The 288,358-nt window shown below is 42.8% G+C and overlaps 8 protein-coding genes across 20 annotated transcripts in view; 5 read left to right on the forward strand and 3 right to left on the reverse strand.

The window, feature by feature from the left end:
* Positions 1 to 20,140: 20,140 nt before the first annotated feature.
* Positions 20,141 to 146,498, reverse strand: brf1b (BRF1 RNA polymerase III transcription initiation factor subunit b). The gene is made up of 19 exons (XM_024420566.1): positions 146,229 to 146,498; positions 145,579 to 145,787; positions 125,245 to 125,325; positions 118,670 to 118,843; positions 114,196 to 114,227; positions 112,105 to 112,177; positions 95,835 to 95,984; positions 92,493 to 92,586; positions 91,555 to 91,681; positions 91,116 to 91,155; positions 90,717 to 90,812; positions 90,041 to 90,346; positions 58,701 to 58,762; positions 58,082 to 58,163; positions 57,378 to 57,430; positions 55,665 to 55,942; positions 39,683 to 39,734; positions 23,065 to 23,260; positions 20,141 to 22,512 (listed from the first exon to the last, which is right to left on the reverse strand). The coding sequence occupies exons 2-19, from the start codon at positions 145,760 to 145,762 to the stop codon at positions 22,475 to 22,477; spliced, it is 2,118 nt and encodes a 705-aa protein (XP_024276334.1). The 5' UTR covers positions 145,763 to 145,787; positions 146,229 to 146,498; the 3' UTR covers positions 20,141 to 22,474.
* On the forward strand, positions 104,511 to 109,032 carry btbd6b (BTB (POZ) domain containing 6b). 3 transcript variants are annotated; one of them, XM_024420569.2, is made up of 5 exons: positions 104,511 to 104,705; positions 106,123 to 106,417; positions 106,563 to 106,653; positions 106,964 to 107,082; positions 107,529 to 109,032. In XM_024420569.2, the coding sequence occupies exons 2-5, from the start codon at positions 106,212 to 106,214 to the stop codon at positions 108,559 to 108,561; spliced, it is 1,449 nt and encodes a 482-aa protein (XP_024276337.1). In that variant the 5' UTR covers positions 104,511 to 104,705; positions 106,123 to 106,211; the 3' UTR covers positions 108,562 to 109,032. The 3 variants fall into 3 exon arrangements, with proteins under 3 accessions (XP_024276337.1, XP_024276336.1, XP_024276335.1); XM_024420568.2 differs by lacking the exon at positions 104,511 to 104,705 and adding an exon at positions 104,732 to 105,872; XM_024420567.1 differs by lacking the exon at positions 104,511 to 104,705 and having other exon boundaries at positions 105,879 to 106,417.
* LOC112250430 lies at positions 126,150 to 141,620 on the forward strand. 3 transcript variants are annotated; one of them, XM_024420564.2, is made up of 20 exons: positions 126,152 to 126,371; positions 126,497 to 126,555; positions 126,632 to 126,718; positions 126,951 to 127,078; positions 127,425 to 127,568; positions 127,852 to 127,929; positions 128,032 to 128,202; positions 128,428 to 128,524; positions 130,421 to 130,644; positions 132,258 to 132,447; positions 132,589 to 132,797; positions 132,903 to 133,020; positions 133,131 to 133,336; positions 136,404 to 136,521; positions 136,603 to 136,772; positions 137,039 to 137,136; positions 137,382 to 137,497; positions 137,582 to 137,685; positions 140,914 to 141,078; positions 141,330 to 141,620. In XM_024420564.2, exons 1-19 carry the CDS (start codon positions 126,340 to 126,342, stop codon positions 141,016 to 141,018), a joined length of 2,454 nt encoding a protein of 817 aa, XP_024276332.1. In that variant the 5' UTR covers positions 126,152 to 126,339; the 3' UTR covers positions 141,019 to 141,078; positions 141,330 to 141,620. The 3 variants fall into 3 exon arrangements, with proteins under 3 accessions (XP_024276330.1, XP_024276332.1, XP_024276331.1); XM_024420563.2 differs by having other exon boundaries at positions 126,154 to 126,371; positions 141,242 to 141,620; XM_024420562.2 differs by lacking the exons at positions 140,914 to 141,078; positions 141,330 to 141,620 and having other exon boundaries at positions 126,150 to 126,371; positions 137,582 to 138,782.
* Positions 146,499 to 146,717: 219 nt separating the features above from the next.
* Positions 146,718 to 160,816, forward strand: xrcc3 (X-ray repair complementing defective repair in Chinese hamster cells 3). Of its 2 annotated transcripts, none has more exons than XM_024420571.1 (7): positions 146,718 to 146,936; positions 156,010 to 156,147; positions 157,860 to 158,072; positions 158,342 to 158,496; positions 158,818 to 159,030; positions 159,427 to 159,473; positions 159,762 to 160,816. In XM_024420571.1, the coding sequence occupies exons 1-7, from the start codon at positions 146,864 to 146,866 to the stop codon at positions 160,054 to 160,056; spliced, it is 1,134 nt and encodes a 377-aa protein (XP_024276339.1). In that variant the 5' UTR covers positions 146,718 to 146,863; the 3' UTR covers positions 160,057 to 160,816. The 2 variants fall into 2 exon arrangements, with proteins under 2 accessions (XP_024276339.1, XP_024276340.1); XM_024420572.1 differs by having other exon boundaries at positions 146,718 to 146,866.
* A 7,780-nt stretch (positions 160,817 to 168,596) lies between these two features.
* On the forward strand, positions 168,597 to 187,753 carry LOC112250434 (kinesin light chain 1). 2 transcript variants are annotated; one of them, XM_024420573.2, is made up of 15 exons: positions 168,597 to 169,005; positions 174,874 to 174,934; positions 175,639 to 175,918; positions 176,938 to 177,177; positions 178,199 to 178,274; positions 178,641 to 178,869; positions 179,718 to 179,805; positions 180,013 to 180,114; positions 180,354 to 180,527; positions 180,875 to 180,974; positions 181,220 to 181,266; positions 181,425 to 181,504; positions 182,352 to 182,460; positions 184,880 to 185,044; positions 186,613 to 187,753. In XM_024420573.2, the coding sequence occupies exons 3-15, from the start codon at positions 175,640 to 175,642 to the stop codon at positions 186,724 to 186,726; spliced, it is 1,803 nt and encodes a 600-aa protein (XP_024276341.1). In that variant the 5' UTR covers positions 168,597 to 169,005; positions 174,874 to 174,934; position 175,639; the 3' UTR covers positions 186,727 to 187,753. The 2 variants fall into 2 exon arrangements, with proteins under 2 accessions (XP_024276341.1, XP_024276342.1); XM_024420574.2 differs by having other exon boundaries at positions 168,598 to 169,005; positions 181,437 to 181,504.
* Positions 187,754 to 199,686: 11,933 nt separating this feature from the next.
* On the reverse strand, positions 199,687 to 213,675 carry LOC112250435 (zinc finger protein 239). 2 transcript variants are annotated; one of them, XM_024420576.2, is made up of 3 exons: positions 213,534 to 213,675; positions 201,918 to 202,783; positions 199,687 to 201,364 (listed from the first exon to the last, which is right to left on the reverse strand). In XM_024420576.2, exons 2-3 carry the CDS (start codon positions 202,144 to 202,146, stop codon positions 200,484 to 200,486), a joined length of 1,110 nt encoding a protein of 369 aa, XP_024276344.1. In that variant the 5' UTR covers positions 202,147 to 202,783; positions 213,534 to 213,675; the 3' UTR covers positions 199,687 to 200,483. The 2 variants fall into 2 exon arrangements, with proteins under 2 accessions (XP_024276344.1, XP_024276343.1); XM_024420575.2 differs by having other exon boundaries at positions 199,687 to 201,367.
* A 9,327-nt stretch (positions 213,676 to 223,002) lies between these two features.
* Positions 223,003 to 239,066, forward strand: serpina10a (serpin peptidase inhibitor, clade A (alpha-1 antiproteinase, antitrypsin), member 10a). The gene is made up of 6 exons (XM_024420583.2): positions 223,003 to 223,142; positions 225,538 to 225,849; positions 226,128 to 226,409; positions 226,898 to 227,171; positions 231,882 to 232,029; positions 237,968 to 239,066. The coding sequence occupies exons 2-6, from the start codon at positions 225,561 to 225,563 to the stop codon at positions 238,151 to 238,153; spliced, it is 1,179 nt and encodes a 392-aa protein (XP_024276351.1). The 5' UTR covers positions 223,003 to 223,142; positions 225,538 to 225,560; the 3' UTR covers positions 238,154 to 239,066.
* ppp4r4 (protein phosphatase 4, regulatory subunit 4) overlaps positions 238,792 to 288,358 on the reverse strand; it is a 124,041-nt gene continuing 74,474 nt past the window's right edge. For 4 of the 6 annotated variants that reach the window (XM_024420580.2, XM_024420578.2, XM_024420577.2 and 1 more), the window contains 18 exons: positions 286,921 to 287,042; positions 285,400 to 285,522; positions 278,409 to 278,572; positions 273,303 to 273,422; positions 265,031 to 265,108; positions 257,474 to 257,557; positions 256,444 to 256,626; positions 255,750 to 255,855; positions 255,280 to 255,427; positions 254,366 to 254,510; positions 252,459 to 252,497; positions 251,871 to 251,942; positions 250,365 to 250,428; positions 248,532 to 248,612; positions 248,046 to 248,136; positions 247,297 to 247,355; positions 244,407 to 244,620; positions 238,792 to 239,466 (listed from right to left, as the gene is read on the reverse strand). In XM_024420580.2, coding sequence (XP_024276348.1) covers positions 239,421 to 239,466; positions 244,407 to 244,620; positions 247,297 to 247,355; positions 248,046 to 248,136; positions 248,532 to 248,612; positions 250,365 to 250,428; positions 251,871 to 251,942; positions 252,459 to 252,497; positions 254,366 to 254,510; positions 255,280 to 255,427; positions 255,750 to 255,855; positions 256,444 to 256,626; positions 257,474 to 257,557; positions 265,031 to 265,108; positions 273,303 to 273,422; positions 278,409 to 278,572; positions 285,400 to 285,522; positions 286,921 to 287,042 — 1,939 coding nt within the window. In that variant the 3' untranslated portion in view covers positions 238,792 to 239,420. Of the gene's footprint in view, positions 239,467 to 244,402; positions 244,621 to 247,296; positions 247,356 to 248,045; positions 248,137 to 248,531; positions 248,613 to 250,364; positions 250,429 to 251,870; positions 251,943 to 252,458; positions 252,498 to 254,365; positions 254,511 to 255,279; positions 255,428 to 255,749; positions 255,856 to 256,443; positions 256,627 to 257,473; positions 257,558 to 265,030; positions 265,109 to 273,302; positions 273,423 to 278,408; positions 278,573 to 285,399; positions 285,523 to 286,920; positions 287,043 to 288,358 lie in introns of those variants that run through there. The other 2 variants (XM_024420581.2, XM_024420582.2) reach the window with 2 other exon arrangements.

Genomic DNA, 288,358 nt, shown 5'->3' on the forward strand with positions numbered 1-288,358 from the left:
TCAGGTTGTACAACTGATGTACAACGTATTTGACACGATGGTTCTGATACAAGTGATACTTTTGTGATACAATGGAAAGTTTGTTTGCACAGAAAAGTTCACAGCCATTGTGCTTATTTTTGTGCCAAAAAACTAAATTGTATCACAACTGTTGTGCCAAATGTAGCATGGGTGGTCACATATAGTGATTCTCTACACATAGTCATATTATCTGTTGATAAGCAACTGCTTGCTAAGGTTAGGGTTAGGTTTAGAACAAGTGTTAGGGTAAGAGTTAAGGTTATGTTTAGTAGATAGTTAGTTGAAATGTTACTAATCTACAGTACAGATGTTAGAACATCTACAGGACTATCCAAATAAAATGTTACTGATCTACAGTACAGATGTTAGAGCCTCTACAGTACAGATGTTGGAGCATCTACTGTACAGATGTTAGAGCATCTACAGTACAGATGTTAGAGCATCTACAGTACAGATGTTAGAGCATCTACAGTACAGATGTTAGAGCCTCTACAGTACAGATGTTAGAGCATCTACAGTACAGATGTTAGAGCCTCTACAGTACAGATGTTAGAGCATCTACAGTACAGATGTTAGAGCATCTACAGTACAGATGTTAGAGCCTCTACAGTACAGATGTTAGAGCATCTACAGTACAGATGTTAGAGCCTCTACAGTACAGATGTTAGAGCATCTACAGTACAGATGTTAGAGCATCTACAGTACAGATGGATAATCCAAATAAAATGTTACCGCATGGGCAACACTTTTGACAACTCCACATGGACTACTCTTCTGACCACCCCGCCACTCTCCAGTGCCAAAATTGTTTTTTGACGTGTTCACAAAGTTAATATGGTCAATGAAAGAATCCCGTTCCCTAAAGTTTGCTATCCGACCTACGCAGCAACGACACTGCAAATGTCTGCTTCTCGAACTGCATTACCGCCACCTGTCCTCCTCTTCCCTCTCAGATTTGATCTATTTTTCTCCCCTCTCCGTTTGATCATACTCGTAACTGATCCCTTTGTTTGAGGTGCCCCTTGTAGTGCTGTATCACATTAGACTCCTTCAAAGCGTGTGCCGACCTCTTTAGCTAAGGGTTTTTGTGTGGCGGTTGAAAGATTTTGTGTGTCTGCATTATTGACCAGACCACATGGTGGGTGTAGGGTGAAGTTGCCCCTAGATGCTGATCTTGGGTTAGTTTAGCATTTTCCTCCCTAAGGGTTCAGGCTAGGATTTGGGGAGGGGAAGCTGATCCTAGATTTGTACCAAGCGGAAACTTCACCCCCAAGTGACCTGGTGCTAGTGGTAGGGTATCTGTTGAAAAAGATTGAGATGATAGTCACTTTCTACACATACTGTAAATATGTGTGCTTGTTGTGACTGCGTGTGCTTATGGAGGTAGGGGATGAGTGTATTTCTTTTTAGCAGGCCTTCCTCTACAAGGCTGTGACCCTTCTCCCAAGGCTTCCCCTGTTCTTTTCAATATTTTCCTGTTAAACTCTTACACTTCTGTAGACAAATGTGATTCCTATATGTTTTTTTGTGTGTGTTTTTGTTAAGTGTCCACATTCATAATTACTCATACATGTTCTCGTTGTAATTTGCAATCAGGAAATAGGTACAGTATAACTATAGCATTTTTTAGTCAAGGCCTTAATGTTCAACGATTCAATCGTATCGTACAAAATTGTGAAAGACTAATTAGCTAATTCACAGACGAATAAGAGTGGAAACCAGCGCACACACACACACACACACACACACACACACACACACACACACAGACGGCAAAACACTTTTGTGAATCCTACTAAACAGACTCCTACCCCTTACAAAAAACTCATCCCTGAATCCCAGAGTGGCTTTTGACTCGGAAAAGGAACTTTAACTCTGTTAACCGTGAGGCACTGCAGAGAGTCGTCATGAGATCTGGCTGCCTTTCAAAATGTGTTAACATCCTCTGCATGGCAGTATGAAGGCTGTCATCCTCTCCGGTGGTTAAAGCACAAAGCCAATCGAGGACCTAGATTAAATCAGTTCAGCGTTAACCCGCTATATGTTTTTATTTAGGCGATATGTCGGAGGTGTAACTATGTTGGAGCTGTTTGTGTGGTCATTTTTACGAAGCCACACATCCCACTCGCTATAGAAGTTCAGAACAAGAAAGTGTTCAAATTGAAAATCATGAAATTAAAAATGAGGTTTTCAATCAGCCTAATCAACATGTAGATTACATCACACATTCCAGCATGGGATTTATACTAATCCAACTGTGCAGCCAATAGCAATGTCCATGATAGGTATAACACCGGGAGCTGCTTGTGGATTTGACGGCTGTAACGCAGTTCCACCTCAGACACATCAAAACAACAGCTATATAGGAGTCAGCTAGCATGGATCTGATTGAATCTAGCCTGAGGTAAGGACCGGAGTAAAGCAAAGCTGCATCATTGCACCAACCCTCTTCTTCAAACCAACATCATAGTCCTGCAGTAAACCAACTACTTCAGTAAAGAAGTCACAATTATGAAACATCAACTTCGATGGGCAGGTCACCCTGTGAGTATGAACAATTCAAGGCTTCCTAAACAGGTCTTCTACTCCCAGCTCAGAGATGGATCCAGCACCCTTGGAGGTCAGAAAAAGCATTTCCATGACCTTAAAGCACAGCTCAAGAAACAGGGAAGAGTGGGTTATGTTGAGCCATTTTTTACATTCAGGATCACTACGTCAAGGTGAATATATCTACATATATTTCAGGATATTGTCTCTTTGCAAAACTTACACTGGGTATGGGGTAAATTGAGCATAGGGACAGGGTAAGTTGAGTCGCCTTGGTAAGTGGGTGATGCTGTCCTGTGACAGTGGGTGATGATGCTGGTAGGTCAAAGTTTAATTCATGAAATGGGGGTGTGGTATATTGTACATCTTAAAATGTATGCCTACATTCAGATATATACAGTACCTTCGGAAAGTATTCAGATTTGACTTTTTAAAATTGATAAGGGAAAACATTTGAATCAATCTACACACAATACCCCATAATGACAAAGCAAAAATAGGTTTTTATAAATGTTTGCTAATTTATAAACAAATAAAAAAACTGATATAAAATATACATAAGTATTCAGACCCATTACAAGTTTGGCACACCTGTATTTTGAGAGTTTCTCCCATTCTTCTCTGCAGATCCTCTCAAGCTCAGGTTGGATGGGGAGCATTGCTGCACAGCTATTTTCAGGTGTCTTCAGAGAAGTTTGTTTGGGTTCTAGTCAGTGCTCTGGCTGGGCCACTCAAGGACATTCAGAGACCTGTCCCGAAGCCACTCCTACGTTGTCTTGGCTGTGTGCTTAGGGTCGTTGTCCTATTGAAAGGTGAACCTTTGCCCCAGTCTGAGGTCCTGAGTGCTCTGTAGCAGATTTTCATCAAGGATCTTTCTGTACTTTTCCCCATTCATCTTTCCTACGATGCTGGTACCTGCCACTAAAAAACATCCCATCCAGCATGATGCTGCCACCACTATGCTTCACTGTAGGAATGGTGCCAGGTTTCCTCCAGGCGTTACGCTTGGCATTCAGGCCAAATAGTTCAATCTTGGTTTCATTAGACCAGAATATCTTGTTTCTCATGGTATGAGAGTCTTTAGGTGCCTTTTGGCAAACTCCAAGCGGGCTATCGTGTGCCTTTTACTGAGGAGTGGCTTCCGTCTGGCCACTCTACCACAAAGGCCTGATTGGTGGAGTGCTGCAGAGATGGTTGTCCTTGAACCTTCAATGCTGCAGACATTTGTTGGTACCCTTCCCCAGATCTGTGCCTTGACACAATCCTGTCCAGGAGCTCTACAGACAATTCCTTCAACCTCATGGCTTGGTTTTTGCTCTGACAAGCTCTGTCAACTGAGGGACCTTATATAGACAGGTGTGTGCTTTTCCAAATCATGTCCAACCAATTGAATTTACAACAAGTGGACTCCAATCAAGTTGTGGAAACATCTCAAGGAGGATCAATGGAAACAGGATGCACCTGAGCTCAATTTCGAGTCTCATAGCAAAGGGTCTGAACACTTACGTAAATAAGGTATTTCTGTTTTATGTTTTTAATATATTTGCTAACATTCTAAAAACCTGTGATACAGGTGAAACAGATCAGGGTGAGACAGGTGTGAATACCTCCTGAAGGCACTGTAGATCGCTCTGTTCAATATCACTTACCCTTCCATTTCTTGATTAGTTGTCTGGGACAGAGATGTTGTTTCGATGTGCCAATTCGAAGGTACTAAGCCCATGAAACTGGTCCGGGAGACTCTTGATACGTTTATCAAGCTCAGACTCCATGTCATCAGACAAGACCTTGTGTGCCTCTGTTACTCTCTCATAGCCTTTCTTTCACACAGGTACATGTTCGTTATCCTTTGTGTACGTCTTCAGTGTCATTCAGACATTTTTTAAATCTCTTGCTGCTGCTCAAATGGACTTCTTCCATTCTCTCACTTCCTTGGCTGCTCTCGTAAGAACCTCAATGGGGGCTAGACCCTTACTTGTTTTACATTTGTATACACGGGGAATGATTGTCTTCTCTGTAACAATAAAAATTCACTATCTTGAGTTTATATGCATGACACATTGAAAAAAATTCTACTATATTAGCCCACATACATACAGTGCCTTCACAGCATTTGAATATAGTATTCATACTCCTTGACCTTTTCCCCATTGTGTTGTGCTACAAAGTGGGATTAAAATGGATTAGATTGTCATTTTTTGTAAACGAGCTACACAAAATACTCTAATGTCAAAGTGGAAGAAAAATGTGAAGATTTATTTGTAATGAATGGAAAATAAAACGCAATATATTTTCATTAGATAAGTATTCAACCCCGAGTCAATACATGTTAGAATCACCTTTTGGCAGCAATTACAGCTGTGAGTCTATCTGGGTAAGTCTTTCTAAGAGCTTTGCACACCTGGATAATACAATATTTGCACATTATATATATTTTTATTATTCAAGCTCTGTCACGTTGGTTGTTGATCATTGCTATACAGACATTTTCAAGTCTTGACATACATGTTCAAGACAATTTTATTCAAAAGTGTAACTAGGCCACTCAGGAACATTCAATGTCGTCTTGGTAAATTAAATACATTTAAAAAAAAATCCAGTGTATATTTGGCCTTGTGTTTTAGGTTGTTGTCCTGCTGAAAGGTGAATGTGTCTGTCTTGAAATTCACTGCTCAACTAAGGGACCTTACAGATAATTGTGTGTGGGGTACAGAAATGGGATAGTCATTAAAAAATCATGTTAAACACTATTGCACACAGACTTAGTCCATGCAACTTATTATCTGACTTGTTAAGCACATTTTTACTCTTGAACTCCTGAACATTTCAGCTTTTAATTTTTCAGAATTTGTAAACAAATCTAAAAACATTATTATGCTTTGACATTATGGAGTATTGTGTGTACATCAGTGACACAACATCTAAATGTAACCCATTTTAAATTCAGGTTGTAAAACAACAAAACATGGAAAAAGGGTGTGAATAATTTCTGAAGGGACTGTAGCTACAAGGATGCACTTTCATGCTCGATTTAGGACCTCATATTGTAGCTTATAGAGTCCCCAACTGATGTATAAAACAATCTTTAAATTATCTACTTTGGTTTAGATACAAGCATTATGAAATACAAATTCATTTTACTTTTTGAAAATCATTTTTTTGGACCTAACATGCTTACCACATTTTCCATGTGTTTTTTTCCTTCAGACTCCGTTAAATTATGACTTCTTACAAAATATTTTGTGTATGGTTTCCTAGAAACAAGGGGTGGCTCAACTTACCCTACTCCTCCCTATGGATCCAAACAACTGGGTAATCCATTCTCTTGACAGATCCTCATGGAAGACCAAAATCACTAATGGAACACAACTCTTCGAGGCCGAAATAAGATAACGCTAGCCGGGAAAAGAGCACGCCGCAAAGGACAAACACCGGTGCCAACAACAAGCCCTGGCCACAAGATGTAACATCCCTGCCCCCACTGTGACGAAATGTGCAGGTCATGCATGGATTGGCCTATTCAGCCATCATTGGAACCGTGGCCAGCCACACCATAACCCGGACCTGTGATAGCTGGAGGGAAATCATACTCGACTACGAGGGATCCCAAAGGAAGGAAGGTTTGTGTAGCTGCATTGGTAGCCTCTTGGACCAGGATGTCTTGCTCCCAGGCAGACTAAATAACTTTTTTGCCCGCTTTGAGGACAATACAGTGCCACTGACACGGCCTGCAACGGAATCATGCGGTCTCTCCTTCACTGCAGCCGAAGTGAGTAAGACATTTAAACGTGTTAACCCTCGCAAGGCTGCAGGCCCAGACGGCATCCCCAGCCGCGCCCTCAGAGCATGCGCAGACCAGCTGGCCGGTGTGTTTACGGACATATTCAACCAATCCCTATACCAGTCTGCTGTTCCCACATGCTTCAAGATGGCCACCATTGTTCCTGTTCCCAAGAAAGCTAAGGTAACTGAGCTAAACGACTACCGGTATTGTGTGTGTGTGGGTGTATGTATGCCGTTTAGTACTGCTTATAGCACTCACATCCGTCATCATGAAGTGCTTTGAGAGACTAGTCAAGGACCATATCACCTCCACCCTACCTGACACCCTTGACCCACTCCAATTTGCTTACCGCCCAAATAGGTCCACAGACGATGCAATCTCAACCACACTGCACACTGCCCTAACCCATCTGGACAAGAGGAATACCTATGTGAGAATGCTGTTCATCGACTACAGCTCGGCATTCAACACCATAGTACCCTCCAAGCTGGTCATCAAGCTCGAGACCCTGGGTCTCGACCCCGCCCTGTGCAACTGGGTACTGGACTTCCTGACGGGCCGCCCCCAGGTGGTGAGGGTAGGCAACAACATCTCCTCCCCGCTGATCCTCAACACTGGGGCCCCACAAGGGTGCGTTCTGAGCCCCCTCCTGTACTCCCTGTTCACCCACGACTGCGTGGCCATGCACGCCTCCAACTCAATCATCAAGTTTGCGGACGACACAACAGTGGTAGGCTTGATTACCAACAACGACAGAGACGGCCTACAGGGAGGAGGTGAGGGCCCTCGGAGTGTGGTGTCAGGAAAATAACCTCACACTCAACGTCAACAAAACTAAGGAGATGATTGTGGACTTCAGGAAACAGCAGAGGGAACACCCCCCATCCACATCGATGGAACAGTAGTGGAGAGGGTAGCAAGTTTTAAGTTCCTCGGCATACACATCACAGACAAACTGAATTGGTCCACTCACACAGACAGCATCGTGAGGAAGGCGCAGCAGCGCCTCTTCAACCTCAGGAGGCTGAAGAAATTCGGCTTGTCACCAAAAGCACTCACTAACTTCTACAGATGCACAATCGAGAGCATCCTGGCGGGCTGTATCACCGCCTGGTATGGCAACTGCACCGCCCTCAACCGTAAGGCTCTCCAGAGGGTAGTGAGGTCTGCATCACCGGGGGCAAACTACCTGCCCTCCAGGACACCTACACCACCCGATGCTACAGGAAGGCCATAAAGATCATCAAGGACATCAACCACCCGAGCCACTGCCTGTTCACCCCGCTGTCATCCAGAAGGCGAGGTCAGTACAGGTGCATCAAAGCTGGGACCGAGAGACTGAAAAACAGCTTCTATCTCAAGGCCATCAGACTGTTAAACAGCCACCACTAACATTGAGTGGCTACTGCCAACACACTGTCAATGACACTGACTCTACTCCAGCCACTTTAATCATGGGAATTGATGGGAAATTATGTAAATATATCACTAGCCACTTTAAACAATGCTACCTTATATAATGTTACTTACCCTACATTGTTCATCTCATATGCATACGTTGATACTGTACTCTATATCATCGACTGCATCCTTATGTAATACATGTATCACTAGCCACTTTAACTATGCCACTTGGTTTACATACTTATCTCATATGTATATACTGTACTCGATATCATCTACTGTATCTTGCCTATGCTGCTCTGTACCATCACTCATTCATATATCCTTATGTACATATTCTTTATCCCCCTACACTGTGTATAAGACAGTAGTTTTTTTTTTGGAATTGTTAGTTAGATTACTTGCTCGTTATTACTGCATTGTCGGAACTAGAAGCACAAGCATTTCGCTACACTCGCATTAACATCTGCTAACCATGTGTATGTGACAAATAAAATTTGATTTGATTTGATTTGATTTGATACTTGGCTCTATGGCCTACAGGGAATGTGAGAGAAAGAAAGATGGAGGGAGACAGAGAGAACGAGAAGGAAGAGAAAGACCGATACACACCGAGGAAAAGAGAGAAAAGGCAGTGACAGCCATAGAAAGAGAAGGGGGAAAGAGCAAGGTAGAGATACAGTACAGTAGACACAGGAAAAGAGTGATTGTCTCCTCTGCCCTACGTATCAGTATGTGCAGTGGGGCTCGAGAGCTGTCCTCCCTCATCGATCACCCTCATTTCAGATTTCAGGGAGGTGAGGATGAGGCACAGTCCAATTCAAGGTCAGGCCATGTGTATCTGCTCCACATGTGCATGCATTGTGTGTGTGTGGGTGTATGTATGCTTGCATGTGTTTAGTACTGCTTATTCTAAGCAGTACTAAACACATGTGGGATTGTGTGCACATGGCAGTAGTCAGTGTAAACATCTATATTCTGTGGGTGCGTGCTTACAAGTGTGCATGCATATACACGTGTACAACCAGCTCCTGCCTCCCCCGCCCCCCACTCCACTCGGCATAAGTATAGTAGCTGAACTCCTGCTATCAGCTCATGCAGCCATCTCTTGCCATTATGTAATGACGTCAACAAGAAAATGTCTAACTAACCCAAGATAGATCAGAGCCTGTCGTTTTTCAATGGGAGCCAACTAATCATAGTGGGCAGAACAAGCAAGGAGGTGGGCAGAGCCAAGCTGGAGCTAGTGAGATCCTATTGGTGCGTTCATCCATTTATTTGCAAATTTCTGTTAAGGAATGCCTATGCTGTGAAGTGTGCATGTGCAATAACTAAATTCGACTTTGCACCCCTTCTACATTTAAAAAAAACTTTAGCAAAGGGTAAAGTCTACAAAACGCAGTTCACTCTGTTACAGATTCTAGTTTTGGAAACAGAAAACTGTATAGAGATCAAATGTTTCATCAATGAGAAAATCAGCAGAATGTCGGCCATTTCTCTCCATCTTCTCCCACGACTGGCCACTGGGCTTCCTCTCATCACCATATTTGGTAGTGAGTGGAAATGCCGACCGGATGCTTCACATTTATATATCCGGTGAAATATCTGGCTCATTGTTCTATCTGTGATGTCAAGCTTGCATGGGGTCAGCGCCGATACACACATTGTGGGAGAAGTTAGCTGTCAAAGTAATTTCAGACCCATGCTCCGTGTTTATGAAAAACATCTTATTCATCTTAGCAATGCCGCTGCCCTGGGGAAGACTGTGCTCCAGATGGCACCCTATTCCCTAGTGCACTACAGTCGTGGCCAAAAGTTTGGAGAATGACACAAATATTAATTTCCACAAAGTTTGCTGCTTCAATGTCTTTAGATATTTTTGTCAGATGTTACTATGGAATACTGAAGTATAATTACAAGCATTTCATAAGTGTCAAAGACTTTTATTGACAATTACATTGTCACGTCTACTCAAGGTGGGTGGAATCAGGCGCAGAGAGCAGATAGCGATATGAAAGTTTATTCTCCGGTGAACAAGAAACACGATCAACCCAAATACACACAGGGTGAACAATCCAACACAGGATAAAAGACGAACCGGAGAAAATAAGAACACAAGACACACCGACAGACATAGATGACAAAATAAACAATCCCGCACAAAACAAGGGCGGGACAACCTACTATATATACACAGACACTAATTAACTAAACAACACACAGGTGAAACCAATCAGACAAAACCAACAGATACACGAAAAGGGATCGGTAGTGGCTAGTAGGACGGTGACGACGACCGCCGAGCACCGCCCGAACGTGCAGGAGAGCCAACCTCGGCGGAAGTCGTGACAGTACCCCCCCCTGACGCGCGGCTCCTGCAGCGCGCCGCCACCGTCCTCGAGGACGACCTGGAGGACGGGGTGCTGGGCGATCCGGGTGGAGGCGGTGGAAATCTATCAGGAGAGAAGGGTCCAAAATGTCCCTCACCGGAACCCAGCATCTCTCCTCCGGGCCGTACCCCTCCCAGTCCACGAGGTACTGTAGGCCCCCCACCCGGCGTCTCGAATCCAGAATGACTCGAACTGTGTATGCCGGGGACCCCTCGATGTCCAGAGGGGGCGGAGGGACCTCAAGCACCTCACCTTCTTGCAGGGGACCAGCCACCACGGCCTGAGGAGAGACACATGAAACGAGGGGTTAATACGGTAATACCTAGGAAGTTGTAACCTGTAACACACCTCGTTTATTCTCCTCAGGACTTTGAACGGCGCCACACACTGCGGCCCCAGCTTCCGACAGGGCAGGCGGAGGGACAGGTTTTGGGTCGAGAGCCAGACCCTATCCCCCGGTGCAAACACGGGGGTCTCACTGCGGTGCTGGTCAGCGCTCCTCTTCTGCCGTTCTCCCGCTAACCGTAATGAGTCCTGAACGGCTTTCCAGGTGTCCTTGGAGCGCTGTACCCATTCCTCCACCGCAGGAGCCTCGGTCTGACTCTGATGCCATGGAGCCAGGACCGGCTGGTAACCTAACACACACTCAAAAGGAGACAAGTTAGTAGAGGAGTGGCGTAAGGAGTTCTGGGCTAGTTCGGCCAATGGAACATACCTTGCCCACTCACCAGGCCAGTCCCGACAATAGGACCGCAGAAACCTGCCCACATCCTGGTTTACGCGCTCCACCTGCCCATTACTCTCGGGGTGAAAACCTGAGGTTAAGCTAACCGAGACCCCCAGTCTCTCCATAAACGCCCTCCACACTCTGGACGTGAATTGGGGACCCCGATCAGAGACGATGTCCTCAGGCACCCCATAGTGCCGGAAGACATGGGTAAACAAAGCCGTCTGCAGGGCCGTAGGGAGACCGGGCAACGGAATGAGGCGACAGGACTTAGAAAACCGATCCACAACGACCAGGATCGTAGTACTTCCTTGGGACGGGGGAAGGTCGGTAAGAAAATCCACCGATAAGTGTGTCCACGGCCGTTGTGGAACGGGGAGGGGTTGTAATTTCCCTCTAGCCAGGTGTCGAGGAGCCTTGCTCTGAGCACACACTGAGCAGGAGGAGACATAAAATCTCACGTCTTTAGCCAGTGTGGGCCACCAGTATCTCCCTCTCAGACTCTGCACTGTCCTCTTGATACCAGGATGACCCGAGGAGGGAAGAGTATGAGCCCACCGAATCAGCTTGTCCCGGACCACCCTCGGCACGTACTTGGTCCCTACTGGACAGTTAGGAGGAGCCGGCTCTGACCGTGAGGCTCTCTCTATCTCAGCGTCCACCTCCCATACCACCGGTGCCACGAGACATGACGGTGGAATGATGGGAGTTGGCTCAACTGACCGTTCCTCGGTATCATAGAGGCGAGACAGTGCGTCAGCTTTGGTGTTTTGGGAGCCTGGCCGATATGTGAGGGTAAACTGGAACCTAGTAAAAAACATGGCCCATCTAGCCTGTCGTGGATTTAGTCTCTTAGCTGCCCGGATGTACTCGAGATTACGATGGTCAGTCCAGATGAGAAAAGGGTATTTAGCCCCCCAGTCAAGCCAATGTCTCCCCACCTTCAGAGCCTTGACTACAGCTAATAACTCCCGGTCCCCCACATCATAGTTTCGCTCCACTGGGCTGAGTTTGCTCGAAAAGAAAGCACACGGGCGGAGCTTGGATGGCACGCCCGAGCGTTGGGACAGCACGGCTCCAACTCCAGCCTCGGACGCATCCACCTCCACTATGAACGCTAAAGAGGGGGTCCAGATGCGCCAATACAGGCGCATTGGTGAACAGCTCCCTCAGACGACTGAAAGCTCTGTCCCTCCATCGATGGGAGAGGAGACGCTGCCTGCTGACCAGCGCACCGGTCCTCCCTTCAGCAGGGAGGTGATGGGAGCAGCCACCTGACCAAAACCCCGGATAAACCTCCGGTAGTAATTGGCAAACAACTAAACAACACACAGGTGAAACCAATCAGACAAAACCAACAGATACACGAAAAGGGATCGGTAGTGGCTAGTAGGACGGTGACGACGACCGCCGAGCACCGCCCGAACGTGCAGAAGAGCCAACCTCGGCGGAAGTCGTGACATACATGAAGTTGATGCAAAGAGTCAATATTTGCAGTGTTGACCCTTCTTTTTCAAGACCTCTGCGATCCGCCCTGGCATGCTGTCAATTAACTTCTGGGCCACATCCTGACTGATGGTAGCCCATTCTTGCATAATCAATGTTGGAGTTTGTCAGAATTTGTGGGGTTTTGATTTTCCATCCTCCTCTTGAGGGTTGACCACAAGTTCTCAATGGGATCTTCTCACAAGTCTTGGGAGTTTCCTGGCCATGGACCCAAAATATCGATGTTTTCTTCCCCGAGCCACTTAGTTATCACTTTTGCCTTATGGCAAGGTGCTCCATCATGCTGGAAAAAGCATTGTTTGTCACCAAACAGTTCCTGGATGGTTGGGAGAAGTTGCTCTCGGAAGATGTGTTGGTACCATTCTATATTCATGGCTGTGTTCTTAGGCAAAATTGTGAGTGAGCCCACTCCCTTTGCTGAGAAGCAACCCCACCCATGAATGGTCTCAGGATGCTTTACTGTTGGCATGACACAGGACTGATGGTAGCACTCACCTTGTCTTCTCCAGACAAGCTTTCTTCCGCATGCCCCAAACAATCGGAAAGGGGATTCATCAGAGAAAGTGACTTTACCTCAGTCCTCAGCAGTCCAATCCCTGTACCTTTTGCAGAATATCAGTCTGTCCCCGATGTTTTTCCTGGAGAGAAGTGGCTTCTTTGCTGCCCTTCTTGACACCAGGCCATCCTCCAAAAGTCTTCGCCTCACTGTGCGTGCAGATGCACTCACACCTGCCTGCTGCCATTCCTGAGCATGCTCTGTACTGGTGGTTGCCCGATCCCGCAGCTGAATCAACTTTAGGAGACGGTCCTGGCACTTGCTGGACTTTCTTGGGCGCACTGAATCCTTCTTCACAATAATTGAACAGCTCTCCTTGAAGTTCTTGATGATCTGATAAATGGTTGAATTAGGTGCAATCTTACAGGCAGCAATATCCTTGCCTGTGAAGCACTTTTTGTGCAAAGCAATGATGACGGCACGTGTTTCCTTGCAGGTAACCATGATTGACAGAGGAAGAATCATGATTCCAAGCACCACCCTTCTTTTAAAGCTTCCAGTCTGTTATTCGAACTCAATCAGCATGACAGAGTGATCTCCAGCCTTGTCCTCGTCAACACTCACACCTGTGTTAACAAGAGAATCACTGACATGTCAGCTGGTCCTTTTGTGGCAGGGCTGAAATGCAGTAGAAATGTTTTTTGGGGATTCAGTTCATTTTCATGGCAAAGAGGGATTTTGCAATTAATTGCAATTCATCTGATCACGCTTCATAACATTCTGGAGTATATGCAAATTGCCATCATACAAAATGAGGAGGCAAACTTTGTGAAAATGTATATTTGTGTCATTCTCAAAACTTTTGGCCATGACTGTACTTTTGACCAGAGCCCTAGTGTACTACTAAGGAATAGAGTGCCAATTGGAATGCTGCCTTTGACTTGAGTGAAATGGATTATCTCTGCCTCTGTAATCATTGTAACACGCCTTGGTAGTTTTGTGGAGTGGATATGTGTTTGTATAAATAAATGCTAAAATGTGTATTTATTTTTAGAATGTTATATTCAAAGTTTTCCCACAATAAACATCCAGTCACATTGTACAATTCAAGATAACATTAAAGATGGGCTACTTGGCTTCAGCACCCAGAGAAACAACTGTGTTTTCCTGTTTGGGCTACAGTTGATCATGCCAGATTGTGCAATTGGGGCGTGCTGTGACTCACCTGAATCAGTCTTGGAACCCCCAGGGTGTCTGTGCACATCTTTGGTCAAGCCCAGCACTAACACACCAGACACAGACACCCTGGGGGTTCCAAGACTGATTCATGAGTTTCAGCCTCTTTCTCCTCCACCTCTCTTAGGCTCTCCCTTCTTTTTCTCTCGCCCCTCTTTCTTCCTGTGTCTACTGTACCGTAGCTCCACCTTGCTCTCTCTCCCTTCTCTTTGAATCAGTGCTCTTATAAGCTGTGTTCCAGCACCTCCTGATGAACAAATTAAGCACTGGTGCATACCCTAGGGGTCCTCCAGTGATGGATTGGGAAATGTGTAATGTAGCATCCAGGTATAATGTGTTTGGATGCAGTGTATTGTAAGACTTGTTATGAGCATACATGACATTGTTATAATGCCTTTATAGTCACCTTATAACAATCCGGGCTAAATAGCATCATTGTCGGATGAGACAGTTGAAAATGTTGTCCGTAGAGAGACATAACATATTATAAGCCTAATAAGACATACAGTTAACACCAACATTAAAATCAAGAAAACACCAACATAAAGAGTCTTAACAAGACATTGAGCCACCACGAGCCAGAACAGCTTCAATGCACCTTGGTATTGATTCTACACGTGTCTGGAACTCTATTGGAGAGATGTGACACCATTCTTCCATGAGAAATTCCATCATTTTGTGTTTTGTTGATGGTGGTGGAAAACGCTGTCACAGGCGACGCTCCAGAATCTCCCATAAGTGTTCAATTGGGATCTGGTGACTGGCACACACGCATGCACGCATGCACGCACGCAACACACACACACACACACACACACACACACACACACACACACACACACCATTAAACCCCCTATGCTCCTTTGAGATCCCTCTGTCAAAGTCACTGAGATCTCTTCTTTTAGCCATGGTAGCCAAGATAATGTAATATAACTCTGCCAGACAAATAAACATTTGGACACCTTGTAACGATTTCGTTCTAATCCAAGTCAAGGTCATGCTTTTAAATATTCAGAGTATATGATACTGCTGCAAATTCACAAGAGTAAGAGTTTTAAGAAACACCACATACTTACTCCAAGGTGGCATAGCAGTTCAGACGTCTTTTGTCCTCGTCTTGTCGTGTCCTGTATATATATATATATATTTACAACTTTTTTCACATACATTTTATTTTTATTTTCCATCAACTCATCTTCAAAACACTCTCCTGCAACCCGCCTCACCAATTTATATTTATAAAAAAGTATTATTTACCTCAAATCTGTAATCCTCTAAGAAGCTAGCCAGAAACTCCAAGAAGCTAGCCTGAAACTAGCCAGAAGCTAATCCAGAAGCTAATCAGAAGCTAGTTCAGAAGCTAGTTAGCTTCTTTACTGGCAAATCGTTAGTATTCAGCTAACCACGGTTTGTGGTCATCAGCTATCCTTTAGCTCGAAAATCTATCGCCAGTTCTGTACGGCGCAGTGTGGCTCGGAACATACCGGACCAATTTTTCTCTCCATGTCCCTGGATTTCGACTGCTCTCTGGACATTCATACCCGGATCTCACAGCTAGCTAGCTGCTATCCGTGTGACTATCGGCCTTCGTCGATTCCGGAGCAAACATCAATTATTCCGGAGCTAGCCAGCTCCGTCAATCACTCCTGAGTTCCATCAATCACTCCCGGGCTGCAGTCACCTATCCGGACCCGTTTTACTGCCTACGCGGAGCCCCACCGGGCCTTCACAACTGGACTGCCGACGTTATCTACCCGAAGGAGATCCGGCTGGCTCCTCCGTCGCGACGTTACCTGATGCCCATCTGCGGCCTGCTAACCGTTAGCTGTCTTACCGGCTGCTATCTGAATAGACAATCGGACAATTTATTTATTTTTATTATTATTATGTTTTCTTCTTGGGCCTCTATAACTATATCTATTGTTTTTTTATTTTTGTTGTTGTTGTGTGATTTGGATTAATCCCCTCTACCACACGGAACCCCACTAATCTACTGACGGAACGCAAGAGGTGGCTAACAACAGACCTCCATCCTATGCTAGCTTGCTACCGATGGCCTGGCTAGCTGTCTAAATCGCCGTGACCCCCAACCAACCCCTCCACTCACTGGACCCTTTTGATCACTCGACTAAGCATGCCTCTCCTTAATGTCAATATGTCTTGTCCATTGCTGTTCTGGTTAGTGTTTATTGGCTTATTTCACTGTAGAGCCTCTAGTCCTGCTCACTATACCTTATCCAACCTATTAGTTCCACCACCCACACATGCAATGACATCTCCTGGTTTCAATGATGTTTCTAGAGACAATATCTCTCTCTTCATCACTCAATACCTAGGTTTACCTCCACTGTATTCACATACTACCATACCTTTGTCTGTACATTATACCTTGATGCTATTTTCCCGCCCCCAGAAACCTCCTTTTACTCTATGTTCCAGACGTTCTAGACGACCAATTCTCATAGCTTTTAGACGTACCCTTATTCTACTCCTCCTATGTTCCTCTGGCGATGTAGAGGTGAATCCAGGCCCTGCAGTGCCTAGCTCCACTCCTATTCCCCAGGCGCTCTCTTTTGACGACTTCTGTAACCGTAATAGCCTTGGTTTCATGCATGTTAACATTAGAAGCCTCCTCCCTAAGTTTGTTCTATTCACTGCTTTAGCACACTCTGCCAACCCGGATGTTCTAGCTGTCTGAATCCTGGCTTAGGAAGACCACCAAAAATTCAGAAATTTTAATTCCAAACTACAACATTTTCAGACAAGATAGAACTGCCAAAGGGGGCGGTGTTGCAATCTACTGCAAAGATAGTCTGCAGAGTTCTGTCCTACTATCCAGGTCTGTACCCAAACAATTTGAACTTCTACTTTTAAAAATCCACCTCTCTAAAAACAAGTCTCTCACCGTTGCCGCCTGCTATAGACCACCCTCTGGCCCCAGCTGTGCTCTGGACACCATATGTGAACTGATTGCCCCCCATCTATCTTCAGAGTTCGTGCTGCTAGGCGACCTAAACTGGAACATGCTTAACACCCCAGCCATCCTACAATCTAAACTTGATGCCCTCAATCTCACACAAATTATCAATGAACCTACCAGGTACCTCCCCAAAGCCTTAAACACGGGCACCCTCATAGATATCATCCTAACCAACTTCCCCTCTAAATACACCTCTGCTGTCTTCAACCAAGATCTCAGCGATCACTGCCTCATTGCCTGCATCTGTAATGGGTCAGCGGTCAAACGACCTCCACTCATCACTGTAAAAACGCTCCCTGAAACACTTCTGCGAGCAGGCCTTTCTAATCGACCTGGCCAGGGTATCCTGGAAGGATATTGATCTCATGCCGTCAGTAGAGGATGCCTGGATATTTTTTTTTAAAATGCCTTCCTAACCATCTTAAATAAACATGCCCCATTCAAGAAATTCAGAACCAGGAACAGATATAGCACTTGGTTCTCCCCAGACCTGACTGCCCTTAACCAACACAAAAACATCCTATGGCGTTCTGCATTAGCATCGAACAGCCCCTGTGATATGCAGCTGTTCAGGGAAGCTAGAAACCATTATACACAGGCAGTTAGAAAAGCCAAGGCTAGCTTTTTCAAGCAGAAATTTGCTTCCTGCAACACTAACTCAAAAAAGTTCTGGGACACTGTAAAGTCCATGGAGAATAAGAACACCTCCTCCCAGCTGCCCACTGCACTGAAGATAGGAAACACTGTCACCACTGATAAATCCACCATAATTGAGAATTTCAATAAGCATTTTTCTACGGCTGGCCATACTTTCCACCTGGCTACTCCTACCCCGGTCAACAGCACTGCACCCCCAACAGCAACTCGCCCAAGCCTTCCCCATTTCTCCTTCTCCCAAATCCATTCAGCTGATGTTCTGAAAGAGCTGCAAAATCTGGACCCCTACAAATCAGCCGGCTAGACAATCTGGACCTTTTCTTTCTAAAATTATCTGCTGAAATTGTTGCCACCCCTATTACTAGCCTGTTCAACCTCTCTTTCGTGTCGTCTGAGATTCCCAAAGATTGGAAAGCAGCTGCGGTCATCCCCCTCTTGAAAGGGGGGGACACTCTTGACCCAAACTGCTACAGACCTATATCTATCCTACCGTGCCTTTCTAAGGTCTTTGAAAGCCAAGTCAACAAACAGATTACCGACCATTTCGAATCTCACCATACCTTCTCTGCTATGCAATCTGGTTTCAGAGCTGGTCATGGGTGCACCTCAGCCACGCTCAAGGTCCTAAACGATATCTTAACCGCCATCGATAAGAAACATTACTGTGCAGCCGTATTCATTGATCTGGCCAAGGCTTTCGACTCTGTCAATCACCACATCCTCATCGGCAGACTCGACAGCCTTGGTTTCTCAAATGATTCCCTCGCCTGGTTCACCAACTACTTCTCTGATAGAGTTCAGTGTGTCAAATCGGAGGGTCTGCTGTCCGGACCTCTGGCAGTCTCTATGGGGGTGCCACAGGGTTCAATTCTTGGACCGACTCTCTTCTCTGTATACATCAATGAGGTCGCTCTTGCTGCTGGTGAGTCTCTGATCCACCTCTACGCAGACGACACCATTCTGTATACTTCCGGCCCTTCTTTGGACACTGTGTTAACAACCCTCCAGGCAAGCTTCAATGCCATACAACTCTCCTTCCGTGGCCTCCAATTGCTCTTAAATACAAGTAAAACTAAATGCATGCTCTTCAACCGATCGCTACCTGCACCTACCCGCCTGTCCAACATCACTACTCTGGACGGCTCTGACTTAGAATATGTGGACAACTACAAATACTTAGGTGTCTGGTTAGACTAGACTGTAAACTCTCTTTCCAGACCCATATCAAACATCTCCAATCCAAAGTTAAATCTAGAATTGGCTTCCTATTTCGCAAACAAAGCATCCTTCACTCATGCTGCCAAACATACCCTTGTAAAACTGACCATCCTACCAATCCTCGACTTTGGCGATGTCATTTACAAAATAGCCTCCAATACCCTACTCAACAAATTGGATGCAGTCTATCACAGTGCAATCCGTTTTGTCACCAAAGCCCCATATACTACCCACCATTGCGACCTGTACGCTCTCGTTGGCTGGCCCTCGCTTCATACTCGTCGCCAAACCCACTGGCTCCATGTCATCTACAAGACCCTGCTAGGTAAAGTCCCCCCTTATCTCAGCTCGCTGGTCACCATAGCATCTCTCTCGTATATCTCTCTAGTCACCCCCAAAACCAATTCTTTCTTTGGCCGCCTCTCCTTCCAGTTCTCTGCTGCCAATGACTGGAACGAACTACAAAAATCTCTGAAACTGGAAACACTTATCTCCCTCACTAGCTTTAAGCACCAACTGTCAGAGCAGCTCACAGATTACTGCACCTGTACATAGCCCACCTATAATTTAGCCCAAACAACTACCTCTTTCCCAACTGTATTTAATTTTTAATTTATTTATTTTTTTGCTCCTTTGCACCCCATTATTTTTATTTCTACTTTGCACATTCTTCCATTGCAAAACTACCATTCCAGTGTTTTACTTGCTATATTGTATTTACTTTGCCACCATGGCCTTTTTTGCCATTACCTCCCTTCTCACCTCATTTGCTCACATTGTATATAGACTTGTTTATACTGTATTATTGACTGTATGTTTGTTTTACTCCATGTGTAACTCTGTGTCGTTGTATCTGTCGAACTGCTTTGCTTTATCTTGGCCAGGTCGCAATTGTAAATGAGAACTTGTTCTCAACTTGCCTACCTGGTTAAATAAAGGTAAAATAAAATAAATAAAATAAACATTAAAATGTCAGTGTCAGTTCATTATTTCTTAACACCTACTCCTATCTTTCTCTATTTCACCCTTTCTTCCCACCAATTCCACTCTTTCTTTCCACCTGTCCTCGCTTTCTCTATTGATTCAAGCCTCCTTCCCACCCAGTGGAGTCCCCCCCCCCCCAGTGAGATACATAGCTGATGCGATCATATCATCGAATTAAAAAAATACACACTAACTGAAATTAGTTTATTCACTGATAAAAATGGAATGTGTGTGATTGTGTTGTTGTGAGGAACTATTGTTCCTTAACTAGGGCCGGGATTCAATGCAAGGCACGTTATTGTGTACCACAGTACACTATACCACAGTACACTGTAACTGACTTTAAACAGTAATTTACGATTGAGCTGCCATAAGCACTGTGAATGCTATCTCTGCGAACATCAAGGAAAATGCCTTTAAAAGGCACATTGTCGGATGTATAGCGATGTGCGCTATAACACACCTTGGATTGAATCCAGGCCTAGATTTACTTGGAATGCTGTTAGGAAATGTTCTGTTCAAAAGCTGGTGGACTTGACGTGTAGAATATCAAAATACAGAACACCAGGATCTACCATCCTTTTCAGTTTACCAGTGAATTCATATAAAATCATAAAATGACAGAATTTTGTCAAAAAACATACTGTAAGTAAATGTACAAAAACACAAAAGCAGGCTAATATTTCATCTGAAATGGCCATTTGAGGCGAAACAACATATATAAACATACAAACAGACTACCCAACAAGGATTGATATTTACATTCATACATAGTTGTAGTTCTTCATATTTGCTTTTGAAAAGTATGCACAAGATAAAATAGCTAAAATACAATGACATTTCTACAAACAAACAAAAGCATTTCAGTAAACTTTCTTTTCTTTTTTTCCTTCCTTTTTACAATGATATACAGAGCTCTACCAAGAGATAGCTGCCTTGGAGTGCTTGTACTATTCTAGGTTTCATGGATACATCAGGCCTCACTTTGTCAAAGCATAAAAGTGCCGCTAGTGTGGAAAGTGACCGTATTACTCCTAATAATCGTAGCAGCATTTTATTTTTTAATCTTTCATTATCAAAACAACCTGGAAAAAAACTGGCAACGAGCAGCGCTTATACACGATGCACACAATTTATTTTAAGTGATACGGTTTGTTATGACAACAGCGGCACTTCTTTGCTTTTTCAAAATACCACCCACTGAGTTTTGCATTAGGTACATATTTTACAAAATGGATGCCAGTTCATTTCATTATTTAAAAAACTGCATTTGTGAATACCAGCATTTGATGACGATCATAAAGGGAGATTCTACAGAGATCAAAGGACGGGCGTAAACAAGGATGGACGTAAGCACAGTATCAATTCCCTTTCAACCACATGACAGTCGGTAATAAACAACAAGATAAATACGTCCAAATGTTAATTTCAATGACTGGAATTGAAAAGGGACTGACCAACTCGGGTGTTTATTGAAATAATGGTGAGGGGCATGTTGTGCCCATTGTGCTACTCAGTGCCCATAGATCCATTGAATAGCCCTGCCAGCTGAAGCCAACGTCCCGTTTTGACAATTATAGCACCGCTACGAAAGGCGAGCAAGGTTGAGTGGATACACTCCGGTATGCCCTTTCCCTGACCGTTTCCCAAATGGCATTCCCTATATAGTGCACTACTTTTGACCATAGTGCATTATGTAGGGAATAATAGGATGCCATTTGGGACGCAGGCCCTCTCTACAGAGCATAATGCAATGCGGCAATAACAAAAGGCCCATTGCAGTACCAGTGAACTGGCACGACCTAGCTGTTCTCGCCGACTGCTCATTGAGTGGACAGACGGGTCAGTGTGAACTCTGTAACAATAGAAAAGTAGGTGACCGAGGATTGTGGATATTTGTGAAAAATATTTTTCAAAAGGAAAGGAAAAAAAGCACAGGATCAGCGTCCCCCCCCCAAATTCTAACCTTCATTACTGGCAAAACTGATTCAAGATCAGCATCTAGAGGAAATTTCACCCTACACTTCAAGATGGCTAAAGCGGTATAGCCACATTGTAGCCATTGAAGATAATGTGAAGCCATTCACTGAAGCCAGTCACTTGCAATCTGCATATACCCTGCACTGCTTTAACTTCACTGCTTCGCATATATATGTATCATTTGCTAATGCACTCCAGAGTTCCCAACCCCAAAATGGTACCCCTGTCATTCTAGAAGACAGGGGATGGCCAACCCTCCTCATAGAGAGCGACTGGTTGTGCAGGAACACACCTGATTCTACTAACCAACTCCTGATCATGACATTGATTGGCTGAATCAGGTGTGTTTGAGCAAGGCTGGAATAAAAGCTCTCCCCACACCCAGCCACACTCCATGTTCACCTTAGCAGTTTATCTGAACAGTGGATGTCCTTTTCCTCTCCTCCCTTCCTCTGGCGACTGTCCCCCGCTCAAAGAGGTCAATGGTGAGACAACTACTTTGGGGAATCCGCAGTATTTGATGAAAGAAGAGGAAAAATCGAGCCTAGAAAACCTCTTCCTCTTCAGCCTCACAGCCGTACTCTAAGAGAAAAAGAGAAAGGGAGTGAAATGCTAGTGTGCAGGTCCATTGGGTTAGCATTTCAATCAGCACCATCACAAGCTCACAGCGCTAGGATTATGTTGCCTGGGGTATGCCTTCAGGGCTGACGCAATTTATTTTACCTTTATTTAACCAGGCAAGTCAGTTAAGAACAAATTCAAATTTTCAATGACGGCCTAGGAACAGTGGGTTAACTTGCCTGTTCAGGGGCTGAATGACAGATTTGTACCGTGTCAGCTCGGGGGTTTGAACTTGCAACCTTCCGGTTACTAGTCCAACGCTCTAACCACTAGGCTACCCTGCTGTCTGCAATTTTTAACAACATTGATGAAAATAAGCCATAACACCTACGATTCACACGCGTTGAAAAGAGCTTGCAATGAATTGTTACTTACCTATTGTGCCATGGATACGTTCTATAGTCAAGTCTGTATTGACATGCTATGACTCGCTTGTGTGTGTGTGTGTGTTGGTGGTGTGTGGATGTTTTTGTACTGTAATGTGTGTGTGATCTGCATTGCATGTTCTCTCACCGTTTCCTCCCAGGAGCTGCAACGCACTGACACAGGGCTCCTCCACTTCTTCCTCCTCTTCATCCTCTGCCACTTCATCATAGGCCACCGGGCCACTCTCCACCATAGTGGGTCCTGGAGGGGCCGGGTTGGGGGTAGGCGGGTTGGACAAGTTGGGCAGAACAGGGGTTGCAGCCGGGGTCAGGTTAGGGGTCACCTGGAAAAGGAACGTGTTTATGTTAAGCAATACTGTCATCTGCTTATGGCCATTGGATACCACTTCTGCCACCGAAATGTCGCTAAATCATGTCTCTAGCAAAAATTGAAAATATTAATTAAATGAGGGAGTGAGTTAGAGAGAGCAAATGGAGACAAAGAGGGAAGAAAAAGGGGAAAAAAGAGCAACAGAGAGTGAGGGATAAATCAGGGATCGCATATCCCAGCAGGCATTTTTGTAGGAGTGAAGGGAAGCAACGCCGGGAGGTGCGAGAGGCCTAATTAATCATCATGTACTGGAAAAGAGGAGGCTATTTGAACTAATTATAGCATGGCCCTCTCTTATTTCTCTCGCTCTCTCTTTCAGTTGCTGCCTCTTTCCTTCTCTCTCATGCTAGGGCATAATGAGGACCATCTCCAGGCGGTGACAGTCAAGTCATGACCACCAGTAGGAGACCTGATGGCAGATGGTCAGGGAGAACAAGTTGACTAGCCTCAAGCCCCTACAAGGCTCTGACCAAGGGTCTTCAGCACTGTTCACAGGCAGGCTTGTTGAAGCCTGGGCCAGTGGGGCCTGGGCCAGTGGGAGGGATTGACAGAGTGGAGACTGGGAAAGTGTGAAGCCATGTTGGCCTTAACTAGTGGGTTCACCAACAAGAGGAGAGACAGCACTATGGTTGGGCCAGGGCAGGGAGGATCCCGATTGAAACTGCAGCAGAGCCATGTATACTGAACAAACATATACAGTTGAAGTTGGGAGTTTACATACACCTTAGCCAAATACATTTAAACTCAGTTTTTCACAATTCCTGACATTTAATCCTAGTAAAAATTCCCTGTTTTAGGTCAGTTAGGATCACCGCTTCATTTTAAGAATGTGAAATGTCAGAATAATAGGGTCAGAAGTTTATATACACTCAATTAGTATTTGGTAGCGTTGCCTTTAAATTGTTTAACTTGGGTCAAATGTTTTGGGTAGCCTTCCACAAGCTTCCCACAATAAGTTGGGTGAATTCTGGCCCATTCCTCCTGACAGAGCTGGTGTAACTGAGTCAGGTTTGTAGGCCTCCTTGCTCGCACGCACTTTTCCAGTTCTGCCCACAAATTTTCTATAGGATTGAGGTCAGGATTTTGTGCTGGCCACTCCAATACCTTGATTTTGTTGTCCTTAAGCCATTTTGCCACAACTTTGGAAGTATGCTTGGGGTCATTGTCCATTTGGAAGACCCATTTGCGACCAAGATTTAACTGACTGATGTCTTGAGATGTTGCTTCAATATATCCACATCATTTTCCTGCCTCATGATGCTATCTATTTTGTGAAGTGCACCAGTCCCTCCTGCAGCAAAGCACCCCGACAACATGATGCTGCCACCCCCGCGCCTCACGGTTGGGATGGTGTTCTTCGGCTTGCAAGCCTCCCCCTTTTTCCTCCAAACATAACGATGGTCATTATGGCCAAACAGTTCTATTTTTGTTTCACCAGAACAGAGGACATTTCTCCAAAAAGTACAACCTTTGTCCCCATGTGCAGTTGCAAACCGTAGTCTGGCTTTTTTATGGTGGTTTTGGAGCAGTGGCTTCTTCCTTGATGAGCGGCCTTTCAGGTTATGTCGATATAGGACTCATTTTACTGTGGATATAGATACTTTTGTACCTGTTTCCTCCAGCATCTTCACAAGGTCCTTTGCTGTTGTTCTGGGATTGATTTGCGCTTTTCGCACCAAACTACCTTCATCTCTAGGAGACAGAACGTGTCTCCTTCCTGAGCGGTATGGCGGCTGTGTGGTCCCATGGTGTTTATACTTGCGTGTTATTGTTTGTACAGATGAACGTGGTACCTTCAGGCGTTTGGAAATATCTCCCAAGGATGAACCATACTTGCGGAGGTCTACACTTTGTTTCTGAGGTCTTGGCTGATTTATTTTGATTTTCCCATGATGTCAAGCAAAGAGGCACTGAGTTTGAAGGTAGGCCTTGAAATAGATCCACAGGTACACCTCCAATTGACTCAAATTATGTCAATTAGCCTAACAGAAGTTTCTAACGTCATGACATCATTTCTGGAATTTTCCAAGCTGTTTAAAGGCACAGTCAACATAGTATATGTAAACTTCTGACCCACTGGAATTGTGATACAGTGAAATAATCTGTCTGTAAACAATTGTTGGAAAAACTACTTGGGTCATGCACAAAGTAGATGTCCTAACCGACTTGCCAAAACTATAGTTTGTTAACAAGGAATTTGTGGAGTGGTTGAAAAACGAGTTTTAATGACTCCAACCTAAGTGTATGTAAACTTCCGACGTCACATGTTTCATACGCACAAAAAGGTTATTTCTCTCAAATGTTGTGCTCAAGTTTGTTTACATCCCCGTTAGTGAGCATTTCTCCTTTGCCAAGATAATCCATCCACTTGACAGGTGTGGCATATCAAGAAGCTGATTAAACAGCATGATCATTACACAGGTGCACCTTGTACTAAGGACAGTTTTGTCACACAACACAACACAATGCCACAGATGTCTCAAGTTTTGAGGGAGCATGCTGACTGCAGGAATATCCACCAGAGCTGTTGCCAGAGAATTGAATGTTAATTTCTCTACTGTAAGACGTTTAAGAGAATTTGGCAGTAATTCCAACCGGCCTCATAACCGCAGACCATGTGTAACCACGACAGCCTAGGACTTCCACATCCGGCTTCTTCACCTGCAGGATTGTCTGAGACCAGCCTTCCCGGAGAGCTGAATAAACTGTGGGTTTGCACAACCAACGAATTTCTGCACAAACTGTCATAAACAGGGTCTTGACCCTGTGTGCTAGTCGTCCTCACCAGGGTCTTGACTCGACTGCAGTTCGGCATCATAACCAACTTCAGTGGGCAAATACTCACCTTCGCTGGCCACTGACAAGCTGGAGAAATGTGCTCTTCAAAGATGAATTCTGGTTTCAACTGTATCAGAAAGATGGCAGACAGCATGTATGGCATCTTGTGGGCAAGCAGTTTGCTAATGTCAACGTTGTGAACAGTCTGCCCCATGGTGGCGGTGGGGTTATGGTATGGGCAGGCACAAGTTACAGACAACGAACACAATTGCATTTTATCGATGGCAATGCATGAAGCAAATGGTGGTCACACCAGATACTGATTGGTTTTCTGAACCATGCCCCTACCTTTTTTTAAAGGTATCTGTGACCAACAGATGCATATCTGTATTCCCAGTCATGTGAAATCCATAGATTAGGGCCTAATTGACTGATTTCCTTACATTAACTGTTACTTAGTGAAATTGCTGCATGTTGTGTTTATATTTTTCTTCAGTGTAGAAGAGAGCTTCAGGACGCTCAAGTCATACACAAATGCAAACATAAGCACAGACATCAATCTTCACCCAGTGCCGGGGTTTGGTCTAGTTGTAGCGCTACCGCACCTGAAGCACGTGCCTCTGGAGGCAGGTTAGTGCACCTGGACCACGTGCCCCTGGAGGCAGGTTAGTGCACCTGGGCCACGTGTCCCTGGAGGCTGGTTAGTGCACCTGGACCACGTGCCCCTGGAGGCAGGTTAGTGCACCTGGACCACATGCCCCTGGAGGCAGGTTAGTGCACCTGGACCACGTGCCCCTGGAGGCTGGTTAGTGCACCTGGACCGCATGCCCCTGGAGGCAGGTTAGTGCACCTGGACCACGTGCCCCTGGAAGCAGGTTCCACCACTCACTTTCTGTACTGTATCTCTCTCATATATCTCTCCATTTACATTTCTCTCACTGTCAATAAAACATGTACAAATTCCTAATAAATATATGTAAAAAAAAAAAGACAACATAAAAGTGAACCTTACAAAGTGAACCTCTATGGTTACTCTTTCGAAAGATGCCCCTTTGACGTGTCTTGTAAACGTCTCACTCCTCTCTCTTTCTCCTTTCCTGAATGCAGGCTTTACTTCCATTCTGAACACTATGCTCCAGCCAATTAGTGGACTTTTTCATTGGTTCCCTGGAGGTAGCATTGGGTTGCCTGGCAACGGGCAGATGACCCCCACAAGGTTCTTGTGTGAGGTCCTTTCTACTGCTGATTGGTGAGCTGTGAAGTCTCATTCAGTTGTCAGAGCACTGAGGGAGCCCAGAGTAGACCACTAACATGCCAACTCCTGTGATAATCAACATTTAGCCCCATGCTAATACCTTATTAACCAAATGCTTACCGAACTTGAGTTACGTGCTAATACAATGTCGACTGCTGACCCTAAGTTGAACAAGAGCTAACCTAATGAGTACAGTGGACTGTATCAAAACAAAACAATGGTAAGTAGTCACTTACAAAACAGGGTATGGAGCGATCTGAAGTGTAAGATTGAAGGTGCTATTTGGTTTAGGGGTCAAGGGAAATCAATGATGATCAAGGCCCTATTCAAATAAGTATTAAAAAATACAGACCTGCCAACTTCAGACATTTTTATGAGTACCTCCTCAGCACGGTGGCGGTACTCCCAGCCCCGGACCCCATGACGCGCACGTTTAGCTTAATAATGATGTTGGCAGAAAACTGCCTCAGTAGTGATGGGTTCTGACTTCTAAACTTGAAAATATGAAATATCCTTATTCAGGGAGAAGGGAATGCAGAACGTTTACATTCTGTCAGAACATGTTATTGTTAGACATCATGTATCTTATGGAAAGAAGAAGAGCCACAGTCTGGTACAAGTCAACAGGACAGCCATCAGTGAGTTGGGGAGGAGTGAGGAATTTGGCCGAGGTCAGCTCAGATGAAGTGAGAAGGAATCACCAAAGTCCAGTCTAGCAACAGAGATCTATTGGCTGTCCAGATGTGTAAGGAGGAGACTCAGCATAGGAGGAAGGTTTAAATACCAGTGCTTGTGTAAATATGTCTTTTGCAGCTGTGTGACCCAGTGGGTGAATAAACTTGGTTTAAGCTTTACTAGACATCTGAGTTTTTACTCGGTTTATTTAGAACCTAACAGTTGGCACTGCGAGCAGGGTTCACCACGATTTACAGTTGAACTACAGAGTCAAAATCAGTGACAGTTCCTACATCTGTTACCACTCATTCTAACATCTTGGGGAGATGAGAATCGTAGGCTGAACAATTATAGGACATGGACCTAGAAAGCCTGAGTTTATTCAATAGGCCCATTGTGTAACGACTGGTTGTAAATATATGGTGTAGTGTAGGTGTTACATCTGCTCCTCCATGCCCTCTACTTCTCATCCTGTGTCTCCCTAACCTGCCGCCACTCCCCCAGTGCTGTCTGTCTGTCTATGGGTGTATGTGATTGTGTGAGTGGAGACTGGTGTGCTGGAGTCAGAGCGGATCCCCACCAGCTGCAACCTGTTCCATAATCAAGACCTCTACAAATATTTAGCCCTGCCACTTCCATGCTGCCAGATCGTAGCCTCTGCTCAGTCAGTCTGCGTTTCAAGCCATTTGTTCCTGCATAGATCTTATCCTGTTGTGCCTATTTTTCCCTAGCCTGACCCTGATTTTCTCTCCACTACTGTTTCTGCCCGCACTGACTGGTCCCTGTCTCCAGTCCCCTCGTCTCGTCAGTCCTGCTTCCCTGCCCTGCACCCACTCCGGACCTGCTTATCCTGCCCCTACTCCCCTTGCCCCAGCCTCAGTTCCTGGTTCCCTACGACCTGCCTGAGCTTTCCCTGGCCTGCACCCCCCCTGCTTTTCAATAAATACCTTAGTTACCTTATCCCTGTCTCCTCGTCTGAGTCTGCAATTGGGTTCACCTGCTCCACCCCGCCTAACAGTTGGTTCCTTTAAAGATAGGTCACGAGTGGAGATTTTCCTCTGCGAGATCCATGTATATATATGGTGTAGGGTAGGTTCTATAAGGCTAGGTCCCGAGTGGATCTAGTTCTCTGCGAGATCCATGAGTGACACTACAGTGTAGGTTCCGTGTAGGATAGATCCCTAGAAGTATTCCCCTGCGAGATCGGTAAGAGGGAGGAAAGTCCCAGCTGCAGTGGCCATGAGGCAGTAGAGTGTATGTGGATAGTGATAAAACGTTGCCTATCAGTTCTGGAGGAGAGCCTCATCCATGGTTAGAAAAGGAAAAAGATATTCAAACGTTGTTTGAACATGATTTGAGTGTATTAGCAGTAAGGAGAGAGGTTGTTTTATGCCATATTGGGGTGGGGAACTGTGACAGATTATGTGGAAATAAGAAGACAACTGTGAATAATGTGTTACATGTGTTGTCATCAACAATGATATTTGAATAAGACATTAGGTCACCTGTATTCTCCAGTAGTAAATTGTCAGAAGCTTCACTATCAGGTCCAGTAACCAAATGATTAGATACAAATACCGTAACTACTCTCCGGGATTGTATGCAAGGTCCTTTCTGACCTTTTCCTGAATCCTGACGCTGGCCATAGAGGGTGCAAGAACCTGGAGGCAGTTGGACTTTACACCTCCAGCACATCACTGGACTTTTGTCTTGGATCTTGGGCACAAACAGCTGAGACTGGGTTTAATCTCGTGAGACATTTTATTTCCTCTTATTCTGAAATAAATGTATAGAATTGACGAAAGGGGGGAGGGGTCACAAGAAATTAGATTGGAGTTAATATTGAAAGTGTTAAGAGTTTTAAAGAATAAATTCTGTCAAGCGACAGCATTGGGGTTGCCAAACCTGAAAGGAATTTTTAAAATGTTTGTTCATGAACATGTAGGGCATTGTGGTGTGGTGGTTAAGGAAACTCATGGGGAAAAGAGAGACCAATCAATTGTTAAACTTGGTTGAGAGATAAATGTCACCGTGTCTAAGGGTAGTATATGCTAAATAAGAGTACATAAACGTTGGGGTGGATTAAAACAAACAATTGGAGGGAGGACAATGGACTCATGTTTTGATTGTAATGAAAACTTTTGGGTTGCTGATTAAGATGTATACTTTCTCTTCCAGAAGAGGAGGGGCTGTCATCATATCTCCCTTTGGAATGTTTCCTGAGACTGTTGTCTTGGGAGAGCAGTTGTAATGAACACGAGGGGAGACAGAGCTTGTTTCAAGCGCAGGGAGCAGCAGGTGTTTATTGCAAAGGACCACCGGAGGAGGCTGGGTCCTGGGGCAGGCAGAAGGTCATACACAGGGGGTCCAAAAGGGCAACAGTACAGACATGGAAAAGGCTAGTAATGTAGTCCGGGAGATCAGGCAATAGGTAGATAACAGGAAATTCGATAGACTAAAGTACAGGCAGGGCGTTAGTGAGGCAGGTAAAAAATATCATACACGGGAGGAGTAAATTACAGGAAAAACAGAGCTCAGAAAGACGTGTGTCACAAAACAAACAATACCTCACAGTGATGGGGTGCAAAGAACTGAACTAAATAGTGTGTGATAATAACATACAGGTGTGTGAACAGGTGATTAGAATTCAGGTGACTGGGATCTGGAGAGTGAGCTGCGTTCAGGGCATCTAGGTGTGAGGGTTTGAGTTGGAAGTAGCAGTTAGTGAAAATCTGCAGTTTTAATAAGTATAAATGTATCCGGATTCAGCCATAACGGGAGCTCCCAGATAAGTAAGACCTGGTCATGTGTTTGTTTTTTCCCTACAGTTTACCACACACACCAGCACGCACACACAACTCACGGGTTATGAATATTTGTTAGTGGTGTTAATACCGTGTTTGATTTATTGTGTGGGGTCTTTTTAATTTGGTTTTAAACTGGGTACGCAGAATGATGGAAATGTTTGACATGTTGTGAAGTGGTTCCTGAATTACAGGGAAAGAAAATAAAAATAAAATACTTAATGGTGTTAAGTTACCTTTGTCCTGACTTTCTGGTGAGGCCTGATCAACCTCAATAGAAATGATCAAGACAATAGGTGAGATTTAAGCATAATATGAATGAGGGACACTTGTCTCTAGTCTATTTTACCATTACCTTATGGGATACAAACTCTTGATAAATTGACCAACAGTGTGAACCAGGCCCGTGTGCTTGGGAAAAGCTGATTAATTTCCCAGATATTGAAATCAGGACATTATCATGGGCCATCAACTGTGACAGGCATGAGTTACCTATGTGCTGTTGGGAACTGTAACGCTACCTGTAACGCTACCTGTAACACTACCTGTATCGCTACCTGTATCGCTACTGTAACACTACATGTAATGCTACCTGTAACGCAACATGTAACGCTACCTGTAACGCTACCTGTATCGCTACCTGTATCGCTACCTGTAACATTACCTGTAACGCTACATGTAACGCTACCTGTAACGCTACCTGTAACGCTACCTGTAACGCTACCTGTAACGCTACATGTAACGCTACCTGTAACGCTACATGTAACGGTACCTGTAACGCTACCTGTAACGCTACCTGTAACGCTACCTGAAAAAGAACATGAAGACACGCTAAAAGGATGAGTCCAGAGAGAAACGGGGGGTGGTTAACCATGCCAATAATTGTTTATTTGGGGTATCAGGTTGATTATGGAGGCCTGCACAATGCAAAATGTATAGTAATTTAGACTAAGAGTGCATTGAGATACCGATCTGTCATTAACATGCCACTCGTGACAGTAAAACAGGGACAAACGGGGGCTGTAATGAGAAAAGTTAATATGGGTAAAATATGGTCCGGTTTGTAAATGTACATTCTAACCGTGACAATGTGTCCTAAGTTGAGGGGCTTGAATTCAAGTGATGGACTCAACATAGAGCACTAAGGACTGTAATTCTAAATTTGGGTTGGATAATTTATCAAATGTTTTAATTATGATTAGAAGATAAAGAGAGAGAGAGTGAGCACTGCCCCTCAGCTGTGAGGAGAGCACAAAGTGAGGGGAGGGTGCACTGCTTGAATTTATTGAGGGTTTTAATTACTTTAAACCTTATCTTTTAGTGTCCTCCGAAAGGGAGGTTATTAGAGAACCCACTAGATGATAGCTTGGGCCAACCATGAGGGGGTACTGGATAGTAGGGATTTCGTTTTACAATATCATCAGAATCATAATGTTAAAGCGCATCAATACATGTGGATTGCTGGATGATACCGTACAACTAATTACGTACAAGGCTCATAGTCTGTGTCTTGCTTTGTCACCCAAGGATGAGGATGAAGGAGACTTGCATGGAGACTAGCATCCCATGGGCATAGAACAGAATGGATGGACGGCTCTCTCCCCAATCTCATCCGCATCAAGGGTGGTGTGAAATTATTAACATGTATTTTTGTCTCTTCCCTGTTCAAGTCAATATGTTTCTAGATGTCGTGGAACATAAGAGTGATCATTGTTCCAGAAGAGGGATTGTTTGGAAATTGACTAATTGACTTGAGAATGTTTTAGTATGTTTATAACTATAGAAGTGGATTAGTAGTAGTGACTAATGTGTTATGGGTTAGATGAAATGATTTATGTGCAAATGTATTTTTAGCAGGAGGCAAGGTACGTACAAATCAAATCTTATTTGCCACATGTGCCGAATACAACAAGTGTAGACTTTACCGTGAAATGCTTACTTACAAACCCTTAATCAACAGTGCAGTTCAAGAAGAAAATATTTACCAAGTAAGCTAAAATAAAAAGTAATAATAAAAAGTAACACAATAAGAATAACGAGGCTATATACAGGGGGCACCGGTCCCGAGCCAGTGTGCAGGGGTACAGGCTAGCTGAGGTAATCTGTACATGTAGGTGGGGGCGAAGTGACTATGCATAGGTAACAAACAAACAGCGAGTAGCCGCAGTGTACAAGAGGGGGGGGGGTCAATGTAAATTGTCCGGTGGTAGATTTTTAAAAATTGTTCAGCAGTCTAATGGCTTGGGGGTAGAAGCTGTTGAGGAGCCTTTTGGTCCTAGACTTGGCACTCCGGAACCGCTTGATGTGCGGTAGCAGAGAAAACAGTCTATAACAGTTTATGGGCTTTCCTCTGACACCGCCTATTCTATAGGTCCTGGATGGCAGGAAGCTTGGCCTCAGTGATGTATTGGGCAGTTTGCACTACCCTCTGTAGCGCCTTACGGTCAGATGGCGAGCAGTTGCGATACCAGGCCTGTGTTGAACGAGCATTTGTAAAAGGGGTGTTAATTATAGTCTGGCAGGACCGACATCAATGTATTCTGTGGAGTCCCAAAAATCAAGACATTAACGTTACAGGGAATTGGGAGAGCGGGATGGAACGTGACTGGAGCGGGATGGAATGTGTCTAGGGTGGAGATCTGTGTGGCTCATAAATTAAGGAAGGGGTTAGTAGAGTCTGGGGAACAATACCACTCCGCTGTGCAGAGTGATACCATGGAATAGCTCGTAGAACAGGAAGGACAGCTAACTGTGCACAATATAGAGACAACTATGAAGTTAAATCGTTACGTCACACATACCCATATTATTGTGGCAGAGATACTGTTGTCATTTCAGACACTATTGTTAACTTTCAATGATGAGTTTGTCAAAGAAGGTATCGACCGTAGCAGAACACAGGTCATTGAAAATGTTGGGTGCTAGGGAACCGGGTATGAGTTGGGAGACAGGTAGGGAGTATCTGAAAGGGTTAGTCCTAGATCTATCAGTGAACCACAAAGACAATAGGAGAGCAGGAGACAGATTCCATGCAATAGCTATTCTCACGGCAGTCGCTGTAGATAAAGTAACTGAAGGAGCGGCAGTATGGCGAAGGATATTATAGTAACAGCATGGAATTGGACTACGGCTCAAATGAGGGATTTTGAAGTATGCGTCATGGGCAGTGTTAGTAGTAGCAGGGGTTACCTTAGTAGCATTGTTGGGATATCATCTTCTGAGGGAATTGATGTGAAACGTATATACAGTGCTGATTTACCTCAAGATGAGGTAAAGTTGATTAAGGCCACCACACGTGTATATCGGGTGGCCATTCAGGAGGAAGGAGATGGGAGAGAAGTGAAATTGACATGGCTTGGGAACACCTTTTTGAAACCTGTGGCCGGACAGGGGAAGACTGGGTGAAAGCATGAGGAGGTTTTTTAGAACCTTCATTTTTGTGGAACCCAGCAGAAAAAGTATCCCGAAGGCATAGAGTCAGGTGAAAAGAGAATGGGAATCGTTATGTTATCAAACTGGTTTTTCTTTGCATTTACAGTTGAAGTCGGAAGTTTACATACACCTTAGCCAAATACATTTAAACCCTTTCTTAGGTCAGTTAGGATCACCGCTTCACTTTAAGAATGTGAAATGTCAGAATAATAGTAGAGAATACTTTATTTAAGCTTTAATTTATTTCATCACATTCCCAGTGGGTCAGAAGTTTACATACACTCAATTAGTACTTGGTAGCATTGCCTTTAAATGGTTTAACTTGGGTCAAACGTTTCAGGTAGCCTTCCACAAGCTTCCCACAATAAGTTGGGTGAATATTGGCCCATTCCTCCTGACAGATCTGGTGTAACTGAGTCAGGTTTGTAGGCCTCCTTGCTCGCACGCACTTTTCCAGTTCTGCCCACAAATTTTCTATAGGATTGAAGTCAGGACTTTGTGCTGGCCACTCCAATACCTTGACTTTGTTGTCCTTAAGCCATTTTGCCACAACTTTGGAAGTATGCTTGGGGTCATTGTCCATTTGGAAGACCCATTTGCGACCAAGCTTTAACTTCCTGACTGATGTCTAGAGATGTTGCTTCAATATATCCACATAATTTTCCTACCTCATGATGCCATCTATTTTGTGAAGTGCACCAGTCCCTCCTGCAGCAAAGCACCCCAACAACACGATGCTGCCACCCCTGTGCCTCATCGTTGGGATGGTGTTCTTCTGCTTGCAAGCCTCCATCTTTTTCATCCAAACATAACGATGGTCATTATGGCCAAATAGTTATATTTCTGTTTCATCAGACCAGAGAACATTTCTCCAAAAAGTACGATCTTTGTCCCCATGTGCAGTTGCAAACCGTAGTCTGGCTTTTTTATGGCGGTTTTGGAGCAGTGGCTTCTTCCTTGCTGAGCGGCCTTTCAGATTATTTCGATATAGGACTCATATTACTGTGGATATAGATACTTTTGTATCTGCATCCTCCAGCATCTTCACAAGGTCCTTTGCTGTTGTTCTGGGATTGATTTGGAGACAGAAAGCGTCTCCTTCCTGAGCGGTATGACGGCTGCATGGTGGGAGGAAATAGAGACAGTCAAAAGCTCCAGCTGAAATGCCATTATCAGTTGTCCGACGAGACAGGGAAATAAGAGTGTGCATAGTGTGATTACAGATCAGAGGCCATACGTCTCGGAGATGATAATCATGTTTTGTTTCTTTTTCGTGTGAATTTTTACCCCCTTTTTCTCCCCAATTTCATGGTATCCAATTGTTTTAGTAGCTACTATCTTGTCTCATCGCTACAACTCCCGTACAGGCTCGGGAGAGACGAAGGTTGAAAGTCATGCGTCCACAACCCAACCAAGCCGCACTGCTTCTTAACACAGCGCGCATCCAACCCGGAAGCCAGTCGCACCAATGTGTCGGAGGAAACACCATGCACCTGGCAACCTTGGTTAGCGCGTACTGCGCCCGGCCCGCCACAGGAGTCGCTGGTAGGATATCCCTACCGGCCAAACCCTCCCTAACCCGGACGACGCTAGGCCAATTTTGCGTCACCCCACGGACCTCCCGGTCGCAGCCGGTTACGACAGAGCCTGGGCGCGAACCCAGATTCTCTGGTGGCACAGCTGGGTCTGCAGTACAGCGCCCTTAACCACTGCGCCACCCGGGAGGCCCATGTTTTGTTTCTTGTACATGTTTTATTTTTTTTGTTCATTTCTAAGTAATTTCCAAGTTTATATAATGTTAAACAGTATGAAATTATTGTTCAAAAGGGGGGACTGATGGGTTCTGACTTCTAAACTTGAAAATATGAAATATCCTTATTCATGTCACTGAGGAAGAGAGGGGTATGCAGAAAGTTTACAGTCTGTCAGAACATGTTATTGTTAGACATCAGGTATCCTATGGAAAGGAGAAAAGCCACAGTCTGGTAGAAGTCAACAGGACAACCATGAGTTGGGGAGGAGAGAGGAATTTGGTTGAGGTCAGCTCAAATGAAGTGAGAAAGAACAGGAATCACTAAAGTCCTGTCTAGCAACAGAGATCTATCTATTGGCTGTCCAGATGTGTAAGGAGACACAGCATAGGAGGAAGGTGTAAATACCAGTGCGTGTGTAAATATGTCTTTGTCTTATGCAGCTGTGTGACCCAGTTGTGGTTTGAGATTTACTAGTCGTTCGTGAGTTTTTTCTGTTTATTTAGAACCTAAGAGTAGGAATGGTAGGATATAGACTGCTATGGGTACTTGGTAATTGGCTGGTCTTTAGAAACTACCTAAAAATATATTTTCAATCAGGGCTCTCCCTAGCATTTTCTGACAAGGTGGTGCTGATAAAGGTCAAAGGTCGTGACTCCCTCAGGAAGTTGGAGCATTTAGCATTTTTAAAAACCTGTAACTGCCATTTCCTGAAACCTAGTGTCTTAAATTAAATCAAACAATATAGCCATAACAGTAGTCTAGTGTTTGATCCAGAATTAAATTGAGGTGGTCTCAATGACACCTTTACATGATTTTAGGTCAAATGTAGGGGAAATTATTATTCCAACGCAGGGGTGTCAAACTAATTTTGCCTTGGGGGGCCACATTCGGTCTTCAACGAGGTCCGGAGGGCCGCACTGAATTAAAAAAAATATTTCCTAGCTGTCAATTTTTAAAAATTATTCCTAGCTTTCATTCAGGTGATTATGAGCGAGCTGGACACAGTCAACAAACTGTTAGAATGTAGGTCCATTATATTTTCTACACAGTTTCGATTTGGTTTTAGTTATTTTGAAGTACAGTGTATATATACAGTACCAGTCAAAATTCGGGACACACCTACTCATTTAAGGGTTTTTCTTTATTTGTACTATTTTCTACATTTTAGATTCTTCAAAGAAGCCACCCTTTGCCTTGATGACAGCTTTGCACACTCGTTGCATTCTACCAGCTTCACCTGGAATGCTTTCCCAACAGTTTTGAAGGAGTTCCCACCTACGCTGAGCACTTGTTGGCTGCTTTTCCTTCACTCTGTGGTCAAGCTCATCCCAAACTATCTCAATTGGGTTGAGGTCAGGTGATTTTGGAGACCAGGTCATCTGATGCAGCACTCCATCACTCTCCTTCTTGGTCAAATAGCCCTTACACATCCTGGAGGTGTGTTGGGTCATTGTCTTGATGAAAAACAAATGATAGTTCGACTAAGCGCAAACCAGATGGGATGGCGTATCGCTGCAGAATGCTGATTAAGTGTGCCTTCAATTCTAAATCACAGACAGTGTCGCCAGCAAAGCACCCCCACACCATCGCACCTCCTCCTCCATGCTTAATCTACTCTCCGTCTCACAAAGACACGGCAGTTGGAACCAAAACTCTCAAGTTTTGACTCATCAGACCAAAGGACAGATTTCCACCGGTCTAATGTCCATTGCTTGTGTTCCTTGGCCCAAGCAAGTCTCTCCTTCTTATTGGTGTCCTTTAGTAGTTGTTTCCTTGAATAAATTTGGCAATGAAGGCCTGATTCACACAGTCTCCTCTGAATAGTTGATGTTGATGTGTCTGTTACTTGAACTATGTGAAGCATTTATTTGGGCTGCAATTTCTGGGGCTGGTAACTCCAATGAACTTATCCTCTGCAGCAGAGGTAATTCTGGGTATTTCTTTCCTGTGTCGGTCCTCATCAGAGCCAGTTTCATCATAGCGCTTGATGGTTTTTGAGACTGCACTTTCAAAGTTCTTGATGTTCCGGATTGACTGACCTTCATGTCTTAAAGTAATGATGGAGTGTCGTTTCTCTTTGCTTATTTGAGCTGTTCTTGCCATAATATGGACTTGGTCTTTCACCAAATAGGGCTATCTTCTGTATACCACCCCTACCTTGTCACAACACAACTGATTGGCTTAAACGCATTGAGGAAAGAAATTCCAGAAAATTACTTTTTTACAAAGAACACATGTTCATTTAAATGCATTCAAATCAAATCAAATCAAATGTTATTGGTCACATACACATGGTTAGCAGATGTTATTGCGAGTGGAGCAAAATGCTTACGCTTCTAGATCCAACAGTGCAGCAGTATCTAACAGGTAATATCTAACAATTCCACAACAAAAACTAATATCTAACAAATTTCAAAACAAAACCTAATACACACAATCTAGTAAATGTAACCTTTATTTAACTAGGCAAGTCAGTTAAGAACAAATTCTTATTTACATTGACGGCCTACGTAAAGGAATGGGATAAGAATATATAAGTATAAAATATATGGACGAGCAGTGACAGAGCGGTTAAGATGCAATAGATAGTAAAGAATAGATAATGAAGGATACAGTATACAGTATATACATATGAGATGAATAATGTGAGATATGTAAACATTATTGAAGTGGCATTATTAAAGTGACTAGTGTTCCATTTATTAAAGTGGCCAATGGAATCAAGTCTGTAGGTAGGCAGCCGCCTCTCTGTGCTGGTGGTGGCTGTTTAACAATCTGATGGCCTTGAGAGAGAAGCTGTTTTTCAATCAATCTCTCCAGCTTTGATGCACCTGTACTGACCTCGCCTTCTGGATGGTAGCGGGGTGAACAGGTAGTGGCTCGGGTGGTTAATGCCTTGATGATCTTCTTTGCCTTCCTGTGACATCGGGTGTTGTAGGTGTCCTGGAGCGTAGGTAGTTTGCCCCCAGTGATGCGTTGTGCAGACCGCACAACCCTCTTGAGAGCCCTGCGGTTGTGGCCGGTGCAGTAGCAGTACCAGCGAGTGATACAGCCTGACAGGATGCTCTCAATTGTGCAACTGTAAAAGTTCCTGAGGGTTTTCAGTGACAAGACACATTTTTTCAGCCTCCTGAAGTTGAAGAGGCGCTGTTGTGCTTTCTTCATCACACTCTGTGTATGTGGACCATTTCAGTTTGTTGGTGATATGTACACCAAGGAACTTAACACTTTCCACCTTCTCCACTGCTGTCCCATCGAGGTGAATAGAGTAGTGAATAGAGTAGTTTTTTAACCAGAGTACTTTGACCTTAAATTGCGGGCATGGTATGCAAAATGTTTGCAGGTTGGCAGGTCTGAAAATGGTCATCCTAATTTTTCCAAGTCGCATTAAATACAGTTTATTTTACAGCTCAGTTTAAGGTCGTATTTACGTTGTATTTACTAGGAAACTACGTGGTAACAATGGATACTTTCTGGTACTTACCTCACATCATTTATAACTACCTGGTACCAAATGGTACAAACTACGCTCATGTAAATGAATCTCAAAGAAACTAAATTGTAATTTGTATGCAATTATTATATAACTGTAATTTCAAAGTAACTATCTGTTAAATACCGGGCTGTAAAATAAAGGATTACTGAATTTAGATTTTGTTGTGTGTGGTGGGGCTCACCTGTGAAGCGGCTCTCTTCTTCTTGGTTGCAGAGGATATAAGTGGACGGAGTCTGAAAGAGAGAAGAACGTCTAAACCATCAGAATTGAAAAAGAGAGCACATGCATGAGTAACCTTAGCTAACACTCAATGAAAAAACAGAATGCTACACAAGAATTTACCAAACTAGCACACCTCCTACATTCTAGGACTCCTGCATCTCAGTGTAAGAGGCAGTCACTACAGTCCCTGGTTCGATTCCAGGCTGTATCACATCCGGCCGTGATTGGGAGTCCCATAGGGTGGCGCACAATTGGCCCAGCGTCGTCCGGGGTAGGCCGTCATTGTAAATAAGAATTTGTTCTGAACTGACTTGCCTAGTTATATAAAGATACAAAAATTATAATCATTTTCTACATTATAATTGAACGCAAAAGACTCACCAACCTCTCCTCCAATAAAAAAAAACGAGTTTTCTGGAAATAAACTATTTATTACAGCAAATTAACAACCCCGCCCACCCTTCAACCTACTTGCCGTTTTGACTTTCAAACCTGTGCATTTGAAACATTTCAGTCCAAGACCTTCCCCGCTGGGGTTCAAGAAACCCTCTGGCATTGATGAAACGCTGGGGCTAAATTGGCTAGAAATCAGCTTTTAACATCAAACGCTACTATTTAAAGCTAATGCTATTTAAGGCTTATATCAAAAAGCGCTCTCTTACAAAGTTAATTAGTCTTAAGGGGGAAGTGGGGGAAATGAGGGATTCTGGAAGGTTGGATAGAAAGTGACCTTGAGGTGTTTCGGTGTGGAGAAGGAGAATGCGGTGGTACTGTATTTCTCTAAGGTAGGCTACGTCTGTAAGGCTGTTTTATGGCACCTGTTAGTTGGGGAGTTTCCTCTAACTCAGGCAGCCGGCCACATTGGGACGCATGAACATGGATGAAATCATACATGCATTCATCAATTGTCTGCTTTTGTCCGTCAAATGACAGCCCAAGTCAACTATTTTCATACAAGTTGCATAAATAAAAGACGGACCAATTTGTGCATTTTCTATCTGACAATCATCTCTGTTGTCCATCAGATATCAACAGATGACTCCGGTTGAAAAAGGAATAGCTCAATATGGAATGTTCAGACACAAAATGTAAATGTGGCCACAGCCTAAATAAGACACCACTGACTACTCCATCCATCAGTGTCATTGTAATATTGCCTTTCTAGAAGGCAGGTGTAGCATGTTAAAAAGGAAAAGCAGCAAGAAATATTTTAACAAAACACAAAAGTGCCCTAGCCACACCAAACCCTGACATATACACAACTAAGTCGCTCAAACATAACTCATATACCCTGACAAATTAATTCATTAAATATAGTTTACACACAAACAAATGCAAATACAAACTCCCTCCCTTCCTACCACCCTCCCTCCACCGTGACACACATACACAACACTTCCTCCCTCCCTCCCTCCCTGCATGGAAGAGAGAATTTCCCCCATCTCCTCTTCCACCCCCCTTGTAGAGAAATAGGGGGTCTCCCTGAGGACTCAGTGGGAGTGCTTTCCTCTTCGATAAGGGAAAGTGCCACTAATTAATCTGATTAGGGAAAGGGAGGAGGCAAGAAAAGGGGTGTGGGAGGGATAGCGTTTCTCGTTTGCCAAGCAGGGCTCTCTCTCCCTTTGTCGAGCCTCATTAAGAGAGGCTGTAAGCATTAGCCATCTGCGTAGTTTGACGGCACATGCTTCTAGAAATACAGTGGGTTGAACCTCCGTCTTCCATTGAAAGCAGTGGCTAGCGGTGCGCTAGTAGTTTGATTCTAGGCTAGCAGACGTTGAATCAAACTGCTGCTTTAGCCACAACAGTTTTCAGTATTCAGTGTGTTTGTTAGTGTTTTTATAACTCAAATGTTCCAAATTCAATCTCACTGCCACATAGAAAGACCTATTAAAAATGGGTGGAATATAAAGAAGAAGCATGTCATTTTCAGCCATCACATGTCTACGTCCTCCCCACAACGACCACAATAACCTTCCTCGGCGTGCCAGCGAGTTCACCAGTGCCACACTATCATTAGGACTGCTGTGCGCCCTTACTGGAGAAACACAACCATCCCTGGGGTGGGTATGGCGAGCGCAGCAAACCGTAACACAACCGTGTAGAGTGAGTCAATAGCCTTGGACAGAGAGCTCTCTTTCGCCCAGCTGTGACTAATACACTTACAGCATGGGCCAGATAATAGCAATGTAGCCCGCGGGTCCTGAGTTTCGCGCTTGCACGCTTCCTAAAGTTAAATACAGTCGATGCATATATAGCTATATAATCCTGTCATAGGCGGATCATGGTGTGCTGTGCAGCCAGCTAACCAGCAGACATACAGAAATATTCTGGATGCAAGCATGAAACGGAATTGAGGTGTGAGGAATCTTAGTCATATGCACACAGTGTGAATACAGTCACACAGCTGATAGGCGGATCAAAGAGCGTAAGGTTGATTGAACTCAAGGTCGAAAGATCAGGTTTGTTTTTTTGTTATTGTATACCACAGCATTGTTGAATACTTTATTCTGATGTGCTTGTAAGGCATTCTAGAGTGTGCATTATTTTCAGATAAATGGACAGTTGGAAAAGTTATTGTACATCAATTGTTTTTGTTCCAGCAATAGGTGCCTTATTAACGTTTTAAATCAATGCACCAAGCGGACCTTACTTGTTACAAAGTGACAAAAAACGAAATCAACAACCACACATACAGAAATGTCTGGTTGCGAAGGTGAAATTGAATTGAGGTGTGAGGAATCTTAGTCACATGCAGTGCATATACAATAAAACAGCTACTCGGTTGGGTTGATTGAACACAAAGGTCAAAAGGTCAGCTTGTTGTGTGTAGAAGCGCTTTTGATTTTTGTTATCATGCCAGTTAGTATTCTGACCTTCCATTTTGGTCCAAAAGTAATGGAAGGGAATCAATAGCAATTCTACAGAGCACACTGCACACTGGGCCTTAATGCTGTCTGTGAGGGCAACTATGCAACCGCAGACAGACCCGAGCAAAAGCATCTGCCAATTCAATCAGGTATTATATGGTTTTCAAATTCAATTCTCAAAATGCATCAGGGTATTTTCCTAGAACGAGTTGCCACTTGCCGATGCAATAACGAGCATCCATTTGAAGGAAACACATGTGCGTATTACACACACACACTAGCACGCGACACAGAGTGGTAGGTAGCCTAGTTAGGGTGGCAGGTAGCCTAGCGGTTAGAGCGTTGGGCCATTAACCGGAAGATGGCTAGAATCCCCAAGCTGATGTGTCCCTGAGCAAGACACTTAAACCTAATTGCTCCAGGGTCACTGTTGATAATAGCAGACCCTGGCTGTGACCCCACTCTCTGAGGGTGTTCCAGGGGGAGTTGGGATATGCAAAAAACAAATTTCCAATTCAAACATGTGTATTAATACACACTTGTACATGAGTTAAATGTGTTTCCATCGCAAAAAAACGGTTGCGATAAACAGCAAACTTGCCCAATCTGTTTTTGGTGCTTGCTTTCTAGACAACAGTGGACAGGGTAGGTGGACAGGGTAGGTCATATGATGAGATATGGATAAGGTCAATATAATTTCTATTTGATAATTGGCAGCCAAGCATTGATCATCATGTCACCAGCATTCAAATAATAACATATCATCAATACTTATAGAAAATCCCCATCCATCACTTAACCACCATAAAGTTTATCATAACTTATACTGAGTGTACAAAACATTAAGGATACCTGCTCTTTCCATGACATAGACTGACCAGGTGAATCCAGGTGAAAGCTATGATCCTTTATTGATGTCACTTGTAAATCCACTTCAATCAGTGTAGATGAAGGGGAGGCGACAGGTTAAAGAAGGATTTTTAAGCCTCAAGACAATTGAGACATGGATTGTGTATATGTGCCATTCAGAGGGTGAATTGGCAAGACAAGAGAGTTAAGTGCCTTTGAATGGGGTATGGTAGTACGTGCCAGGCGCACCGGTTTGCATCAAGAACTGTAACGCTGCTGGGCTTTTCATGCTCAACAGTTTCCCATGTGTATCAAGAATGGTCCACCACCCAAAGGACATCCATTCCCTGTGGAATGCTGTCGACATGAAATGAGGCTGTTCTGAGGGCAAAGGGGGTACAAAAAGATCCCACCATGTTGAACTAACAAATTGTCTGTCGACATTTATGAAATTGTACCGACACTTCATGTTTCCATCACACCTGTCATGATGTTTTTTTTAATGCATTGCATGACTTTACTTGCATAAAAACTGTGAATGGAAAAGTGGTTAATGCTAGTGTGGCATCCTAAAATCAGGACCATTTCCACCCTAGAGTCTTCACCAATATGGTAGTTAATTACATGAATGGGGCTCCGATTAAAAAAGACTGACTGCGCTGTTGAACTCCACAGACATTCTCTGAGGAGCAGCTATACTGTTTAGTCATGTAACAGTTATATCAAAATGGTTTCTGTGGGCAACTATAAGCACATTTGTAGAACTTTTGCTACTCGTCTCCCTTTAAAAAATGTTTTTACTTAACTGGCCTTTTCTCACTAGCCTGGGAGGGGACGGCTTGGGGACGGATACATGTCCTCGTATGATATGAGCTCCCAGATGGTCCTTGGGGACTGATTTGACACTGTGTGAGGCTAACGCAGAGTGACACCCATTCTGTTGGGGGTGGTGAAATGTGACCGGGGGGCACGCACTGAGGTGCTACGGCTGCTATGACGGCCTTGCAGTCTGGGGGCCCTCTGGTTTGGACTGGTGTGTGTGCGTGTGTGTCTTGGATCTGCCCGTCTGTCTCTCTGTTTTTGTGTGCCTTTCCCATTTCACATGCATGCTTTCATGTCTGTGTGTGTGTGCTCAAGAATGTGTGTGTGTGTGAAGGGTGTGTGGGAGCAAAGTGGATGTGACTATTGCATATGTGAGGGGGTCAATTGTGTGTGAGCAAGTGTGTGATTGGGGGGAGGGTCTGTGAGCACTTGTATGATGAGGGTGAGGGTGCAAGGCGACTGTCGAGGGTTTTAGAATGCGTGTGAATATGTGATCAGAATGTGGCCGTGAGGAGTGTAAGTGTGTGAGTGTGTGTGAGTGATCGGAAGGTGTGGTCCCGAAACAGTTAAGATATGTGCATGTGGGTTTAAGTGTGTGTGAATGACATTCTGAGCCTAGGGGTAGATTTTGGACCTGGGTGTGGATTTTGACGATGAGGTAGATTATGTGGCATTAGTTGACAGTGGCTTACTGAAGTGGAGTGAGAGACACAACGGAACCACTCACTGAAGCCCCCACAGGGGCGGAAACTTCAAAGTTTGGCACGAGACACACAGCTGTCAGACACACCCCTCCCACCCTCCCTCCCCAAGCACAAGTCAAAGAGTCTGCGGGGGCAGGGGTCAAAACTCTCACTTTAGTGTTGGGGTCAATTCCAATCTAAGTACATTCCAGTCCTTTCAGGAATAGCCCCATTCCACTGTGACGTCAGCATAAACAACATGCTGTCTGAGAAAGGTGAACGGTTGCTAGCCTGAAAAGCAATGACTCTTGGAAAATGCCAAAAGTGAGCTATTGTGTGCCATATTTATTGCTTTGAATTGAGAAACAGACGCCTCACAAGCCCTTAACTGGCAGCTTCATTAAATAATACCCGCAAAACACCAGTCTCAACATCAACGGTATTAGAGGTGACTCCGGGATGCTGGCCTTCTAGGCAGAGTTCCTCCGTCTAGTTTCTGTGTTCTTTTGCCCATCTTAATCTTTTCTATTTATTGACCAGTCTGAGATATGGCTTTTTCTTTGCAACTCTGCCTAGAAGGCCAGCATCCCGGAGTCGCCTCTTCATTGTTGACGTTGAGAGTGGTGTTTTGCGGGTAACATTTACTTCAGTTTCTTGGCAATTTCTCGCATGGAATAGCCTTCATTTCTCAGAACAAGAATAGACTGACGAGTTTCAGAAGAAAGGGGGCGGCAGGTAGCCTAGTGGTTAGAGTGTTGGCCTGTAATCAAACCCACAAATGCTGATGCTCCAGATACTCAACTAGTCTAAAGAATGCCAGTTTTATTTCTTTTTTAATCAGCAAAACTGTTTTCAGCTGTGCTAACATAATTGCAAAGGGTTTTCTAATGATCAATTAGCCTTTTAAAATTATAATCTTGGATTAGCTATCACAACGTGCCATTGGAACGCAGGAGTGATGGTTGCCTATAATGGGCCTCTGTATGCCTATGTAGATATTCCATTAAAAATCACCCGTTTCCAGCTACAATACTTGTTTACAACATTAACAATGTCTACACAGTATTTCTGATCAATTTGATGCTATTTTAATGGCAAAAAAATTTGCTTTTCTTTCAAAAACAAGGAAATGTCTAAGTGACCCCAAACTTTTGAACGGTAGTGTATAATAATTTAGAAATAATAAATAGTTGTGATATATATTTTGCTTTCATCCGAGTTTAGTTGTGCAGTTGAGGGGCTCCCGAGTGGCACAGCGGTCTAAGACACTGCATCTCAGTGCTAGAGGCGTCACTACAGACCCTGGTTCGATTCCAGGCTGCATCACAACCGGCTATGAATGGGAGTCCCATAGGGCGGTCCACAATTGGCCGAGTGTCATCCGGGGTAGGCCGTCATTGTAAATAAGAATTTGTTCTTAAATGACTTGCCTAGTTAAATAAAAAAATATTAATAATATTTGCGATGATGACACAAACATTATGTTAAGCAGGACATTCATAGGCTAATGTAACAAAATATATAAATATAATATAAATTTATTTAATTTGACCATGGGAAAAAAGATACTACATAAATACTGTACTACAGGTTAAATTGAATTGAGCCTCGACTTTCATTTCATCATATTTGAAACCAAGATTGAGGAACATCTTTTGTGGTAAAAGGGGGAGATGGGACCGCTTGTGTGAAACTGTGGTCACACAAAAGGGGAAAGGAATCTTCCAGTAGAATTGGCTGGCATAGGGACCACGCCCAAATGTGCCCAAATGCCCGCCCTGTGCACCACAGATGCCCTCTCAGCCTTTAGTCAGATGGTCAATACAAGCTCTAATGGAGCGAGTACACCAAAGACAGATCTGCCAGTTAATTATATCATTAATTCCTAGGCTTCTCCAAGCTCCCCCTTGTACCCCCCCTCTGAGATGGGGGGCTAGGCAGGGTTGGATGGGTATTCCCATCTGTTTAAAATTGGTATTTTATTTGTACTGATATTTATCAGTTATGTCTGTCTGAGATGTGGGTCGGTTAGGGTATTACCAAGATTCAGGACTTAGACTGAAGTAACATAAGTAACACAAGTACTGTCTTTTTTTAAAGCAAATCTGAGCTCAGATCAATAATGGCAACATGGAAACTTCATCACAGTTATCAATTGGGGGCAGCAGGTAGCCTAGTGGTTAGAGCCTTTTGGGCCAGTAACCAAAAGGTTGCTGGATTGAATCCCTGAGCTGACAACACAAAAATCTGTTGTTCTGCCCCTGAAAAAGTCAGTTACCCCACTGTTCCCCGGTAGGCTGTCATTGTAAATAAGAACTTGTTCTTAACTGACTTGCCTAGTTAAATAAAATAAAAATAAAAATATCAATGAGAGAAATGTAACGCTTCTACAGTTAAGAGATACATATTAGAGGGCTTTGCAGCAAGCATTTAAATGACAGCCATTGGACTTGACTGTAAAATGTGTGGTGGTGCTATTAGAACATCTCTCCCCGCCATCGGTTCAGAGCGAGAGCTTTTTCCAGGCAGGCCCATATGTCACCACGTCAATAATGCTTGTCAATTCAATCTGACAGCAGGGGAAGGGAAGCCATATTTCACTGGAGCCAATATCGCACAGCAGATGTGTGGATATAAATATATTTGAAGGGAGTGTGCACTCGACCATACCACAGTGGGTGGTGGTAGTAGCAGTGATCACCCACAATGTGACTAGCTTAGGACTGGTCCTTGCTGTCCAGCTGGTGTGGGTACCAGTATGAAGGGGCCACACCCTGATTATTTCCCCCCATTGCCTTCCTGCAAAGGGGTGAGCACAGATGGAACACGAGTATTGCCAGGTCCCTCACTATCTGGTGGGTGGAGGCGGACGACCTGTGGGGCGTGGGCCCAACGGGCTAGCAGGAGCCTCGGAGCTCCACCACTGTGTCTGAGCGTCTGGAAAAACGCTCCTGCGGCACGGCCATTCAGAGCCAATATGTAGAGCGCTGGCTAAAGCCACCTAGTGCGAGGCAGAATGGAGGCAGACGGCCAGGGACAGCCTGGAGGATAGTGCTATAGGCTGGAACATGCCAGAAGTGAGGCCTTCTGGCATGTTCCAGCGCACTGCTGCTTTCACACTCCACTATCAGCACTGAAGAGCGAGGTTATGGATTCTAACCTTTTTTCAGGGGGGCTGGCTCAGGGAACATGAAGCCATCCCTTTCCCCAAGGATAAAGCCATTAAAGATGGAGTACAATATCTCCAATCCAAGAGCCGATACGGGCTACCCCGGAAGAATACAGATGCAATCCGACCAGGGGCCGTGAGTTTGCATCAGCAGTTTTTCCCCTGCACACGTGATTTCACCTCCTCTGGCTGACCAGCTGGCCTTATCACGCTTCCTGCAGACACACTCTGGAGGGCACAGAGGGTCTCGGGGATAGGAATGAGATGGGGAATCTTCGGAATGGAGGAAGAAAGAAGTGACTATTATCTGATGCTCCCACTGAGCAGGTCAGCAGCGGGGAGAGATTTAGTTACACCCCCCACCCCACCCCCCACTGTATCTCACTGTTGTGACGGCACTCTCCCCCATCTCTGCACACCCAATTTCACAGTTGGTATTCTCCAACTGTAAATGGGACTGCCTGTGGGGGGCTTTCTTCCACAACCCCCAACACACAGACGCGCTCCCCCTCTACATTTTTCTAACTCGCAATAACATTCACAAATAGTATTGCGAACAGACCGCTTGGTTGGATCAGGTCAGGTTTGTTATCCACTAGGGAAATGTTCACCATGCCCTTCCCTGCAAAACATTGATCATCTGAGATTTATTTGTATTTTTATTATTGTCACATACACCAGATAAGTGCAGTGAAATGTGTTGTTTTACAGGGTCTAGATCATGGGAGATTTTATGACCACTGCGACTACACTGCCAGTCAGTAATATCAAATGGCTGTTCTTGAATTGCATTTAGTCTCATGTTCTCATTCTATACATGAATCTCCACCCCTAACAAAACAATAGGGTAAGAGGTGGAGTTTCTTTATTATAATCCTGCACTGAATATTTACTCTAACAGTGGTCAGAACGCCTGTTCAGCCCAGGCCTATCTAGTAGGACTACAGCTGAGAGCTGTGCCCATGGCAACCCGGTGAGTGGGAGGGAGTTCCCACGGAGACAGCTTGAGACACAAGAAATGTCTGCATCACCTTCCCTTGACGCAGAGAAGCAGATGGAGAAAGAGGGCCGGCACAGAAATGTGTGTGGATCACCACATAGATAGATTTGCAGCACCAAGGCTCCGTGATTTATCTTCACCAGTTGCCCTGAGCAGTTCAACCTCTGAGTCTATGAGGATTCATGACTTCCCTCAAATGGTTAACAACCTGCTTGTTGTTGTGAATGATTGTTCTTGTGAAAGGGACTTAATGTAATTTACCATTGGTAAATAAGAGCAAACGTATCAAATGTAATAATGATTATATTGCCTATCACATTAACAAATGTAGCCAATTGAATGGCTGATTGTCTACACTATAAAGAGTACACACTAATACATGAATTAAAACATAATAAACATCAATGAATCAATAAACATGAACTAATGCACACCATACATAAGGTGAAAAAGATATTTCCTTCATACGTTAGATATAAGTGTTAACATTTAGCATGGAAGGCAAAATTGACAAAATTACATCCACTGAAATAGCATCCCCTCAAAGAGCTCCTAGCCAATGAGATTGTATGGTCCAAGCCACCTTTGCCACATTGGGCGCTTCCCAAATAACACCCTATTCCCTACATAGTGCACTACTTTGGACCAGAGCCCAATCAGTACCATAGGGGTACTATTACCTATTCATACTAGGCGGTGTCTGAGGAAGGCCTCAAATAATTGCCAAAGACTCTATCCACCCCAGTCATGGACTGTTCTCTCTGCTACCGTCCAGCAGGCGGTACCAGAGCATCAGGTCTCGGACCATCAGGCTCCAAGACAGCTTCTACCCTCAAGAAATAAGACTCTTGAACAGCTAAACAATGGCTGCCCACCCTCACTCACGGACTATCTGCACCGACTCTATGCACACCAACAGGTGTATACCCATACATTCACAAACACCGACACTGACACGCTTGCACACAAACGTTGCTGCTATAATTGTTATTCATTTATTTATATTATCTATCCTGCTACCAGTGATGTTTTTACCCCTGCTTACATGTACATATCATATCTACCTCTACTCCAGGATCCCTGCATATCAAAATTATGGTGCTGGCACTGACCCTGTATATAGCTTACATTCTCATATTTGTATTATTCGTTTTTTAAAACTTTATATTATTTAATCTTAACTTGATATTGAATAATGCATTTTTGGGAAAGAGCTTGCAAGTAAGAGTCTCACTGTTCTGTTTTACACCTGCTGTGTCCTGTGCACTTTGATTTGAGTTGGGACACAGCCATTGTTCCTAACAGCAGGAAGTGGTTTTCGAGCTCAAACATCAAGGTGCCCTCCAGACTGCCTGACCACAAGCTACAGATAAATCACTGCCCTCAACAATGTGGAACAATAGTGGGTGAGCCATCTATGACCTCTGTTACCATTCACTTTACAGAGAGGTCAGATGTCAGTGCAGCTGAGGGAAGTTCCTTTGAAGAAGGACTTCCACCCGGCAATCAGTCTCCACTGCTAATCTTTAAGAGAAGACTCTGACTAGCTGCTGTTTCGCACAATTGCACAGACGGACAAGGGGTGCCAGTGGGGGAGACAGTGACTGTCTGGCTAAGAAGACGCTGGGATTCTTCCACACACAAATAAGTGGCTGCCCCTGACAAGAGAGGCACTGCGAGAGTGGAGCGTGGGCAGAGATTTACTGACATAAGAAATGCATCTGCGAGCTTGAGCCATCCCTCAGACTGTTTGAGAACAGGAAGAATGCCAGGCGTTCCGGAAAATACATCTCAGGAAAAGAGCTCTCTGGTGCATTAAACAGACTAAACATTACAGAGTCTGCTATGTGATCTGTATAGTCCATAGGAAAGAGAAGCCCACACAACCAGACATCCAGGTCCTGTTCTGCACACGTCACTCTGCAAGTCCTTTCCTGCCTACGGGTGGAGACAGGGTCTGCTCGCGTGCCTTCCCTCCGCTCCCCACAGGCATGGCTCAGGGAGACACTGATAGGCCAGATCCTGCCCTCTGGGGAAATCGTCTGTCAACAACTCCAGTGTTTACCAATGCAGGGATACTGGGGATGTGGCACGACATGACAGAGGTGCTGTGGAGAGTTGACGAATCAATCTGTCGGTTGGGGGCTGTGCTTGAGGGCATGGAAGGGGGTGGGGGTCTAGGGGAGCCTACCAGGGGGTCTGGCTGTATGGTGCATCATCCACACACAGCCACAGCACATTCCACACCCAGGTGCCTCCATAACAGGTCCCCTCAACAGCAACCGGATGGGCATCTGAGGGCTTTGGCATGAACCAGAGCATCAGTGTCATCTGTTGGTTTGCAGAGGTAGCCTTTCGCACGGGTGCTGGGAGTGGGTTAGCAGGCAAAGGGGGAGGGGGAGTCACAGCAGAGGGAAAAGTAGCAGCCGGATGGAAATGATGACATTTCAAGAGGAAATTGGAGATAGTTTGAGGGGGAGAAGGCGAGAGGCAATCTCTCAGAGACGAACCCTGCAAAACACATCAGGGTGCTCCAGATCCTGGGCTGCTATTTCTGGCCAGCGTGAGACGAGACAGCCTGTGCTTCTTGCTCCAAACTTTGACCTTTGTGAGGTCAATAAAGACACACCTGACCCCAAGGTTGACATTATTGTATTGTATCGAAAACTAGTCAGGAGAAAAAAGGTCGCCGGGAGGCTGGAATTACGAGCCCTTTCAAATGCAGAACAGCTCTGTGTGTCTGCTGAAGTTTCCTGCTGTGTCACTGGTCCCGAATGCTACCAGTAAAACGAAAGTCATATCAAGGTCAAGTAAAGGGTACGGTTGAGAGGCTCCTGCGGGACTCCCTGAAAAGAGATCAGCACACAGACTTTTCTGCCACCGTTCGTTACAATTTACACTTAAAACAACCAACCTTGACTAGTCAGGGATTGCAGCTTTCATAAAGAGAAAGGGATGGGGCGGGAGGGAGGAGTTGATGAGGGACAAAGAACTACAGGGTAATTAGTTTTGACCTCTCTGGAAGAGCGCTTTTCCATCTTTGTTAGTTTGGTGGGCGCGGAGGGGGCTTTCGTCTGGCAGCTGGTGGAGGACTTGTAGTGAAAGGGAGGGGTGAGACTTCTCGTGATCTGTGGCTGTGGGAAAGTTTCAGTGTTCAGAGTGTGTCTGAATGCGAGACAGAAAATTAATTCTAAGAGTCTCTGCTCTGTGAGTGAGAGAGCACCATAGATAGCTGAGCACGTTCAGACTCGGACAGTTAGCTCCAGTTCTGTCAGTGAGAAAAGAGTTTCAGCCTTGTAATGGGGGAAATATATGTTTAATTACTGTATTGGACTGATTCTGCTGTTGTGTTTGTTGATGTCTCTGTTGATGTGTCCTGTATATCTTGCCGGGCCATTAATGCAGATGACAACTACTTCTCAATTAATTTACCTGGTTCAAATGAGAAGGGAAAAAAAAACATGCATCAGATACTGTTCCAAGTTTGTGTCTAAGAAAGTATTTCAATTCAGTGACAAAGTTCTCCGCTCTGAGTGGGAGGGGGAGGCTAGGATGATATTATCAACAACACTAGCTGTGCGTCATCCGAGGATAAGGAGTCTGGGGGGTTGTGTAAGCGCGGCGGCGCACTAACCAACAGGATCACAGCGAACAATGGATTTACTGTCAGGCTCCCTTCTCCCTTTCCACTCCTTTCCTCTAAGGGCTTTTAAAACACAACACACGCTCTGAGGTACCAGGTATAACAGCCAGATCCAAGAGCAGGCTAAGCCACCTGAATCCCACAAGCTCGACTCGCACCGCGGTTCCTCATACAAATGGGAGGCAGCAACAACTTTAAAGAGAGCAATCTTGCCTCCGACTAATGTAAGATGCATCACAATGACAAGCACTGAGCATTTTATGTGACAACAAACTGAAATGTGTTGTACGGGGATACCAAGTCGCATACCAAGTGCTAGCTTTCAAACATTCAAGAGAAACACTTAGAGAAATTCACTCTGTTCCCTCAGTCTCAGATATCTGGCTGTGATTCAATACTAGATGCTGATATAAAGTTGAGGGAGTATTAAAAATGCACACATTCTTATTTGAATCCAATGAGGAAACACGTACGAAACAGAAACAAAACGTAGCCATTTCTCACTGACGGGAATAGAAGGTGCTTTATGAACAGAAGTGAGGCTGGCATACCTTATAGTTCAGGGTGCTGGCCAAGCTAGGCAAAACCAGGCCAGCTAAAGTGCACACAGGGAAACTAATCCTACCCCCCTCTCATCATCCCAACAGACAGAGTTCCAGATGCTTTCCCATAATCCAGCAGGAGGCTCAGATCCGCTGCTGTAGCACTGGAACTAAAACTCGAGTTCTTTGTCAGATTTTTGGCCTTTCTAGGGAGTTTTTCCTAGCCACTGTGCTTCTACACCTGCTTGGTGGTTTTAGGCTGGGTTTCTGTACAGCACTTTGAGATATCAGCTGATGTAAGAAGGGCTATATAAATACATTTGATTTGGTCCACGTCGTCTACTCCCCACCTCCCCCCACGTAGGCTGATCACATTCTGAGAACTGGTGGTCTGTTCGGTTGAAGCCCAGAGCCTCAGCAACTTCAAGGTTGCAGTGATGGGACACAAGTGCATCAATGAGTCAATAAGACTGTAAGGCTTTGTGCTCAAACAATAGGAGAAGACGTGCAACCTTAAATATGACGAATGAAAGGCTGGACCCTACTTAGTTGAAACATGATGTCTAGGTCTTCAACGTTCATAAAAAATCCTACCGTAATGCTTGTATCTAATTCATTAACACACTGAATAGCCAGAAGTGACACGATTCCATCAAATGAGCTCTACTTCCATGGACACATAACATTCATAACTGATGGCAGTCAATCCATTGTTAGTGGGAGAAAATTGAATATAAACCCAGCATCTGCCTTTTGATGAAGAATCGAGGCCTGAAGGGATAGCTCCAATCTGTTGGAGTTGACCAGAGACTAGATAGTACCGACCCCGGCACCTGAGCCTGATGAAGGGGGAGTAGGGTAGGTGATGGGGGCTTTATAATTCTACCGGCAGTCTACTCATCAGCTCTCCAACAGTGCCTCACATCTCATTTTCATTACCAATTCAGAATTCATTACCAAAATGTTAATTATCATTAATGTGGCCGTGGCATGATCTAGAAATTATTGGCAAAATGAGAAATGGTCTGCCGTGGCGTGTCAGTAACAGAAGTCGTGATCTCATGCTCCGTCTGCTCTGCATTCATTACATCTCTCACAAGGACATTTGGAGTCCAACTGGAGGATTAATTGGAGAGAGGGGGGAAGACGGACACCTCAGACATGACGTCCAGAGGGCAAGATTGGCTTGTTTTCAGCAAACCAGCCTAGGGATCAGAAATGGGGTGAGTGGTAGTGGGGGACTGAGGAGGGTGTACAATTTGAACACCTCCAGAGGCAATAGGGGACCTTTATGCCACAATTGGTGCCTATTATTGGTGGTAAAAAGGGCCTGGTTCCTGTGGTTATGTGAAAGTGTTTCCATGTTGTCAGGAAATTATAAAAATGGCTTGTTGAATAGCCTGTCTGTTTAATACCTCGATAAGAGAGAGGCATCATAAGCAACATTAGCCTTGTTGTATTTTCTATCCCAGAAGTGCTTCTCAGAGCCCAGCTATTAGGATATTTTCCAACCAAAAGGACTTTTCGCAATCTAAACATTTCTATATAACTCCAATTCCTTCTCTGTCGAAGCATAGTCCTGACATTAGCATTTCACTACTGTACCTTCTCCTATATTCACACATGAATAGCATTCAAATCAAATCAAACTCCATCAAATTTTTGTCGCATACAACGAATACAACCTTACCGTGAAATGCTTACTTACAAGCTCTTAACCAACAATGCAGTTTTAAGAAAATAGAGTTAAGAAAATATTCAATAAATAAACTAAAGTAAAAATAAATAAATAAAAATCTATTTAAAAAAAAGTAACACAATAAAATAACAATAATGATGCTATATAGTCAAGGTAATTTGAACATGTAGGTAGGGATAAAGTGACTATGCATAGATAATAAACAACAAGTAGCAGCAGTGTAAAAACGTTAACGCAATGACTGGAAGTCTATGGTAACAGCTTGTTAGCAATTGCTCTAACACTAGTTAGCCACTTCCTTAAACTGCACATAGAGACATAAAAATGGTATCCACAAGTTCATCTGACTCTGGGAAAGTAGATAAAGGGCTTTCATTGCCAAAATCTCAAAGTATCCCTTTAAGAAATAAAACCTGCAGACCTACTAATGAGAACAGAATTAGCTCAACCCAAGCTAATTCTCCCATGTGGATCAGTTGGTAGAGCATGCTGCTTACAACTTCAGGTTTGTGGGTGTGATTCCCACAGTGGACCAGTAGGTAAATGTATGCACTCACTACTGTAATTGCTCTGGATTAGAGCGTCTACTAAAATGTAAATGTTAGTTACACTCATCCATATGTGAAGGCTAGGTTACTTCTAACAATTCTAGTTGAAATCCCCTTACCTCTTGCCCATGATGGTGGTGGCCAGGCCCATATTGGTCTTGTTGGGCTGCTTCTTGCGGCGGGTCAGCCTCTTCCGCCCAGGGGGGCCACTGGGTGGCTCTTCCGTGGAGGTTGGCTGGGCAGGGCTGCTGTTGCCGCTGCCACCCTTGCTGTTAAGGTCACGCAGCACGTCGTAGTTGATTTTGCTGGAGATCTTCTTCTGCTCCAGCATCTTCTCGATGGCCTCGCCCGCCGTACTGGCACGGATGGGCTCCCGCTTCTTGGACGTTTTCTTGGGCTGCAAGGGGAAGAGAGAGGGGGGAGAGTTGAGAAGATCTGGAGTGTGTTCGTTAGTACACACCATAGTAAACCGGTGCAAAATGTTTTGCAACGAAAACAAGTGTTTGTTATTGGACAAGTTCAGGTTAGTCCCTCCCCATTTCAGCCATTTGCTTACGTTTGGTTCCTAGTGAATACCCCCCTGATATGTTGGGAGGAATTTAAAATTGGTTGAATGAGTTCCATTAGATTGTTGGATGCATTAAGATTACCTTTATTATTTATTTTTATTTAGGGAGGAATTTGGGAGACTTAATAATGCGATGCAGATATACTGTACATACTACTATGTCAGATATGATAGATGTATAGAGTGGCATTCTCTAATCTGGTCCTGTAGACTTTTGTTCCAGCCCAGCAACCAGTAGTTCTCCAAGACCAGAGACTGAGAACTCAGCTGCAGGACATTGCACGCCGTGGGACACCAAGTTGAGAGTTACATGCATAGATTGATATATTGATATTAGTGATAACGTATCAAATGGTAAACTCATTAACTGGAATCGCTGTTGATAGTAATAACAACAGTAGCTAGTTAAGTGTTGTATTAAGTCATGGACGATACGCCCTTTTTCTTTGGGGTCAGGAAGCATGATGTCACCCTAAAAAAGTCTGTGAAAGACCTTGGTTGTGTCCCAAATGGCACCCTAATGTAGTGCATTACTAATTTTGACAGGGCCTATAGGGCTCCGGTCAAAAGTAGTGCACTATATAGGAAATAGGGCACCATCCAGGACGCAGGTCCTGTTTATCATACAGAACGCTGTATCAGCACAAGGAAAACCCCCACTGCCTTGACCACAATGAGACCCCAACTACTGTGGACCTTGAGCCCCTCCTCCGTAGTTGTGCCTCTAGACACTGATCTTGAGACAGTTTTACATTTTCTATAGTAATGGTTAAGGTTAATATTGGGGGGAGAGGAAGCTGATCCTATATCTGTACCTAAGGGTAACTTCACCCCTGAGCATCTGGAATAGGTATCATGTCCTCTCTGCACCTCATTAGGCGGTCTGCTACTCTGCTAGAGTACGGCTAATCCGACCGGGGTGAAAGCGGGCAGATGTGGAGATGGCGAGACAGGTTAGTGCAGGGTTAGCGCACCCCTGCCATAGTAGTCATATTCATATAGTCTCTGGAGCCTCTGCATTGAAACTGAAGACCAGAACAGAGCACAGGCTGATTTGGCTCAAACTGAAAATATGCGAAAGCTCTAGACAAACAGCTGTTCTGTGTCTGTAGCCAGCCGGGACTGAGGAAGGGCCACCTCTACACACACGTGCACACACAATTCTTGAGCACACAGCTGCAAAAGCATGCACATGAAACGAATGCATATAAAACCCAGACAGACAGAAACACACACATACCATATCCACCCTTCGATCCCTTACCTTTTCCTTGTAGGTCCCTTGCTCTTTCTCTTTAGTTATCCTCTCCTCCTTTTCTAAAAAAAAACAAGAACAAAACAACTGGATATATCACCTCTACAATAGACAGTAAGGACTGAATAGGTCATTATGTATAGACAATAGTATAGTATAGGTAATTACTGTATTCTGGTACTGATAGAATAGAAGACTTAGTTACAGCTGTATTTCAGAGGGAATAGAGGATGCATCCCCAACAGAGGGAATAGAGGATGCATCCCCAAATGGCACCCTATTCCCTATTTGGTGCACTACTTTTGACCAGTGCCTTATGGGAGGTAGTACACTATAAAGGGAATAGGGCATAATTTGGGAGACATCCTTTTCTGTTGATCCTAGCTATTAAGCCACTTACAACAAAATAACAGCCTAATAAATTCCATTGGTTCAACTGGGCGAGGGTGAATGAACATAAATGAACATAGATACATATATTGAAGGGACGTACAAGTACTTCAAATGCTCAGCAAAGAGGTTAATGACCATGATGACAGCAGAAAATCTTAAACAAACATTTTTGACCATCGAGGATTGGGAACAATTGGTTCATTACAGCGCTGGCAAATATGAAAACCTGTTTGGGAACTGCGTCGTAACACGGTGGATCAATATGAATATGTGTATTTTGAATAGAGCATGAGAGGTTTTGCCTCTGTCTGTTCGCTCACCTTTCTGCTCCCTCAGATATTCCTCATTCTGCTTCATCCACAGGGCCGTCTTAACTCTCACTTCTTTGTCGTTGAGGATATACTGCAAGAAGGAAGGGGGAAGTAAGGGTTTTAGTAAGGTGCTATAACGGTAAAGTGCTAGGGTAGGTAGCACGTAGACTAGCAGTTAGAGCATAGGGCCAGTAATTAAAATGTTGCTAGTTCGAATCCCTGAGCAGACGAGGTGAAAAATCTGTTGATCTGCCCTTGAGCAAGGCACTTAACCCTAATTACTCCAGTGTCGTTGTTGATTAAAAAAACATTTTTATTTAACTAGGCAAGTCAGTTAAGAACAAACTCTTATTTACAATGACGGCCCAGGAACAGGGAATGACAGATTTTTACCTTGTCAGCTAGAGGATTCGATCTATCAACCTTTCGGTTAATAGTCGAACGCTCTAACCACTAGGCTACCTGCCGCCCCATAACGGCTGGCACTCTGGGGGAATTGGGATATGGAACAACAAAAAAGCTCTCATGTAAGGGACATAAGTAGAGGAAGCTTGTGTTTAAAGAAAAATCATTATGATTTGTGTTAAAAGTATTCTTATCTCAAAAGCACTTAAGAGGAAGAGCATACCCTCTCAATTTCATTATCGTCGATGCCGTCCAGGTCCAATTCCCCGCTCTCCGACTTGCCATCTGAGAAGAGAGACAGAGAACAACACATTTACCAGTCTAATAACAACACTTGTCTGGAAGACAGGGCTCCGTTTAATGTCGTATCAAGGGTAGCATACCAAATGACACCCTATCCACAATATAGTGCACTAGTTTTGACCATAAGGCTCTGGTCAAATGTAATGGACTATATAGGGTGGTATTTGGAATGCAGCCAAAGCCTCCTGTTTTCCCGTTTTTAATAAAGAGGGCAGTTTTTTATTTTTTATTTGACAGGGACTTGATTTCCATGTTTCCAGGGGGACGGGGCAAAAGGCTTGATTTTCTGATAATGATTTCCCCATTTTCTTTTGGTGCCCTCGGAACCTTGCATGCCTTCAGGCGTGACTTTGTGATTACTGCGCAGTCAGGTAATTCATTGGAGAGGGAGGCCATTTTGAAAAGGAGAGATAATCTTCTCCGCCTCGCTGGAGTCTGGAGTGTTCAGAGTCTCTGAGACAATGCGATGCTACGCTGTTTAGTATTAACCCAAGTTGCATCAATAATGTAGGCGGACCCCAGGCCGCCTTTGTGGTATACTGTAATTGTCGTAACAGGCTTAGCGGTGAGAGCTGAGAGGATTGAGTTTTATTTGGAGAGATTTTGGAATTGTCTTCCACTGCAATGTGTGTTTTGTATTAATCTCCAGCACCCATTATAATGTTGCATATTCAGGCAGATACAATGGAAATACACAGAGAGCCTGGTATAATGACTGACACCATTACATATTCATATTGTGTGATGCAGTTCATCAATATGCTCACGTTTATCAGTAGCTTGACATGGGTTAAATATGGATATCTGAGTCTGAAATTATTTGGGCAAATTCAGAACATTGGGGATATTGATTTACATGGGGTTTTGGTCGGGAAATGCTAATATTTTTTTATAAGTGTGGATTGCAGACATTCCTTATCCAAAGACTTATTTTAAGGTAAGGGAACAAATATCCCCCTTGTTCAAATTAGAAATTGCATTTGGAGCAGATTAAATGGCAAATTCTTATTTCAACAAGCGAAGAAATATTGAATTCCAAAGTGCCTATATCCCTCTATGAATAGTTAAAGTCCAAAGGTAGAACTGAAGAAAAAAACTATAGAAAGTTGAGTTGTGGCATAAGAGATCTGACCTCTACTTAGCGAAAAAGGATAACAATCTCAAAAGCGATACAGTAAAAATACTCTCCATAAAGTCCAAATACTCTTTACATAGAAGGACTGGATGTGTGACAAGGACACCACTATAACCAAACAACACAAATAGCCCTACCTAAATAAGAATCTAAATAAGATTGTCCTGTCCCCATAGTTCATTTCACCTCAATAAACTGTCACTAAGCAACCGTTTGTGACAACAGTGCAACTTTCAAAACCAGCAGAGCACAATCTCATTTGACCCATCTTTCTTTTTCAAACTCTTCCAACGGCTTCCATTTCTAAAAGAGGCATCATCCCTGACATTCTTCTCCCAGGATCTCTTTCCTCCGTTTCTGAGACTCTCCTGACTTCAAAAACATATTTTGTGTGATAAAGACAAGGTTTGCTGGATCATTAAGATCTATGAAAATTTCATTTATCCGTTATTTTACCAGGTAAGTTGACTGAGAACACGTTCTCATTTACAGCAACAACCTGGGGAATAGTTACAGGGGAGAGGAGGGGGATGAATGAGCCAATTGTAAACTGGGGATTATTGGGTGACCGTGATGGTTTGAGGGCCAGATTGGGCATTTAGCCAGGACACCAGGGTTAACACCCCTACTCTTACAATAAGTGCCATGGGATCTTTAATGACATCAGAGAGTAAGGAAACACATTTTAACATCCCATCCGAAAGACGGCACCCTACACAGAGCAGTGTCCCCAATCACTGCCCTGGGGCATTGGGATATTTTTTTGACCAGCGCAAAGAGTGCCTCCTACTGGCCCTCCAACACCACTTTGAGCAGCATCTGGTCTCCCATCCAGGACCAACCCTGCTTAGCTTCAGAAGCAAGCCAGCAGTGGTATGCAGGGTGGTATGCTGGGATAGTTTAACAGCTTAGCGCGATATCTACTAATAGGGACCTATGCCGATATTCTTTAAGCAGGTTCGGTGAATGTCGTAATGGTAGACTTAGGGAGATGACATCATCATCATAAACACTGGGGAAACTTCCTGGTTTAGAAGCTCTTTTTGGGAAGAGCCATATGTTATTTAGATGTAGGCGGATAAGACACCTTCCCTACATAAGTAGCCACGTAGCATAGATCTAAATCGATAGCTTTGCAACAGAAAAAGGCAACCAGAAATGAGCATTCAAAAGAATGAGCCGTGTGTGCCAAGCTGCCAAGAAGATCAAAGGAACGCCAGAGAACGGGGTTGGTGGAAACCCATCATGAGAAATAGCAGCCTAGATATGGGTCACAATCTGTCAGCTATCTTAGTGCCTTCATTATGCTGTCATTTGGGGGTTTGGATGGGACCCTGCAACGACTGATACAGGACGTCGTACTGTGATGAAAATAGCAGTTGTGGGGGACAGACAGAGAGAGAGAGAGAATAAAAGAAAGAGAGGCAGATGGAGGGAGAGGTAGAGAGAGAAAGACAGAGAGAGAGAGAGAGATTAATTTACAGATCTGGGGATTATCTATCCAAGTGTCACTGTGAATTTCAATCCAAATGACACAGCAGTATAGAGTCTCCTTATTGGTGACAGATCTAGTCACAGGCAGCTACCATCTTTGGGCTGTGCTTCCATGTATAATGGCAACAAAGCTGCCAAACCTCAGACTCTAACGTTCTGTATATTCAATCAATTCCATTGTGTATTCCATTCAATTACATTATTTTCAATTAACTTCCAATTCAATGGAGGGCGAGAGAGAGAGAGAGCGAGAGAGAGAGAGAGAGAGAGAGAGAGAGAGAGAGAGAAGAGAGAGAAACCCAAAGACAGACATGAAAAGAGAAGTGAAAGGGGAGGGCAATAAAAAGCAGAGTAGAGCAAGATTGTTTCCAGCATATATTTCCAGCATATTGACAGGGGTCCCCAGTGGCCAGACTGTCTGTTGGGTAAGATTGGAGTTGGGGCTGCCAGTAAACATTAGCCACAAATGCACACAGGCACAGAAATGACTCCCTGCACGTTCAGGGGCCGTCTTGGGGTCAACAACAAGGCAGTACAGAGCTGCACAGACACAGGGCTATGTAGCGTGCAGACAGGAATACTGTGCGTGTGTGTGACTGTCTGTGGACTGCTTGCTCAGAGTGAAGAGTGGAACTGATATTTCCAATATTCGAATGGTGAGAAAGTTCCAAAAGGGTAAAAACTTTAATAGCGAGAATCTGGTTACCGAGATTTACCGCCCAAACCCACTCCTGTTTCCTGTTGTGAATCAATTTGAATTTTTATTACCTTTTATTTATTCAGGGTAGCCCAATTGAGACCAGTGTCTCTTTCCCAATGGTGACCTAAGTACAAACATTTTCTCACAAACAGGAAGATAAATGTACATTACAAATAAAACAAGAAGAATAAAAATAACCACAAGGCACAACCTCAACACTACAATCTCTACAAATAAACCACTACAATCAATCGAAACAACTGCAATTAATTAATTCAACACCAGAGTCCTAAACTGCACTAGTGGCACCAGGGAATTAAGATGCAACGATTTTTGGGGGTTATTTCATCATTGGGGGGAACTAAAACTAAAGGAGGATTTAGCTAAATGGTTGAGACCAGAGGGACCTAAATAGTTAATCAATCCTTCGAGCAGGTTTGGTAGCTCATTATTTTATGCGTTAGAAACAAAGTTAAGTAAACTGGAATCTTGAGTAGAAGTGATCTACGGGACTTTAAAGAGGACAAGCCAACCTTTTGATACAGGATGCAGTGGTGAGTATTAAAACTGTCCCCTGTGATAAAGCGAAGGGTGCTATGGTAGACGGCATCCAAACGTTTAAGAATAGTGGCTGCTGAAATCTGATAAATGGTGTCAACATAGTCAAGAACTGTCAGGAAAGTTGACTGTACAATCCGCTTCTTGCTATTTAGGGAGAGCCAAGATCTACTTCTAGCTTATCCATATACACTGCTCAAAAAAATAAAGGAAACACTTAAACAACACAATGTAACTTCAAGTCAATCACACTTCTGTGAAATCAAACTGTCCACTTAGGAAGCAACACTGATTGACAATACATTTCACATGCTGTTGTGCAAATGGAATAGACAACAGGTGGAAATGATAGGCAATTAGCAAGAAACTCCCAATAAAGGAGTGGTTCTGCAGGTGGTGACCACAGACCACTTCTCAGTTCCTATGCTTCGTGGCTGATGTTTTGGTCACTTTTGAATGCTGGCGGTGCTTCACTCTAGTGGTAGCATGAGACAGAGTCTACAACCCACACAAGTGGCTCAGGTAGTGCAGCTCATCCAGGATGGCACATCAATGCGAGCTGTGGCAAGAAGGTTTGCTGTGTCTGTCAGCTTAGTGTCCAGAGCATGGAGGCGCTACCAGGAGACAGGCCAGTACATCAGGAGACATGGAGGAGGCCGTAGGAGGGCAACAACCCAGCAGCAGGACCGCTACCGCCGCCTTTGTGCAAGGAGGAGCAGGAGGAGCACTGCCAGAGCCCTGCAAAATTACCTCCAGCAGGCCACAAATGTGCATGTGACTCCATGAGGGTGGTATGAGGGCCCAACATCCACAGGTGGGGGTTGTGCTTACAGCCCAACACCGTGCAGGACGTTTGGCATTTGCCAGAGAACACCAAGATTGGCAAAATTGCCACTGGGCCCTGTGCTCTTCACAGATGAAAGCAGGTTCACACTGAGCACATGTGACAGACGTGACAGGGTCTGGAGACGCCGTGGAGAACGTTCTGCTGCCTGCAACATCCTCCAGCATGACCGGTTTGGCGGTGGGTCAGTCATGGTGTGGGGTGGCATTTCTTTGGAGGGCCGCACAGCCCTCCATGTGCTCGCCAGATGTAGCCTGACTGCCATTAGGTACCGAGATGAGATCCTCAGACCCCTTGTGAGACCATATGCTGGTGCGGTTGGCCCTGGGTTCCTCCTAATGCAAGACAATGCTAGACCTCATGTGGCTGGAGTGTGCCAGCAGTTCCTGCAAGAGGACCAGAACTCCATGGGTTGATAAATTTGATTTCCATTGATAATTTGTGTGATTTTGTTGTCAGCACATTCAACTATGTAAAGAAAAAAGTATTTAATAAGAATATTTCATTCATTCAGATCTAGGATGTGTTATTTTAGTGTTCCCTTTATTTTTTTGAGCAGTGTATATATATTTTTGCTTTAAATCTTTGTCAATCCAAATGCTCAGATATTTATAGGAGGGAACCTGATCGATGGGAGAACCATCCAATGAATAAATATGTAGTCCATCTGAAACTTTTTTGTGAGAATTGGAGAACAACATATATTTAGTCTTACCTGCATTAAGTACAAGTTCTAAACAAACAAGGGCTTTCTGTAAGGCAACAAAATCACATTGCATCTCTAACATAGCCTGGTCAACAGTTGGGGTAATGGCATACATATCAGTGTAGTCTGCATAACCGATAGACCAATATTATTTATTAAATTGTAAAGAGAACAGGCCCCAGTACTGACCCCTGTGGTAAAACTTTTTGTAATATCCAGGAAACTAGACTTGACACCATCAGAAATCACGCATTGAGTCCTATCTGACAGACGATTCTCCAACCACATGCAAGAAGCCTGATACAGGCTATTTCACTCAACCTTTGAATAAGAGTGTTTTGGTCAACAGTGTCAAAGGCCTCGGAAAGGTCTATAAATAAGGCAGCACAATGATTTTTATGATCTAAACAATTCAACACATCATGTAAAACAAGCGTAGCAGCTGAAACAGTGTCCAGGTCTAAACTGAATTGGTGCACATTAAGAATAGAGTGAGAAGTTAAAACAATTCTTAAGGAAGATAATTTGGAGATTGGACGGTAGTTATCTAAGTCAGAAGGATCTCCTCCTTTATGTACGGGGAGGACATGTGCTGCTTTCCAGATTTTAGGGATAACACCAGAAACAAAATATGGGTCAATGGTTCTACAAGAACTGTTGCAGAGAGCTGCAGTAAGAAGGGATTAAGTGAGTCAGCGCATATGGATTTTTTTTTAAACATCAATCTTTAGCAAAGCACTTAGTACATCATAGATATCAAGTAGCTGAAATTAAAATAAAATATGTGAGTCTGTTTGTGCATCATTCTCTACAATCTGTTCTGAGGTGACTAGAGGACTCTCTAGTAGAATTATATTAATTTTTAAAGATTATCCTTTCAAATACATTGCCAGCTGAAGCAAAATGCACTACAAATGTACATTTTGTTTAGTATGGGACCAGAGGCTTTCCACTTTCCTGAAGTTAGCTGGATTACCACCACTCTCCGATACACAAATAAATATGGTGATTTTGCTTTTCTAACCCCAGATATAGACATTTATTTTTCAATTGTCTGAAGGACTGCCAATCTGATGTAGAATCAGTCAGTCTAGCGTTAGCCCAAACTAAATGTATTTCCTGTAATTTCAGACAATTTATGTGTTAACCAAGGATTAGAACTGTTTTCACCCTTAGCATTTTGTGCAGTGCATGTTCATCTGCAACATCTCTTATGCAGGCAATGGGACAATGGTCACTGAACTGATATATCCCATTGGCTGTAAACTCATGAGGGGTATTTCTTAGAATAATATCGAAGAGAGAAGATTTTTCAGGGTGTTTAAAGTTGGAGCGAGTTGGATTTAGCTCAGTACAAATATCTTTAAGCCCATCAGATACTGGAATCACCCAATCCAGATTAAGATCGCCAATTATTAATAATTCGGATTTAGCATAGTTAGACAGCAGGTGACACAATTTGATCAGAGCATTAATTATAATACATTATCTCTATGAACAGCATGATGTGAAATGGGACTATTCAATGATATGCGATGTCTAAATTTGGCTTCTCTACAACCTTCTCTGCTCTACTATCTGCATGATCAGTCATCAACGCTCAGGGTGGGGACAGACAGCTCATCTCAGTATAGAATGCAGTTCACAATGCATGTATCATCTCATCAGCTGGAAGCTTTTCTTTTGATGACAGGTACTTTTGCTAAAATTAGGACTAATACAGTGCACACCACTTGACTTTCCTCACATTTTGTTACATTACAGCCTTATTCTAAAATGTATTACCTTGATTTTCCCTCAGCAATTAACATGCAATGCCCCATAATGACAAAGCAAAAACAGGTTTTGAGAAATATTTGCACAATTTTGATTTTTGTTGTTGTTGTTGAAATATCACATTTACATAAGTATTCAGACCCTTTACTCAGTACTTTGTTGAATCACCTTTGGCAGCGATTATAGCCTCCAGTCTTCTTGGGTATGATGCTACAAGCTTGGCACACCTGTATTTGGGGAGTTTCTCCCATTCTTCTCTGCAGATCCTCTCAAGTTCTGCCAGGTTGGATGGGGAGCGTTGCTGCACAGCTATTTTCAGGTCTCTCAAGAGATTTTAGATCGGATTCAAGTCCAGGCTCTGGCTGGGCCACCCAAGGACATTCAGAGACTTGTCCCGAAGCCACTCCTGTGTTGTCTTGGCTGTGTGCTTAGGGGCATTGTCCTGTTGGAAGGTGAACTTTGAGGTCCTGAGCACTCTGGAACAGGTTTTCACCAAGGATCTCTCTGTACTTTGCTCCGTTCATCTTTCCCACGATCCTGACTAGTCTCCCATTCCCTGCCACTGAAAAACATCTCCACAGCATGATGCTGCCACCACTACGCTTCCCCGTAGGGATGGTGCCAAGCGTCCAGACGTGACGCTTGGTATTCAGGCCAACATTATTTTGGCAAACTCCAAGTGGGCTGTCATGTGCCTTTTACTGAGGAGTGGCTTCCGTCTGGCGAGTCTACCATAAAGGCCTGATTGGAAGTTTCTCCCATCTCCACAGAGGAACTCTGGAGCTCTGTCAGAGTGACCATTAGGTTCTTGGTCACCTCCCTGACCAAGGCTCTTCTCCCCCGATTGCATAGTTTGGCCGGCCGGCCAGCTCTAGAAAAGGTCTTGGTGGTTCCAAACGTATTCCACTTAACAATGATGGAGGCCACTGTGTTCTTGAGGACCTTCAATGCTGCAGAATTTCTTTAGTACCCTTCCCAGGTCTGTGCCTCATAAAAATCCTGTCTCGGAGCTCTATGGACAATTCCTTTGTTTTTGACTGACATGCACTCTCAACTGTGGGACCTTATATAGACAGGTGTGTGCCTTTCCATTTCATTTCCAATCAATTTAATTTATCACAGGTGGACTCCAATCAAGTTGAAGAAACATCTCAATGATGATCAATGCTCAATTTTGAGTTTCATAGCAAAGGGTCTGATTACTTATGCAAATAAGGTATTTCTGTTCTTTATTTTTAATACATTAACAAAAATGTCTAAAAACCTGTTTTCGCTTTGTCAATATAAGATACTGTGTTTAGATTGATGAGATTTAAACACATTTCTTAAAATCAATTTTAGAATAAGGCTGTAGCGTAACAAAATGTGGAAAAAGTCAAGAGGTCTGAATACTTTCCGAATGCACTGTATATCTGAAACCGGTTGACTTATTTTTTAATTGTAAAGATGATTTTTATTATTGCAGCTGCAGAGTTTTAAAACAACATCACTCTAAAATGGCTGCTTTAAATCAGTACAAAATAGATAATCCTGTTCAAGATTGATATATATACACATGTATATACAGTACCAGTCAAAAGTTTGGATACACCTACTCATTCATGTTTTTGTTTTTTCCCCCACTATTTTATACATTGTAGAATAATAGTGAAGACATCAAAACTATGAAATAACACATATGGAATCATGTAGTAACCAAATAAGTAGCCACCCTTTGCCTTGATGACAACTTTGAACACTCTTGGCATTCTCTCAACCAGCTTCATGAGGAATGATTTTTCAATGGTCTTGAAGGAGTTCCCACATATGCTGAGCACTTGTTGACTGCTTTTCCTTCACTCTGCGGTCCAACTCATCCCAAACCATCTCAATTGGGTTGAGGTGGGGTGATTGTGGAGGCCAGATCATCTGATGCAGCACCATCACTCTCCTTCTTGGTCAAATAGCCCTTACACAGCCTGGAGGTGTGCTTTGGGTCATTATCCTGTTCAAAGACAAATGATAGTCCCACTAAGCGCATGTAACAGTATAACTTTAGACCAATCAGGGACCCTCTGCACACATCAACAACAGTCACCCACGAAGCATCGTTACCCATCGCTCCACAAAAGCCGCAGCCCTTGCAGAGCAAGGGGAACCATTACTTCAAGGTCTCAGAGCAAGTGACGTCACCGATTGAAACACTATTAGTGCGCACCACCGCTAACTAGCTAGCCATTTCACATCAGTTACACTCACCCCCATTTGACCTCCTCCTTTTCCGCAGCAACCAGTGATCCGGGTCAACAGCATCAATGTCACAGTATTGACTTTACGTCCGTCCCCTCGCCCCGGCCTGGGCGCGAAACAGGGACGTTCTGCACACGTCAAGAGTCACCCGCGAAGCATCGTTACCCATCGCTCCACAAAAGCCGCGGCCCTTGCAGAGCAAGGGGAAACACTACTTCAAGGTCTCAGAACAAGTGACGTCACCGATTGAAACGCTATTAGTGCGCACCACCGATAACTAGCTAGCCATTTCACATCGTTTACACTCACCCCCCTTTTGACCTCCTCCTTTTCCGCAGCAACCAGTGATCCGGGTCAACAGCATCAATTTAACAGTATAACTTTAGACCTTCCCCTCGCCCATACCCGGGCGCGAACCAGGGACCCTCTGCACACGTCAACAAAAGAGTATCCAAACTTTTGACTGGTACCCACAAAGCATCGTTACCCATCGCTCCACAAAAGCCGCGGCCCTTGCAGAGCAAGGGGAAACACTACTTCAAGGTCTCAGAGCAAGTGACGTCACCGATTGAAACGCTATTAGTGTGCACCACCGCTAACTAGCTAGCCATTTCACATCGGTTACACGCAAACCAGATGGGATATCCCTGCAGAATGCTGTGGTAGCCATGTTGGTTAAGTGTGTCTTGATTTCTAAATAAATCACTGACAGTGTCACCAGCAAAGCACTCCCACACCTCTCCCTCCATGCTTCACGGTGGGAACCAGACATACGGAGATCATCCGTTCACCTTCTCTACATTTCACAAAGACACAGCGGTTGGAACCAAAAATCGCAAATTTAGACTCATCAGATCAAAGGACAGATTTCCACCAGTCTAATGTCAATTGCTTGTGTTCCTTGGCAAAATCAAGTCTCTTCTTCTTATTGGTGTCCTTTAGTAGTGGTTTCTTTTCAGCAATTCGACCATGAAGGCCTGATTCACAGTCTCCTCTGAACAGTTGATGTTGAGATGTGTCTGTTACTTGAACTCTGTGAAGCATTTATTTGGGATGCAATTTCTAACGCTGATAACTCTAATGAACTTATCCTCTGCAGCAGAGGTAACTCTGAGTCTTCCTTTGCTGTGGATGGTCCTCATGATAGCCAGTTTCATAATAGCGCTTGATGGTTTTTGTGACTGCACTTGAAACTTTAAAAGTTCCTGAAATGTTCCGGATTGACTGACCTTCATGTCTTAAAGTAATGATGGACTGTCATTTCTCTTTGCTTATTTGAGATGTTCTTGCCATAATATGGACTTGGTCTTTCATCAAATAGGGCTAACTTCTGTATACCAACCCTACCTTGTCACAACACAACTGATTGGCTCAAATACATTAAGAAGGAAAGAAATGAACTTTTAACAAGGCACACCTGTTAACTGATATGTATTCTACTTGACTACCTCATGAAGCGTGTGCAAAGCTGTCATCAAGGCAAAGGATGGCTACTTATATTTTGATTTGTTTAACACTTTTTTGGTTACTACATGATTCCATGTGTTATTTCATAGTGTTGATGTCTTCACTATTATTCTACAATGTATAAAATAGTGAAAATAAAGAAAAACACTTGAATGAATAGGTGTTGCAGGTGCTGTGTCCCTCCTGCCGACCCCTTCGTGCCCCATAACACAGTTTGGTACTACCACCAACCAAGACAAGGGAACAGGCTAGCCTGAACCCAGAACTGTTTATGTTCATGCCTTATCCATGCTGCCATTCAAGCCAAAGAAGGAGTGGCAAGGAGAGGCATGATAGCACCCAGGCTAGGAACAGGCCGCATTAGAACAGGCCTGCAGTAAGGCTGCCTTTTCGACAGTCAGCATATTTCAAGGAAGAGTGTGCTCCAGCTACAGCTGTACACTTGACTGAGCATTGTCCCAAATTACATAACAAATTATGTAAATAATTACGAATTATACATGAATCAGCCTTGGCACTCCTGTCGTAACTAACAAACACACACACACAGACAAACAAACACACAGACACACACATGAATATAATTAGCCTAAATATTATTAAAATAATACAAATATCCCAAAAATTTACCAAAACGTGTTATGTTGCAGCAAATTGCCTAGTAATGGTTATAAGAGCTATAAAAGCTCCTTTCACCTCAAAGAACAACGAGTGAAATTTTAGCAGAGAGCGGATCATGGTGTATAGTGCATCAAGGGATAAGGTATATGAGTGCAAGTTTATGTGTGTGGGCAAATGTATGTGTGTGTGTGTGTGTGTGTGTGTGTGTGTGGTAGTCTGTAGACCATAAGATCATTTCAATGCGTGTTGGGAACAGAGCGTAAGATATGTGTGCATCTACCGTATGTGTGTGTTTGGGAAGGGATGTTAGTGAGTGCGTACACATGCATGAACGCATACACAGTGTGAGATAACAGTACACTCCTGCTCTACACAAAGGTAAAATTAAGCCATTCTCAATCTCATTTAGCAACGTAAAACATTTAGTGCAATCCTACATAATAGCATTGGAATATAAGAGGAACACTGCTTTTGGGCTATACAAGGATACATCTGCCGAATAGAAATGTGTAGAAACATTTTACATTTGACTCATTTGGCAGACACTTTTACCCAGGGCGATTTACAGTTACTGTATTCATCTTAAAACAGCTAGATGGGACAACCACATATTACAGTCATAGTAAATACATTTTTCCTCAACAAAGTAGCTAGCAGTAAAATAAGAGCTAGTAAGAGGGAAAAGAGTCAAGCGCAAGTGTTAGATCACAAAAGGTTTTACTACATTTTTGGGGGGAGGGTTGAGGAGGGGGTGCTGTGGGATTATTTAAGATACTCTTTCTGATGTTTTTGGAAAGATGGGCAGGGACTCTGCTGTCCTAGCTGGTTCCACAATTGGGGTGCCAGGACAGAGCTTGAACTGGGCTGAGCGGGAGCTGCCCTGCCGTAGGGGTGGGAAGGCCAAGAGACCAAAGGTGGCAGAATGGAGTACTCTGGTTGGGTGTAGGGTTTGAGTAGAGCCTAAAGGTATAGGGAGGGGCAGTTCCTTTTGCTGCTCTGTAGGCAACTACAATGGTCTTGGTGTTAATGTAAGCTAGTGGAAGCCAGTGGAGTGTGCGGAGGAGTGGGGTGACATGGGAACACACAAACATTCTAGAAACATTGTACTAATGACTTTCAGAGGAATCCTATTCTATTCACTTTGGGCAAATATTATGATATCATATCGCATTGCATTATACAACTACAGTCGTGGCCAAAGGTTTTGAGAATGACACAAATATTCATTTTCACAAAGTCTGCTGCGTCAGTTTGTATGATGGCAATTTGCATATACTCCAGAATGTTATGAAGAGTGATCAGATGAATTGCAATTAATTGCAAAGTCCCTCTTTGCCAAGCAAATGAACTGAATCCCCCCAAAAACATTTCCACTGCATTTCAGCCCTGCCACAAAAGGACCAGCTGACATCATGTCAGTGATTCTCTCGTGAACACAGGTGTAAGTGTTGATGAGGACAAACCTGGAGATCACTCTGTCATGTTGATTGAGTTCGAATAACAGACTGGAAGCTTCATAAGGAGGGTGGTGCTTGGAATCATTGTTCTTCCTCTGTTAATCATGGTTAACTGCAAGGAAACATGTGCCGTCATCATTGCTTTGCACAAAAAGGGCTTCACAGGCAAAGATATTGCTGCCAGTAAGATTTCACCTAAATCAACCATTTATCGGATCATCAAGAACTTCAAGGAGAGCGGTTCAATTGTTGTGAAGAAGGCCATTTATGTGTGGGGTTGCTTCTCAGCCAAGGGAGTGGGCTCACTCACAATTTTGCCTAAGAACACAGACATGAATAAAGAATGGTACCAACACATCCTCCGAGAGCAACTTCTCCCAACCATCCAGGAACAGTTTGGTGACAAACAATGCCTTTTCCAGCATGGTGGAGCACCTTGCCATAAGGCAAAAGTGATAACTAAGAGGCTCAGGGAACAAAACATCGTTATTTTGGGAACATGGCCAGGAAACTCCCCAGACCTTAATCCCATTGAGAGCTTGTGGTCCATCCTCAAGAGGCGGGTGGACAAACAAAACCCACACATTTTGACAAACTCCAAGCATTGATTATGCAAGAATGGGCTGCCGTCAGTCAGGATGTGGCCCACAAGTTAATTGACAGCATGCCAAGGCGGATTGCAGAGGTCTTGAAAAAGAACGGTCAACACTGCAAATATTGACTCTTTGCATCAACTTCATGTAATTGTCAATAAAAGCCTTTGAAATGCTTGTAATTATACTTCAGTATTCCATAGTAACATCTGACAAAAATGTCTAAAGACACTGAAGCAGCAAACTTTGTGTAATTTAATATTTAATATTTGTGTAATTTAATATTTGTGTAAATAAGTGTTGCATCAGATTGGCAGATGGCTATAGATGACGCATTTCAGGAAGCTAGGTGTATGTCGCACGTTACAAGAGAGACATTTCAACATATTATTATTTTTAGCAATTGCGTTTTTTTGGTAGAAATGCCTTCTGGAACATGTGAACTTTCATGGGCCTTAATAACAAACTTGTATTCCATCTGTAAATACAAATAGCATTGTTAAATTACTAGCCTAGTTGATTTGCCACGGAAAAAGTCAGGAACCTTCCCGCTAGCCATGATTGGCTGAGATAATGGATGGAATTGTATGTGCAGAGAGATAAGTTTGGATTGGCCTGCCATGTAGCGTGCTTCTGTCTATAACGTGAGCTGATCAGTATGTGTTGATAGTCCTTTCTACCTCAGCGCTTTTGGAAGATATAACGTTTGCCTTCGAGAACTACAAAAGGTTTACTACTTTTCTCAACAACATTGATACCCTGAATTTAGCAGCCGCGATCGACAGATCAGTTGGAAAAAATTGTGATGGGCTACTTTCTGCACACGCAACGGTCAGTGTGAACCGGAGTAACTTGACACAATGCTGGCCAAACAAGATGTATACTGAACAAAAATATGAATGCAACTTGCTAACATTTCAACGATTTTACTGAGTTACAGTTCATAAAAGGAAATCTGCAGATTGAAATCAATTCATTAGGCCCTAATCTATAGACTTCACATGACTGCGCAGTGGCGCAGCCATGGGTGGGCCTGGGAGGGCATAGGCCCACCCACTGGAGGGGCCCAGCCATTCAGAATGAGTTTTTCCCCAACAAAAGGGCTTTATTACAGACAGAAATACTCCTCCGTTTCATCAGCTATCCAGGTGGTCTCCGACGATCCCGCAGGTGAAGAAGTCAGGTGTGGAGGTCCTGGGCTGGTATGGTTACACGTGGTCTGCAGGTGTGAAGCCGGTTGGACCTACTGCCAAATATCTAAAACGATGTTGGAGGCAGATGGTAGAGAAATTAACATGAGATTCTCTGGCATAAGCTCTGGTGGATATGGCTGCAGTCAGCATGCCAATTGCACGCTCCCTCAAAACTTGAGACATCTGTGGCATTGTGTTGTGTGACAAAACTGCACAGTTTAGAGTGGCCTTTTATTGTACCCAGCCCAAGGTACACCTGTGTAATGATCATGCTGTTTAATTAGCTTCTTGATTTGCCACACCTGTCAGGTAGATGGATTATCTTGGCAAAAGAGAAATGCTCACGAACAGGGATGTAACCAGTTTTTTTGTCCGTATGGAACATTTCTGAGATCTTTTATTTCAGCTTATGAAACATGAGACCAACACTTTACATGTTGTGTTTATATTTTTGTTCAGTATAGCTATAAACAAAACTGAGTTAAATGGTTCCCGTCTGCCATGAAGTGTTCATCCATGTATACTGGTAAGAGTCTATCTACATATTCAGATATTATACGTTTCTAATTTTGGCAGAAAGTCATTTTCATTGCAAGTTAAAGCCTACTGTGAGCAAGCTAGCGAACGTTAGCTTGCTTGCTGGCTCACTAGCTAACATTACGTGTATGTGTAGTAATATTATTTGAATCAGAAATCCAATTGTATTTCTAGTTATAGCCTAATGTTAGCTAGCTAACATTGAACCTAGTTGGTTAGCTGTAGCTACATGCAGATTCATACTACAGCTATCAAATCAAATCATATTTATTTCTATAGCCCTTCGTACATCAGCTGATATCTCAAAGTGCTGTACAGCTATGACAATGTTTGTTTTGTAGTAGTATGAGTTGGGATTATGCCGGTTCATTGTTTAGCTAGCTAGCTAGCTACATGTCTAAACAAAAGACTCCATTTCGCCAGATGATTACATGACCATCAAGATAACCAGGTGTGTCTGGGGGTGATTACGGCCATCTATTGCATTTCATGAACATGTGTACATGTCTATAGACAATAGTGACCCATCCACTTCGATGAGTGGTGGTTATAGCATTTATTTCGCATGACCCATCAATTTAGACAAGTGTATCAGGTAAACATAATCTAATAATTATAAAATATTTTTATCTGGACACTTTCTGTTTTTGATATTGCTACCATGCAAGTAACCATTTCACTGTACCATTCACAACCTCTGTATCCTGTTCATGTGACAAATAAACATAGATTTGTATTATATATAGTGTGTGTTTAGCAGAGACAGTAATGTGAAGAACAACATGACCTGCACCAAAGTCAGATTATGATATACAGTGCCTTCGGAAAGTGTACTATTTCCACATTTTATTACGTTACAGTCTTATTCTAAAATTGATCAAATAAATAAATATCCTTAGCAATCTAACCCATAATGACAAAGCTGAAACACATTTTTAGACATTTTTGCAAATGTATTACAAATAAAAATAGAAATACCTGATTTACATAAGTATTCAGACCCTTTGCTATGAGACCAGAAATTGAGCTCAGGTGCATCCTGTTTCCCATGAACATCCTTCAGATGTTTCTACAATTTCATTGGAGCCCACCTGTGTAAATTAAATTGATTGGACATGATTGGAAAAGCCAACACCTGTCGATATAAGGTCCCACAGTTGACAGTGCATGTCAGAGAAAAACCAAGCCATGAGGTCAAAGGATTTGTCCATAGAGCTCTGAGACAGGATTGTGTAGAGGCACAGATCTAGAGAAGGGTACCAAAACATTTCTTCAGCATTGAATGTCCCCAAGAACACAGTGGCCTACATAATGTTTTAAATGGAAGAAGTTTGGAACCACCAAGACTCTTCCTAGAGCTGGCCGCCCGGCCAAACTGAGCAATCGGGGGAGAAGGGTCAGGGAGGTGACCAAGAACCCAATGGTCACTCTGACAGAGCTCTAGTGGTGATGAGAGAACCTTCCAGAAGGACAACCATTTCTGCAACACTCTACCAATCAGGCCTTTATGGTACGTGGCCAAAAGGAAGCGACTCCTCTGTAAAAGGCACATGACAGCCCACTTGGAGTTTGCTAAAAGGCACCTAAAGACTCTCAGACCATGAGAAAATCTCAGACCATGAGACTCTCTGGTCTGATGAAACCAAGATTGAACTCTTTGGCCTGAATGCCAAGCGTCATGTCTGGAGGAAACCTGGCACCATGAAGCATAGTGGTGGCAACATCAGGGACTGGGAGGCTAGTCAGGATCGAGGGAAAGATGAAAGGAGCAAAGTACAGAGAGATCCTTGATGAAAACCTGCTTCAGAGCGCTTAGGACCTTTAGACTGGGGCGATGGTTCACCTTCCAACGACCCTAAGCACACAGCCAAGCAACACAGGAGTAGCTTCGGGACAAGTCTCTGAATGTCTTTTAGTGGCCCATCCAGAGCCTGGACTTGAAACATCCCTGGAGAGACCTGAAAATACATGATCAGCAATGCTCCCCATCCAACCTGACAGAGCTTGAGAGGAACTGCAGAGAAGAATGGGAGAAATTCCCTGAATACAGGTGTGCCAAGCATGTAGCATCATACCCAAGAAGACATGAGAAGTAATCGCTGCCAAAGGTGCTTCAATAAAGTACTGAGTAAAGGGTCTGAATACTTATGTAAATGTGATATTTCAGTGTATTATTTTTAATAAATTAGCAAACAATTCTGAAAACTGTTTTGGCTTTGTCATTATGGGGTATTGGGTGTAGATTGATGAGGGAAAAAAAACAATTTAATACATTTTACAATAAGGTTGTAACCTAACAAAATGTGGAAAAAGTCAAGGGGTCTGATTACTCTCCAAAGGCACTGTAGGCCAAGGACTAGATAAAGTGTATTTTTATCTGGAGATTACTACACTACTCACTCTGTTTAGCACATGGCCTCACATGTGAATCCTTAAAGAGATGGGTGTGGCTAAGGCTTAAGAGAGTGTGAACAATGATTAGTGGGTGTAGAACTCTCCATTAGGTGTACCAAAACATTCAAGGGACATTTTCTCAAAAGTGGGGTTACAAGTTTGTCAACTTTCAAAGCAGAATTACTGTACCATTATTCCTCAACTGCAGTGTAAGATATACAATTTTCTAGCTCTGAGTCTACTTTTATGCAATTTAAAAAACGCAATTTAAAATGTTGCTACATTGGACCGAATCCAGGTGGTGGGTCACATATTTGTAACATGACACATTACATCATATTACTGGGGCATGTAAAGCTCCCTTTCAACATTATCTCACTTATAAGCATAAAATGTTTCTCAGGACAATATCCAGGCTTCTCTGCTTTGTAGCCCTAGTATGTTTTCTGCGTGACAGGCCCTGAGTGTAGCTGATGTGTGTGTGTGACTGTGTACACCAGGAGGGGAGAAAGAGAGGAGGGTGCCACTTGCTTGTCTCCCTTCCTGTCAGTTGTCATCCGTTCAAGGCGAGCTCCTCTGTGGTAAGCTGTCAGTTCCACGAACACATTTAGATACAGTGTGTACACACACAGAGACACACACAAACACTGCATAGTCTGTCTCAGGGACCACATTAATAAGATATAAGAAATAACTAATCTCCTGAGATAACACTGCAAAAAAGACAAACCGGAACAGTGTTGCCTGTCCCTTTAAGATGAAGGCCAGGTGGTACGGCAGAGCAGAGCTGCAGCTGTACTGTCACTGGCAGGGGGGTAGGCAGGTTGGCCGGAGCAGCTGTCTAATTACATCACGGCAGGAGGTCAGCGCATGGCCAATCACCCTCCTTCGCCGACACACCTTGCAGCTCCAATAGAGGACAGAGGGAGAGAGGAAGGGACCGTCTGCATGGACAGCATAATAGAGACCTAGAAAGTCACTCAATGACGTTGACCATAGTACTGCTTTCTGCATTGAAAAGGAACATGAGGAAGGTCTGTACCCAATATGTCCAGTGAAAGAAAGAAAGGAAAGCTTTCGACAACACATGGCTAGAAGCCAGGCCTGGCTAAACATGCATTTGAAGTACCAAATACATATGTGAAAATCTTATAGTAAATAATGTTGTGTTTCTTCAAAAACACATTCAAAGAGGTACCAGTTCCAGAGTTCATGTAAGTCTAGTCTATATTAGGAAATAATGCAACTAGCTGATAGGAGCATATTGGCTCAAAAGGCTGAAAACCTGATTCAACAACCAGCCGGTATAGCCACTAGTAGGAATACCATCAAATGGACCATTGTCCATGCTTTCCTTTCAGACTACAAGCCACACCATTTGCATGTTACACCTTGATGTCAACGTAAAATGCTCAACGTAAAATGTCACTCAGGGGTACATACTCAAGCCAAACTCATTTTGAGAGATTATAAAAATCCAGAAACGTTGTTGGTATTGCATTTGTTGGATTGTAAAAGTAATTCACAATATATATTTTTTATTATAAAAGTCAGTTTACGGTTTACATTTAATTTGTTAATCGACCTGGCCAAGGCTTTCGACTCTGTCAATCACAACATTCTTATTGGCAGACTCAACAGCCTTGGTTTCTCAAATGATTGCCTCGCCTGGTTCACCAACTACTTCTCTGATAGAGCTCAGTGTGTCAAATCGGAGGGCCTGTTGTCCGGACATCTGGCAGTCTCTATGGGGGTGCCACAGGGTTCAATTCTCGGGCCGACTCTCTTCTCTGTATACATCAATGATGTCGCTCTTGCTGCTGGTGATTCTCTAATCCACCTCTACGCAGACGACACCATTCTGTATACTTCTGGTCCTTCTTTGGACGCTGTGTTAACTAACCTCCAAACGAGTTTCAATGCCATACAACTCTCCTTCCGTGGCCTCCAATTGCTCTTAAGCGCAAATAAAACTAAATGCATGCTATTCAACCGATCATTGCCCGCACCTGCCCGCCCATCCAGCATCACTACTCTGGACGGCTCTGACTTAACTACAAATACCTAGGTGTCTGGCTAGACTGTAAACTCTCCTTCCAGACTCACATTAAGCATCTCCAATCAAAAATTACATCTAGAATCGGCTTCCTATTTCTCAACAAAGCTTCCTTCACTCATGCTGCCAAACATACCCTCGTAAAACTGACCATCCTACCGATCCTTGACTTCGGCGATGTCATCTATAAAATAGCCTCTCTATACTATACTATACTCAGCAAACTGGATGATACTCAGCAAACTGGATGTAGTCTATCACAGTGCCATCCATTTTGTCACCAAAGCCCCATATACTACCCACCACTGCGACCTGTATGCTCTCGTTGGCTGGTCCTCGCTTCATATTCGTCATCAAACCCACTGGCTACAGGTTATCTACAAGTCTCTGCTAGGTAAAGCCCCGCTCTATCTCAGCTCGCTGGTCACCATAGCAGCACCCACTCGTAGCACACGCTCCAGCAGGTATATCTCACTGGTCACCCCCAAAGCCAATTCCTCCTTTGGTTGCCTTTCCTTCCAGTTCTCTGCTGCCACTGACTGGAATGAACTGCAAAAATCACTGAAGGTGGAGATTCCCATCTCCCTCACTAGCTTTAAGAACCAGCTGTCAGAGCAGCTCACAGATCACTGCACCTGTTCATAGCCCATCTGTATACAGCCCATCTATCTACCTCATTCCCATACATACTGTATTTATTTATTTAGCTCTTTTTGCACCACAGTATCTCTACTTGCACATCCATCTTTTGCACATCTACCATTCCAGTGTTTAAATGCCATATTGTAATTACTTCGCCACCATGGCCTATTTATTGCCTCAACTCCCTTATTTGCAGTCACTGTATATAGACTTTGTTTTCTTTTTTTTCTACTGTATGTTTTGTTCATTCCATGTGTAACTCTGTGTTGTTGTATGTGCCGAACTGCTATGCTTTATCTTGGCCAGGTCGCAGTTGCAAGTGAGAACTTGTTCTTAACTAGCTTACCTGGTTAAATAAAGGTGAAAAAAATAAATAATAATAATTTCATTGGGGGTAATGGAAAAAACGCTCAGAGGTGGGTTGTGGGAGGGGTTGGGAAATTGTACCGTAATATTGATTGATTGTGTTGTTTATGTGATTCCAATAAAAATGAATTGTTTGCAAAGAAAGAAAGAAAGAAAGAAAGAAAATAAGAAAGAAAGAAAGAAAATTCAGGCCGAATCGGGAGGATTGGCAACCGTAGCCTCAAACCCACGTTGCAGTACACCACCAAGCGAGGTTTGTAATTCACAGAGACGGCTTGTCTGTGAGGTAAATTCTGCTAAACTCAGCCCTGAGTTTAGCATTTTTGTTCAAAATGGCAGAGTTCACATAAAGTTAATGCCAAACCTCGTTTTTAAAAACAGTCTACAACAAAAGACAAGTTTGCTCAAACCCTGCAGAATATAACCATGTTTCACTGGTCTTGGATTGGATTTACTGGCTAATCCTATATCTGGCTAGCGCCGTCAAAGTCAGGTGAACAGCCGCTGCTCTAGTTTGGAGAATAGGTCTCTCCTTATCCTGTATTTAGGCTAGATACTTCTGTTTAGATCTAGTGTGAAGAGACATTTTGATGACATCAGCATGAACTAGTTACAACTTTATTCTGAGGGAGATGCCTCTGGGGAGTTAAAAGCGGCGTCCTCTCCTTGGGAAAGTGGGACTGCTTTAAATAGGCACTGGGTTCGAAGGAGGTCGTCACATCATCGGTCATTTTGGCTCATCACGGAGCGCCTATTGAGGGCAGATGCACTTAGTGGTGCCAGAATGCTGGGGTGACTGGAAATAAAATGTCCACGGGAGCTACTGTACACACAGCCTGCAGAGAGATGGCCCCGGACTGTCAGCTTTAAAGAGTGAGGGGGGTGGGGGTGCCCAGTAGACCTCACTCACACACACACACACACACAGATAATGCGGAGACAGACAGGCAGGGAGGCACAGATTTATATAATGCCACACAAACACACACACACACACACACACACACACACACACACACACACACACACACACACTTTTAGGCAAATACCTGAGCAGACACACTCACTTTTGGACTTTATGGGAATGCTATGAAGTCCAAAAGTTATGGGCAGAGTTAGAAAGTTGGCTGTCAGAAGTATTACAATGTAAATCTACTTTAATCCATCTGTCTGCATATTTCAAGACATGCAGTGAGATAAGCAATGGCTTGGACAATACTCTTCTTGTCAATTATCTTGAAAAAGCATACTTAAAAACTGTGAATCAACCAATCCTCCATTGTTAAGTCAATGGAAAGATCATATGCTTCATTATCTAAATATTGAAGGAGCGTGAGGGTTGGAGAGGAAGAAAATGGTGCAATTTTAGGATGTGGCGGAGAGTAGTGCAGGCAGTGGAGATAGAGGTGGGAACAGGTGGGTCGGGGCAGGTGTGATGTTGTTGATGTTTGTGTGCATCTGTATGTTGTATTTTGTATGTGTATGTTTTGTATTGTATTAAATAATTAATTAAATAAATAAATAACACCAACTCATTATCACTGACACATACACAGCAGGGTTTTAAATGAACAGGACGCTGAGCCAGTGAGCCCACGCCTATATTTCTGTGTGTGTGTGGGATTGGGGAGATTTATCTCTGCTAAAGCCATTAAAGCCCAATGTTTACGAGTCCTGGGGCCTGAGCCTCGCCCAAAGAAGCTTTCCCTCCAGCCTCTCTGCTCTGTCCAAAATTATTCCCTATATAGTGCACTAATTCTGACCAGAGCATTATGGGTCCTGGTCAAAAGTAGTGCACGATATAGGGAATAGGGTGCCATTCGAGACACACCCCTCAGCTTCCCAGGCACAAGGACTACGATGAATAATATCCATCCACTCCGCATAGCTACCGTTACCAGCTAGCTAGCAACCTATAAAGAACACTAGCCCAACTACATTTCACATCACAGACTTTAATTAGGGTTATTGTATTCAGGGAGCATATTAGCTAGTAGTGCTAGTGCGCTAAATATTTTATTAGGGTTCCTGTATTCAGGAAGCGTGCTAGTAATGCTAGCGCTAGCTTTTTACTGGGCTTACTGTAATTCAGAAGTGTGTTTGGGTGCCTCAAGGAAATATGAGCCAGTTTGTTTGGACAGGCGACAGTGGCCAAGTGGAGAAGGAAATGGGAGGTCAAATAGGGGTAGAGGGGTAAAGAGGGTCGGGTCAAGAGGCGAGCAGCTGTGAGGATCTGCAAAGCCTGACCAATGATCTACTACTATAACATTCTATTTCACTTCTCATGCACACTTCTCATACCATTTCAATGAATGTGGAATTTCTCCAAATCAATAATATCATACTATCACAAAGAAAAATAACTTGGTGTTTTTCGCTTGTCCCTGATAATGATGCTGTTAGCCTGAATACTGTTTTTATTCACATTAAACACAATTTAATTATAGGACAAACTACTACAATGTAGCCTACATAGTCAAAAGGAAGCAGCAGAACTGTAAGAAAATGACTAGATAGTTTATATGGACTAGAAAAGTGTAAAGAAGGTCAACATCAGTCCCCAATTAATCTGAAGGAATTGATTGGACTAAAGGCTTCGCACACAACCCTTCAAACGCCAATCAATGTTCTACAATACCATCCAAGGGTCCCTTTACACTCACAGAACTAGGCATGCGTCTCAAATCACAAATATACATTTCCACAAAGTTTGCTCTTCAGTGTCTTTAGATATTTTCGTTACTATGGAATACTGAAGTATAATTACAAGCATTTCATTAGTGCCAAATGTGTTTATTGACAATTACATGAAGTTGATGCAAAGAGTCAATATTTGCAGTGTTGACCGTTCTTTTTCAAGACCTCTGCGATCTGCCCTGGCATGCTGTCAATTAACTTCTGGGCCACATCCTGACTGATGGCAACCCATTCTTGCATAATCAATGCTTGTAGTTTGTCAAAATGTGTGGAATTTTGTTTGTCCACCCGCCTCTTGAGGATGGACCACAAGTTCTCAATGGGATTAAGGTCTGGGGAGTTTCCTGGCCATGGACCCAAAATATCGATGTTTTGTTTCCTGAGCCAATTAGTTATCAATTTTGCCTTATGGCAAGGTGCTCCATCATGCTGGAAAAGGCATTGTTTGTCACCAAACTGTTCCTGGATGGTTGGGAGAAGTTGCTCTCGGAGGATGTGTTGGTACCATTCTTTATTTATGTCTGTGTTCTTAGGAAAAATTGTGAGTGAGCCCACTCCCTTGGCTGAGAAGCAACCCCACACATAAATTGCCTTCTTCACAACAATTGAACCGCTCTCCTTGAAGTTCTTGATGATGTGATAAATGGTTGATTTAGGTGCAATCTTACTAGCAGCAATATCCTTGCCTGTGAAGCCCTTTTTGTGCAAAGCAATGATGACGGCACATGTTTCCTTGCAGGTAACCATGATTGACAGAGGAAGAACAATGATTCCAAGCACCACCCTCCTTTTAAAGCTTCCAGTCTGTTATTCAAACTCAATCAGCATGACAGATTGATCTCCAGCCTTGTACTCGTCAACACTCACCTGTGTTAACGAGAGAATCACTGACATGATGTCAGCTAGTCCTTTTGTGGCAGGGCTGAAATGCAGTGGAATTTTTTTTTGGGGGGGGGGGGATTCAGTTCATTTTCATGGCAAAGAGGGACTTTGTAATTAATTGCAATTCATCTGATCACTCTTCATAACATTCTGGAGTATATGCAAATTGCCATCATACAAACTGACGCAGCAGACTTTGTGAAAATGAATATTTGTGTCATTCTCAAAACTTTTGGCCACGACTGTAGTTGTATAATGTAATGCGATATGATATCATTATATTTGCCCAATGTGAATAGAAAAGGATTTCTCTGAAAGTCATTAGTACAATGTTTCTAGAATGTTTGTGGTTTCCCTCCGCACACTCCACTGGCTTCCAGTGGACTGTATATAGGGAATTGGGTGCCATTTGGAATGTAACCTATGATTAATGCAGTCCATTTATGTGGTCAACATTGGTCAATGGGTGAGGCAGTGTCACATTTGGAATTCGGCCCATATGCCTTAAATGTCTAAGGTGTCTGTGTATTTCATTATTTATAGTCTACTATGAATCATCCTCACTAATAACCAATGGAATTTTCTCCTAGGAAGTGTGAAAACGCTGGCTCTCAGCATCCAGCATATTTTGGGAATGAATGCTAGTGTTTCTGGTAGACTTCCAGTCATTGCGCTAACACTAGTTAGCATTGGCTCGCTGAACTCCTAAATATAAATATCTGTGGCACTTCATTCCCCTCTTCAAGGGATTAATGCAAGGGCACCGATTAAACGTTCTGTCAATGTTTGCCAACACAATCCCCCTACCAAATCTCAAAGAACACTGACGATAAGGCTCCAATAAAAGCATTTTATGGATTGGTCAACAGATTAAGGAGAAATACTAGGGCTTCAAAATAAGGTTATCAGAACAAGGGTTGGCAAACAACCATCCATGAATCAAATCAAATGTTATTAGTCACAGTGTGCCGAATACAACAGGTGTAGTAGACCTTACACTGAAATGCTTACTTGTAATATCTGTCGAAGTTGGATATTGTACACGATCAATGCTTTGGTATCTAAATAATTTGGTAAAATGGGAATCCTTCATATAATTTCGAAATGTTTAAATAATACTCTACGCTTGTTTTGTTCCATAATAATAACATAGGGTTTAAATAACAGTAGAGTTTACCCTATGAGACAGGCCTTTAAAATTCAACCTGAACTTCCAGTGACTCTGTTTGGGATAGCGCCCTGCAGATTAATGAAGATTTATGACAACAGTGTGACCACTGGTCAGGATAATATCAGCCCAGCCCAGCCTCACTGAGCTGCTGAAACCGAGGCAGAGAGGCTTTGTACCAAATGGCACACTATTTCCTATGTAGTGCACTTGAAGTGCAATACTTTTGACCAGGGAGAAATAGGAGCCATAGGGCTCTGGTCAAAAGTAGTTCACTTTTAAATGTTTTATTTATTTTAATTTTAACAGGGAAGACATATTGAAACCTTTTCCAAATTCGCCCTGAATAAAATAATAGACAGTTGAAGTCTGAAGTTTACATACACTTACGTTGGCGTCATTAAAACTCGTTTTTCAAACACTCCACAAATTTCTTGTTAACAAACTATAGTTTTGGCAAGTCAGTTAGGACATCTTTGTGCATGACACAAGTAATTTTTCAACAATTGTTAACAGACAGATTATTTCACTTATTTGAGAATATTGCATTGTTTTTTGGGGCGACTTCAGTCAGACAAAAAAATCCGTGGAGTAACCATGGTAAGTCTGTTTAGGCAATTCACTGTATAACAATTCCAGTGGATCAGAAGTTTACAAACACTAAGTTGACTGTGCCTTTAAACAGCTTGGAAAATTCCAGAAAATTATGTCATGGCTTTAGAAGTTTCTGATAGGCTAATTGACATAATTTGAGTAAATTGGAGGTGTCCCTGTGGATGTATTTCAAGGCCTACCTTCAAACACAGTGCTTCTTTGCTCGACATCATGGGAAAATCAAAGGAAATCACCAAGACCTCAGAAAGAAAATTGTAGACCACAAGCCTGGTTCATCCTTGGGAGCAATTTCCAAATGCCTAAAGGTACCACGTTCATCTATACAAACAATAGTACGCAAGTATAAACACCATGGGACCACACAGCCGTCATACCGCTCAGGAAGGAGACGCAATCTGTCTCCTAGAGATGAACGTACTTTGGTGCGAAAAGTGCAAATCAATCCCAAAACAACAGCAAAGGACCTTGTGAAGATGCTGGAAGAAACAGGTACAAAAGTAGCTATATCCACAGTAAAATGAGTCCTATATCGACACAACCTGAAAGGCGCTCAGCAAGGAAGAAGCCACTGCTCCAAAACCCAGACTACGGTTTGCAACTGCACATGATGACATGTGCAGTACATTTTGGAGATAGTGAAGATAGTACATTTCTCCAAAATGTACCCTGGTCTGATGAAACAAAATTAGAACGGTTTGACCATAATGACCATTGTTATGTTTGGAGGAAAAAGGGGGAGGCTTGCAAGCTGAAGAACACCATCCCAACCGTGAAGCCCGGGGGTGGCAGCATCATGTTGTGGGGGTGCTTTGCTGCAGGAGGGACTGGTGCACTTCACAAAATAGATGGCATCATGAAGTAGGACAATTATGTGTGAAGACATTGAAGAGCCGACTCTGGGATGCTGGCTAAGGGATGCAAAGAAAAATCCATATCTCAGACTGGCCAATAAAAGATTGGCAAAATAACACACACTGGACAGAGGACCTCTGCCTAGAAGACCAGCATCGCCGGAGTTTCCTCTTCACTGTTGATGTTGAGACTGGTGTTTTTTGTACTATTTAATGAAGCTGTCAGTTGAGGATTTGTGAGGCATCTGTTCCTGTAACGGCTGTTGGAAGAAGAGGAGCAAGGTGCAGCGTGGTACGTGTTCATACCTTTTATTTGAACTGAACACTGAAATAACAAAAATAACAAAGAGCGAACAAAACCGAAACAGTTCTGTCTGGTGCAGACCCAGAAAACAACTACCCACAAAACACAGGTGGGAAAAGGCTACCTAAGTATGGTTCTCAATCAGAGACAACGATAGACAGCTGCCTCTGATTGAGAACCACACCCGGCCAAACACACAGAAATAGAAAACATAGAACACAAAACATAGAATGCCCACCCCAACTCACGCCCTGCCCAAACCAAAATAGAGACATAAAAAGGATCTCTAAGGTCAGGGCGTGACAGTTCCTCAAACTAGACACTAATGTACTTGTCCTCTTGCTCAGTTGTGCACCGGGGACTCCCACTCCTCTTTCTATTCTGGTTAGAGACAGTTTGCGCTGTTCTGTGAAGGGAGTAGTACACAGCATTGTACGAGATCTTCAATTTCTTGGCAATTTCTCACATGGAATAGCCTTAATTTCTGAGAAAAGGAATAGACTGACGAGGTTCAGAAGAAAGTTCTTTGTTTCTGGCCATTTTGAGCCTGTAATCGAACCCACGAATACTGATGTTCCAGATACTCAACTAGTCTAAAGAAGGCCAGTTTTATTGCTTCTTTAAAACCTGTTAAGCTTCCCCCCTACTTTTTTGGAAATTCTGTTAAAAATCGCGCAACATTTTGGCGTCCTGCTACTCAGGCCAGGAATATAGTATATGCATATGATTAGTATGTGTGGATAGAAAACACTCAGACGTTTCCAAAACTGTTTAAATCACGGCTGTGACTATAACAGAACGTCTGTTTCATCGAAAAGCGCAGGAAAATCTGATCACTGGAGATGGAAAAAAATATCCATGCGCCACTCCCATGAATTGTTAAAGGTGAACCGTAATATATTAGGCCAAGCTTGCAGTACCTACAGCTACCACAGGATATATAGAGTCTCCTCATTTGAATCTGAATTGATTCTTGGTAGATCCGCCCAAAGGGAACCGATTCTCTCCGACCACCGACCCGAGGCATTGTCTCTGTGTTTTTCCGGACATTTTTCCACACGGCAGGCTATCGAATTTACATCGCCTCCTGATGATTTTTATAGCTTATTAACGTGTAGTTATACCTAAAGTTGCATTAGAAAGGTATTTCAAGTGTTTTGTGAAAGTTTATCGTCGAATTTTTAACTTTTAAATGACGTTACGTTATGAAACGCTCTTTTTCCGTTTTCCACACAGTCTTCATAGATCGATATCTAGGCTATATATGGACCGATTTAATCAAAAAAAGACCCAGTATTGATTATGGGACATCAAGGTGTGCAAAGAAAGAAGATGGTCAAAGGTAATTAATGTTTTATATTTTATTGTGCGGTTTGTGTAGCGCCGACTATGCTAATTCTTTTGTTTACATCCCCTACGGGTCTTTTGGGGTGTTGCATGCTATCAGATAATAGCTTCTCATGCTTTCGCCGAAAAGCATTTTAAAAATCTGACACGGTGGCTAGATTCACAATGACTGTAGCTTTATTTTAATACCAAACATGTGTATTTTAATGAACGTTTGCGTTTTAACTAATACTATTAGCATGTAGCGTCGCGCATGTGCATTTCTAGAGCTCTAGGTGGGACGTCTGCGTCTCAAGTAAGCTCAAGAGGTTTTAATCAGCAAAACAGTTTTTAGCTACGCTAACATAATTGCAAAAGTATTTTCTAATGATCAACTAGCCTTTCAAAATGACAAACTTGGATTAGCTAACACAACGTGCCATTGTAACACAGGAGTGATGGTTGCTCATAATGGGCCTCTGTAGATATTCCATAAAAAGATCTGACGTTTCCAGCTGCAATAGTCATTTACAACATTGATTACAACATTACAACATTTGATGTTATTTAAATGGACAAAAAATTTGCTTTTCTTAGCAAAGGAGAAATGCGCACTAACAGGGATGTAAACAAATTTGTGCACAACATTTTTGAGAAATAAGCTTTTAGTGTGTATGGAAAATTGGGATATTTAATTTCAGCTCATGAAACATGGGATCAACACTTTACATGTTGCGTTTATTTTTGTTCAGTATATATACATTGTGAAGTATACATAGTGAAGAGAACAGGTCCCAAAATCGTCCGCTGTGGTACACCCTTTTTGTACCTCAAGAAATTCAGACTTAACCCCATCAATTCTCTTCATAGGGTATAGGGTGCCATTTCGGAAGCAGCTACAGAGAGAGGTGGTGGGCGTATTGATTGGTTAAGTGAGGCTAGGGGATGTGCTGGAGTTAATACCTTTTGTCACGTTCTGACCTTTATTTCCTTTGTTTTGTCTTTATTTAGTATGGTCAGGGCGTGAGTTGGGGTGGGCAGTCTGTGTTTTTCTATGTTGTGGTTTTGAGTTCAGCCTAGTATGGTTCTCAATCAGAGGCAGGTGTCGTTAGTTGTCTCTGATTGAGAATCATACTTAGGTAGCCTGGGTTTCACTTTTGAGTTGTGGGTGTTTGTTTTCCGTGTGTGTGTTTGTTGCCACACGGTACGGTTTCGTTCATGTTCACGTTTATTGTTTTGTATTTTCATAGTGTTCAGTTAATATCTTAAAATAAAACGTTATGGACAATTACCACGCTGCGCATCGGTCCTCCGATCCTTCTCGCTTCTCAGAAGAGGAGGAGGAATGCCGTTACACCTTTATCCATCCAGTCGGGAGCAGAGAGCCAGAGAGCCTTTCGCTCGGCACACACTTGCTCACATCAATGATCCGGTATGTTAAATAAAATATAGAACCCACTTAAGCCAAATTAAGGCATGTGGTCAAATCAAAATCAATCAAATCAAATGTATTTATATAGCCCTTCGTACATCAGCTGATATCTCAAAGTGCTGTACAGAAACCCAGCCTAAAACCCCAAACAGCAAGCAATGCAGGTGTAGAAGCACGGTGGCTAGGAAAAACTCCCTAGAAAGGCCAAAACCTAGGAAGAAACCTAGAGAGGAACCAGGCTATGAGGGGTGGCCAGTCCTCTTCTTGCTGTGCCGGGTGGTCAAATGCGGTCAGGGCTATAGGGGAGTCAGTGGGTAGAGAGTGTTTTAAGTTGTGTTTGAATGACCCCTCAACCCGCGACTGATGTGAGGGGGGTGTGGGGAGAACTCTCAGGCCAAAATGGCAGTTATTAAGAAAAGAGAGAGAGAGAGAGATTTGGTGATCGCCTGACTGACAAGTGCTCAATAGGAGATTCTGACCAAAACGTCATGCTGATAGACACACAAAAAATACATCTAAATGATGTCCTTTCACAACCAGTATACAACCTGACTGTGACAACACAAAAGTTTTGCACACTGGTATTACTAGCAGTTTGGGGGTGGACTCACAATATCACTCAAACACAGCTCAAGGTTTTCCCAGACGATTATGGTTAGGGGTAACGACACGCACTGTAATCTTGGGTTATTACACAGTTAAAAGGGAAGTTTAGGACTTTAATTTGATGTTAGATGGTTCCTCACCCTGAAAGTAGTCTATGGGCCTGGAGAAACTAAAATCCATGGTTCAGTTTTTTTTAAATGGATACTTTGGGATTTTGGCAATGAGGTCCTTTATCTACTTCCCCAGAGTCAGATGAACTCATGGATACCATTTTTATGTCTCTTCATGCAATTTGAAGGAAGTTGCTAACTAGCATTAGCGCACTAGGTAAGTAGCATTAAAGTAATGACTGGAAGTCTATGGGTAAAACTACCTCTACCTCCTTCATACTGCACATAGATATAAAAATGGTATCCACTAGTTCATCCGACTCTGGTGAAGTAGATAAAGAAAATTGCCAAATCCTGAAGTATTTCTTTTAAACAGCCACCACAATCTCCAGATAACATAAGCCACTGCTAGAGAACAATCAATGGAAGTGATATGAGCAATTGTGCACTTACCAAAACACTATGGAGCTGATTTGATTTGGCAATGTAGTCTGGACTCACCACTGTCCTTGTCCTCTGCGATGCACTCATGGATGGACTCACTGAGCCCCAGGCTAGCCGCGCTAGGCAAGGGACCCAGGATGGAAGCTAGGGAGGGCCCTCCTCTGGGTGGTGGATGTGGAGGGGGTGCCTCCTCTGTCACTCCTTCTCCCCCTCTTTCGTCCCCTTGCTGTTCCCCATGGATAACCTGGCAGAGGAAGTCCTGGTTCAGGTGTTGGGCAACTGCCTCCAGCTCCTCGTCCTCCTCGGGGTCCACCTCCCTGGGGCTGGAGCACGAGGCCTGAGAAAGCACCTCGTCTAGCGGGTCTGAGGGTCAGAGTGGAGAGGATGGGTCTTGGGGATATATACAGTACATACACATATTCAGGGATTGAGTCACATAGGTGTTATGTGCGTAGCTGTACTTTAGACACACACACACACGCTGCTCTTTTCAGAGAACTCAAAATGACAATCATCCGCAGTTCTCCGCCTGCCATTTTCAAAGGGCAAAAGTGTGACCTCATGACACTGATGAAGCACCTTGTCAGAACTGACCTACAGCGTCGCCTTGATTAAAAAAAACGACAGAAGCCACAGAGACGTGCTTCTTGTTGAGTTAGTAAAAAAAACACTAAAGGCAGTGGGCACACACACATACGCACGCACGCACGCAAACACAAACACACACACACACCTATTTCTTTGGCATAGGCAGCGTAGATCCCTCTGAGCTTTGGCCTGCTGTTTTCCAGCTCCGTCTCGATCTCGTCTCGATACAAACTGATTTCACCTGCAGGGGTAGAGAGACGGTGAAACTGAGATGACCCTTCACATTACATTGTTTGTTTTCACATTTACAATTCTCTCAATCCTACAGTGACCTAGTTGATCGCATGCATTTTATATGACATTTTACATTCATTTACATTACATTTTATATCACAATTATTTTGATGAGATTTTTGAGTTTCATTTACATACAAAATGCTCAAAGATCTAATCAAAAATGCTCACAGACTTAAAGTTCCAAAACTTTGTGGTAGCCTGCATTGAGGCTACCTATTACCATTACCACAATATAAACCAAACATACCTTGAACTTCATCCAGCTTTTTGGCTAACTCTTGTTCAAGCTAAAATGGGGTAAGGGAGAGTCAAAGTGAAAAAAACTATTGATGGGATTCAGTCAATTGCAGATTTACGGATAGTAGCATGTTCTGGATGGATGAGTTGACACTTGATATGGAAACTGGCAGTCTGATCACATACCAGATTACTTCTCATCCACGTTTGTGGTAAAAACTGAACGAGTCACGCCATGCAACTAAAAGTTTCTAAATCAAGTGTCAACTCCTTCCATTCGGGCCACGCTTCTGTGCAAATCAAATGCACTAAGATATGATTGACAGGGCAAGCCAGCCAATGCCTGGCCATCAATTCCATCTGAGACATGCTGCTGCGCCAATCAAACACACTGACAGGTGATTGATAGGGCAAGCAAGCCAATGCCTGGAAAGAGTCAGATAACGTACCGCCTGCATCTTGACCTTCCTCTGTCCAGCAGTGAAAGAGGGTGGGTCACACTCCTGCTCCAGATCCACCCGCATGAACTCATCGATGGTCAGCTGACTGGTGGGAGTGTCCTCGAACTCTGTCAATCTTGACAACAGAAGGAGAGGTGTGTCACGTTCTGACCTTAGTTCCTTTTTTATGTCTCTATTTTGGTTTGGTCAGGGCGTGAGTTGGGGTGGGCATTCTATGTTTTTCAGTCTGTTTTGTTCTGTGTGTTGTATTTCTATGTGTTTGGCCTGGTATGGTTCCCAATCAGAGGCAGCTGTCAATCGTTGTCTCTGAGAACCATACTAAGGTAGCCTGTTCCCACCTGTGTTTGTGGATAGTTGTTTTCCGTTTTGTGTATTGCACCTTGCAGAACTGTTCGATTGTCGTTTTTTTTGTTCAAGTATCCATATTGATTAAAAGGTATGAATACTTACCACGCTGCACCTTGGTATTCTCCTTCTCCCGACAACAGACATTACAAGGTGTCACTATCTGGTCAAGTTACAAAGGACGGATGAAGACCTTTTCTCTATATACACTGATGATGGCCTAACAGCTGAAATATTTGTATTTTGCTCTTGTTACATTCAAATAAAAGCAATAAATAACTCTGAAAATCAATTTCTTAACTCAAACCTTACCACCAACTTTAAGCCTTAATTTAACCATAACCCCAGAGCTTGCGTGGTCATCTAGCAGTGTATGTGTTAGGGTGCGGGGTTAGGGAAAGCATAGGCTTTACCAACAGTCTTCAATGGACCAAACTGCATTTGCCAACATGATGGGATCTACTAAGCTACAGTAGGCTAGTGAAGGTTTGGTGGCTAGCGAGAGACTATGAGCCCTGTCCAGAATAGGATTCCAGCCATGACGGAGACATGCCCTCATCTGCTCCCCTCTTAGCTCGCACCTTTTCCTCAGTGTGGCCTCGCACACTTTCACCACTCCGATCACGTCCTTGACGGTGCGGCGGAACTCGTGCATCCGGGCAGCCACCAGCAGTGCTGGGGAAGAAGCGAGGATTACACAGTGATCAACCAACACACACCTCTCTTTTTCACCCACAGAAGAACACACGTGCATACGTCCACACGCACATTTTTATTAGCTATTCAGAAAAAGTGTATACTACCTAAAACACAATCAAATAAACACACACACTGTATAAACCATATTTCTGGGTTGTGTAACTTCCAAAGATACTATTGGTATGGGAAATGGGTCTCAACTTGACTCAATAGTTTCTGCACCAGTGACATTCTACACTGGCATACCGCTCATCGCTTTTACCTGTTCTGTAAGTACACGTTTTTTCTTCCCTGTGCGCCGCCTCCGCTATGTTTAGCCAGCATTAATAAAATGAATGCTTGTCTTGATCAATATGCTCCTTTGAAAGGTGTAGAAGTTACACAACGGCCCAGTCTTTAGCGTGTCGCAGCAGAGGTTGTCCATAACACATGACAAAATCTTTATCAACTGCTTATAAATGCTGTATGCATGGGTTATGAATGTGTTATGAAGTCTTTGTGTAGGCACAGTACCCTTCACATGAAGTGTGACCTTCCTTTTTCTGCTGTGTGCTAGACTCACTTCGTTAGATTGATTTAGGACTTTAAGCCTACATTTTGACTAACTGAAATGTTTGCTCCCAACAAAAAAAATCTTGAGGGAATACAATTGAAAGCTAAAAAGGGCAAAGGAAGGATGGAGGGCTGAGTATTAGCATAATTGTCAATAGAGACAGTGTCATGTTTTAGCTTTTGTTTTTCATGCAGTGTTTTCACTTGGTATACAATTGAAGTCGAAAGTTTACATACACTTAGGTGGGAGTCATTAAAACTAGTTTTTAACCTCCAATTTACATCATTTGAGTCAATTGGAGGTGTACCTGTGGATGCATTTCAAGGCCTACTTCAAACTCAGTGCCTCTTTGCTTGACATCATGGGAAAATCAAAAGTCAGCCAAGACCTCAGAATAAAAAAATGTAGACCTCCACAAGTCTGGTTCATCCTTGGGAGCAATTTCCAAATGCCTGAAGGTACCACGTTCATCTGTACAAACAATAGTACGTAGTAAGTAGTAGTAAGTTTAAACACCATGGGACCTGGCAGCCGTCATACTCGCGTTCTGTCTCCTAGAGATGAATGTACTTTGGTGCAAAAAGTGCAAATCAATCCCAGAACAACAGCAAAGGACCTTGTGAAGATGCTGGAGGAAACAGTTACAAAAGTATCTATATCCACAGTAAAACGAGTCCTATATTGACATAACCTGAAAGGCCGCTCAGCAAGGAAGAAGCCACTGCTCCAAAACCGCCATAAAAAAGCCAGACTACGGTTTGCAACTGCACATAGGGACAAAGATCGTACTTTTTGGAGAAATGTCCTCTGGTCTGATGAAACAAAAATAGAACTGTTTGGCCATAATGACCATTGTTATGTTTGGAGGAAAAAGGAGGAGACTTGCAAGCCGAAGAACACCACCCCAAGCACGGGGGTGGCACCATCATGTTGTGGGGATGCTTTGCTGCAGGAGGGACTGGTGCACTTCACAAAATAGATGGCATCATGAGGTAGGAAAATTATGTGGATATATTGAAGCAACATCTCAAGACATCAGTCAGGAAGTTAAAGCTTGGTCACAAATGGGTCTTCCAAATGGACAATGACCCCAAGCATACTTCCAAAGTTGTGGCAAAATGGCTTAAGGACAACAAAGTCAAGGTATTGGAGTCGCCATCACAAAGCCCTGACCTCAATCCTATAGAAGATGTGTGGGCAGAACTGAAACAAGTGTGTGCGAGCAAGGATGCCTACAAACCTGACTCACTTACACCAGCTTTGTCAGGACGAATGGGTCAAAATTCACCCAACTTATTGTGGGAAGCTCGTGACAGGCTACCCAAAACGTTTACCCAAATTAAACAATTTAAAGGCAATGCTACCCACTGGGAATGTGATGAAAGAAATAAAAGCTGAAATAAATCATTCTCTCTACTATTATTCTGACATTTCACATTCTTAAAATAAAGTGGTGATTCTGACTGATCTAAGACAGAACATTTTTACTAGGATTAAATGTCAGGAATTGTGAAAAACTGAGTTTAAATGTATTTGGCTAAGGTGTATGTAAACTTCCGACTTCAACTGTACATGCTTAGTACTTTTGACCAGTGAACCAGTATCTATACCCTAATGTTCTGTGCACACTGGTTGGGACTGCAATAAGTAGGCTAGACCCAATCACTTGTTTCCATGTGTGAAGAGACAAAAGAGGCTGTTGTGCCATCACTGCGTTGCACTTGGCAACACTTTTGCCGTTCTATATCTGAACAGACCTCACGGATAGAGGAGAAGGCTTTTCTGTTTACAGCTCATCTTCCACCCCAGAGGACAGAAGCCATTTAAAGCCATGTGTCCTAGTCTAAACTTCCCCTCCTTTGCTCCAAATACTTTGAATGATTAATGAATAAATTATGAATTATTTAGATATCGCAGTAGGCAGCAAATATTTGGGAGGGAAGGCGGGTGGCAGTAGTGGTTGGGGGGTTTGAAGAGCTGAACCTTACACTTGAGGAGGAAGCTTGTTGTGCTATTTATTCCTAAACTATGGGATATTGCTGACTCCACAGCGCAGAATAGAATAGAAGCTTAAATGCACTGCTTTAGGGGTTTGAGGGCAGAGGGGTCTCAAGCTGTTAAATTTTGAACACTGTGTTCTTAGACTCCAGGCTAGGTACTGAGTAGGCTTTACAGCTTTTCATGACTGTTGCTTCTCTGCCACCCACAGCACATTCATAACCCACAGCACCTTCATAAAGAACTATTTATTTTTTAACCTTCATTTAACTAGGCAAGTCAGTTAAGAACAAATTCTTATTTACAATGACGGCCTACCCCAGCCAAACCCGGACAACACTAGGCCAATTGTGCGCCGCCCTATGGGACGGCAGGATGTGATACAGCCTGGATTCGAACCAGGGACTGTAGTGACACCTCTTGCACAGAGATGCAGTGCCTTAGACTGCTGTGCCAATTGGGAGCCCAATTTTAAGACCAATGTTTCAGTCACAAAGACAGTTGAATCTATGGTTCTAGCAACCTGTCTTTTTAAAAAGTGTTATGCTGGCACTTTTGGACAGGAAGTCTTGTGTAAGGACAATTGCGCCGATCAAGACCTTCAGGTGGAGAGACTGGTCACTCCAAAGGTCAGGCCACATCCTAAAGTTCATCCCCGTGGCAACCAACGTACCTGCCCCACACAGCCCAGAGGGCCTGCGTCCTGTGTGCATCCAGTCTCTCTTCATCCTCTGTAGTAGGCGCAGTGCAGTCATGGACACCTCATGGGTCTTCTCCCCAAATTCCAGCATGTGGGCGAAACGAGGGATGTACAGGCAAGGGTCTTCAGGAAGGAGGAGAGGAAGTTAACAATACAAATATGTAACATCATAAAAATATAAGGAGGATGAAGGCACTCTTCATTAGGGGTGTGCCGACCTGGCCATACTCATATTCATAATCGTATCTGTAAATTGACAGTTGATCGGATGTGATCGGAAATATAATAATACCTAAGTACAGTGCCTTCAGCAAGTATTCACACTCCTTGACTAAAATAGATTTAACAGAGTACCACAGTATGAGTCATAATACCCATAAAACCTATCAGTCAAACAAGGAAATGGTTCCAATAGGTTTTCCAATGAATAGTGGAAAAACGATTGGAACCATCTCAAAAATTTGATCGCTAGGTTTTATGTGTATTATGACACCTCTACTGTGGGGCTCTATTGTCATTTTTTGTCAACGATCTACACAAAATACTCTGTAATGCCAAAGTGGAAGAAAAATTCTAACATCGGACAATAAAACACTAATATACAGTATCTCTAATAAATAAGTATTCAAGCCCGAGTCAATACGTTAGAATCGTCTTTGTCTTTCTGAATAAGTCTTTAAGAGCTTTGCACACCTGGATTGTACAATATTTGCACATTATTATTTTCAAAATTCTTCAAGCTCTGTCTAGTTGGTTGTTGATTATTGCTAGACAGCCATTTTCAAGTCTTGCCATAGATTGGCCTCGTGTGTTTGGTAATTGTCCTGCTGAAAGGTGAATTTGTCTCCCAGTGCCTTTTTGAAAGCAGACTGAACCAAGTTTTTTCCTCTAGGATTATGCCTGTGCTTAGCTCTATTCTGTTTCTTTTAATTCTAAAAAACTCCCTATTTCTTGCCGATGACACGCATAACCATAACATGATGCAGCTAGCACCATGCTTGAAAATATGAAGAGCGTTGCTCAGTGATGTGTTATCTTGGATTTGCCCCAAACATAACGCTTTGTATTCAGGACAAAAGTACATTTTTTGCAGTATTACTTTAGTGACTTATTGCAAGGATGCATGCTTTTCCTTCTTTTTACTCTGTAATTTATGTTTGTCGTTACACCACAATACTATGTTGTTAATCCATTGTCAGTTATATCCTATCTCTTCCATTAAACAGTAACTGTTTTAAAATCACCATTGCGCTCATGGTGAAATCCCTGAGCGTTTTCCTTGCTCTCCGGCAGCTGAGTGAGGAAGGGCGCCTGTATCTTTGTAGTGACTTGGTGTATTGATACACCATACAAAAGTGTAATTACTAACTTCACAATGCTCAAACATTCAATGTCTGGACACTGGTCTTACACATAATGAACATTTTATGATTCTAATTCCCACATAGGCAGGAAATTAGAGTAAATACATTTTACCTCAACTATGGCGTGGGGTTGGAGTCAATTCCATTTGAATTCAGTCAATTCAGGAGATGAATCAGAAAGTGACATTTTAAATTCTTAAATCAACATTTCAATTAACTTTCAGAATTTATATGAAAATAACCCCAACTCTCATTTACATACAATTCCATTTGCAACTTAACAAATGCTTGGCAGCTAACGCTAAACTCGCCACTGGAGCCAAGGTTACTGAACGGGTGAGTGACGGTTATAAAGCAATAAGGTGAGACAGGCTTTGCTTAATTAAGGGCTTGAGGTAGTGTTATGTCAAGAAATATGATTCCATAAGGGCCTTTTTTTTTAAAGTACAGTGTGGCTAAAGAAACTGCGAGTTTAAATAGGAAACTGGATCTGGTGAACTCATACCCCCTATATACCATAAAAAAACAGACTTCAATTTGAGTTTTCATCAGTACCTTTCACTGATATCCTTTCTACTGTATAAAAGGAGCTTGAAGAAGATGAAAAGACATTCAGCAACTCTTGGTAGTACAATGGCAGATTTGGCTGAAAAATATGTATTTTTTTGTTAAAACCAATGCGTTTCAGCAAATGTCATGGAATTAATAAAAGGTGTTGAAAAGCACAGTTTTGAGTCCTCATCATCGGCTTCAGGGCAAATCTGGGTCTGTTTTGTAGAGCAGTGCTGCTCTGTGGGGACAGTTGTTCTCTGTGGGTGTGGTGTCACACCAAGGATATATGCCCAGTATCTTATATAAAGTAAGTGAGAGATAGTGTCACCTAGATCTAGCTAAGTCCTTGGCAAACTGTGTAGCTGTCCCACCAAGGCTTAATATTTCCCTGCAGTCCCTATTCCAGTGCCTATTCCAAGCTATGGCCACTTTATACAGAGCAACTGGCATACTAGGCAATATAACCCATTTTTTAAAATTTATTTAAGCAGGCAAGTCAGTTAAGAACAAACTCTTATTTTCAATGACGGCCTAGAAACAGTGGGTTAACTGGCTGTTCAGGGGCAGAACGACAGATTTGTACCTTGTCAGCTCGGGGGTTTGAACTTGCAACCTTCCGGTTACTAGTCCAACGCTCTAACCATTAGGCTACCCTGCCGCCCCAATCATAGAATCTATTTCCATGTTCACTCTGTTGGTAATGTTTAGAAATTGGATCAAAATTCTAAAAGTAGCAGAGATGCTACTCTGGAACTTTGATAAGCCCATAGAGTTTATGTTCAACAATATATATAGAAAAAAATGCAAGATAAAAAAGAATTGATATAATATAATTCAATATCATGTTTACATTTTTCAATAACCACCAAAAACTCTGAAATCTCCATCCCTAACTACAACATTTTCAGACAAGATAGAATGGCCAAAGGGGGCGGTGTTGCAATCTACTGCAGAGATAGCCTGCAGAGTTCTGTCCCACTATCCAGATCTGTACCCAAACAATTTGAACTCCTACTTTTAAAATCCAACTCTCTAAAAACAAGTCTCTCAACGTTGCCGCCTGCTATAGACCACCCTCTGCCCCCAGCTGTGCTCTGGACATCATATGTGAACTGATTTCCCCCCCATCTATCAGAGCTCATGCTGCTAGGTGACCTAAACTGGAACATGCTTAACACCCCAGCCATCCTAAAATCTAAACTTGATGCCCTCAATCTTACACAAATGATCAATGAACCTACCAGGTACCACCCCAAAACCATAAACACGGGCACCCTCATAGATATCATCCTAACCAACTTGCCCACTAAATACACCTCTGCTGTTTTCAACCAAGATCTCAGCGATCACTGCCTCATTGCCTGCATCCGTAATGGGTCAGCGGTCAAACAACCTCCACTCACTGTCAAATGCTCCCTGAAACACTTTAGCGAGCAGGCCTTTCTAATCTCCCTGGCCCGGGTATCCTGGAAGGATATTGACCTCATCCCATCAGTAGAGAGGATGCCTGGTTATTTTATTTAAATGCCTTCCTCACCATCTCAAATAAGAATGCCCTATTCAAGAAATTTAGAACCAGGAACAGATACAGCCCTTGGTTCTCTCCAGACCTGACGGCCCTTAACCAACACAAAAACATCCTATGGCGTTCTGCATTAGCATCGAACAGCCCCTGTGATATGCAACTTTTCAGGAAAGTTAGAAACCAATATACACAGGCAGTTAGAAAAGCCAAGGTTAGCTTATTCAAACAGATTACCGACCATTTCGAATCCCACCGCACCTTCTCCGCTATACAATCTGGTTTCAGAACTGGTCATGGGGTGCTCCTCAGCCACGCTCAAGGTCCTAAATGATATCTTAACCGCCATCGATAAGAAACAATACTGTGCAGCCGTATTCATTGACCTGGTCAAGGCTTACGACTCAGTCAATCACCACATTCTCATCGGCAGACTCGACAGCCTTGATTTCTCAAATGATTGCCTCGCCTGGTTCACCAACTACTTCTCTGATATTCAGTGTGTCAAATCGGAGGGCCTGTTGTCCGGGACTCTGGCAGTCTCTATGGGGGTGCCACAGGGTTACATTTCTGGGCTGACTCTCTTCTCTGTATACATCAATGATGTCACTCTTGCTGCTGGTGAATCTCTGATCCACCTCTACGCAGACGACACCATTCTGTATACTTCTGGCCCTTCTTTGGACACTGTGTAACAACCCTCCAGATGAGCTTCAATGCCATACACTCTCCTTCCGATCGCTGCCTGCACCTGCCCGCCCGTCCAGCATCACTACTCTGGACGGTTCTGACTTAGAATATGTGGACAACTACAAATACCTAGGTGTCTGGTTAGACTGTAAACTCTCCTTCCAGACTCACATCAAACATCTCCAATCCAAAGTTAAATCTAGAATTGGCTTCCTATATCGCAAAAAAGCATCCTTCACTCATGCTGCCAAACATACCCTCGTAAAACTGACCATCCTACCGATCCTCGACTTCGGTGATGTCATTTACAAGACCCTGCCACATACGTCTCATGTCTGAGCCGTTGAATTTTGACTCCACCTTGTCCCTGTACCGGTATTTCGCTTGTCCGATTGCCTTGCAGAGGGAATAACTACACTGTTTACATGCAGCCATATTTCCAGACCTCTTTCCATGGTTAAATGCGGTGGATGGCGCTTTCAGTTTTGCGTGAATACCGCCATCCATCCACAGTTTCCATCCAGCCATGGCGAGGGGCAGTCATTGGTTTCAACCTTTAAGTCTTTACTGAAGACTCATATCTTCAGTGGGTCATATGATTGAGTGTAGTCTGGCCCAGGAGTGGGAAGGTGAACGGAAAGGCTCTGGCGCAACGAACCGCCCTTGCTGTCTCTGCCTGGCCGGATCCCCTCCTTCCACTGGGATTCTCTGCCTCTAACCCTATTACAGGGGCTGAGGCACTGGCTTACTGGGGCTCTTCCTGGGAGGGGTGCGTCACTTGAGTGGGTTGAGTCACTGATGTGATCTTCCTGTCTGGGTTGGCGCCCCCCCCCCTTGGGTTGTGCCGTGGCGGAGATCTTTGTGGGCTATACTCGGCCTTGTCTCAGGATGGTAAGTTGGTGGTTGAAGATATCCCTCTAGTGGTGTGGGGGCTGTGCTTTGGCAAAGTGGGTGGGGTTATATCCTTCCTGTTTGGCCCTGTCCGGGGGTGTCCTCGGATGGGGCCACAGTGTCTCCTGACCCCTCCTGTCTCAGCCTCCAGTATTTATGCTGCAGTAGTTTCGGGGGGCTAGGGTCAGTTTGTTATATCTGGGGTACTTCTCCTGTCCTATTCGGTGTCCTGTGTGAATTTAAGTGTGCTCTCTCTAATTCTCTCTTTCTCTCTTTCTTTCTCTCGGAGGAGGACCTGAGCCCTAGGACCATGCCTCAGGACTACCTGACATGATGACTCCTTGCTGTCCCCAGTCCACCTGGCCGTGCTGCTGCTCCAGTTTCAACTGTTCTGCCTTATTATTATTGGACCATGCTGGTCATTTATGAACATTTGAACATCTTGGCCATGTTCTGTTATAATCTCCACCCGGCACAGCCAGAAGAGGACTGGCCACCCCACATAGCCTGGTTTCTCTCCAGGTTTCTTCCTAGGTTTTGGCCTTTCTAGGGAGTTTTTCCTAGCCACCGTGCTTCTACACCTGCATTGCTTGCTGTTTTGGGTTTTAGGCTGGGTTTCTGTACAGCACTTTGAGATATCAGCTGATGTACGAAGGGCTATATAAATACATTTGATTTGATTGCGCTAACGCTAGTTAGCAATTGCACTAATGATAGATAGCAACTTCCTTCAAACTAAATACAGAGACATAAAAACATCTGACTCTGGGGAAGTCGATAAAGGGCTTAATTACTAAAATCTTGAACTATAGCTTTAAGTACTATGTAAAAACATGTTATACAATGTTGTTACTAATGTAATTACAGTGTTGCTACACAGGTTTAAGAGCAACTTAATGTAAAGTGTTACCACTTGATGATAAAGAAATAAGAACAGTAGCTCAATTCGAAAGCTTCTCTAATAACAACCCAACAGAGATAAATACTAGTCTGGCATCTAATCTGTCATTGTCAAGCCAAACATGAGTAACAAGGACTTGGCATGATAGCACAAACAGACAGCACTCAGGCTAGATAAATACTAGCCTATGATAACAATTTCCACAGTGGTTTATTGATATCATCGGATTGACCTACTGCGGTTTTCTACTGTGCTATCTTTTATCACAATAGACATGATTGTAAATATTGGTCTGATATACACTAAGTATACAAAACATTAAGAGCACCTGCTCTTTCCATGACAAAGACTGACCAGGTGAATCCAGGTGAAAGCTATGATCCCTTATTGATTCCACTTGTTAAATCCACTTCAAATTAGTGTAGATGAAGGGGAGGAAACAGGTTTTAAAGAAGGATTTTTAAGCCTTGAGAAATGGATTGTGTATGTGTGCCATTCAGAGGGTGAATGGGTAAGAAAATATTGGGTATGGTAGTACAGTAGGTGCCAGGTGCACCGGTTTGTGTCAAGAACTGCAACACTGCTGGGTTTTTCAAGCTCAACAGTTTTCCGTATGCATCAAGAATGGTCCACCACCCAAAGGACATCCAACCAACTTGACACAACTGTGGGAAGCATTCAAGTCAACATGGGCCAGCGTCCCAGTGGAACGCTTTCGACACCTTGTAGATTTCATGCCCCAATGAATTGTGTCTGTTCTGAGGGCAAAAGGGTGGGGGTGCAACTCAATATTAGGAAGGTGTTCCTAATGTTTGGTACACCCAGTGTACATATCATATCATACATATCATATACATTTTGCTCCAAAGCAACATTAGCACCGAAGCAGACATTTCAAGGAAGCCATTCACAACAAAGAATAATGCAGTTTCAATGAAGAATGAACCCCAGGGTATGCTCCATATTACACTGGAATTGAAATTGATCTGGAAGTCACTATTTCATTGTAACTGCATGGATAATATAATGTGTGTGTGTGTGTCAAACTTTGATTAGCGAGTGTGATGAATGGTAATGGGTTGAGAAGTATCTTCAAACAATAGCAGAGTAGTGTAAGTCTACTGGGCGGCTGAGTGCCAACTCTGGACTGGATGACCTGAGTTGCCTCCCAAATGACATCCTATTTCCGATATAATGCACTGATTTTGACCCCTATGGATTGACAACTCAAATCGCTCCCCCCCAAAAATATATATATATTTTTTAAAAGGGGCTTTCTAATTAGCCTTCTTACCTAATGACAGCTTATAGCTGTAACAAAACAATACCTTTACATTCAATATTGTTTAGACAATCAAATAGTTTAATTGAAACTTAAATAAAAAATTTCCAGAATCGAATATAGGCTGCAAAAATACATTTATTTAGTAGGCTTTCACCAGCTGCACCGGTTTAAACATGATATAGCCTGCATAGCCTACTAAATCATGGGTTTCAAACATCTGGCCCACGGGTGGTCTGAGTAAAAATACAATTTAAAAAACGTTTTGTATTTAAAAAAACAAAAAAATGGGGGGTAGGGGGACGAACTCAATATACTAAAAATCTATAAAACCAAATCGACCTGTGTAGAAATGATAATGGACCTTCATTCATAAAGTGTCTTGACTGTGTCCAGCTCGCTAATAATCACCAAAATGAAAGCTAGACAGACAGTAAAGGCGCATCGAAAATAGCCTGAATTAACGTAATAATTAACTGATAATAAACTGAATTAGTCTATCGTAAACAAATACCTGCTTGGAGACTGTGTATCCATCTACCGGGTTGCTGACTTTGTCCACAATGACTCGTAAATCCTTCCAAACCAAACCGGGGATTTCACTTGTGCAGGACCTGTTCCCAAGACGATGTATTTCATAACATTTATTTTTACTTATCTGGTTACGTTAGGCTAGCCAGGGAAAGTAGTCTAAACTTGACAACGTATTCTCACGTGGGGGGATGAAACATATGTTCTAGCACTACACAAATAATGGACAGTTCCTTTATCCATTGCGTGTACTGTACTGTATGTCTGCCCCACCGCACACAGAATGGGATTCACAACACAATGCAACACAACAAGCTCCTGGGTTTGTAAAAAAATATTATCTTGATTTAAAACATTTCCAACCTTCAATAGAATTGTTCTGAACCACGAACTGACCCGTGGGTTGAAATAATGTTTTCATTACACCCACCAAATAATTTTCTGTAGGTCAATCGGGAGGAAACTCAGATATCTGACCAGATACAGGACTCTACTGTACTGAACTATACTCTACTTTACTCTACTGTACTGTATTGTCCAATCATGGACTTGTCGTCTATGTTTGGCCAAATCAAGTCCGGTCCAAAAAACAACGTCCTTAGACGTTGAAATCAAGACCGTGGCAGACGGACCAAATGTCAATGTATTTTCCAACGTCCATGGACGTCGAACTGTGCTCACTGGGTATCAATTGCCAACCATTAAACGATGATGAATAGCCTACTATCAGTGGCATTGATGTAGCCTATTCTTGATTAAGCTTCCTCTGCATGCCACTGTTTAGAATGTATAATAGACAATAACAAGACCACTAGATCTGCCAGGCAAAATACCATTGTCTGAAATTGTATTAAGTATAAGCTGCTTACTTCTGGACCCGTCCGTTTTTAAACCCCTTCCAAACGATTCCATTTTGTAGCTCCGTGGCCCTCTGTTGGAAAACCGGGGAAACTGGCCTGGGAACAGGACAAACAGTTGAAGCCCAACCCCCCCTCTCCCTACCGTTTACCAGTCCTCCGGATTTTAACATGGCTCCTGGCTGCGAACAAGCGTCCAGTAACCGAACCTGAACGTTTTTCTCTGTCAATCGACCCTCCCGCATTTCAATCAGGTAAAGATTTATTAACTGTTCGGTCGTGGGGTTTCCCACGAATGGAAATGTTGCTGAATCGAACGCTATAGTTGGCATCACTTCGACTGTACGATTAGGGGAAGACATTTCAGCAGATATTTTCTGTGTAGCCTACTTCGTCTTCTTAAAAATGCACCGATTCGAGAGCAACATTTTGGGCTCATATAACTTGAAATTGTGTACATTGTGTCTAACTGAAATACTGGCGATTGCATCTCACAATTGTATCCAAATATTTCAATATAATTTACATAATTGTGCAAGCACTTCGCTTCATTTGTTACATGGAACGCAATTAAAAACGGCGTCCGTTTGGCGAGCCATGTCCCGCACTGTCAGCAAATTAATTGTGTCTCAAGTAGGCTTTTGCACCTTGAATATGCTATAGTTCGATATGCACAGCAATGTGCTCTATAAAACACACATGATATATATGGCTGTTCAATCCAGCTTTCGTGGAGCGTGTTTTGGTTCATAATTCGTAGTTTAAGTAACTTTGCAGTAAACTATTCATGTGGCGTACAAACCAGATGGATTTCATAGTAGGCTACAATGTAGAATATATCATACGTTATCTATGAACCAAAATCACAAACGGGGCCTCTTCTGATATAAATATGCCTGAAATGAACCATATTGCTCCCATTTATGTGGGCAGTTTAAGTAGTGACGAGAACGTTACGGTAAGGGTTAACTCTTTTGCTCGGATCTTCGCCATGTAATATTGTACAGATCAGCTGTGGGAGGCGCATGCGGAATACTGACGTGCAAAGGCATCAGGGAATCTGATTTGTCAAACTCGAACTGGGCGCCCGCCCTCGATACACAAAACTACAGTACCTACAGTCATAAGAGTAGAATGATTGTTGGCACAGGGATGGATCACGTACCATTTGGATAATGATTTGAACTCGCGTCCGCCTGGATATCAAATAATTGTGACAACATCGTCGCCGCAGTGGAGTTATGCAACATTGTAACAATTTGCAACAGTTCGCCCTTTGTGCAACGTGGATGTGATTATTTTTTAGAGGGGATACATTGTCGTTTAAAAGGAGGACGCTATGAGATAGATTAAATTGTAACCGCTTCGGATGTAATTCCGCTGGACGGACACCTTGATGTTGCTGTGCAAATATTTTCAGGGTGCGTAGGGGTTTTGTTTGATTGTACATAGACCTACGACCGATGACAGAGGGTATCGGTTTATAAACGTGTTACATTATGTGGAATTAATTTGTTTAAATCTGAACTGTTATACATACTTATTTGCACTTTAAATGCACGTCGCCTTGTCCAAAGGTTGATAGGTGGATTTGTTTTCTGATGCCAGAACCCCCAGATTGCCTGTATGGCCGAATCATGAAGTTTTTTACATTTTTGCTTTTGCTTCCAGAAACTTTAAAAAGGACTAAAAAGAGTGGGAAGCAGTCCGGCAAGCTGCCAGTATGCTATGAAATCGTGACTTTATCCGTGAAGAAGAAGATGGCTGCAGAACTGTACCCTGCCAGCTTAAACACCAACCTCCCTAACAGCAACGGCGCGGTAGTGACTGCAGCCAGCAAGAAAAACATCGTTCAGGTCACCCAAGCTGTGACCGTGCCGACTACGACTGCCACTCAGCAAAATATCAACAACAACAACGTCGAGACTACCAGTTGGCAGTCCACTCACCCGACATTGCGAGAAAGGTATGTCAAGCTTCAGTTCTCGTTCTATTTTATAATGCAAATATTATATTATGCAAAACCTTGCGTAGTGATTGCCCCTCCGTGATTAAATATGTCATCGATTTAACGTGGCATGATAAATTATATCTTATTTCGCTTCTTTCAGGAATGCCTTGATGTTCAATAAAGAACATATGGCCGATGTTCATTTCATTGTGGGTCCCCCTGGTGAATCACAGAAAGTTCCAGCGCATAAAGTAAGTGCGCTTTTCTTCTGCGCCACAGTCTCAGCGTGTTGGCTCTGTGTAGATTAGAAGTCTGAAGCAGTCATGTAGGCATATGTATAGTAGTAGCCTACCATGCTTTTCCTGCCATTGTGGCCCATTGGACACTGGATTTTCTATTTGTTTTATGAATTACATTAAACTGTCATATAATTTACATTTAAGTAAATATAAGCACACCAACTGTGTAATGTGCACATGCTTTGTTAAGAATGTATCCCATCTTGCCAAACAATATGCATAGCCATATTGAAATAACCCACTTTCCCTCTTGTGTTTACAGTATGTTTTGGCTGTGGGCAGCTCTGTTTTTGGTGCCATGTTTTATGGAGACCTGGCAGAAGGGGAGTCTGAGATTCACATCCCAGACGTGGAGCCTGCTGCTTTTTTAATTCTGTTAAAGTGAGTAACACATCATCTCTGTGTAAGACTTGCTAATACATTTCAGTCCTTTTTGTCAGCAAAGTTGCCATGCTTTTGTCATATAGCCAATATATAGGGGCGGCAAGTAGCCTAGAGGTTTGAGAGGCAGGCCTGCAATCTGAGGTTCGCTGGTTTGAATCCAAAGTTTCCTATTTAGTGCCCATCAGCAAGGAACGTAACCCTTTAACTTCCTTTAAACCCCTTTGTGTGAATGTTTGATTTCAGGGGGTTGGGTTGGACAATAAAGTATTTTTTCATGTATTGCTGTGGTTGGGGTCAATGTCATTTACATTCAGGATATTAATTGAAATGGATTTGGTCCCCAACGCTGATCGATTGGATGTTTAGCAATCATTCTATCATACATTGTGATGGTGGATGTGGTTATAATGGCTAAAATCCTCACTTTTCCCCCCCTCTTCCAGGTATATGTACAGCGACGAGATTGAACTGGAGGCGGACACGGTGCTGGCCACTCTGTACGCCGCCAAGAAGTACATTGTGCCTGCCTTGGCCAAGGCCTGCGTCACTTTCCTAGAGACCAGCCTGGAGGCCAAGAACGCCTGTGTGCTGCTCTCTCAGAGCCGCCTCTTCGAGGAGCCAGAGCTGACACAGCGCTGCTGGGAGGTGATCGACGCCCAGGCTGAGCTAGCCCTCCGCTCCGAGGGCTTCTGTGAGATCGACCTGCAAACCCTGGAGATCATCCTGCGCCGTGAGACGCTGAACACGCGCGAGGCAGTGGTCTTCCAGGCAGTGCTGGAGTGGGCGGTGGCTGAGTGCCGGCGCCAGGGCCTGGGCGCCACAGCACGGAACAAGCGGGCGGTGCTGGGCAAGGTACTGTACCTGGTGCGCCTCCCCACCATGACTCTGGAGGAGTTTGCTGACGGCGCGGCACAGTCGGACGTGCTCACCCTGGAGGAGACGCACGACATCTTCCTGTGGTACACGGCGGCCAACAAGCCCAAGCTGGAGTTCCCGCTGGCTCAGCGGACAGGCCTGACGCCGCAGCGGTGCCATCGCTTCCAGTCATCGGCCTACCGAAGCAACCAGTGGCGATACCGGGGCCGCTGCGACAGCATCCAGTTTGCCGTAGACAAGCGTATCTTCATTGCCGGCCTGGGCCTGTATGGCTCGAGTGGTGGCAAGGCTGAGTACAGTGTCAAGATTGAACTGAAGCGGCAGGGTGCCACACTGGCGCAGAACCTCACCATGTTCGTGTCGGACGGCTCCAGCAGCACATTCTCAGTGTGGTTCGAGCACCCGGTCCAAGTGGAACAGGACACCTTCTACACGGTCAGCGTCGTGCTGGACGGCAACGAGCTGAGCTACTTTGGGCAGGAGGGCATGACTGAGGTGCAGTGTGGAAAAGTGACATTCCAGTACCAGTGCTCCTCGGACAGTACCAATGGAACGGGCGTGCAGGGGGGGCAGATCCCCGAACTGGTCTTTTATGCATGAACCCTAGGGTTGGTTTGTAACACATCCCCTCCCCTGCGTGGAAGTGCATTCTACCACTGGATTCGTTGAACATGCTGGGGATTATTAGAGGGTCCAAAAGCAAAAGAGTTCCTTTGCCTTCTTCAACAATGTAGCAGCAGTGAGAAATTATGTAAATGAAAACATGCCTGTTAGTCCTTTGACAAAATGTTTGAGTGATGGAATGCTCTTTCCATTTTTATTTATTCAGATAAAGATAAAACCTATGATTTTAACTATTGAGCGCTGTGGCATGCAGCCTGGTGTAAATATTACAGAGAAGTTGTATTATTGCACTCCTACTGGGCCACTCCCTGTTAGCGTGTTTTTTTGTAAATAACTTGAGGCTAATTTGTTTACAGCTTGAGGTTGGCTGACAAATGACATGTCTTGTATTTAGTGCGCAGCTTAATGGAACTGCAGAACATAAAGAAAACGTTTTTGTGACTCAAACTTGATACTTGTTCTTTGGTAACACACCCTGAGATTACATGACAGAGTATGCTGTTAGACGATGAGAGAATTAGGGGTCACCAGGGAACCATTTTCTTACATAACATCATCTCCACCTCTTCCAGTAGCAAAATGATGCATACCATGTAGTCTGGAGTTTGAAATACTCAGTCATGTATTTTTTGACACAAAATGAGGCGTAATGGAATTATGACTCTGTATTATGCTGCAGCATACTCAATTTCGAATAGGCCAACAACCTCATATAGTGAAATGTTATTGCTTTAACAGTAAAATCATGTTTTGGCTTGCCACTTGTGCCTTTTTAGGAGGGTTTGATCACCAATTTAAACTTGAAAGGCAAATGACCTTCGCACAACCCTGACAAATCACAACGGATTCATACATTTCTCTCACGCTGTGATTTCAAGTGTTCCACAGGACAACATAATCGCTCTGTAATCAAAACAGAATAATTTACATAAATTGCAGAGGCGACGAAGCGACTCGCAGTGCCCTTTTTTCCTGTTTCAACCAAAGCTTTTTACTCACATCTCCAACATATTCAGGGTACTGTCTGGCTCATCTTTCTGGTTGGGTCCCACCTCTCAAAGTTGTTAAGTGAAATTGGGAGATGGATTTGAATTCAACCCATTGAAATGTGCTTGCAGTGCTTTCATCATTCTAATGAGGGGTAAACACTAGAGCAAGTTGGAGATGGTAGAATGGCAGACTTTCTGCTGACAGGCAGCTGGATAGGAATTACCTAGCAGGGAAGACATACTGACCTGCTACTCAGGGCCCATATTCACAGTGCTGCTGACCTAGGATCAGTTTTGAATTTTCGCCAATATGAATTTATGGACAGGGGGAACATATTAGGGTAGCCTAGCCATTAGAGCGTTGGGCCAGTAACCGAAAGGCCGCTTATTCGAATCTCTGAGCCGGCAAGGTGAAAAATCTTTAGGTGTGCCCTTGAGCAAAGTACACATTTTTCAAGGTTCGCGGTTGATAATGGCTGACCCTGACCCTGGGATATGCAAGAAACACATTTCCAATTCATGCATATAATACATGTGTGAAATAGGACAAATATAAGCACCCACCAAATGTATTATTATTATAGATCAGCACTCCTCTGGGTCTGTATTCAAAGAGCATATCAGAGTAGGAGTTCTGCTGATATAGGATCAGTTTTTCCTTTTAGACCATAATGAATAAGATTATATGGGGGGGTTATAATTCTTGGAGGGATTTATTTGAGTTTTTTGTTCCTTTTTTGTACTTTTTTTAACCCCTTTTCCTCCCCAATTTCGTGATATCCAATTTGTAGTTACAGTCTTGTCCCATCGCTGTAACCTCCGTACGGACTCGGAAGAGGCGAAGGTCGAGAGCCAAACACGACCCTGCCAAGCCGCAGTGCTTCTTGACACACTGCTCGCTTAACCCGGAAGCCGGCCACACCAATGTATCGGATGAAACACCGTACCACGGGCGACCATGTCAGCTTTCATGTGCCTGGCCTGCCACAGGAGTCGCTAAAGAGCGATGGGACAAGGACATCCCGGCCGGCCAAACCCTCGCCTAACCCAGACGACACTGTGCGCCGCCTCATGGGTCTCCCGGTCGCGGCTGGCTGTGACACAGCCCGGTATCAAACCCGGATCTGTTGTGACACCGCTAGCACTGCGATGCAGTGGACCTCTGCGCCACCCGGGAGGCTCTTCTTGGAGGGATTTTAAGTCTATTAATCCCAGGTTGTGTACTTGGATGATTACCTCGTTTACTCTCTGTACCCCTCTCATTACATTAGTCAGATGAGAACGAAGCAGAGATGTTGATCTTTTACGGGAGGGGATGTGGGAGGCGGGCATAAAATGACTGCATAGCAAGTCGTCAAAACACTTGAAAGGCATGGGGACACAGTGCCCCCACTGGTCAAATTGCAAAATGAGGTACTGCATTTGTCTTCACAATGTGTATGCTATTCAAATGGAAAAGTCTTAAGAGAGATCCTTGGGACGTCCAACTCTTGACTTAACCCCAATGAAGTTGACATTTAAAATGATTAGGGTTCAGGGTAGGGATGTCCCAAGGGTGCAACGGCTGCTGGCATATGTAAAAGTGCAAACACTCATATGGTCTGCATATTTCTTGGCAGGGTGATTCCAAAGACGGTACAGTATGAAGATAGGCAGAAACTGCTTCGCCAATAGAAATCCCCGATCACACTTGACATTGGCGAGCTAAGCTCATGCGCAGAAACACTTCATCGGGTAAAGCGGTCGTCTCGTGCCGAACTGCACATGTGCAGACCGGCAAATCAAACACACTCCTATATAAAGTTGTTTTTGACTTAAAAAGTTTGTCACAATGAAGTTAGAGTAATAACATGTTCATCCTACTTGAATCTAGGTTGTGCCTTTTTAGATTTCGAGAAACAGCTATGGAAGAATTTTTCACTTCTCTCCTTGACTTCTCAAACCCCGGCCTGGTCTTCTTGGTCTGCTTCGTAAGCGTTCCCGGAAGTCTCTTGATGTTGGGCCTTGGGGTTTAGAAACTCTGTGGTGATTCACTGTGATGTGTCCCATCCTTCATAGTTTTTCCCTTTCTAGAAGATGACTCATCTATCTGTTATCCAGTCTTCCATCAGTGGCCATAATTGAAATGAACTAAATATGGAAGGTATTGTTGGTCACTTAAAGTGTAGGGACATAAAATAGCCAATTAGCTTTCAGTTGGTTTGTTAAAGAAAGAAAGAAAACAATGAGTGAGATACGTTTACAATCGGCAAGGATTGGCTAGCTGTAACAAAGAAGCCAAAGTTCCACCCAGCCTATCAGCAGTGAAGCAAGTACCATATTGCTTATACCTATCCAATCCCTTTCAGATCTGACCAAGTACTCACTGGCCAGGTTGGAGGGCTATGGATTGATTTTGGAATTCAGCCCTTGAGCTAAAATAAGGAGTAAGGTGACGTTGCCCCTAGACAATGATCTTGGGTCAGTTTTTTTTTAATTTTACCCACTAATGGTTAAGGCTAGGATAGTGGAAGCTGATCCTAGATCTTACCTATTGCTGGGGAGTTGATGCAGAGCTCTCGAGCCAGCAGGAGGAAGGTCTTCCCTAGGATGTACACGTTCACCTGTAAAGCGGAGGAGAGTTGGGCTCTGTTCCAAAACTTTAAGAATGCATCTTTCCTGCCTGCCTACCTTGAAATTCCTGATTGAATTGGTGAAAGCCATGTTATTTAACTGTTTCCCACACCTGTCAATTTGTGTTAGATCTGTTATTACATCAATGAAAGAATGCACATCCTTCCTGCCTCCCGTCCTTGAAGAAATCCCTGATCTGACGTGGCTGGATTGGTGAAAGCTATGTGTTAGAACCGTTGCTTAGACCTATCGATTTGTGCTAGATCAGTGATTATGTCAAGGAACGGAGGAAGGAAGGCTGTTTTTAAAGTATTCAAACAAGGCCTTGGCCCCTGTTCCAAAACTTTCGAAACATATCCTTCCTTCCTTGAGGTAATCAATTATCTGTACCTACATGGGTAGATAAGTGAAGGCAATGTTTCCAATGACTTTGTCCAATCAAACCTAGGCAAATCAGTGATTTCTTCAAGGAAGGAAGATTGCTTTGCTGTCAGCTAATTATCTTTTAAAGCTTAATAGTTGCAGTCATATGAAAGTTAATTCAATTTCAAAGCAGCACAATTTAGGAATTGTATATGGAACTGGAGTAGGTAGAGAAAGTATGTTTATATTGTGTTCATAGATGTAAAGTGTGTAGGGGGGTGAAGAGCACATTACTCAAAACCCTTCCACCCTGTGCCTTAGCCCCCAGTGTCATGAGAAGTTGCCCCAACTCTGTACACACTGATCTAAGGTCAATTTTGTATTCCCCGGCTAATGGTTAAGGTTAGGCTATGGGGTGCATCAGCTGTTCCCAGATCAGTGTCTATGGGCGACTTAGGACCCACCCGGGGGACCAGGGCCACATAGCACTGAGGATTCCGTAGCCTGGTCTTAAAGCTGTTTGTGCTTTCTTGTAAAGTCATATGGTTGTTGTATGGCATGACAGCCACTGTGGGAGTGGGTTATATAGCACAAACGATCTGGGACCAGGCTAAGGATTCAGTGCATTGGTGGCATATTTCTGGAGAGGCTCCACCCTTGCCACCCTGGCCTGACCACGGCCTTCCAATACCAAACAGGGGTGAGTCTAGGGTGGGGGCCGTGCTCCCAGGACAGCTGGCCTGGACTGGGGGTAAAAATATTGCACTGCGCCAGCTGTGTCGGACAGAAACGCTTCCCCCAGGGACCCAACAACTGAACATTAAATTTCCTGCATTGAATTGACATACTCTCTGTCCTCTAGTGGCTAGAAACCCCATGGGAGATTAGGACTTTGTTCTTCATACATTTAATGATGTTTTGGGAGGTTTTACTATGTGAGGAGCTGAAATGAAAATGGTTTGGTTATGACGGATCTGAGATTTAAAATGTCCTTAATCTGCATATCATTTGGTTTTTCATTTTTGGTAGTCAGCTGACTTGCTTGTGTCACACTCCCTGCAGACCACATCATTCATTGTGATGAGGCTATACCCAATGGCATTAGTAGGTGGATATCACATATCGCCTGGGGCCGTATGTTTTAAGCATCTCAGGCTAGGAGTGCTGATCTAGGATCAGCCCCCCCCCCCGCCCATGCAATCTTATTCACTGTAATCTAAAAGGCTAAACAGATCCTAAATCAGCTCTCCTGCTCTGAGACACGTCGTACATACGGCCCCTGGGTCAAATACATATGTCAAATACTTGAGAGCTGTGCATGATTTAGTCTGTGCTGTACAATGGATCCAATGGAGTAGTCCCAATAGTGACACTTTATCAGTAGTTAAAGACAACCTTTACCTTACTTCCCTGAATGGTTGTCCTGCATGGCTACATTCCGTTTCTCTACCACTCTCACAATGTGTACACTCGAGCACCACCCCTTATGGATTTAAAAGAAATAGACTGGTGCCAATAATAAGGTGGGAACTCCCTACAGCCATGCTTTCACCAATCCAATGCTTTTAAATGTATGAGGAGTGAAGTGCACACATCTGGAGAAGGGTAGAGAATCGTAATGGACGAAGACAGAGACTAAACGTACCTGTAGGAGATCACTCAGGTCCAGAAGCATGTCTGAAGAGGGAAGGAGTGTTAAGGAAGGAAAGGTGACAGCAACAAGGGCTTTACCGCAAAGAACAGAGATACACCATGGTTGTGTTCAGTAGGCACTAAACAGAAAGTAAATGGTCTGAAACTGCAGGGTACTATATGAACTAAGTTGCATGACCCATTTCTCAATGGGTTCAGCACTTACAAATACTGTTCAAAGCAAAGTATACAACATTATTACAAGCCAAAGGCTATTTTAATTATTTATGTTTTTTGCCGAAATGGCCCAAAATCGATCTGTCAATAACATTCTAAGAATGACCTAAAAAATGTATTCTTAATAATGCTAATAAGTAAGAGGTGCAATGTACTTTTCCATCAACAAAACTGAGAAAACAAATTCTAAAAAGAGAATGCCGTCCTTTCAAACTGAAAATAATGTAAAAACATTAAATCCGGTGTTCAAGACAAGTAAGTAAGTCTAGGGCCTTCGAATTGTGCACTAGGTTTGTTTTTTTCCAATTACTACGGTGAGTGAGACGGTGCATACGTTGATGCCGGGGTCTTTCTGCAGTCAAGCATCGGGTGACTCAAACTCCCCTGATGCTTGGCCCCTTCGGCTGCCGATGCGCGGCTAAATATAGAACTGGTCCCGCAGTGCCTCAGCTCCGCCCTAGCAACCTGCAGACGAGTTCACCTAGAGACGGGACAGAGGGAGTGAAGTGGATTGACTCGGGAAGACTGCCGGCTGAAGCTCACCTCACAACGTGGTGAATGGACGGAAGTGTGCAAGCACACACAGTCAAACACAGACTGGAACATACATTCCTAATTGGAAGACAAACACACACCTGGAACACAAACACATATTATAAATGACTAGCGTACACGACTACTATACACATTGCAAACTTCACAGCCATACACACACCTGACCAACCTCTTATTTACCATTACAAACAACAGCCGAAAAACAAGCGCACACACACACACTAACCAACACACACTGGATAGGCTACATTGAAAACAATCGACTGCCAGTTGAAAACACACACTTCCCTTCCGCCCTCTGATGTACACACACGCTCGTACCTGAGCAACACACACACGGACACACAGACACCTGAGGTGACACACACATAGCAGGTGTGGCCGGTGGAGAGATTACAGGGTCCATTAATCTCAGCGGGGTGAGATTAGATAAGCGCCACAGAAAGGGAAAGGATAATCTGATAGTTCCGCCGCCATTCGACAGATAATGCAGACCGTCGCTAAACCTCACACACTAGGGATGTGTTCCAAATGGCACCCTATCCCTACATAGTGCACTACTTCTGACCAGGGCACCCTATTCCCTAGATAGCCCTATGGGCCTTGGTAAAAAGAAGTGCAGGTACTTATATTTTCCTACTAGCACTGATAACTACTTTGTTGACGGAAAATGTACTTGCTACGATTGTGATATTTTGTTGTCACACCTAGCTATCTTAAGATGAATGCACTAATGCAGGGGTGTTTAACTAATTTAACTAAATTCGGTCTTCAATGAGTTCCAGAGGGTAGCACTGAAAATGTGCTTTATTTCTTTGCTGTCAAAATTTGCTAAAATATTTTCCTCTTTCCATCATTTATGGAATGTTTTATGCTCCCTGACTGTCGAGTGATTTCAATAAACTTTATGAATGTAGGTCCATTGACTGTGCATAGTGATTATTAGCGAGCTGGACAGAAGAAACTGTTTGACACACCTGCACTAATGTAAATTACGATGGAGAATAGTGTCTGCTAAATTACCAACATGTATATAGGGAATAGGGTGCCATTTGAGATGCAGTCAATCACTCACAAGTAGGGGGTTCCCCTGCCAGTATCATAGTACTGTCAGTTGCCCATAGCTTGCTTTCAAAGAGGGTCGGACAGGCATGGGGCAATGTTTTTACACTTTGGGTTAGTGATAAAATTGTTTTGCCGTTAAAAATAACAGCGACGAGATGTGTATTTGTTCCCAGAAAGCATTAACGAAAACGCTTATTTCCGAAGTGGTCCACGAGAAAAAAACCTAGGAATTGTACCTTGTATTGATAGTTCTTCTCCAATGGACTATTTGGGTAGTTCGAATCCACTGAGGATTTGAATAGCAATATCAAGGAGAGTGATAGGTTAGACAGTCCTGTATAACGCATTCGCCTTTGGGCGAGTGGTGTTAATGTTACTGGATGAATCCATGTAGATAAGGCTAGACAGTTCCCTTCAACAGTTGCTTGTGTGTATTATAGTCTAGTAAAAGGGTGTGGTTGTGTGTAAATCAATAGGATTGAATGAAGCCCCTGAGGACCTGTATCTTTCTATCTGAGTCCCCTGTGACTAACCGGAGGAGCCCAACCCAAACCCGACCTAACCCCCAAGGAAAGAGAGGTGCACCCTTCTCCCAGCAACGCCACAATACACAGACAACTGCTGAGATTCTCTGGTGTTACACAAACACATTTCTCTTTACTACAGGCCTTGAACTTTACAGTGGTACAGAACCTGGGTTGGACTGCTGAAGTGACAAATGAAGACTTAGTATCACTACTGTGAACCTAACACCAACAGTGATGTGGTGGTGCTATACCCTGAAGCAGGACACAGCGACCTGAGAGGGATGGCTAGAGGTAGGCCAGCTACAAGCATCATCAAGTCACTGTAAGATACAGTAATTCCTTTCTCCCCATCACTTAACCATATTTGGTTACGTCAACTGTAAATAGAATAGGATCTACAACGTATATGGTCCTTCCCTTGTTATTCTAAAAGAGTCCATGCAAACACACATATGAAGAAAACTCTGGTCAATGGTCAATAAGAAGACTTTCACGTTACTTTGCAAAAGGTACTACTGAGCACGACCAGGGTGAGTAGAATCTCTGCCCAATCAGTGCGACCTTAATCAATTCACTTCCATGGGATGAAGAAAAACAGCAGTGCTCCAGACCTTCAGGCTTATATTTGAATATCCTTGATGTAGATCAGTCATGGCTGGTGACACTTTAAATGGGAAGGACAGGCTCATAGTAATGGCTGGAACGGAGTTAATGGAATGGTCTCAAACACATCAAACACCTGGTTTCCATGTGTCTGATTCCATTCCATTCACTCCATTCATTAATATGAGCCGTGCTCCCCTCACCAGCCTCCTCTGATGTAGAATTACTTATGGTGGTCATGTGGCGCTGGGTCCAATTCCGCTGGGGCCACAACTCAAAATGCATCCACACATGACTGTAAGTCACTTTGGATAAAAATGTCTGCCAAATGGCATATATTATATTATTATATATTATTCCACACACAGACAAGATGGCCTCCCTTTATGACAACAGCTTCACCAAACTTACACCTTTGTTTGCTTTACACACGTCCACACTGTCGCACCTGAGGAAAACATTTGTTGTTCCACTCTCCACCGTTTAGCAGCAATAACTAAAACGCTGATGACATCCTCAAGGTTGTGGAACTATAACTGTAATGGCTCTTACGGGAAGAGGTGGGAGGGCAGGAGTGGCGCTTCCTCAACGCGACACCAACAGAAAGCAGATGAGCTCCCTCAAAAGACCAATTAGTGAAAAAAGATCAGAATGCGGGCTGCCTGTGTAAACGCAGCCTATGTGATTTATAATCTGGAGTAGGGTGATGTTGCCCCTAGTAGACACTGATATTGGGTCCGTTTTGCATTTCCTCCACTAATGGTTAAGGTTATAATTGGGAGAGGGGAAGCTTATAATGCATTCTGATCACTGAGCGGTTTGATCTGGACGCTGCGGTAAACATTCCAGCTCTTCTGCGGCCTTGGAATTGGGAGGTGTGTCGTTGGACCTGATCGGAAAATAATGGGTCTCTGAGAGATGGGTGTGTAGAAGCACGTGCTGAGCATCCATCCACAATAACTCACAAACACACCCTCTCTATTACACACATGGATGCACAAACACATCCACAAATACACACATCCACAATAACACACACAGACAATACGTCACAAATACAATCATTCTCCCTTTCTCTAATCTCCCCTGGGCAGATTCTGTGTGTAGACCAAAGAATCTGCCGGGACTAAATGAGATGCGAGAGATAACGAACAGCCTTAGTTCTGGTTTTTGTCACTGGTTATTTTTATATATCTGGATTGGGCGAAGGCGGTGCTTCACCTCGAGTGCTTCGCGCATGTACCCAAAGTAGTTTCCTTTAGCGAGGGTGGAAACTTTGTTTTTGTCAGAATTTCTAACACATATGAACACAGTTAATCATGCAGCTGACCAAAGATTGTACTTCTGTCTTTCACAAATACAGTACTCAAACACACACACGTTAATCTGTAACCATTGATATGCCTTGGAAACACCGTCACCCCAACCCCCCATGGTCAAATACAATCTCCCGCCTTTGGCCCCCTTTAGGGCAGCAGGGGGTCCCAGTCCCAAGGATACGGGGCGTGCCCTCAGTCCGGCAGACCAAGTAGAGGCAGGCAGCAATGACGTGCGCCATCTTGCGTCCACGCGTCAGGTGTTTGCTCACCACCATCTTAAAGAAGTTGAAGGCCGTGTCCAAGCAGTGCTGGTTGAGCTGCAGCTGGCTGCCCAGGTTGTGGATCTGCCGCTTTCCTGTGGACCGAAACACAAACACACACACACGTTAGGGTAAATAGTTACACACACATTGGTAGGCGTAACTTACACACACACACACACACACACACACACACACACACACACACACACACACACACACAAACATAGACGCATATGCACAGACATGGATAAATAGTACACCCACACACACTAGACTACTAGTGTTTTGGGTTGCCAGCAGCAGTGATGTCATGAGCGCGAGAGCGGGGCAGACAGGCCTAGTTAATAGGGCCTGACAAACCGCCCCTGTGCTTCTCCCAGGCAGAGAGAGAGACAGACAGCTGTGTACTTACCAGAGAGAAGCCATCTGCAGCACAGCCTCACACACGCACACACGTATGCTTGCAAACACATACACACTCACAGACACACACAGACACACACGCAAATAAGCAAAATCCATGAACACACAGATGGTAATACAGAACACACATACTGTATACAGCAACTCTAGTCCAAACACAAACATAAAAAATGTAAAAAAATATGCATGTTCAGTTCCATTCCCCGTAGTAGGATATATTTGTGTTAGGCTATCAATAAACCCGTCTCAATTGACATTAACATCTCCCTCAACGTCAGCAAGACCAAAGTGCGTGAACACCCCCAACATTCACAAGGCCGCAGGGCCAGACAGATTACCAGGACGTGTACTCTGAGCATGCGCTGACCAACTAGCAAGTGTCTTCACAGACATTTTGAAACTCTCCCTGTCCAAGTCTGAAATACCAACATGTTTTAAGCAGACCACCATAGTGCCCAAGAACACTAAGGTAACCTGCCTAAATGACTACCAACCCGTAGCACTCACATCTGTAGCCATGAAATGGTTTGAAAGGCTGGTCATGGCTCACATCAACACCATCATCCCAGAAACCCTAGACCCACTCCAATTTGCATACCGACCCAACAGATCCACAGATGATGCAGTCTCTATTGCACTCCACACTACCCTATCCCACCTGGACAAAAGGAACACCTATGTGAGAATGCTATTCATTGACTACAGCTAAGCGGTCAACACCATAGTGCCCTCAAAGCTCATCAATAAGCTAAGGACCCTGGAACTAAACACCTCCCTCTGCAACTGGATCCTGGACATCCTGACGGGCCGCCCCCATGTGGTAAGGGTAGGTAACAACACATCCGCCACGCTGATCCTCAACACAGGCCCCTCAAGGTTGCGTGCTCAGCCCCCTCCTGTACTCCCTGTTCACTCATGACTGCACGCCAGGCATGACTCCAACACCATTATTAAGTTTGCAGATGGCACAACAGTGATAGGCCTGATCACCAACAACAGCCTATAGAGACAGCCTATAGAGAGGAGGTCAGAGACCTGGCCATGTGGTGCCAGGACAACAACCTCTCCCTCAATGTGATCAAGACAAAGGAGATGATTGTGGAATACAGGATAAAGAGGACCGAGCACACCCCCATTCTCATCAACGGTGCTGAAGTGGAGCAGGTTGAGAGCTTCAAGTTCCTTGGTGTCCACATCACCAACAAACTAACATGATCCAGACACACAATGACAGTCGTGAAGCGGGCAAAACAAAACCTATTCCCCCTCAGGAGACTGAAAAGATTTAGCATGGGTCCTCAGATCCTCAAAAGGTTTTACAGCTGCACCATCGAGAGCACCCTGACTGGTTGCATCACTGCTCAGCCTCCGACCACGAGAAACTACAGAGGGTAGTGCAAACGGCCCAGTACATCACTGGGGCCAAGCTTCCTGCCATCCAGGACCTCTATACCAGGCAGTGTCAGAGGAAGGCCCTAAAAATTGTCAAAGACTCCAACCACCCTAGTCATAGACTGCTCTCTCTGCTACCACACGGCAAGCGGTACCGGAGTGCCAAGTCTAGGTCCAAGAGGCTTCTAAACAGCTTCTACCCCCAATCCATTAGACTTCTGAACATCTAGTGTGTCCCCCCCACACACACCACTACCACTCTCTGTTGTCATCTATGCATAGTCACTTTAATTAACTCTACCTATATGTACATACTACCTCAACTAACCAGTGCCCCCGCACATTGTACCGGCACCCCCCTGTATTGTTATTTTTTTTTACTGCTGCTCTTTAGTTACTTTTATCTCTTATTCTTATCTGTATTTTTTGAAACTGCACTGTCGGTTATAGGGGCTCGTAAGTAAGCATTGTATTCAGCGCATGTGACTAATAACATTTGATTTGATCCACATTGACGGGGCAGCAGCGAAGAGGGTCAAGTGCTTCAAATTCCTCTGTGTCCATATCCCTGAGGACTTAACATGGTCTTCTCATCCCTCAGATCCTTAACAGCTGCACCATCGAGAGCATACTGACTGGTTGTATCACCATCTGGTATGGCAACTGCACCACCCTCGACGAGAAGGCCCTACAGAAAGTGGTGCGCACGGCCTATCCAGGACATACATGCCAGGCCATGTCTGAGAAAAGCCTGAAAAATTGCCAAAGACTCCAGCCACCAGAGACATGGACTGTTCATAATCTCCATGCTTCCGTCTGGCAGGCGGTACCGGTGCATCAAGGTTCAGAACAACAGACTCCTAAACAGCTTCTATCCTTTGGCCATAAGACTGCTAAATGAATAACACACTACTGCTCTCCCTCACACCAACGCTGCTGCTAAAATTATTATTGATTAGATTCATTATTACCGCTTCGCTGTTGCTCATTGATTATTGACTTCCATTACCATTTATCTATCTATATATCATGCTACTGGTCACTATTACTCCTGTTTACATGTATTACCATTATTATATTACCATAAATATTTATATATTCCTGCTACCAGTCACTTTCCAGCCGTGTTTACATGTATATCCGCCTTTCACGTTTACACTGACACTCACACTTGCATACATATACACACACACACCCCCACACACACACACACACACACACACACACACTCACCACCCACCTCCTATGCTGCTGCCATACTGTTTACTACTGTTATTATTATTTATCCTGCTACCAGTAACGTTCTCGTAATCTCTGCCTACATGTAAATATTTATCTCAAATACTTCAGTATCCCTGCACATTATACATTTGGCAGAATTATGGACCCTATAGCTTCCTTTCTTATTTCTTGTGTTTTTTTAATTACTTATTCTATTTGATATTGAAAACTGCACTGTTGGGTAGAGCTTGCAAGTTCAGCATTTCCCTGTACTTTTGAATGTGACAAATAAAACTTGAAACTAAATTGGAGCTTATGAGAGCTGTATAAGTAATGTTTAGTGTGACAATCAAAGATACACTCAACTATTGACGGTAACAAACTCAATTATGATTACTAATGACTGTTTATGAGCAAGTGTGTTAGTATGACTGGTGAGGCAACTACACCGTCCGCAAAGACAGGGCTCTCCGGAGGGTGGTGCAGTCAGCCCAACGCATCACCGGGAGAACACTGTCTGCCCTTCAGGACACCCGGTGTCACAGGAAGGCCAAGAAGATCATCAAGGACCTCAGCCACCTGAGCCACGGCCTGTTCACCCCACTATCATCCAGAAGGCGAGGTCAGTACAGGTGCATCAAAGCTGGGACCGAGAGACTGAAAAACAGCTTTTATCTCAAGGCCATCAGACTGTTAAATAGCCATCACTAGCTGGCCTCCACCCAGTACCCTGCCCTGCACTTAGTCACTGTCACTAGCTGGCTAACACCCAGTTACTCAGCCCTGCACCTTAGAGGCTGCTGCCCTATGTACGTAGACATGGAACACTGGTCACGTTAATAATGGAACACTGGTCACTTTAATAATGCTTACACACTGTTTGACACACTTCATATGTATATACTGTATATTTTAGGCCATCCTATTCAACTATTGCTGTACATACAGTGCCTTCGGAAAGTATTCAGACCCCTTTCCACATTTTGTTACGTTACAGCCTTATTCTAAAATTGAATAAATAAAAATGTTTCCTTATCAATCTACACACAATACCCCATAATGACAATATGAAAACAGGTTTTTAGACATTTTTGCAAACGTATTAAAAATAAAAACAGAAATACCTTATTTATATACAGTAAGTATTCAGACCTTTTGCTATGAGACTCGAAATTGAGCTCCGGTGCATCCTGTTTCCATTGATCATCCTTGAGATGTTTTTACAACTTGACTGTGGTCCACCTGTGGTAAATTCAATTGATTGGACATGATTTGGAAAGGCACTCACTTGTCTATATAAGGTCCCACAGTTGACAGTGCATGTCAGAGCAAAAACCAAGCCATGAGGTTGAAGGAATTGTCCGTAGAGCTCCGAGACATGATTGTGTCGAGGCACAGATCTGGGGAAGGGTGCCAAAACATTTCTGCAGCATTGAAGGTTCCCAAGAACACAGTGGCCTCCATCATTCTTAACTGGAAGAAGTTTGGAACCACCAAGACTCTTCAACATCTCTGGAGAGACATGGAAATAGCTGTGCAGCAACACTCACAATCCAACCTGACAGAGCTTGAGAGGACCTGCAGAGAAGAATGGGAGAAACTCCCCAAATACAGATGTGCCAAGCTTGTAGCGTCATACCCAAGAAGACTCGAGGCTGTAATCACTGCCAAATGTGCTTCAACTGAATAAAGGGTCTGAATACTTATATAAATAGGATAAAGCTGCTTTTGCTAAGTTAATTGAAATGCATTCCAGGTGACTACCTCATGAAGGTGGTTGAGAGAATGCCAAGAGTGTACAAAGCTCTCATCAAGGTAAAGAGTGGCTACTTCGAAGAATCTAAAATCTAAAATGTATTTTGATTTGTTTAACCATTTTTGGGGTTACTACATGATTCACTGTTATTCAATAGTTTGATGTCTTCACTAGTATTCTACAATGTAAAAAAAAAAGAAAAATAAAGAAAAACCCTTGAATGAGTAGGTGTGTCCAAACTTTTGACTGGCACTGTACATATATATATATACTCCGGATTCGAACATTGCTTGTCCTACTATTTCTTAATTCCATTCTTTTACTTTTACATTTGTGTGAATTGTTAGATACTACTGCACTGTTGGAGCTAGGAACACAAGAATTTTGCTGCACCCACAATAACATCTGCTAAATATCTGTATGCGACCAATAAAATGTGATTTACATGTGTTCACGCATACTGATATGTGAGTTGGATGTGCATGCGCACAGGATGTGTGTATATGTATGTGTGTGTGTGTTTGTGTGTCAGGCAGGTTGGTCTGGAATGCAGAGTGGAGTGAAGGCCGGTCACCAGTGTCAGAGAACCATTCAACCCATCACCAGAAATAACCCAAAAAGCTTTTAAGAGCATTAATCGTTCTATTCTCGAACCTCTGTGTGTGTATGTGTATATGCGTATATATGCGTATGCAACTACCCATGCGTGTTTACGCGACTACTCGTGCGTGTGTATGTGTTTCTGTGTGTGTATCCCCTCCTCCCCCGCCCCACTAGCTCCCCTCAGTCTCAGGAGAGTTTCATCCTGTGTGTTTGGATGGCAGAGAGTGTCGGATTAGATGTGGATTGTGTGCGCGCGTGTGTGTGGTGCGTGCGTGTGAATAAGTGAATGTGAGGTTTGTGTGTGTGCATGTGACAGAGAGAGCGAGAAAGAGAGGGACAGTGTGTGTGTGTGTGCGTGTGAGAGAGAGAGGGACAGTGAGTGAGTGAGTGAGTGAGTGAGTGAGTGAGTGAGTGAGTGAGTGAGTGAGTGAGTGAGTGAGTGAGTGAGTGAGTGCATGTGAGCGGTAGAGGGACCGTGTGTGTGTGTGGGTCCAGGTGTGGAGTGTGCTCTGAGAACACAGTGTTCTCTCACAGGTATGTACTTGTTCACAGTGATCGCCACAAACTATACAATTTCTCATCAAACCCCCCTCTCTCTCTCTCTCTCTCTCTCCCTCTCTCTCTCCCTCCAATTTGAGACATACACCAAACAAACTAGCCTCTCCATAAAACTGTCTTCTATACAATGACTGGATATGAAACTGTCAAGTAAACCAACTTCCCAAAATGTAATCTTAGATTTTATATGATAACAGACCAAATGAAACCAAAAACATCCTGGTTAATTTCACTCACTATCTCACAACCAATCATTCAGTTTCCTGCTTGAACAGGTTTTGTTTGGTCCCCAGATAAAGAGTTATTGCATACAGGGGTGAACCCCAAATTCCATTTAAGTAACATTTTCACTTAATCTCCCATTGACATCAATGCATTAAGTGAAAATAGGTCTTAATTGGCAGAATTCACCCAAGAATGTATATTAGTTGGAATAGTGAATCATGTCCACTCTGTGTTGCACTTCTATCTCCAATATGCTGAACAAGCCCCAGCTGTTTTGAGAAGGAGAGGGCATGGTGGGTTTAGTTCAAGACTCACCGTTCTGCAGCGTCTGAGCACGGGACTCTTTTCCAAGGCTGGTGTGGAACCCAGTACCCAGGACTGGGGCTTTCACTGGACCTGGAAGGAGATTAATATATTAATAATAATATAATAATATTAATAACAAATCACAACAACAGATTTTTTTTTTCAGGTAATCAAAGCACTTTTCATTGCATTGGGGAGAATATAATCATCCACTACCAATATGTAGAAGCACCTACCTGGCTAATGCCACTGAAGCCATTCGCCTTTCTGATGTCAAACACTAAAGAGCTGACAAAAATGTTCTGTCAAATTAAAAAGTCATTATTGCAAATTATAACTACATAATTGCTAACCACTCAGCATATTTGAAGAGAGCCCATATATTTTACCAAACATTTAGTCTATTTTGAATGAGTTTATTTTTAATCAGCATATGCAAAACAATGTTAATTTAGAGAAGAAGTTTGTTTGCGTTCTAAATCTCAGAGTATAAAACCAATGAATATTGCCATCTGGTGGTTTGTGATAGCTAGACTGCACAGCTCAGCAAGAGACGAGATAAAACGCAGGCTTATGACAATTTACCTCCCTCTGCTGGCTTTTTACTGTGATAAACATAAGATTTTGCTTCTACAAGACCAACGTTTCCCAAACTCGGTCCTAGGACCCCAAGGGGTGCACGTTTTTGGTTGTTGCCCTAGCACTACACAGCTGATTCAAATAATGAACTCATCATCAAGCTTTAATTATCTGAATCAGCTGTGTAGTGCTAGGCTAAATCAATTTCATATTCAAAATATAACATTTTGTGCAGTTGGCTATGCATACCCAAATAAGCTTCACTCCTTTTGTAAGAAACGGTGCCAATGGAAGTCATCAAACGTTTTACAAAGCAATCAAGTTCAATCAGTTGCACCTGGTTTCCATTCTGCCTCCTTCTTCTGGTGGTGATTAGTTTACCTATGACTGAATTAACTTTTTTTTTGTCCCTTTGGTTCGTAGCAAGGGAGTTTCAAAGCAACCTGTTTTGCGTTTCTTGCCGTCTTTATTTTCTGCTACTATCTGACCAGTACTGTATTGTTTGCTGGGGATTTGTATAGCGAAATGATGGCTCCAAGCCTTGGCATTAGTATTGGGTAAATTTGATATTCTTAAATTCTGAGTTTGAAGTCACTTGGAAAAATGCAAAACCATTTTGTGTTGTGGTTCTCCATGCTTTTACCTGTGAGAAATGTCAGATATTAATTTAACTTTCTCCCAGACTATCATTGCTTTACATGGGGGTTCTAGGAAGTCCCAAAGGTTACAGTATTCCAGAAGGTATGCAGAGTTCTTTTCATTGATCAAGGTCTGCATGAGTCTTCTAATGTACCCTAACCTGAATTGTCTCGTGTAGGAGTGGATATACAGTCAGAATGTCGGGATCGATACCTGTGGGTGCATGTTGGTTCGTCTGGCAACGCCCCTAAGTTTGAGGCTGTAGGTGGGTGATGACAAGGTTCAAGTATTTTTTTGTATTACTTTAGACCTTAAAGTATGGCTCAATTTGATTTAAACAGTTTATGATTGAAAGATTTGGTGCCCTCTGTCTTAGATAGTGGGTCCTCTTGGCATTAATGACCATAGTAGGCAATAAGTATCCTATAGTAGGATGGAGTATATTTGTTTAATGTAATTGATGCGCAGAGTGAAATGTAGCGTCCTCTTCTCTGCAGATGCGGCTGGTGTGCATCCCATAGATGTAAAGAATGCGTCCCGGTGTGGTTACACAATCAGCACCTTCAAGATGGATGGCTACACCACTCTCAGGGCTTCCTACTTCTCCTGTCACATTGACAACCAGGTAGCCTATTGGTGCATCCCAATATCTCATTCCTCCTGAAGTGTTCCCGCAATGTAAAAGCGTTGGATTAGTGGAGGCATGGGCTAGTGGGAGGGGGATAATTGGGATATACTGTATGTCTCACTCTAGGACAGCAGAGTTCTAAAGTCTTAGCCCAACCTGATTCAACTGTCTCAATGGATCAAGGGTGGTTTGATGATTTGAATGAGGTGGTGAATAGGGTGTGTTGGTTGGAACAAAAAGGTGCAGGCTGAGGACCTGGACTCAAACTCCTGTCTTCCCATGCTGGACTGTCATCTTGCTGAGCTGATCAAACCTGATGACTAACAAATATTTGCTGTTTCAGAACGATGAGGTATTCACCTTTCAGTTCAATATCATTGTCATGGATGCCAAGGACCAACAGTCGCGCTACCCTTTGTCTCGGACCTGCTCCCTGCTACTGCCCTGGTCCCAACGGGAGGTTATATGTGAAGAGGACTACATGGAGGTACAGTAAGGCTGCCTTTTCTGGTCCTGGGCCTTTCCGGCCTAGCCTAGTGTGCATACTGGGTTTCACACTGAGTAGAAATGCAATTTGCTTTGTCAAATGAACTCTGATAAATACCCAATCAAATTAGTATGTTTTTGACCATTTATTTAAGATTCAAACTAATTGATTAATTCTGCTGGCATATAGTGGGCCTCCAGAACCAGAATTGGAAAATCCATAATTGTTCTTCTTTGACACAAAGTTAGATGACCCCTCTTAAATATAGTCCTATATCCCTTAGGTAACTGTGGGGAGAGATGTGCCTTGTACTACCTCTGAAGGAACCTCAAAGGAAGCATGGAGGGCTGCCCATTCTGTTGTAAGCCACATCCTTTAGAAGCATTCAACATGTTTCTTAAGTATAATCTTTGCATTGAAACATGTTCAAGCTTGATCTTGACTCAATACTGACTCCTCTTAGGCCCAAAATATAGCCAATTCTGCATGGCAGGTAATGTTCCTAAAGAATGAAGATGAAATGGCCACCATGCCCATCACCGAAGCACATCGACTGGGTTACGAGTTGAGTGCCACTCCGAAAAGGGTTATCTTCCGCTCTCCCTACAGACAAACTCACTCGGAAATCATAATGGTGGGTATTTCAAGAAATTCTATGCGTTTCAGTACTCTGCGCTGATCTGAAAACATTATTGAAAGAAATATGGTGGGAGCCCTCAAGACGCTTGCTCTTATAGCGGTGTATTCCCAATCAGTGCAGATGAGGAAAAGCAAGAAACGTTGAACTTCTAAAATATAATAAATTAAGGCCTAAAACTGGCAGACCCTTTTCCCAACCACATTGTCTTTCTACTCTCAGGTTGACGGTGTTGCGGTGGAGGTCATTCACGGGACAGTGTTCTTCAGTCAGAAAATGATGGTGGTCATGATTGACATATCTGTGGCCTGCACCATAAGTATATTTATTTGTATTCCCCTATATTGCTAAAGAATAGTCTTTAACAATGCCACTACCATTAGCTGTAGCAGATTTTTTGATAACTCCATGCAAATGAGTTTATTATATTCAAATATAATGCACGTAATAATCCAAGACAACTGTGGATTAATATTTCTTCAAATAAGCCATGAAATTGTGCTTCAATTACCAGATTTCCAGTGAAGTACATGTAGGATAAATGACAGGCCTGATGGAAACTGGACATTCTGTTAAACTTTCCAAATGTTGACAAAACAAAATGCATAAAATGGGATCATTTTGTCAGTAAAATTATGAGAAATGTCGGAAACGCTAACGCGCAAATATTGATATAATAACCATATCGAGAACTTGTGACGCGATGGCATGTGTGGTTCTCCCACTACAACTGGTCCGGTAAGCATGCAGTTTATCAGGCTACTGATGAAATGAATTAACTTCACAGGGTGGTGAACGTACAAGGAGGTGCGCTTGATGCTCCTTTCCAATAAATATTGGTCTTATTCTGGTGACATGATGATCAGCGCTTGGCTTCTGTTTGACAAATACTCGCTCTTTTGATACATTTTCTCATGTATGCTATAAGTGTGCTCTAGGCAGCAGCGACATCTGCGCGTTTTTGGCTGGCGCGAACATGCCACTAACATGCTGACCAGACCGGACATGTCACGTGCGCGAGCGTCGCAAAATAAATTTAGAAATCCGTGAAATTCAATTATTGCACCCACACTGCTCGCGCACGCCAACGAGCCTCTGCGACGCCACGGGCTAAATTAAAAGTCATTCCTATTTCTGACCGCAGGTCGCGCTGCAAGTCCGGCCTCTCCCATCTCCTCATTGGTTTATAGAAGCAGGTACCCACGTGCCATCTCCTCACGTGGGTGACAAAGACTAACTGTTTTGCTGGTAGTCGTGGTAATACAATGAACGTTTAGATGCGATCACCATGTAAGTTAATTGATGAAAAAGCCTGGAAGGAGGGGAGAGATGACGAGAAACGATTCGGTTGGCCGTTTTATGTGTGGATTAATTGTCGGAGTAGAGGTCCTTGTGCATTTCAGGTAAAAAAAACAACTCAATGTTTATATCCCAGGACAAATTAGCTAGCAACAGCAAACTAGCTAAATAGGACGAATTAACGTTAGCTAGGAAGTGCAAGCTAACTAGCTAAATTGCCATACATGTTTAATGATCTTTGACCTGTCCCCAAATTAATGTCATTGGTTCAGACTTTGTTTTGATATTTTAACCTGCGTGTCGTGAACGCGTTTGGTGTGGGGGGCAAAATACATTTATGCGCGCAGCCGGTTTGGGTTCCGTGTAACAGTGGGTAAGCTCTTAAAAATTTTTTGAACTATTAGTTGAAAATGCAATTGAAACCCATTTAACTAGTTTTAGATTTTTTTTTTTTACGTGCACTGTCATCTGCAACAATTTGATGGAAACATCTCTGAAATGCCGGTTTTATCCAGACTTTAGAATATTCTCATGAAAATATGTCGCCAATTAGATGGAAACCTAAATGTAAATACAATCACTCATCCACCTCTTGAAAGGAATTTGCATTTGAAAGAAATTCTGTTGTAATTGCTGAACTATTTCAAATTGAGTACTTGTTTAAAATCTACCTACTGTGTGCACATAGTGGCATTTGAAAATGGAGTACTCATTTAGTGATCATGTACAAACCTTCAATCGAGTACTTGTGCTCATCCCTACACTGTTAACCAGAGTTATTCAAATCTGAGCCTGGAGGTTCAGGGGTAGACCTACTGATGGTTTTCTGTTCTACCTGATAATGAAGGTCTGAATATGTCGCTGATTGGCGACATGGCTACCGTTCTAAAGACTTGCATTGCTTTCTCGCTCTCAGACCCAGGATACTTTGACGGGGTCAGGCTACTCTGGGAGACCCCCAGGATCATGACACCGTTGGTTCACAGCGGCTTTGGCTTTGAGAGCAAGCAGATCAACGTGGGTGTGGAGAGCCAACTGCTAGATGAGGGCACGGCGAGGGCCAGGGGCTACACTCTAGAAGTCAAAGGGCTCATGGTACAGATGGGTGTCCCCTTTGGTGCCGAAGGAGGATATAGGAAGGTAAAGGCCACTGGACTTTAGCTCCGATCTGGGTTCAGACATAGCCTGGGTGGCAGTCTGTTTCTGCTCAACTACAAACTCCTTATGGAATTGTCATGCCAAACAGTTTGACAATGGAGTAGGCAAAAGAAAATGCTGATCTGGGACTAGGCTAGGTTCAACTGGTGCCAAGTTTTCAAACTGCAGCCCCAGAGAGATTCTGGGTGTAAAGGCTTTTTTTCCCTCCAGCCCAGCACTAAGATGACGCTTGTTTAAATGTCCAATACAGCTGTTTATCACTATCAAATCATTTCCGGGTAACAATTAAATACATTTGTGATTAAAGAAACAATTGGCTTCTTAACCAAGGGCAAATTTTCAAGAAAATATCTTGCTAGGACTGTGGAGGTGGTCTGAGTGGGGAGGGGAAATCAGAAAATTAGCTGTTATTGGCAGTTTGAAAAAAAAAAAAAATTGGTCTAAGTAATTTACAGCATGGTGAAGTCAATACGGAAGGCCAAAATTTATCCCACCAAAACAAGCTGGAACTTATCAAACCGCTCTTGCACTAAAAGGGCATGATCATCATTTTATATTTCATATACACAGGAAAATCAAGTTTGTCTACACTGGGCCTTTTTTCAACTTTAAATAAATCAACTAGGCCTAATCTTTCATCTGGACCACAATTGAGCAAATATTTTTGTGCTGGGCTGACACACAAGCCTGCACCAAGTAGCTCTCTGGGACTGGAGTTGGAAGACCTGATCTATAGTGATCAAAAATAAACGCAACAATTCCAATGATTTTTTTCCCCCCTGAGTTACAGTTCAATTGACTGATTTCATTCTATGAAATGCATTCATTAGGCCCTAATCTATGGATTTCACATGACTGGACTGGGGCGCTGCCATGGGTGGGCCTGGGAGGGTGTAGGGCCCCCCACTGGGGAGCCAGGACCAGCCAATAAGAATTAGTTTTTCCCCACAAGGGCTTTATCACAGACATACTCCTCAGTTTCATCAGCTTACAAGGTGGCTGGTCTCAGATGATCCTGTATTTGAAAGTCCTAGACTGGTGTGGTTACACGTGGTCTGCGGTTGAGAGGGTTGTTGTAAGTACTACTAAATTCTCTAAAATGACGTTGACGGCAGCTTATGGGAGAGAAAAATAAGAAACTAGTTGAGAAACTCTCTGGCAACAGCTCTGGTGGCCGTTCCTGCAGTCAGCATGACCATTGCAAGCTCCCTCGATGTAGACATCTGTGGCATTTTATTGTACCCAGCACACGGTGCATGGGTGTAATGATCAAGTTTAATCAGCTTCTCGATATGCTACACCTGTCAGGTGGATGGATTATGTTGGCAAAAGAGAAATTATCACTAACAGGGATGTAATCCAATGTGTACACAATGAGAAATAATATTTGTGCATATGGACAATATCCGGGATCTTTTTATTTCAGCTCATGAAACCTTTCACATGTTTCGTTTTAAATATTTTTGTTCAGCATAATATATTCATAGATGACGTTTACCTAGTGTGCTTTTAAACTTAAATTGGTTCTAAAACTAGATTGTTGCTTATTCACGACAGCTTGAAGTGCAAGTTAACACAGTAAACTGTATTTTTAGAGTTTGGTGACAAACAATATCTACCGGGAGATGTACGTGGCTTTCCTGTTCTATGAGCATGTGTTCTCTCATGTCTACACTGATGGTAGCACTGTTGAAACGAGACACCGGCTGCTCAGGGTAGTGGACACTCCATTGCTGTGCCGACACCCCTTCACCGTTGATGTCGACGCCCTTCCTCCATACCACAGTATGTTCATCCTTTTTGCACATAACGAACATGTGGTTACAATAACCAAGGTGTCATTTCCAATGTGCTCTGTGGCATTGCTGATTTCTTGTTAATCCTGGTTATTTGGCTAATTAACCATTTCCTTCATTACTATTCCAGAGACCAGCTTTGAAGAGCATACGTTCAACGTGTACTTGGGGAACATTCCTCACGATGTGGCTCTGATGGGAGTGAAGTTGAATGAAAAGCAGTTCTCTGTGTCAGATGCTGCAGAACATGGCTACACCATCAGTAAGATCGTCCATGCCAATGGCACCCATGCCTATACTATCAGGGTTCCTTTTGACGACAAGGCTGTGCATAGGACGGTGAGTACATTTTGGATCAAACACATTTCCATAAATGGAGCTTATAGTCATGAATTGCAACTTTTGAAATAATACTTGATATTTAAATGTTTTTTTTCTTAATAGTACTTAGGTGAGGGGCTCTTCCAGTACTCCATGGACATGAACTACACGTTAAGCATCATGCCCCAGGAAGAGGCCTACTACCATCTAGCCTCTGTTATGGAACAGCTCAGCAACGCATGTAAGGACTTGATTTGAAGACATCTTTATATTTTACTTCAAGCGTAACATTTTACTTTGAAGACCTTGCTAAAAATAACTTGCTTTCAAAAATCGGCATTCTCACCCCAGTCCCTCCTGAGCTCAAAGGGGTTTGCACAAGAGGAGGCATTGTCTTTGACATGACCCAGCCAAGACTGGGATACCTGTGGGAGATCGGGGTCGGTCATGACCCTCTAACACCTGAGCTGGTGGCTGAAAGAGGGTACAACCTGCGAAACGAAAGCCATATTTTGACCTTGGAGGTGCCACTGTTCACTGTTGGCTACACTTATGAGGTACAGTATGTTGTCAATTCTAAAGCAGTGTTTCTCAATCCATTCCTAGGGGAAACCCAAAGGATGCACATTTTGTCTAGCCCAGCACTAAAACACAACTGATTCAGCTATTCTCCAAGCCTGTGATTAGCTGTATCTGTTGGGTTGATGCTGGTCTAGAACAAAAAAAGATCAGTCTCAATCCATTCTTAGGCAGCGGTTCCCAAACTTTTTGGCTCACCCCCCTTATACATTTGGGTTACAGCTCGTGTTCCCCAACACAGTCACGCATTTATATTTTTGAAAGCCCTATTGCTGTACAATGATGTACACACATATATATTTGTTTGCATTTCACTTCATACTTTTATTTGGTCATTTACATGGGTAATTACCATAAACCTATTAATCTATACTCGCTCTAATGAGATGGCTGAGCCTGACGCTGGGAGCACAGCATTTGTATTCAGAGCTTTATGCTTGACACAGGTAAAGGTAGTTAATGGTCCACTCTCGTGAGTCTTAACATTTAATGTATGTAAGTGCGGGAAAAGTAGCTTCACAGATGAAAAAGCAATCAGTTTATCAATGCGGTTTCAGATGATCCTGGTTATTCTCCTGCGATTGACAGACCGAATTCAACCAGCGGGGTTGTGGCAAAGGCTGCACGCAAGGTCCTGTCACTGGACAGTTCCAGGAATACTGTAGCTCCGATGACAGCGGTGGTGGCAATGAGCGGTTGTTCGCTCCAGTCGTGGTTTTCGTGGCCTCTTGAAAGTACCTCCTGAAATGTCCATTATGTTTTGGAGGTAATGAGTGATTGTTGCTTTTTGTGACATCCAGGTACAGTTCATTCTCCTCAAACTAAATCCAGTGAATGCCTCCACACTCGTCCACTCTACTCCACTTGCACTGCCCAGCGCTCCAGCTTCTTCACAATCTCCTCAACTTTGTCAGCCAATGACATAATGTTGGTAATGGGGCCTTGCCGTGACATAAGTCCATTCAGTCTATCAAAAATGTCCGACAGGTTTGCCAGCCATTCTGCATTGGGTGACACTGTATCCAGTATGAATAGGTGCTCTTCATCTCTCATTTCAAACAGACGCAGCAGCATTTTACCTCGACAACCACCTGACCTCAGTATGCAACAGTGATTCATGCTCAGATCCCATATGTCTCGTATTTGAGGCTTGCCTTTATTAAGTACACCATTTTGTTTGAAGCATACTAATAAGCTTATTATCAAGGGCCTTAGAAGAAAGAGCTTCCCTGTGTAACATGATGAGGGAGTACTACGTGTGACACAACAGCTTGTACCTTTGCCTTCAGACCCTTGTTTGCCCATCTGTACACACGCCCATACAGTTCTCCCAACACAGCCCCTCATCCCGCATCATCAAATGTTGAATGTCCCCTCAAGCACACTGCAAAATAACACCTCTTCATGTTTCCCGATAGCAGTATTTGATGAATACAAGAAGGTGAGCTTCATGTGACATCAGCTGACTCATCTAGTTGTAGAGAGAATTTCCCACTTTTTGTTCGATCAATCTGACACTCTTTTGCCACTTCATATATTCGCCGGGCAACAGTGTTATCAGACAGCGGGATTTGTTTGAGCTGACGCGCTATTTTCTCTCATACCTATTGCTGCGAGGAGATTGAGTCTCACCAATAGTATGTGGCTTTTTAGATTTCTCGTATTTGAGACACTTAATGATATGATGCTTAATAACAAACAGCTTGGGCTTTGGTAGGGGTTGTAGTCTGTGGTAAATGTCTCCAGTTTCACTGGCTTCAAACTGTTCGATTTTTATTTTTTTAGCACATGCAACACATTGGGGATCCACATCCACAATCAACCATGAGATATGTGAAAACAAACTGAATGTAATCGCCTTTATTTCTTTGCTGATTTCGAGTGCCAGCTCACCCTTGCGCTCCTTTCCCACTGGTACTAGGGTCTCAACAGGCGGCGCCTCGCTCGGCCTAGGCTCTCATTATCAGATGGCGTTTCATCGGTTGTAGATTCACCCTCATTAATGGTTGCATTGTCTTTATTTTTGAAAATCGGCCACCGGTTCATATGAGGAAATTAGTCAATCGAAATAAATAAATTAGGCCGTAATCTATGGATTTCACATGACTGGGAATACAGATATGAATCTGGTCACAGATGCATCTCAGTACTTCTGTGCATTCAAATTGCCACCAATAAAATGCAATCGTTTGTTGTGAGTAACTTATGCCTGCCCATACCATAACCCCACCACCCCCGTGGGACACTCTCTTGACATCAGCAAACTGCTCGCCCACATGATCCAATACATGTGGTCTACGGTTGTGAGGCAGGTTGGACGTACTGCCAAATCCTCTAAAATGACGTAGGTGGCTTATGGTAGCAAAAATGAATATTAAAATCTCTGGCAACAACTCTGGCATATATTCCTGCAGTCAGCATGCCAATTGCACACACTCTCAACTTGAGAAGTCTGTGGCATTGTGTTGTGACACAACTTCACATTTTAGTGGCCTTATCATCCCCAGCTCAAGGGGCACTTGTGTCATGATCATGCTGTTTAATCATCTTTAATCATCTTTATATGCCACACCCGTCAGATGGTTGGATTATTTTGATAAAGTAGAAACACTCACTAACAGGAACGTAAATTCATTTGTGCACAGTTCGAGAAGTTGTCTGTATGGAACATTTCTGGGATCTTTTATTTCAGCTCGGCAAGCATGGAGACCAACACTTTACATGTTGCGTTTATATTTTTGTTCAGTGTAGTTAAAACATTTGCACTAATTTGGAGGTGGTCTACCAGTTTTAAAAAAAGAGACAGACTAGGCCCACTACTACATTGGTGTTGAAACTATGCCACCCCCTAGAGGCTCAAGGTAAAATGACTGGCAAAAAAAAGATGCCGTTAATCTCCCCCTACCTGTCTGTGCCGACACCACAGTTTGGGAACCACTGATCTAAGGCATGACCATCAACCAAATTTGGCAGGACATTGCCCTCACTTTAGTAGTTGCTTATAGGCCTACTTCACTGCTATGGGCCAAAACCTTTTCATTTCAGGATATCAACTTGAGGCATTTTTATGGCATATTTGAAATACACTCAAGAGATTCAAGGACTTCGGAGATCCAGACCGCAACAGCAACGCGCTGTCTTTTCAGACGTGATCAGCTTATAAGTGAGTATCCATCCATAACTCGCATGCTTTGTTTTTGTATTGGGCTGTCATCTGCAGCTTTGACCTTTTTTGTCTTTCCAGTCTGTTCAACTGATGGGATCATGACTGTGTTGACCAGTACAAAACCTACCTGGCCTGCAGTGAATCCACGCAGTACTACCCTCTTGGACAGAACCTGTAAACCAAAATTAATGGACGACTCAAGAGTTCTGTTTGAGTTTGGCTTGAACACGTGCAATACCACGGTTATGGTATGATCTCATTTAAAATATACATTTGGAGCCTGTGGAATTTTGTTTAGTTTTAGCTAAATTTGAAAGGTCAGCCTAATTGATTTAAATACTTTATTAGGAGGGGTAAGTTTTGATTTTAACATTATCTAGGTCTAAATGACAATCCCATAGAACAAACAGTATACAATAATGCTATAGGCTAGATGGTGGGAAAATTCAGTCATGAGCTTTTGACTGACTTGAGCTACACATTAAAGTAACAGAAGTTTCCACTTGTCTTATAGGTTGAAGACTCTTCTGTAGTGTATGAAAACGAGATCCTGTCTTATAGGGAGCTCATACTTGACAGCGCTTCTTTCATCTCCAGGGATTCTAAATTCAGGTAAAGATCAGTCATGGTTATTTGGGAACATGATCGATCTTAGCATTTCAATGCTGTCATTTTCATGATACAATGCCCTGATCTGAATATGATAATGTGTTTGTGCAATAAGCTACTTAAGAATATAGTAGGTGACCTAGGTGTGAATAATCATAGTCCCAAATGTCATTAATAAATCTGATCAAGAAATGTGGATTAACTGTGGCTGCATATGGCACACCTCTTAATGACCTTTCCTTTTTTAGACTCTCAGTGCGATGTCTCTACCCACATAGCTCAGTCAGTAGGCTGTTTGTGGACAGGACTTTTAAATCTCAAATGTCTGGGGTTGGCTCAATCAAATTCACAGGGAGCAACAAAGGTAAGATTGTTTTACATAACTACATGTAGTCTACTTTGAGCACAGTTTTGAGGAATGTATAAAAAAAAAATCCTTTTGTTTTAGATGGTGCAGCCAATAAACCAGTGCCTGACTGTCCACAGCAAGTTCCCACCAACACTGAAAGTGTCCAGGTTATCGGCACAAAGCCTTCTCCAAGCAATCATGAGGTGTCACAGACATGGGGGCATTATAGTACCAATTATGGATCTTTAACAGCTGACAACACCCTGTATCATTCTCTCAGCCATTACAGCGGTCTCCAAAGAAGTGGTGCCCCACAATCATCCAGCAATGTACAAAGTGTTCTGAATCGCTATGGACTTGTGCAAGGTGGAAGCACTTATGGTACTGGCCAACACAAATTGACACCCCAGCCATAAATGTCTATGAATCCACCCAGGATGTTAATACTCCACCTCAAAAGGGTATGGGAATCAGGCCTGAAACTGATGGAGGCAGCAGGCTCTGTGGATATGGGCAATTTCCCATCCATAGCCCTGTCCAGGGTGACGGGATCAAATGTATCCCAGGCCACTATAGGCCTACATCTGCAAAGACAATCAATGTCCAATCTAGTGTCCTCAATCGAGTTCCCAGCCACTTAAACAGTACTCCTGGTGGCAGCACTCAAAATGCACAGCAACATTTGAGACCTCACCCAAATTATGAGGGTAAGAGACCAAGCAACTCTGCCCAACATGAGATGTACAATGCTGTACAATCAGCAAAGGTGCGCAAACCAGCCACAAGCCATCATGCAACTGTCCAAACGGTGAACAATAAGCCCACTTTAAGTAACCCCACTGCACAAAGTGGCAGCACACCGCAGCATTCTGGGGGTAATGTCCTCTCTGGCTTAAGACGCTATAGCCAATATGGTGTTTTGCAAAGTTCTGATGGCATATCTATCCCCCAGCAATACATCAAGCCAGCCAGTGAACAATATACTCCTGGCACTGTCAAGACCCCAAGCCACTATGACACTCCAAGCAAGGTAAACCCTTTCCTTGCTTCCTATGTTTACCAGAATACTAAAGTACAACCTGGTTCCAACTACAACACAGATGCCCAGCGTTTTGGTGTGAAACAAGTCCTTCCTGCTAATGCATATGGTTCTTCTCAAGTAAGGAACAGCTTCCAGCAAGTCCCCAGTCACAAATTCCCACTAGGTGACCGTGCCCAAAGTACCTCAAGTTATGTGAAACCTGCTTCCAGAGACAACTTTGTTGTCCAAGGTGTAGATCGTCAACCTACCACCAGCAAAGTCCCTGAATACAGCATGTATGGGGATAGCCAAAGTGGTTTATCTCAAGTTCCCGGTCATGATGGTCTTGACCATGATGAAACCTACTTTGGAGAAGTGAAGTCCACCAAAGCTCAATTGGCACAAATTAAGATGCTTGTACCTAGCCAACTTTCTGTAAACAAATATGGACCTAGCAAGGGACAATATGCCAAGCCAGCTTCTGGCCATTATGGATCCTCAGTTGGCAGGACTGAAATTGTCTACAGTGGTGCAAAACCTAACACCGACTATTACAGCACAGCACAGGGCACGGTCTACCAAGCTTCAGACAATGTCCAGTCTACCCCTCAGTTCCCATTTGTGAAGGCTGATGGCAATATCACTCAACCTAACCCCAGCTATACAAAACCTGTTCACTCTGGTATATGCCAAAGCCACAAACGTCATAATAGTGCAGCCTCTCTCTTTTATGGAACCAGCCAGGACACACATTATGTCCCTGTGGCTAGCAAGTATGATGCTTACAAAAGCAATCATGTCCAACCAGCTTCGAACCAGTATGTGGGAACGCAAACCAGCATTGTTACACCTGGTCTGTACAGTGAAACTCTGCAGAAACTAGCTTCTAGCCTGCATGCTGCCTCTCAACCACATAATGTCCAACCCATGACTAGTTGGTATGGTCCTACTCATCACATTGCAATCAAACCTGCCCTTAGCCAACATCAAGTTTCACAAAGTGATAGAGTTAAACCTGCTACTAGCAAGTATGTAACCCTTCAACACCACAGCATGCAACAAGTTCCTGGCCAGGATGTTTCTCAACGCAGTGCGAAACCTGCCACAAGCACATCTCAATCGGTGCCTAGCCAGTATGATGGTTCTCAAAGCAGCAGAGTTGCCCATGCCCCTATTGGGACTATTCTTTTTCAGCAGAACATCATACATCATACTTCTAACCAGGACAGGGGTCCACAAAGTGTCAGCGTTAAACCTACCAAGTCTGCTCCTACTCACAGTAATATCAACCAACAAGCTACTGGCCAGTATGGAGGTTCACAAAGCTACAGAGTTGAGCCAGCACCACCACATCAGATCAGGATCCAACCTGCCACTAGTGGCATAAGGGAACCCTCTCCCGTTCAGTCTGCTTCTTCTCACCTAAACATTGACCAACAAGCTACAAGCGTGTATGGAGGTTCACAAAGCCACAGAAGAACTCCAGCTCCTAGCAAGTATGGTGCTTCTACTGTTCAGTATGCAGCAAAAGGACAAGAGCGAAATCTGCTTGCAGTCATAAGTGGTAGCAATGTTGATACTGACGGATCAGATCCTTGTGTGGAATGTTCCTTGGGCAACTCTGGAGGAAATTCAAACTTCATAAAAGTTAGCAGTGGAGGCCAGCTTATGGTTTCTCAAGACACTGGTGCCCAAGACAATCCCAGCTGTGTCAGTCCTATTTATTGTTTGTTCAACCAAGGGTCCGCCCAAAGTGGTAGTGCCCAATCAGTGGAAAAGCAACAGAACTTTGCCCAGAGCCACATTGTCCAGGATCCACCCAGCCATTTCCAACCAACATCTCAGGGTGGGAAAATAAATGGCCAACCTGACCCAATTCATGGTACCACTTCTAACTTTCATCAACCTGTGCAGCATGGTGGTCATCTTCAAGCATTAAACAGAGGTGAAACTACACTAGGCTACCATGGGTCTGCACAGCTTACCAGTGCCCAGCTGTCACCCAGCCAAGTAAAACCAGCTTCTGCCTATTACAGTAAATACCAACATGGTTTTAGCAAGAATGCTTATGGAGCTGTACAATCAGCAAATGGTGCCTATGAGAACACCCAGGGCAGCAATAGCCAACTTAATCGTAGACAACATGGGTCACCTTTAAGCTTCTATAGAGCTATTCATGTTAGTGCTAAGAAACCTTTATCAATGACCAGTGTTCAATCCCCAAGATACGGGGTTGTACAAACAGGCAATATCCAACGAGACAGAAACCCCAACACTCATAGTGAGTATGGAGCAAACTGTCTTGGTTGTGGACAAATTCTTTCAGATCACCATGGGTACTTATCTAGCCTCAAAGGCATGCAAGGTGGAGCTGAGAATAAGCCCAACAACTTGAACTTCATCTCTACAGGAAAAGCTACAAACCTGCCCAAAGTCAGTGGTAACCATATTGATGCTGAAGGATCACATGAAACCTGTCCTGACAACTCTGGGCCAAGTTCAAATAACCCTCTAAACCCCAGGAGCAGTGACCCAGGCCGCTACGGTGGTAGTGTGCATGAAGGCATCTTGAGAGGTAGGCAATATGTCCTATAATTATCATAATGTAACCCTAGCCTATAGCTGTGATCAAAGCAGATTGCTTATCTTATTTTCTCAAGTAGTTTGCTTTGACAATGTGCCTGTGTAGCCATAATATAAAATGTAGATCCTTTAACATGCAACTTCAATTTCATCAGGTAAGCGTGGCCAAAGAAATGAAAAACCCAACGTGAGCTGAGCACCTTGGAACATCACTCAATGTAACTTGTCAATTGTTCCTCCTAGGATAATGTTGCTAACTGGGGAATCTTCCATGCCTATCAAGATCTTCTATTGTAATACATTTCTATTTCAGATATTACGGCGTTGGAGTGTTTTTAGTCTAACCTTCAAATTTAACCTTGTCTATTCAAGTGCGATTTTCGATTGGAAGGTTAACTATAGCCCACAGACTGGGTTCATAAGCTACATATTGCATGGTTCTAGGACAACTAAAAAAAAGTAAAGTAATGCGCTAATTCTTACTATTCCGTCAAAATTAAGCATCATACAAAGAATATAAATAAGTTGGTAATTTAAGATGAAGAAACTACAGGAAGTAACATTTCAATGAACTTCTGGACCAGACTTGTGTTTAAAGGCCCACTCTGTGAATTTCTGTGTGTTTAACGTTACAGCCATCTCAAATAAAAATGTATGTCCGTTGATTCAATGTCATATTTTTAAATGCCTCATGCACTTAATTTAAAATGGTTTATAACCCAAAATGAGGTTTTATGCCATTTGTAAATGATCTTTAACCATATTTTGAAGCAATACATGGACTGTTAGTCCTTGCAACTATAGTGTCATCTCTGCATTGGAGTAGTTACATTTTTCCAGCCCTAGCCATCTCAGTATAGCCCAATATTAGATCTCTGATTTTTAATTAGACAAGTTCTAAAGGCATTCCATACCGACTGTGATTGAGAATTTCTGGTATAATGACTACCTGCTAGCAGCATGTTCTGAATCCGAAGTGACATCCATAATAAGTAGATGGTTCTGATTGGAGAATCGCTATTTGCATCACCGAACGTAACTATTAAACAATGTTTTTTAGCTGCTTCTCCTCCCCAAATAAATCTAATATGGATGCCAATGTGTTCTACCTTCGCACGTAGATGTTTCCGTCACTTCTCGTCTGGGGCAGCACCTGCCTGCTTTGCAGGACTCATTAGCTAACCGACAGGTGTACACAGAAAGCAAAAACCAAACATTGGCATCCAAATTAGATCTTGATTTGGGAGTTGGCATCTAAAACATGGCAATGGCAGAGTGGGCTGCCTTGCTTCTAGCCTTAGGGAACTGCAGTATTTGTGTATTTTTCTTACATTGTTAGCGCAGAAAATCTTAAGTATTACATACCGAACCACCCAGGGCATTTGAACTAATTCCAGAGGCTGACCCAAAACTGTATTTATTGTAGCTGCGATTTTAACAAGGCAAATTCGACAGACTTGGATCACTGCTACGCTAACTTCCGTGATGCATACAAGGCCCTCCTTTCGGAAAATCTGACCACGACTCCATTTTGCTCCTCCCTTCCTATAGGCAGAAACTCAAACAGGAAGTACCTGTGCTACACTGGTCTGACCAATTGGAATCCACACTTCAAAATTATTTTGATCATGTGGACTGGTATATGTTCCGGGTAGCCTCAGAATATCGACGTATAAGCTGATTCAGTGAGTTTATAAGGAAGTGTATAGGAGATGATGTACCCACTGTGACTATTAACCTACCAGAATCTGTGGATAGATGGCGGAATTCACGCAAAACTGAAAGCGAGAACCACCGCATTTAACCATGGAAAGGTGACTGGGAATATGGCTGAATACAAAGTTATTCCCTCCAAGGCAATCAAACAAGCAAAATGTCAGTATAGAATAAGTGGAGTCGCAATTCAATGGCTCAGACATGAGACGTATGCCCTCTACCAAGGACTGTGGGCTCTCCTGTCCCCACATTCTTCAAAATGGCCACCATTGTTCCTGTACCCAAGAATGCAAAGGTAAATGAACTAAGACTATCGCCCATAGCACTCACTTCAGTCATCATAAAGTGCTTTGAGAGACTAGTCAAGGATCAACCTTACCTGTCACCCTAGACCCACTTCAATTTGTTTACCGCCCCATTAGGTCCACAGATGATGCCATCACACTGCCCTTTCCCATCTGGACAAGAGGAATACCTATGTGAGAATGCTGTTCATTGACTATAGCTCCGCAATCAACACCATAGTACCCTCCAAGCTCATTAAGCTTGAGGCAATCCGTCTCAACCCCTCCCTGTGCAATTGACTTCCTGATGGGCCGCCCCCCAGGTGGTGAAGGTAGGAAAAAACATTTTCGCTGAGCCTCAACACTGGGGCCCCACAAGGGTGTGTTCAGCCCCCTCCTGTACTCCCTGTTCACCCATGACTGCATGTCCATGCATGCCTCCAACTCAATCGTCAAATTTGCAGACGACACAACAGTAGTAGGCTTGATTACCAACAATGACGAGACAGCCTACAGGGAGGAGGTGAGGGCTCTCGGAGTGTGGTGTCAGGAAAACAACCTCTCAACGTCAACAAAAGTCAGTTGTACACCTGAATGCATTCAACTAAAATGTGTCTTCCGCCTTTAACCTAACTTTGAATCAAAGTTTGAATCTAAGGTGCGGGCGGCTGCCGTAATCGACATCCACGTCTTCGGCGGCCGGGGTAAAATGGCTCGGGCAGAATGACAGATTTATACCTTGTCAGGCTCTGGGTTTTGATGGAGCAACCTTTTTGGTTACTGCCTGCTGCCCCTATCAAAACAAAGGAGATGATCACGGACTTCAGGAAACAGTTTTAAGTTCCTCTGAGTACACATCACGGACAAGCTGAAATGGTCCACCCACACAGACAGTATGGTAAGGCGCAACAGCGCCTCTTCATCCTCTGGAGGCTCAAGAAATTTGGCTTGTCACCTAAAACCCTCAAACTTTTAGATGCACAATTGAGAGCATCCTGTCATGCTGTATCACCGCCTGGTACAGTAACTGAACCGCCCACAACCGCAGGGCTCTTCAGAGGGTGGTGCGGTCTGCACAACGCATCACCGGGAGCAAACTACCTTCCCTCCAGGACACCTACAGCACCCGATGTCACAGGAAGGCCAAAAAGATCATCAAGGACAACACCCACCCGAGCCACTGCCTGTTCACCCCAATATCATCCAGAAGGCGAGGTCAGTACAGATCCATCAAAGCTGGGACCAAGAGACAGAATCTGTTTTTCAATCTTAAGGCCATCAGATTGTTAAACAGCCATCACTAACACAGAGGGGCTGCTGCCTACATACAAATGTGAAATCTTTGGCCACTTTAATAAATGGATCACTAGTCACTTTAATGCCACTTCAATAATGTTTACATATCTTGCATTACTCATCTCATGTGTATATACTGTATTTTATACCATCGATTGCATCTTGCCTCTCATCGCTCATCCATAATTTTATATATTCTTAATCCATTCCTTAGATTTGTGTGTATTAGATAGTTGTTGTGAAATTGTTAGATATTGCTGCACTGTCAGAACTAGAAGCACAAGCATTTCGCTACACTCGCAATAACATCTGCTAACCATGTGTATGTGACCAATTTGATTTAAGTTTCTTGCTCATTGTTCGGTGACGCAAATTGCTTCTTTAAAAAAAAAATTAATCAGAAGTCTCCAGAATATTTTTTATATATGGATGTAGCTATGGACATGGGGCACATGCTGCTAGCAGGTAGTCATTGTACCAGAAGTTCTCAAATGCAGTCGCTATGGAATGACCATAGACCTTGTCTTATTCATTAATCAGAGGTCTAATATTGGGCTAGTGGCATTATTGTAGACTTCAAAACCATATGCATATCATTCATTTAAAATTCCCATATTTATGATGTGCAATTATTTATGACTGACCTTACAGCAAGACCATAAAACAATTAACTGAACTTAGATACTGTTCTTTCATTCCAACTTCCAGGGTGAACACTTCATAATGGGTTTGTGAAGGCTTTATTATTGTTACTATTTCTCAAATCATAAGAAAACAGCATGGGGGTTATGAAACATTTAGCAAAGCCCACAAGATGTAGCCAAATGCTGATTTTAATTTTTTTTAAAGGTAGTCTATGATTTGTGAAACATTTATGTAGCCTAGTGCTTATGATGACATTATGCACTATATATATTTTTTGTTTAATCTAACTGCAAGGATTTCTTCCCAATTGTATTATACCATCAAGCTTATTTGAACAGTTGTCTTTATTTGTGAAGAACTTTTCTTACATTGTCTGCTTAACATCAGAGACAAGCTTGCATGTAATATGCTGCATTTTCACATATGCAATATTTAGCATCTCTAAATATGGATTTGGGCAGAGGATATGTGTAATACTGCATCGTGGTAAACACAATTTTTTTTTTTTTTTTTTTGTGATGCTGAAGTCTTATGCACAATGCAGGTCTTACCATCTGCTGAGACGAATTGCCCCACAGCTGACGAAATCCCACCACTGCCCTCCACGAATTGCACCTCGGACACGATGATGTTGTCCTCCAGCACAGACCCACAGTTCGTGCATACTGCATTGCCCCGAGCCTGATCGAGGTCGATCTCGGAACAACCACAGTTCTTGCATATGCGGGAAGTCATGTCTGTGGTGTCCGCCCAAATAAACCTGTATCAAAAGAGGATAATTTGTCACTTCTGTGTAACGTTTGCTACATAATCGTATTTACACATTCCCCATGCAATGTGTTGATTACACCAGTAGGCCACCATTGACAAGCCATCAATATATTTGTGCATGCTAAACTTTGCTTTAGAGAATATTTTTCAAGCAATTACTGAAATTGTTCGGACAACACATGAGATCACAGTAACGTGGGACATGGTTTGCGCTCATTGTCACAACAGTACCAAAGTCAAGATAACCAGCTAGCAAACCCATTTAATGTGTAGCTAGCTACATTAGCAACTAGATATCACACACCCACTACTGTAATGCAGAAGGGGAGACATGCATGGCAAATATGTTTTCATTTAATTTTCAAAGCCGAGATAGTACTTAATATCTTTATATTTATCTAGCTACCTGACGTTATTCAAAGTTTAATACCTGTGCGGTGTTAGCTAGTACTTGTAATGGCGACAAAGAAATCCAGTACAGGAAGAAACACTTCAGACGCTATGGATACTTGGTTAACTCTTTTCTCATAGTAAAAAGACTGTACATATGCTAAAAGCTTGTTCTCAAAACATGTCCACGTGATACAACGATATGCCGTTTAAAAAGGTAATTGTTAGCTAATTTCATATCCCATTCGACGAGGTAGCTCAAGTTTTGGTGTTTTGACTTTCGCAAAACCTACTCGGCATAAGCTAAACCAAATATTTTATTTTCAGGGTAAGGATGACAACTTCAGGATGAGTATTGAATTTATTGAAACTATGTACACAGTATTCTTATTTATGTATCCCAATTATTATGTACATCGAAATACAATGAAATCACTTTACAGTTAGTAGCTATTGCTTTAAAAAAAAAAAAAAAGGTTTTAAATGTACACCCCTAAATTTACATTTAGTTCCTTCCATCACTAATCCGGCGACGCGCTCTGTGATGACGATTGGTGGGCGGGTATTTCGCGCGCCAGTCCTCTAGTGTTTTTGTTACCACAATAGTTAACCAGCATGCCGTTCACATTTTGCTTGCTGATGCCTCACAGAATGGAGAAATGTATCCCAGACTAAATGGTATGTATGGGAAATATGGATTGGGAACAATTGGAGCTCAACCCAAGGATTATAGCAGCCGTAAAGAAAGGTAAAAAATAAACGGACGTTCGCTAGCTAGCCATAATTCGGCTAGACGTACAATAGCTAATTTTATATAACAGGTGGGACTAATCTTGCATGCTGATTGGTTAAAACCGCATTCCAGCCCGTGTCTATAATTAAGCAGTAAGGCCCGAGCGGTGTGTTATAGTGCTAATGTACCACGGCTAAGGGCTGTTTGTAATTACGACGCTATGCGCGGAGTGCCTGGATACAGCCCTTCGCTGTGGTATATTGGCCATATACCACAAACTCCAGAGGGGCCTTATTGCTATTATAAACTGGTTATCAACGTAATTAGAGCTGTGAAATGAAAGTTTTTTTTCATACCGGTGGTATACAGTCTGATATACCACAGCTGTCAGCCAATCAGCATTCAGGGCTCGAACCACCCAGTTGTATATTCCACAAGTTACCACTGGCTAAAGCTATGATGTTGAAATGTCTATTTACTTTGTTCCATCTCACTGTGCAATCCACTGTGATCAGCCCAGCCAGCCAATTTATACATTTGATTTCCACTATAAAAAGCATCTAGACATTTAATTTAGACTAGCATTTGATTTTAAATAGCAGATATTTGTATAAACCTTGCTGTCTGTCTCTGATATTTGCAACATTGTTTCAATATTGAAATTGGATATCCCGCTGTCCCATAGTAATGAACATGTCGGGACGAGACGGACAGGCATCTAGTCAGCCAGTCAAAATCATGAATCAGCTGGCAGCATTTTTATGGATGTATACATAGAAATGTCAATAGAAAACAGGTGAAACGAAATGCAGCTAGTTTGATGTCTTTCCAGCTTCAGTTTGAAGTGACTGTGTTAGCTGTGTTGTTGGCTAGCTCCTCTGAACAAGTGTCCTGACGAGAAAGCACATCTTCTATGCCAGGCAAAATCGTGCCTCATTAGCTCATTGTTGTGCGTGTATCCAAATAAATGTCACTAGAAACCAGCTTAAACAAACACAAATGCAGCTACTTTGCTATTATTCTGGCGTAGTTGGCTAGCTAGCAAGAAAGGGTTATAAGAATGATGCCAACCAGTATGGCAATGGAACATTTAGAACGAACAAAAGACTGAACGACTGGGTCACGTCTCTGGCAACCAAGCCGATAGAACGAATGATCAGACGGCTCTGGGTAGCAACCCTAGATTTGTGTCAGGACTATATCTTGTGGAAGGATGAAATAGTATGACTCAATTAATCAAAATAGTTATTTTAATGAAAATATGTCAATCATTATTTGACTATGTTGGTAACCCATTATATGAAAGTGATAATGCCCTTGAAGCTGGTGTTTGAAGGATATATTGGCACAGTTTGCTGATGAAACAACATGATCATTACACAGGTGCACCTTGTGATTGGGACAATAAAAGGCCACTCTAAAATGTTCCATTTTGTCACAACACAATGCTACAGCTGTCTCAAGTTTTGAGGGAGTGTGCAATTGGCATGCTGACTGCAGGAATGTCCACCAAAGCTGTTGCCAGATAACTAAATGTTAATTTCTCAACCATAAGTTGCCTCCAACGTCGTTTCAGAGAATTGGACGGTACGTCCAATGGTCTTGGCCTGACTGCAGGTCGGTGTCGTAACCGACTTCAGTGGGCAAATGCTCACCTTCGATGGCCTTCGGCACACTGGAGAAGTGTGCTCTTCACAGATGAATCTCAGTTTCAACTGTGCTAGGCAGATGGCAGGCTGTGTATGGCGTCGTGTGGAAGCAAACGGTTTACGCATGTCAACGTTGTGAACAGAGTGCCCCATGGTGGTGTTATGTTATGGGCAGGCAAAAGCTATGGGCCGCAAACACATTTGCAATTTGAACCAACAGAGTTAACGTGATGAAATCCTGAGTCCCATTGTGGTGCCATTCATCCACCGCCATCACCTCATGTTTCTGCATGATAATGCACGGCCCCATGTCGAAGGGATCTGTACACAATTCCTGGAAGCTGAAAATGTCTTAGTTCTTCCATGGCTTGCATATTCACCAGACATGCCACCCATTGAGTATATTTGGGATGCTCTGGATGTGACGTGTACGACAGCATGTTCCAGTTCCCACCAATATCCAGCCACTTTGCACTTTGCACAACATTCCACAGGCAACAATCGACAGTCTGATCAACTCAATGCGAAGGCGATATGTTGCGCTGCATGAGGCAAATTGTGGTCACACCAGATACTGACTGGTTTTCTGATCCACGCCCGTACTTTAAAAAAAACAAAAATATAAATATATCTGTGACTGACAGATGGAGTACAGATATGCCATCATGTGAAATCCATAGATTAGGGCCTAATGAATTTATTTCAATTGACTGATTTCCTTTATATGACTGTAACTCAGTAAAATCTTTGAAATTGTTGCATGTTGCGTTATAATTTGTGTTATTTGTCTTATGCATTTGGTCTTTTACAGCATACTATGCCAGTAGAAGTCAGATTTGTATATATAATTTATGTGGACCACCCTTCAAATTTGTGGATTCAGCTATTTCAGCCACACCCGTTGCTGACAGGTATATAAAATCGAGCACGCAGCCGTCCAATCTCCATAGTCAAACATTGGCAGTAGAATGGCCTTACTGAAGAGCTCAATGACTTTCAACGTGGCATTGTCATAGGATGCCACCTTTCCAACAAGTCAGTTTGGCAAATTTCTGCCCTGGTAGTGCTGCCCCGGTCAACTGTAAGTGCGGTTATTGTGAAGTGGAAACGTCTAGGAGCAACAACGTCTCATTCGTGAAGTGGCAGGCCACACAAGCTTACAGAACGGGACTGCTGTGTGCTGAAGCACGTAAAAATCATCTCAGTTGCAACACTCACTATCAAGTTCCAAACTGCCGCTGGAAGTAACGTCGGCACAATAACTGTCCGTCGGGAGCTTCATGAAATGAGTTTCCATGCACAAGCAGCCGCACACAAGCCTAAGATCAGCATGTGCAATGCCATGCGTCGGCTGGAGTGGTGTAAAGCTCACTGTCATTGGACTCTGGAGCAGTGGAAACGTGTTCTCTGGAGTGATGAATCACGCTTCACCATCTGGCAGTCCAATGGACAAATCTGGGTTTGTTGGATGCAAGGCGAATGCTACCTGCCTGAACACATAGTTCAACTAAAGTTTGTTGGAGGAGGAATAATGGTCTGGGGCTGTTTTTCATGGTTCAGGCTAGGCCCCTTAGTTCCAGTGAAGGGGAATCTTAACTCTACAGAATAGTGACATTCTAGATTCTGTGCTTCCAACTTTGGCAACAGTTTGGGGAAAGCCCTTTCCTGTTTCAGCATGACAATGCCCCGTGCACAAAGCGAGGTCCATACAGAAGTGGTTTATCGAGATCTGTGTGGAAGAACTTGACTGGCCTGCACAGAGCCCTGACCTCAACCCCATTAAACACCTTTGGGATGAATTGGAGCGCCAACTGTGAGCCAGGCCTAATCGCTCAACATCAGTGCTCGACCTCATTAATGCCCTTGTGACTATTTTAATTCATGCTGTCAGAATACACTGCTGTATTAAAGCTGCAATATGTAACCTTTTGGGGCGACCGGAACAATTCACAGTGAAATGTGAGTTTTATAGATATGTCATTATCATTGAAAGCAAGTTTAAGAATCTGTAGAGCTGTTCTATGTACACTATTGTTATGCTTCCCATTCTTAAGTTTATATTTGACGTCAGTTACTTTCAGTTTTGTACACCAGCTTCAAAAAAGCTGAAAATACAATATTTTTGGTTATAGGAGTTATTTCACAGCGTTTTTAGATGGTACAATTATTCTCAACATGATTCTTGCTTGTTTTGTTACCAACAGAAATTAGGCAAACATTCGAATTTTAGCAACCAGTAAATGGCGGAGCGATTTCCGCGTAGTGGAACTTTAAAGCAATTCAGAACTAATTTGTTGACATGTTCTGTTGCAGATTCAAAGCCAGATTAACTCATTGCAGAATATATCCATAATCATGAATGAATAAGTATATTTATTTGACAAAAATGCACCTAGTCACTGATCAAATCACGTCAAACACCCGAACTCCAACAATTACATTGTTTTAAAGAAATCAAAATAGTAAACAATTTGTACATATGCCTTTTATACATAACATATGAATTGAAGTAAAATGATTAATTCATCAATGTCACAAACCTGGGAAGAGCAACATATGCACTATTATTATTGAGAGAGCACCGATTCTTATGCTTTTCCATTTTGACGAATTAGACCAGCACAAACAACAAAAGGGAATATTGAATGATCCATCGCATCTCTCAAAAACATTTTCAACATACATCTGTAAAATGATAGTTTCTAGACTAAAGCTTTGTGGTTGTCTTCCTCTAAGGCTTCCATGTCTTCTCCCTCAATGTCCACCTCTTGAACATCAGACTGAGGCCTCATCTTCACTGTCACTTGAGGATGGCTTGTTGTCAGGCTCAAAAAGCCTCAAATTTGCCCGGATGACCACCAATTTTTCAACCCTTGTATTGGTCAGCCTGTTGCGTACTTTGGTGTGTGTATGTTCCCAAAGAAGGACCAGTTGCGCTCTGAGGCAACTGATGTTGGTGAGATTTGGATGATGATGATGGAGGCAACCGGAGAAAGAGCCTCAGATCCACCAGGTGGCTGATGAGATTTGTTGGCACTACTGCCATATTGCATCTCCATCCCAAAGCCCTTGCTTGGAAGTGTTTCTTCGCCAGACTGCCAAGAACCTTGCCCTCATCCAGGCCAAGGTGGTGCGACACGGTAGGGATGAAACCATAGGCCTTGTTGATCTCTGCACCAGCCAGGATGCTCTTGCCAGCATACTTGGTGTCCAACATGTATGCTGCGGCGTGTATGGGCTTCAGGCAGAAGTCTTCACACTTTCTGATGCATTTCAGAAGTACAGTAACCTCTGCTTGGAGCAACAGTGAAGTGGGCAGGGCTGTACAGATTTTTCTTTTACATTTGCAAGTAGAGTCTGAACATCAGACAGGGTGGCATTGTCTCCCTCAATCCGTGCAATGGCTACTGCTATAGATTTCAGGAGTTTCAGGCTGCTTACCACTCTTTCCCAAAATACATCATCCAGGAGGATCCTCTTGATGGGGCTGTCCATATCGGCAGACTGTGATATGGCCATTTCTTGGAGAGACTCCTTCCCCTCCAGGAGACTGTCAAACATGATGACAACACCATCCCAACGGGTGTTGCTGGGCAGCTTCAATGTGGTGCTCTTACTTTTCTCACTTTGTTTGGTGAGGTAGATTGCTGATGACCCTTCACATACCAAACCATTTCCTTGGCTCTCTTGTAGAGTGTATTAATTTTTTTCAGTGCCATGGTGTCCTTGAGGAGCAGATTCAATGCATGAGCAGTACAGCCAATGGTTGTGATGTGAGGGTAGGACCCCTCCACTTTAGACCAAGCAGCCTTCATGTTCGCAGCATTGTCTGTCACCAGTGCAAATACCTTCTGTGGTCCAAGGTAATTGATGACTGCTTTCAGCTCATCTGCAAAGTAGAGACCGGTGTGTCTGTTGTCCGTAGTGTCTGTGCTCTTGTAGAATACTGGTTGAGGGGTGGAGATTATGTAGTTATTTCTTGCCCACGAATATTCGACCACCCATCAGAGATGATTGCAATACAGTCTGCTTTCTCTATGATTTGCTTGACCTTCACTTGAACTCTGCATCCAGCAAATGAGTAGATGAAGCATGTCTGGTTGGAGAGATTTATGCTGGGCGAAGAACATTCAGAAATCTCTTCCAATACACATTGCCTGTGAGCATCAGAGGTGAACCAGTTGCATACACAGCTCTAGCAAGACATTCGTCATAATTTCTCTGACTACGTTCCTCCAATGAGTCAAAAAAACTTCTGATTCCAGGAGGACCATGAGCTGTTGCTATTGATAAGGTGTCTGATTGATCATTTTCACCTCGAATAGAAGTAGAGGGACTTTTGTCAGAGTTCGCTTGCTATAGCGCTGAGGGAACTTTATGCACTTGGCCAGATGATTCTGCATCTTTGTTGCATTCTTCACATATGATTTGGCACAGTATTTGCCAATGTACACAGCTTTTCCTTCTCCATTAGCTGCAGTAAAATGTCTCCACACATCAGATAGTGGTTGTGACATTTTCCTGTAAAGATGTTTTTTTTTAATGTAAAAAAAAACAACTTACAATTCCATGTACAGATAAATAGTTAAGCAGTTAGATTTATACAACTCCTTTGGAAGATAAATGTTTTAAAATGAAACATGTATGGAAACAGGTGAATTAACACTCCTCAGTTAGCAGGCTCAAGTTAGCTAAAACCCACATGGTAGCAAAGACTAACTAGCAGAAATCTTTAACAAGTAAAAGTAATTTAAACACACTTTGCTGTAGGCTACTATTTACTAGTAACAAAAAATTTATGTCATGTAAAATATATATTCACCCCACCCCGTATTGTAATCAAAACTTACCAGAAAGCATGTAGTCCTAGGCTCAGACTGTGTAGTAGTGTGGGCTCAATAGCATCTCATTAGTGTGCAAGATCTTGAGGATCAGCTGTACATGTTATGGAAGAATATACTGTGCATGCAGAGGGTTGCAATTCCATTGAAATGGGAATAGTTTAACCAAAATATGCCACAAGACCTAGAATTGCCTTGTGTATCCCACAAAAGAGGTTGACTGTTAGCTTATAAATTTTTTTTGATGAATTTAAGAAAGATTCCCATGGAACATTTCCGGATGTTTCCTGGAACGTTTCCGACCCTTTGCAACCCTAGTCTGAACCCCAGAATTAGCGGGACAGCATTACACAGGTGGAAAAAGGGTAGCAAAAACAGTACACCACAACACTTTTAAACATGTTACTGAGTCTAGAGGTTATCAAATCAGGAGAAGAACAAGTGAAGGAAGCAGCATAGGGAAAATGGGTGAAGGTAGGGTGTGTTTATAGAGATAAGATCGAGAGTTCCAAAATGTCTGAAGTTGGGGGGGCATAAAAGGCATACAACTTCATTATTGATGACAGCATATTGTAGACAACATGGTGGTTTACATTTATGTCTACTGTGTGTGAATGATGGAAGAATCTTACCCCAGCTGTAAGTGCTCCACAGTGCCCAAAGTTGAGGGACCATGAGGCATAAAAGGCACAGTGTGGAATAAGGGGTAACTTGAGGGGTGGTTGGCTTTCATGGCATCAGTCAACAAGTTCAATTTGAGAGTGGAGCATGCATTATATCAATACCCCCCTCCCCCAATCCAGATCTGAATGGCAGGAGTGTGCATAAGCTTTTGTTCCAGCTCTTACCTGATTACAAATAGCCTATTGCCATGATTCAATATGTTGATTATTTAAGTCCGGTGTTTGAGCTGGGCTGGGACAAAATTTGTCACACACATCTGGTCTTCAGGACTTCCTGCAATGCCTGAAACAGACTAGAGCAGGAGAATAGTGTTTCAGGTTGAAACCGCTTACTTAGTTGAGAGGTGGCAAGACTCCGGCACACCCACTGGTTCCGGAATAGAGAAGGCGCAAATAAGGTTTCCAATTTGGCCTCAATAACATGACAGTAATTCTACCTAAAAAGCTAATGTTTTGAGTACCAATTAATTAAAAACCCACTATAGCAGGTAGGACTAAACAAGGTTGCATAACTTTGCCTACTAGCTATACTAATGATCTGCTGACCAAAGCATTACAGCAAACATATCAATGTTTTCCCGCAGTAAAGTAAGCACACTGTTGACTATGCTGAAACCTATCAAAGCCAGACTAAAATAATACAGCTAGCTAGGGTAGTTACAAGTCAAGTAGTACTTGAAGTAGTATGTCCCACCCCTCACCCAGACACAAACCAACATTATCAAGAACGCCTAGCCCTAGCTTCACCATTTAAGTTAATTAGCAAGCTAGACTGTTGGTTTATAAAAGCCAAAGAAGGTTCTCATGCATTTAAATGACTAGACAAGTCGATGGCTAATGTAGCCATCTAGCCAGGCTAATGTTGCTAATTATCTGACCGTGAGCAAGCTGACCGTGAGCTAGCTCCATTCTATTTGTTTTTTATCTTAAACTCAGCAGTTCTTAACGATTACAAGCATACCCATAACACGATGCAGCCATCACTATGCTTGAAAATATGGAGAGTGATACTCCGTAATATGTTTGGAGCATATCCAATACCACACTTTGTATTCAGGCCAAAAAGTGAATTGCTTTGCCACATTTTTGGCAGTATTACTTTAGTGCCTTGTTACAAACAGAATATAGGTTTAGGAATATTTTTGTTCTGTACAGGCTTCCTTTTCACTCTCAATTAGGTTAGTATTGTAACTACAGTTTTCTCCTATCACATTCAACTCTAACTGTTTTAAAGTGACCATTGGCCTCATTGTGAAATCCCTGAGCTGTTTCCTTCTGCAGCAACTGAGTTAGGAAGGACACCTGTATCTTTTTGTAGTGAGTGGGTATATTGATACACCATCCAAAGTGTAATTAACTTCACCATGCTCAAATCGATATTCAATGTCTGCATTTTTTTTCTCCCATTTACCAATAGGTGCCCTTCTTTGCGAGGCATTGGAAAATCTCCCTTGTCTTTGTGGTTGAATCTGTGTTGAAATTCACTGCTCCACTGAGGGACCTTACAATTATCTGTATGCGTGGGGTACAGAGATGAGGTAGTCATTAAAAAATAATGTTAAACACTATTATTGCACACAGTGAGTCCATGCAACTTATTATGTGACTTGTTAAGCACATGTTTACTCCTGAACTTATTTAGGCTTGCCAGAACAAAGGGGTTGAATACTGGTCTCAAAACATTTGAGCTTTTCATTTTTTAATAATATACAGGTTATAGTGTGTAGGCCAGTGACAAAAAATGTAATCCATTTTAAATTCAGGCTGTAATACAAAACATTAGGATAAAGTCAATAGGTGTGTATACCATCTGAAGGCAATGTATCTATAACATTTCGCTTTGCTAGTCAACGTTGTGGTGTTAAAATGTATGCTGTAGGTGTGTCTGCTCATTATTCATTTATGTTGATCTTAGCTAATGTGAAATCAGCGAGGAAGATTCTCAGTCTCTCGGGTCCGGATCTACAACGACTCACCCACCTGTCAAAGTCAGACGTGCAACACCTGCACACAGCTGTTGCTATCTCTTACCGCAGACATTCACCTGTAACAGGTAGGCGTGCTCTATTCTATTGCAGGGTTCTCCAACTTCAAACATGGAGAGCTACTGGGTGTGCAGATTTTGATTCAGGCCCAGCACTAACATACCAACTAGCTAGCTATGTTTAGACAGGTGTTTTAGTGCTGGCTAGACTAAGTGATGCAAAAACCATACATTTTCATAGATTTTTTTTGTACAGCAAAATCATGTCAACATGCATTCGGAAAGTATTCAGACCCCTTTTACTTTTTCAACATTTTCTTACGTTACAGCCCTATTCTATAATTGACAAACATTTTTACTCATGAATCTATAACCCCATAATGACAATGCGAAAACAAGTTTTTAGAAATACAAAACAAAACCTTATTTGCATAAGTATTCATACCCTTTTGGTTACGAGACTCGAAATTGAGCTCAGGTGCATCCTGTTTCCATTGATCATCCTTGATGTTTCTCAAACTTGATTGGAGTTCACCTGTGGTAATTTCAGTTGATTGGACATGATTTGGAAGGCGCACACCTGTCTATGTAAGGTCCCACAGTTAACAGTGCATGTCAGAGACAAAAACCAAGCCATGAGGTCAAAGGAATTGTCCGTAGAGCTCCGAGATAGGATTGTGTCGGCACAGATCTGGGGAAGGATACCAAAACATTTCTGCAGCATTGAAGGTCCCTATGAACACATTGGCCTCCATCATTCTTAAGTTGAAGAAGTTTGGAACCACCACTACTCTTCCTATAGCTGGCCGCCGACCAAACTGAGCAGTCATGGCAGAAGGGCCTTGGTCAGGGAGGTGACCAAGAACCAGATGGTCACTCTGGCAGACGTCCAGAGTTCATATGTGGAGACTGGAGAACCTTCCAGAAGGACAACCATCTTTGCAGCACTCCACCAATCAGGCCTTTATTGTAGAGTGGCCACTCCTCAGTAAAAGGCACATGACAGCCCACTTGGAGTGTGCCAAAAGGCACTTTTAAAGGACTCAGACGATGAGAAACCAGATTCTCTGGTCTGACGAAACCAAAATTGAACTTTTTGGCCTGAATGCCAAGCGTCTGGAGGAGGAGGAGGAAACCTGTCACCATCCCTACGGTGAAGCAATGGTGGTGGCAACATTCTGTTGGGATGTTTTTATTTTTAGGCGCATGTGCGAATAAAGTAGTCGCACTGTATAGCCCTGAAATTCACACACAGAGACTATGAAGGTGCATCATGCTCTCCTCCATGTAAAGAAATTTGACTGCAGCCAACCACTGCGCACAAATCACACTGCCAACAGGTACCGGGAGGTAGGATAGAGGGAAGATTGTCAAATCAGCAGTGTTTCTCTGTCATCGCTTGCCTTGCGACTGACCGGTGCCTGTTCAATCAATAGATTGAACGATATGCATCTTCTAGCATTCTAGTGAGAGAGGGCAGGGCAGACTTTTTTCTGACTGGCGAATGGAAAAGTAGCCTAGTTTAATTTATTTTCTTTAAAATAAAATTGAGTCCAAAACAGGAGGTTTAATAAGTAACCGAGACATTTTCAGTCCTCTGCAGCATTGCATTAATTAACAAAAGCCTGCACCCCCAGTAACTCACCAGAACCAGAGTTGGAGATGCACTCTACCACTGTATCCAGCCACCCGGAAGTGATTGTAGCCTAGGCTTTACAATCCTAGGCTCAAACAAGTTATAGTTTATTATTCAACGTAACGGATTGTTTGTTTTCACACAGCCTTACAAGTGCACCGTGGAGAGTGTCCCTCTTTGGAACCTGGGCACAAGCTAAGTTTGGCTTGCCCCGTTCTGGACGCTCTACTGCGAGGTGGTGTACCGTTGAGCGGCATCACAGAACTGGCAGGGGAGAGCAGTGCAGGAAAGACCCAGTTTGGCTTGCAGCTGTGTCTTTCTGTGCAGTACCCACTGGCGTATGGAGGGCTCAATTCAGGTGACCTAATGGATAAAATGGACTGAATCGGGGAGGGACGAATTGGACTAGCCTCTCCAATAAGGAACACATAATTTGTTGGAAAACGTTTTAAAATGTTTTGCATTGCATGCCCTTATAAATGCGACCCAGCTCTTTGTTGCCAGTGTTTTTTCCTGATGTTCTGCCTGTAAACTGTATTGTCTAAATATTGTAACTTTTTCATTATTGGCAGATAGTGAGGCTTATGGCATGATATTTTGTATGTGCATGTGTCTTTACACCTGCAGGAGCTGTGTATATTTGCACAGAAGACTCATTTCCCATCAAGCGTCTGCGGCAGCTCATTACCCAGCAGGCTCGGCTGCGGCCAGAGCTTCCCCAGGCCCTGATACGGAGCATCCGTTTCAGCGACAACATCTATATAGAGCATGCTGCCGATCTGGTAGGACAGTGGTGCAACAGACACCCACTTTAATGGAGAATTACTATAAAACGCCACTGGCACAGGTTGAAAGCAGTTCATGACGTGTCCACATGGAATTGGCTTTCCAGACGTGGATATGTAGTTGGGTTATGTTCCCATTTATTGCAGAAGTAAAAGATACAAAAGATTTTGGTTCAAACATGATGAGGAGCATTCCATAAGCTGTTCTAGTGAGACTGTAAGAACCATATGCTCTCTCCTCTCACCTGTGCTAATACTTTCTTGTCACCTGTGCTTCCTAATATACATGTGACCAGTGTTTCTGTGCTGTCCCAACAGGGTGCACTGCAGGCCTGCGTGTCCCAGCGGGTGCCCATTCTGCTCTCCCGGGGCCTTGTTCGGCTGGTGGTGGTGGACTCGGTGGCGGCTCTGTTCCGCAGCGAGTTCCAGGCGGACGAGGGTATCGAGAGAGCCCGCCACATGCTGGCCTTTGCCGCCACTCTCCACCGCCTGAGTCACAACTACAGTACCCCGGTGCTGTGCATCAACCAGGTAGGGAAAGCCTTAACTACTCAGCAGACCCGGGTCAAATGCACTATATCAGACTATTTAGGTTTTCCTGGTACTAGTAGGGAAACACTGGAATAGTTCCAAAGTGCAAACTCGAGTATATCCGGAAACTTCCGAGTATTTCACCCAGGTCTGCTGCTACACATGCATGTCAGATGATGGATTATTATTCTTGGCTCACTTGAAAAGGACGTGTTAATCTCAATGTGACTTTGCTGTTTTAAATAAAGGATCAATAAAATGAATGATGTTGGATGTGTTCTATTGATATTGCATTGTATAATGTAATTATGTTATAGTAGCCTGACCCTATAGATGAACAAAAGCTAGCGGTATGTTCTGAATAATGTAATGAGTTATTACACCGTACCTATTCAGGTGACAGAAGTAATGGATGGGCCAGATCCAGCACACTGTAACTTTGGGTAAGCTGTTTGAGTCTCTTGGTATATTTACTAGCATAGAGCGATATGAGTATAGGTGTGTGTGTATGGCTTTGTGTCTTTGTGTTGTAGTAATAATTAGGTGGGTGCTTACATTTGTCCTATTTCACACATGTAGCAGTGTGTATTAATATGTGTAAATTTGAAAAAGTGGTGTTTGCATACCCCACTCCCCCTGAGACACCCTCGGAGAGTGGGGTCACGGCCAGGGATCAGACATTATTGACGCGACTGTGTGTGTGTGTGTCCGTCCACATGCTTCTTTCGCAGGTTGGTGGACAATAAGGTGCTGCCCGCCCTGGGCATGGCCTGGGCCAACCAGGTGATGGTGAGGCTGATGCTGCTCCGCCTCCCGGGCTGTGTGGGCACCGGGGAGCAGGGCGGTACCAGCGCCCCTCGCAGGCTGGAGGTGGTGTTCGCCCCCCACCTCCCCAGAGCCAGCTGCCTGTGTGGGGTGTGGGAGGAAGGAGTGAGAGGGCTGCCAAACAGACCCCGGTCCGTCACCAACAGCGTTACCAAGAGACTTGAAACCACAGGCGAATTGGGCCTGAACGATGGTACCTAAATCCGGTAAACTTGTACAGTTATAGGATACAGAAAAAAAGTGCCAAATGGGAAAATGATAGGGACCCGCACACTGTTTAGATGCTCTGCAGTTTTCTTCGCAATATTGTAACCACAAAGGAATTTTGTATCAGGTGAGTCAAGGATGATTCCAGCAGGGAATGCACACTGGAGGAGAGTGGACACTGCAGGATGGCATGACTGTTGCCTTACTTTGTGCTTCGACATTCCATAGTGAAGCCTATATGCATTTAAAAGGAGAGAGAAGATAGTAGAAAAAGTATGAAAGTATTAATGTGTCAAATGAAATGGAAATCCTGACAAACCACCTTTAAAAAAAATCTAAATACATTTTTAGCAGCAGACATTTTCTGCTTTTCTTTTCACAACAGAATGTAATATAAGCTATTGCAAAAATATATATATTTTGCACTACACTTCTGAAGTTTCATTTGCATAGCAGCGTGTTCCTGTTGGAGGGAGCTGACACTTGATTTAGAAATCGGCAGGCCTGTGGTGTATGCCAATCAGTACTGACAACAGCACATCCTAACAACAGCACTGACGGTTTCTAAATAGTGTAATTTCACTCCAACCAGGACATGCAGCTCTGCAAGTCAAATGCACTTCTGAAAACAGTGCAGAAAACTATCTGCAACGATTGAATTCTGGCCAAAGTCTTTTATTTGTTTCACATGTTAGAGGATGTTCTATCCAGTGATGTAGTGGTAAATAAAATTGGTGGGTAAAGCTAATTGCCATTGGTGGTGAATGAAGTAATGCTTTTTATACTTTCAGTGCATTTTTCCCTGATAGCTGGGTAAACACTCGCACAAAAAGAGTAAATGGCATTTACGTGCATTTACTTTAGACAGCTTGGTGCATTCAACACCTCTCAAATACAAGCAGTGATGAAGTCAATCTCTCCTCCACTTTGAGCCAGGAGAGATTGACACGCATATTCGTAATATCAGCTCTCTGTGTACATCCAAGGGCCAATCGTGCTGCCCCGTTCTGAACCAATTGCAATTTTCCTAAGTACTTTTTTGTGGCACCTGACCACACTACTGAACAGTAGTCCAAGTGCGACAAAACCAGGGACTGTAGGACCTGCCTTGTTGACAGTGCTGTCAAGAAGGTAGAGCAGCGCCTTATCATGGGCATACTTCTCCCCATCTTAGCTACTGTTGTATCAGTATGTTTGACCATGACAGTTTTTACAATCCAGGGTAACTCCAAGTAGTTTAGTCACCTCAACTTGCTCAATTTCCATATTATTTAGTACAAGATTTAGTTGAGGTTTAGGGTTTGGTGAATGATTTGTCCCAAATACAATGCTTTTAGTTTTAGAAATGTTTAGGACTAACTTAGTCCTTGCCACCCACTCTGAAACTAACTGCAACTCTTCAAATGTTGCAGTCATTTCAGTCGCTGTAGTAGCTGACATGTATAGTGTTGAGACCTTTGCATACATAAACACTCTGGCTTTCCTCAAAGCCAGTGGCAATTCATTAGTAAAGATTGAAAAAAGTAATGGGCCAAGACAGCTGCCCTGGGGAAACCCTGATTCTACCTGGATTATGTTGGAGAGGCTTCCAATAAAGAACACCCTCTGTGTTCTGTTAGTCAGGTAACTCTTTATCCACAATGTGCATGTGTGTGTACGGCTTTGTGTCTTTGTATATCACTGTGTGTATCCTACAAAAGTAATTTTTAAATATTTCTGCAGACGTACAATTAAATGGATAGTCATTGGCTCAATAACTGGAAGTCTATGGGAACAGCTAGCATATCATTGTGCAGGCACTAGCAGCAATAGAACCCCCCTTACCTTTGCCACCACTGCTGAAAAAAAATCCTAGGGGGATCTCTCCTGTCATCTCTCTACTTTGACAAATCATTTTATTCAGTCCTTCCTTGCCTGGGTAATTCATTTAAGCTTAATACAGATTTAATAGATTATCAATATAGTATATAGATATGTACGTGTCCAAATACCCATTCTAGTGTACAATGTAAATAAACTGCATCGTATGTACTCCTCTTCGCATACTATTTATGTTGTAAGGTTTAGTAAAAAAGTATGCAGTTTGCCACGGGCGTAGTGTACTACTTTTGCTACAGCTTCGCATATGTAACTGGCTAGCAAGGTTAAATATGAAGTTGTTGCTCAACAACAGCAAGCTTATCGGGTATTCAACTTCAAATCCTACTAAAGCACATAGTTAACGTATTTAGCTAAAGTAAAGGCACGGCATGCTGCAAATAACAATCTGTTTTCAAAGATATGATTAAATGGTCATGATCCTTTTTAAGGACAAAAAAAATGACTTGCATTTGAACAGGAGACTCTGCTCGTTGTCTTAGCCATCTTCAATATGTTTTTTTGTTTACCTTCAGAGAGCTATCAAATTCCAAAGACCTATCTGGTATGAATAAATGTTGTGTGTGTGGGTGAGAGAAACTCCCGAAAAGTTTACAATTCATTCATACTACATGAGAAGCCGAAATTAGTATGTCATCCTGGCTTTGAAAGCATACTACTTTTTTAAATGTCACATGCTATTGTTCGTATACTCAAAAGGCTACTATTTAGGATGCTAGTATGAGTATTTGGAGCACAGCCGCTGTCGAAGGCACCGCTCCAGAATCTCCCTTAAGTGTTCAATTGGGTTGAGATCTGGTGACGGAGATGGCCATGACATATGGTGTACATTAGTTTATAATCATCAAACCATTCAGTGACCACTCATGTGCCCTGTGGGTGGGGGCACTGTCATCCTATGGGGGCATAACCATGGTAGCCAAAATAATGTCCTGCCTGGCATTTTTATACATGACCCAAACCTTGAGCTGTTTTATTGCTTAATTAACTGAGGAACCACAACTGTGTGGAAGCACCTACTTTCAATATACTTTGTATCCCTCATTTACTCAAGTGTTTCCATTATTTTGGCAGTTGCTAACAGCTCTTACTGCTGTTCCCTTCTTATACATTCATTGAGTGTACAAAACATTATGAACACCCTCCTAATATTGATATTTTTATTATTTTCTTTCACCTTTTATTTAATTAGGCAAGTCAGTTAAGAACAAATTCTTATTTACAGGAACAGTGGAGAAGAACAACAGTTTACCTTGTCAGCTCGGGGATTTGATCCAGCTACCTTTCGGTTACTGGCCCAACGCTCTAACCACTAGGTTATCTGCCTCCTTTTGTCCTCAGTATTATCAGGATCAGAGAATAACAGCTCCCTGTCCCAATCCAATAGCAAAGTAGTACACTACGCCCGTGGCAAACGGCATACTTTTTACTAAACGAATACATGCGGTCTCTCCTTCACTGCAGCCGAAGTGAGTAAGACATTTAAACGTGTTAACCCTCGCAAGGCTGCAGGCCCAGACGGCATCCCCAGCCGCGCCCTCAGAGCATGCGCAGACCAGCTGGCCGGTGTGTTTACGGCCATATTCAATCAATCCCTATACCAGTCTGCTGTTCCCACATGCTTCAAGAGGGCCACCATTGTTCCTGTTCCCAAGAAAGCTAAGGTAACTGAGCTAAACGACTACCGCCCCAGCACTCACATCCGTCATCATGAAGTGCTTTGAGAGACTAGTCAAGGACCATATCACCTCCACCCTACCTGACACCCTAGACCCGCTCCAATTTGCTTACCGCCCAAATAGGTCCACAGACGATGCAATCTCAACCACACTGCACACTGCCCTAACCCATCTGGACAAGAGGAATACCTATGTGAGAATGCTGTTCATCGACTACAGCTCGGCATTTAACACCATAGTACCCTCCAAGCTCGTCATCAAGCTCGAGACCCTGGGTCTCGACCCCGCCCTGTGCAACTGGGTACTGGACTTCCTGACGGGCCGCCCCCAGGTGGTGAGGGTAGGCAACAACATCTCCACCCCCGCTGATCCTCAACACTGGGGCCCCACAAGGGTGCGTTCTGAGCCCTCTCCTGTACTCCCTGTTCACCCACGACTGCGTGGCCACGCACGCCTCCAACTCAATCATCAAGTTTGCGGACGACACAACAGTGGTAGGCTTGATTACCAACAACGACGAGACGGCCTACAGGGAGGAGGTGAGGGCCCTCGGAGTGTGGTGTCAGGAAAATAACCTCACACTCAACGTCAACAAAACTAAGGAGATGATTGTGGACTTCAGGAAACAGCAGTGGGAACACCCCCATCCACATCGATGGAACAGTAGTGGAGAGGGTAGCAAGTTTTAAGTTCCTCGGCATACACATCACAGACAAACTGAATTGGTCCACTCACACAGACAGCATCGTGAGGAAGGCGCAGCAGCCTCTTCAACCTCAGGATTTGATTTGATTTGATTTGGAGAAAAAAAGGAGGCTGAAGAAATTCGGCTTGTCACCAAAAGCACTCACAAACTTCTACAGATGCACAATCGAGAGCATCCTGGCGGGCTGTATCACCGCCTGGTATGGCAACTGCACCGCCCTCAACCGTAAGGCTCTCCAGAGGGTAGTGAGGTCTGCACAACGCATCACCGGGGGCAAACTACCTGCCCTCCAGGACACCTACACCACCCGATGCTACAGGAAGGCCATAAAGATCATCAAGGACATCAACCACCCGAGCCACTGCCTGTTCACCCCGCTGTCATCCAGAAGGCGAGGTCTGTACAGGTGCATCAAAGCTGGGACCGAGAGACTGAAAAACAGCTTCTATCTCAAGGCCATCAGACTGTTAAACAGCCACCACTAACATTGAGTGGCTACTGCCAACACACTGTCAATGACACTGACTCTACTCCAGCCACTTTAATAATGGGAATTGATGGGAAATGATGTAAATATATCACTAGCCACTTTAAACAATGCTACCTTATATAATGTTACTTACCCTACATTATTCATCTCATATGCATACGTAGGTACTGTACTCTATATCATCGACTGCATCCTTATGTAATACATGTATCACTAGCCACTTTAACTATGCCACTTGGTTTACATACTCATCTCATATGTATATACTGTACTCGATATCATCTACTGTATCTTGCCTATGCTGCTCTGTACCATCACTCATTCATATACCCTTATGTACATATTCTTTATCCCCTTACACTGTGTATAAGACAGTAGTTTTTTTGGAATTGTTCGTTATTACTGCATTGTCGGAACTAGAAGCACAAGCATTTCGCAACACTCGCATTAACATCTGCTAACCATGTGTATGTGACAAATAAAATTTGATTTGATTTAAACCTTACATCATAAATAGTATGCGAAGAGGAGTACATATGATTCAGTTTAAGTACATTGTACACTATTATGGGTATTTGGACACGGCCAGTGTCACCACCATCAACAAAACACCAAATTATGGAATTTCTTGTTGAAGAAGGGTATCCAATAGAGTTCCGGACAGATTGTAGAATCTATGCCAAGGTGCATTGAAGCGGTTCTGGCTCGTGGTGGCCCATTGCCCTATTAAGGTGCATTATTTTGGCAGTTACCTGTATTTGTAACAGTGGAACAGCACAGTTAAGCCTAATTTCTCAGAGAGTCAGACCCAAAATGTACATATCTATATACTATATTGATAATCTATTAAATCTGTATTAAGCTTAAAAATGAATTACCCAGGCAAGGAAGGACTGAATAAAATGATTTATTTGTCAAAGTAGAGACTTCCAGCTTTTCCTCTGAGGTCCAAAGTCCAGTCTTGAGTTTAGCCTGAAATAAAACCTTTCTTTACCAAAAGATTGAATTAGTCAGTGTCATATCTCAGGGGTGCACAATTATCTTCACAGCGCTTACAACCTTTAAAAGTCTAAGATGGTCATACCATGGATCACTTAGCTATTTGAGTTTACATTTTAGGACCCCTTTTAGGTATGAAAAAGATAAATAGAAAAAATGATTTGATCAAATATTGAATTTGGACTTTACTACTAATACCTCAAATGCATTGAATACACATCCATAAATGGTAAAAGAGAATAAAAAAATGGATAATAAATGAATGTTTTGAAGTGTCTGTCCTATGTCTAGAAGATATAAGAAAGCTCAGGAAATATTTTTTACCTTCAGACAAGTCCCGTGTTCGTGAGTCTCCCCTTTCCATAGAGTGGTCATAATAGTAGCCAAATTAATAGACGCTACAGACGTTTTCGTGAGAGAACTGATTTTCGGGATGTCTCATGGTCTGACAAACAGCTGTAGCTCAACCATCTTCCACCGCAGATGCGGAAGGCCCCCGTAGCCAGATGCAGTAGATTGAGATGCAGCCCATGCAAAATAGCTCTAGCTTAAACTGACAGATTGATGTTTTTTTTTGTGTTACTTAGATTGACGCACGGGTGCGTCAATAGACTGAAGGATTCTAATTTCTGATTTCTCCAATTGATTTATTAATGTTGTTTAAAAGGCTATAGAAAACAAGTCCACAAACATGATTAGCCTGCTCTGATAAAAAGGCAAAGGCCAGAATACATAATGACCCTTGAGGACCTGAGTCCCATATTTGTAGTTTGCTTATTACCTTCTTATCCTGTGCAGCTTCATCTATGGAATAGAACTTGTGGTTTGTGTGTTTTCTGGAAGTCTGACACACAAAACAGACAGGCTGTTTATCCTCCAGACAGAAGAGCTTCCCACTGGGCACAGATGTCTTTTGAGTGAGATCTGGCCAAGAGGGCAACGTCTATTCCATGTTGGTTCAATGTAATTTCATTGAAAGGATGTGGAAACAATGTTGATTCAACCATTGTGTGACCAGTGGGTTGAGTTTCTTACTGTGCAGACTGTCGCGCAACTCTTCTGAATCTCTCTGACCTCCCTCCTGTAAGAGGGAGGTTTTTTTTTAAACCTAGTTACATGGATGTTCGTGTCTTGATGATCCACTCCTGTAAACTGGACACTCCTTACACTCATTCCCTTTCCAGTATTCCTGCAGACAGATTTTACAGAAGCTGTGTCTACATGACAGGAGGACAGGATCCTTGAAGATGTCACAGCACACAGGACAGGAGAGATCCTCTGGGAGAAACAGTCTGGAAGCCATTTTCTCACTCAGTCACACTCGCCTCTTGTGTCAGTAATGCCCTAAGAAAGGAGGTTACTTTTAAACACTTACCCTTGTTTAGTAGCAGAGCTATATTGACAGTTTTAGTGATTTCTCCTCCAGTAACTACACTGAAATGTAGACATTAATGAGTCATAGGTCTGGTGTCAGGTAGCCTAGTGGTTAGTGCGCTGGGCCAGTAACCGAAAGGTTGCTGGTTTGAATACCTGAGCTGACAAGGTGAAAAAAAATCTGTCCATGTGCCCTTGATCAAGGCACTTAACCCTAATTTGCACCATACTACTATGGCTGACCCTGTAAAACAACACATTTCACTGCACCTATCATATATACACTGAGTGTATAAAACATTAGGAACACCTGCTCTATCCATGACATAGACTGACCAGGTGAAAGCTATTATCCCTTATTGATGTCACCTGTTAAATCCATTTGAATCCGTGTAGATGAAGGGTAGGAGACAGGTTAAAGAATATTTTAAACCTTGAGATAATTGAGACATGGATCGTGTATGTGTGCCATTCAGAGGGTGAATGGGCAAGACAAAATATTTAAGTGCCTTTTGAACAGGGTATGGTAGTAGGTGCTATAGGCAGAGGTTTGAGTGTGTCAAAAACTGCAACACTGCTTGGTTTTTCACACTCAATGTGTGTATCAAGAATGGCCAACCTGACACAACTGTGGGAAGCATTGGAGTCAACATGGGCCAGCATCCTTGTGGAACCCTTTCGACACCTTGTAGAGTCATGTCCTGACGAATTAAAGCTGTTCTGAGGGCAAAAGTGGTGCAACTCAATATTAGGAAGGTGTTCCTAATGTTTTGTACACTGTGTTTATACAGTACATAGGTCCTTTGTTGAAAACATCGGTCAAATAGACACCAGTAGAACAGAGCTAAATGTTAGTGCTGCAATGAGTTTTACTTCCTGTAATAAGACTTTCTTGACTCTGTATTACCTGTGTATGATTGGAGGATCATTGCAGTGTAAGACATACAATAGCATGGAGTTCTGAGAGAACAGAGTGAGTCAACTGTGTTTTACTGTGCTGTGATGTACTTTACCCTGTACAGATCAGGTGAGTGCTGTATTTCCTGAGTTTTTTTAATGCAGGTGTTTGAGGAGTGGAGCTTTGAGTGAAGAAGGAATCTCCATAAGGAACACAGATACTTCTATCATCCACAAGATTATGCCACAGGGACAATTCATGTTTAATGCAACAATGAACAGCAAATAGGCAGATGGAACATTGCTCTTTTTTAATCTACTTGAATGTGATATGGAATAACAAGGACTGCATTTAAAAAATATATATTTATATATATTTTTTTATCCAGGAAGTCCCATTGAGGTCAGAAAACCTCTTTTATGAGTGAGATCTGGCCAAGAGGGCAGCTCAATAAAAATCACACATGTATCATACACAGCACAGTAACATTAACTTGGCTAACTTTGCATACAAGTTCTGAATAATGTCTGTTAGAGTTTGTATACTGTTTCATCTGTGCAGATGTTACGCAGACATATGTGGATCTCTTATTGATTAGGATATACTGAATAAGATTTGATTTGATAAACATATATACATAATGTTAAGAAAAAGTGATTCATTAAAACTAACTTGTACAGTTTAAGGAGGGAGATGAGAGGCTAATATAAAAGTATGTTGTCGTATATTCAGGAGATCAAGGGGGGCTGAGTTTGTGTGCACTTTGAATCCAGGGCAAATTTGAGCACGTAGCCGGAGTTTTGCCGGACGATATACGCTATCGATTGGATGTTTTCCACAGCACTAAAGCGATGTCAAAGAGACAATACCGACGATACTCAGTGTCTTTAGTCGAAAGGAATCCACTCCACATTTGGAGGTAAGTGAATGTAGGCTACTTTGGCGTACCTGTAACACGTCGTTATGTGAATGTGTTTGCGCCTATACAGTTTGTAGTGGTCTCGATGAAGCTAGACGTTCGTCTGCTCATTATTTTATGATGTGCATGAAATTCCCTAGAAATAAAATGACATTTTCAGTAAGCATTCAGGTATAATGCATTAAAAGGCCTACTTGTCAGGAGCAACATATTATGACCACTTTATAATGATTTGTAATCATCTCAATGATCTGCTAAATAACAGCCAGTTTGGTTGAGAAATGTATTCATAGTGAGACACAACGCAAGCCTTGTTATAAAACATTGCAGTTGACGTCGGACGTTTACATACACTTAGATTGGAGTCATTAAACTCGTTTTTCAACCACTCCACACATTTCTTGATAACAAACTTTAGTTTTGGCAAGTCGGTTTGGACATCTACTTTGTGCATGACACAAGTAATTTTTCCAACAATTGTTTACAGACAGATTATTTCACTTATAGTTCATTGCATCACAATTCCAATGGGTCAGAAGTTTACATACACTAAGTTGACTGTGCCTTTAAACAGCTTGGAAAATTCCAGAAAATTATGTTATGGTTTTAGAAGCCTCTGATAGGCTAATTGACATCATTTGAGTCAATTAGAGGTGTACCTGTGGATGTATTTCAAGGCCTACCTTCAAACTCAGTGACTCTTTGCTTGAAATCATGGGAACATCAAAATTAATCAGCCAAGACCTCAGAAAAAAATTGTAGACCTCTACAAGTCTGGTTAATCTTTGGGAGCAATTTCCAAACACCTGAAGGTACCATGTTCATCTGCACAATCGATAGTACGCAAGTATAAACACCATGGGACCACGCAGCCGTCATACCACTCCGGAAGGAGATGCGTTCTATCTCCTAGAGATGAACGTACTTTGGTGCAAAAAGTGCAAATCAATCCCAGAGCAACAGCAAAGGACCTTGTGAAGATGCTGGAGGAAACCGGTACAAAAGTATCTATATCCACAGTAAAACGAGATCTATATCGACATAACCTGAAAGGCCACTCAGCAAGGAAGAAGCCACTGCTCCAAAACCGCCATAAAAAAAGCCAGACTACAGTTTGCAACTGCACATAGGGACAAAGATCGTACTTTTTGGAGAAATGCCCTCTGGTCTGATGAAACAAAAATAGAACTGTTTGGCCATAATGACCATCGTTATGTTTGGAGGAAAAATGGGTAGGCTTGCAACCCGAAGAATACCATCCCAACCGTGAAGGACGGGGGTGGCAGCATCATGTTGTGGGGGTGCTTTTTGCTAGAGGAGGGACTGGTGCACTTCACAAAATAGATGGCATCATGAGAATGAAAAATGATGTGGATATATTGAAGAAACATCTCAAGACATCAGTTAGGAAGTTAAAGCGTGGTTGCAAATGGGTCTTCCAAATGGACATTGACCCCAAGCATACTTCCGAAGTTGTGGCAAAATGGCTTAAGGACAACAAAGTCAAGGTATTGGAGTGGCCATCACAAAGCCCTGACCTCAATCCTATAGAAAATGTGTGGGCAGAACTGAAAAGGCGTGTGCGAGCAAGGAGGCCTACAAACCTGACTCAGTTTCACCAGCTCTTTTCAAGACCAATGGGCCAAAATTCACCCAACTTATTGTGTGAAGCTTGTGGAAGGCTACCTGAAAGTTTGACCCAAGTTAAACAATTTAAAGGCAATACTACCAAATACTAATTAAGTGTATGCAAACTTCTAACCCACTGGGAATGTGATGAAAGACATAAAAGCTTAAATAAATCATTCTCTCTAGTATTATTCTGACATTTCAAATTCTTAAAATAAAGTGGTGATCCTAACTGACCTAAGACAGGGAATTTTTACTCGGATTAAATGTCAAGAATTGTGGAAAAACTGAGTTTAAATGTATTTGGCTAAGGTGTATGTAAACCTCTGACTTCAACTGTATAACAAGTTATAAACCATTATACCTGGATAAAGTATTACCATATTTTAAAAGTATCAATATCTGATACAGGAAATAATATACTGACAATAATATACAAATAGAAAGATACATATAGATCTATTCAAATAACCAAGTATTATTCAATTCACTTCATCCCTGTTTTATATGCAAAGATGAAAGCCAAAATATGTCTTTCTATTTGCCACCATTTATATTACAAGTATTTAATTAACATTTCAAATCGACTATACAGTGTACAGCACATAGCCAACATCAGGGATTCACAAACCTGTTACTGAGAGCTACCCTCCTGTATGTTTTCACTCCAACCCCAGTTATACTTACCTGGTTCAAGCTTATCAACTAGCTAATTATTAGAATCAGGTGAGCTAGATTGGGGTTGGAGTGAACCTACTATACGGCATCTCTCCAGGAACAGGATTGCAGAGCTCTTCTCTACATTCCAGTAGCTTCCTGGCAGAAGTACCTTTTTAGGAGATGCTTACAGTGAACAACAGTGGTAAAGATCTCTTTCACCACTGTTTTCATTTCATGTTCATTGAGTTAGGAACATTATTGGTTAGGTAAGGTGTCAAGGCACCTGTGTACAGTTTATATTATTCACGTTGGAACCTGGACATAAAATATAATTTGTTTGACAGTAGTAAAATGAACCCTCTCCCCAACATCAAAAAATATGTTCACATGACTTTTCATAATAACTTGCTGTGACTTCCTGTGTAATGCATGCATCTACTTGTGAGTTCCATTTATTCTGTACCATTGGGGAGAAAGAGTGGGTTGAGAACCAGAAATCAGAATCTTTGGTTCAATATTGAACAAGGTTACCAAAAAGTGCACAGTGAATAAGGAATCATTTGTGGGATAGCTATCTCCTCTAAACGAGGTTGGTGAATCTTTGTGTTTACCAATGTAGCAGGTCTGATTAAATCCCTGTCACTCCATTCATTCAACCACCTCAAAGACAATTGGTGTACCCTTTTGTATGAGTCAAATAACTGTCTTTAGGCCAACACATAGCAGTGATCTAAGTGCCACACTATGATTGTACTAACCTAAATTATATTTGTGCTGTTTCACCAAATGAGCAAATTAATATAAACAATTGACCTTCATTGTTCATTCGAGGCTTACAGAATGAAACCAGTATAAAGATGTGAGACAAGACACTGAGTGTGCCCCTGATGGGCATATGTATATGTTTTATTTAACCTTTATTTAACCAACCCTTGAGATTTTGAGGATCGCCTGGCGAGATGTCAGCAGGAAGTAGTCAGCGTGTACACATAACACAAGAGCACAATATAATACATTAAATACAATTACAATGGTCAATTACATTTTCTTCTATCAGAGCTTTAAACTCAGGCAGCGACACTCTCTCCTCCAGTTTTAAAATATTTTGTAGCTCGTATGAAATGTATAAGGCACCGATCCCGATTTAAGAATTTATGCCTTTCCTACGCACTTCTCAGTATTTGGTATTCAGACTTACCTTATTTGGCTCTGCAGGTGTGGCTACCTTGCGCGTTCTGAATACATTTCATTCAACCGCTGAAAACCCTCCCACTTCCTGGCCAAATGATTTTTAATTCAATGGGGTTTTCAGTATATTTACCTTAAACCATCCCTTTTAATGCGGTATCACCTTTTAGTTTGAATTTTGTCGACGCGCTAGAATATATTGAGAGTACAGGTTCAGAATAATAGTGATCAATTTAAGAAAACCGTCGAAATATATGCATATTCGTCTCTGTTTCAGTATCAATTGGTAGAGAAAAAATTATGTAGATTATTTAGGTTTAGTAAGGTATTTATGAATCATTAAAACAAATTGTTTCGAGAGCCTTTACTCATGAAAGAAATTTACACTTTCAGTTCTTCAACCCATGTTAAGGTTGGAAGATTATTGTACATATAATTATAATAAGGGGAATAGTGTACAATAGTAGCCTATTCCCCGGTCTATTGCCTGCACTATCCATGAAACTGTCTGATGACGCGACCTAGTATTGCGCCATAGGTCGGTTTCAAACTGTTACGGCTTGGTCTGCGCTCCACTCCATTACGATTTAATCAGCCTACATTTTTTAAAATATATATGTTATCAACTGTTACTAATGATCCTCAGCAACAAGCACATGGCCATGCCGTCGTTTACAGAGGAAGCAAATGAAGGTATATGAAATAATAATGTAGGCCAACTGAAGGGAACTAACAGTAAATTGGCATTTTAATTTGTTTGGTTATTAGGCCTACTGATTGTCAATAATGATATTTAACATTATATAAATAGGAGACAGAGAAAGTCAGGGTAGCCTATAATGAAGACATTCGAGAATGCCCATCCCTGAAAGTTAAAAGGCCATACAATTTAAATTCTGCATAATGGTACAGGATTTCATAAACTTTACTGCTTCAGTTTGCTGCCATATGACTGGTTTCGCATTCCCTTATCCAAACGGATTACTCATTTATTACCTAGCTCTTATCAACTTGTAAACGACAGTGCATGGAGAATGGTGTAATTTCTATCGGAAGTAGATTATTTTTCCACTTGGAACGGGTTTGTTCGCTAGACTTTATTCTGTAGACACTGCTCCGCCACGCCTACATTTATTCCATCTTCACTCAAAACGAATAGCGGGTGAATAGCATGCTATTCTCGTGCCTAAATTCAAGAGTGACAAACGTTATGTTGTGTAACTAACATACTGTATCCGTTATATCGCAACCAACCATTCTGTCAAATGCGTTGTACATCAGTTGTACAGCCTGAGTATGCACAGAGCTTTTCTCTCGAAGGCAGTTAGTTGCCTTGAACGTCACACGGTAGGTAGTTTGTGCCCTCCACTGTGCCTCAAGCCCAGGAGCACTCCCACTCATTCAAGAGGCGGTGTCCAGCTGTCCTAGTAACAGTTGGCATGGAACTCTTTGTTTTGGTGACTAATGGGCTATAGCCTAGAAACAGAGAAGACAATGTTATCTATTAGCCACCATGACTCTTACAATGGACTTCTGCTAACATTCTGGCACAGAGCAGAACCAGGATACATACTGTGGTTGTGGGATGTCACATCTATAAATTATGATGGCTCTATGTGTATTTATATCACAGTTAGCCACATGAGGATATTCATTTTTTTATGATGTGTATGGATTGGCTTCAATATGTGTTATCTCATATTTAATTCCATTGGTCCCATAAATTATACAGGGTGTATATTAATCAATAATGTCTCAGGTATTCCTTTCACTATATTCCACTGATCTTATAGGACAATGAATAACAATATATTCCATCCACGGTAATCAAATAGGACAACATTTCATTTGCAGACTGCACATCCCTCCTCTTATGAAATGTCTGTAGCAGCACCCTTCTCTGTCTCCACACAACCCCCCTCCCCCTATTATGATGGACTCAAACCTCTGCCCCCAAATCATACTGGGAGGGGTTGTATAATGAGTGGGTCAGGCCATTGTTGTGGCCCGTCCACGGTGCCCATTCACTAAAGCATTCCTTGGGGTTAGCCAGCGACCCCTCTGCAGGGGGTCAGGGTACTATGGGAATATCTCATTTTAGCTGCGAACGAGACCGGGGTGAGCTTGAGATGATGAGTTTGGGACTCTGTGGGAGTTTGTGAGTGAGAGTCCATGGCTCTACGTTTGAGAGAGAGAGACAGAGAGTGCTTGTGTGTGTGTGTGTGTGTGTGTGTGTGTGTTGTATTAGTATATGCACAATGTTTCATTGCCGATCCAAATACTGTATTTAATTGGGTGTGTGTTAGTGCCATTTTAGTTTGTTGTCTTACTCATAGGGTGTGGCTAAGCTGTGGACAAATCTTTCATCACACTACTTCATTGTACTTACAGTGCCTCACATCAACACAGGATTAGGATCAGCGTCTCTCTGTCTCCCAATTCTCAATTTAAGGTAGGTTTAACAAAATATACTGCTGTTTTCAAGTTAAACTAAATACCCTGCTCTTGTTAACACGTTTATGATTCATTTGTGTGTTCTCGCAGCAAAGAGAATACCATTTTATTGATTGACAACACAAGGGGAAAATAAAGAAGACAGTAGAATAACTACTGCCAAAATGAACTCTGATCATCTTACATTACACTTGGTGTGTGATAACAGAGCTTCCTGGATTGATCATGTACAGCACTAACAGCCAACTGTTTTACATCAGGGGTATCAGCACAACATCAGCACAGAATGCTGCACTCTCCTGGGTCCAAATGACATTGGGAAAAATAATTGACTGCATTACAAAGAAATAACAAATGCCACACATCCTCATCATCACCAGGAAATTAAATGATTTTGTGTCTGCCTTTCTCTCACAGATTGTTACCCAGGTGAGTGCAACATGCTGTGCAGTGTGCATATAATACTGCATCTGTAGTTAATGAATTGACATGGATTTCCCACAGATTTCACTCACCTGGTGTCCCAGGTCAGAATCAGTCCCAGATAAGAGGGGAAGGATGAAAACCAGCAGTGCTGCAGCCCTCGAAGCCCAGAGAAAATGGGGTTCTTCTACACAATCTATTTCTAATTTAATTGAATTAGGACCTAATCCCTATTTTTTTCGCCATGTCCTCTCTTCCCCACCCTCCATCCCTCCCCAGGATGTATGAAAACGCACCCGCCTTGGTGGCACCACAGAGGGTCTTGGGTGATCGTAGGACAACTCAGGAGGAGATGCTGGGCCAGACCAGGCAGGTGATCCAGGGGATGGAGGCCCTGAGACTAGAGCACCACTCTCTCCTGGAGGGCCTACTGGGGAGCCTGCACTGCCTGGAGGTGGAGGGGAGCCAGAACCACGAGGAGCCCAGCCCTGCCCAGGAGAAGGCCAGGGCCATCCGCCGCTCGCTGGACACCCTAGAGCTTGGGCTGGGCGAAGCGCAGGTCAGATACATTGAATTGTAATCATTGCAATTTGCAGATGAAGAACAGATGCTGCTGATGTAAAATGTCTGCAGGGCAAAAACATTCTTGACATTTGTAGGATATCTCTTGTGTAGAAAAGTAAAATTCTTTATTCAATTATTTTGTTTATACATGTGGCCGGAATAAAAAATGCACAAACACGTTGTGGCTGTAGCAGCCTGTGGGTGATGTGCAGGTCAGATGTCTATGGTACATTATATGCCAAAACTAAAAATTAAAAAAAGTTAATGTTTCAGTCTCTTAGTCAAAATCACATGTGGGACTGCGCTCAGATTTTGGATCAAGAATATCTGTTTCTCATTCTTTGTCTATCTTAACATTTGTGAGGAGGAGAACGCGTTTTTCAATTTGTAGCTAGCCACTGTGTTTCCTGTTTCACTTCTGTTTTGCCTGATGGACCTGACCGAGGTCAGAGGTTAAGGGTACTGCTTGTGGCAGCTGGGGTAAGCTTTCTTTAGCTTAGAGCAATTTGCATAGTATTGTCAGTATGTATCAAGTTAGGGTTGAGGTCATGTCATGGGAGGTCAGATGACACTTGCTTGATGTCAGCCACAGTAATGCAGCATTCAAAACTACTGGGAACTGGGAACTCAAAAATCTCTGACTTCCGACTTCAGTGCGTTCAAGACAACTAGGAACTCTGGAAAAACTAGCAACGAGTGGGAAAAATTGTTTTGAACGGTCTTCCAACTCAGAATTTCAACTCAGGAACTCGGGCCTCTTTCCGACTTTCCAACCTAAAGATCCCTGACGTCATGATTTTACCTCTTATTTTTCTGATTTCCCAGTTGTCTTGAACAAACCATAAGGCAAGACATGGTAAGAAAAACCTATGCAGTTTCAGGCTAAAGGCCTATCTGGGTTTTCCCCCATAGAAATAGAATTACGAGAACGGACATTCCCATGCAAGTGTGATGGGTGGACTGGCGGCCATATTGTCTTTTCCAATAATTATTTTCCTACCTCCCCTTCCCTAGGTCTTGCTGGCACTGTCGGCCCACCTTAGCATGGTGGAGGCGGAGAAGCAGAAGCTGCGTGCTCAGGTGAGGCAGCTGTGCCAGGAGAACCAGTGGCTGCGGGATGAGCTGGCCAGGGCACAGTGGAGGCTGCAGGAGAGCGAGCAGAGTGTGGCGCAGCTGGAGGAGGAGAGGAAGCACCTGGAGTTCATGAGCTGCCTCCGGCGATATGATGATGACGGCGATGACCTTTCGTCCCCCGTGAGTCAATAGTCACCGCCACAGCACCACATTAGGATTCTCTTTTTTTCATCATAGTTTATTTAGAGATTTTCAAGTGATTTCAAGTAAAGCATAAATACATTTTATCAGATCAAAAACAAACTTACAGGCAATAATCCACCCCATTTAGCCATCAGGAATTGTAAAAAATAAATATGTATATTGGGGCGGCAGGGTAGCCTAGTGGTTAGGGCGTTGGACAGGTAACCGGAAGGTTGCAAGTTCAAATCTGTCGTTCTGCCCCTGAACAGGCAGTTAACCCACTGTTCCTAGGCCGTCATTGAATTTTTTTTTACAATGACAACCTACTCAGGCCAAACCCAGATAACACACCTCTGGGACTCCCAATCACAGCCAGATGTGATACAGCCTGGATTTGAACCAGGGATTGCAGTGACATGTCTTTCACTGAGATGCAGTGCCTTAGACCACTGCGCTACTCGGGAGCCACTGGGATTTAAGTCCCTACAGACAGCAACAGTTCCTAGATCATGTTTGAGAACTTTATACTCAAATGCAGGTCAGACAATATGATTAATGGTTTTTGGTGGCAGCAGTGGGATCCATGCTATAACAGAAGGCACAGAAGAAGCCAGAGTTTCTGTCAAGGTACTAAAGAGGAGACTTTTGGAGACAAGCATGGGTTCAACAGTGCCACAGAATGTGTGAATGCATGCCAAGCCAACAACTTTTGGTTCCCAGAACAATTAATCAATGTTACAGATAGAATTCTAGCATCTCTAACAACTTATTTTCTCGTAAAACCATTCCAGGACAGTCCAAAAAAATTGTAGGGTGATGACATGAACAGGGACGTTTTTCTTCCACATTGTCAATGTATCCAGAACAGGAATCACCTGATATGTTCCCATAAAGTTTTGTTGGGCTTTCTTCTCAGTCAGACAGGAGTGGGAACTTAACCTCATGTTCTAGGGACAATTCTTGTTAGCTGTGTGTGCGCTAACGATAGTGATAATACAACACTAGCTTTACTCACCAGGAAGAGATGGATTCCAGCAAGGAGACACTGGATGACCTCTTCCGCAATGACGAAGAGGAGAACCAGGGCCATGGCAGTAAGCACTGGGTGGGCAGGGGATTAGAGACCGGGATTATTACCGTAATCTAAACTAGAATCGTATTCAGTATCAGAATGGCCTACTATGTAGCTTTCAAACATTCTCTGGCACAGTGAAACACTAACAGTAACAGCAATGATAGTCACAAAATAAAAACAAAATACATTTTATTCCCCTAACGACAATAGTACAATTACTAATTGTTGTAATGGTGTTGGTGGTATTATTTTGTCAGTGGCACAAATTATTTGTTGCATGTATTAGAAGCTAGCAAGCTAGTATTACTAGCTAGTAAACTAGCGGTAGAGATAATGGTCACAGTTTCTATGTCATTAAATAAGGTAGACTCCATATTCCCTTCAGTTCAGCAGCACAGTAGCAATGTGGCGATGGCTGCCGCCCACCAGGGTGGCTACGAGATTCCAGACCGTCTGCGTACGCTCCACAACCTGGTGATCCAGTACGCCTCGCAGGGTCGCTACGAGGTGGCCGTGCCTCTCTGCAAACAGGCCCTGGAGGACCTGGAGAAGACCTCCGGACATGAGCACCCAGATGTGGCCACCATGCTTAACATTCTGGCCCTAGTCTACAGGTGAGCCCCGCGGGATGCCGGAGAATATGATAACGGACCACAGGAACGATCCTGCGTTATATTCAGTTATGTTCTCCGATGAGATATTGTTCCACCAGTTTGATAAGAGTAAGACGGGAACAGTGTTTGTAATGGAAAGAATCTGATCAGAGACCATAAAACATATCATAGTGATGACAGCATAGGCCTATTGTCTTTATTACACTGAAGTTATGTATCCTTCAATGAGTGCTCTTATGGTCTTCCAGTCATATATGACTAAATATGAATATGAATATTTTCTTATTTTTCCCAAAACGAATTGGTCAACGTTATGGTACCATCGATTTAGGATTATGTTACTTTTGAATAGACAACAGCTGACATGAGCTAAGTAATTGATCCAGTTTTGTGTATTCCTCATGTAAGGGGCACCTAGCTTTCCCACAGATGGCAATGGGCTAGCAGGTTCTAAACTTCAAAGAAGCAGTGTCAAATTTCAGTGTTGAAGCACAATATGATGCAGGAAGTTTATAAGGACATGGGCTCTGCCTTTTTTGGAATAGCTGCCAGGCGCAAATATTTGTTTTTTCTTCTGTCTGTATGATTTAGTGTGGAAATCCTACCTGCCAGCCACACCATTTCATTCAAAGCACGATCCACCAACTCTGCAGCCCAATCCCAGCCTAATGTTTGACAGTGAAAGCATTCGGATTTAACATGATAAATAGTCAGTTACTCTTCTCACATGATGGGTCCCATTGTTGTTGTTGTAAACAGCCAAGATCTGGCAACCCTAACCCTGGTTTTACCCTGAGGTTGCTGTGGCGATACCCTAGTAACCACTCCCTCCACCCCTCTCCTTCCAGGGACCAGAATAAGTGCAAAGAGGCAGCAAACCTTCTCAACGACTCGCTAGCGGTACGGGAGAGGACCCTTGGCAGGGACCACCCGGCGGTGAGTGTATGACCATCACTTTGTGTCTATGTGTGTGTATGACCATAACTTTGTATTTGTCCCTGACCCCACTGTTGTGTTGCTCCCATACCTGCTTCCCCTTCCAATCCTAAGGCTGACAGCTACTAGTCACTGTAGCTGTCATTGACCTAGCGGCTGTGTGAGTGTCACTGACCCTGTGTCTAATGTCCCCTACCCTCCTCTCAGGTGGCTGCTACACTCAACAACCTGGCTGTGCTTTATGGGAAGAGTGGGAGGTACAAAGACGCCGAGCCACTGTGTAAACGAGCGCTGGAGATTAGGGAGAAGGTGGGTCACTAGGTGTGTGTGTGTGTGTGTGTGTGTGTGTCTGTCTGTAAAAATAATAATAAAACATGGATTTAACAGTTTACATCAATAAAGGGATCATAGCGTTCACCTGGATTCACCTGGTCAGTCTGTGTCTCCTAAATTACTCAAATGTAAATGTAAACTGTGTGTGTGCCTGTGTGTCTGCATTTATCTAAATAGCTCATCCTACCCTAAACTCCTAATCCCTGTTGATTTAGATACTGGGTAAGGAGCATCCTGACGTGGCCAAGCAGCTGAACAACCTGGCCTTGCTGTGCCAGAACCAGGGGAAATATGGAGAGGTGGAGCAGCACTACCAACGGGCCCTGGACATCTACCAGACCAGGCTTAGCCCCGACGACCCCAACATGGCTAAAACCAAGAACAAGCTGGTGAGAGTCTGGTACCCTTTCCACACTACTGAGCTGAGTTTTAATGGTCTGGCTTGGTTAAGCATCCGTCACAGTTGATAGAAGTGTGCTGGAATGATGAAAGGAAAATACCGGGACACTAGCATCTAGTCCCAAACAGTGCCTGGGCTAGAACTCCATTTTGAAAGAACATAAAAATCCTACAATGTGATTTTCTGGATTTTTTTTCCTCATTTTGTCTGTCATAGTTGAAGTGTACCTATGATGAAAATTACAGGCCTCTCTCATGTTTTTAAGTGGGAGAAATTGCACAATTGGTGGCTGACTAAATACTTTTTTGCCCCACTGTATCTCCCTTCCTCTCTTAGGCCTCCTGTTACCTAAAGCAGGGGAAGTTTAAACAAGCAGAAGTGCTGTTCAAAGAGATCCTAACCCATGCCCACGAGAAGGCCAGTGGCTATACAAATGGTAAGGACCCATCATTTACATCTTCCATTCAAGTTTTTATTTTGAAAACAGTATGGAAAATGCCTCTAGTTCCCAGCCATACCTGGGTTGAAATAGTACTTTAACACTTTCAAATCCTTGAGGTGTGCTGTGTTTCGCTTAGCCTGCATGTTGGATGGGTGTGTTTGCACTTTGGGGGCTATTCTATTGCTTCCATTACACCAGTTAACTTGTCTGTCTGTCTGTGTATTTGTCTGTCGATACAGGGGAGGTCAAGTCCATCTGGATGCAGGCAGAGGAGAGGGAGGAACAGGTGAGCAAACTCAGCCCCTCATATTTGATCAAATCTCATTTCACCTACTACAACCATAGTAAACAATCTGCCCACACTGGACTATAACCAGCACAGCAACCAATGCTCCAACCAACTGAGCCATTATTCACCATTCTCCTGTTGACCATGTTTAAAAGTGTGCTCCTCAGGGCAGACAGAGAGAAGGCCTGTCTATAGGAGATCAAGGTAGCTGGGACAGAACTCGCAAAGTGGACAGGTCAGTCATCTCCATGCTCCGGGTGACATTTCCACTAGGTACAGCTCTCGGATCAGCTTCCCCTCCCCTAATACCAACCTTAACCATTAGTGGGGAAAATACTAAACTGACTCAAGATCAGCATCTAGAGACAACTTTACCAAGAAGTCGTTCCTATATCGTATTTTTGTCTCTACCTTCTTGCCCTTTGTGTTGTCTGTGCCCAAGAAACCCTGTTTTGTGCTGCTACCATGTTGTGCTGCTGCCATGTTGTGTTGCTACCATGTTTTTGTCATGTTGTCTTGTCATGTGTTGCTGCCATGTTGTTGTCTTAGGTCTCTCTTTATGTAGTGTTGTCTCTTGTCGTGATGTGTGTTTTGTCCTATTTAAAAAAAAAAAAAGTATTTTAATTTTAAATCCCAGCCCCCGTCCCCGCAGGAGGCCTTTTGCCTTTTGGTAGACCTTCATTGTAAACAAGATTTTGTTCTTAACTAACTTGCCTAGTAAAACATTGTTTTTTAAGATTCACCATCTACCCAGTAGTTTTCTGACTGAGTATGCTGAATTTGGCCCTTAAGTCACTGATGTATGGTCAGTTTCTCATTCTCCCTCCCTATGGTTAAGGTAAGGATTTGGGGCGGGAAAGCTGATCCTAGATCTGTGCCTAAGGCTGGGCAAATTCGTCCTACTCTATTAGGGTCATATTAGGCATGAAATGAAAGAAAACAGGCCGAAACGGGGAAGGAATACCTGAAATTGTCCAACAAGAAAGACTTGTTTTAGTTTTCTGTTGCAAAAGGTTTTGCTATGGTGTACACTAATGAATATTACCTGGCTTACACAACCCTTGACCTTTGACCCCGTGCAGTGTCACCATTACCAACACCCTGAGGAACTTGGGAGCCCTCTACAGGCGACAGGGCAAACTGAAGGCAGCAGAGACAGTGGAGGCGGCGGCCATTCACACCCCTAAACAAGTGGGTTCGGTCTGCATTTAAAAATATATATATATACTATTTAACTTAATATAATTGTTTTATTTAACTTTTATTATTATTTGTTTGATTTATTTTTACAGTTTAGATTTATTCTTAGGAAGGGAAAAAAAGGCAAGTGTTCAGTTATAGTATGGTCCACATGAATGTATTGTTCATAATGAAATTCCTATAAAAATCAAATCAGATTTTATTGGTCACATACACATGGTTAGCAGATGTTATTGCGAGTGTAGCAAAATGCTTTTGCTTCTAGATCCGACAGTGCAGCAGTATCTAACAGGTAATATCTAACAATTCCACAACAAAACCTAATATCTAACAAATTCCACAACAAAACCTAATACACACAATCTAGTAAAGGAATGGGATGAGAATATAGAAATATCAAATATATGGATGAGCAGTGACAGAGAGGCTAAGATGCAATAGATAGTAAAGAATAGATAGTGAAGGATACAGTATACAGTATATACATATGAGATAAGTAATGTGAGATATGTAAACATTCTTAAAGTGGCATTATTAAAGTGACTAGTGTTCCATTTATTAAAATGGCCAATGATATCAAGTCTGTAGGTAGGCAGCCGCCTCTCTTTGCTAGCGGTGGCTGTTTAACAATCTGATGGCCTTGAGAGAGAAGCTGTTTTTCAATCTCTCTGTCCCAGCTTTGATGCACCTGTACTGACATAGCCTTTTGGATGGAAGCGGGATGAACAGGCAGTGGCTTGCTTGGTTATTGTCCTTGATGATCATTTTGCCTTCCTGTCTCATCGTTGTTGGTAATCAAGCCTACCACTGTTGTGTCGTCTGCAAACTTGATGATTGAGTTGGAGGCGTGGATGGCCACGCATTCGTGGGTGAACAGGGAGTACAGGAGGGGGCTGAAAATGCACCTTTGTTGGGCCCCAGCGGAGTGGAGATGTTGTTTCCTACCTTCACCACCTGGGGGCGGCCCGTCAGGAAGTCCAGGATCCAGTTGCACAGGGTGGGGTCAAGACCCAGGGACTCAAGCTTAATGATGAGTTTGGAGGGTACTATGGTGTTGAATGCTGAGCTATATTCAATGGACAGCAATCTTACATAGGTATTCCTCTTGTCCAGATGGGATAGGGCAGTATGTAGTGTGATGGCGATTGCATCGTCTGTGGACCTATTGGGGCGGTAGGCAAATTTAAGTGGGTCTAAGGTGAGGTGATATGATCCTTGACTAGTCTCTCAAAGCACTTTATGATGACAGAAGTGAGTGTGACAGGGCGATGGTCATTTAATTCAGTTACCTTGGCCTCCATTGTTCCTGTCTTTGGTAGCGGTTCGCGTCGGTGGCACTGTATTGTCCTCAAAGCATGCAAAGAAGCTGTTTAATTTATCTGGAAGCAAGACATCGATGTCCGCGACGGGGATGGTTTTCTTTTTGTAATCTGGAGGGAATAACTACACTGTTTGTATTCGGCCATATTCCGTGTTGCCTTGCCATGATTAAATGCGGTGGTACGTGCTTTCAGTTTTACGTGAATGCTGCCATCAATCCACGGTTTCTGGTTATGGAAGGTTTTAATAGTCACAGTGGGTACAACATCTCCTATACCCTTCCTTATAAACTCGCTCGAGGAGTTAGCATATACGTCAATGCTGTTATCTGAGGCTACCCGGAACATATCCCAGTCCACGTGACCAAAGCAATCTTGAAGCGTGGATTCCAATTGGTCAGACCAGCGTTCGATAGACCTAAGCACTTCCTGTTTCCTGTTTTAGTTTCTGTCTATAGGAGGGGAGTAACAAGATGGAATCATGGTTAGATTTGCCAAAAGGAGGGTGGGGGAGGGCCTTGTATGCATCACTGAAGTTAGAGTAGCAATGGTCGAGCGTGTTACTTGCTCATGTACTGCAATAGATATGATCAAATTTAGGTAGCCTTGTTCTCAAATAACCTTTGTTAAAATCCCCAGCTACAATAAATGCAGCATCAGGATATATGGTTTCCAATTTGCATAAAGTCCAGTGAAGTTCCTTGATGGCCATCTTGGTATCCGCTTATAGGGCGATATACACGGCTGTGACAATAACGGAGGAGAGTTCTCTTGGGAGATAATGCGGTCGGCATTTGATTGTGAGGAATGATCATATACATACAACCGTAACCACTTACAAGTAGGAAACGAGTTCACCCGCAAGTGACTTATTAATACCAATGAAATGTGAAGGTTTAGGAAATACCTGGCCAGGGAGTGGCCAGGATGTGTTTATCCTCCCACAATTAGTAGTATTGCTGTGTGTTTCCATGTTGTATGTGTTCATGAGATGTGTGTGTGTTTATGCATTTGTGTGTATGCATGCTTTTGAGTTTAGGCCCGCTCATGCAATCATGGGTTCATCTGTGTGTGCTTCTGTGTGTGTATAGAGCCAGAAGCAGTGTGTTCTAGCTGCCGAGGCCTCCAGCAACAGCATGGCCATGGATCACCAATGCAGCAGTAGTGAGAGCCTGACCTCTGAGGTGATCACAGTGAAGTACAACAGTGGCCTACATGGGGGAGAGGAGGTCAGCCGCAGTCTGGAATGGAATGGGGTGAGGAAGAGCATAATTCTCTACCGCTCTACCTCTCTGCCTAGAAGTCCAGCATCCCGGAGTCGCCTCTTCACTGTTGACATTGAGACTGATGTTTTTCGGGAACTATTTAATGAAGCTGCCAGTTGAGGACTTGTGAGGCATCTGTTTCTCAAACTAGACAATCTAATGTACTTGTCCTCTTGCTCAGTTGTACACCGGGGCCTCCAACTCCTCCAACTCCTATTCTGGTTAGGGCCAGTTTGCTCTGTTCTGTGAAGGGAGTAGTACACAGCATTGTACAAGGTCTTCAGTTCCTTGGCAATTTCTCGCATGGAATCTCCTTCATTTCTCAGAACAAGAATAGACTGACCAGTTTCAGAATAAAGTTCTTTGTTTCTGGCCATTTTTAACCTGTAATCGAACCCACAAATGCTGATGCTCTAGATACTCAACTAGTCTAAAGAAAGTCAGTTTTATTGCTTCTTTAATCAGCCAAACAGTTTTCAGCTGTGCTAACATAATTACAAAGGGTTTTCTAATGATCAATTAGCCTTTTAAAATTATAAACTTGGATTAGCTAACACAACGTGCCATTGGAACACAGGAGTGATGGTTGCTGATAATGGGCCTCTGTACACCTATGTAGATATTCCATTAAAAATCAGCCGTTTCCAGCTACAATGATCATTTACAACATTAACAATGTCTACACTGTATTGCTGATCAATTTTATGTTAATTTAATGGACACATTTTTTTGCTTTTCTTTAAAAAACAAGGATATTTCTAAGTGACCCCAAACTTTTGACCTGTAGTGTAGGTATTACAGACTCAGTCAGGGAGAGGTCGAAAATGTCAGTGAAGAGAGCAGTGGCTTGTTGTGTCACTTTAAAATCGGGGGACGGGCTCATTGTAATGGCTGGAACATAATTAATATAACGGTATCAAACACATTAATTTAATTCATTCCATTCCAGCTCTACTATGAGCTGCTCTCCCTTCAACTGCTCTAATTTTGCTATTTGGTTTAAATCCAGATCGTCCTGCTTAGGCTGTGTTTACAAAGGCAGCGAAATTCTGATCTGTTTTTCACTAATTGGTCTTTTGATCAGCTGCGAAAAAGATCTGATGTGAAAACATCTGATGTGATTGGTCAAAAGACCAATTAGTGGAAAAAATATCAGCATTGGGCAGTCTGTGAAAACGCTTAGTCTATAAAAGTATGTGCTGCAGTTGATTGCCTACAGTGTGACTGTATAGCCCTACCCAGAGTATGCATGAGTGTATATGTACATGTATACAGACAATTGGGCCTGTGTGTGTAATTGGGGAGGACAGGCTCGTGGTAATGACTGGAGTGGAATGGTATCAAACACATGGTTTGATGCCATTCCATTCGCTCCGTTTCAGCCATTATTTTGAGCCGTCCTCCCCTCAGCAGCCCCGACTGGTGTGTGTGTTTGTGTCTGTACGAGCATGTGCGTGTGGTGTGTGAGCATGTGCATACATACATGTGTATGAGCAGTTGCATGCATACATGTGGGTGAGCATGTGTGTGTAACCCTCCCTTGCTCTCTCTCCCCGTAGGATGACCGTGGCTCCCTGAAGAGAAGCAGCTCCTTCAGTAAGCTGCGCGCCTCCATCCGACGGAGCAGCGAGAAGCTCGTCCGCCGACTGAAGGGGGACAAAAACCCTGGCTAACCAGTCCCAAGTCTGACTAGGCTTCACAGTTCACACCCTTGCCACAACAGAGGGTGGGGCAGTGGGCATGTATGGGGCACCAAGGCCCAGGCCTCAATTTAACAATGCCTAACCCCTAACCCCCAGGCACTTGTAGATCTGAAAGCATTGGATAGGTATAAACAATATACAACCTAGTGGGGAAAAAAGCAGGGCCATATTACTAAATGCAATACTTTCTGAAATACAGTCATTATGCGCCTAGGCTGTGGTTGTTTCAAACAAAACCCCATTGTCTTACATCAGATAGCATAATTTGTGTTTGCACTGATCGGTAGAGGGACTAACAGTCGAAGAAGTAGGATTGGTGCCACCTGTTGAAAGACAATGACTGAATCCTAGCCCTTAGCTCCCATTTGTTGGTACTCTTTTGATTCCCTTTCAACATGACTGGACTGAACAAAGCTGTAGATGGAACGCTTGGCCATTACCGTCCCAACCATAAAGGCTTGTGAGATTCTGATACAGTACCATCGCCTTATTCTATGCCAGCCATATTTGTACCACCTGGGTATTGGTAATGTAATGATAGCTCAAGCTTGTTTGCTTTTATAGTCCTTCCCTATCATAAAGTACCCATTGGCTATAGTAGGGATGGCTTCAAACTATTGAGATGCGCCCTTTGATTATCTGTCTATGTGTAGCAAATGGGAGAACTGTAAAACTCACTCCTTAACCTGAAGTGTCACTCCTTGCGCCATTGGAAAAGTCATTTTCAATAGTGCCACGGGTTAGAACACTTCAGGAGGGAGGTCACGTGTGTTTGCGGGGCAGAGGTCCTGAGTTGGAAGTCTCGATATGAGTCGATCAAGGGGAAGCGGTACTCGCTAAGCAAGCAGCGTGACGTCCTTTATATATGTCGTAGACATGACTTGGCTCAAGCTACTGACATTCTCAACCCCTTCATTTACGTTTCATTTAATGTCTTGTTTATATGTGAACATTTCTCTGTAAAAACTGTAGAAATGATAGAAATGTTTAAGAGCCAGGTTGTGCACATTTTCATGTGATTTTTAAACACCTGCTGGATGAAAAAAGTAGAGAATTTCACATCGTAGTTGCATTTAAATATACACAGAGTATACCAAACATTAGGAACAACTTCCTAATATTGAGTTGCACACCCCCTTTTGCCCTCAGAACAGCCTCAGTTTGTCTGGGCATGGACTATACAAGGTGTCGAAAGCGTTCCACAGGGATGCTGGCCCATGTTGACTCCAATGCTTCACACAGTTATGTCAAGTTGGCTGGATGTCCTTTGGGTGGTGGACAATTCTTGATACATACGGGAAACTGTTGAGCGTAAAAAACCCAGCAGTGTTGCAGTTCTTTTTTATTTTTATTTTATTTATTTATTCATCCGTTATTTTACCAGGTAAGTTGACTGAGAACACGTTCTCATTTGCAGCAACGACCTGGGGAATAGTTACAGGGGAGAGGAGGGGGATGAATGAGCCGATTTATAAACTGGGGATTGTTAGGTGACCGTGATGGTATGAAGGTCAGATTGGGAATTTAGTCAGGACACCGGGGTTAACACCCCTACTCTTACGATAAGTGCCATGGGATCTTTAATGACCTCAGAGAGTCAGGACATCCGTTTAACGTCCCCCTACACAGGGCAGTGTCCCCAATCACTGCCCTGGGGCATTGGGATATTTTTTTAGACCAGAGGGAAGAGTGCCTCCTACTGTCCCTCCAACACCACTTCCAGAAGCATCTGGTCTCCCATCCAGGAACTGACCAGGACCAACCCTGCTTAGCTTCAGAAGCAAGCCAGCAGTGGTATGCTGCACCAGTTGACACAAACCGGTGCACTTGGCACCTAGTACCATACCCCGTTTAAACAAACTTAAATCTTTTGTCTTGCCAATTCACCCTCTGAATGGCACACATACACAAGCGATGTCCCTATTGTCTCAAGGCTTAAAATCCTTCTTTAACTGGTCTCCTCCCCTTCATCTACACTGATTGAAGTGGATTTAACAAGTGACATCAATAAGGGATCATAGTTTTCACATGGATTTACCTGGTCAGTCTGTCATGGAAAGATCAAATCAATCACGTTCACAGATATCTCATTCAAGGTAAACGCTGCAGATGTGAGCTCAATTGGAATCAACCGTTAAGCGTCAAGCAGGCTGTAATGCTTAAGATTGAAACCTGGCCTTAAAGGAAAAATCCACTGAAAAAAATATATTTTGGTATTTTTTTAATTAGTCCACTGTTAATACAGTGCCAAAATTGCATGTCAGCAGTCAAGTTTTTTGGACTAACTCAGGGCACACAGGTCAAAGAGGTGTGCCCAATCACAAGAATAGTTCATGTTTGAGGGTTTTATTTTAAGAAACCTAATGCAAATGGTAAATCTAAGTGCTGGCATAGTGCTATAGGTCCAGGGGTGTGTCAGAAATATTTTTGCTATTTTCACAGCAGTTATGAACACAATAGTTGGCAGAAAGCCGAAAGGGCTGGGTTTTGATGAATAAACAAGTTTTAGGTGTAATGTGGGCTTGGCGGCTCACTGGCCAATCAAGGCATTCCATGGCTTAATACCTCATGCATTTTTCGCAAATTCGGTATATTATTGTGTTGTCATCAACTCCAATTCGGCTAGGGACACAGAATATTCTCATCCTAGTCCATTGTGGATTGATACTACAATTTATTAAATAGCATAGGCAACAGTAACTAGTGATAGCAACAGTATTAAAAAAAATCCACTGTTTGCTCAATATCTTTGGGGTGTTGACAGTCAAGATTGTTGTAATTAGCTTCAATGAGTATAGGCCTTTATGCATCGCACTTATCCGCAAATAAAAAATACTAGTCTCCCGTAAATTGTATTGTATGTGTGAGGCATGTTCTCAATAAACAAGATATAGCCTTGGCCTACTGTCGATACAGCGTTAAAGTACTGAAAATGTTGAATAGCCTGTGTTTGGAGGAGCGAGTCTTTGGCAACTGGACAAGAGGTGGTCTTTGGAAATGGATACAAGCCATATGTTATGCACTGCAGGTAGGTCTATGTTAATTGTGAATATTGGCAAAAGTCACAAGTATACATTTTAGAAATGTTTTATGGATAGGCTCTTTGGCTAATACATGGCCGGGATAAGAAAAATACAGTAGACACATTGCTGTTGAAACAGCTTTCGTTATACTAGGGTAAGGGTGGCCTACTATAGGGGCTTGTTTTTTTAAATCAAATGAAATGGAAAACAAGCCATTGTTACAGGAAAAGTTTCACCGGATTATCTCAGCTCTCGTTCCATGATGGTTAGGCCTATGAATGAATGGAGTTTTAACGCACATCCAAAATAATAAAATGCGCTGTAATACCCTACATACTGTAGGTGTGATGTTGCACAGGATGTATTCACTGTTTTGACAAATTTGATATTTTAACAAAGCTCTGGTGATTTAAGATTTATTTGAAAGCGGTCTCATAAGCCAAACACTTCATCGATAGTCTTGACCACTTGGCGAATGCATTGGGTATGACATAAAAAACAGCCTTAATTGAGAGGGGAGACTATGCTTGGTTTTTAATCAAATGAAACAAAATTGGGGGGAAAAACACTTGTTTTGTATGATTCAAAATTCAAGGTTTAAGGCACAAAAAGCACACAAAAAAGGCTGGCTGCGCTTCCGCTGTCAAAATCCATTCCATAACCAACCGTGTTACCACTAAGACCAGCATTCAGTTTGTCTTAAATATCCCCACCAGGCGCATACTGGAAATTGGCACTTAGGCGCACTTTTAAGGACACACTTCACATATTACCACCTCAGCGCAAGCGAGCTCATATAATACAGTCAAATTACCAATCTTGGCTTTCGGGTTTGAAAATACACTGAACAAAAATATAAACGTAAAGTGTTGGTCCCATGTTTCACGAGATGAAATAAATGATCACAGAAATGTTCCATATGCACAAAAATCGTATATCTCTCAAATTTTGTGCACACATTTGTTTACATCCCTGTCGGTGAGCATTTCTCCTTTCTCATATTAAGAAGCTGATTAAACAGCATGACCATTGCACAGGTGCTCCATGTGCTGGGGACAATAAAAGGCCACTCTAAATGTGCCGTTTTGTCACACAACACAACGCCACATATTTCTCAAGTTTTGAGAGAGCGTGTAATTGGCATTTCTGACTGCTGAAATGTCCACCAGAGCTGTTGCGAGAATTGAATGTTAATTTCTCTTCCATCATGCCGCTTCAATGTAGTTTAGAACATTTGGCAGTACGTCCAACTGGCCTCAAAACAGCAGACCGCATGTAACCACACCAGCTCAGGAGCGCCACATTCAGCTTCTTCATCTGCGTGATTGTCTGAGACCAGCCATCCATACAGCTGATGAAACTGTGGATTTGTACAACCGAATAATTTCTGCACAAACTGTAAGAAACTGTCTCAGGGAAACTCATCTCCGTGCTTGTCGTCCTCACCAGGGTCTTGATCTGACTTCAGTGGGCAATTGCTGGCCACTGGCTCGCTGAAAAGTGCACTTCACGGATTAATCCCGGTTTAAACTGTAAACGGCAGATAACAGACATCATGTACAGTTGAAGTCAGAAGTTTACATACACCTTATCCAAATACATTTAAACTCAGTTTTTCACAATTCCTGACATTTAATCCTAGTAAAAATTCCCTGTTTCAGGTCAATTAGGATCACCACTTTATTTTAAGAATGTGAAATGTCAGAATAATAGTTGAGATAATATTTTTTTTCAGCTTTTATTTCTTTCATCACGTTCCCAGTGGGTCAGAAGTTTAAATAGACTCAATTAGTATTTGGTAGCATTGTCTTTAAATGGTTTAACTTGGGTCAAATGTTTCAGGTAGCCCTCCACAAGCCTCCCACAATAAATTGGGTGAATTTTGGCCCATTCCTCCTGACAGAGCTGGTGTAACTGAGTCAGGGTTGTAGGCCTCCTTGCTCACACAAGCATTTCAGTTCTGCCCATACATTTTCTATAGGATTGAGGTCAGGGCTTTGTGATGGCCACTCCAACACCTTGACTTTGTTGTCCGTAAGTCATTTTTCCACAACTTTGAAAGTATGCTTGGGGTCATTGTCCATTTGGAAGACCCATTTGCTGCCAAACTTTAACTTTCTGACTGATGTCTTGAGATATTGCTTCAATATATCCACATAATTTTTCATTCTCATGAAGATATCTATTTTGTGAAGTGCACCAGTTCCTCCTGCAGCAAAGCACCCCCACAACATGATGCCGTCACCCCGTGCTTCACGGTTGGGATGGTGTTCTTCGGCTTGCAAGCCTCCACCCTTGTTCTTTCAAACATAACAATGGTCATTATGGCCAAACAGTTATATTTTTGTTTCATCAGAACAGAGGACATTGCTCCAAAAAGTACAATCTTTGTCCCCATGTGCAGTTGCAAACCGTAGTCTGGCTTTTTTATGGTGGTTTCGGAGCAGTGGCTTCTTCCTTGCTGAGCAGCCTTTCAGGTTATGTCGATATAGGACTCGAATTTACTATAGATACTTTTGAACCTGTTTCCTCCAGCATCTTCACAAGGTCCTTTGCTTTTGTTCTGGGATTGATTTCCACTTTTCGCACCAAAGTACGTTCATCTCTAGGAGACAGAATGCGTCTCCCTCCTGAGTGGTATGACAGCTGCGTGGTCCCATGGTGTTTATACTTGCGTACTATTGTTTGTACAGATGAATGTGGTACCTTCAGGTGTTTGGAAATTGCTCCCAAGGATGAACCAGACTTGTGGAGGTCTACAATTTTTCTTCTGAGTTCTTGGCTGATTTCTTTTTATTTTCCCATGATGTCAAGCAAAGAGGCACTGAGTTTGAAGGTAGGCCTTGAAATACATCCACAGGTACACCCCCAATTGACTCAAATTATGTCAATTATCAGAATCTTCTAAAGCCATGACATCATTTGGAATTTTCCAAGCTGTTTAAAGGCACAGTCAACTTAGTGTATGTAAACTTCTGACCCACTGGAATTGTGATACAGTGAATTATAAGTGAAATAATTTGTCTGTAAATAATTGTTGGAAAAATTACTTGTGTTTGTGTCATGCACATAGAATCAAATCAAATCAAATTTATTTATATAGCCCTTCGTACATCAGCTGATATCTCAAAGTGCTGTACAGAAACCCAGCCTAAAACCCCAAACAGCAAGCAATGCAGGTGTAGAAGCACGGTGGCTAGGAAAAACTCCCTAGAAAGGCCAAAACCTAGGAAGAAACCTAGAGAGGAACCAGGCTATGTGGGGTAGAAGATGTCTTAACCGACTTTCCAAAACTATAGTTTGTTAACAAGAAATTTGCAGAGTGGTTGAAAAACAGGTTTTAATCACTCCAACCTAATTGTATGTAAACTTCCAACTTCAACTGTATGACATGGTGTGGGCGAGTGGTTTGCTAATGTCCTTGTTGTGAACAGAGTGCGCCATGGTCAAGGTGGGGTTATGTTATGGGCAGGCATAACCTACGAACACAATTGCATTTTATCAATGCCAATTTGAATGCACAGAGATACCGTGACAAGATCTGAGACCCATTGTCGTGCCATTCATCTGCCACCACCACCTCATGTTCCAGCATGATAATGCATGGCCCCATGTCGCAAGGATCCGTACACAATTCCTGGAAGCTAAAAATGTCCCAGTTCTTCCATGGCCTGCATACTCACCAGACATGTTACCCATTGAGCAAGTTTGGGATGCTCTGGATTGACGTGTACAACAGCGTGTTCCAGTTCCGGCAATATAATGCAACTTTGCACAGCTATTGAAGAGGAGTGGGACAACATTCTACTGGCCACAATCAACAGTTTGATCTATGCAAAGATGAGATGGTGGGAACAAGGGAGAGCGCTTCGCATCAGCTGATATCTCAAAGTGCAAATGGTGGGAACAAGGAAAGAAAACCTAGAAGAAACCTCCAGGCTTTTTTGGGCTAAAAAAGTTTGTTGATCTGAAAGTACAGTATATTGGAACATTTCTTAGTGGCTAGCTAACTTTTTAGTTTGGATCCCATGATGTATTTGGCATCAGCTGATGGGACTGCTAGTCTCTGTCCAGTGATCCTGCTGTCCGAGGCCAGGTCTGAATAGCTATTTGGCGTAGCAGCTAGCCTATCAAGCTAGCTGGGTTTTCTTGAAGGTTTGAAACCAGCACGCGACGCTGTTAGCCATTGTAGCTGGGACTCCCTTTGACCTGCCCTGTCTGGAACTGTGAGGAGTAACAGCGTAACATATGTTGCTAGCAACCATGACAAAAGCCGGTGGGAGTACCGTTGAGGACAGTGATGTCTCTCACACGTAAAGGATCTTTTAAATGAACAAAAAGAGTTCTACAAGAAGTTGTTACAACAACAAGAAAATAGCTTCAAGTGTTTTGTCCAAATACTGGTGGATTCAACTAATACAAGAATGGAAGACCTGACCAGATAGGTCCAGGACCTGAAGAACAGTTTGCAGTTCGGGGAGTTGAAACAGGAGGAAAGCAAGATGGCAGCAATCTGTAAGTCATTGAGAGAGGACATCAGTTCTTTGTGTGAATCCATGATAACAATGATGGAGAAATCAGATTATCTCGAGGGACAATCCAGGCGGAACAACATGGTTGTGGACTGAGTTGCAGAATCTCCACAAGAGACCTGGACGGAGTCTGAGGACAAAGTGAGGGAAATGATCTCTGAGAAACTGAAGATGGACCACAGGAAGATTGAGGTGGAGCACGCCCACAGGACTGGAAAACTCACCACCCAGGTGACAGGCCCAGACTGATAGTGGTCACGTTCCTGAGGTTAAAGAACAAGGTAGCTGTTATGGAAAGATCCAAGAACCTGAGAGGATATCTTCCTCAACAAGGACAGTCCTGAAGCTGTGCGCCAGAAGAGGAAGTAACTTATCCCAATCATGTAAGCTACCAGAGTGCGTGGGGACATTGCTTACATCCGCTATGACAGGCTCATTGTCCACCCTCCCTCCCAGAAGCCTGGAAGGGATGAGAGCCAAGCCTATGGGTTCGTAGCTTCAACCCCGCAGCACACACACACACCAATTTATTAATGGACTGCTGAATGTATATATTTTTTTATCTTGCTTTGTTTGCTCTTTTTAGTATTATGTCGATTTCTGATAAGCTACCCAGGAAAGTGCTGAAAATAGCCAATTTTAATATATGTAGCCTTAGAAATCAGATAACATTAATCTATTAGCCACTTCTAATACTCAGATAATTAATTTGATGATACAGCAGTAGCAATGCAAGGATATAACATCTATAGAAGAGACAGAAATGCTTATGGGGAGGTGTTGCTGTATATATTCCGAGCCATATCCCTGTAATGCTTGGAGAAGATCTTATGTCAAGCGTTATTGAAGTGTTGTGGTTGCAGGTTCACTTGGCACATTTAAAGCATTTTCTTTTGGGATGTTGCTATAGACCACCAAGTGCTAACAGTCAGTATCTAAATAATGTGTGATAGCGTATGTGATGTAAACAGAGGTCTACTTCCTGGGGGACCTGAATATTGACTGGTTTTCATCAAGCTGTCCACTCAAGAGGAAGCTTCTCACTGTAACCAGTGCCTGTAATCTGGTTCAGGTTATTAATCAACCTACCAGGGTGTTCAATTCCATCTTTCATAGAATTCGATGGCTTATTCGTCACAAAATCATGTGATGTTGCCAATTATTTTAATGATTACTTCTTTGGTAAAGTGGGCAACAACAGTGAGCCATCGTATTTCATGCATAAAAAAACATAATGAAAGAAAAGCATTGCAAGTTTGGAAAATGTTTCAAACTTATCATTATCGATCAACAATGACAAACCTCCTGGCATTGACAACTTAGATGGAAATCAACTGAGGATGGTAGCTGACTCTACAGCCACTCCTATCTGTCATATCTTTAATCTGAGCCTAGAAAAAAGTCTTTGCCCTCAGGCCTGGAGGGAAGCCAAAGTCATTCCGCTACCCAAGAGTAGTAAAGCTGCCTTTACTGGTTCTAACAGCTGACCTATAAGCTTGCTGCCAGCTCTTAGCAAACTGTTGGAAAAAATTGTGTTTGACCAAATACAATGCTATTTCTCTGTAAACAAATTAACAACAGACTTTTATGAGAAGGGCACTCAATATGTACTGCACTGACACAAATGACTAATGATTGGTTGAAAGAAATGTATAATAAGATTGTGGGAGCTGTACTATTAGATTTCAGTGCAGTCTTTGATATTATTGACCATAACCTGTTGTTGAAAAAACCTGTTGTTGAAAAGGGTTTTCTTTAATGGAGCTTCTCTAATGTCAAACATGTAAAGTATGGTGTACCGCAGGACAGCTCTGTAGGCCCTCTACTCTTTTCTATTTTTACCAATGACCTGCCACTGGCATTAAACAAAGTATGTGTGTTCATGTATGCTGATGATTCAACCATATACGCATCAGCAACCACAGCTGATGAAGTCACTGAAAGCCTTAAAGAGTTGCAGTCTGTTTTGGAATGGGTGGCCAGTAATAAACTGGTCCTGAACATCTCTAAAACTAAAAGCATTGTATTTGGTACAAATCTTTTCCCTAAGTTTTCAACCTTAGCTGAATAAGGTAATGAATGGTGGTGGTCAATAAGTTGAGGAAACTAAATTACTTGGCATTACCTTAGATTGTAAACTGTCATGGTCAAAACATAGATTTGATGGTTGTAAAGATGGGGAAAGGTCTGTCCGTAATAAAGATATTCTCTGCTTTTTTGACACCACACTCCAAAAAGAAAGTTCTGCAGGCTCTAGTTTTGTCTTATCTTGATTATTGTCCAGTTGTGTGGTCGAGTGCTGCAAGGAAAGACCTAATTAAACTGCAGCTGGCCCAGAACAGAGCGGCACATTTTGCTCTTCATTGTAATCAGAGGGCTGATATAAATACTATGCATGCCAATCTCTCTTGGCTAAGATTTGAGAGACTGACTGCATCACTTCTTATTTTTTTATAAGAAACATTGTGTTGAAAACCCAAAATTGTTTGCATAGTCAACTTACAAACAGCTCTGACACACACACTTACCCCACTAGGCATGCCACCAGGGGTCTTTTCACAGTCCTCAAATACAGAACAAATTCAAGAAAGCGTACAGTATTATATAGAGACATTATTGCATGGAACGCCATTCCATCATGTATTGCTCAAATAAACAACAAAACTGGTTTAAAAAAAAACAGAAAAAAAATAAAAGCAACACCTCACAGCACAACGCCTCTCCCCTATTTGACCTAGATAGTTTGTGTGTATGTATTGATATGTAGGCTACATGTGCCTTTAAAAATAAAATGTATGTAGTTCTGTCCTTGACATAATACAGAACATTAATAGACATGTTTCATGTGGATCCCAGGAAGAGTAGCTGCTGCTTTTGCAACAGCTAATGGGGATCCTAATAAAATACCAAATACACCACATGCTGACTGGTTTTCTGATCTACGCCCCTACCTTCTATTCCCAGTCATGTGAAATACATTGATTACTGCCTAATTTAACAGGTGGTCAATTTATTTATTTCAATTGACTGATTTCCTTATAGGAACTGTGACTCAGTAAAATCTTTGAAAACGTTGCATTCTGTGTTTATATTTATGTTCAGTGTAGAAGAGCACTGGCTTTAACAGGTTGAAATTGCAAATGAGCATGCGTTTGACAATTGTGCTGGTTTAAGGTCAGCTGAAAATAGAGCCTTAATACTTTCCTACAACTTCCAATCTCCTTTCTTCCCCCTTTTATCATTTTCAATAAATAACTTTTCAAGCATGTTTTTAATGAATAGAATCAATAAGAGAACCTGATCAGTAACATCTGTGCTGATTACATTGATATATTTATTCATTTGTGCGATAATGCCTAACTTGTATCTTGGACAAAGTTGCTTGCAGTTCTGATCCATCTGTTGAGGTGATTACATTTTACAATAACAATGTTGACAGGAATTTGCTTGGTTTTACACAGCTGGAAAAATAATATATACAACCACATTAGTAAGATCATATGAATAAAATACAGTATAGCATCGTCAATAAGCAATTACATGCAGTGAGCATTGAACTTCAGTCTGCTTACTTAGTGCAGTCCAATATTAGAAGTGGGATTAGTGAAAGGGTGCACACCCAATTTAGTTTCTCCCCCAAATTGTGCACTTGTTCACTCCCCCCTCAAAGATTTAGTGCCATTGGATTGGTGTATGCACTGGCTTGAGGGAGTTCCCAACACATTCCCTATGTGCGTTTGTAACCAAGTGGCAGGTGGGAATTTACCACATACCACTGGGGAAAATCATATATATATCTGTGCTATTGTAGCAACTGGGTGGCGCAGTGGTCGAAGGCACTGCATCTCAGTGCTAGAGGCGTCACTACAGACACCCTGGATCGAAACCAGGTTGTATCACAACTGGCTGTGATTGGGAGTCCCATAGGGCGGTGCACAATTGGCCCAGCGTCGTCCGGGTTTTGCCAGTGTAGGCCCTAAATAAGAATTTGTTCTTGACTGACAGCATGGGCAGTGCAAAATGTGATTTTCCTGTGTTTTATATTTTTTCTACACTATGAGGTTGGAATAATACTGTGAAATTGTGATTATGCCATTTTAGCATAAGAGCTGTTTGAAGACAGCCTAAAATATCTGCCTGCTTTGGTGGGATGGAGTTTTGGCCTGCCTGGTGACATCAACAGGTGGTAAATTAGTTAATAGACCAATAAGAAAGAGAGTTCCAAACCTCTACCAATAACAGCTAGTTTTCCCCACCTAGACAGTCCTCGCAACATTCATTGCTTGAGAAATTGCTCTTTGCTAAGAAGTTATTTTTGTTTATAGACAGTAGGGTACTTAATTGCTAACCAGAAATGTAATATTTAGATAAAAACGTCTGCATTGGACCTTTCAATGCAACAACACATTATTTATAAAAAGACATCTACTAATATGGTTTTTGAACACTAATTTGTTAACAAGCATGATAGCTGTACTGTTAGTTTATGGTTTACCCAGCTTGTTGGACATTAGCCAATCAATGTTTCTCAACGAGTTCAAAACATGCGAATGCATCCAACTGGTATTTACGACTGCAAAAGTGGGAAATTCCCACCTCTCACTTGGTTACAAACACAGCACAACACCAAGGGTGCATTCAGTTCGCTTCAAAGTTTACTAAGTTGTGTGATGGTTTCTATTGAACGACACGTTACCCCAAAACAGTGCACACCCATCTTCAACAGCCTTTGAGGTATGTTTACTCCCGTTTGGTGGGTGTGGTTAAGTGTTGCCTGATCAATATTGGTGTGATCATCGGAAAATCATGCAGCAAACCATATGGGATCTGCTCTCTGGGCCACCATAGTCACACGCGTTCATTGCAACAAACAAGCAACAAACTACGCACTCATCACTGTGTTAATGCTGGTTTCCTTAAAACAATACTTCTGGGAGATCACACGGAGCTCTGAGCTAAAATAACACCCAAATAAACTAACAGACCAACTGATATGTTGTTTCAGTGTTAAGCCCGCATGATACTAGACAACGAAAATGGTCATTGTCTGCGTTCCCTACTTCCATCCCAATGAAGTAATATTACCATATTTTTTTATTTTACCTTTATTTTACTAGGTAAGTCAGTTAAGAACAAGTTCTTATTTTCAATGACTGCCTAGGAACAGTGTGTTAACTGCCTTGTTCAGGGGCAAAACGACAGATTTGTACCTTGTCAGCTCGGGGATTCGATCTTGCAACCTTTCGGTTACTAGTACAAAGCTCTAACCACTAGGCTATGCTGCAATATGGATTGTGACAACACGTGATAGACAATTTAAATATCAATATAAAAAAATGAAGCACTTTAATTAAATTAAGAGAACGACTTCCAAATAGAATACAAGATAATTTTATAAAAAATTTGCCTACAATACTGTTTCAAATGTGTATCCTACAGTTCAGGAAAATGTTCTTCACCTCTCAATGGAAAAAAAATGCCATATTTTATTTAGACAAGTTAAATCATTAATGGATTACATAAATGGGAAATAAATGTATCCTACACCATGATTTTTCCAATCATAAAATGTGTAGGGTAGGCTACACTGCCATAGAAGATTTGCTGTGGAAAACAAGGAAATTAAATACTTTACTTGAGTTGTATGGAATGATTGTCAAATTGATTAAAATCACCTTGAATCTGCAAAAAAAAAAAAAAAAACAGGATTCAATTGTTCTGATGATAATACCCAACAGAGGGCAAACTAGTCTTAAAATCCGAACTAAGAGTAAAGCCCAACAACCACTTTAGGGAGAGGTAATGGTGTCCAATAATGGTTGCAATTGAGATAGAGATTGAGATAGGTGTGTAGCTGTGTAGGTGATTTTAGCGCCAATTACTGGTTTAACTAAAGATCAGCTGGCGATAATCTGGTGGCCATCGATGGTTGCAATTGGCTTAAAGTTTTTAAGTGCCGTTTCCATTGAATTCAAGTTGCTCACCGTTCTGTGGTACTGAATGCAAACCAGTCCATTCCTTTTAAATCTGTAAGGAGTGTGCAAGTGAACATTTCAGAGAGAAAATGAAATTGGGACTATGAGTTTTGTTTGAACATGACAAAGCATTTAAGGCCTCTATAGTTTCAAATGTAGGCTATCAATCCCAAATCAGAGACAACCAGTTCAATAATTTACTTTCTGAAATGTGCTGTCATTGCGAGTGAAGTTGACTCTTTGTGAGTCCTCTGATGTGCTTTTAACGAGGGGGCTGAGGAGTAACTTTTCCCACACTGGGAGCAGGGGTAAGGCTTTTCTAGTTCATGTGTGCCCTGGTGTTGAGTTAATTGTCCCTTTTGGGTGAAACTCTTCCCGCATTGAGAGCATTGGTACGGTTTCTCTCCAGTGTGCATGAGCTGGTGTCTCTTCAGTGCCACCGAAAGAGAGAAATTCTTCCCGCAGAGCAAGCACTGGTACGGTTTCTCCCCGGTGTGTGTGCGCTGGTGTTTCTTTAAAGTCCCCTGGAGGGAGAAACTCCTCCCACAGTCAGAGCAAGTGTAAGGTTTCTCCCCCGTGTGTACGGTCTGATGACGTGTCAAGTGGTGTATATGAGTGAAACTTTTCTCACAGTTGGTGCACTGGAAAGGCTTTTCATTGCTGTGCGTGCTCTGGTGTCTTTTTAGGTTGGTAGATGAAGAGAAACTCTTCCCGCAGTCAGAGCACAAGAAAGGCCTCTCACCGGAGTGTGTGAGCTGGTGTTTCTTCAAATTTATTCTCTGAGAGAAACTCTTCCCGCACTCACCGCAACTGAACGGTTTCTCCTGCGTGTGCGTGCGCTGGTGGCTGTTGAAGTGACCCAATTGTATGAAGCGTTTCCCACATTTGGAGCAGTGGTAAGGTCTCTCTCCACTGTGCGTCCGCATGTGCTGCTTCAGGTTTCCGGACTCTGAGAATGTTTTGCCACACTGGGAACAGCAGTGAGGTTTCTCCACAGGAGCTCGCCAGTCCAGTTCCTGTATCAAACTTTTTCCACTCTTCGAGCCCCATTTAGTCTCGGTGCTGGGGCTAGGCCTCTCTGCTGTGAGGATGAGAATCATTTTGTAAACAAGTAAAAAAATGTAGCATCAGCATAAAATAATAAATAAAATAACATATTTGCTAGAAGGCGTTATAACAACCGGTGTCAGCTCCCTACCACTTCTCCCTTTTCCAGTTAGCATTTTTAGCAGCTGAAGCAAGTACAGAATTTTTCTAGCAATAAAGTTACTTTTTTCAAATCTAATACAGACACCTTCTTCAGAAAGGGATGCTGGCCATAATAGGAGTTGGATAGGAGTGTTTGGCATTGACAAATGTTCTGAATTAAATTGAATGGAGCTCTATGGCAATACTGATTCAACAAAATCATGTCAATATAAGGGAACTAAATACAAAAAAAGTCTGCTTAGGGGAATCAACAGCCAAGTTGTGTTTAGAATCATGCTAAATTATATTTTGAGTGGAACATCCCCTTAAGAACTCAAATGAAGAACGTCATAATGACTTTTTAAACAACACTTCCAGTCCTACTGAAGAGTTGAAATGTTGTTTTTCAAGCCATCGCATAGGACTACTTGTGCAATTCTTACCTCCACCCTCCTCAATTTTCACTGTGATAACCTCGTCCTCTTCTTCTTTCACTGTTGACACCTCTTCCTCTTCTTTTTTAAATGTGAAAGTCAACACCTCTTCCTTCACTGTGAAAGCTTCCTCCTCCTTCATTGTGAAATCCTCCACCTGCACCTCTTCCTCCTCCTCTTTGACGTAAACATTCAGCCCCAGTGTCCCACTGCAATCATCCATCTTCTCTGAAGCCATACTAAAACCCTGCAGGGCTTATGCCTGTACAGCTGGGCTCAATACCTGGAGGGCTGCCGCAGTGTCTGCTGGGTCATGTTCAGTAGGCACGCAATGGAAGACAGTGACCCGAAACGGAGTGAAATGTTGTTTAATAAGCTTGTTTGTGTTTCCTATTTTAAAATGTTTTTCTACAGTATGCGCTAATGAACATGATTCAGGTATTCCTTTTTCCCTTTTAGTCAGTGTCTAATTTAGAACAGGGCCCTGTTCAGCTGCAACATTACCGTATGCTCAGATAGACAAAATGTATTCTGCATAAAACTTTTCTGTCATCTAGAAATGGGAATAGTCTAGAACCTATTCATTCCATTTCTATCTGTAAAGTTCAGGATGTTGCACATCAACTAATATAGTACATCACTGGTGTACGTTGGCCTCAAATCAATAACATTGGCTGATCAGTTAAGTGCAATGGAGAAAGGAAAACCCACAGACACTGCAGCTGCCATCAAGGACTGGTGTGACACCCGTGCAGGGCAGCCTACTCTGTCCATTGTTTGGTTCCAGTCTGGATGTTTCGGCAATGCATCAGACCACTATATAGGTTGCACCAGCAATTAAAACTCCCCCTGATGCACTGGACAGTGGACACCACCTAGGCAGAAGACATAACAGTTGGCATTGTTTATCAGAGTGTAAGCAAAGCAAGCAAAGACATTTCAAGATATTGGACACTGTTCTGGCCGCCACTATTTACCACAGCCACAAATGGCTAAACCCCACCTATTTCTACAATTAATATTCAATTGATTTGAAACCTAACCCTAAATTTAGGTGCCAAGCTTATGGTCTCTGATTCAGTGGGATTGGGTTAAATGCAGAAGACACATTTCGGTTGAATGCATTCAGTTGTGCAACTGCCTAGGTATCGCCCTTTCCTTTAACCACACTGATAAATCAAATTTAAAAAACACACTGCTAACCTTGACTAACCCTAACCTTAAATGAAGACCAAAAAGGTGAAAAAATGTTAGGAACTTTTACAATATAGTGGCTGTGGTAACTAGTTACAACCCTTTGTTCCCCCTAGTTTAACTTCCAGGTGTGACAAAGCTCAAAAGCTAGGCTACATTATCAAGCACTGTTGCAATAACATCAATGTTTTGTTTCACCCTTTCCCTTTTTCCTGTGTTTTTCTGCATTAAAGTTCCCCAGTTTTCACCCCATACAGTAGGTGGTGGCATGTACCTAAAACCTTTGTTTGTGGACCACCATAATAGAGCCCCACAGTGAAGTTGTCATAATACCCACAAAACCTAGCGGTCAAAACAGGGAAATGGTTCCAATCGTTTTTCTACCATTCATTTTTTCCATAGGGGATTTTAGAAACACTTAAAATAAGGACTGTTTAGTGTAGGCATACCCTGGCATGACGTTTTGATAACCATGTAAATCTCTCTCAGACAAGGTACTTTTTATCAATATATTCAGCTCTATTTACTCCAAATTTGAAAATGCTACTTAGCATCAAAGAATTGTCAATTCAAAGAAATGTAGCTACTCTATTCATTACTACATTTAGCTAACATTAGATAGTTAATCCAGAGATTTTTACCTTTGTCCTGATTCGGCAGTCTTATCTAGATCATCATGCCATTTGAAGTTGTTTATGATAGCTACATTAGCAGCTAAATATAATTTCCTTTTTGGGTGTTAAATACAGCTGAATATGTTAATGAAAGTCAACTGTGTAAATCTCTCTAGGACAAGGTATCTAAACGTCACGCCAGGCTAAGCCTACATGGAACACAGCCCTTATTTTAAGTGTTTCTAAAAACCACTATGGGAAAAATGAATGGCGGAAACTATTGGAAACCATGTTTTACCGCTAGGTTTTATGGGTATTATGACTCATACTGTGGTACTCTATACTATAGAAGACAGTGATTCTAAGGACTAGAACACAGAAGTTGAAACAATGTCGGATGGAATGGAAGACCTAGTTATCCATTTTATTTTTAACAGAAAAGTAGTTTGATTTAGTTTTGTTTATTTATTTAGGTAGTTTGTATGAATACATGAACCCACATTGGTTCAGTTTTTTGGGAATCCTGTTTCCATCCCGGACAGTAGGTGCAGGCATGCACACTAAAGTGTGAACGCTAATATACCATAACAGAAGAAGCAGCTAGCTAGCTACAACGAGAGGATGAGAAGGATAAAAGGTTTCCGGAGTGGAGGAATATGGTCATATTCAAAATACAAGAACCATTTGCTATTACAGCAGATGAAGGAGCGGAAAGAGCGTGGAAAAGGAAAGGAGCCGAGTGTAGAGGGAAGCAGTGTGGTGAGAAAGATTGGCGTCAAAGTACAAAAAGGGGGGAAACATGCTTTCGGTAGCTTAGAAAACAAACCTGATGAGAGTGAGGAGGAATTACCTGCGGTGGCATATACGGGGAAGACCGCCGAGTTCAAGCCTCATCAGGATAATGACTAGGATGATTCTGATGCTGGCTCAGTGGGAGTGAGATTTTTTGAGAGAATGGATCCTTGCCTTCTGGCTGATCCATGGGATGTCAGGGTGGGTGGAGAAGAGGTTGGGGAATGTTGAAATCGGTGAAAGTAACTCGAAGTAGACTTGTGATTATTATTATTTTTGTTATTATATTTTTTTCTACACCTTTTTCGTGGTACCAATTGGTAGTTACAGTCTTGTCACATCGCTGCAACTCCCGTACGGACTCGGGAGAGGCGAATGTCGAGAGCCATGCGTCCTCCGAAAAACAACCCAACCAGGCCACACAGCTTGTTGAAACAATGCATACTTAAACCGGAAGCCAGCCGCACCAATGTGTTGGAGGTAACACAGTACACCTGGCGACCGTGTCAGCGTGCACTGCGCCAGGCCAGCCATAGGAGTTACTAGTGCGTGATGGGACAAGGACATCCCTGCTGGCCAAACCCCCCCTGAACCCAGATGACGCTGGGCCAATTGTGCACCACCCCATGACTCAAACCCAGAATCTCGTGTCATAGCTAGCACTGCGATGCAGTGCCTTAGACCACTGCGCCACTCGGGAGGCCAACTTGTGATTATTTTTTGTGTGTCTTCCATCCAGAGGGAGCGGGCGCTCCACACCACTTGCCTCGGAACAAGACCGGTGACATGCTTTGCTCTCCGGAACAGGGCGGCGTTGAAAGAAATGATAACTGGAGTGGCGTTAAGTGTTGAGGAGGACCAGCTGACGATTGTACTGATAAGTAGGACACGTGACATCCCGACAACTTTGAGAAAGAAATACTATATCGAAGGTGCCTTGAGATGGCTATGCATATTCATGACGAGGCTAGTAGCATAGCATCTTTCCATTGAACACAGGCGGTTGATGTCAATACCCCTCATCGAATATTCAAAAAAGTATTAAAATAACGAAATGTATCCACCAATCCAAAGAGGAAGAGGCGGGAGCTTGACAGCCCACCATTCCGCTTTGTGGACAACAAATCCAATTGTTAGAGTGGAGACATACAGTACCAGTCAAAAGTTTGGACACATGTACTCATTCTTTATTTTTACTATTTTCTACATCGTAGAATAGTGAAGACATCAAAATGATGAAATAACACATATGCAATCATGTAGTAACCAAAACAACAACAAAAAGTGTTAAACAAATCCAAATATATTTTATAAATTTACATTCTTCAAAGTTGCCACCCTTGATGACAGCTTTGCACATTCTTGGCATTCTCTCAACCAGATTCACCAGGATTACGTTTCGAACAGTCTTGAAGGAGTTCCCACATATGCTGAGCACTTGTTGGCTGCTTTACCTTCACTCTATGGTCCAACTCATCTCAAACCATCTCAATTGGGTTGAGGTCAGGTGATTGTCATCTGATGCAGCACTCCAGCACTCTCCTTCTTGGTCAAATAGCCCTTACACAGCCTGGAGGTGTGTTGGGTCATTGTCCTGTTGAAAAACAAATGATAGTCCTGCTAAGCAAAAACCAGATAGGATGGCGTATCGCTGCAGAATGATGTGGAAGTCATGCTGGTTTTGTGTGCCTTGAATTCTAAATAGAATCGCTGACATTGTCACCAGCAAAGCACCCCCACACCTCCTCCTCCATGCTTCATGGTGGGAACCACACGTACAGTGGGGCAAAAAGTATTTAGTCAGCCACCAATTGTGCAAGTTCTCCCACTTAAAATGATGAGAGAGGCCTGTAATTTTCATCATAGGTACACTTCAACTATGACAGACAAAATGAGAAGAAAAATCCCGAAAATCACATTGTAGGATTTTTTATGAATTTATTTGCAAATTATGGTGGAAAATAAGTTTTTGGTCAATAACAAAAGTTTATCTCAATACTTTGTTATATACACTATTGGGGCAATGACAGAGGTCAAATGTTTTCTGTAAGTCTTCACAAGGTTTTCACACACTGTTGCTGGTATGACGAGGCTAGTAGCATAGCATCTTTCCATTGAACACAGGCGGTTGATGTCAACACCCCTCATTGAATATTCAAAAAAGTATTAAAATGACTAAATGTATCCACCAATCCAAAGAGGAAGAGGCGGGAGCTTGACAGCCCACCATTCTGCTTTGTGGACAACAAATCCAATTGTTAGAGTGGAGACATACAGTACCAGCCCATTCCTCCATGCAGATCTCCTCCAGAGCAGTGATGTTTTGGGGCTGTTGCTGGGCAACATGGACTTTCAACTCCCTCCAAAGATTTTCTATGGGGTTGAGATCTGGAGACTGGCTAGGCCACTCCAGGACCTTGAAATGCTTCTTACGAAGCCATTGCTTCATTGCCCGGGCGGTGTGTTTGGGATCATTGTCATGCTGAAAGACCCAGCCACGTTTCATCTTCAATGCCCTTGCTGATGGAAGGAGGTTTTCACTCAAAATCTCACGATACATGGCCCCATTCATTCTTTCCTTTACACGGATCAGTCGTCCTGGTCCCTTTGCAGAAAAACAGCCCCAAAGCATGATGTTTCCACCACCATGCTTCACAGTAGGTATGGTGTTCTTTGGATGCAACTCAGCATTCTTTTTACCAAACAGGTATATTTTGGTTTCATCTGACCATATGACATTCTCCCAATCTTCTTCTGGATCATCCAAATGCTCTGTAGCAAACTTCAGACGGGCCTGGACATGTACTGGCTTAAGCAGGGGGACACGTCTGGCACTGCAGGATTTGAGTCCCTGGTGGCGTAGTGTGTTACTGATGGTAGGCTTTGTTACTTTGGTCCCAGCTGTCTGCAGGTCATTCACTAGGTCCCCCCGTGTGGTTCTGGGATTTTTGCTCACCGTTCTTATGATCATTTTGACCCCACGGGGTGAGATCTTGCATGGAGCCCCAGATCGAGGGAGATTATCAGTGGTCTTGTATGTCTTCCATTTCCTAATAATTGCTCCCACAGTTGATTTCTTCAAAACAAGCTGCTTACCTATTGCAGATTCAGTCTTCCCAGCCTGGTGCAGGTCTACAATTTTGTTTCTGGTGTCCTTTGACAGCTCTTTGGTCATGGCATTGTGGAGTTTGGAGTGTGACTGTTTGAGGTTGTGGACAGGTGTCTTTTATACTGATAACAAGTTCAAACAGGTGCCATTAATACAGGTAACAAGTGGAGGACAGAGGAGCCTCTAAAAGAAGAAGTTACAGGCCTGTGAGAGCCAGAAATCTTGCTTGTTTGTAGGTGACCAAATACTTATTTTCCACCATAATTTGCAAATAAATTCATGAAAAATCCTACAATGTGATTTTCTGGATTTTTTTTCTCATTTTGTCTGTCATAGTTGAAGTGTACCTATGATGAAAATTACAGGCCTCTCTCATCTTTTTAAGTGGGAGAACTTGCACAATTGGTGGCTGACTAAATACTTTTTAGTATATAAAAATATATACTTCTGTGTATTGATTTTAAGAAAGGCATTGGTGTTTATGGTTAGGTACAGTCGTACAACGATTCTGCTTTTTTCGCAAATGCGCTTTTGTTAAATCATCCCCGTGTTGCATCGATTATATGCAACGCAGGACAAGCTAGATAAACTAGTAATATCATCAACCATGTGTAGTTAACTAGTGGTTATGATTGATTGATTGTTTTTTACAAGATAAGCTTAATGCTAGCTAGAAACTTACCTTGGCTTCTACTGCATTCGCGTAACAGGCAGGCTCCTCGTGGAGTGCAATGAGAGGCAGGTGGTTAGAGCGTTGGACTAGTTAACTGTAAGGTTGCAAGATTGAATCCCCAGGGCTGACAAGGTAAAAATCTGTCGTTCTGCCCCTGAACAAGGCAGTTAACCCACCCGTTCCTAGGCCGTCATTGAAAATAAGGTGTTCTTAACTGACTTGCCTATTTAAATAAAGGAGTATAAAAATAAATAGGCAAAATCGGTGTCCAAAAATACAGATTTCCGATTGTTAAGAAAACATGAAAACGGCCCTAATTAATCGGCCATTCCGATTAATCGGTCGACCTCTAGTCCAAAGGACAGATTTCCACAAGTCTAAAGTCCATTGCTTGTGTTTCTTGGCCCAAGCAAGTCTCTTCTTATTATTGGTGCCCTTTGGTAGTGGTTTCTTTGCAGCAATACGACGAGGAAGGCCTGATTCATGCAGTTTCCTCTGAGACGTGTCTGTTACTTGAACTCTGAAGCATTTATTTGGGCTACAATTTCTGAGGCTGGTAACTCTAATGAACTTGTCCTCTGCAGAAGAGGTAACTCTGGGTCTTCCTTTCCTGTGGCGGTCCTCATGAGAACCAGTTTCATCATAGCCCTTGATGTTTTTTGCGACTGCACTAGAAGAAACTTTCAACGTTCTTGACATTTTCCGGATTGACTGACCTTTATGTCTTAAAGTAATGACAACTGTTGTTTCTTTGCTTATTTGAGCTGTTCTTGCAAAAATATGGACTTGGTCTTTTATCAAATAAGGTCATCTTCTGTACAGCACCCCTACCTTGTCACAATACAACTGATTGGCTCAAACGCATTTAGAAGGGAAGAAATTCCACAAATTACAAGGCACACCTGTTAATTGAAATGTATTCCAGGTGAATACCTAATGAAGCTGGTTGAGAGAATGCCAAGAGTGTGCAAAGCTGTCAAGGCAATAAGGTGGCTACTTTGAAGAATCTCAAATATAAATATATTTTGATTTGATTGACACTTTTTTGGTTACTACATGATTCCAGTGTGTTTTTTCATAGTGTTGAGGTCTTCACTATTCCTCTACAATGTAGAAAATAGTAAAAATAAAGAAAAACCCTTGAATGAGTAGGTGTGTCCAAACTTTTGACTGGTACTGTAGGTATCTCATCATTACATCCAAATCTCCGATGAGCTTGAATTTGGCAGGTCGTGTAATGGTGGAAGGGGATGCAATGTTTGATTCTGTTGGCGCGAGTTAAGTTGGTAAGAATAACTGAACAATGTTAATAAATAAGAATGAAGCTAAAAAAGCTGAAGTTAGAATTGAATTGCAGTTTCTGGTTGGAGTACGTTTCATGAATAAGGATTTTTTTTGTGAGACCCGTTTGCAGTTACGAAGAGAGTGAAGGAAGAATTGTGAAAGGTGGAGTTGGTCAGATTGACCAGGAGCAGTATGTTGGTGTTTCATGTGTATCGAATAAGCAAAAGGAGAAAGCTCTGTGGCTCTATAAACTTTCAATGTACAAAGTGGAGAGTTATGATTTTTAGAGTAAGGCACCGAAGAAAGGTGTCATATCTGGTGTCTCACTGGATCGAAGCTTCATGGTTTAGGGACAACATGCCGGGAATAGTTGGGGCACGTTGATTAACACGTACTGTGAATGGAAAGGAGGAAAGGCTTTCTGTACTGTATATGAAGTTGTATACGTACAAAAACCAATACAATATAATTTTTCAAGTAAGGCCATGTGTCAAGTATTTGCAGACGGAATATCAGTTTGAGTCTGAGGATGCACGATGCTGCAATTGTGATGGGAATCATGTTCCAGAGAAGGAGGTCAAAGTAGTAAGGATCAAGGCTGTCGAGTAGGTCTATGCAGAGGCAGTGAAAATTGTTGAAGGAGAGAGTAGACGTGAAAGAGACGTGGAGAAGTCAGAGATAGCCAGACTTGTAAATGGGCTAAGGAACAGAAGTTGTGTTTATGAGAAACGCCATCAGTGTGTGCTTTGCAAGCAATGTAGAGGATGAAGGCGCGGCAAGAGCGAGGTGAACGGATAGACATGGTTATGGACAGTGAGGAAGGAGAGCCGAGTGTAGTGGGAAGATGTGTGTTGAGGAAGAATGGTGTCAGACATGATAAAGAAGAATCTGGACCAGTAGGATTGGAATTTTGGGAGGAAGTGGAACCCTTGCCTTTTGGCAGATCCATTTGTGGTTTCATGGTGGGTGAGAAAGGATTTGGGTGAAGTTGAATCCGTGAAGGTAACCTGCAGTGGACTTGTGATATTTGTTTGTGTTTCTTCTGACTAGAGGGCGAAGGCACTCCATGTCACACAACTTGGGTCTAGATCTGTTTCTTGCTTTGCTCTTAGGAACAGGGCACCTTTGAATGGAGTGATTTATGGGGTAGCGTCATGTGTGGAGGTGGTACAATTGAAGTTGAAAATTCTTGTTGTTTGTGATGCCCACTGTTTGGTACGACGCAGACCCGGTGGGGAGCATGGTGAAACAGTCATTGTCAGTCCTTTTGAGTTGAGTCTCTACCAGACAAAGTCATATCCGTGCTTCTACACCTGCATTGCTTGCTGTTTGGGGTTTTAGGCTGGGTTTCTGTACAGCACTTTGAGATATCAGCTGATGTACGAAGGGCTATATAAATAAATTTGATTTGATATTAGGATATATCAGTTATACTGTTAGAGCTTTTGTGACGAATCCACTGAGGTGTTTCAGGTGTAACGTTTATGGCCATCTTGCAGCAGTGTGTAGGAGGGAGATGTGGGAAGTGTGCTGGAGGGCATGGGACAGACGATTGTGTAGTTTAGGTGGATAAAGTTGCGTCAATTATAGGGGTGCTCATGCTGCTGGGGATCGGAAGTGTCCAGTGCAAGACAGGCAGATTTATGTGGACAGAGTCAAAGTAGTGCAGAGGGTGTCGCATGCGGAGGTTGGATCAAGGGTGAGGGATCCTGAGAGGACCCCTGTGAGTAGTAGATCTGTGCCTGTACAGAGGGATAGGGTAAGGAGTGAGTTATGCTTCAGTAAGCTTGGCTTCTTAGATGTCATAGCAATGGTTAGCAACTGTATCGCAGAAATGGAGCGTAAATCACAGAAAATATATGTGGTGGCAGCTGCAGAGAAGTATTTGGGTATTTGAGATTTGACTTCAGAAGTGTTACGGGGTGTGTTGAGGGGTGGTGTCCCATCCTCCCAGGCTGTTGGCATGGGCAGGAGCAGATAGGGTCAAAGTAGTGGAATGGGGTAGTGGGTTTTTAATCAGCGTAGGTGGCAACTGCAGAGAAGTACCTGGGTGTATGAGATTTTACTGCAGAAGAGTTAATGTGGTAAACGTGGTGTGTGGTAAATAGTGGTAAACACACTACATGACCAAAAATAGGTGGACACCTGCTCGTCAAACATCTCATTACAAAATCATGGGCATTAATATGGAGTTGGTCCCCCCCTTTGCTACTATAACAGCCTCTACTCTTCTGGGAAGGCGTTCCACTAGATGTTGGAACATTGCTGCGGGGACTTCCAATCAGCCACAAGACCATTAGTGAGGTCGGGCACTAATGTTGGGCAATTAGGCCTGGCTGAGGTCAGGGCTCTGTGAAGGCCAGTCAAGTTCTTCCACACCAATCTCGATAAACCATTTCTGTATGGACCTCGCTTTGTCGTTTTGAAACAGGAAGGGGCCTTCCCCAAACTGTTGCCACAAAGTTGGAAGCACAGAATCGTCTAGAATGTCATTGTATGCTGTACTATTAAGATGTCCCTTCACTAGAACTAAAGGGCCTAGCCCAAACAATGAAGAACAGCCCCAGACCATTATTCCTCCTCCACCAAACTTTACAGTTGTCACTATGCATTCAGGCCGGTAGTGTTCTCTTGGCATCTGCCAAACCCAGATTCGTCCGTCGGACTGCCAGATGGTGAAGCGTGATTAATTTACTCCAGAGAAAGCATTTCCACTGCTCCAGAGTCAAATGGCTGCGAGCTTTACAACATTCCAGCTGATGCTTGGCATGGCGAATGGCGATTTTAGGCTTGTGTGCTGCTGCTCGGCCATGGAAACCCATTTCATGAAGCTCCCGGTGAACAGTTATTGTGCTGACATTGCTTCCAGAGGCACTTTGGAACTCAGTAGTGAGTGCTACAACAGAGGACAGATTTTTATGCACCATGCGCTTCAACACTTGGTGGTCACGTTCAGTGCGCTTGTGTGGCCTACCACTTTGCGGCTGAGCCGTTGTTGCACCTAGACGTTTCCACTCCACAATAACAACAGTTACAGCTAAACGAGGCAGCTCTAGCAGGGCAGAAATTTGATGAACTGACTTGTTGGAAAGGTGGTATGACGATGCCACGTTAAAAGTCACTGAGCTCTTCAGTAAGGCCATTGTACTGACAATGTTTGTCTATGGAGAGTGCATGGCTGTGTGCTCGATTTTATACACCTGTCAGCAGGTGTATAAAAGCATATTCAAAAAAAATGTAATTTTTGAAATAGCTGAAATAGCCGAATCCACTCATTTGAAAGGGTGACCACATACTTTTGTATATATAGTGTAGGTGTTAAGATTAGTTGGTGGTGCATTTTTTCCCTTCTCCTTTTAGGAACAGGAATAATGAAGATATTTTCATGTAGGTAGGCCGTAACTGGCCTCACACTTCAGTACAGTAGGTGGCAGTGTATGCACTATGAAGATGGATACGATCCACCAACCCAATCCCAAAGAAGAAGAAAAAACAGCAAATATAATACTTGGCCTATGCAGTGGTAGTGGGGGGTAAAAACACTTTACTCACCTTTTTATTTTGCGCTACAGTTTACACACCTTTTGCGGAAAAATGCATTAAAAGTACAGCAAGTGTTACTGTTTCACCGCGGCCGACAAATCAGAGTTTACCACCTATTAGTTATTTACCACTACACTACATCGGGCCTATATTGATTTCCAAAACGAATAAAACATCGATATCAAGCTAACAAATCTAACGTTAGCTAGTTAGTTAGCTAAATAACTCGTCTAGCAAGGACACAATCAGATAGTTTACTATCCAACTTAACCGCATTTACCATTGAGTTAGCTAGCAACAGTTCATGTTTCTAGCTAGCTAACGTTAGCAAGCTAGCCAAGTAACGTTAGCTAGCTTGCTAAATTGTTAACGTTACACAAGTAAAACTACTCACAAATGAAGGAAACGTTACTTACTTGAGCAAACAAACTTTGCATTCCAATCTACTACATGAACAGATAACTAAAAATGCTCAAATATCTACTGAATGGCTGTCGCTAATATAAAGAATAGTGAGGAGGAGCTCCGCGGAACCTTAGTGTCCGGAAGTAATTTAGCCATTCATTGTTGTCATTGCGATTTGTGCAGTTGCTATTTTCTCGAGTTTTCTCGTGCCAATTAAATCGTTACATTCCTGGATTACGCATTATATGAATAAAGGCCGATTTAATGAAGAAATAAGAGAGTCAGTTGAAAAAAGGTTAAGGATATATGATTGTGTACATATATGGTTGTGTTGGCAAAATCCCTAAATATGCCATCGAGCCAAGCGGGGAGAGGCTGCCCGTTGTCCCAGTTACAAGACGAGTCAGATAAATTCAGCCAGTGCTTAGGTGCCAGAACAAAAAGTGTGCACGCACGAGAGAAAAATAATCAACTCAACAACAAAGCATTGTATGCATGTCATCGCATTTGAGCCTGTGTAGACTTTGTGATTTTAACAGAAGTACCGTGAATTTTGGTTAGTCTTGTTCATCCAAAACATATTTTGTTTTGGGGGATATTTTACTAATCCCGTACAGTAGGTGGCGGCAATACACCGAGTGTAGTTTGCCAATAAACCTAAAAAAAAATATAAGAATAAATAGCTCATTGTACGTGCATATTGCAGTAGGGCGTAACATAAGTTGTACACATGGGGAAACCTTTTTAGTAGCCTTCGGTCAGGGAGAAATATGGCCTATATTATACAATGATGCTTCATTTTACATGACTGGAGACTTTGGCAGAATCTTTAATATTGCACAAATGATTGAAATAACAGGCTACTCTGACACTGACAAACTGAGAATCTGAGACCTAGTCTTGAATGTCCTCAGCATGCTGTTCACTTAAAGATTTGCCGCTCGTTCCCAACTGTAGGCTATGCAATCCACAGCTAGGCAATTTTTCATTTTTTTAAACTAATGATCCTCTGTGGCTAAATTATAGGCCTTCTCATGGTGTAGTAGGCTATTCTGAATTGTTACATTTCTTTCTGAACAGTCAGCAGTAATTATATAACTTTGGCAAATGTATTCAATTTATCAGGGGTGCTGCAGCTCCTCCAGAACCTAAAATAATGCTAATTTAATCATTATCTTATTTGTTTAAAATGCAGTGGTAAACATTGGATTCATGGTGATTTACATTTCTTACAGTCTTGTACCCTTAAACCTTTTAAAACTGACTATAGTATTTGTTGATTAAATTTGACTTTATTTATATAATGAGTAATCCAGTAATGTCACGAGTTAATTGACACATGAATACTCTAGAAAATAGCAACTCTACAGATCCAATTAATACAATGAATATCTAAATTACTTCCACTCCTCAGCACTCTATTTCCAAATGTTCGGTGGTGATAAAAACGACTTTATATTGAAGGAGTGCCTTTGATTCCACGGCCTGCACATGCGTAGTTCGGCCCGAGACGCCCGTTAGACGCGAAGACTTGTTCATGTGCATGAGCTTAGCTAGCCAACATCGTTTACAAGTGTGATTGGGGATTTCGATAGGCTAAAACTGCTTCTCCAATCTTCATACTGTACTGTCTTTGGTGGTACCTTCACCTATTGCGTTTTCAAACCTGTCTTTTATACTGGATAGCTAGTAGCCAATAGCTAGCTTTTGGGAAAGAAAATTCCACAGGATTTTGGAACGAAAGAACAGTTTAATAGTATTGTTTTTATTTAACAAAAATGTGTCAGTTTGTCACTTTCATGAGGTTGGAGTGATAATATGTTCAACAGCTTAAGCCATTGGCTCGAACCTAGATTGTGCCTTTAGATTTCGAGAAAATTAACATTAAAGAAAAGTGTTTGATTTCTAAAACCCCAAACCCCGCCCTGATTGCTGCAGTCCTAACACGTTGTTTGCTCCTCAGCCCTCTTCCTAACCACTTTCTCTCCCGGGAAACCCAGTCAAAACCGGATGCAGTTGGATTTTTACATTTATTTATTTATTAACAACAAATCAATACATAAAGCACAAAATTTGGCCAAAAGAATAATGTAAATTTACATTTCTGTTTATGAAATTTGGCCAAAAGAATAATGCAATTAATTACATAAAAATGTTTCAGCTTATTTCTATCATATGTAAAGAATCCAAGCAGTACATCTCTCCACAATAGTGTAAAATCTTCATAAATGTGTTCAATTATAAATCTACTGATGTCTTGCCACAGTTTTCTTACATGAATAAAATGCCAAAAAAGATGCAACACTGTTTCTGGGCAGTCATTACAAAAGGAGCCATTTGAGTTGATGTTTTCCTTAAACTTCTTAATTTAGTGGTTGGCAGGATAATATTTATGAATAATTTTAAAGGAAACTTCCTTAATTTTTTAAACAAATAGGTATGTGTGTGGCAACATCCAAACTTTTTTCCAACAGATATTATCAATAAATCCATTCCAATAAGGCATGACATAAGGTATAGATACAACATCCTGCTGAAACAAGGTTCGTATCGCTCTGTTGTTGAATGGACCAAAAGAGAAACAAATCTTTCCTACTGATGAGTCAACAGGGTCAATAGAAGGTAGGCTCTGAGGGTCAGGTCATGACACATTCCTGAATAACAGAGCAACACCTGAGGGAATGGCATCTAAAACAATTGCAAAATATTTAGGTGTTACAGTGACCTTGTAAAGTGATAAGAATTCCTTATAACTGAGTAAAAGACCCTCTGCATTTATCAGTTGGCTATCCTGTTGGCTCACCAATAGGATATTATTTCAGAACCATCTAAAAACAAAGAAGTATTTATATACAATATATCCCGATTATTCCATATATAATATCTGTGTGGAGAAACATTGTTTATAAATTAAGGACCATGACAAGAAAACCTGCCGATGAAAAGCAGAAAGTTTCACTGGAATTTTGTCAATATTATAATTGCAAAACAACATGAAGTTAAGGCCACCAAAAGTAGAGAAGACAAGATGAGGAATAAAATTCCAAATAGAAGTGGGTCTTAGAAATTGTTTTATCCAATTGATCTTAAAAGTAGTATTTAAAGTAGTAAAGTCCAGAAAATTCAGTCCACCTTTCTCATAAGTGTAACGGTTCTCTTGTGGTGAAGGAGAGTCGGACCAAAATGCAGCGTGTAGATTGCGATCCATAATTTAATAAACAAACGTAACACGAATCTAAATACAAACACTACAAAAACAATAAACGTAACGAAAACCGAAACAGCCTATACTTGTGTAAACTAACACATAGACAGGAACAACGACACTAAGGACAATCACCCACGACAAACTCAAAGAATATGGCTGCCTAAATATGGTTCCCAATCAGAGACAACGATAAACACCTGCCTCTGATTGAGAACCACTTCAGACAGCCATAGACTTAACTAGAACACCCCACTAGCTACAATCCCCATACATACACACCACATACAAAAACCCATGCCACACCCTGGCCTGACCAAATAAATAAAGATAAACACAAAATACTTCGACCAGGGCGTGACAGAACCCCCAAGGTGCGGACTCCCGAACGCACCTCAAAACAATAGGGAGGGTCCGGGTGGGCGTCTGTCCATGGTGGCGGCTCCGGCGCGGGACGTGGACCCCACTCAATCACTGTCTTAGTCCCCTCTCCTCGCGTCCTTGGATAGTCCACCCTCGCCACCGACCATGGCCTAGTAGTCCTCACCCAGAACCCCACTGGACTGAGGAGCAGATCGGGACTGAGGGGAAGCTCGGGAGTGAGGGGAAGCTCGGGAGTGAGGGGAAGCTCGGGAGTGAGGGGAAGCTCGGGAGTGAGAGGAAGCTCAGGCAGGTTGATGAATCTAACAGATCCTGGCTGGCGGTTTCGGCAGATCCTGGCTGACTGGCAGATCCTGGCCGACTGGCGGATCTGGTTGACTGGCGGATCTGGAAGAGTCTGGCTGACTGGCGGATCTGGAAGAGTCTGGCTGACTGGCAGATCTGGAAGAGTCTGGCTGACTGGCGGATCTGGAAGAGTCTGGCTGATCTGGAAGAGTCTGGCTGATCTGGAAGAGTCTGGTTGACTGGCAGATCTGGAAGAGTCTGGTTTACTGGCGGATCTGGAAGAGCCTGGCTGACTGGCAGATCTGGAAGAGTCTGGCTGACTGGCGGATCCTGGCAGACTGAAAGATCTGGCTGCTCCATGCTGACTGGTGGCTCTGGCTGCTCCATGCTGACTGGCAGCTCTGGCTGCTCCATGTAGGCTGACAGCTCTGGTGGCTTCTTACAGACTGGCAGCTCTGGCGGCTCCGTGCAGACTGGCAGCTCCGTGCAGACTGGCAGCTCCGTGCAGACTGGCTGCCTCGTGCAGACTGGCTGCCTCGTGCAGACTGGCTGCCTCGTGCAGACTGGCAGCTCTGGCTGCCTCATGCAGACTGACAGCTCTGGCTGCCTCATGCAGACTGACAGCTCTGGCTGCCTCATGCAGACTGACGCCTCTGGCTGCTCCATGCAAACTGGCAGCTCTGGCTGCTCCATGCAGGCTGGCAGCTCTGGCTGCTCCATGCAGGCTGGCAGCTCTGGCTGCTCCATGCAGGCTGGCAGCTCTGGCTGCTCCATGCAGGCTGGCAGCTCTGGCTGCTCCATGCAGGCTGGCAGCTCTGGCTGCTCCATGCAGGCTGGCAGCTCTGGTTGCGCTGAACAGGCGGGAGACTCCAGCAGCGCTGTAGAGGAGGAAGGCTCTGGCTGCGCTGAACAGGCGGGAGACTCCGGCAGCGCAGGAGAGGAGAAAGGCTCCGACAGCGCTGGAGAGACGAAGCGCACTGTAGGCCTGATGCGTGGTGCTGGTACTGGTGGTACTGGACCGAGGACACGCACAGGAAGCCTGGTGCGGGGAGCTGCCACCGGAGGGCTGGTGTGTGGAGGTGGTACTGGATAGACCGGACCGTGCAGGCGCACTGGAGCTCTTGAGCACCGAGCCTGCCCAACCTTACCTGGCTCGATGCCCACTCTGGCCCGGCCGATACGCGGAGCTGGAATATACCGCACCGGGCTATGCACCCGCACTGGGGACACCGTGCGCACCACTGCATAACACGGTGCCTGCCCGGTCTCTCTAGCCCCCCGGTAAGCACAGGGAGTTTGCGCAGGTTTCCTACCTGGCATAGCCATACTCCCTGTGAGCCCCCCAAGAAATTTTTGGGGCTGACTCTCGGGCTTCCGTCCGCACCGCCGTGCTTGCTTCGCCAACCTCATTCTCCTGTAACCTTCCGCGCACTGCTCCATCGAATCCCAGGTGGGCTCCGGCACTCTCCCTGGGTCGACCGCCCACCTGTCTATCTCCTCCCAAGAAGTATAGTCCATACTGTACTCCTCTTTGGGCTGCTCCTGTTGCCTCTTCTCCTGCTGCACCTTTGGGCGGCTACACTCCCCTGGTTTAGCCCAGGGTCCTCTCCCGTCAAGGATTTCCTCCCATGTCCAGAAATCCTTCTTACGCATCTCCTCTTTGGGCTGCTCCTGCCTGTTGACACGCTGCTTGGTCCGTTTGTAGTGGGTGATTCTGTAACGGTTCTCTTGTGGTGAAGGAGAGTCGGACCAAAATGCAGCGTGTAGATTGCGATCCATAATTTAATAAACAAACGTAACACGAATCTAAATACAAACACTACAAAAACAATAAATGTAACGAAAACCGAACCAGCCTATACTTGTGTAAACTAACACATAGACAGGAACAACGACACTAAGGACAATCACCCATGACAAACTCAAAGAATATGGCTGCCTAAATATGGTTCCCAATCAGAGACAACGATAAACACCTGCCTCTGATTGAGAACCACTTCAGACAGCCATAGACTTAACTAGAACACCCCACTAGCTACAATCCCCATACATACACACCACATACAAAAACCCATGCCACACCCTGGCCTGACCAAATAAATAAAGATAAACACAAAATACTTCGACCAGGGCGTGACAATAAGTGTTCATTACAACAGTTTTTCTAATGTAATGGGTACGGTTTCTCAAAAGAAAGTTGAAAAGCATCTGGTCTATCTCCTTGCTTATTTTACTGTCAAGATATAAAGAGAGAGCGCCATATGTTAGTCTAGCGATACCTTCGGCCTTGGTTATTAGGACTCTACTTTTTAAAGATAAGTCCCTCTGTAGCCATTGATTTAGCTTCTTCTGGGTATTTTTAATAATAGGGTTCAAATGTAGTAAGCCTCTAGACTTTTGATCCTTTGTAATGGTTATGCCTAAATATCTTACCATAATATGAAGATGTCACACAATCTTTGACAGCTATGAGTTCACAATTATTAATGTTAAGATATAGACCAGACGCTTTGGAAAAGGATTGTAATCACATTGATTGATATGGGAATTTGGTTAGCGTCTTTCAGAAAAAGTGTAGTATCATCAGCCTTATAATAATTTCTTTACCACCTATGGAAATACCTTGTACAGGACTATTATTTAAAGAATTTGCAAGAAGTTGGGTGATTAATAAAAACAGGTACGTGGAGATAGGACAACCTTGCCTAAATCCTCTCGTTAACTCAAATCTAGGTGAGGTGCCATATTTCAATTTGATAGAGCTGTTTTCCATTTGCATAGAGTCTTAATAGCCTTACAGAAAAAAAATCCCCAAAGCCAAGTCTCTCAAGGAGTGGAAGAGAAACTGATGCCATACTGTATCAAATGCTTTATAAACATCTAAAAATAATATGAAGCTATCCTCAGTTATTAGGTCTGAGTAGTCAAGTATGTCTAATACTAGTCTGACATTGTTAGAAATATGTCTGTTCCTCATGAAGCCAGACTGTGTTTCATCAATGATTGCATCCAGGACTTCTTTAATTATTTTTGCAAGTAGCAAGGCTAATATCTTACAGTCATTATTAAGAAGACAAATTATATCGATGAGCAGCACTTCTTTTTTAGGCTTAGGTATCAGTGTTATTAACCCCTGACTCATTGTAGGAGGAAGAACATTGTTTTTAATAGTCTCTAAAAAACACTTCAAATAGGAAGGGAGCTATTTGTTCAGAAAATAATTGGTAAAATTCTGATGTAATTCCATCAACACCTGGTGATTTATTGTTCTTTAGATGTTTGATAGACTCTATAATCTCTTCAGCTTTGATGGGTTCATCACACTGTTTAGATTCTATATCACTGATAGAGTGAATATTATTCAGTGAGTTAAAAAACATATCTGTGGATTCCTGACAGTACGTAGAGCTATACAATTTTCTGTATAAATTGCTACTACAGTATTTAGCAATTAATTTTTGGTCATCTGTAATAACACCATCAATGTTACATTTATGGATAGTGTTATTTTTAGAGTGAAATTTCTCAAGTCTAAAGAAATAGGATGAATTCTGTTCTCCCTTCTCAATCCATTTTTCCCTAGATCTAATAAAGGCTCCTTCTGCTTTTAATCTATATATATTATCCAGTTTATTTTGTAAATCAATTAGTTCCATCTTTTCCTCCACCAAGAGGCCGGCTGGGGACCTCTGAGAAAGGAAAGTTATCCTAATGATCACCTTTTCCTCCTCAGCTCTTCTGGTTTTAGCAAGATTACTACCATATTTTCTAAGGTATTTGGACACCTCAAATTTAAAGAGCTCCCAGTTCTTGCAATAAGATTTTTCTTCACAAGCCCTTTCCCAAAAGTGTGAGAGCAGATCTTTAACCTCAAATTGAACTATTTGAATTATTATTTAATAATGAGCTATTTAGCTTCGGCCTTGTGAAGTTGATATGACTCACAATTCAACGCAAACTGTTGTCACGTCTCAAACTGCATTTTGGGAATGTCAGACAAAATTTTGACATTAGCTTGCTTACATATATATATATATATATATATATATATATATATATATATATATATATATATATATATATATATATATATATATATATATATATATATATATTGTAGTGATGAGCCTATAACACTTAGCTCGCTTTATACACATAATTTTTTGAATTCTGAAATGTATTTGAATAAATTACCAAACTATAAAACGATCTAGTCAACTATGGGTAACTGTAGTTAGCTAGGTACATTCATAGCTTTAGGTTGGTTGTTTTTAAACTCAACTTCAAGATTTCCACCAAGGACGTTGCTTCTCCGATCATCACTCCCCTCGCTTGAGCAAGGGACATTTAAGGTACACTCGGAGGTAAAACGTCATTCTATGGCTAAGAGCTGTCTACTTTGACTGTGGACTGCCACCAATGAGCCAGATATTTCACCGGATGTATAAATGTGAAGCATCCGGTTGGCGTTTCCGTTCATTACCAAATATGTTTATGATAGGAAGCACAGTGGACGGAAGTGGGAGAAGATGGATCGAGATGGACTTTGGCCTATATTCTGCACATTTTCTCATTGACAAAACATTTGATCTCCATACAGTTTTCTGTTTCCAAACTAAAATCTGTACCAAACAGAGTGGACTGCATTTTATAGACTTTACACTTTGCCAAAGTTGAAAAAAAAAAGAGATAGTCCTGCGCACTAGGAATAATTTGCTCCCCATTGGAAATGACAGGGTCTGGTTTATCCTGGCGTTGTTATAAAAATATTTGATACCACTGTGAAGCAGGCAAGAATAACTATGTACTTCCGGGTCATGGATATTTGGAATCCTTCAGAATAAATGTCGCGTCCTGTTTACTTTGTAAAATAATAATTAGTGCGAAAATTATGGAAAATGTGCACAATTATTTATATATTTCATACTAGTTATCATACAAAGAATAATTAAAAGTATTTCTATAAGATAATATGTTTATTTTTTTTAAGCCTAATTGGTCAACATTGTTTGTTGTCTGTGTACTTCTATCATTTACAAAATTATCTGTAGCTTGTGTCACAGTAAAAGGGAGTCCATTCTACTCAGGAGCACTCCTAGTTTCCAAATCCACAGAGTTTACACCAAGAGGAGTGTCGCTGCTCATTTGGCAGCCCATAAAGAGTGACCAATCAGCTTAAATTCAATATTTTTTTCATACTGCAAATACGTATTGCACCATGCACAATTATGTGTACGTTGTGTCTCCATAAAAGGAGTGTCCATTTTACTACGCCAATATGAATGGGCTAATTAACAATGGGATTGAAAGTGTTTTCTAAAGTTGATTATTATAATTATAATGTTATTTATAATATTGTTATTACTGTTTTATTAATCTTATCATTCAACATCATGTTTTATTTGTATTACTGTTACTACCTTGATAACTATCTAGTAATCATCACTTTTAATGCTGTTAAAAATATTGTCAATAGTATAATATTATTGGTGTTATAAAGGCGATTCACTTTATTCCTGTTTTCATATTGTTAAACTGCTAACATTTCCTCATAAATTTGTACGAATTCCTACTCTTTGTATTCTTCTTTGCATGACTTTTACTTTGAAGGAAAATCGCTGAGTTCATGGCCTTATTCTTGCTCGGTCTTGTTAATTCCTGCCTGCGGAACAGAGGTCTTCACAGACGTATTTTTTGTTATCTGTGACGTTATCCTGATCAATTTCCAGGCAGGCTTTTTAGTGCAAAAGTAAGTATTCTATCATCCTTTCTATTTTAAAATATGAGTTGCTATTCAGTCTCGCATCATATTCGGTGAAGAAACCCCACTCGTTACACCCATGCTATTGAAATTGCCTACGCATAATAATATTATTGCCAGGTCTCTTGCCATAACTCAAATTAATGTACATTTTAAAGCTAGATTAGGGTTCCATTTTATTTTATACAACGATATCACGATGTTTTGATGCACTCTTGCGTAATAGCCGCCTATTTGTCTAATTCTTGAATGGTTTAAATGGTTGTGGAATGTGCACATAAATAGCACACCAGCTCCCAAGATCAGGGCCATAATCTGTTAAATCCCCCCCAAAATCAATTCAAAAAGGTACTTTAATAAAGGTCAACGAGCCTGATACAACCTACCAGCCCATCCTATTTATGTCTCAGTAGCTTGGTTTCCATCAATGATTTGTATATACACTAGATGACTAATAGGGGGCGCTGTGTTGAAGCCACCACGCCTCCATCTTGGCACTCTTTGGAAGCAATAAAAATGCATTTATTAATGTCTTCATTCGTTTTTGCCACATGTATTATATTACAGACACCTTAATGCATACTTTTAAATTATGTTATGTGTTGCTAAACATACAAAACAATATATAAAGATATTTTCCTTAAAGTCTATATATTTGAGATGACTAATGGTATATGTCATTTTGTCCTTAAAACATTTAATTGAAATAATGTAGAATTCCGTTCATTCCTATGGAGGACTTCCTACTGGGGAGTGCCAATATGGCTGACTAACTGGTGGCTTCAAAGCCTCAGTAGTCCTTTGTAGCTCAGTTGGTAGAGAATGGCACTTGTAAAGCCAGGGTAAGGGGTTTAATTCCCAGCACCACCCATACATAAAATGTATGCACGCATGACTGCAAGTTGCTTTTGATAAAAGCGTCTGCTAAATGGCATATATTATTATTATTATTATATTAATGTCCAATACATAGCACAGTATCCATCTGATTGGAGATACAATTTAATACAAATATTCTAAAATCTGCATAGAGAAAATAGTCTTGACACAACTGTGGGAAGCATTAGAGTCAACATGGGCCAGCATCCCTGTGGAATGCTTTTGACACCTTGTAGAGTTTATGCGCCAACGAATTGAGGTTGTTCTGAGGGAAAAAGAGTGCAACTCAATATTAGGAAGTTGTTCCTAATTTTTTGTATGGAGGTTGGAATAATACTGTCAAATTGTGAAAATGGATAATGCCCTTTAAGTGTAAGAGACATTTATTTTACGGCCTGCCTGGTGACATCAGCAGGTGGTAAATTTAGTTAATAGACGAATAAGAAAGATTTCCAAATCTCTCTGCCAATAACAGCTAGTTTTCAGTTTTCCCTTCCCCACTCAGACCACTCTCAGACATTCCTAGCAAAATTCATAATTGAGAAAATCCTCTTTGCAAAGAAGAATTTTTTTAAATATATTTTTTTACCATTTTAATTTAAAAGAATCACAGTAAGGTACTTAATTGTTACCCAGAAGTGACTAGATATTCTTAAAAAAAGGCTGCATTGGACCTTGTCAGAAGAGTGAGGTGTGCCCAACTACAGAAGTGGAAGTGTAGGCACGCTCTGGCAGTCTTCCTAACTGCTCCACTTGAGCGAGGTCCAGCCTGCAGTCTTGTGTCAGTCAGTTGATTAGGGAATGCCTTGCAGGTGTGCTGATTTAGTAATCCTGCACAGGTGTGTTGGGTGAGCATAGCTGTGGCGCAGTCTTTGGCTGGCCTGGTGCTGAAGATAGTTTAGCAATGTGGAAGGCTGCACTGAGTGCCACTGAGTGCCAAAGAAAATAATGCAGTTAAACAGGACAGACTTATGAAGTGATTTATGAAGTGGAGTTTACTCAGCTACTCTGGACACTGACAGTTTTTTAGATTAGTGACCTTATTTTGTGGAATATTTTTTTATTAACAGAACACTTTAGGGCTGTAATGAATTTCGGACGACAGAATGATGCGCAACTAGGATCCTATACTATATACAGGATCCTAGTTGCGGTCCCGAAGCTACTGTAGCACTGTCTGCATTGCCCATCAAATGTATCATTTGTAATAAGTAGGTACTTCACTGTCCTAATAACATATTGTAATTTTAATAGCCTATCTAATAGCCTAGTACATAATTACATAAATATTAAAAAGATAGTGGACCCCAAAATCAAAAATGTTCAGATATTTCTCAGCTCAATTTTAGACCATTTGTTTTGTATGAAAATGTCAGGCAACCTTTGATTTTGGAGTGTACTATACCTTTAACGCTAGACTAATTAAATGTTTATGTGTTAGTGTTGAACTTAACTTGCTGAGGACACTTTGCTTAAAACATGTATATTTTGTTTCCATTGCGAGCTGAGAAAAGCGGAGGAAGAACCATGACGTCCAGACTCCTCCCCCTCCTGGCGTGCATCCCACTCCTCGTCATGCCACTTTTGGCACAGGAGCCCAGCGCTGGGGAAATCCAGGACCTGAGCACCAGAAATGCTGACTTTGCCGCCCGGCTGTACCGTGCCATTGCTAGCACCACTGATGACAACGTCCTTCTCTCCCCATTCACCGTATCTCTGGGTTTAGCTGCATTGATGAGTGGCGCCGACGGCTCTACACGCGAGCAACTCCTTCAGGGCCTGAGTCTGAATGCTCTCGACCACCTAAGGATCCCAGGTATTTAGCCCTAGAGAATAGAGATGCAGACCAGTAAGTGGGAGGGTGGTGGTGGGTTCAAATCCCAGGCTAGAGGAGGAAACAAACCAGTAACCAAAGAGTTCCTGGTATCAGATTATTTTGCCGTTGTGCCCTTGAGCAAGGCACTTCACCTCAAAAAAGTTACATTGCTCTGCGGCTGACCCTGTATTGTTTCCATAATTGTTCTGTTTGTTTGTGTTTGTCTGAGTTATTTAAAAAAAATACAAATGTACATTTTCAATTGTTTTCTATGCCAGAACTGTTCCAGAGTGTCCGGGATAGCATGGCCCAGAGTGGGTTTGTGAACCAGGGTATCGGCATCCTTCCCCGCCAGCAGTTCAAAGTGGACTCGACCTACCGAGACGTTGTGCAGACCAAGTATGGAGGAAATGTCCAGGGGCTGGACTATAGCGACGGGGCTGCCAAGGACACCATCAACCAGTTTTTCTACACCTACACCAGGGAGCAGGTGAAGGAGGTGGTCAGCGCCATCGACCCCCAGACCCAGATGATGCTAATCACTGCCATTTTCTTTCAAGGTGAGGAGTAGGCACAGGGGTTCAGTAGAACATGGTGCTTGCAACTCCAGAGTAATGTGTTCGATTACCTGGAACACCCATACGCAAAAAAGTTGTTTTGGATAAAAGCGTCTGCTAAATGGCAAAATGTTATCATTGTTGTTATTATTATATTATACAGTATTTTACACCTGTATTTTATGACCTTTTGTAAACATAACCATGCCCCCAGGCTGAAGCGCAAACGGCTGAAGTGTCTGGGAATGAGATTATTGTAAGCACAGTCTGTTTATAAACATATCTTTCCAGGTGACATTTACTGCCGTTGTTGCATATAACAAGGCACCTCGCATCTACAAATGCTCTGTTAGCACTGCTTTTTGTGGGTGATGCTGTGCTGCTCCCAGCCTTGTTCGTGTGTAAGTGAGGTTGGGTATTGAGACATCAACACGTATATCAGTTGTGACAGCAACATGATGTTTGATTCCCTTTTCTGTTTCTCTCACCAGGCCAGTTTGCCCTCACCTTCAATACCAGCTTCACCCAGGACGAGCGATTCTACGTGAACAAGTACAAAATTGCCATGGTCCCCATGATGTTCCGCTCCGACAAGTACCACCTGGCGTACGACCGCTCTCTCAAGCTGGGTGTCCTGAAGCTGCCCATGACGGGCGGCGCCGCCATGCTGGTGCTTCTGCCCGACGAGGACGTGGACTACACGTCCATCGACGAGGAGATCACGGGAGAACGCTTCCAAGGCTGGCTCAAACAACTCAAGAGGACGTAGGTTGAATTGGACTACAACATTGGAATGGGTTGCTTATATGAGGTTCATGGGTCGTTCAACCTAACAATGCATCAGATTGTGCTGACACCGTTTCTGTAGTTAAAAATAAGATTAGCATTCCTGAAACATTATTTTGTTGAAATTTAATTTGATCTGAGAAATTAAGCTAATTGATTGCAACCAATTTTGCGATTTTCATTTCTAGGATTCAAATCATTTTCAATAAATATAGTACCTAACTTCCAATTTGGACCAAAATTCTTCCTAACTTTGGTAGAGTTCTATTTTCGTCTGGTGTTAAGTCAGCGCAATTTTCAAAGGCACGCTAGTTTGTGATTTTGACCTGATAAAGCCAGCGCTCTTCAATTTTCAAACCCTAGTGCCAGGATTGGTAATTTACCTGTCTTATACAAGCGCGCTGATGTGGGAGGGGTGGCAATATCTGAGGTGTATCCTTAAAAACGTGCTCCAAAGTACCAATTTCAGTATGCGCTGGTGGGGATGTTTAAGACCAACCGAAAGCAGGTCTTAGCGGCAACGTGGTTAGTTATGCCATGGATTTTGACTACAGAAGCTCCGCCTATCCAGCTGTGATACACAGTGCCCATATGCACATGGAACAAGAAAGATGTGCTTTTTGTGTCCGTAAACCTCGTATTTAGAAACAGAAAACACAAACAATGTTTTTTGTTGTTATGCCCAATGCATTCACCAAGTAGTCAAGACTATCAATATGTGAGACCGCTTTAAAATTCATCTTAATCACCAAAGCTTTAATAAAATATATAGATTGTCAGCAGCAAAAGAGTGATTAGACATCCTCCTTTCTATCTATGGAGGTTATTTAGCCAGGTCCTGTTATTATTTTGGATGTGCTTAAAAACCCCTCCATGTAGGCTATACAGTGCATTCGGAAAGTATTTAGACTTTATCCACATTTTGTTGCGTTACAGCCTTATTCTAAAATGGATGAAATAGTTTTTTTGTCCTCAATCTATACACAATACCCCATAATGATGAAGCAAAACAGATAAAACCCCCCTGAAATATCACATTTAAGTATTCAGACCCTTTACTCAGTACTTTGTTGAAGCACCTTAGGCAGAGATTACAGCCTCGAGTCTACTTCGTTATGAAGCTTGGCACACTGGTATTTGGGGAGTTTCTCCAATTCTTCACGGCAGATCCTCAAGCTCTGTCAGGTTGGATGGGGAGCGTCGCTGCACAGCTATATTCAAGTCTCTCCAGAGATGTTCAATCGGGTTCAAATCCGGGCACTGGCTGGGCCAGTCAAGGACATTCAGAGACTTGTTCCGAAGCCACTTCTACGTTATCTTGGCTGTGTGCTTAGGGTCATTGTCCTGTTGGAAGGTGAACCTTCGCCCCAGTCGGAGGTCCTGAGTGCTCTAGAGCAGGTTTTCATCAAGGATCTCTCTGTACATTGCACTGTTCATCTTTCCCTTGATTCTGACTAGTCTCCCAGTCCGTGCCGCTGAAAAACATCCCCACAGCATGATGCTGCCACCGCAATGCTTCACCATAGGCATGGTGCCAGGTTTCCTCCAGAAGTAATGGTTGACATTCAGGCCATAGAGTTTAATATTGGTTTCATCAGACCAGAGAATCTTGTATCTCATGGTCTTAAAGTCCTTTAGGTGCCTTTTGACAAACTCCAAGTGGGCTGTCATGTGTCTTTTACTGAGGAGTGGCTTCCGTCTGGCCACTCTACCATAAAGGCCTGATTGGTGGAGTGCAGCAGAGATGGTTGTCCTTCTGGAAGGTTCTATCATTGCCACAGAGGAACTCTGGACGTCTGTCAGAGTGACCATCAGGTTCTTGCTCACCTCCATGACCAAGGCCCATCTCCCCACCGATTACGCAGTTAGGCCGGGTCGGCCAGCTCAAACTTATTTTATTTAAGAATGATGGAGGCCAATGTGTTCTTGGGGACATTCAATGCTGCAGACATTTTTTGGTACCGTTCCCCAGATCTGTGCCTCAACACAATCCTGTCTCAGAGCTCTACTGACAATTCCTTCCATCTCGTGGCTTGGTTTTTGCTTTGACATGCACTGTCAACTGTGGGACCCTATATACAGTGGGGAGAACAAGTATTTGATACACTGCCGATTTTGCAGGTTTTCCTACTTACAAAGCATGTAGAGGTCTGTAATTTTTTATCATAGGTACACTTCAACTGTGAGAGATGGATCTAAAACATAAATCCAGAAAATCACATTGTATGATTTTTAAGTAATTCATTTGCATTTTATTGCATGACATAAGTATTTGATCTCCTACCAACCAGTAAGTATTCCGGCTATCACAGACCTGTTCGTTTTTCTTTAAGAAGCCCTCCTGTTCTCCACTCATTACCTGCATTAACTGCACCTGTTTGAACTCGTTACCTGTATAAAAGACACCTGTCCACACACTCAATCAAACAGACTTCAACCTCTACACAATGGCCAAGACCAGAGAGCTGTGTAAGGACATCAGGGATAAAATTGTAGACCTGCACAAGGCTGGGATGGGATACAGGACAATAGGCAAGCAGCTTGGTGAGAAGGTAATAACTGTTGGCACAATTATTAGAAAATGGAAGAAGTTCAAGATGATGGTCAATCACCCTCGGTCTGGGGCTCCATGCAAGATCTCACCTCGTGGGGAATCAATGATCATGAGGAAGGTGAATGATCAGCCCAGAACTACATGGCAGGACCTGGTCAATGACCTGAAGAGAGCTGGGACCACAGTCTCCAAGAAAACCATTAGTAACACACTACGCCATCATGGATTAAAATCCTGCAGCGCACGCAAGGTCCCCCTGCTCAAGCCAGCGCATGTCCAGGCCCGTCTGATGTTTGCCAATGACCATCTGGAATGATCCAGAGGAGGAATGGGAGAAGGTCATGTGGTCTGATGAGACAAAAATAGAGCTTTTTGGTCTAAACACGCCGTGTTTGGAGGAAGAAGAAGGATGAGTACAATGCCAAGAACACCATCCCAACCGTGAAGCATGGAGGTGGAAACATAATTCTTTGGGGATGCTTTTCTGCAAAGGGGACAGGACGACTGCACCGTATTGAGGGGAGGATGGATGGGGCCATGTATCGCGAGATCTTGGCCAACAACCTCCTTCCCTCAGTAAGAGCATTGAAGATGGGTCGTGGCTGGGTCTTCCAGCATGACAATGACCCGATACACACAGCCAGGGCAACTAAGGAGTGGCTCCGTAAGAAGCATCTCAAGGTCCTGGAGTGGCCTGAACCCAATAGAAAATCTTTGGAGGGAGCTGAAAGTCCGTATTGCCCAGCGACAGCCCCGAAACCTGAAGGATCTGGAGAAGGTCTGTATGGAGGAGTGGGCCAAAACCCCTGTCGCAGTGTGTACAAACCTGGTCAAGAACTACAGGAAACGTATGATAAAATGCAAATGAATTACTTAAAAATCATACAATGTGATTTTCTGGATTTTTGTTTTAGATTCCGTCTCACAGTTGAAGTGTACCTATGATAAAAATTACAGACCTCTATATGCTTTGTAAGTAGGAAAACCTGCAAAATCAGCAGTGTATCAAATTCTTGTTCTCCCCACTGAAGACCGGTATGTGCCTTTACAAATCAATGTCCAATCAATTGAATTTACCACAGGTGAACTCCAATCAAGTTGTAGAAACATCTCAAGGGTGATCAATGGAAACAGGATGCATCTGAGCTCAATTTCGAGTCTCATAGCAAAGGGTCTGAATTATTATGTAAATCATTTTTTATTTTTTAAATTTTTTTATACATTTGCAAACATTTCGAAAAACCTATTTTCGCCTTGTCATTATGGGATATTGTGTGTAGATTAGACATTTTTATTTAATCAATTTTAGAATACGACTGTAATGCAACAAAATGTGGAAAAAACAAGCCGTAGTAGGTCAGCCTTACCCTACTATAACGAAAGTGGTTCAACACTAAAGCACCTGGTGTCTTTCTTATCCTGGCGATGCATTAGCTAAGTGGCCTATCCATAAAATGTTTCTAAATGGTCTACTCATGCATACTCCATTTGGCTTGTATCCGTCACCATTTCCAGAGTGCCTCTTGTCCGGTTACCAGAGGAGAGCTCCTTCAAGCCCAGGCTATTCAGATAATTTCAGTCCTATAACGCCTTATCAATGGTAGGCCTAGGCTATATTTTGCTTATTGAGAACGTGCCTCACACATACAATACAATTTACGGGAACTTATAGTATTTTTTATTTGAGAAGTGCAATGCGTAAAGGCCTATACTCGTTGAAGCCAAATGGGTTTTGTTACTGTAGTTTATGCTATTTAGTAAACTGTAGTATGAATCAACAATGGACTAGGATGAGAATATTCTGTGCCGCCAGCCGAATTGGAGTTGATGAAAAAGTTAGGTATAAATATCATACCCCACCAAATTGCTAACCTCCCATTATTGGTAATGGTGCGAGGTTAGCATGTTTTGGGGGCATGAAAATACCCTCAAATAAAAGGTGTCAGTCACCTCCATATGAAACATTTGATCTCAAATCCAAAATGCTGGAGAATAGAGCCAATGGTGATACAGCAAATGCTGGAGTATATATTATAATCATTTACTCATTTTCTTTTTTTAGAACTTCAAACACTCAACCATTGGCCATATGACCCATTCCTAATGATTATGATGTCACTTCCTGTGCTTTGCAGAAGGCTGGAGGTGCAGCTGCCTAGATTTATACTGGAGCAGTCATACTCCCTGCAGAAGGTCCTGCCAGGCCTCGGGATCAGCGAGGTCTTCCAGGACAGCGCTGACTTCTCTGGCATCGGTGGGGAAACGGGCCTGAGGCTCTCTGAGGTCAGTGTGTGTGTGTGTGAGCTGGTGTTTCTCCATTAGTGTGTGTGTATCTGTCATTGAGTGTGCATATCTGTGTGTTGTTCATCAGTGTCTATGTGTTTCTCCCTCATGTACGTGTCTGTCAGTGTGTCTCCATAAGTGCGTCCACCACTGTGTGTTTGTATGTCACTTGACGGCCTCTTGCTCAAGTGTTAGACTGAGATAATGGAGGAGTGATAGATACCCACTGTGGGGTGGGTGGGGGACTAAAAATAATTTGAGATGCATCCCACTTCCTGCGGTGTTTTGAATGTCCACCTGTGGTTACTTTACACTGCTTGGGTTAATTGTCTCTGTGAAAGGGAAGACAGGATTAGGCATCTTGCTGAAGGCCTGCATTTCGTGGTGTCCTTATTGTCTAAGCAAGGTCTCTTGGTAACTTGTGACCACTGAGAACGACTTTTTGCTAACAGAAAATGAAAATCTTCATAATATTCCCAAAGCAATTATGTCTCATCAGAGCCCCAAGTGAATACAAGTGAGTTGCTACAAAATCATCATAAAGTGATTAAAATAAAAATATATTATGTGATAATATATATCAGTGCTTTCCCAAAGTTAAATTGGCAAACCGATTTCTTTGGTAACATTATTCTCAGAATGTCATGCATTCATTCACAGTAAAGACAAAGCCTTCCAGAGTAAGGCAGGTCAAGATTAGTACGTTTTAAAAAGGTTAGTACGTTTTCAAAAGGTTAGTACGTTTTCAAAAGGTTAGTACGTTTTCAAAAGGTTAGTGCATTCACATCCGGTAAGCGTGTGAACATCCGGTATGACACAAGGGAGAGCTCGGTTTGTTGTATTGAACATTTTGAAAGTCTAAAAAAAATGTGGTTACTAGCTACCTTTTTGAATTTGAATCCTGTGACCGAGCTCTCCCTTGTTAACCGTAGTTAAAGTATTTACTCCTCTAGACTTTCTCCACATTTTGTTGTGTTACAAAGTGGGGTTAAAATGGATTTAATTGTCTTTTTTGTCAACAATCTACACACAATAGTCTATAGTCAAAGTGAAAGTAAAAATGTCATTGATTTTACAAACTATAGAAACACCTTTGGCAGCAATTATTTTCTTTTTGAGTGAGTCTCACCTGGATTGTGCAATATTTGCCCATTATTATTTTTACAATCTTTCAAGTTCTATCAAGTTGGTTGTTGATCATCGCTAGACAGCCATTTAAATCTTGCCATAGATGTTCAAATAGATTTAAGTAAAAACTTTAATGAGGCCACTCAAGAACATTCAATGTCGTCTTGGTAAGCAACTCTAGTGTAGATTTGGCTGTGTGTTTTAGGGTTATTGTCCTACTGAAAGGTGAATTAGTCTCTGTGTCTGTTGGAAATCTGACTAAACCAGGTTTTCCTCTAGGATTTTGGCTGTGCTTAGCTACATTCCGTTTCATGTCATCCTGAAAAACTCCCCAGTTCTTGCCGATGGCAAGCATACCCATAACATGATGCAGCCACCACCATGCTTTAAATTATGGAGAGTGGTACACAGTGATGTGTTGTGCTGGATTTGCCCCAAATATAACACTTTGTATTTAGGACAAAAAATAAATTCCTTTGCCACATTTTTTACAGTATTACTTTAGTGCCCTGTTGCCAACAGGTTGTGTCTTTTGTGATATTTAAGTTTGTCATTAAGGTTAGTGTTTTGTAGTAACTATAATATTGTTGTCCCATCCTCAGTTTTCTCCTATCACAGCCATTAACTATTTAAAAATCACCATTGGCCTCATGGTGAAATCCCTGAGTGGTTGTCTTTTTCTCCGGCCACTCAGTTCGGAAGGAGGTCTGTATCTTTGTAGTGACTGTTGAATATCCACTTGTATTGATCATATCTTCACTAATGCTGAAGAGCTTTGCTCCAAAGCAATATCAGTTTCCATTCCCGGCTGTAGTGACCATAAAATTGTGGATTTAACAAGGAAATCCAAAGTGCCAAATGTTGGGCCTAAAGTCATTTATAAGAGATAATACAAAATGTTTCCTCAGGATTTGTTTGTGGAAGACAATGTATGTTGGTTTGATGTGTATGAGGAAGTGAATCCAGATGCAGCACTGCAAGTATTTGTAAAATTATTAATGCCAATTGTTTATAAGCATGCACCTGTTAAGTAACTAACTTTGAGAAATGTTAGAGCCCCCTGGATTGATGATGAATTGCAAATTGTATGGTTCAAAAAAATTATGCAAAAGAGGTGGCAAACACGTCGGGCTGCTCAGCTGATTGGTTGACATACTGTAAATTGAGAAATGTGACTAAACTTAAAAAGAAGAATACATTATATTACCAAACACAGATAAATGACATAAAACACAATGGAAAAAAACTTTGATATACCTTAAATAATATCATGGGTGGAAAACCCAATTCATCTTCATCGAAGTTGATGGTTCATTTATAACAAAACCTTTCGATATTGCCAGTCATTTCAATTACTATTTACAGACTCCACACTGACTGAGGAGTAGTATTAAGGATCTTCCTTCTCTCAAGCGACACGCATCTTTTTATTGCTGAATTACTGAATTACTATTTCACTAGTGAAACTCAGTAGTGAAATGAAAACATTGAACCATCATACAGTATTTTTGTACAAAATATCAAATGAAAGAGAAAGATTGCTGTTTTGAATTTGGTCAAGTTAGTGTGGGAGAGGTGGAAACTATTGATATCAATAATGATAAGCCACCAGGTATAGACAACCTTGATGGGAAACTATTGTTATCAATAGTTGTCAATGGGGCAGCAGGGTAGCCTAGTGGTTAGAGTGTTGGACTAGTAACCGAAAGGTTGCAAGTTCAAATCCCTGGCTGACAAGGTACAAATCTGTCGTTCTGCCCCTGCCCCTGTTCCTAGGCCGTCATTGAAAATAAGAATTTGTTCTTAACTGACTTGCCTAGTTAAAATAAATAAATAATGATAAGCCACCAGGTATAGACAACCTTGATGGAAAACTATTGTTATCAATAATGATAAGCTGCCAGGTATAGACAACCTTGATGGAAAACTATTGAGAATGGTAGCAGACTGTATTGCCACCGCTATTTTCTATATCTTTAACCAAAGCATAAAGGTGTGTGTTTAACTATACTTGTGGGGACCAGAAGACCCCACAAGTATAGTAAACCAAATTCAAATTGACCAACGGGACATTTTTGTTAGTCCCCACAAGGTCAAATGCTATTTCGAGGAGGTTAAGGTTCGAATTACTGTTAGGTTTAGAATTAGGTTTAGCTAGGGTTAGTTTTAGGGATAGGAGATACAGTTAGGTATATAATTAGGTTTTGGGGTTAAGGTTAGGGTAAGGGAAAATAGGATTTTGAATGGGACTGAATTGTGTGTCCCCACAAGGTTAGTTATACAAGACTGTGTATGTGTCCACAGGTGTGGAAGGAAGCTAAAGTAATTCCACTGCCTAAAAAATAGTAAAGCACCCTTTGCTGGCTCTAACAACCCCCCAATCAGTTTTCTGTCTGTTCTTAGTAAAATGATGGCAAGGATTGTGTTTTGCCAAATACAATGATATTTTTACATCAACACATAACCTTCAATTCATTACAGTTTCATCTCTTAACAAAAGGAAAAGAAACCAATGAATACATTTACCCAATAAATGTATGTGAAATGCAGTTTCCCCGACCCTGACTTTGAATACCAGTGCTCAAAGACCTAAACCAACTGGAGTTGTACTTAAAGGGTGGGACCATTGAGCAAGTTGAGGAAGCTGAACTCCTAGGTATAACATTGGATGGTCAATTATCATGGTCAAGTCATACTGACAAAGTTGTTGTTATAAAAAGATGTCATGCATTTTTTTACACAAACCAACTGTAGTAGTTGTTCTGGTCTTGTCCCATCTTGATTACTGTCCTGTAATATGGTCAAGTACAGCGAAGAAAGACCTAGCAAAGCTGCAGCTGGCTTAAAACAGAGCAGCACACCTTGCCCTTAACTGCAACATACAGAACTAACATCAACAGTATGCATGTCAGTCTTTCCTGGTTGAGGGTTAAACAATAGATTAACTGCTTCTCTTCTAGGAATGAGAAATATTACTGTGACAAATTCCAGATTGTCTGCATAATCAAATAAAATTCAGCTCAAACATCCATACAAACCCCACAAGACATGCCACCGGGGGTCTCTTCCCGAGTACAAAACTAATTCACTGCAACTTAGTTTTATACAGAGCCATAATTGCATGGAAAATCTCCAATTACTCAAGCAAAACAGTAAAATTACCTGTAAAAAAAAACAATTAAAAAACAACTCATGGAACGGTGGGGACTATAAGGGGACACACAAAAACACACATTTTGTTTTGCATTGTTTGCACATTTGGAATGTATTAACATTCCTTATTTTGTTATGTTACAACCTTATTCTAAAATTGATTTACATTGTTTTATTCCTGATCAATTTACAAGCAATACCTCATAATGACAAAGCAAAATAAGGGTTTTAGAAATTTTTGCAAATTTATAAATAAAATAAAAAACATTTACATAAGTATTCAGACCCTTTACTCAGTGCTTTGTCGAAGCACCTTTGGCAGCGATTACAGCCTCGAGTCTTCTTGGGTATGACGCTACAAGCTTGGCACACCTGTATTTGGGGAGTTTTTCTTATTCTTCTCTGCAGATCCTCTGTCAGGTTGGATGGGGAGCGTTGCTGCACAGCTATTTTCAGCTCTCTCCAGAGATGTTCGATCGGGTTCAAGTCCGGGCTCTGGCTGGGCCTCAAGGACATTCAAACTTGTCCTGAAGCCACTCCTGCGTTGTCTTGGCTGTGTGTTTAGGGTCGTTGTCCTGTTAGAAGTTGAACCTTCGCCCCAGTCTGAGGTCCTGAACGCTCTGGAGCAGGTATTCAAGGATCTCTCTGTACTTTGCTCCGTTCATCTTTCCCTTGATCCTGACTAGTCTCCCAGTCCCTACCGCTGAAGAACATCCCCACAGCATGATGCTTTCACCACCATGCTTCACCATAGGTATGGTACTTGGTTTCCTCCAGATGTGACGCTTGGCATTCAGGCCAAAGAGTTCAATCTGGGTTTCATCAGACCAGAGCATATTGTTCATGGTCTGAGAGTCTTTAGGTGCCTTTTGGCAAACTCCAAGAGGGCTGTCATGCGCCTTTTACTGAGGAGTGCCTTCCGACCTCATGGCTTGGTTTTTTGCTCTGACATGCACTGTCAACTGTGGGACCTTATATAGACAGGTGTGTGCTTTCGAAATCATGTCCAATCAATTGCATCTACCACAGGTGGACCCTAATCAAGTTGTATAAACATCATGGATGATCAATGGAAACAGGATGCACCTGAGGTCAATTTTGAGTCTCATAGCAAAGGGTCTGAATACTTATGTAAATAAGGTATTTCTAATACATTTGCCAAAATTTCTAAAAACCTGTTTTCGCTTTGTCATTATGGAGTATTGTGTGTAGATTGACGAAAAAAAAAATCAATTTTAAAATAAGGCTGTAACGTAACAAAATGTAGAAAAAGTCAAGGGGTCTGAATACTTTCCAAATGCACTGTATATTGTTGTATTTTACATTTGTGTGACTTTCCTTGTCTATCAGTGTTTTGTTACTTGTTATGTTTTTTTGTGGACCCAAAAGCTAATGGGGGATCTAAATAAACAAGGGAGCTGCATTTTCTAAAGGCCATCATTAGGCTTCCATCAGCCAGTTGTCTATTAGCGCTATCATGCCAACTCCTTGCCACTCTTTGTCAATGTCATGACAATGGCAATTGGCTTGACCAGGATACTGGACAGCAATGGAGTAGGCAAGAGCACAAACATATCTGGGGCCAGTTAGCAGCATTATTCACTTTCCTGACATCTTAACCATACAGTCCTTTCTTAGCTTTATTCTGTGGTTTCAGGTTGTGCACAAGGCGGCCATCACCGTGGACGAGACCAGCAGCACCGGGAATGTTCATGCCCCGAACATCTTCGCTAGTCTACCTCCTCGGCTCACCGTCAACCGGCCTTTCCTCTTCCTCATTTACCACCAGGCCACCAGCAGCATTCTCTTCATGGGCAGGGTGATCGACCCCACCAAGAAGTAACTGCAACCATAACCATTGTGTCATATAGGTGTTTGTGGTTGAGTAATAACACTGTAACTAATGGTCTTGTCTGCCTGTATTGTCCTCTAATAAACACTCAAGTTGCAGGGCACCATAGGAGTCTGTGTAGATAGTATTAATGCATCCATTTGGTGAACTATAGGTCATATTCAGATATAGTGACACTTGAGGTCAGATTGCAATTGGACAAAATGTCTAGTTTTCAGTATTTGCATACCAATATGCTGAGCAGTTATGTAATTGCCTTCATCTTAAGTACTACTCTCCTTCTCTGTTTTGCTCCCTCCGTTTACGAGGCTTAATTTGTCATTTTAAAGGCGCTGAACATGTTTTGCCTGCTGTACTCTAAAATTATAACATTTGCACTATGTAACCTAAAGGGACCAATTGTGTTTAAAACAGAACAAAGGACTAACAAACTCTGTGGTGTTTTCCGGGACACAGATTAAGCCTAGTCCTGGACTAAATTACTTTAGGAGATTCTCCATTGAACATGCTTTTTAGTCCAGGACTAGGTTTAATCTGTGTCAGAGAGAATCTGTCCCAAAAAGTCATTCACTGACTTATGCTTTATATTAGAATAAGAAAGTAAGTAAATTGAGCTCATTATCATGTCACATATTCAACACAGGTTTATTGATTGGGTGGTGAGGGTTGGCATGGGTGGATCACTCAGGCGCTTCAGAGGCACCAGGCACAATCTCATTGGTGGGATGGAGAAATTCCGGTACCAATCACAAGTGTTGGATCATATAGTCATAAAAACTGCTTTGTTTTCTTCAATAGCCATTTGGGAAAATATAAAACATAAGAGAAGAGACTTTTCAAAGCATGCTATAATACAGAAAAAAATTGCCAATAAATAAAGGTACAAATAAAATGCATACTGTTACATATTTTGTTTGTAATTACTAATTGTTTGTGAAATGGAACGAGTTACGAGTATTTGTGGAATAAGGCAGAGATGGGTTCGATGTCAGTTCTGTTTCCCATTGGCGTAATTAAGACTCCGGACGTCTTTCCCCCGCAAGCCAATGTTGAAGTGTTTATTAGGGTTTGTTTGTCATTTGGAACCTGAAGCAGGGGGAGGACAGATGCACACTTTTGACAACTTGAGATAGATGAAGGAGGATGACCATCAGAGCAGGGGTGTAGTGGTCGTGGCCACCCGATTCTTCACAATGCCTTGACCTCAAGGTCATCGCCGGGGACTAAGGGGTCTGTCATCGCCCCCATATAGCCAGCTTCACTCCCTCCCCGACTGCATACCGAAAGAGTTGGACTTCCTTTGTCTGGAAAATAGAACAGAATACAGGAGGTGCAGGTAAACATTGGGTAAACAAGTTAATAAGTAGTAAACAAGGAGTGACCTATGCCAAATCGACATCTAGCTCCCGCCCCTACATATGAGTTGGGCAATTTCTCCTGGCAAAGACTGGTATGAGTGCAGGTTCTGATTATTTGAATCAGGGGTGTTAAAGCTGAGAAGATGAGGTGTATGCAATACGGTACAAATTCCACCTGGCCAATCTCATCCCAAAATCATGGGCATTGTTATGGAGTTGGTCCACCCTTTTCTGCCATAACACTTCTGGGAAAGCTTTCCACTAGAATTTGGAACATTGCTACGGGGACTTGCTTCCATTCAGCCACAAGCACTAGTAAGGTTGGGCACTGATGTTGGGCGATTAGGCCTGGCTCACAGTCAGCGCTCCAATTCATTCCAACGGTGTTTGATGCGGTTGAGGTCAGGGCTCTGTGCAGAACACTCAAGTTCTTCCACACCATATACAGTCATGGCCAAAAGTTTTGAGAATGACACACATATTAATTTCCACAGTTCGCTGCTTTGGTGTCTTTAGATATTTTTGTCAGATGTTACTATGGAATACTGAAGTATAATTACAAGTATTTCATACGTGTCAAAGGCTTTTATTGACAATTACATGAAGTTGACACAAAGAGTCAATATTTGCAGTGTTGACCCTTCTTTTTCAAGACCTCTGCAATCCGCCCTGGCATGCTATCAATTAACTTCTGGGCCACATCCTGACTGATGGCAGCCCCTTCTTGCATAATCAATGCTTGGAGTTTGTCAGAATTTGTTGGTTTTTGTTTGTCCACCCGCCTCTTGAGGACCACAAGTTCTCAATGGGATTACGGTCTGGGGAGTTTCCTGGCCATGGACCCAAAATATCGATGTTTTGTTCCCTGAGCCAATTAGTTATCACTTTTGTCTTATGGCAAGGTGCTCCATCATGCTGGAAAAGGCATTGTTCATCACCAAACTGTTCCTGGATGGTTGGGAGAAGTTGCTCTCGGAGGATGTGTTGGTACCATTCCTTATTCATGGCAAAATTGTGAGTGAGCCCACACATGAATGAATTGAGAAGCAACCCCACACATGAATGGTCTCAGGATGCTTTACTGTTGACATGACACAGGACTGATGGTAGCGCTCACCTTGTCTTCTCTGAAACAAGCTTTTTTCCGGATGCTCTAAATAATCGGAAAGGGGATTCATCAGAGAAAATGACTTAACCCCAGTACTCAGCAGTCCAATCCCGGTACCTTTTGCAGAATATCAGTCTGTCCCTGTTGTTTTTCCTGGTGAGAAGTGGTTCTTTGCTGCCCTTCTTGACACCAGGCCATCCTCCAAAGGTCTTCGCTTAACTATGCGTGCAGATGCACTCACACCTGCCTGCTGCCATTCCTGAGCAAGCTCTGTACTGGTGGCGCCCCGATCCCGCAGCTGAATCAGCTTTAGGAGACGGTCCTGGCGCTTGCTGGACTTTCTTGGGCGCCCTGAAGCCTTCTTCACAACAACTGAACCGCTCTCCTTGAAGTTCTTGATGATCCGATAAATGGTTGATTTAGGTGCATTCTTACTGGCAGCAATATCTTTGCCTGTGAAGCCCTTTTTGTGCAAAGCAATGATGACGGCACGTGTGTCCTTGCATGTAACCATGGTTGACAGATGAAGAACAATGATTCCAAGCACCACCCTCCTTTTGAAGCTTCCAGTCTGTTATTCAAACTCAATCAGCATGACAGAGTGATCTCCAGCCTTGTCCTCGTCAACACTCACACCTGTGTTAACGAGCAAATCACTGACATGTCAGCTGGTCATTTTGTGGTAGGGCTGAAATGCAGTGGAAATGTTTTTGGGGGATTCAGTTCATTTGCATGGCAAAGAGGGACTTTGCAATTAATTGCAATTCATCATCTTCATAACATATATGCAAATTGCCATACAAACTGAGGCAGCAGACTTTGTGAAAATGTATATTTGTGTCATTCTCAAAACATTTGGCCACAACTAGTTGGGAAGAGATTTTTAATGTACCGATTCCATGGCACATGTTTTATGAACTGATACACAAAATGCTGCCGGATTCAAAACTTAGAATTTCTCTATTTAAATTATACAAAATTCTTGCAACCAATTGTTTTGGTACTGTCCATATGTAGCTTGTTTTTGGTCACAGGTTCAGGAATGGCTGAAGAATTGCAACATTTACCTGGAGCTAACTCTGGAAATAACACTGCTCTGTGATTTGAAAAGTCAGTCAATTTATCAATAATATAACACTTTTAGCAAAAAATGTCAATGTTTGTCTATGGAGATTGCATGTCTGTGTGCTCGATTTTATACACCTGTCAGCAACGGATGTGGCTGAAATAGCCGAATTCACTAATTTGAAGGGCTGTCCACATATATTATAAACTCAGCAAAAAAAGAAACGCCCCTTTATCAGGATCCTGTCTTTCAAAGATAATTCGTAAAAATCCAAATAACTTCACAGGTCTTCATTGTAAACAGTATTGTATATAATATAACACTGTTTCCCATGCTTGCTCAATGAACCATAAACAATTAATGAACATGCACCCGTGGAACGTTCGTTAAGACACTAACAGCTTAAAAACGGTAGGCAATTAAGGTCACAGTTATAAAAACTTAGGACACTAAATAGGCCTTTCTACTGACTCTGAAAAACAACAAAAGAAAGATGCCCAGGGTCCCTGGTCATCTGCGGGAGCGTGCCTTAGGCATGCTGCAAGGAGGCAGATGTGGCCAGGGCAATAAATTGCAATGTCCGTACTGTGAGACGCCTAAGACAGCACTACTGGGAGACAGGACGGACAGCTGATCGTCCTCGCAGTGGCAGACCACGTGTAACAACACCTGCACAGGATCGGTACATCTGAACATCACACCCACAGGACAGGTACAGGATCGAAACAACAACTGCCCGAGTTACACCAGGGACGCACAATCCCTCCTTCAGTGCTCAGACTGTCCACAATAGGCCGAGAGAGGCTGGACTGAGGGAGGTCCTCACCAGACATCACCGGCAACAACGTCGCCTATGGGCACAAACCCACCGTCGCTGGACCAGACGGGAATGGCAAAAAGTGCTCATCACTGACGAGTCACGGTTTTGTCTCACCAGGGGTGATGGTCGGATTCGTCACTTAGACTGATATCAAAGTTCACGTTGAAAGATGTGCCTTTGAAGATTGTTTGGATTGTTTAAATGCATTTCCAAAAAGTCACTGACAATTTGTGTACTCATCATAAGTTAAATAATGCATGTGTCAGATGGAGTCTATTGCAATTTCCAAAATGCATTTACCATTTTGGTTTGGATTTGGTATTTGTGTGGATAGTCTCACAAAGTGTATTTTAAAGTGTATAACATAAAGAAGCCAACAAACTATAGGTGCGAGTGCAGATATCTGATCATGCATTGACAGAATCATGGGGATTGTGTAATCATCCAAAAAGACAACAGTTCAACAGAGTCATGTTCATTAGGGCACGCATAGGAAATCGTTCAAAAATGTTTTTCAACATAATACAAAAAGTCCACATAAACCATCCCTGTTTCAGTCTGATTTCCCCCCAATTTGGTGCCTAATGAACACAACACAGAATTGGGGGTGGTAAGTGCTGTTACCTGCCTTTACTTCTAATCACATAAGTTAAAGTTATTCCTAATAAACTTATACTACTAAACCTGAAATAATGCCCATGTAATGTAAAGGTTTGTGTTGCCTTGTTTTATGATGCACATACATACCTGCTTTTACTTATCTCCAAAGCCAACCACTTGATTAGGCAAATCAGGTTTGTTAGTTTTGGGCGAGAACAAAAGCCTGTAATCCATATGGGTCTCTCCTTGGACCAGGTTTAGTGACCACTGGCCTAGAGGGTTGACTAGACCAGAGGCTGTAGGGGGTGGACTTTGAGTAACCCTATTTCACTGTTACATCACTATGTAAACAACGACTGTATAAGCGGGGTAAACAGTTGCAAGTTACATTTTTAGCATCATAAAATACTAAAAGTGAACTGGTTTGTCCCAACTCTGTTGCTCTAAAATGCATTAATTTAATGTTTTATCTCTTTCCTCAGAGTTAAGTTGTTCACAGGAATGTCTTTATTTATTTAATTTTACTAGGCAAGTCAGTTAAGAACAAATTCTTATTTTCAATGACGGCCTAGGAACAGTGGGTTAACTGCCTGTTCAGGGACAGAACGACAGATTTGTACCTCGTCAGCTCGGGGATTTGAACTTGCAACCTTCCGGTTACTAGTCCAATGCTCTAACGCTCTAACCACTAGGCTACCCTGCCGCCCAGTCTCACTAAATAGCTAAATAGTAACAACTCACTACTAATTGGAACCTGGGGTGTATTTGCTTCACTGCAGTTCCAAAAAGTCACTTAAGACTAATATCAAAGAAGTCACGCTGAAAGATATGCCGTTCAAGTTGGTTTTGATTGTGCCAATGCAAAAAATCACTGACATAATTTGTGTACTCGGAGGTAAAATAATGCATTGGTGTGGGATGGTGTCTATTGCAATTTCCAAAATCCATTTACTTTGGTTTGGATTTGGTATTGTTGTGGATTCACTCATAGTGTAAATCATGAAGGAGCCAACAAGCTATAGGTGTGAGTGCAGATATCTAAACTTGATGAACTAATGTCTCCTATTGAACCTGGGGTGTATGCATTAGTTCACACCGTAGAAAAACAGTTTTTCAACGAAAACCAGAGTTTCATATTGGACAAGTACAGGTAGCACCCTCCCCGTTTCGGTCTGTTTGGTTCCTAGTGAACACATCCCTGGCGGGCACACAGTTTTTCAAACGGTGATGCCATAGTAAAATAGGGTTATTGGAATTGGACGGAGGACGATGAGTGCTGAGAGAGGACCTACATGGAGAGTTTTCTGGACTGGGTGTCCTTGCTCCCGTTGGTGGAGCGGTGGTCCAGGGTGCTGCTGCGGTGCTGGTGTTGGTGCGGGTGGTCCACCAAGGTGTTGGTGGTGTTGCTGCGGATCAGGACGGGCATGGAGGAAGCCGAGGGAGTTGGAGACAGCACTGACGACGCTGCTGCCACGCTGAAGTGGTGCGACCGCAGAGCCTCGTCCGCTGCAACACACACAGGAAGTGATGAGGTGACTGATGATGTGACAGAGTGGAAAATTTGGATTTAAAATAAGTGTTTATTTATTAATGCTAATTTAGTTTACAGGGAGAGAGCACATGCTCCAGGGCTCTCCAAATCAGGGGTTTGGAAGGTCACCTGAGTCTGTATGTATGTAGGGAATAGTTCACTCCAAAAATTAGATAGGGCTGATCTTTTCTGTAATTTGGCATTGACATCTGTACATTTCTCCTCATGCTTATAATCTGATGGGCTGGAATGTGGACACCATACCGATTGAGGTTTACAAATGGTTATCAAGGAATTGTGTTCATATTTCTGTTTATTTATTTAATATCAGCACTAAAATCAGATGAGTTGCACTAAAATAGGAGTTGCACTTACAAGAATGACCCAGCTTTTTGGGGTGTTGCATTACTTTAACAGAAGGATCACACATGGTTACATTTAATTTAATTTGTTGTAATATTCTAGGAAGGTTCTCCGAATGATTTGACATTGGGAATGTTCTCAAAAAGTTCAAAGAACTTTAAGAAACAATGTTCTTCTGAGGGAATGTTTCTGTGGACATGTCAGTACTTTCAGGATAACGTTTCCAACATGGTTCTTTTTGAAGTCATGTTCTCAAATTGTTCAGAGAACTTTAAGAAACAACATTCTTCTGTGGGAATTTCAGTTCTACCACAGAACATTCCACTAAAAGTTCCCATGTTTAATGTAATATTTTTACTACATTCTGGGAACATTCCAAAAAATTGTGTGACTTAAGCGATGTTCTCAGAACGTTCAGAGAATGTATATTTCATGTCAGTTCTTACAAATATTCTGGGAATGTTCTAAAAAAAGATATTCTACACATTAACATCAAACTTTAAAGGTCCAATGCAGCTGTTTTTATCTGAATATAAAATAGTTTTGGGGTAAACTTACTGTGATTGTTTTCAATTGAAATGGTCAAAAATAAAATGTTGCTAGGACTGTCTGAGAGTGGTCTTAGATGGGAGGGGAAAACTGAAAACTAGCTGTTATTGGAAGAGGTTTGGAATTCTTTCTTCCTGGTGATATCACTAGGCAGGACAAAACACCATCCCACCAAAACAGCCTGAAATATCAGGCAGTCTTTTCAAACAGCTCTTACACTAAAAGGGCATTATTCATTTTCACAATTTCACAGTACTATTCTAACCTCATATTGTGGAAATATATATAAAAACACAGGAAATCACATTCTTGACTGCACTGGGCCTTTAAATTTTGTTCTCACAACATGAAAACTTTCCATAAAAACCACAAGAAAACTTGTAACTTTCACAGAGTGATAATAGAATGTTATTTAAAAACAATACCATTCCCTTTCTCAGCTTCAACAAAACTCTATCCTACAGTATATCTTGTTAAGTGTGTTCAGGTGCTTTGGTCATGCCCACTAATTGGCCACACTTGATCTTAATGAGTGAATAAACAAAAATGAACAGCTTTGTATGCGTAACAAAACATGGCACGCTGGTGCCAACCTGGTGGCGCAGGGGACTAATTCCATGGATAGAGAAGATAAGATCATAGAATCAAATCTCACTGATGCTGTGCAGTGGTGTAAAGTACTTAAGTAAAAATAATATAAACTACTACTTAAATAGTTTTTTTTTAGGGTATCTGTACTTTACTATTTATATTTTTGACAACTTTTTCTTCACTACATTCCTAAAGAAAATTATGTACTTTTTACTCCTTACATTTTCCCCGACACCCAAAAGTAATCGTTACATTTTGAAGAGAACATCCCTGGTCATCTCTACTACCTCTGATCTGGCGGACTCACTAAACACAAATGCTTTGTTTCTGAATGATGTCTGAGGGTTGGAGTGTGCCCCTGGCTATCTACAAATGAGAAAAACACGAACAATTGTGCCATCTTGTTTGCTTAATATATGGAATTTGAAATTATTTATACTTTTACTTTTGATACTAAAGTACATTTTTGCAATTACATTTACTTTTGATACTGTAGTATATTTAAAACCAAATACTTTTAGAACTAAAACTGACTTTTACTTGAGTCATTTCCTATTAAGGTATCTTTACTTTAACTCAAGTATAATTATTGGGTACTTTTTCCACCACTGATGAAAAATGTATGTGTTTGAATGATTAATGCCAAAGAAAATTAATTTATGTGTGTTTAGAGTTTAAAAACGTTAACCCAAAATAAATATTTTTTAGTGAAAGTTTAATTAAAGGAAGTTGTAAAAAAAATAAAAAAAATAATAAACTTTACATTTTGTTCTTAGTGTATAAATAATAACCATAAAACTGTTATAACATGTAGAGAACGTTCTCAGAATGTTATTTCAAATAACCTACAATTTCCGTTCTCAGAGCCTCAATAAAACCTCCCAGGAAAAACTTTAAAGTAACTTGTGTAAAACATTCAGAACCTCCCTGCAAACTAAAAACAAACGGTTGTTTTTAGGTCGCTTTTGTTGTCAGAATGTACTTTTTTGTTTTACCGGTTAAGAAATTTAGTGCTTCGTTCCTGGAACCAATCTGAAACCAACAACATAGGTTGGTTCCCACAACTTCCAAGGAACTAGCTGGGAAAAAGAGGATGATTTGCACTAAAATAGGATGAGCAATGCACTAAAATAGGAATACTTGATTACCATTCATAGGAAGCAAGTTCTTCCCTTTTCCAGGACAGCTTCCTGAATCCTTGACCTTTCTGGGGAGGAAAACCAAGAAGGAAGAACATGTCAAGACAATAACAAGTGGCTAAAACATGTACGTGGTCCCATAAATTGTCACGCCCTGGTCTTAGTATTTTGTGTATATATATTTATTTGGTCAGGCCAGGGTGTGACATGGGTTTATTTTGTGTTGTGTTTTGGTATTGGGGGTTTAGTAGGTATTGGGATTATGGCTGAGTAGGGGTGTCTAGCATAGTCTATGGCTGCCTGAGGCGGTTCTCAATCAGAGTCAGGTGATTCTCGTTGTCTCTGATTGGGAACCATATTTAGGTAGCCTGGGTTTCACTGTGTGTTTTGTGGGTGATTGTTCATGTCTCTGTGTGTGTTAGCACTAGAGAGACTGTTTAGGTTTTCACGTTCCGTTTCTTGTTTTTATCGTGTTTATTCATTTATTAAACATGTATCGAACTAACCACGCTGCATTTAGTCCGACTCTCCTTCGACGGAAGAAAGCCGTTACATAAATATAAATGTTACTGGAATGTGTGTGTGCGTGTTTTCTTAAAATAACAATCGAAAAGCATAGCTGTTCCTATAAAGAGTATTTCTTTAAAATATATCCATACATTTATGTTTGATTAAATATATTACATCAAAATATATTTCAGCAAAATTATATAGTGATGTTTTGGATTAGGGATATGGTTGGACAGGGTACTACTTACAGAGTTTTGTCTGGATTAGCCATCTTGGGTGTAGTAGGGTGGCTGCTAAGCGACCGACTCCGTGCCAGTTTGGCCTTCCTCAACTCTTTACCTGTAGATTCATCATCACCATGATCAAACACTATCTCCACCAAGTTGAACAGGATAGCTTATTGGCTCATATTTTTTGTCTTGATTCACTGAGTTGAAAGCGCTTTGTCGTGTGCAACAATCTGCTACTGTTGCTGTGGGAACAGAGTTATCAAAACCCCTTACAGTTATGCTAGAATGACATACATTTCTATCCATGGTCAAGGAAGTGCTTAGGTAACACTTTACAATAAATTAAATCTTCAAAAATGTGTGTTTACAAATAATAAAATACAAATGTATTAATTGTTCATAGAGTTAATGAATGCTTATAAGGTGTTGCCAGTGTTTCTCTCTCCCACGTTGACAAATTTCCCAATTGGAAAAATAAAGATATTGATTGATTCCCAGTCTTACCGGAGGAGGTGGATAAAGTGGCCCCGGACGTGGATCCAGACAGGCCTTTGGTCCCTGACAACCCTGTCTTACTGTCCCTCCCTGCCAACAAAGCCACCCACACAGACACAACATGTCACAGGGCACCATGTCTCAATGAATTTGAGATCTGTGTATTATCTATAATACAGTTGAAATCAGAAGTTAACATACACCTTAGCCAAATACATTTAAACTCAAGTTTCGAAATTCCTGACATTTAATCATGTCTTAGGTCAGTTAGGATCACCACTTTATTTTAAGAATGTGAAATGTCAGAATAATAGTAGAGAATGATTTATTTCAGTTTTTTTTTAAATTTCATCACATTCCCAGTGGGTCAGAAGTTTACATACATTCAGTTAGTATTTGGTAGCATTGCCTTGCAATTGTTAAAATTGGGTCAAACGTTTCGGGTAGCCTTCCATAAGCTTCCCACAATTAGTTGGGTGAATTTTGGCCCATTCCTCCTGACAGAGCTGGTGTAACTGAGTCAGGTTTGTAGGTCTCCTTGCTCGCACACACTTTTTCAGTTCTGCCCACAAATTCTCTATCGGATTTAGAGCTTTGTGATGGCCACTCCAATACATTGGCTTTGATGTCCTTAAGCCATTTTGCCAAAACTTTGGAAGTATGCTTGGGGTCATTGTCCATTTGGAAGACCCATTTGCGACAAAGCTTTAACTTCCTGACTGATGTCTTGAGATGTTGCTTCAATATATCCACATACTTTTTCAGCCTCATGTTGCCATCTATTTTGTGAAGTGCACCAATCCCTCCTGCAGCAAAGCACCCCCACAACATGATGCTGCCACGCCGTGCTTCACGGTTGGGATGGTGTTCTTCGGCTTGCAAGCCTCCCCCTTTTTCCTCCAAACATAACAATGGTTATTATGGATAAACAGTTCTATTTTTGTTTCATCAGACCAGAGGACATTTCTCCAAAAAGTACGATCTTTGTCCCCATGTGTAGTTACAAACCGTAGTCTGGCTTTTTTATGTCGGTTTTGGAGCAGTAGCTTCTTCCTTGCTGAGCGGCCTTTCAGGTCATGTCGATATAGGAGTTTTACTGTGGATATAGATACTTTTGTAACTGTTTCCCCCAGCATCTTCACAACGTCCTTTGCCGTTGTTCTGGGATTGATTTGCACATTTCGTACCAAAGTACGTATTTCTAGGAGACAGAACGCGTCTCCTTCCTGAGCAGTATGGCGGCTGAGTGGTCCCATGTTGTTTATACTTGCGTACTATTGTTTGTACAGATGAACGTGGAACCTTCAGGCGTTTGGAAATTGCTCCCAAGGATGAACCAGACTTGTGGAGGTCTACAATTTTATTTCTGAGGTCTTGGCTGATTACTTTTGATTTTCCCATGATGTCAAGCAAAAGCACTGAGTTTGAAGGTAGGCCTTGAAATACATCCACAGGTACACCTTCAATTGACTCAAATGATGTCAATTAGCCTATCAGAAGCTTCTAAAGCCATGACATAATTTTATGGAATTTTCCAAGCTGTTTAAAGGCACAGTCAATTTAGTGTATGTAAAGTTCTTGACACACTGGAATTGTGATACAGTGAATTATAAGTGAAATAATCTGTCTGTAAACAATTGTTGGAAAAATTACTTGTGTCATGCACAAAATAGATGTCCTTAACCGACTTGCCAAAACTATAGTTTGTTAACAAGAAATTTGAGGAGTGTTTGAAAAAAAACAAGTTTTAATGACTCCAACCTAAGTGTATGTAAACGTCCGACTTCAACTGTATATTAGTAAGAATCTCAAAGCAGATGTGTGATGTGTGTGGGTACGTACGTTTCTTTTCTGTGTGTTTTTCACTGGTGAGCTTGGCTTCGCTCTGCTGTCGCTCTAGCTGTTCCTGTGGTGGACGAGAGTAGCGACTCAAAGGGTTAAAAAAAATAAACAAAGGCAGTTATTGCAATCTGTAAAATGTAAACACAACTATGAAATATTCGTCATCTTAGAGGTCATGTTTTGACACAATAACATTATGGTATCTAGCAAAATAGTGTTGATGCAGTTGCTAACTAACTGTAAATAGCTTTAGCTAGCTATCAAACTAACTTGGCTAATGGTGGGGCCAACTATTTATTATACTGTATTAATATATTTATTTATAGTTAACTAGCTAGACACTGCACCACTCTTTACTAGCAAACACAATGCTAATAAAATTATAGGTTACTAATTACCTTAGGTTATAGATTAAAATGGTTTTACATGTTGACATTTGAAGTTTCTTCTTTCCAAACATATTGTGCCTTGTACAACCAAGCCCATATATCCCCCTTCAAAAGACCCCTTCCTTGCTGCTTGCTGCTATATTTACAACTAAGAATTGTGACAAAATAAACTATCACAACAACCAGGAATAGATACCAAGGATACACACACACACACACACACACACACACACACACACACACACACACACACACACAATGGACTTTTGACCTAGTTTTGAAGTCATAATAAAGTTAGTGTATTCTTTCATTGACTAGATGTCAAAGAATCAGGATGCCTCAGAAGACAAAGGAATCGGCTATACACTAAAGCTGTGATATTCAAATGTATTGTATTTTTGGGGGAACCGAAAAATAAGAGTACAGATTACAGTATGGGACAATATGAAATTGTATTGAATACATTCATTTATTGGTTTGCTTCTATTTTGAAAATGTAATAATTGAAGGTTATTTGTTTATTTACTGATTTTAAGGTTGTGTCATAAGATTTGGGGTGGCTTCGTGAGAAATTCTTGCCAAAGAAATGGGGTCCCCAGAAATTCTAGCTGAAAAAATAGGGTCACCTCTGAAAAAGTTTGAATACCACTGGACTAGAGCAGGGTGCTAGAGGAATTGAATAACAGGACATCAATCCATCTCTTTATAAATAAAGAGAGTCAAAAAAGCTTTCTGAAGAAAGAAATGAAAATAGAATCTTTGAAAAGGTTCATTCATGCACGATTATGGAATGTTAAAAATACCAATATTGTTCTGATCAAAGACGCATGTTTGCTTGTTTTATTTTCCACTAATAATAAACTGACAGTGCTGTACGCATAAAAGGGGGCTTAAAAAATATTAATTCTACAAATAACAAGAACAAGGCGATGTTTGGTGACATAGTGCTACGTATTGACAGGATGGTGTAAAATCCCTCACCATCTTTATTTAGAAGAGGGTTAATAGTACATACACTAACAAGCTTAACTTGTGTGTGTGTGTGTGTGGTGCTATGAGTTACTGCCCCAAAATCTACATGGTATAAAAATAAGTTATTTTTGTACAAGTCCCTCACCATCTCCAGCAGTAGAGTCTCTTCCTTCTCCTTCTTCTGGTCTAGTAGATCTCTCTCGTGTCTCTTATGGTACTAACATGGAAAAGTACATATTATACTGTATTCAAATCAGACCTGTGGTATTTTTTATTACAATTTTTATTACATTTGCAAACATTTCTAAAAACCTGTTTTCGCTTTGTCATTGTGTATTGTGTGTAGACTTTAGATTTTTATTTATTTAATCAATTTTAGAATAAGTCTGTAAAATAACAAAATGTGGAAAAAGGGAAGGTGTCTGAATACTTTCCAAATGAGCCTGGAGCAAATAAGGGTTAAATGCCTTGCTCAAAGGCATGTTGACAGATTTTTCACCTTGTGGGCTTGGGTATTCGAACCAGCGACCTTTCAGTTACTGCCCAATGCGCTAACTGGTAGGGTCTAACCGCCAGGCTACCTGCTGCCCACCATATCAAAACAATAAATTCAATCGGTTGCTAACTAACTGTAAGCAACTTTAGCTGACATGCTTATAGGACATTGCTATCTGCTACATAACCATTCTTCCAAGTATTCTAAAAAGAGTGAAGAAAGTAAGGGATTACATACAGGTTCTGTGATGTCCATTTTGTCCAATTCCAGCACTGTCTAAAAAAATAAATAAAAAAAGAATGTTAAAAAATATATATATATATACATATATATATATTTTTTTGTGTATATATACATATATATATGTGTGTGTATATATATATATACAGTGGGGCAAAAAAGTATTTAGTCAGCCACCAATTGTGCAAGTTCTCCCACTTAAAAAGATGAGAGAGGCCTATAATTTTCATCATAGGTATACTTCAACTATGACAGACAAAATGAGAAAAAAAATCCAGAAAATCACATTGTAGGATTTTTTATGAATTTATTTGCAAATTATGGTGCAAAATAAGTATTTGGTCAATAACAAAAGTTTATCTCAATACTTTGTTATATACCCTTTGTTGGCAATGACTGAGGTCAAACGTTTTCTGTAAGTCTTCACAAGGTTCACACACACTGTTGCTGGTATTTTGGCCCATTCCTCCATGCAGATCTCCTCTAGAGCAATGATGTTTTGGGGCAGTTGCTGGGCAACACGGACTTTCAACCCCCTCCAAAGATTTTCTATGGGGTTGAGATCTGTAGACTGGCTAGGCCACTCCAAGACCTTGAAATGCTTCTTACGAAGCCACTCCTTCGTTGCCCGGGCGGTGTGTTTGGGATCATTGTCATGCTGAAAGACCCAGCCACGTTTCATCTTCAATGCCCTTGCAGATGGAAGGAGGTTTTCACTCAAAATCTCACGATACATGGCCCCATTCATTCTTTCAGTCGTCCTGGTCCCTTTGCAAAAAAACAGCCCCAAAGCATGATGTTTCCACCCCCATGCTTCACAGTAGGTATGGTGTTCTTTGAGTTGATGAGTTGAGTTTTTACCAAAAAGTTATATTTTGGTTTCATCTGACCATATGACATTCTCCCAATCTTCTTCTGGATCATCCAAATGCTCTCTAGCAAACTTCAGACGGGCCTGGACATGTACTGGCTTAAGCAGGGGGACACAACTGCCACTGCAGGATTTGAGTCCCTGGCAGCATAGTGTGTAACTGACGGTAGGCTTTGTTACTTTGGTCCCAGCTCTCTGCAGGTCATTCACTAGGTCCCCCCGTGTGGTTCTGGGATTTTTGCTCACCGTTCTTGTGATCATTTTGACCCCCACGGGGTGAGATCTTGCGTGGAGCCCCAGATTGAGGGAGATTATCAGTGGTCTTGTATGTCTTCCATTTCCTAATAATTGCTCCCACAGTTGATTTCTTCAAACCAAGCTGCTTACCTATTGCAGGTTCAGTCTTCCCAGCCTGGTGCAGGTCTACAATTTTGTTTCTGGTGTCCTTTGACAGCTCTTTGGTCTTGGCCATAGTGGAGTTTGGAGTGTGACTGTTTGAGGTTGTGGACAGGTGTCTTTTATACTGATAATAAGTTCAAACAGGTGCCATTAATACAGGTAACGAGTGGAGGACAGAGGAGCCTCTTAAAGAAGAAGTTACAGGTCTGTGACAGCCAGAAATCTTGCTTGTTTGTAGGTGACCAAATACTTATTTTCCACCACAATTTGCAAATAAATTAATAAAAAATCATACAATGTGATTTTCTGGATTTTTTTTCTCATTTTGTCTGTCACAGTTGAAGTGTACCTATGAGGAAACTTACAGGCCTCTCTCATCTTTTTAAGTGGGAGAACTTGCACAATTGGTGGCTGACTAAATACTTTTTTGCCCCACTGTATTCCATAAAAAAATCTGCCGTTTCCAGCTACAATGGTCATTTACAACATTAACAATGTCTACACTGTATTTCTGATCAATTTGATGTTATTTTAATGGACAAAAAATGTGCTTTTCTTTAAAAAACATGGACATTTCTAAGTGACCCAAATTGAAATAGTACTCAGTAATATCATCCACCCCTCCCTCCCTCACCTTGCGGACGGTGGCCACCACATCCTTGTCCTTCTCCCGACAGAGTAGCTTGCGGACGCAGAACTCCAGCTGTTGCAGGAGGTGTTTGTCTGCAGGCAGCCTGATGGTGGACCTCAGCTGGGGCAGCATGTGGCACAGCTTATACCTGGGTCATGTTTATTCGGCACAAAACAGGAAAAACAATTCTAACAGGGAGGGCACAACCTGAGTGTGTCCAATAAGAATGTAGATTTTCATTTTCTGTTGCAAAACGTTTTGCAAGGGAGTGCTTACTGAACATGACCATGGCCAATATACATGGCATACTCAGAGGATGAATTTCTCTAAAGCTCCATAGTACTAAGGTCATCTTTCATCCATTGCCTACAACAGCAAGCAAAGTTAGATGTCCCACCACGAGAGCAAATGTACAAGCGGATGTGTGGTGAGCTTGTTCAAGAAATGGCTGCCAAGAAATGGATGCCACTGATGATGGATGAGGTGTCGCCATATGAAGTAAAGCATCTAGAAAAGCACTCAAAAAATCAAATTAAGGAATTAAAGGAGCAATCTGGGATTGGTTTTGAATTTTAAATTAATTATATGTAGCCATTTACTCTTGAAAAATATACAGTAACTTATAAATTACTCATGGGCTTAGTTCAACTGTCGTACCCCAACGGAACCCAAAATATAAGCTTGTTTCACTCCATTATTTGTGAACAATTTAATTCTAAACAAATCCGGTATAGCCTCCAAACATGGTTAAATGGATGACGTCCGTGAATCCATAACTCCGTATATGAATTTGAGAGTGTTACATTTCTCCATGCCCATTCTTCAGATGTTCACCAAAAAAAGTGGTGGGACAGACGTTTGTCATTTGAATCCCTGCTTGTCCTTTTAAGTAACTTATTAATTACTGAATCCAGTACCTGACGTTGGCTACAGGGTCATTGACCAGCTCCAGAGCCTGGATGAGGAAGTGTTTGCAGAAGTAGGCCTTTGAGAAGAGCTCCATGGCAATCTCACACAGGTCCAGGTAGCGAAGCCTGTTCCAGTAACTTCTGCCCTGAGCAAGCTCTGGAAACGAGGGGCAGGGAAGGGGGAGAAGGCAGGATATACATTACATTACAAAAGTCACACAAACTAACACATTTGCGCAAAACATTAGGAGTCATTTCTTTTGTTCTAGGTAACACCGTTGGGGAATTGGGAGCCATTTGCTTAGCAAATATATCATGGCACAGGTTGTACTGGCACCTGTGACAACACTTTTTCCGTATAGACGTCTGCATTGTATTGTTTATTTTTGTCAACCTTGTCGGCAAACAAAATAGATAGATGTATAGACAGACAGAGACACTAGACAGACAGACTTATTGACAGACAGACAGACACAGACCTTGCAGCACTTTGCCGATGATCTCTTGCCGCTGCTCCTGCTTGCGGTTGTAGCGTAGGAACATACACAGCGTCCTGGCCGCCTCTCTCTGGACTGGGAGAACGTTCTGGCAACAGCACGGAGTAGACACACTTAGTGAGCAGAGACAGAGTGTTTGTCCCAAATGGCAGCCGATTCCTTTGATAGTGCAGTGCACTATGAAGGGAATAGGGTGCCACTTGAGATATATCCTCAGCCGGCTGTTAACACAATGTAGGATTTCCATTTTATAGTTTCTATCTTTTCTATCTCTTGTGGGATAGTTGAATAAAGTTCTATCCTACATCAACTCATCTAATACCAGAGATGAACACATCGTTTAACAATGAAACATTGTGTTTTTCATTGGGAATTGATGTCAGAATAGAATGTACCCGGGTCGTACACTGTACAATGCAAGAATGTGTAAGGTCATTGAGCTGAAGATTAGGCATTGGCTCAGGGAGCTAACACAAGTCTTAGGCAAGGTTACTCAGGTCTCAGGCTAGTTCATCAATGTATGTGTGTAGCTACAATATGTATAAAATATGTGACTGGCATGGCAGCCATAACTCTAACCCTAACCCTGAGCTTAAACCAAACCCTAACTATAATCAATTACGTAATTCAAAGTGAGTTTGTCCATTTAGATTCTCCCTATGTATACTAGTCTCACGTTGGTGGTGACGATGGCGAACATCCTCTGCAGGAAGCGGAAGTAGATCTGGTCGGCGGAAACAACACGGGGCAGGCAGGCATAGCGTTGCAGCAGTCTCTCATGCACCCGCCAGCGGAGCGACAAGGCAGCCTTCTGCTCGGCCGCTGCCAGCGCCGGGACCAGCTCGGGGACAATCAGCTGCTGGACCCACCATCGGGAGGGAGGGGAGACCGGTGGGAGAGGGAAATGAAGAAGGGCATGTAGGAAGGGGGAGGCACAAAGTGTATAAGAAAGAGGGGTGAGGTTGAGAGGGGAAGGAGAGAAAAAAGGCATCGAGGAGGTGGGGTAGACAAAGGGAGAAGGAGGGAGAGAAAGAGATGGAAGTGTGTAGATAAGAGTTAAAAAATTATATGGTGAGAGAGGTACAGACAGAGACAGAGGGTGGAGAAATACAATAATGAGTAGAGAGGGGGCAGGGGGAGAGAGGGGGCAAGGGAAGGGGGAAGGGGAGGGGGAGAGAGAGGGAGCACAGAGATAAGAAAAAACTAAAAAAAGATTGAGATACATAAACATCGCCAAAGTGAGAAGATGACAAAGAGAGGAAAGATAAAACGAACGAAACAACACAGAGTGAAACATTAGAGAGAGTATGAGAGGAGTAGGACATAGGTTATTATTTTTTTAAGTAGTGCAAAAACTGATTTTATGAGATAAACAGTAGTGTACGCACAACTAGTAGGTTCAGGGTTCAAAAAGTCTGAAACTTAGGTACCCAATAAGACTGGGAGCATTCAATCGTGTGCATGTATATATCTTTATATATGATAGTTGCACCACACAGAATCAACCAGCAGAGGGGGTTAGCTCATTCACAAAGACTACTAGACCTGGGTAAGTATTCACAAAGCCGCTCAGAGTAGGAGAGCTGATCTAGGATCAGTTTAAATCATGATAAGATTATATGGACAGATCCAAGATCAGCATTCCTACTCTGAGATATTTTGTGGATACAGGCCCAGAGCAGTAGACCACAGACGGGGTTACGTACCTTGCTCTCAGGTCCTGGCCCTTCTCCTCTCGATGTGGCCAACTCCAGAGTCTCCTGAAGGTGGCTTAGCAATGCATCTAATACCTGCACAGAATAAAAACATCATCATCACTATCATGATTGTTGTTGTCATCTTCATAATCAACGTCATCGTTATCAGCATCATCATCGTTAACATCATGGACTTCATAATTGTCATAATCAAATGCTGACCTTATTACCTTCCAAGAGAATTATCTTCGGTTATAGTCACAGCCATGTATATTCCCCCTCAAGCTAATTCCATGACTGAACTACACTGGACTTTGTGCAAACTGGAAACCATACACCCTGAGGCGGCATTTATTGTAGCTGGGGGTTTAAACGAAGCAAATGCTACCAAAGTTCTTTCAACACATTAACTGTAGTACCCGCACTGCAAAAACGCTGGACCACTGTTACTCCCCCTTCCGGGATGCCTACAAGGCCCTCCCCTACCCTCCCTTCGGCAAATCAGATCAAGACTACATTTTCCTCCTCCCTTCCTATAGGCAGAAATTCAAACAGGAAGTACACATGCGACGGTCTACTCAACACTTGTCTGACCAATCGGAATCCATGCTTCAAGATTGTTTTCATCATGCGGGCTGGGATATGTTCTGGGTAGCCTCTGAGAAAAACATTGACGTATACACGGGCAGGGTGACTGAGTTCATCAGGAAATGTATAGGGGATGTTGTTACCACTGTGACTATTAAAACCTACCCAAACCAGAAACCGTGGATAGATGGCAGCATTTGTGCAAAACTGAAAGCGCGAACCACGCATTTAACCATGGCAAGGTGACTGGGAATATGGTTGAATACAAACAGTGTAGTTATTCCCTCCGTAAGGCAATCAAACAGGCAAAACGTCAGTACAGAGACAGTGGAGTCGCAATTCAATGGCTCAGACACAAGACGAATTTGGCAGGGGCTACAGACAATCACGGATTACAAAGGGAAAACCAGCCAAGTCACGGACACCAAAGTCGTCTCCAGGAAAAGCTAAACACCTTCTTCGCCCGCTTTGAGGATAACACAGTGCCACCGATGCAGCCCGCTCCCAAGGACTGTAAGGGTCTCGTTCTCCGTAGCTGACTTGATAACAACATTGAAGTGTATTAACCCTCGCAAGGCTGCCAGCCCTGGAGGCATCTCTAGCCGCGTCCTCAGAGCATGCGAAGACCAGTTGGCTGGAGTGTTTACGGACATATTCAATCTCTCCCTATCCCAGTCTGCTGTCCCCACTTGCTTCAAGATGTCCACCATTGTTCATGTACCAAGGAAAGCAAAGGTAACTGAACTAAATGACTATCGCCCTGTAGCACTCACTTCTGTCATCATGAAGTGCTTTGAGAGGCTAGTTAAGGATCATATCACCTCTACTTTACTTGACACCTTAGACCCAATTCAATTTGCATACCGCACCAATAGATCCACAGACGATGCAATGGCCATCGCACTGCACACTGCCCTATCCCATCTGGACAAGAGGAATACCTATGTAAGAATGCTGTTCATTGACTATAGCTCAGCATTCAACACCATAGTACTCTCCAAGCTCATCCTTAAGCTTGGTGCCCTGGTTCTGAACCCTGCCCTGTGCAACTGGGTCCTGGACTTTCTAACGAGCCGGCCCCCGGGTGGTGAAGGTAGGAAACAAGACCTCCACGTCGCTGATCCTCAACACAGGGGCCCTACAAGGGTGCATGCTCAGCCCCCTCCTGTAGTCCTTGTTCACCCATGACTGTGTGGCCAAGCACGCCTCCAACTCAATAATCAAGTTTGCAGATGACACAAAAGTAGCAGGCTTGATTACCAACAATGACGAGACAGCCTACAGGGAGGAGGTGAGAGCCCTGGCGGAGTGGTGCCAGGAAAATAACCTCTCACCCAATGTCAACAAAACAAAGGACTTCAGGAAACAGCGTGGACTTCAGGAAACAGCAGAGGGAGCACACCCCTATCCACATCGACGGGACCGCAGTGGAGAAGATGAAAAGCTCCTCGGCATACACAATCACTGACAATCTGAAATAGTCCACCCACACATACAGTGTGATGAAGAAGGCGCAGTAGCGCCTCTTCAACCTCAGGATGAAGAAATTTGTCTTGGCCCCTAAGATCCTCACAAAAATTTACAGATGTGCAATTGAGAGTATCCTGTAGGGCTATAACAACGTCTGGTACAGCAACTGCACAGCCCGCAACCACAGGGCTCTCCAGAGGGTGGTGCGGTCTGCCCAACGCATCACAGTGGGCACACTGCCTGCACTCCAGGACACCTACAGCACCCGATGTCACAGAAAGGCCAAAAAGATCATCAAGGATGTCAATCACCGGAGCCACGGCCTGTTCACCCCGCTGCCATCCTGAAGGCGTGATCAGTACAGGTGCATCAAAGCTGAGACCGAGACTGAAAAACAGCTTCTTCTCAAGGCCATCAGACTGTTAAACGGCCATCACTAGCTGGCTACCACCCGGTTATTCAACCCTGCACCTCAAAGGCTGCTGCCCTATATACAGTTGAAGTCGGAAGTTTACATACACTTAGGTTGGAGTCATTAAAACTCGTTTTTCAACCACTCCACAAATTTCTTGTTAACAAACGGCAGTTTTGGCAAGTCGGTTAGGACATCTACTTTGTGCATGACAAGTAATTTTTCCAACAATTGTTTAGAGACAGATTATTTCACTTATAATTCACTGTATCACAATTCCAGTGTGTCAGAAGTTTACATCCACTAAGTTGACTGTGCCTTTAAACAGATTGAAAAATTCCAGAAAATTATGTCATGGCTTTAGAAGCTTCTGATAGGCTAATTGACATCATTAGAGTCAATTGGAGGTGTACCTGTGGATGTATTTCAAGGCCTACCTTCAAACTCAGTGCCTCTTTGCTTGACATCATGGGAAAATCAAAAGAAATCAGCCAATACCTCTTTTAGACCTCCACAACTTTGGTTCATCCTTGGGAGAAATTTCCAAACGCCTGAAAGTACCACGATCTGTACAAACAATAGTACGCAAGTATAAACACTACGCAGCCATCATACCACTCAGGAATGAGACGCGTTCTGTCTCCTAGAGATGAACGACCTTTGGTGCAAAAAGTGCGAATCAATCCCAGAACAACGGCAAAGGACCCTGTGAAGATGGAGGAAACAGGTACAAAAGTATCCATATCCACAGTAAAACGAGTCCTATATCAACGTAACCTGAAAGGGTGTTCAGCAAGGAAGAAGCCACTGCTCCAAAAGTGACATAAAAAAGCCAGACTACGGTTTGCAACTGCACATGGGGACACATGGGCATCATGAGGAAGGTCAATTATGTGGATATATTGATGCAACATCTCAAGACATCAGTTAAAGTTTGGCAGCAAATGGGTCTTCCAAATGGACAATGACCCGAAGCATACTTCCAATGTTGTGGGCAAATTACTTACGGACAACAAAGTCAAGGTGTTGGAGTGGCCATCACAAAGCCCTGACCTCAATCCTATAGAAAATTTGTGGGCAGAACTGAAAAAGCATGTGTGAGCATGTGTGAACAAACCTGATTCAGTTACACCAGCTCTGTCAGGAGGAATGGGCCAAAATTCACCCAACTTATTGTGGGAAGCTTGTGGAAGGCTACCCAAAACGTTTGACCCAAGTTAAACAATTGAAAGGCAATTTTACCAAATACTAATTGAGTGTATGTGAACTTCTGACCTACTAGGAATGCGATGAAAGAAATAAAAGCTGAAATAAATCATTCTCTACTATTATTCTGATATTTCACATGTTTTAAATAAAGTGGTGATCCTAACTGACCTAAGACAGGGAATTTTTACTAGGATTAAATGTTAGGAATTGTGAAAAACTAAGTTTAAATGTATTTGGCTAAGGTGTATGTAAACTTCTGACTTCAACTGTACATAGACATGGGATCACTGGTCAGTTTAATTATGAAACACTAGTCACTTTAATAATGTTTACATACTGCTTTACTAATTTCATATTTATATGCTGTATTCTATTCTACTGTATTTTAGTCAATGCCAGTCCGACATTGCTCGTCTTAATAGTTATATATTTCTTTATTCCATTATTTTACTTTCAGATGTGTGTATTGTTGTGAATTGTTAGATACTACTGCACTGTTGGAGCTAGGAACACAAGCATTTTGCTACGCCCGCAATAAGATCTGCTAAATATGTGTTCGTGACCAATACAATTAGATTTGATTTGATATTGGTTTTAAATGTGCATAATTAACATCGGTTCAATTAACATGTTCAAAATACTACTTTCTAACAATTTAAGATAGAAACACCAAACTAACTTCAGGATGATATAAACACTTTAAAGATTCATAACTATTAACTTAAAGTGATATTTAGGTTTGCATACGTTTGCATAAATTAACTTGGGTTCCAATTACTTTCAATGGGGTTCTAGACACTTTGAGCTACAAACACGGAACCGACTTCAAATCCACTCTAGTGTAGCCTCCAGAGCTTTATTTTTTTTATTTCACCTTTATTTAACCAGATAGGCCAGTTGAGAACAAGTTCTCATTTACAACTGCAACCTGGCCAAGATAAAGCAAAAGCAGTGCCACATAAACAACCCAGAGTTACACATGGGATAAAAAAACATACAGTCAATAACACAATAGAAAAATCTGTATATAGTGTGTGCAAATGAAGTAAGGAGGTAAGGCAATAAATAGGCCATAGTGGCAAAGTAATTACAATTTAGAAATTAACACTGGAGACGTGCAGATGAGGATGTGCAAGTAGAAATACTGGTGTGCCAAACAAAAACAAATATGGAATGAGGTAGGTAGTTGGTTGGATGGGCTATTTACAGATGGGTTGTGTACAGCTGCAGCGATTGGTAAGCTGCTCTGATAGCTGACGCTTAAAGTTAGTGAGGGAGATTTAAGTCTCCAACTTCAGTGATTTTTGAAATTCGTCCCAGTCATTGGCAGCAGAGAACTGGAAGGAAAGGTGGCCAAAGGGGGTGTTGTGAAATATACCTGCTGGAGCGCGTGCTGCTATGGTGACCAGTGAGCTGAGATAAGGCGGAGCTTTACCTAGCAAAGACTTATAGATGACCTGGAGCCAGTGGGTTTGGCGACGAATATGAAGTGAGGACCAGCCAACGAGAGCATACAGGTCGCAGTGGTGGGTAGTATATGGGGCTTTGGTGACAAAAACGGATGGCACTGTGATAGACTGCATCCAATTTGCTGAGTAGAGTGTTGGAGGATATTTTGTAAATGACATCGCCGAAGTCAAGGATCGGTAGGATAGTCAGTTTTACGACGGTATGTTTGGCAGCATGAGTGAAGGAGGATTTGTTGTGAAATAGGAAGCCATTCCTAGATTTAATTTTGGATTGGATATGCTTAATATGAGTCTGGAAGAAGAGTTTACAGTCTAGCCAGACACCTAGATATTTGTAGTTGTCCACATATTCTAAGTCAGAACCGTCCAGAGTAGTGATGCTAGTCGGGCGGGCGGGTGCTGGCAGCGATCAGTTGAAGAGCATGCATTTCGTTTTACTTGCATATAAGAGCAGTTGGAGGCCACAGAAGGCGTGATGTATGGCATTGAAGCTCGTTTGGAGGTTTGTTAACACAGTGTCCAAAGAAGGGCCAGAAGTATACAGAATGGTGTCGTCTGCGTAGAGGTGGATCAAAGAATCACCCGCAGCAAGAGCGACATCATTGATATATTCAGAGAAAAGAGTCGGCCCGAGAATTGGACCCTGTGGCACCCCCATAAAGACTGCCAGTAGTCATGATAACAGGCCCTCCGATTTGACACATTGAACTCTATCAGAGAAGTAGTTAGTGAACCAGGCGAGGCAGTCATTAGAGAAACCAAGGCTGTTGAGTCTGCCGTTAAGAATACGTGATTGACAGAGTCGAAAGCCTCGGCCAGGTCGATGAAGACGGCTGCACAATACTGTCTTTATCGATGGCGGTTACGATAGGACCTTGAGCGTGGCTGAAGTGCACCCATGACCAGCTAGGAAACCGGATTGCATAGCAAGAAGGTACAGTGTGATTCGAAATGGTTGGTGGTGGGTTTGTTAACTTTAGAAAGGCAGGGCAGGATGAATACAGGTCTGTAACAGTTTGGGTATAGAGTGTCTCCCCCTTTGAAGAGGGGGATGACCGCGGCCGCTTTCCAATCTTTAGTAATCTCAAACGATACGAAAGAGAGGTTGAACAGACTAGTAATATGGGTTGCAACAAGGCGGAGGATAATTTAAGAAGAGAGGGTCCAGATTGTATAGCCCAACTGATTTGTAGGGATCCAGATTTTGCAGCTCTATCAGAACATCAGCTGTCTGGATTTGGGTGAAGGAGAAGCGGGGGGAGCTTGGGCGAGTTGCTGCTGGGGTTGGGGTAGCCAGGTGGAAAGCATGGCCGGCCTTAGAGAAATGCTTATTGAAATTCTCGATTATCGTGGATTTATCGGTGGTGACAGTGTTTCCTAGCCTCAGTACAGTGGGCAGCTGGGAGGAGGTGCTCTTATTCTCCGTGGACTTTACAGTGTCTCAAAACTTTTGAGATTTAGAGCTACTGGATGAAAATTTCTGTTTGAAAAAGCTAGCCTTTGCTTTCCTAACTGCCTGTGTATATTGGTTCCTGACTTCCCTAAAAATGTGCATATCGCGGGGACTATTCGATGCTAGTGCAGTAATGCGCAGTGGTCTAAGGCACGGCATCGCAGTGCTAGCTGTGCCACTAGAGATCCTGGTTCGAGTACAGGCTCTGTCGCAGCCGGCCCCGACCGGGAGACCTATTGGGCGGCGCACAATTGGCCCAGCGTCGTCCGGGTTAGGGGAGGGTTTGGCCGGCAGGGATGTTCTTGTTCCATCGCGCACTAGCGAATCCTGTGGCAGGCCTGGCGCAATGCACGCTGACACGGTCGCCAGATGTACTGTGTTTCCTCTGACAATGCTTCCGGGTTAAGTGACATTGTGTCTACAAGCAGCGCGGCTTGGCTGGGTTGTGTTTCGGGGGACGCATGGCTCTCAACCTTCGCCTCTCCCGAGTCCGTACGGGTGTTGCAGCAATGGGACAATACTGTAAACTACCAATTGGATACCACGAAATTGGGGAGAAAAAGGGGTAAACATTTTTTATACAAAATAATAATAAAATAACACATTTTAAAAATGCATATATATAAAAACCCCTCTAGTGTAAATTACATAGCTCCGTTCAGATTATTTGTTTGATCATAAATGAGCATATAATAACCCACCAACAATGACAAGTGTCTCTTGAACCGTTCAATCTAGACAGAAAATCAAATTTCACATCTCCTTGCTATCCTATCCATCGTTCTATCAATCAATCTGTCCATGTACCTACTATAACCAGTCACTACCATTATTACTGAAGTCACTACCAATACCATAACTTATTTCACAACCATAAATACCTTAAGACAAGCTAGCCAGCACTTTTCTAGTTTACTACATATTTCAAACATACTTTAAACAAAATGAGATTCTGCGTGTCTCACCTCAAGTGAGTCGTCCTGCAGTAACACAACCAGCTCCTTGTGAATGAAGTGGACATTGGGGCCCAACAGCTTGACAATCTGAGCGATCATAGGGAAGAAGAGGGGAGAAGAGAAATTGTGACGTTATGTGTTGGCATACAGAACCAGATTTTGAGGTCAAATCCATTTCTATTTCAGGGAATTAGACTAATCGATTCAGACTACATCAAATTGGAATTCAGGCTGTCAAACTCCATCGGGTTCTGTCAGTGTGATCTATCACATTTTGAATTGTTCTGAAATGTAGCACACAGAAATTACTTTTGGATGAGGATCTGGGACATACATAATATTTGTAGCTAATATAACTCAAGAAACATGCTATCAAATTTGGTATGTTTGTTCAGCCGGAAGGCATTGGTGAGTCTTTTTGTCCTTGCCATGGATTGGCTAAGACACAAAGGCTTTACAAAAAAACATTTTCACTGCATTGACCATCTTATAGTCAAATCATGCAGGTGAGCTGGTCCTACTCTTTTTGTCCTTTTTGTTCAGGTATTTTGTGTTGAAAAACTGAGAACATTGAGCGTAACACATCAACCCTGTTACCCATAGATACAGTGGGGCAAAAAAGTATTTAGTCAGCCACCAATTGTGCAAGTTCTCCCACTTAAAAAGATGAGAGAGGCCTGTAATTTTCATCATAGGTACACTTCAACTATGACAGACAAAATAAGGAAAACAAATCCAGAAAATCACATTGTAGGATTTTTTATGAATTTATTTGCAAATTATGGTGGAAAATAAGTATTTGGTCAATAACAAAAGTTTATCTCAATACTTTGTTATATACCCTTTGTTGGCAATGACAGAGGTCAAACGTTTTCTGTAAGTCTTCACAAGGTTCACACACACTGTTGCTGGTATTTTGCCCATTCCTCCATGCAGATCTCCTCTAGAGCTGTGTTTTGGGGCTGTTGCTGGGCAACATGGACTTTCAACTCCCTCCAAAGATTTTCTATGGGTTGAGATCTGGAGACTGGCTAGGCCACTCCAGGACCTTGAAATGCTTCTTACGAAGCCACTCCTTCGTTGCCCGGGCGGTGTGTTTGGGATCATTGTCATGCTGAAAGACCCAGCCACATTTCATTGTCAATGCCCTTGCTGATGGAAGGAGGTTTTCACTCAAAATCTCATGATACATGGCCCCATTCATTCTTTCCTTTACACGGATCAGTCGTCCTCGTCCCTTTGCAGAAAAACAGCCCCAAAGCATGATGTTTCCACCCCCATGCTTCACAGTAGGTATGGTGTTCTTTGGATGCAACTCAGCATTCTTTGTCCTCCAAACACAACGAGTTGAGTTTTTACCAAAAAGGTATATTTTGGTTTCATCTGACCATATGACATTCTCCCAATCTTCTTCTGCATCATCCAAATGCTCTCTAGCAAACTTCAGACGGGCCTGGACATGTACTGGCTTAAGCAGGGGGACACGTCTGGTACTGCAGGATTTGAGTCCCTGGCGGCGTAGTGTGTTACTGATGGTAGGCTTTGTTACTTTGGTCCCAGCTCTCTGCAGGTCATTCACTAGGTCCCCCCGTGTGATTCTGGGATTTTTGCTCACCGTTCCTGTGATCATTTTGACCCCACGGGGTGAGATCTTGCGTGGAGCCCCAGATCGAGGGAGATTATCAGTGGTCTTGTATGTCTTCCATTTCCTAATAATTGCTCCCACAGTTGATTTCTTCAAACCAAGCTGCTTACCTATTGCAGATTCAGTCTTCCCAGCCTGGTGCAGGTCTACAATTTTGTTTCTGGTGTCCTTTGACAGCTCTTTGGTCTTGGCCTTAGTGGAGTTTGGAGTGTGACTGTTTGAGGTTGTGGACAGGTGTCTTTTATACTGATAACAAGTTTGAACAGGTGCCATTAATACAGGTAACGAGTGGAGGACAGAGGAGCCTCTTAAAGAAGAAGTTACAGCTGTGTGAGAGCCAGAAATCTTGCTTGTTTGTAGGTGACCAAATACTTATTTTCCACCATAATTTGCAAATAAATTCATTAAAAATCCTACAATGTGATTTTCTGGAATTTTTTTCTCATTTTGTCTATCATAGTTGAAGTGTACATATGATGAAAATTACAGGCCTCTCTCATCTTTTTAAGTGGGAGAACTTGCACAATTGGTGGCTGACTAAATACTTTTTTGCCCCACTGTATATAGGGTATAAGTTCTTTTTTTTTTAAGCTTACAGTGGGCATTATACGTATTCATCCCCCTTGGATTTTTTCACATTTTATTGTGTTACAAAGTGGTATTAAAACTGATTAAAACTTTTTTTCAGCAATCTACAGACAATATTTTGTAATGTCAAAGTGAAAGAAAAAAAAATTACAGACTAATATTAAAGAAAACACTGCTGTACAGTATCTTGTTTAGATAAGTATTCACCACGCTGGGTCAATACATGTTACAAACACCTTTTGCAGCGATTATAGCTGTGAGTCGTATTAGGTAAGAGCTTTGCACACATGGATTGTGCACACACATTAGTCTTTTGAGAATTCTTCAAGCTTTGTCAAGTTGTTGGGGATCAACGATAGACAGCAATTTTCAAGTCATGCCATAGATTTTCAATCTGATTTAAGTCAAAACTGTAATTTAGCCACTCTGTCTCTGTCTTCTTGGTAAGCAACTCCAGCGTAGATTTGGCCTTGTTTTGTAGGTTATTGTCCTGCTGAAAGGTGAATTCCTCTCCCAGTGTCTGGTATAAAGCATACTGAAGCTGTTTTTCTTCTTTTATTTTGCCTGTGCTTAGCTCCATCCTGTTCATTTTTATCCAATGTCAAGCATATCCATACCATGATGCAGCCACCACCATGCTTGAGAATAAGGAGGCAGTTAACTCAGTGACGTGTTATGTTGGATTTGCCCCAAACATAGAGTACCAGTCAAAAGTTTGGACAGACCTAAATTGTAGAAAACTTAACAAGGAACACCTGTTAATTGAAATGCATTCCAGGTGACTACCTGATGAAGCTGGTTGAGAGAATGCCAAGAGTACGCAAAGCTGGGCAAAGGGTGGAAGAAGAATCTTACATATAAAATATATTTTGATTTGTTTAACACTTTTTTGGTTACAACATGATTCCATATGCGTTATGTCATAGTTTTGATGTCTTCACTATTATTCTACAATGTAGAAAATAGTAAAAATAAAGAAAAACCCTGGAATTAGTAGGTGTGTCCAAACTTTTGACTGGTACTACAAGGCTTTGACTTCAGGCCAAAAAGTGTATTGCTTTGATGTTGTCAGACCCTGATCTGTTTCACCTGTCTTGTGGATGTCTCCAACCCCCACCAGGTGTTTCCCATTACCTCATGTGTATTTATACCTGCCTTTTCTGTTTGTCTGTTTGTCTTGTTGCCAGTCCTACCAGCGTGTTCCCGTGCTCTAGTTTTTGCTTTTTCTAGTCTTCCCAGTTCTGACCGTTCTGCCTGTCCTGACCCTGATCCGGCCTGCCGTCCTATACTAAGATGGCGCGGGAGGAGATGGCTGCCGTTTTACGGTCTCCTAACCAATTGTGCTATTATGTGGGGGGGTTTTCGCGATATTTGTAAATTATTTTGTACATAATGTTTCTGCAACCGTATCTTACAGCAGAAAAGAGCTTCTGGATATCAAGACAGCGATCACTCACCTCGGATTAGACAAAGATTTTTTCAACAATAAACAGGATTCACACGATATTCTCTAAACACCCCACAGGGCAGACGCAACCAGCCTAAATTAATACAGACCCGTAGCACTCACGTCCATAGCCATGAAGTGCTTTGAAAGGCTGGTCATGCCTCACATCAACACCATTATCCCAGAAACCCTAGACCAACTCCAATTTGCATACCGCCTAAACAGATCCACGGATGATGCAATCTCAATCCCACTCCACACTGCCCTTTCCCACCTGGACAAAAGGTACACCTATGTGAGAATACTATTCATTGACTACAGCTCAGCGTTCAACACCATAGTACCCTCTAAGCTCATCACCAAGCTAAGGATCCTGGGACTAAACACCTCCCTCTGCAACTGGATCCTGGACTTCCTGACGGACCATCCCCAGGTGGTGAGGGTAGGTAGCAACACATCTGCCACGCTGATCCTCAACACTGGAGCTCCCCAGGGGTGCGTGCTCAGTCCCCTCCTGAACTCCCTGTTCACCTATGACTGCATGGCCAGGCACGACTCAAACACCATCATTAAGATTGTAGACGACACAACAGTGGTAGGCCTGATCACCGACAACGACGAGACAGCCTATAGGGAGGAGGTCAGAGACGTGGCCAGGTGGTGCCAGAATAACAACCTATCCCTTAACGTAACCAAGACTAAGGAGATGGTTGTGGACTACAGGAAAAGGAGCACCGAGCACGCCCCCATTCTCATCGACGGGGCTGTAGTGGAGCAGGTTGAGAGCTTCAAGTTCCTTTGTGTCCACATTAACAAAAATCTAGACTGGTCCAAACATACCAAGACAGTCGTGAAGAGGTGCCAAGTCTAGGACAAAAAGGCTTCTCAACAGTTTTTACCCCCAAGCCATAAGACTCCTGAACAGGTAACCAAATGGTTACCTGGACTATTTGCATTGTGTGCCCCCCCCAACCCCTCTTTTACACTGCTGCTACTCTCTGTTTATCTTATATGCATAGTCACTTTAACTATACTTACATACATTGGCTAACCGGTCTATCTGCATTGTGTCCCACCACCCGCCAACCCATCTTTTTATGTTACTGCTACTCTCTGTTCATCATATATGCATAGTCACTTTAACCATACATACATGTACATACTACCTCAATAAGCCTGACTAACCGGTGTCTGTATATAGCCTTGCTACTCTTATTTTCAAATGTCTTTTTACTGTTTTATTTCTTTACTTACACACACACACACCTTTTTTTCTCGCACTATTGGTTAGAGCCTGTAAGTAAGCATTTCACTGTAATTGCCTGCCCCTTGTACTGAAATACACTCAGAGACTCCTACTATCCATCTCCTGTGTCTGCATCTGGGTCTTAGCCTGAGCCGTGATAATACGAACTGGCCGTTAGACGGGATGAAAACCAGAGGACAGGCTGGCCGACGACCCAATGAGGATGCAGAACACCTTCCAGAACCGAGATGAGAACTGAGGACAGCGATCGGAGACCATGACGACCGGAAGTCAATGGATCCGGAAGACGTGCTGCACCATGAGCTGGACCGTCTCCTTAGCTGAGGGCAATTTAGGAAGGGGGATAAAATGGCCGGCTTTGGAAAACCTATCCATCACCGTAAGGATGGTGGTGTTGCCCTCTGATACAGGGAGACCCGTGACGAAGTCCAAGGATATATGGGACCAGGTTCCGGTGAGGAACAGGGAGTGGTTGAAGGAGGCCAGCAGTAGCTTGCCGCGGAGTCTTGTTCTGCGCGCACACAATGCAGGCGGTAATGAAAGCGGAGAGGTCAGGAACCATGGTGGGCCACCAAAAACGTTGTCGGAGCGAGCCAATCAGGACCTGAAGACGACTCTTCGTTGCCTCATCTCCACCAATCCCACCACCTGGAGCCAGGACTTTATGTGGATGGATTATGCCCGCAACACCCTTTCCTGTTCTGCTACTGGTCTCTCACCTTTTGAGTGTTCCCTGAGATATCAGCCCCTGGTTTTCCCGGAGGAAGAGGTCAGCATAACTTCTGCCCAGATGTTTGTCTGTCTCTGTCGCTGTACCTGAAAGAGAGCCCAGGCCGCCCTTCTCAAGATCACCTCCAGGTATCGATGACAGGCGGACCGCCACCAGAACCCTGCTCCCCGCTACTGTCTTGGGCAGAAGGTATGGCTTTCCAATCGGGATCTGCCCCTCCGGATGGAGTACCACAAACTTTCCCCCCTGTTCTATCGGCCCTTTCCCCATCTAAGGTCCTTAGCCCCTCTACTGTTCGCCTTCTGTTGCCCCGCACCCTCCGAATACATCCCACTTTCCATGTATCTAGAATTAAACCCCTGTCTCACAGTCCTTTGTCTCCTGTTTCCAAACCCGTCTCACAGCCCTTTGTCTCCTGTTTGTTTGTTGCTAGTTTGTCTTGTCCCGTCAAGTCCTACCAGCGTGCTCCTGTGTTTCCCAAGCTCTAGTTTTTGCTTTTTCTAGTCTTCCCGGTTCTGACCTTTTCTGCCTGTCCTTACCCTGAACCTGCCTGCTGTTCTATACCTGCCTGATTCTGATTTGGATTATAACTCTTTGCCTGCCTTGACTTCCGATTGCCTGCCCATTTTACTGAAATAAATTCTGAGACTCGCACTATTCGCCTCCTGTGTCTGCATCTGGATCTGAGCAGTGCTGTGTTTTTTTGCAGTATTACTTTAGTGCTTTGTTGCATGTTTTGGAATATTTTATCCCGTATATTTGTATTCTTTTCACTGTTATTGAGGTCATTCCGGTGCATTCGGGAAAGTATTCAGACCATTGAGATTTTACACATTTTGTTACATTACAGCCTTATTTCTGAAATTGATTTAAATCTACACAATACCCAATAATGACAAAGCAAAAACAGGTTTGCTAATTTAATTAAACTAAAATATTACATTTACCTAAGTATTCAGACCCTTTACTAAGTAATTTGTTGCGATTACAGCCGCGATTCTTCTTGGGTGTGACGCTACAAGCTTGGCATACCTGTACTGGAGGAGTGTCTCCCATTCTTCTCTGTAGATACTCTCAAGCTCTGTCAAGTTGGATGGTAGCGTCACTTCACAGCTATTTTCAGAGATGTTCGATCGGGCTCCAGTCCGGACTCTGGCTGGGCCACTCAAGGACATTCAGAAACCTGTCCCGAAGCCACTCCTGCGTTGTCTTGGCTGTGTACTTAGGGTCGTTGTCCTGTTGGAAAGGGGAACCTTAGTCACAGTCTGAGGTCCTGAGCACTCTGGAGCCTGTCTTCATCAAGGATCTCTCTGTACTTTAATCCGTTCATCTTTCCCTCGATCCTGACTAGTCTCCCAGTCTCTGGCTCTAAAATAACATCCACACAGCATGATGCTGCCACCACTGTTTCACCGTAGATATAGTGCCAGGTTTCCTCCAGACGTGGCGCTTGGCATTCAGTCAAGGTGTTCAATCTGGGTTTCATCAAACCAGAGAATCTTGTTTCTTAAGGTCTGAGAGTCCTTTAGTTGCCTTTTGGCAAAGTCCAAGCGTGCTGTCATTTGCCTTTTACTGAGGTGTGGCCAAAGAGTAGCCAGATTGGTGGAGTGTTGCAGAGACGGTTGTCTTTCTTGAAGGTTCTCCCATCTCCACAGAATAACTCTAGAGCTCTGTCGGTTCTTGGTCACCTCCCTGACCAAGGCCTCTCCCCACGATTGCTCAGTTTGGCCTGGCGGCCAGCTGTGTTCTTGGGGACCTTCAATGATGCAGACATTTTTTTGGTACCCTTCCCCAGATCTGTGCCTCAACACAATCCTGTCTTGGAGCTCAACGGACAATTCCTTCAACCTCATGGCTTAGTTTTTGCTCTGAGATGCACTGTCAACCATGGGACCCTGAGCAGTTTCCTTCCTGTCCAGCAGCTCAGTTCAGAAGGTCAACTGTATCTTTGTGTCTTAACCATGCTTAAAGAGATATTCAATGTCTGATTTGTTAAGGTTCCCAATCTACTAATCACTGCCCTTCTTAATTAGGGTTTTGATAAGCTACCTGGTCTTTGTAGTTGAAACAGTGCTTGAAATTCAATACTTGACTGAGGGACCTTACTGATGTTGTAAGTATGGGGGGGGGGCAGAGGAAGAGTTAGTCATTCAAAAATAATGTCAATCCCTATTATTTCACACAGAGTGAGTCCAAGTAACTTACTGTGCGATTTTTTTAAGCCTAAAGAAAAGGGTTGGATACTTAAGTGACATCTATATTTTAGTTATTAAATTGTTAGTAATTAGATTATTTTGTGTAGATCAATGACAAAAAAAAAATCACAATTCAATCTATTTCAATCCCACTTTGTAACAACAAATTCTGAAAAAAATCCAAGGGGGGGGGGACTTATGATACCCACTGTACATTCAATAGCCCCTCTCTGTCCCTCTCTGTTGCACACAACACACTTCCATTCCCCCTGTCACAAGGGGAGTTTTTTTTTTACAAAACAAAGTACTGACACAAATCACATTGGCAGTCTATCAGAGTTATGGACATTATTTATGTATTTTATTGACAGAACAGAATAAGCCAGTGTCCAAACAGCAGCCACCTTACCTCGTGGAAGCCCTCGGCCATTGTGCGTCGCACCGTGATCTCAGGGTCATGACACAGACTGGAGAAGGTGGGGTAAAGCTCCGTCAGGAAGTGGTTGGGGTCAGCGAATAACACCATGGCCTGAAGAAAAAGTGATGTCACAGGGAGTGATAACTTGTTCAAAATTAATCCCTATGCAAATCTGAGATACATTTTTTGCCATAATCAAAATGGAATCTTCTACTCCCCAAGGCTAGTATAACCACATAATGCAAGCATCCTTTTATTTACTAAGATTCAGTAGAAACTTTGTAGAACATACACAATAATGCAATTGGCTGGAGTTTCTATTTTGAATATAAAGTTCTTATCTACAAGTACTAGGAGCAGTAAGTCTTGTATAGTGTGTGTGAACAACACTCTTTTGTATTAAAACAATTCCATACTAAAATGGTGAACAGACACAAATGCAATTAACTTTGTGACAGTTTCCCTGATGCTTGCCTTCTCTTTTGAGACAGTTGACAAGGTTCAACTCTGCAGACAGCTGGGTCGAGTTCATTGGCCACCAAACGGAAGGAAACGGGAAGGTATTTACACATTTGTACCCCCTTTTTCTCCCCAGTTTCGTGATTACGATCTTGTCTCATCGCTGCAACTCCCCAACTGACTCAGGAGAGGTGATGGTCGAGTCATGCGTCCTCCAAAACATGACCCGCCAAACCACGCTTCTTAACATCCGCTCGTTTAATCTGGAAGCAAGCTGCACCAATGTGTCGGAGGAAACACTATTCAACTGACGACCGAACTCAGGCTGCAAGCACCCGGCCCACCACAATGAGTCGCTAGAGCGCGATGAGCCCCCGGTCACGACCAGTAATGACACTGCCTGGGATCGAAACCCAGACTGTAGTGATGCAGTGCCTTAGACCGCTGCGCCACTCGGGAGGCCTTCGCTTTCATATTCTGTTGCAAAACGTTTTGCTACAGTGTGCCCGAATAACCACGACCTTGAACTGCCACCACAGTTAGTCCCAAATGATACATTATTGAGGGCTTGAGCGAAGCGGGCACACCTAGGTTGCATACCAATTGGCACCCTATTCCCTACATAGTGCACTACTTTTGACCAGAGCTATAGGCCCTGGTCAAAAGTAGTGCACTATGTAGAAAATAGAGTGCTATTTGTGATGCACAGACAACTAGCTGGACCAGGGGAGGAGAACCTCCCTGCCTGTGGGAACAAAAGAGCTGTGGACAAGGCCTCTCATCAGGCCTATTGTTACAGGCGTCTCCTCTACCCTCCTCACCCCATTACATGGGCTGTGCGTGTGTGTATGAGTGTATGATGATATGCGTGTGTGTGTAACTCTTTAAAGTCCCATGACCATGGGACAACAATTTTTACTTCCACATACTGACAGAATATGACAGAGACACTATATTCAGCAGGTCAGGGGATCCATGTGCTAAAAATACACACGTGCCTGACTCATGAAAACATGTGCAGGTATAGTGCATTCGGAAAATATTCAGACCCCTTGACTTTTTCCACATTTTGTTATGTTGCAGCCTTATTCTAAAATGGGTTAAATAAAAATCCTCATTAATCTACACACCCCATAATGACAAAGCGAAACAGGTTTTTAGAAATGTTTGCTATGAGATTCGAAATTGAGCTCCGCTGCATCCTGTTTCCATTGAACATCTTTCAGATGTTTCTACAACTTGATTGGAGTCCACCTGTGGTAAATTCAATTGATTGGACATGATTTGGAAAGGCATACACTTTTTCTTTATAAGGTCGCATAGTTGGCAGTGCATGTCAGAGCAAAAATCAAGCCATGAGGTCAAAGGAATTGCCTGTAAATCAAATCAAATCAAATTTTATTTGTCACATACACATGGTTAGCAGATGTTAATGTGAGTGTAGCGAAATGCTTGTGCTTCTAGTTCCGACAATGCAGTAATAACGAACAAGTAATCTAACTAACAATTCCAAAAAACTACTGTCTTATACACAGTGTAAGGGGATAAAGAATATATACATAAGGATATATGAATGAGTGATGGTACAGAGCAGCATAGGCACGATACGGTAGATGATATCGAGTACAGTATATACATATGAGATGAGTATGTAAACCAAGTGGCATAGTTAAAGTGGCTTGTGATACATGTATTACATAAGGATGCAGTCGATGATATAGAGTACAGTATCTACGTATGCATATGAGATGAATAATGTAGGGTAAGTAACATTATATAAGGTAGCATTGTTTAAAGTGGCTAGTGATATATTTACATCATTTCCCATCAATTCCCATTATTAAAGTGGCTGGAGTAGAGTCAGTGTCATTGACAGTGTGTTGGCAGTAGCCACTCAATGTTAGTGGTGGCTGTTTAACAGTCTGATGGCCTTGAGATAGAAGCTGTTTTTCAGTCTCTCGGTCCCAGCTTTGATGCACCTGTACTGACCTCGCCTTCTGGATGACAGCGGGGTGAACAGGCAGTGGCTCGGGTGGTTGATGTCCTTGATGATCTTTATGGCCTTCCTGTAGCATCGGGTGGTGTAGGTGTCCTGGAGGGCAGGTAGTTTGCCCCCGGTGATGCATTGTGCAGACCTCACTACCCTCTGGAGAGCCTTACGGTTGAGGGCGGTGCAGTTGCCATACCAGGCGGTGATACAGCCCGCCAGGATGCTCTCGATTGTGCATCTGTAGAAGTTTGTGAGTGCTTTTGGTGACAAGCCGAATTTCTTCAGCCTCCTGAGGTTGAAGAGGCGCTGCTGTGCCTTCCTCACGATGCTGTCTGTGTGAGTGGACCAATTCAGTTTGTCTGTGATGTGTATGCCGAGGAACTTAAAACTTGCTACCCTCTCCACTACTGTTCCATCGATGTGGATGGGGGGGTGTTCCCTCTGCTGTTTCCTGAAGTCCACAATCATCTCCTTAGTTTTGTTGACGTTGAGTGTGAGGTTATTTTCCTGACACCACACTTCGAGGGCCCTCACCTCCTCCCTGTAGGCCGTCTCGTCGTTGTTGGTAATCAAGCCTACCACTGTTGTGTCGTCCGCAAACTTGATGATTGAGTTGGAGGCGTGCGTGGCCACGCAGTCGTGGGTGAACAGGGAGTACAGGAGAGGGCTCAGAACGCACCCTTGTGGGGCCCCAGTGTTGAGGATCAGAGGGGAGGAGATGTTGTTGCCTACCCTCACCACCTGGGGGCGGCCCGTCAGGAAGTCCAGTACCCAGTTGCACAGGGCGGAGCTCCGAGACAGGATTGTGTCGAGACACAGCTCTGAGGAAGGGTACCAAAACATTTCTGCACCATTGAAGGTCCCTAAGAACAAAGTGGCCTCCATCATTCTTACAATGGAAGAAGTTTGGAACCGCCCAGCCAAACTGAGCAATTGGGGGGAGAAGGGCCTTGGTCAGGGAGGTGCCCAAGAACCTGATGGTCACTCTAACAGAGCTACAGAGTTCCCCTGTGGAGGTGAGAGAAACTTCCAGAAAGACAACCATCTCTGCAGCACTCCACCAATCAGGCCTTTATGGTAGAGTGGTCAAACAGAAGCCTCTCCTTAGTAAAAAGGCACATGTCTCCCAGTCCCTGCAGCTTGGAGTTTGCCAAAAGGCACCACCATGACAAACAAGATTCTCTGGTCTGATGAAACCAAGATTGCCAAGCATCATGTATGGAGGAAACCTGGCACCATCCCTACAGTGAAGCATGGTGGTGGCAGGATCATGCTGTGGGGATGTTTTTCAGCGGCAGGGACTGGGAGACTAGTCAGGATCAAGGGAAAGATGACCGGAGCAAAGTACAGAGAGATCCTTGATGAAAACCTGCTCCAGAGTGCTCAGCACCTCAGACTGGGGGCGAAGGTTCACCTTCCAACAGGCCAATGATCCTAAGCACACAGCCAAGACAATGCAGGGGTGGCTTTGGGACAAGTTTCTGAATGTCCTTCAGTGGCCCAGCCAAAGCCCGGATTTGAACATGATTGAACATCTCTGTAGAGACCTGAAAAAAGCTCTGCAGCGACCCTCCCCATCCAAACTTACAGAGCTTGAGAGAATATGCAGAGAATGGGAGAAACTCTCCAAATACAGGTGTGCCAAGCTTGTAGCGTCATATCCAAGAAGACTCAAGGCTGTAATCGCTGCCAAAGGTGCTTCAACAGAGTACTGAGTAAAAGGTCTGAATACTTAAGTAAATGTGATATTTCAGTTTTTATTTTTTCATACATTTGCAAAAATGTTAACCTGTTTTTGCTTCATCATTATGGGGTATTGTGTGTAGATTGATGGGGAAAAAAATTGAATCCATTTTAGAATAAGGCTGTAACGTACACAAAATGAGGAAAAAGTTGAGGGTTCTGAATACTTTCCGAATGCACTGTATACAGTACTAGGGCTGTGACGATACCAGTTTCGCTATATTTTTTTCATGGCAAAAATGAAAACACGAAGCAGACCAAACTCTTTGGTCCTTTAAAAACCTGCTGTTTGTAAAATGTTGTGTGCTTTAACTTGGAAAATAAATACATGTGACTCTGGATGACAACATAATGATGTTTGTTTCCAACATTAGGGCTGTTTTTCTAAAGAAGTTAATTATGCTTCATGTTTTCTTTACTTGCCACGATACAAACGAGTATTGCGATACTGTTTTGTTTTCCGAACCTACTATACACTCTTTACAAAGTCCACAACACATGCACGCCACGTGCATGTGCGTGCACACACACACACACACACACACTATTGGCAAGACTATTTCAGTTCTACAATAGTGTATGGTGAGTTAAATAACTGACTATAAGGCACACTATTCCCCTCTATAGACTCAAAAAGTTCAAGCTTTATAAAGCTTTTCAACCTTGTAAGGTGTTTGCAACATGTAGCCGCAACACTTAAGACATTTTTATAAAAAACTAAGCCACCCATATGGCAACAATCACCAAGAGTTGACCAGAAGCATTTTCAAACAGAGGCAGAAAGACAGATGGTACAGTTACAGACTTGATTCCTTCAAATGCACTGCTAGACTTCAGAGGCTGTTCAAGAGTGGGAGGGAGGGTTGGTAGGAAACTTGTGTGTGTGTTGGTCAGCAGTCACTCACGGGGAAGTTGTAGGCGCAATTTCGTCGCACCAGGGCGTACTTGCTCTCCAGCTCCAGCGGATAGACCTGGTTGTCCGAGTGTCCGTTTTCATGCTGCAGGCCCAGTACACACAGCTTCTTATAGAACTCCAGGAACCACAGGTGCTGCTCCTCTGTGAAAGACGCTGCAGGAGAGAAGAATTAGGACCATATAGGAACAACTCTAGCAGACAGGAATCAGAATCACACAAAGGGACCTGTGTGTTTATGTAGCCTGACCTCCCGGTCATGGGTCTCCCGGTTGCGGTCGACTGCGACACAGCCTGGGATCAAACCCGGGTCTGTAGTGAAACCTCTAGCACTGCGATGAAGTGTCTTAGACAGCTGCATCACTACTATTTATATTGTTGACAACTTTTACTTTTACTTCACTACATTCAGAAAGAAAATAATGTACTTTTTACTCCATACATTTTCCATGACACCCAATAGGACTTATTACATTTTGAATGCTTAGCAAGGCAGGAAAATGATTCAATTCACACACTTAAGAGAACATTCCTGGTCATTCCTACTGCCTCTTATCTGGCGGACTCACTGAACACAAATTCTTAATTTGTAAATGATGTCTGAGTATCCATAAACAAAAAATGAAAAAGACAATTGTGCTGTCTGGTTTGATTAATATAAGGAATTTTTAATTATTTATACTTGTACTTTGACTTTTGATATTTCAGAATGTTTAAACCCAAATACGTTATACTTTTACTCAAGTAGTATTTTACTGGGTGACTTTCACTTTAACTTGAGTAATTTTCTATTAAGGTATCTTTACTTTTAATCAAGTAAAACGGACTTGATGGAAAGGTTGCGGCCTATGACGGTGCCAGGTTGAAAGTCACTGAGCTCTTCAGTAAAGCCATTCTACTGCCAATGTTTGTCTATAGAGATTGCATGGCTGTGTGCTCGATTTCATACACCGGTCAGCAACGGGTGTGGCTGAAATAGCCAAATCCACTCATTTGAAGGGGTGTCCATATACTTTTGGCCATGTGTATTACCTTATTTGCAAAATTTAGTACAAAAAGGACTGTATTTAATTTGAAAAAGTATTGTATTTACGTCTACATTCAAGTGGTTCAAAATTCAAAAGGCACTCACACATCTGAGCTATCCTTTTTCTCTGTGCATGGTAACAGTTGAATAACATGAGAAAAAAGAAGCCCCCACACTGCTCTTGATAGTTTCACTGCTCTTTAAAAAGATTTATCGGCCTCAAGGCCTTGGTCAGAGCTTTGTGATTCAATTTTTTTTTTTTAAATGTGCATCCTTATGTAGACATAGCTCCACCCACATCCATTCCAAATCAAATCAAACTTTATTGGTCACATACACATGGTTTGCAGATGTTAATGCGAGTGTAGCAAAATTCTTGTGCTTCTAGTTTGCAGTAATATCTAAGTAAACTAACAATTTCACAACAACTACTGCATACACACAAGTGTAAAGGAATGAATAAGAATATGTACATACACATATATGGATGAGCGATGGCCGTGCGGTATAGGCAAGATGCAGTAGATGGTATACGGTACAGATTTACATACACTTAGGTTGGAGTCATTAAAACTTGTTTTTCAACCACTCCACACATTTCTTGTTAACAAACTAAAGTTTTGGCAAGTTGGTTAGGACATCTACTTTGTGCATGACACAAGTAATTTTTCCAACAATTGTTTACAGATTAGTTAACTTATATTGCTGTATCACTGCATCACAACTCCAGTGGGTCAGAAGTTTACATACACTAAGTTGACTATGCCTTTAAACAGCTTGGAAAATTCCAGAGAATGATGTCATGACTTTAGAAGTTTCTGATAGGCTAATTGACATAATTTGAGTCAATTGGAGGTGTACCTGTGGATGTATTTCAAGGCCTACCTTCAAACTCAGTGCCTCTATGCTTGACATCATGGGAAAATCAAAAGAAATCAGCCAAGACAAGTCTGGTTCATCCTTGGGAGCAATTTCCGAAAGCCTGAAGGTACCATGTTCATCTGTACAAACAATAGTACGCAAGTATAAACACCATGGGACCATGCAGTTGTCATACCGTTCAGGAAGGAGATGCGATCTGTCTCCTAGAGATGAATGTACTTTGGTGCGATAAGTGCAAATCAATCCCAGAACAACAGCAAAGGACCTTGTGAAGATGCTGGAGGAAACAGGTACAAAATAATCTATATCCACAGTAAAACAAGTCATATATCGACATGACCTGAAAGGCCGCTCAGCAAGAAAGAAGCCACTGCTCCAAAACCGCCATAAAAAAGCCAGACTATGGCTTGCAACTGCACATGGGGACAAAGATCGTACTTTTTGTAGAAATGTCCTCTGGTCTGATGAAACAAAAATGGAACTGTTTGGCCATAATGACCATCATTATGTTTGGAGGAAAAAGGGGGATGCTTGCAAGCCGAAGAACACCATCCCAACAATGAAGCACGGGGGTGGCAGCATCAAGTTCAAGATTTCAGTCAGGAAGTTAAAGCTTGGTCATAAATGGGTCTTCCAAATGGACAATGACCCCAAGCATACTTCCAAAGTTGTGGCAGAATGGCTTAAGGACAACAAAGTCAAGGTATTGGAGTGGTCATCACAAAGCCCTGACCTCAATAACATAGAAAAATGGATGGCAGAATTGAAAAGGCGTGTGCGAGCAAGGAGGCCTACAAACCTGACTCACTTACACCAGCTCTGTCAGGTGGAATGGGCCAAAATTCACCCAACTTATTATGGAAAGCTTGTGGAAGGCCTCCTAAAACTTCAACTGTACATATGAGATGAGTAATGTAGGCTATGAAAACATATAACGTGGCATTGTTTAAAGTGACTAGTGATACACTTGTTACATCCAATTTTGAATTGCTAAAGTGGCTAGAGATTGAGTCAGTATGTTGGCAGCAGCCACTCAATGTTAGTGATGGCTGTTTAACAGTCTGATGGCATTGAGAGAAGCTTTTTTTCAGCCTCTCGCTCCCAGCTTTGATGCACCTGTACTGACCACGCCTTCTGGATGATAGCGGGGTGAACAGGCAGTGGCTCGGGGGTTGTTGTCCTTGATGATCTTTTTGGCCTTCCTGTGACATCGGGTGGTGTTGGTGTCCTGGGGGGCAGGTAGTTTGCCCCCAGTGATGCGTTGTGCAGACATCACTACCCTCTGGAGAGACTTACGGTTCTGGGCGGAGCAGGTGCCGTACCAGGCGTTGATACAGCCTGACAGGATGGTCTCGATTGTGCACCTGTAAAAGTTTGTCAGTGTTTTCGGGGACAAGCCAAATTTCTTCAGCCTCCTGAAGTTGAAGAGGCACTGTTGCGCCTAGGAACTTAAAACTATGCCGAGGAACTTAAAACTTTCCACCTTCTCCACTACTGTCCCGTCGCTGTGGATGGGGGGGGTGCTCCCTCTGCTATTTCCTGAAGTCCACGATCATCTCCTAGTTATGTTGAGGAGGAGTGTGAGGTTATTTTCCTGACACCACACTCCGAGGGCCCTCACCTCCTCTCTGTAGGCCGTCTCGTCGTTGTTGGTAATCAAGCCTACCACCGTAGTGTCGTCTGCAAACTTGATGATTGAGTTGCAGGCGTGCATGGCCATGGAGTCAAGGGTGAACAGGGAGTACAGGAGAGGGCTGAGAACGCACCCTTGTGGGGCCCGAGTGTTGAGGATCAGCAAGGCGGAGATGTTGTTTCCTAACCTCACCACCTGGGGGCAGCTCGTCAGAAAGTCCAGGACCCAGTTGCACAGGGCGGGGTCGAGACCCAGGGTCACGAGCTTAATGACAAGTTTGGAGAGTACTATGGTGTTCAATGCTGAGCTGTAATCGATGAACAGCTTTCTTACATAGGTATTCCTCTTGTCCAGATGGGTTAGGGCAGTGTGCAGTGTGATTGCGATTGGACCTATTGGGGCGCTAAGCAAATGGAGTGGGTCTAGGGTGTCAGGTAGGGTGGAGGTGAGATGATCCTTGACTAGTCTCTCAAAGCACTTCATGATGACAGAAGTGAGTGTTAGCTCAGTTACCTTAGCTTTCTTGGGAACAGGAACAATGGTGGCCATCTTGAAGCATGTGGGAACAGCAGACTGGAATAGGGATTGATTGAATATGTCCGTAAACACACCAGCCAGCTGGTCTGTTCATGCTCTGAGGATGCGGCTAGGGATGCCGTCCGGGCCGGCAGCCTTGCGAGGGTTAACATGTTTAAATGTTTTACTCACGTTGGCCGCAGTGAACGAGAGACTGCAGGTTTTGGTAGCGGGCTGTGTCAGTGGAGCTGTATTGTCCTCAAAGCGAGCAAAGAAGTTGTTTAATTTGTCTGGGAGCAAGACGTCGGTGTCCGCGACGGGGCTGGTTTTCTTTTTGTAATCCGTGATTGACTGTAGACCCTGCCACATACAGTGGGGAGAACAATTATTTGATACACTGCCGATTTTGCAGTTTTCCCTACTTACAAAGCATGTAGAGGTCTGTAATTTTTATCATAGGTACACTTGAACTGTGAGAGACGGAATCTAAAACAAAAATCCAGAAATCACATTGTATGATTTTTAAAGTAATTCATTTGCATTTTATTGTATGACATAAGTATTTGATACATCAGAAAAGCAGAACTTAATATTTGGTACAGAAACCTTTGTTTGCAATTACAGAGATCATACGTTTCCTGTAGTTCTTGACCAGGTTTGCACACACTGCAGCAGGGATTTTGGCCCACTCCTCCATATAGACCTTCTCCAGTTCCTTCAGGTTTCGGGGCTGTCGTTCGGCAATATGGACTTTCAGCTCCCTCCAAAGATGTTCTATTGGGTTCAGGTCTGGAGACTGGCTAGGCCACTCCAGGGCCTTGAGATGCTTCTTACGGAGCCACTCCTTAGTTGCCCTGGCTGTGTTTCGGGTCATTGTCATGCTGGAAGACCCAGCCACGACCCATCTTCAATGCTCTTACTGAGGGAAGGAGGTTGTTGGCCAAGATCTCACGATACATGGCCCCATCCATCCTCCCCTCAATACGGTGCAGTCGTCCTGTCCCCTTTGCAGAAAAGCATCCCCAAGGAATGATGTTTTCACCTCCATGCTTCATGGTTGGGATGGTGTTCTTGGCATTATACTCATCCTTCTGCTTCCTCCAAACACGGCGAGTGGCGTTTAGACCAAAAAGCTCTATTTTTGTCTCATCAGACCACATGACCTTCTCCCATTCCTCCTCTGGATCATCCAGATGGCTTGAGCAGGGGGATATTGCGTGCGCTGCAGGATTTTAATCCATGACGGCGTAGTGTGTTACTAATGGTTTTCTTTGAGACTGTGGTCCCAGCTCTCTTCAGGTCAATGACCAGGTCCTGCCATGTAGATCAGGGCTGATCCCTCACCTTCCTCATGATCATTGATGCCCCACGAGGTGAGATCTTGCATGGAGCCCCAGACCGAGGGTGATTGACCGTCATCTTGAACTTCTTCCATTTTCTAATAATTGCGCCAACAGTTGTTGCCTTCTCACTAAGCTGCTTGCCTATTGTTCTGTAGTCCATCCCAGCCTTGTGCAGGTCTACATTTTACCGATACACTTGCTAATAAAGTCGCTCACCGGATCAGCGTATTCATCAATGTTGTTGTCTGAGGCCACCCGGGACATATCCCAGTCCACGTGATCGAAGCAATCTTGAAGTGTGGAATCCGATTGGTCGGACCAGTGTTGAACAGATCTGAGCATGGGCGTTTCCTGTTTTAGTTTCTGTCTATAGGCTGGAAGCAACAAAATGGAGTCGTGGTCAGATTTGCCGAAAGTAAGGCGAGGGAGGGCTTTGTATTTGTGCGGAAGTTAGAGAAGCAATGATCCAGAATGCTGCCAGCCCGGGTCGCGCATTCGATATGCTGATCAAATTTAGGGAGCCTTGTTTTCAAATTAGCTTTGTTAAAAACCCATGCAGCCTCGGGATATATGGTTTCCAGTTTACGTAGAGTCCAATGAAGTTCTTTCAGGGCCGTCGAGTTCTTTCAGGGCAGTCGAGGTGTCTCTGGGGGGGATATACACGGCTGTGATTATAATCGAAGAGAATTCTCTTGGTAGATAATGCGGTCGGCATTTGATTGTAAGAAATTCTAGGTCAGGTGAACAAAATGACTTGAGTTTCTGTATGTTGTTATGATCACACCAACACTTGTTAATCATAAGGCATGCCCGCCCCTCTTCTTACCAGAGCGATGTTTGTTTCTGTTGGTGTGATGCATGAAGAAACCGGGTGGCTGTACCGACTCTGATAACATACCCCAAGTGAGCCATGTTTCCGTGAAACAGAGAATGTTACATGTTACATCTCTCTCTGTTACATCTCTGATGTCTCTCTGGGAGGCAACCTTTGCTCAAATTTCATCTACCTTGTTGTCAAGAGACTGGACATTGGCGAGTAGTATACTCGGGAGCGGTGAGTGACGTGCCTGTCTACGGAGCCTGACCAGAAGACCGCTCCGTCTGCCCCTTCTGCGGTGCCGTTGTTTAGGGTTGCCTACTGGGATCCGATCCATTGTCCTGGGTGGTGGGGAAGTCATATTCCTGGTCGTAATGTTGGTAAGTTGACGTTGCTCTTATATCCAATAGGTCTTCCCGGCTGTATGTAATAAGACTTAAGATTTCCTGGGGTAACAATGTAAGATACTGCATAGTTTCCTAAGAACGTGAAGCGAGGCGACCATCTCTGTCGGCAACATCATATGTAGCGTCCATGCATCGAATGGGGTTGGAGTTGAGGGAAAAGAAAGTGTTACCAAATATAACAATGTGCATTTCATAAATATTCAAATAAAGTGTGTACATAAAACGTAATGAACACGTCTGTAAAACCACATTGATGACATCGACCCATTCAAGTGGTAAAAGTTCATTGTGATATGAATATGGAGAAAAGATACCCTACTAGGGTGTGGTGTCTGGCCTTAAGAGGTCTGAAACCCACCTGAGAGTCCGTGACAGAGCTTGCCATACTGAAATGACAGCGAAGCCAGCACCGCCTCGTCAGCTTTAAAGCACTTTTCACAGAACGTCTTCACCAGCGGAAAGATAACACGCGTCCTGTCGTCTAAAAAGTGAGGGGGAGAGAAGAGGGAAAGACAGTTTGACATGACGGGGCTGCCTCCCAATGCAACGGGCATCTGGCAGAGAGAGGACAATCGGAATTGTCAGCCCTCATACACACAGTGGCCGCATTCCATTCCAAAACAAAGCAATTATTTTCAACTCAATATGACGTTATCACTCATCATGCGGCCATGGAGTGTTTTCTCTGCCCTGTCAACTTGCCTGGGCAGATCTGAAAGGATCTAGAAAGATGAACATAATAGGTCTGGGACTCCACGTAGCGAATTGAATGGTTAGGTGGAACCGACTGATTGATTATACACTAATCAGTCCATTTTGGATCTGCAATGGTGAGTCGTCTAGTATTAAGGGGAAGGTAGCCAGTTTTCAGAATGGAATACGGCCCATGTCCTTGATGGCCCGACACGCGTGCAAATCCTTGTGAAGAGATAGAAGACTGACAGCTTAGTTGGAGCCAGTTTGCCAACTACTGTAACGAGTATAGTATTTACATATCAAAGAAACTCTGCGGGTGCAGGGGTGTCTTGGAAGAGTGTCGCTAAGCCAGACAAGTAAGTGTTTCGCACAGACAATGTAGAGACAAGGTTGTGGGGTGCATTGGTTTTAATGAGCCAGGTTCATGTCTGTAGTAGACTCTGGTTCTTGGGAATCCCAAGGGTTGCATATTGTTTTTGCAGAGCACAAGCACACCATATACAGCTAATCAAGGGTTTGAGTATTAGTTGAGTAGTGAAATCAGATGTGCTTGTGCAGAGCTAGAACAAAAAATATGCAACCCTAAGATAGATGTTAGGTAAAAAAAATTGGATCAATAGGAACATCAAAACCATTGAATAGGAACATTATAACCATATTTTCTGTAAGTGCTTTTCTAAAGCTTTTCCAGTCAAAATACTGCTTTGGCTTAAAGACTTTTCCGGAACAATATGAACGTGTGGGCGTCTGTCCTCTCTTGGAACATCAATGAGTAGAAAATTGCCAGCGAACAAGAGCCGCCAAATCGGGAGTAGTGTGGGCTGCTTGCGAGGCACGCTATAGTAAGAAGACAGAAGTGTAAGTTGAATGTGAGAGCAACATGGCCACAGAGATGGCTATGTAGGCTGTACGAGGGTGTAGCACGGCCTGCCACGCAGACAGAAGTATGTGGGCTGAATGACGTTACCGTGCCAGCAGTGGAAAAGCCATGTGGGCCGGCTGTGTGAGGGTGCAGGGTAGTCACATAGAGTTTGTATGACGTTTGTATGAGGTGGTGAGATTGTAGAAGGTTTTTTGTGTGAGAGGTGAGAATGATTGAGGTGATAAGGTTGTAAGAGTTTTATATGAGGTGATGAGGGTGCATGACATAGGTGATGTGGTGTCATTGTATGAGGTTTCTCACCACTGTCGAACATTTCCAGCAGGTTAATGATGGTGTCGAAGGCGGCCAGGCGCACCGTGCTCCCCTCGTCCCGGGCCAACTCTACGAGCTCAGGCAGCACTGCCGCCTTGGTGTGGTCCAGTCTGAGACACCAGAGGAGAAAGAGGAGACACAATTATATAACAAACACACATTCCCATTAAAGGGATCGTTTGAGTTTTCCCAAAATCAAAGTTCAATCATTTCATTCCTCAGAATGCATGGAAAATGGACTTGTGTGGCAAGAAAAATATTTGTGGTATGAGTAAGATGGCAACAGAGTTGTGTTCACCTACCTCCCTTTGTTTGACCAAACTTTAGGCAAACTTCCGCTTTTACAAGCTAGAAACTTGAACGTGGCTTCTAAAATAACACTATCAAAAATAGATAACCGACTGCTCAGAAACAACCAGGAAGTCACAGCCGGTGATTGTCAAGCAAATAACTGTCGGTCTCACAGTAATTGACCGCTAATTAACATAAACACATTTTGCATCTCCTGGCTTCCACACATAGCCTCAGTCTAATAAAAGTCTAATAAATCCATGTAATATAGCCTACACCTTCCCAATAAATCCATAATTTATTTTAGACAGTTCTAAAGAAGCATATTTCAGAAGAACAGAATAGCATACGCTGAGTTGTCCTTATGTTAGGCCTGATCTGGCTATGCCAAATGGCTGTGGGCTACACTAGTTCATCTAGCAGACAAGGTTTGCTTATAAATCCATGCCATTATTTCATAGTATGAAGAATACAATTGAACAAAGCTGAATAAAATATAAATATTTTCTCCAAATGATTTGAGGGAGTGCGCACACGGCTATTATGTGTTGAGCGGTTAACAAAGAAATAGGTATTCCTATATGCTTAATTTAGAGTTAATAACGTAACTTTAGTTGTTCTACGAACAGTGGGCTACATGTTTAGATGTTTAATACATTGTAAGGCTGCATGATGAGCCTCTAATGAAGATTTGAAAAAAGTTTCTTGAAAGGCCTGAGCTCTGCTACATTTTTTTCCGCAGGCGGTACACACTCTGTACACACTCACACAGCTCTCCATCACGTGATCGGGTCTTTCTCACAGAACACAAGTTAAGGCAGACACATCCACGGTGAATATTGAAGATATTGGAAGAACTGTCCACATTTACTTTTTGTCGGCCAACAAGATGAGTAAGGTCTAACAAACAGGAAAAGCACTAGCCTATGTCAATCCACTATGCACCCATTATATTCTGTGAGAGAAATAAATATTCCAAACAGTTGTGGGATGCGATAGATCCCAAATAATTTTTTTTTAAACTAGCATCATAAAAAAATAATAATGCAATAGTCAATGAACAGGCAGAGTTCCTCTGTCCAGTGTCTGTGTTCTTTTGCCCATCTTAATCTTGTCTTTTTATTGGCCAGTCTGA

This window comes from Oncorhynchus tshawytscha, linkage group LG05 (genome assembly GCF_018296145.1).
Source record: "Oncorhynchus tshawytscha isolate Ot180627B linkage group LG05, Otsh_v2.0, whole genome shotgun sequence".
NCBI classification, from domain to species: domain Eukaryota; kingdom Metazoa; phylum Chordata; class Actinopteri; order Salmoniformes; family Salmonidae; genus Oncorhynchus; species Oncorhynchus tshawytscha.

Excerpts from the sequence above, each read along its gene's own strand:
- serpina10a (XM_024420583.2), top strand. The coding sequence starts at position 225,561 with ATGACGTCCAGACTCCTCCCCCTCCTGGCGTGCATCCCACTCCTCGTC. Across the intron at positions 225,850-226,127 it reads CGACCACCTAAGGATCCCAG|AACTGTTCCAGAGTGTCCGG; the intron begins GTATTTAGCCCT and ends TTTCTATGCCAG. Across the intron at positions 232,030-237,967 it reads CGGGCCTGAGGCTCTCTGAG|GTTGTGCACAAGGCGGCCAT; the intron begins GTCAGTGTGTGT and ends CTGTGGTTTCAG.
- xrcc3 (XM_024420571.1), top strand. The coding sequence starts at position 146,864 with ATGGTATGTATGGGAAATATGGATTGGGAACAATTGGAGCTCAACCCA. Across the intron at positions 146,937-156,009 it reads TATAGCAGCCGTAAAGAAAG|CTAATGTGAAATCAGCGAGG; the intron begins GTAAAAAATAAA and ends TGTTGATCTTAG. Across the intron at positions 158,497-158,817 it reads TAGAGCATGCTGCCGATCTG|GGTGCACTGCAGGCCTGCGT; the intron begins GTAGGACAGTGG and ends CTGTCCCAACAG.
- LOC112250430 (XM_024420562.2), top strand. The coding sequence starts at position 126,340 with ATGATGGCTCCAAGCCTTGGCATTAGTATTGG. Across the intron at positions 126,719-126,950 it reads CCCTAAGTTTGAGGCTGTAG|ATGCGGCTGGTGTGCATCCC; the intron begins GTGGGTGATGAC and ends TCTTCTCTGCAG. Across the intron at positions 127,569-127,851 it reads GTGAAGAGGACTACATGGAG|GTAACTGTGGGGAGAGATGT; the intron begins GTACAGTAAGGC and ends TATATCCCTTAG.
- brf1b (XM_024420566.1), bottom strand. The coding sequence starts at position 145,762 with ATGACTTCCCGCATATGCAAGAACTGTGGTTGTTCCGAGATCGACCTC. Across the intron at positions 92,587-95,834 it reads CTCTGGGCTGTGTGGGGCAG|CACTGCTGGTGGCTGCCCGG; the intron begins GTACGTTGGTTG and ends CTTCTTCCCCAG. Across the intron at positions 55,943-57,377 it reads AAGGGACCTACAAGGAAAAG|CCCAAGAAAACGTCCAAGAA; the intron begins GTAAGGGATCGA and ends TTCCCCTTGCAG.
- btbd6b (XM_024420567.1), top strand. The coding sequence starts at position 106,053 with ATGCCAGAACCCCCAGATTGCCTGTATGGCCGAATCATGAAGTTTTTT. Across the intron at positions 106,418-106,562 it reads CACCCGACATTGCGAGAAAG|GAATGCCTTGATGTTCAATA; the intron begins GTATGTCAAGCT and ends CGCTTCTTTCAG. Across the intron at positions 106,654-106,963 it reads AGAAAGTTCCAGCGCATAAA|TATGTTTTGGCTGTGGGCAG; the intron begins GTAAGTGCGCTT and ends TTGTGTTTACAG.
- LOC112250434 (XM_024420573.2), top strand. The coding sequence starts at position 175,640 with ATGTATGAAAACGCACCCGCCTTGGTGGCACCACAGAGGGTCTTGGGT. Across the intron at positions 178,870-179,717 it reads ATTCTGGCCCTAGTCTACAG|GGACCAGAATAAGTGCAAAG; the intron begins GTGAGCCCCGCG and ends CTCTCCTTCCAG. Across the intron at positions 180,115-180,353 it reads CGCTGGAGATTAGGGAGAAG|ATACTGGGTAAGGAGCATCC; the intron begins GTGGGTCACTAG and ends CTGTTGATTTAG.
- LOC112250435 (XM_024420575.2), bottom strand. The coding sequence starts at position 202,146 with ATGGCTTCAGAGAAGATGGATGATTGCAGTGGGACACTGGGGCTGAAT. Across the intron at positions 201,368-201,917 it reads GAAAATTGAGGAGGGTGGAG|CAGAGAGGCCTAGCCCCAGC; the intron begins GTAAGAATTGCA and ends TCATCCTCACAG.